Below are 284,681 nucleotides of genomic sequence, written 5' to 3'. Positions count from 1 at the left end.
CCCGAAAAGCTTGACACAGCTAAAGCAATAACCTCGTCCCATATCCCATGTTCACTTGTGATTGATCCTCCATGATCTTTTTCGTACGAAGATCCAACAAGTGGTGTGCTTCAAGCCTTCGTCTTGCAGCTGGTAGGTAGGAACCTGTTGATCAGTCATCAATCAACAGTACCTTCTACGGCTACCTTACAACAAAAGGAGAAATACACACACACACACACATCTACTTTAAATTTGCTTTAAATATCCCAAAAAACTCCTAAACGTTTCCTATCACCTGATATGCACGAACCAAATCAATAAAGCCATTTTGAGTTGCTCCCTAGGAATGTATGTGTGTATGCACGTGTGTGTACTCCATATGTTTTTATATAAAAAAAATTGTATCATACAATCCAAAAAAATTAGTTAATCATAATAATTATGTTTAAAAATAAAAAAAATTAAACTAAAATATCTTATGTTAATCAACATAAGTATGCATTAATTATTTCTCATTAATATAAACTATGAGGGGTGATTTGAGAAATATGTAATAAATACTTATTGAAATATGTAATTTTTCTTATGAAAAAAAATAAAAAATAATAGTTTCTTTTATAAATAAAAATGAAGTAATACAAGTTAACAATAATGTATTGAGGAGTGTAAAACTGTGTCCACGAGCTAAAATTAGCACACAACAAGGTAAATGCCACAAGAAATTAACGTACATATTGTTAATTATTAAATTCTTTATATTGAGTATGGCTGAGGGTAATTGATCACTTCACTAAAATAGTTTAAATCATTTAGTTAGATAAACATCCTAAATCTTAGATATTCTTAATCTATCTTTTAATTTTTAGATATATAATCTCTACATATGGGAAAATTAAACTTACAAAATTCCCATGCATGTACCCTTTAAAATAGGGTAAAGGAGTAAAAATATTCATAAAGTAGTTAGCCAAAAGCACCAATATCCTAAAGCAAGGAAAATGGTATAAAAATCCACAATGTTGCATGAATGGATGCAAAAGTGATGAAATTATTATCTTTTTTTTTAAAATCATTAACTTTTACTGTTAAATGCTAACTATACATGCTACTGTCAGTCTTTTCTAATTGAACTTATAAAGGGACAAAAATACTCATAAAGTTACCGGCTATGAGTAAAAATACCTATAACGTTATCAAAATTAGTGTACAAATGACAAATCCATCAAATCTTTTAAATGTTCATTATTTAGCTAGCACCTAAGCAGAAATTGATCATTTTTTGCTAACCTAGATAAAAAATGTTCCTAGATAAAATTCTTTGAAAGTTAATTGGTCATCATATGAATATCATGTGATAAAATATCATTTTGACCTAATATCAAATTAAATCACTCATTTCTTTACAGTGATGGTAAAAACTATTTAAAAATTTTCAACCTATCATGAATGAAAATTGCTTGAGGTTGTAATAATGTTCCTAAGATAGAGTTGTGTAGAAGGTATGCTAAGTCTTGACTTTTGATTGTGTATAACCTATCTCACTATATTGAATATCAGGTTTTGCAGACAAGAAAAATGAGTAAAGAGGGAGGAAGGAAGGGGGTGGGATACATGATGATGGAAAAAAAATCATGCAGCATAGATTTTGATGGATTGGCCACCATTGCACTTACTAAAGTAACATTATGAGTACTCATATAATGATCAATTAACCTCTATAAAAATTCACATAGGAATATTTTTTATCTACATTAGCAAAAAAAATCATCAACTTTTTCTTAAGGGTCCCCTAAACAGTCAACATTTAAGAAATTTGATGAATTATTAGTCACTTTTATACCAACTCTAATAATGTTATAGGTATTTTTGTTCCTGATCAATAATTTCGTGGATATTTTTGTCTCTTTATTAGTCCACGTAAGTAAAGCCAGACACATGGTATGTATAGTCAATATTTAATGGTTAAAGCTAACTGTAATGTCCACCTTGACATTACCAAAATTCACCATACAATCATAACAAACAATCATAATTAGGAGTAAGGATTTGCTCATAATCTCACATTATATATATAATGGTTAAAACTAATAATCTTTTAAAAATAATTGAGGAATATTTGGGATCTCATAAAAATCCCTTTAAATTGATAGTTTGAGCTCAAACTTAATGTTTTAAATAGGCATTGGAAGCATGAAAAAGTTTTGGGAAGCAAACCACTTCAAAACAGGGTCAAAAATGTTATTTTTGAGTATTTTAGTCCATGCGCTGCGGCTCATGGTCCGTGCGTTGCAGAATGTGGCACAGAAAGATAAGTTTTCTCACTGTACCGTGCACCACAGCTTGCTCGAAATGTGCCGCGGTGCACTTGTCCATGACAGCAATGTTGTCATGATAGCTTTTCTGGATGAATTTCAAACGGGTCCCATTTTCACATCCGATGTCCGATTAGAGTGATTCAAGTGCCCACGCGAAGCTTATTCAATAAGCTAACTAATGATATAATTTCGTTTCGATCCAACACCGTGTGAGAATTTTAAATATTCAGATGTAAAAGTCAGTTTTCCAAAGAAATTTTCAACCATCCAAGTACCTAAAACTTATAACTTATACCATTAACCCATCGTGAGGTTTAAACCAAGTCTAATAGACTAAAATACACTTGAGTAATCAATCAAACATATAAAAACATATCAAACATAAAATTTGGCCACTCAATGGTCATTTTGCCCAATATGGCCAAAATACCAAATTAACACTATAAGCACTATTTGGCCTCTATTGCCACATAATACACTACCAATACATTGTCACTATATAGATAAAATATTTCTTACACTTGTATTAGCATTTTAGCCCATCACCACAAAAATTACCACATATTCACCTCATATACAATATTGGATTAAAATACACAATAATATAGTATGAAACAAGTGCAACCAATTAAAATGATATGCATTCCTAGTTGGCAACATATAATATCATATAACAAATTTATGTACACCACTCAAACTAAAATTGGGCTTTACAAAGAGTGTAGCAGATATGCTAGCCCTTGCCCGATTCCCTCCCTGGCTCAATCTCACTGACAGCACCTGTAAAATGTTGACCACGAGGTGAGATAAAAATCTCAGTAACTAAGATAATTTACATTATTGATTAATAAGTCAAATTATAAACAAGCATTAAAATAAGTAACATGATCACATCATATAAGATCACCACAAATTTGCATGCATGATTCCTAACCATCCGGTTCTCCAATACTCCCGACCAAACTAGTAGGCTATTTTACAGAACTAAATTACATGTATAGTCCCCAAGCTCACCATCTATGGTATGACTACCCGGCCAAGGTGTCCTAAACCACTTCTGAACTACCGTTTTCTCCTATTACAAGTAATTGGGGTGTCATTACTCCAACACCGCATCCTACGAATGCTAAGGAGCATAGTCTCTAACTCCGTACCCTTTTGGGTACTAAGGAGAGTAAGTCTCTAACACCGCACCCATTTTCGGGCACTAAGGAGAGTAAGTGCTGCACCTGGTGTCCCGAGGTGCCAGCAATACTATATGGACTTAATTTTTACTATCTCTACTAGAGTGACCTCCCACCCTCTAATATGCCACATTTCATTACATATCTTTACTTGACCATGCATAAACAACTTTCCAAACCAATATAACAAAATCTTACCATTTACTTCAAAAATATAGAATTTCACAAACCAATACTCTACTCATTTTCTAAAATAGTTAACCTCTAAAGAATTTATACATATATACTCAACAAATCATAGAAAAGAAACTTGAGAATAACTTATACAAGGTAATAAACAATGCAAATTATCTAGTTATCTAACCCTTTTGTTACTAAAAGGGTTACTCGTGGTACTTAATTTCTTCTTGTGTCAAGGTAAGTCTTCCCATGCCACAATCTATAACAACAAGTACTATATATTAATTTTCAATTAATACAAGCACTATTAGCTACCAATAACCTCCCAATTCTCCCACTTCTCACTCATATTCTCAACAAAGAGGCTTGTTAAGATTACAATTTGCTCACACAATCTCTTTAAGCCTCTTTCTGACTCTATCACAATATAAAACTTAATATCTCAACTTATCACACTTCAACACCCTATGATCAAGTTAGGGCTTGATCCAAAATTCACCAAACAAGAAAGTAGCTTTCTATTACCACATATCCAAGGTCAATAAACCTAAATTAAACCTTTAGAGTAAATAAAAACCTTTAAAACATTAACTCATGGCTTAATCCAATCAGACCAAATTCTCACTCTTCCAAATCCCATGGAAAATGAGATGAAAAGGTAGAGGAGAAGGGTAGAAAACTTACCCAAGAGTTTGAAGGCTTAAATCATCTTTAAAATCCTCCTAAATTGATGCCCTAGTAGTGTCCAAAGTTGCCTCCTTCGTGCTCTAGGTTTTCCACCCTAAAAATTATCCATTTCTGATGATTCCCAAAATTTTAAGTTGCCTGTTATGCCGTACACTACAACGCATGCCACGCAAGCCGTGGCTCACGACGCAGCGAGCAACAAATTAATTTTTCTCCTCCCGATGCTTCCCGACTTAATCCGACTTTTATCCTATCTCAATTTAGAGCTAAATATGACCCAAAAATCTAATTAGCCATCTAAAAACATAATTAAATAAATTACTTATATTTTTAACTAATTTATCCCTTAATTAATCCACTTTTCCAGATTTAAAGTTTTAGGATGTTACATTAACGGCATAGGTTATCAAAATTCCAAATTTAGAATTTTCTATTTAACATTATCCTTTTCCCTTCCCCATAGATTTTGAAAAATAATGTTGTGTACATAATATAATATATAAATATATATATATGTATATATATATGAACAATGCTAATAGCGGTAGGAATTTTTTTAAGCCAGAGAGGAAGAAAAGCTAGCAATATAGTTAACAGCTTGCCAGTACAAGTCATAAATATAGAAGACACGTGGAGCTTGCCTAGCCTGTGAAACAATGGAGCTAGAGAGTATTGGACATCATATAGAAGCTCATCAAGAGTTAACGTAAATCACACATTGTCAGCCTAAGAAGAAGCCCAAGATGAAGAAGCATGAGACCAACAAGGCTGGGCTTGCTAAATAATTCTATTAAGGCTTTATTTCATTCTTTTATTCTTTATATTCATTAAAATATTCTAGTAGTGTGTGCTGTCACACTCCCATATACTATGTAATATTATTTTAGGGCAAATCCTAGATAGCAAAATACAATTGCATTTTTTATGAATCCAAACTTGGTATCAGAGCCAACAATGGAGTCCCACTCATCAGCCTCTTTAACCTCATCTATTGTTGTCACCATACCTACTCTACTTTTATCTTCATCACTTATTTCCTCCACCGTCTCACCCTCATTATTCATCTCAGCTTCTTCCACTAGATTTATTCTTTCTTTTAAACCTTCATCAAACCTTTTTGGACCAAACAGCAGCTTCACTCCCAATCTATTTTTTAGTATTAACACTTTTGATAGTGGCTCCAACTATACCGTGATGATTCAGACCTTTCACTTATCTCCTGTTATACCTGGCACCACTAACAAAACTGTTCCATTATTGAACAATCTTAATCAAATCAGTTTCATCAAGTTAGATAGGAACAACTTTCTTTTATAGCATTCTCTTGTCTTCTCTATTCTTCGAGCTTATAGACTTGACAGCTTTATTTTAGGGATAAAGCTGTGCCCTCAAGAGTACATGTTTGAGGGTGAAAATCTCACTATTAATCCTGACTATGAAGATTAGCTCGCCACAGACCAACTTTTATATGGTTAGATTCTAAGCATTATGTCTTCTGAAATGCAACTTCAAATGTTGCATTGCCGCACCTCTGCATAAATTTAAAAGTGTGTTCAAGAACAAGCTGGCATTCAGATGAAATCTAAGGTCATTCAACTTAAGGGTGATCTACAACGTGCTCACAAAGGTGCTCAGACGATGGAGGAGTACATTATTAAGATGAAAACCCTCTTTGATTAGCTTCTTTTGGTTGGTAGTCCTTTGACTGAAGAGGACCTTATACTACAAACTCTTGCTGGTCTTGACTCAGAATACACGCCCATTGTGGTTCAGTTGAATGACAAAAAACACCTCACTTGGAGCAAAATGTAAGTTAAACTTCTTACTTATGAGAGTCGTTTAGACTCAGTTTATCGAAACTCTGTTAGAGAGTTAGGTAATGCTTTTGCTAATCTTGCTTTTAAAATTGATGGCTCCTCTGGTTCTAGATTTTCATGGAGAGGAAAGAACTTCATCGGTCAATGAGGTCATTGTGGTAGAAGTGGCCGAGGATGTAATACTAGTAGAGGAAGCAAATGAGACAAGATAGAGTGTCAACTCTCTCATAAGTTTGGTCATGAAGTTAGGGACTGTTGGCATCATTATGATAAAAATTTCATCAGCGTTGCTCAAAAGGAAAAACTTTCAAACCTTAAAGCTTACCTTGCTAGTGCTCAAACTAGTTGTGACCCTGCTTGGTACCTTGATAGTGGAGCCACTCACCATATAACTAACTATGATCATGATAAAGGTACTTCTGCTCATGTTGATTCAGGTAAATTTGGTCATGGTATTGGGTCTAAACTTTCTATTAAGAAAATTGTTAATGGACTCATTGATATTAATCAAAAGTCTTCAATATCTTTGAAAGATGTCCTTGTGGTTCCTTCTAGCAAGAAGAATTTACTTAGCCTATCAGGTTTGCTTGATAATAATGATGTGATAATTTCTTTTTCTTTTACTGGTTGTACTGTGAAGGACTTAAGAACTCATCAGGTACTACTGGATAAGATGCGATGTGTAAGATTGTTTAAAATTAATCAGCAACCAAAGCTTCTTTTTATTACATTTCACTCATTCTACCTCTTGTGCTATGGCACCTCTTGAATTAATTCATTCTAACTTATAGGGTCCAACTCCATTTACTTCTTCTTATGGTTATAAATACTACATATGTTTTGTTGATGAATATAGTAGACACGCATGGTTGTATCCCTTACGCTTTAAGCATGAAGCCTTAAGTGCTTTTAAACACTTTAAAAATATAGTTGAAAGGCAGTTTGATTATAAAATTAAAGTGCTTCGATGTGATTCAAGTGGTGAGTTTCATAATTTTACCATTTTGCTAAATAAGAATGGTATAGTTCTCCAACTCTCTTATCCTCATACCTCACAACAAAATTGTAGAGTTGAAAGAAAACATAGACATGTGGTTGATATGGGTTTAAGCATGCTTGCACAGGCACAGATGCCTCTGAGATATTGGTGGGCAGCTTTCTCAAGTACTGCATATGTGATTAATCGATTACCAACACCAATTTTCAACAACAAATCTCCTTTCAAATTGTTGTTTCACAAACAGCTAGACATTGATACTTTAAAGATATTTGGTTGTAGTTGTTATCCTTGTTTAAGACCTTATAACAAGAACAAGCTACAATTTCATAGTGAAAAATGTGTGTTTATAGGTTACAATGGCTCACACAAGGGTTATAGGTGCATGAATGCCAAAGAGAGGATATATATTTCTCAACATGTTGTATTTAATGAACATTCCTTTCCCTTTTCAGGTTCTTTCCTTCACTCATCTTCACCCAGTAATTACAACTCAATTGTCTCAGCCACACATATTGATAGAATACAGCTTCCTCAGTATCCTGTCGAGAGTGAATCTGTTGAACATTCTCAAACTTGTTCTGTTATCAATACTGATGAAGGGACTACTATGCATAATACTGAAGTAAAAATTTATTCATCCTGATAGTCTTGTAGCTTAATTTCACTAACAAACTCACAGCCTTCTTTTCCTACAAATCACTCTTCAGAAACTTCTATAGTTGCTCCATCATCTCAGCTAAATACCCATCATATAATTACTCATGGCAAGGCAAGAGTTTTTAAAATAAAAGAACCATATATTGGTGTTGGTGAATTGTCATATCCACGTGTTGAGCTAGAACCAGCAATTATTCAACAAGCTCTTAAATCTCTAAATTGGTTTGCTGCAATGAAAAAGGAATATACTGCTCTACAACATAACCAAACTTGGTCCTTGGTTCCTCCACAGTCATATGATAATGTTGTAGACTGTAAATGGGTGTTCAAGCCCAAGTTTGATTCATCTGGTGCTCTACAACAATATAAAGTAAGGTTAATAGCCAAGGGCTTTCATCAAGAACCAAGGATAGATTTTTTAAAAAAATTTAGTCCTGTCATTAAACCTTGTACTGTGCGTGTTGTCTTGTCCCTTGCTGTGCATTTTAACTAGCCCATCAGACAACTTGACATCAATAATGCATTTTTAAATGGTGTTGTGAAGGAAAATGTATTTATGACTCAGCCTCCTGGATTTGTTGACTTGAAGCATCCTACTTATGTTTGAAAACTCTCCAAAGCCCTTTATAGTCTAAAACAAGCTCCTCAAGCTTGGTTTAAGCAACTCAAGGATACTCTTGTTTCATGGAGTTTTAAAAATAGTAGGTGTGACACCTTATTTTTCTATTGAAACAAGAGTCAAATTCTTCTTATCTTGATATATGTTGATGACATTCTTGTCACTGGCAGCAATCCTAATAGTTTGAACAAATTTGTTCATCATTTACATTACAAGTTTACTCTTAAAGACCTTGGTGATGTTCATTTTTTCTTGGGTATTAAAATATTTTAGGACAAGATAGGTCTATACTTGAATCAGGGGAAATATGCTATGAGTATTCTATAAAAATGCAATATGTATGACTCTCGGCCTTGACCCACTCCAATGTCTACTAGTAAAAATCTTTCCAAGTTTGATGGTCAATTCTTTTATGATGCCACTTTTTATTGGCAAGTACTAGGAGCTCTTTAATATTTATGTCACACAAGACTAGACATTAGCTTCAGTGTCAATAAATTGAGTCAATTCATGCAAACACCTACTGAATCTCATTGAAAAGCAGTTAAACAACTATTACACTACCTTCAAGGCACCCCATACCTTAGTTTGCACATTAAAAAATCTAATAACCTTTCTCTTGTTGCTTATTTTAATGTTGAATAGGCCTCTTGCCCTAATGACAGACATTCAATGGGTGCTTATACTATCTTTCTAGGTGATTCTCTTGTTTCTTGGTCATCTAAGAAACAACATGTTATTGCTCGCTTTAGTACAGAGTCAGAATATAGATCTGTAGCTAATACCACTGCTGAACTTAACTAGATTTGGTCTCTTATCACTGAAATTGGTCTCCAAATCACCAGACCTTCTGTCATTTAGTGTGACAATGTAAGTACTGCTCATCTTGCATCAAATCTTATGTTTCATGCTAGAACCAAGCACATTGAGATTGATGCTCATTTTATTTGAGATCATGTATTGCAGAAAAAGATTGCTATTTGTTATGTTCAAACAGAAGATCAAGTTGCAAACTACTTAACAAAACCATTATCAACATCCAAATTTCTTTCACTTCGAAGCAAACTTGGACCAACAATTTCCCCATCCTGTTTAAGGGGGAATATTAGACATCATATAGAAGCCTATCAAGAGTTAATGCAAGTCACACATTGTCAGCCTAAGAAGAAGCCCAAGATAAAGAAGCATGAGACTAGCGAGGCTGGGCTTGCTAAATAATTCTGTTAGGGCTTTATTTCATTCTTTCATTCTTTGCATTCATTAAAATATTCTAGTAGTATGTGCTATCATACTCTCATATACTATATAATACTATTCTAGGGCAAACCCTAGGTATAGCGAAATACAATTGCATTTCCCAAGAATCCAAACTGAGAGATGTTGAGGTTCCACACATGCCTAGAATGTTTGGTTGATTTTATAACCTGCTGTGGCATGCTTAATGGAAGTGGCTAGGGCAGAATCAGATTCATCATTCAAGTGATTTGGTATGACCAATATTCATAGACCGGAGTTGGTAGATGGTGTGGCACATGTGTTGGCGAACACGTAAAAGAATCTAATTCTATTATTTGAAGGCAGCGGTAACATTTAGTTGGCTAAGTTCAGGTTAGGCCTGGAAGATGGCATATAATATTGCATCATATATACAAGGCTCCTCTTTAACTAAGATTCTCAAACTCACATTATTCTTTACAGCGAATTGTGGAGGGCGTTACAGAGGAATCTTGCATGTCAACCTTAGGATCCATAAATTCCAACCATCGAAGCCACAGTGCTTCAATTCCTAAGTGTCTGTTAACCACTCTTCGATCTCTCACCCACCACTACTCAAGATGACAAGAAACATCATGGGGGGAAATAACAGGTAGAGGAAGTCATTGTCGTCATCCTCGTTCACGTTGATCTTCAACATTTTCAAGTCCAACAGGAGAGAAGATTACTCCCAGTATAGCGATGAAAGGGCATCGATGAAGCGGATAAAGGTGTGGCAGAGTGACGAGGACAGAGGTCATTGGGGGGCAGCTGAGCTGGGCATTGACAAGAAAGCTATAGATTTATTTGCACGTTACAAGAAGAAAGTCACTGAAGTTTGAAGTTCATCGCTCGCAAGCTCCGGTCGAGTAGCTTTCTACTCGTAGGATATCCTTCTATTAGACCATTACTTATTCAAGTTTGTTCTTCGTTCGTGCTCTCTGTTATGATTTAAGTGTTGATTATATCTGTAGTTGATCAATTAATGGCAATAAATCTATGCCTACAATGTTATTGTACCTAGAACTTGATGAAAAAGTGGCACTCGAAATAAAAATGTGGTGTATTGTGTGTATATATGTGTGGGTGTTTTGCTTTTTGTGTTCTCTTGCTGTTCTCTCTTTCTTATTTTCTAAACTAATAATAATAATAAGAATAATAATAATAGAGTAGAACATCCAGACTTCAATATTTATACAACTTTTTTCTGTAGAACAATATCCCATACTTTTGATTAAGAGTTGTATTTTCTCCTCAGCAAACAGAAACCAGTGCAAATCTAGATTATTAAACTGAATTTAAAAATTTAGATTTAATAATTTATAAAAATCTAAATTTAATTTCAACGGTTCATATTTAAAGTGAAAAGGTAGTGGAGAAAAGAAAAGGTAGAGGAAAAAACCCCACCCGTTTTGATTAAAACAGCATTAATTTATACTGTTAGTTATTGGAAGTAATTATATCTTATACCTAGTTTTGATTGCTTTCTCTTTATAAAGTACTCATGAAAAATAAATCTAATTTTAAAAGGGGTCTCATGTGCTAGCTGCTTAATAGTTGACAAAATCGTAAAAGCTGAACTTGTGAATGTGTTAATTTTTCTTGCAAAACGAGCAAGAAAATGGAGCCAAGTAATAACAGAAGTTAAAATAATAAATATATACCTGTGAAAATAAATCTAGCTAGTTAATTTGATTTCCCTCTTATAGTTGTTTTACTGAAGACTCATGCTAGTTTTGAATAAAAAGAAACTATCTATTGACATGGTAGTAATAAGACTAAGAAGATCAGACAGAATCTGGTCTCTGTTATTTTATGCAATGAAAATTAGTTATTTTATGTAATCACTAGTTGTTTATACAATTAAAATGATTTCAGTATCTTTAATTAAAAATGAATAATTATTCCACATAAATTGAAATATTTTAAATTAATTAAATATTCAAGTTTTATTAATTATAAAATGAGGCAAAAGGGCGGAGATACAATATAGAGTATAATACTTTGACCTCCCCTCTATTTTACCTTAATCACAAGTATATCTCTTTTATTTTTAAAATCTATATGAACCACTCCTATTATTAATAGCTATAAAACACAAACATTCCTCTGTGTTTTTTTATGATTTCATGTACATTCATCCAACTACTACTTGACCAATAAATTACATTCATTTACACAAACATCCCTCTTTAAGTATAAATAATGTATAAAAATAATTCAAATTACCCAAAAAAATTAATGTATTTTTGTTACTTTTAAAATTTATATTATATTTTTTTACATTTTGTAAACGTGTTTATTTAGTATTTTGAAAACATTGAATACATAAATCGGTTAAGAACTTAAAATAATATTTCAAAAAAACAATTAAAAATTCAATGAAATAAGAATTCTGGGGCCAAAAATAAATTAAGGATTTAATATAATAAATTACTTAATATATTTTATGTTTATTATTTTTATTTCATTAATTTTTTAAAATTTAAATTATTTATTTAAATTTCCACGTACTTGATTATTTTAAGTTTTTAAAATTCAAAGAGAGAGTAGAAAATTAGATTGTAAGGGAAAATTAACAATTTTAAAATTGTTAACATAATTACAAACAAAAAACTAAGTATTTTAAAATATACAATGGAATATTCATAACAATGTTAAAAATTATACTAAAGTGTAAATTTTCAAAACTAGGAAAAGGTCTCTATAATTTGAGCCTATGAAACACCGATATTTTAAACCGTCTCATGTATCTATATCAGCATCGTGTCCGATATTGATACTTGTCTATAGTTCTTCAAGTGATCTTCTTTTGAAGTCACAGATTATATTTTTCTTAAAAAAATAAGTTTAAAATATAATGAAAGATCAAAAAATTATATTTTTTTCAATTATAAAAATGTAAGGATATAATCTTTTGACATATAAACCCTAAATATGAAACTATTAACAGAGAATAGGTAGTAGTCAATTAGGAAGGTATGAAATAAAATTATAATTAATAATTATGTTTTGCCTGATATTACTATAATGTTAGGTTGAATATTTTTTAAATTAAAATTATGTTTTTAATGTTTTTATGATTTTTTTAATATATTTGCACTTATAAAAAATGTATCGTGTCCTGTATCCTTGAAAATGAAAGTAGTGACGTCTTGTCATGCAACATAGATGTTAGCAAAACTGGAAAATGAGTGTATTTTACTCTATAGTAATATATTGCAGGCACTGTGTGTATTCCTGTGAATGATTTCGTTTGCACGTACGTAATAACTTATTTTGAATAATGATTAATGAATACTGCAGGTATAAAAATATATTATTAATTAATTATTTTTTTTTAAATGCCGTGCAATTAACCATTTATCGTGGACTTCTGTGCAGAGCGTCAGAATAATTAATTAATAGATGCATTTTATGGTGTGCTGCAACTGGTAAGACGAATAGGCGATGGATTTAGACTGTTATTGGCATTGCACTTGGCATTGTTGATAATTGAATTCGCTAACTCATGATCCAGGGGGAGTGTTCAAGGCGATTTCTTTTTTGAGATCCATGAGCCCCCACTGGAGATGATTCGGCCCCTCGAGGCGATGGCTTGCTGCGCAAGAAACGAGCTCCCGATTTGGACCGTTGTGTTTTAACGGATTTCCACCATAGCGCGTCTCGCCATTCACATTCTCATGAGTGCCTAATTTCTCATGAAGACAAGAATTTTGTTAGTTTCCCTTTCGCGCCAAACGGGGAACAAAATAATGCTTACTTATCATGATTTTTTTTTTTTAAGGAAAGAAAGAAATGATACCGACCATGAACCGGCATTTGGTCCGGTCCGGATCAAGCCATTAAACCATGATGAAGCAAATCAGTCAAGAACCGGTGTGAATCGGGAAAACCGGCAGGCTGGTTGGTTTACTGGTTCAAGCTTTAGATCTGAAAAAAAAAATTAAAATCAGATGGGAGAGCAGAGAGAGGAAGAAAATCAGGAGGAGTAGAAAGAGATATTCGAATGAAATAAATTAAGAGAAACAATTATTTCAAGGAAAGTCATCATGCTAGTCGCAGTTCTTCAATCACCAAACCATCATATTTGCAATTAAATCATAAATCCGATTTGCAACCCAAAAAAAAATTCATAAATCCAATGGAAACCAAAATGTTGTACCTTAAGGGAGACTTATCATGATGAAAGAAGAGAATAGAACGAAGATGACCACATGAAGAAAATGCGGAAGGAGAAAGACGAAACGAGAAGGAATGTAAATGGATTGCCCTTCTTTATCTCTCCATGCGATCAGCATTAATTTGAATTGTGATTGATTTTAGTATCATCTTGTGACTAAAATTCATAAAAACTCTCTTTAACTTTAGCTATGCATAACATCCTTTAGCTTTAAATTTGATTAAAAATATGTACAAGGCATTGTTAAGATATACACAATAAAATATTCAAAACACGTAACAAGTAAAAATACTTAAAAGTTAAAATTATAATATATATAATTTTACACCATACATACGTATGTGTGTATTAAAGTGCTTGTTGTTTCAATATTTTCCTTCATTTTGGGGAACCAGGGACTTGGCGGCAGGTGACAAGGCATTGTTTTTTTTTTAATAAATAAAAGGCAAGGCATTTTGGCAATCCAACCGATAAAATTAATTGCAATTGGGGCCTTTGGGCATGCAGAAATGTTTCAAAACTGTTTGGGTTTGTATGTGATTAATTTATTTCTCAGGGCTCTAGTTGAGATTTTCCCTGAATTATTAGAAGGATTTTCTCAACTGTGACACCTATGAAATGGCGGACAGAAGAATATTATTAAAAAAATAATTTAAGAATTTCTGTGACTGGGAGTCATCAAAACAAGATCCAACCCAAGATTCGACTTCCCATCAGTCATTGCTCCATAATTGCCCTCAGGCACGCACGCTTGTGTTCTCTCTCATTGACAAGAAAAAATCGACTTAACACGTTACAAATAAATTAAAGTAACAGGTAGCTTTATCTTTTTCACTTTTCTCGAAATTGCATGTCTCAAAAATTTCAAAATATTTTTGACCAAAAAAAAAAGACATTTTTCAGAATATTACAAAATCACTTGACCAGGAGAAAGGAGCTTCGGGTGGGTAGGTTGTATTTCTGTTTTTCGTTTGTTTTTTCTTAGCTTGTATCTTTAGTTTTACTTGCTTTCTTGTTTTTTGTCTTTTCACAGGTGAATTAGTGTGTGTTTTTCTATTTTTTGATGATTAATAAAATTGTCTTATTTTTGCTAAAAAAAAAGAATATTACAAAATCACTTGACCAGGAGAAAAGAGCACTATCTCACCTAAGTAGTGGTGCTTTCCTATTATTCATTAATTGTAATTAAGTATCACTTAAATATTAATTTAGTAATTTAAACAGATCAATTGCTTTCTTAAGAAAATCCCCTTTCTAGAATTCTCGTAATTATAATTAAATATAACTCTTCCAAGATCTCTTATATCAGTAATACTTATTTTATCAGTTTGTATTCAGACTCAAAACTAGTTTTAATTTAAATGGCAGAATTACTGTTTTTTTCCTCTCTTTTTTTTTTACTTCTTTAAACTTGTAATTAAAAATGAGCCTAAAATGCAATAGATGGTCACAGCTCACTCACAAGATGGACGGTCATGTTCAAACTTTTGATATGATAATGCAACGGATTTCTTGAATTAAACAAAAATAAAAATTTAAAAGAAAATAAAAGAAATAAGGAATGGTGGGTATAGCTTTTAAATAAATAAATAGCTAATATTTATAACATTTTTTGTTAAGAGGAACATGAAAGAGGAATGGTAGCTAGGTTGTGAGTGACGTTGCCAGCTAAGAGGACTTATTTTGCCTCTTCACTCGTTCTGATTTCTGAGCCTCCTTTCATTAACACACTCATCTTCCTTACATACTTATATTATTATATGATTAAACTAAAAATTATATTTTCCTTATTTACTTCTATTATCAACAACTTCAATTTAGATATTAACAAATATGTCTTTTGTTGTTTTGATTAGGGTTAGAAACACGACAAGACTAAATACTTAACTTTATATACTTAATATATTTTCATTCAATTAAAACAAAAAAAGTAAATTTTGATATGTTAAAAATATTAAGAATGAAAATTTATTATAGAATAAATATTATGCAAAGAATTCACATATCTTGATTTAATTGCAAATATGTACTTTAAGTAGATAAAATTAAGTGTATAAATTTTTTCATAAGTTCTCATAAACTTCAAAATAATTACTATATTTTATTATACTTATTTACCATTTACCTCTTTCAATGATATAATTTGTTGTTTTAACTAGAAATATTTTATACTCTCTCAATTTAAAAATGTAAGAAATGTTTTAAACAATTTGATATCAAAATATGTAATGCCTTTTTATTTTTTTAATATATAATCATAAATATTTTTTTTAAAAGTGCCATTCTTAAATAAATCATCTTATATTCATTTTAAATTAAATTATTTTATTAAATAAAGATAAATATAAAAAAATAAAGTTAATTTGAAGATAAATAATTACTTTATTGACAGATAATATTTATTTAAAAATATTTTATATTTTTAATAAATGGAGTATTTAATTATTAATTAACGTCCGACCTTAAATTTGTTTGTAAATTGGGTAGATAACTTTCGTATTGTAATGAACCCCATGACCCTAACAAGAAAAAAGCAATGACGTGTTACAGCTAAAGTAAAAAGCAGCTTTATTTTTTTCATTTTTTTCGAAATTGCAGGTGTCAGAAATCTCAAATTATATTTTACAAAAAAAAAATTCAGAATATTACAACAAAATCACTTACGTATCATTTACTGCCTCCTTTAAAAAAATATAAAATATTTTTAATTAAATTTTATTTTTAATAAAATATATCCATGGAAGTATAGCTCACGCATAATTTGGGAGAAATGCATAATTTGAAGACTCTGATGCCAAGCAGCTTTTATACCTTGACAATAATGGAGAGCTAGTTACTACGCCCAAGATGAACATGCGGGTCTATTACACACGGACTCGGTTTCGGTGCTCATTTTAAGTCAGTATCAAAACACTGCTGTTTGGCAGTGTTTTTATCTTCTTTCCCTTTTTTCAAACCATAAATTTATTATAATAATAAATAATTATTATAAAATTATTATTTTAATATTTAATAAACTAATAAATATTAAGATGTTAAAATTGAATCTAAATAGTTTGAATGAAAATTTTGGTCTGAGCATTGAGAACTGTACTGAAAAAATAAAAAATGATCTGAATAATTTAAAATAAGAGTTAAATCTAGTAAAATGAGCTAATTTCTTACATTGTAATAAATTAATGTTTGAATTTTTATTAAGAGAAGTATTTATATTTAATATTTAACTATGCTTTGAATGATATTATCTCTTACAGATAAACAACTGTACAAAATTAATGAAATAAAAAATATTTTTATTTATAATTTTAATATTTTCAATACAATTCTGAACTGTTCATATCAAAATTTATATATGAACTATTCAAATCATATTTTAATGAGTTAATCTGTTCATATTTAATTTTAACATCTTAATATTTATTTGTTTATTAAATATTAAAATAATAATTTTATAATATTTATTTATTATTATAATAAATTTATAGTTTAAAAAAGAAAAATAAAACACTGCCAAACGGTGCTGAGCACGATGTAAGATGAGCACCGAAACTGATTCCATTACACACACCCATACCGGATTTTATAGCACGAGATCATTGATTACTGCTGGGTGATAATGACCCAAAGCAATTTCTCAAAAAATAAATCGAATAATGAGTGGGCTAGATCGAGAATTAACACACACTTTTGACAGCTTTTTTTAATCACGAAGGATCGATTAATTTTTTATTTTTATTTATACACGTTTCGTCCGTATTCGTACAGGCTTTGGAAGCGATTAATCAATACAATGAACGACATGGGGTGACCTGGGTGATTATGTACACGACAAGACAGTTCGTAGTGAATTGTATGGCGGGAAGACAAGAACAATGCGGGTGCCAGCTTGGGAATCGTATTTCCAAAAACTTGTCATTTCTTTGACCCGCAAAAACGTACGTCGTTCATGTTTACTTGCCCATCACTTGTACTTCTCCCCTCTCCCCAATAAGGGTTTCCCCTTAGATTTCACTTCCCTCTTATTCCTTTCTGCTCCTCCCCTTTCTTCTTTGTTATTATATTCTTTCCCCCTTTTTTTTTGTTGCCCTCGTCTAGAGCTTTCAATACAGGCTCGGCCCTTTTAGACCTGAAAAAATTGAGGGCCAAGCTCTATTTTAGTCTTTAAAAAGATAAATCGGGCTTAAAAAGCTGGCCCTTTTAAGCTCAAAAATAAAAGGATTGACCATTTTAAGCTCTAATATTTTTTTTTGAAAGAAAAACACCATAAAAAACTAAAAAGGTAAAAAAAAGAATAAGCAAGACACGCACTCAGCACTTATCCAGACTCTAAACACACATGATGCGCATGACTAAATGAGTAAGTAGAAACCCTAGTCTCATTCATTTCAATTTCATTCCTTCAATCAGCTCGACAGTCGACTGGGTCAGCTCCTTTTATCTTCGCCCTTACCTCAGCTCAATCTGGTCGTGCTTCATCTGCTTAGCTAATCAGTTCGATTCTGAGTTCTCTTTTATGCTCAGTCCGATCGTCCTTTGTCTACTTAACTGCTCAGTCTAATTTTGAGTTCTCTGTTGTGCTTAGTCTGATCGTCCTTCATCAGCTCGTTTTCTCTTCACCTCAATTTGATCGTCCTTACTTTAAGCTTCAACATCTGCTCTTCACCTCTTTAGCTCATTGGTTTGCTCTGCTCATCTGCTCAGAAAATAAAGCCTCCTCGTCCTTGGCATATTCCTCATCTGCTCAGAAAATATAGCCGCCTTGTCCTTAGTATATCCGTCTCTGCTTAGAAAACAGAGCTTTCTCGTCCTCAGTATATTCCTTATCTGAGTATTCTGTTTATGTATGGGAAATGTGAACTTTTTTGCCAAAATGATAGGGAAACCAAAAATGTGAACATCTAAATATTCCTAAGACATGGTATTATTATTTGTTGCCTTGCCCTGTTGAAATGACTTATACCCATAAAATATATTTTTTTGCATAGCCATTGAAATTAAGGAAGCTTTGTGAATTTTATCAACTTTTTTTTTACAGTGCAATATGTCTTCCTCATAAAAGAGTAAGGCGATTGATATTAGTTTTGGAAGTAATGTTGATGTTAGAGATAGTAGAAGTAGATCAACAACAACACAATCTAAGGATAAAGAATTATTGCCTCCTCCTAGTGCTGGAAGAAGAAAGGTATGTGCTACTCAAAACATGGAGGAGTCCCAAGTTGAAGCTAAAAAGGGTAGAACTTGTACTTTTGATGTGTGGACGTATTTTACTCGAGTTATTATTAATGATAAGGTGAAGGCATAATGTAATGGTTGTTAGGGATTATTTGCTTTGAGCGAGGCTAATGGAACTTCACATCTAAATCATCATGTTGAGTCATGCAAAGTTTTAAAAAAATTTCATGATGTTGGGGTTATGTTGATGGATAAAGATAGAAACCTTAGGTCTCAAAAAGTTGATGCAAAGCATATTTGAGAAGTAATTACCATGGCCATAATTGTACATGACCTGCCTTATTTATTGGTTGAATATACATGGATTAAGGAATTGATTATGACTTTAAATCCTGATGTTAAGCTTATTACTAAAAACACAACTATGGCAGATGTCATGAAATTTTATCTTAATCAAAAGCATAATTTGAAACAAAAGATTAAGAGAAGTATTGGTAGGATGTGCTTGACATCTGATTGTTAGACTTCTATGACTTCTCAAGGCTATTTATGTTCAACAACTCACTTTGTTGATGAAAAATGAAAACTAAATAGTAGATTTCTCTCATTTTGCAAGATGGATCTTCATATTCCAAAGTAGAGTTGTCTAAAAAGGTGCATAAGTGCTTGGTAGATTGGCAAATTGAAAAGAAAATATTCACAATTGCTCTAGACAATGCATCTGCTAATGATAATATGCAAGACATACTAAAACAGAGATTGTCTTTGATAAATGGCTTGGTTTGTAATGGAGAATTTTTTCATGTGAAATGTTGTGCCCATATCCTTAACTTAATTGTTCAAGAGGGCTTAAAAGTCACAAGCTTAGCTTTGTATAAGATTAGGGAAAGCATTAAATGTGTGAAAGGATCACAAGCAAGGTTGATTTTTTTTCAAAAAAATTGTTGAACAAGTTGGTAAGATAGACACCTCAATGGGCTTACAGTTAGATGTTCCCACTAGATGGAACTCCACTTATGCTATGCTTAAGAGTGGAGTTCAATATCATAGTGCTTTTCCACAATTGCCTTTACATGATTTAAATTACAAGCATGGCTTGACAAATGATGAGTGGCATAGAGTAGAGGCAATGTGCACATTTTTAAGGCCATTTGAGAAGATTACAAGATTGATTTCAAGTTCATCATATCCCACTTCAAATATGTATTTTGTGCAAATATCAAAAATTCAAATGTTGCTTGATGCAAATAAGGTGAACGTTGATCTTGTCATTTAAGAGATGGCCACAAGAATGAAAGAGAAGTTTCACAAGTATTGAATAGATTATACGGTCATCCTTGCACTTGGTGTGATATTTGATCCATGATGGAAATTTAAAATGATACAGTATTTTTACTCAAAGATTAACCCCATTACTTTCCATGAGAAGGTTGTTGACATCAAAAGCAAGTTAAATTTCATTTTTTATGAATATTCAAATATGGGGACATTATCCACCGTGTTGGAGGTGAATCATGTTCTAAAACTTTAATTGTTATGATAAATCATGCATCTCACACTGCAAGTGTTTCAACATCATCAACAACCACTTTCGATGATACAATTGATGTAACTTTTAAATACCTAGTTAATTAATATTTTTTAATTTATTAGTATTTAAGTGATATTTTTTTAATTATTTGGAAATTATAATGCAAGATTATCAAGATATTTATACGAGTATAGATTATTTTTCTTTGGATAAGTCTGAATTAGAGAATTATCTAGACGAACCAATACTTAAGCCTCATAATTGAAAAAATTTAGATGTATTTAATTGGTGTAGAAACAACCAACATTGATTTCCAATTCTTTCAAGAATAACTGCTGATATTCTTAGTGTCCCAATCACTACTGTGGCTAGTGAATCAGTTTTTAATATTGGTCCACGTGTTTTGACAAAGTATCAGAGTTCTCTTCTTTCAAATAATGTTGAGGCTATCATTTATACTCGTAATTGGTTGCATGGTTTTGAGTTGAAGGATAACTTACTATTATTTACTTACTTTGAATATTTTTGCATTCTATCGATACTTGAAAATTATGATTTTGGTTTATTATTTATTGCAGATAATGAGGATGAAGAAGGAAGATATAAAAAGCTTAACATATTTGCCATTTATGAGGATCTACAAGGAGAAGGATCAAATCATATTGATGTTGATGATTATGAAAATCATCAAGATTTAGCTGATGATGCTACCAATGTGTAATTGATATCAAAGTTGATTTTGGGATGTTTTTTTTATTAGACTTAAAAATTTTGTTGCGTGAATTGATTTTATTTTATTTTCCTAGATTTAACGTGATGTGTAATAATTTTGTTAGTATTTTAAATATATTTTTTAAAATTTTTAAATTAAAAAATTAAAAAAAATAATTAGGGCCAGGTTACTAAAAATAGAACCCTAAAATATAATCGAGCTTAAAAGGATCAACCTATTTAGGTCCTAGCCTTTCAATTGACACCTCTGCTCTCATCAATCTCTTTCCCCCCATAAATACATACGCGTGCGCACCTCGCACTTAAACCACACATGCTTGCAATATTCAACACGTACACATCTCAACCTCACTGCAACAATCACAACATTAATTCCCGCCTGCATTCATGCTTGCTCTACATCAGTATTAATCAGTTCATTTTGCAGATTGAATATTATTTAAATAGTGATTGATAGGAAAATCCTTGTGATCTGAGCATGCAATTGTTTTAATTCTCGGCCAGGATGGCATATTTCAGTTGGGTTAATTTGAACCATTTATTGTGGTGTTACCGCGTACAGCTTTATTTAAATTAGATTCTTTATTTTTACGCGTTCACCACTTTTATGCCTAAAAACACCGTACGATGCTTCAGAGAATGATCAGATCAGTGCTTGAGGTACAGCCTCAACAACGCACGCAAGAATCAAAATTCGACGACTCTGCAACAATCAACAACATTTTCTGCCTCCACATTATTATTATTAAACAAATTAAGTGGTTGTTAGGCCAAACCCATGCGAGATCACACGAGTGTTTTGTAGTGAAAAGTGCAACGGAATATTATGAGCAGAGAAGAGAAATACTGGACGGCCAGTTTGGGAAACTAAAGTAAATCAGGTACAGATTCAATGTAGCTGCTGGTTGAATATTCTGTAAAGCCAAGGGAGAAGAAACCACCGCTTGAGGCAAATTAAAGTTAATTCGCAAATATAAAACGCATATATATCATCTGCATAAATGTATGCATGTGCCATCACAACCCAATTACGAGTGACTTTGGCTTGTTTTTTAATCTTAAATGAAAGTACGCGGAACTTGCGGATCACAGCAAAATTAAATGTGCGTCGCTCATTCAGAGCCAATATAATTAATTAAGATTCCTTCACTGTTGGCTTCCTCTGCTATAAAACCATATGCTGTCTTGCCCTCTTGGATAGAAAACCAAACCAACAACGACAGGTAGCGTTATTTAATAATCTGTATTCTGTAAGCTAAGCAAAAAGGCACACAGATATGGGAGGCAAGAACCAGTCTTCGTCGAGTTTCTTGTCAATTTTCAACATTTTCAAGCTGAAGAAGAAGAGGGGAGGGCACGGTGATGGTCATGAAAATGGAATGAAGACACAGAAAATCTGGCCGAGCGACGAAGACGCGGGACGTTGGGGGGTGGCTGATCCTGGTATTGACAGAATAGCTGGGTTTTTCATTGCCGACAAAAAGAAGCGTGTCTTCGAATCAGCTTGATGTTGGTGTATGTGGCTAAATAAAAGTTCGCCCGCATTTTGTCTCGCTGTTCATCATGTACACTCATCATTCAAATCCTTTTTGTTCTTTGAATTACTATTAGTACGTATATTGATAAGGGATAACTAGTCCATTACTGTAACGTTTAGTACGTCTGTTTTATATGCACCGTCTAGGGGCAAATTATAAACATGCCTGTCATCTATTACAATCACAATATGAATATATAACATTGCATTCAACATTAAATAATTTTGTTGGTATAGCTATTGTGGATTAGTTATATGATGTACGGTTTGCGCGTGCTAGCACCAGTCATTCGAACTCGTCATCAGCTCAATCAAAAGCCACGACCAAAACTCTGCACCTAAAATCAATGATTTTATATAAATGACCTTCGTTGAACATACATATGTGTGTGTACATAAATTAAATGATGAAGATTACATTCCTATATAATTATACACAGTACTAGCGATCATTATGATGAGTCTCAGTGCTATCTAATCTCGATCGATCGCTATACATGTGATAGCATATAACCATCACTGATTGAACAAGAAAAATATCGTAACATTCAATTAATCATGTATTATTACGATATATAATTCCGCCACCCACCACAAATGAAAAGAAAAATAGAATAGGGCAAAAAGATGCCAATCAAATTTTTTCTTACGAGTTACAAGACTCTGCACCTGTTTTCATGTTTCTTTAAAAAATGTTCTTATAAAAAAACATAATTAGGTAAATAAAGCCAGGATTTCAGAAGGACAATTCTATCAATAACAGAAATACTGGTGCAAAATGCAAATTTTGAATGGACAGTATATCATAATAAGAAAGTTAAATCATCTTTTTTGTAAAAAAGGAAAACAAACGATGAGGAAGAATAAAAGGAGAAAAATGTACTTTTTATTGTGCTGTTTGAATTAATAGGGATTTAAACTTGAATTTAGATTTGAACCAAATCCCTCATCTAGATATATAAAAATTTATGAATTTGTATTTACTTCAAATTCAAATCCATTTCTTATAATTTTTTTTATTATTTCAAATCCCTTTTACATCTTGTTTTAGTCATTTGAAGTTATAATTACTATAAATATCTCTTTATCTTTGTATTTTCACTATTGATATTTTCATAACTCTTGTGTTTTTTATCATTTCTTGTTGATTTAAAAATAAAAACAAATTCATCATTTTTAATTTTCAATTTTCGTTTTGAATCCCAAATTGTCTCTTTTCTCCTCTTAAATGTTTTTTAAATTATCCAAACAAAATATTTTAAATATATTGATTTTAATTGTGAGATTTGAAATGCAATATTTTAAATATAAAATCTAAATTATAATCTATCAATTCAAACATTATATTAGTTAATTGTACAATGAGAAGATTGCTTTCAAAAGAATAAACAAAATACAACCAACACCTAGCAACAAATAAGAACAGAAAAGGTTATCAAAATTCTAAATTTGGAATTTTCTATTTAACATTATCCTTTTCTCTTCCCCACAGATTTGAAAAATAATGCTGTGTACATAATATGTGTGTGTGTGTGTGAATATTGCTAACAGCTGTAGGAATTTTTTTGGGCCGGAGAGAAGAAAAGCTACCTATATTGCTAACAGCTTGCCAGTACAAGTCATGGATATAGAAGACACGTGGAGCTTGCCTGGCCTGTGAAACGATGGAGCTAGAGAGATGTTGAGGTTCCACACATGCCTGGAAGGTTTGCTTGATTTCGTGAGTTTTAATTTCAAGTGATGGATTGATTCAATTTGCAGACATGTCAGGTGAATTAGATGAAGGAAGTGCAAGATTCCTCTGTAACGCCCCCACGATTCGCTGCAAAGAATAATGCGAGTTTGAGAATCTTAGTTAAAGAGGAGCCTTGTATATATAATGCAATATTATATGCCATCTTAGAGGCCTAACCTGAACTTAGCCAACTAAGTGTTACCGCTGCCTTCAAAAAATAGAATTAGATTCTTTTACGTGTCCGCCAACACATGCTCCACACCACGACATTCTATTTAATTTCGTTATTTATTTATTTATTTTTTCTAGCCTACTTCCTTTTACAAATTAGGCATGTATCTTTGCTTTTCCACTTAAACTGACATTAATTTGCAGCCAGCCGCAACGAGGGGTCTCTTGATCATTTACGCATGCTGCCCTGCACAAAGATTTTCACCTTTTATTATTATTCGCTAATTGTTAGGCAAATCCCGTTGATGTTTGAAATTATATTCAATACACAGGCCATACATGCAAATATTAAAAAATGTGTACCATTATTTAATTGATGTTTTTAAGGTTTAGGAATGTAATTGTCATGAAAAATACTAATGTGTGCACAGTGATTATAAATTGTAAGTGTCACGAAACTTTAAATCTTTTCTTCTTTCTACTAACACTATAAAAAAATTAACTTTTAGTGATCGAAAGTTGAAAAATCGCTGTTGAAAGTTTTCAGCGATAATAACAAATCACTACAACGATGCCGTCTTTTATGGCCGGTGTTCCATCTCTTATTTTTAAAAATCAATAACTGATTTTATGGGGTTAATTTTGTGGACTTGATTCTTAAAATAAATACATATATTTGGATATCAAATCCATAAATGATCACAGTGTCTGGGTAAATCTTCTTGGCTTCTTGCCCCAAGTCCGGGGTCAAGTCGAAAACAAAACAAAAGAGTGTTGATCGACAGGGGGTATATAGAGAGGGTAGCTTGAATATTGGCAAGAACATTATAAGAAGGTACATATAAAGAGGTAAAAGGTGAGCCACTCTTCGGGGAGGGGGGAGCATGCATGATTCTTTCACTGCTTTGTTAAATTTGGAAACCCAAACATGAGGACAAAAATATATTAGGTTAAAGTATACACTTAATCTTTTAACTTTACATAACATTTTATCTTATTCCCTTAATTTTAAAAAGTATTTTTTTAATCCTTTAATCTTGATATTGTTAATTTTATTCTAATAAATTTTTACATTGAACTTTCAAATATTGACAAAATATTCTCAAATGTTAAAATATTAAGTTTAATTTTTTTAAAATAACAATGATTAACACAAAATAATTATATGAAACTTACAATATTGGGATTAAAAGACTAAAAATATATTTTACAAAATTAAAAAAATTAAATTAAAACTTTATATAAAATTAGAGAACTAAAAATATACTTTTACTAATATGTTAATGCTAAACAAAGTCTCGAGCATTATATTTGCTTTGCATTGCAGGGTTCCCCTGTACTAGCATAATTTTCAGTGGCACTGGCGAAAAAAATCGTAACATTGACATGAACATCAAAGGTTCCATCCCCACTCTTTGCCTAGCGGGAGCTAAGTGAGGGGCAAAAAAAAAAAAAGAACAGCTATTATTACGATTAACTTAAGGCAGTGGTAAAAAATTTCAAGGGTGCGATCGCTAAAATTATAGTGTTGAAACAACTGAATGTGTTTGATCGCGCCATGTCGGTGAAAATACGTAAGACTAACTCATTTTCACCCAAAAAAAAAAAACAAAGAAAGAAAGAAAGCAAGCTAACTCGTGCAGGTCGATTCTCCAGAGTAGAGATGTAAACCAACCAGCTAAGGGATGCGGATTCAGAAATTAGGTAGGCGATTTAAAATGGAAAGAACAAAAACTGAAGTGACAATAATAAAATAATGTGAATCTTGAAAAAGTGAGTATTGCATTATGCATGTCTTATCAAGTACGAAACTATCGGAGCGCAAGAAATGTGCCCTGGCCTCATTTGGCTGACATGTCGGCTAGCTTCACTAGAACCATTTATATTGAGATTCTTCACTGTTTATCTGTTTAGCAGATGGAACACTTGATCTCTGCTATATATATATATATATATCGAGACACCGCCTCGTGACCATGTCAACAGAGAAGCAAGACAAGTGCCAGGTTCTGTATCAGGGCTAGCCAAATACACGACGATGGGAGGCAACGATAATAGACAGGGGAAGAAGTCTGCCACGAGTTTCTTCTGTTTCAGCCTTTTCAAGTCGAAGAAGCACAGGTACTGGGATGAAGGAGCCTATGAACATGGGATTAAGGCCCAAAAAGTGTGGCACAGCGATGAAGATCGAGGTCGCTGGGGAGTGGCTGAACCTGGTATTGACATCAAAGTCCGGGCCTTCCTCGCCGCCGAGACCAAGAAACGTATTTCCCAGCCACAATAATTATGTTTATACAATATAGCTTTGTAAGTTCAGATGATCATGGTATATAAATAATTTAGTTCTTCAGAAGATCATCATCTCACCTTTCCAAGGATATCTAAAGCCGAAAATAGAAAGCAGCGCACCCTTGTCTTACTGTAATTTAATGAGAGAATAATACGAATGAATAACTTCGAAAAGGTAGATGATTAGACAGTTTCTTGTGATATAACTGTCGTTTGAGGTTTGGACTGGCTTTGCAGAATTAATAATGAAAAAGCTGAGTTACAACTCATTAATCCGTAAAAACTTCTGCCGGAAACTAGAAAAGCAATCGATCACCATCCTGCAAATTTTGTACGGTTATAGAGCGGGTGTGTGAGCCTGTATTCACGTCTCTACATGCTCCAAAATTTTACGCTGGTACTCTATGGTTAAAAAAGTAACAATTAAATCTTTATTTGAGATTTAACTCTTCGTATGTTGATTTTTTTTAATGGAATATTGTTGTTTTATGTGGAGAATATTAGAATGTATTAAAAAAAATCTCATATTGAATTTAAGAATGAATTGAATGTATATAAGCTTAAGGAAATTTTTATCAAATTCACTTAAACTATTTTGATAAAAAAAAATTTGTGAAGTTTAATATCATGCATATAGAGTTATTCAATTTGAGAAACACAAAAAAAAAGGAAAAAAAATCAAAGAGAAGAAGGGAGAGAGGAAAAAAAAAAAGATTGTAGACCTAAAACCTCTCAGACTCAAAAGAAGTATAAACAGAGGCGAAGAGAATAAGGGAAAAAAAATGAATGAATCAAAGACAAAAGCAAGATAAAATATATTGAAAAGTTCAACATTGATTACCTAAAGAATGTATGAATTGAAGACATATAACCTTAAAATAAGTTCCATCAAATTAATTAACTTACTCTGATATGCAAAGACAAACATAATGTACATACATAATTTTACAAAGTTTAATAGAGGCCACTATTAGTACTTGATAATCAATGATATCAATTAACTTGAAGAGCACCGAGGCTTAAACAAGGCAAGTTTTGAAATATGTAATTTTTATATTCATAAGATTGAAAGCTAATTTTTATCTGAGAAGTGATAGATGTTTTTCTGTTCAATAACTATTTATTGAGTAGCTAATATCATTAGATCAAAATCTAGCATCATTTCACCTACTTACGTGTGGTAGTTTTCTCAATGATTTTTCCACTGCAAGATAACTGCACTTAAAAAGTCTCTTGTACTCAAATGAATAACGTTTGCATGATCTTTGTGTGTGTGTGTGTGTGTGTGTGTGTGTTGATATATGTACACTTTCAATATGATACACCATGCAAACTCTTGGATGGAAAAGTCGCACGTGTGCAACATTTACATTTTGATAGTCTCTTAATATTGTTTGAGCCGAATTTAGAATTCACAAGAACTTAAAGATTTTGCTTGAAAAGAAATTGAGAAAAGCGAGGGCAAAAATAAAAATTCTTAGTTAAGTAATCAAACTAAGGTCGGAATACTGAAATCCAATTAAAAAATAAAAACAACTCTAACAGTAGGTAGTAATACACGTGTCTTTAATTTGCTCCAAGTTCTCCTGGTTCAAGTTCAACAATCAGACATTATTGCCACAGTCATATACATTGCTAGTCCCGTAACTAAGAGACAATGAGAAGTCTCGTTATATTGTGTAAAAGTTATTGGAATTAGCATAGGCAGGTACAGTTCAAGATCCTGTGCTTGAATTTTGAGTTACAATTTTAGTTACACAATTAAGAAATCAAAATGGAACCTTGTGGGATAAAATTGGCAAAAATATAATTTTAGTCCTTTAACTTTACATAAAGTTTCATTGTGGTCCCTTAATTTCAAAATATATTTTTAATCTTTTAATCATAATATTGTTAATGTCATCACACAAAAAATTTTATATTGAATTTTTAAATATTGATAAAATATTTTCAAATGTTAACTTATTGAGTTTATTTTTTAAAAATAACAATGATCAACACAAAAAATAATCATTTAAAACTAAAAGTATTAAGATTAAAGGATTAAAAATACACCTTATAAAATTAAGGAACAAAAATAAAATTTTAAGTAAAATTAAAATATCAAAAGCATATCTTAGCCTAATTAATTTTAAAAATATACACATGAACTGAATAAATAGAGAACAGTTGAATAAGGAATCAAAGTGTTAAAATAATAAAAATAGAAAATGAGCGAGAAGTAGGTGGACTATACATGTAAAGGGCAGTAGCATAAAATGAAATTCCGCACTAAAGACCGAAACTTTAAGCGTGGGGTGTTTAAGCCCTCAGGTTGTCCCCTCGCACGTCCAGTTCAATCAATGATACGGATGGACTCATTCCCCAAACCTTGAAAACACTGCATGTTGCATGTAGCCACCATTGCATACAATATCTCTCGCAGTTGGGAAATCTTTACCCAAGCATTTCGACGACATTATTCTGGAAGACAGGAACTGATCAAAGCGTGAGGGTTAAGTAATTAGCGTATGAAAATATATGCAGTGTATATTCTTCTGTTGAGTCGATATGCAGCTTTTAAAAAGCTTAAATTTAATTAAATATGATTACAGCTGGGAAATATCATCTCACCGTCTTAAAATATCAGTGCTTAATGCAAAGAAGGAAGGAATAAGATATGGAGATCCGTGTCTAAGAGCACAATATTAAGTTGGGTGTGCCAAACTGGGTTCCTTCTTCATTACAAATTAATTAATAACACTAAATTAATTTTGGGACATTTATAAGATTCCCGAAAAGCTTGACACAGCTAAAGCAATACCCTTGTCCCATATCCCATGTTCACTTGTGTTTGATCCTCCATGATCTTGTTCGTACGAAGATCTAATAAGTGGTGTGCTTCAAGCCTTTGTCTTGCAGCTGGTGGGTAGGAACCTCTTGATCAATCGTCAATCAACAGGACCTTCTACGGCTACCTTACAACAAAAGGAGGAATATATATATATATATATATCAACTTTAAATTTGCTTTAAATATCCCAAAAAACTCCGAAACGTTTTCTATCTCCTGATGTGCACGAACCAAATCAAGAAAGCCATTTTGAGTTGCTCCCCAGGAATGTATGTGTGTATGCACGTGTGTGTGCTCCATGCGTTTCTATATAATATATATATATATATATATATCAAATAGTTTAAGAAAATTAATTAATGATAATAATTATATTTGAAAATAAAAAAATTAAACTAAAATGTCCTATGTTAATTAATATAAGTATGCATTAATTATTTCTCGTTAATGTAAATTATGAGGAGTGATTTAAGAAATATCTAATAAATACTTATTAAAATATCTGATTTTGCTTATATAAAAAAATAAAAAATAATAATTTATCTTATAAATAGAAATGGAATAATACAAGTTAATAATGACATGTTGAGGAGTGTAAAATTGTGTCATCTGCTAAAATTAGCACACAAGAGGGTAAGTGCCACAAAAAAGTAAGGTACATATTGTTAATTATTAAATTCTTTATATTGAGTATATGGCTGAGGGTAATTGATCACTTCACTAAAATAGTTTAAATCATTTAGTTAGATACACATCCTAAATCTTATATGTTTTTAATCTATCTTTTAATTTTTAGATATATAATCTCTACATATGGCAAAATTAAACTTACAAAATTCCCATGCTTGTACCCTTTAAAAGATGATAAAGGAGTAAAAATACTCATAAAATAATTAGTTAGAGGCACCTAATATCCTAAAGTGAAAAAAAGGGTATAAATATCCATAATGTTGCATGAGTGGGTGCAAAAGTGATTAAATTGTAAACTTTTTTCTAAAGCTGTTAACTTTTATCGTTAAATACTGGCTATACATGTCACTGTTAGTCTTTGCTAATACGAGCCTATAAAGGGATAAAAATACTCACGAAATTGTCGACCAAGAGTAAAAATACTCATATCGTTATCAAAGTTGGTGCAAAAGTGACAAACCCATCAAATTCCTTAAGTGTTGATTATTTAGCTGGAATCTAAGTAGAAGTTGACTATTTTTGTTGACATGGATAAAAAATATTCCTAGATGAAATTCTTTGAAAGTTAGTCGATCATCATATGTATATCATATGATAAAATATTATTTTGACCAAATATTAAATTAAATCGCTTATTTCTTTACAGTAATAGTGAAAACTATTTAAAAATTTTGAATCTATCATGAATAAAAATTATTTAAAACTGTGACAATGTTCTTAAAGTAGAGTGGTGTAGAAGGTATGCTAAGTCTTAATCTTTAATTGTGTATAACCTATCTCATTATGTTAAATTTCAAGTTTTGCAGACAAGAAAAATAAGTAAAGAGGGAGGGAGGAGGAGGGTGGAATATGAGATGATGGAAAGAAATCATGTAACATAGATTTTGATTGATTGGTCACTATTGCACCTACTAAAATAATATTATGGGTATTCATATGATAATCGATCAACCTCCATAAAAATTCATATAGAAATATTTTTTGTCTACATTAGCAAAAAAAATCATCAACTTTTTCTTAGATATCATCTAAACTATCAATATTTAAAATATTTGATGAATTTGTCACTTTTGTACTAACTCTAGTAATGTTATGGGTATTTTTGCTCTTGATCAGTGATTTCGTGGGTATTTTTATCTTTTTATTAGTCCATATTAGTAAAACCTAACATGTGGCATGCATAGTCAGTATTTAATGGTTAAAGTCAACGGCATTGGGATAAAATTAATGGTTTGATTACTTTTACATCCATTCACGTAACATTATGAGTATATATGTTATTTTTCTCACTTTATGATACTGAGTGCTCCGATTGATTATTTTTTAAGTATTTTTACCTTTTCATGCTTTAAAGTATCCAAGCAGGTACTTGCTGAGAGTTCTACAATTTGCAGTGTTACGGAATTAATGGCAGTGTGAACGTGCAAAAATGGAGGTGCTTTGGTGAAAAAGGTAAGAATTTAATTCAACAGTATTGGCAAATGAGAGAAAGGAGAAGGAAGGAGAAGAATGATTGCCCCGGTTAGCGAAAGAGAGCAAATCATAACATATCTGTGTGTAGATAGTACAATATTTACTCAGATCAAAGAGAAGGTGCGGTAAAATGTAGTCATAGAGGAAAAGGAAAAGGAAAAGGAGGAGGAAGAAAAAGTAAAGCCTATTGCAACAGAACCATCTACCAACTCCGAGGCTACTCGAAAACCAATGGAGTATAGCCAAAGAATCTTGTTCTTGTTCTTTGTCCTTGTCCTTGTCTATGTGGTCTTTTCCACCGGAGCTGTTCAACTTGTTCGGTCCATGAATATTGGTCATACCAAATCACTTGAAATGATGAATCTGATTCTGCCGTGGCCGCTTCCGCTAAGCATGCCCCAGCAGCTTCTGGTTATAAATATTCAGCCTCGGGATCTTCAAATTCCAACCATCGAAGCCAAGACGCTTCAATTCCCGAGTGTTTGTTAACCACTCTTCGATCTCTCACCCACCACCACTCAGGACGACAAGAAACATCATGGCGGGAAACAACAGGCAGAGGAAGTCGTCGTCGTCATCCTCGTTCACGTCGATCTTCAACATCTTCAGGTCCAGCAGGAGAGAAGATTACTCCGAGCATAGCGGTGAAGGGACGTCGATGGGGTGGACAAAGGTGTGGCGGAGTGACGAGGACAGAGGTCAGTGGGGGGCAGCTGAGCCGGGCATTGACAAGAAAGCTGCAGATTTCATTGCACGTTACAAGAAGAAAGTCACCGAGTCTGAAGTTCATTGCTTGCAAGCTCCGGTCGAGTAGCTTTCTACTAGTAGGATATCCTTCCGTTAGACCATTAATTATTCAAGTCTGTTCTTCGTTCGTGCTCTCTATTCTGATTTAAGTGTTGATTATATCTGTAGTTGATCAATTAATGGCAATAAATCTATGCCTACAATGTTATTGTACGTAGAACTTGATGAAAAAGTGGCACTTAGAAGTGGTGTATTGTGTGTGTGTGTGTATATGTGGGTGTTTTGCTTTTTGTGTTCTCTTCCTGTTTTCTCTTTCTTATTTTCTAAAATAATAATAATAATAACAATAATAATAATAAATCAGAACATCCAGACTTCAATATTTATACGACTTTTTTCTGAAGAACAATATCCCATATTTTTGATTAAGAGATGTATTTTCTCCTCTGCAAAAAGAAACCAGTGCAAATTTAGACTATTAAATTGAATTTAAAAATTTGGATTTAATAATTTATAAAAATATAAATTTAATTTAAACAGTTCATTTTTAAAGTGGAAAGGCAGTGGAGAAAGGAAAAGGCAAAGGAAAGAAATCCACCCGTTTTGATTAAAACAGCATTAATTTATACTGTTAGTTATTGGAAGTAATTATGTCTTATACTTAGTTTTGATTGCTTTCTCTTTATAAAGTACTCATGAAGAATGAATCTAATTTTAAAAGGGGTCTAGTGTGCTAGCTGCTTAATAGTTGACAAAATCAAAAAAGCTGAACTTGTGTATGTGTTAATTTTTCTTGCAAAACGAGCGAGAAAATGGAGCCAAATAATAACAGAAGTTAAACTGATAAATATATGCCCGTGAAAATAAATCTAGCTAGTTAATTTGATTTCCCTCTTATAGTTGTTTTACTGAAGACTCATGCTAGTTTTAAATAAAAAGAAGCTATCTATTGACATGGTAGCAACAAGACTAAGATGATCAGACAGAATTTGGTTTTTGTTATTTCATGCAACGAAAATTAGTTATTTTATGTAATCACTAGTTGTTTATACAATTAAAATGATTTCAATATCTTTAATTACAGACAAATAATTATTCCATACAAATTGAAATATTTTAAATTAATTCAATATTCAAGTTTTATTAATTATAAAATGAAGCAAAAGGAATTTAAACTTGAATTTAAATTTGAACCAAATCCTTCATCTAGATGTATAAAAATTTATGAATTTGTATTTACTTAAAATTCAAATCCATTTTTTATAATTTTTTTATTATTTCAAATCCTTTTTCCATCTTGTTTTAGTCATTTGAAATTATAATCACTTCAAATATCTCTTTATTTCTGTGTTTTCACTATTGATATTTTCATAACTCTTGTATTTTTTATCATTTCTTATTGATTTAAAAGTAAAAAAAAATTCATTATTTTCAATTTTCAATTTTCAATTTTTTTTTAAATCCTAACTTGTCTCTTTTCTCCTCTTAAATTTTTTTAAATTATCCCAACAAAATATTTTAAATATATTAATTTTAAATGTGAGATTTAAAATGTAATATTTTAAATATAAAATCAAAATTATAATCTACCAATTCAAACATTATCTTAGTTAATTGTACTATGAGAAGATTGCTTTCAAAAGAATAAACAAAATACAACCAACACCTAGCAACAAGTAAGAACAGAGAAAAGGTTTTCAAAATTCTAAATTTAGAATTTTCTATTTAACATTATCCTTTTCCTTTCCCCACAAATTTTGAAAAATAATGTAATACGTACACACACACACACACACATATATATGAATGTTGCTAACAGCTGTAGGAATTTTTTTGGGCCGGAAGGAAGAAAAGCTAGCTATACTGCTAACAGGTTGCCAGTACAAGTCATGGATATAGAAGACACGTGGAGCTTGCCTGGCCTGCGAAACGATGTAGCTATAGAGATGTTGAGGTTCCACAAATGATGGAAAGTTTGCTTGATTTCGTGAGTTTTAATTTCAAGTGATGGATCGATTCAATTTGCAGACACGTCAGGTGAATTAGATGAACCAAGTGCAAGATTCCTCTGTAACGCCATCCACGATTCGCTGCAAAGAGTAATGCGAGTTTGAGAATCTTAGTTAAAGAGGAGCCTTGTATATATAATGCAATATTATATGTAAACACACTTATATCATTGCGAAATAAAGCGAAGGATATTGGTAGATGGAGATGCAAGGTTCGGTGGGGTTGAAAAGGAGGATCCAACAGAGAGGCAGACAACAGACGAGAACCACTGGAGAAGCAGCTCCACTTGTCTCTATCTCGGATGAAAAAGTATGGAATCTACCTTCGTTTATTATTAATCTCAAATGCTCACCATTCAACATGCGTTGTCTCTTGCACTGTCTTTCAAAAAGATCGACACCAGACGTCTCTCATTATCATTAATTCACAATGCACTTTTCAACTCGCATGTCCGTTCATGTGTACATATCAGTCGCTTGTGATTGGATCTGCTTTAATTGTTAACTCTGCATGCTTTCTCTTTATTCTGAATCGAGACACGGAGGAAGGAATCTGGTGCAGAGACTGCTGGCTCTGTAGATGGAAGTGAAGATTTCCCAACTGCGAGAGATATTGTATGCATGAATGAATTCATTGCGATTAAAAACAACTCTAACAGTAGGTAGTCTTCGCTGTACAGTAGTAATATACGTGTCTTTAATTTGCTCCAAGTTCTCCTGGTTCAAGTTCAACAATCAGACATTATTGCCACAGTCATATACATTGCTAGTCCCGTAACTAAGAGACAATGAGAAGTCTCGTTATATTGTGTAAAAGTTATTGTAATTAGCATAGGCAGGTACAGTTCAAGATCCTGTGCTTGAATTTTGAGTTCCAATTTTAGTTACACAATTAAGAAATCAAAATGGAACCTTGTGGATAAAATTGGCAAAAATATAATTTTAATCCTTTAACTTTATATAAAATTTCATCGTAGTCTCTTAATTTCAAAATATATTTTTAATCTTTTAATTATAATATTGTTAATTTCATCACACACAAAATTTTACATTGAACTTTTAAATATTAATAAAATATTTTTAAATGTTAACTTATTAAGTTTAATTTTTTAAAATAATAATGATTAACGTTAAATTAAAGGACTAAAAATATACCTTATAAAATTAAGGAATCAAAATAAAATTTTAAGTAAAATTAAAAGATCAAAAGTATACCTTAGCCTAATTAATTTTAAAAATATACACATGAACGGAATAAATAAAGAGCAGATGAAAGAAGGAATCAAAGTGTTAAAATAATTAAAGTAGAAAATGAGCGAGAAGTAGGTAGACTATACATGTAATCAAAGTGCAAGAGACAACGCATGTTGAATGGTGAGCATTTGAGATTAATAATAAAGGAAGGTAGATTCCATACTTTTTCATCCGAGATACAGACAAGTGGAGCTGCTTCTCCAGTGGTTCTCGTCTGTTGTCTGCCTCTCTGATGGATCCTCCTTCTCAACCCGACCGAACCTTGCATCTCCATCTACCAATATCCTTCGCTTTATTTCTCATTTCTTGCCTCCCGCGCAATGAATTCATTCATTATATGTGTGTTTACATATTAACCGTCCATGATTTTGATAATGACCAGATAGGCTTGGGGCCGAGGGAATATTATAACGCTGTTGAGGCCATGATTAAAAACATTAAAGAAGCACCTCCTGAGATCTCTGTTAGATTTTCCTTTTGTGGGGCAATGAATCCGTTGGATTTCCGGGTCAAAAAAAAAAATCCGTTCGATTCTGTGTTAAACCCACTATGGGCAAAATGACAAGCTTTGCTCTTTTTGACTACTTTACTTTGTGAGATGTTCATGTTGATTGTGATCCCATGCCTTGATATTTTGATCCTGGCAAAAAGACCCCAAATTTTCATATATCACTCTCAGAAAAATGCATTTTGTAAACAATCACATAAACCATATAGTTAATTTTTGAATAATGATAAAGGTTGAATATAAATTCAATTATTGGAATATGCAGAACTCTCGGAACCATAATAAGCTCAGAAGGTACGGCCCATTTTGAGACGGTTTGCTGCGTTTGTCGTTGCCCGTTTGAATAGTGCGTATCCCTAATTTGTATTATTTAGATCAAATTTAGGTTCTTAATATATTTATTTTATTGAAATAAAACCAAAATTACTATATAAAAAATTCATATAAAATATTTCGGCCAAATTTATACGTAACTCCTTTATCAATTAAAAAAATTACACATTACTCATTTTTGCTCACATGTCCACTTGAGTGTTTTTTTATTTTCCCCTGAGCTGAAATGGGCACATCAGAGTATTGGGCCTTAATGCACGATGTTTCTTTAAAGCCCGATACTAGAAGCCCATAACGGGACCAATAATCTCTATTGAAGGCCCAATTTTGAATGGGAAGATGTATCAATTAACCAAAAAGTCCTGCCAAAAAAAAGTAACGAAAAAGATTTCCCAAAAAAAAGTGTACAGTACAACTCATATAACTTCCTCTCATCTGAAAAATAAATGATATAAAATTTATATATTTAATATATTTTTATCTAATTAAATTTATATATTTATATATATAAATTTTAATATGTTAATAATATTAATAATAAAAATTTATTATAAATTAAATAATTTAAAATTAAGTATATTTTAATTTAATTAGAAACTAGGCTTCCTCCTTAACAAGGCCTGATTATATATTTTGAAAGGATACCCACCGGAAAAGTCATGGATTCCATAGCTTGCGTTTATCGAAAGCTTCGAGGCCGGTAAGCTCTAGCTCTTGGCTGTCTGAATTTCAATTTCAATCTCCCCCTTTGAAACCCTAGCTCTCTGATATCCCCACTCTGATATGATCCCTCAATGGAAGTGAATGAAGCATTCATCTTGCCCTTACAAAGAATGCTTTCACTTTGGTGTTTGCCCCTGCAATCGCCTGGTGATCATGCCGTGATACGACTAGTAGCACGTTTGGATTCCCTTTAAGATATTATCCTTGTCCTAGCGTGATGATTTATGACGTATTGCTCATTTCAAGATCACCTATTTTTGGGGGAGCCATGGTAATCTTAAATTCCATTGAGCAATTCTTTTATTCTCCTAGAATATTACAAATGACTGATCGTTAAGTGGAAACTTCTTAAAGATCAAGTCTTTTATACTTTTTTCTCTGTTCCCTTTTTATTTTTAATGTCAAAAGTCAAAACAATGAGTTTGTGAAACTTATAACAATCATTGGCCTATTTTAGCTAATCATTCTAGAGTATCGTGTTACGGTTTCCGTAGATTCTAAATTCATGTATCGGGTCTCGAGATTATTACATATTGAAGACAACTTAGGTTTATATCTGGATAGGATATTCCTAGCTCTTCTAAGAAGAGCATGTTCTGTTTTTGTCTTGAACATCCGTTATTCACAACGATAAACGTGTTATTAGTGATATAAATTATGTAGCGGTGTCATGATCAACATGTGAAAGTGAAAATTAACTGTCACTAACTTATTTTTGGTTTATTTCATCTTAGCATTGACGTTGTCTTCGTAGATGCTTTTACTTCGAAAATTTGTAGCTGTTCAGTGAATAAATGCCCGGGATCACACGCGAGGGATATGAAAAATAATCACCTTATGCAGATGACTTCCCAAATCCCTCCGAGTTAGTTATTGGTATGATATCAGATGGTGCTTTTTATAATCATTTGATGTTTTATACAAACTGTTGAGATTAAACTTCCACAGTTTTTGAATCTGCAAAGTCAAGAGCTCATTGCCACTACGGCAGTAGCCCCGGCAGTCGGCGATCCTGTCTTCACATGGTGGTAGGCTGATAGCCCTTTTTTCCCTATGCCGTAGAAACTACTTCACCGAGTCTGCTTTCCTAACTATCCACTTATCTTCCTATGTTTTTTGAATTACTTGGATTTGTGTCAACATAACTTGGGATCTTAGGCAGAAAGTTAGGTCTACAATACACAACTACCTGCAAGCACTTTTTTTCCAACCATCTACCATATATATGACTGATATTTGGCTCAATTTCGATAGTTGTTTTATATTTGCTGCTATTCTATTTCACTTTTAAATCAAGGTCAATTACTCCTCCTGAAGCCACTGTTTCGGTGGCCTCTTTTATGAAAGGTAGTGAATCTTCTTTTCCCCTCTGTCTATCTCTCTTTTGTTGCTCTAGAAGGACTAAGGTTCTAATGTTCACCTATAAAATTTCACAATTCAAATGGGATTTAGGACATGAAATGCCCAAAAACAAGATTCTACATTTATCAGGCGGTGAATCTGTTTAACTAGTAAATAACATTAAGTCCTAACGTAAGGAAAATAGCTTCAAACAAACTCATCCATCTTGTTTCTGATGTTGTTTATGTTCTTCTGGATCAGGCAATCAATGTCATCAAGATCCACTATCGTCTTGTCATCCAGACTTTCCCCTTCAACACACTGGAACAAAGCTAGCTCCATCACCTTCTCACGATTCTCCTTACATTGCTTCTTGAGCTGGACGCTAACTTTGGCAATCGTTTGCCTAGTAAAACTCTCTTGGTTCAAATTCTTTCTTTCATCCAGCGCAAGTGTATCCTGAAACCTTGCGATTACCTGTTGAGCTCCTTTTGAATCTGGCCACACCTGTGGTTTAGGTTCATAGGAGCTGAAAACAACAGCACATGCTTCGATCCCACAAAGAGTGGTTAGCTCGCTCACCTTCTTGGCAAGACCCTTCTTCCTTTTCTTATATGTTGTTTTCCTTGCAGCGTCGTTGGAGAGATATGCAAGAGTAACCCTGTTTCTGGTCATGGCGCGTTGACAAGGAATATAGGTAAGAGTAATCTAGAATTGTTCACGCGTGCAATAACCTTAGGCAGGCTGTGCGTTTTATAGTTCTACTTCACCTGTTGACAATGAATGCGCAGCACGTAAAGCCCACAGGGGTGCTTGATACAATGTTAGGTTTAAATGAGTTTCCATTTCTGGACGATCTTTGAATCTGGGCTCTGATTTCCAATGTATAGAATTTATGATTTGCGTGAAGGAACTTGAGCTGGGTAAATTGGCAACGTGACCACTTATTTCCATTTGAATGGCGGAAATCATAAATTATAACCGCTTTTGGATCTCATTTTACTTTCAGATTAGTCACACATGTTCGTTGTATCTTTCACTCATTAATAGCATGATTAATGCATTGTTATTGCATTTAAATAAAGTCAATCCTTTGCTGTGCTTCCCAAATTTTTAGTCCTTGTATTTGTCTTTTGACTTTTGAGCGCTTGTTGGTCATGCTTCCACTTCCTTTCAGTTTTCGAATTGCATTTTTGTTAATGTAACTTTGTAAAGAAAGTATATCTGTAGATGCGTATAGTTTTATTCAATTTTAAATTACGTGTCTGTGTTTTATTTCTATTTTAATTAAACCTTTATAATTTGATCAATTAAATTTTTTAATCCTTAAAAGTTAAAGTCCTTAAATTTTTTTTCTTAAAAAAACAAAATTAAGAACTTTTATATTTTTATTAATTGATTATATGACTTTAGAATTAATTACATAATTTTTATTACTCAATTTATATAATTATGCTGTCTTCTAAATATTTTTTTATACATGAAGAATTTTCATTAAAAAATTAGTAAAATGTGAACAGTGTATTAAATCAGTGTTGGCTAAAAGTAATAAATTAAATTTTCTGTAAACTCGAATAGTATTTTTGTTTTTCAAAACTTAATAATTTATTATTAATTTTAACTTTTAAGGGTTAAAATATATAATAGATGAGGGCTGAATTAAAACAAACTAAATTGTAGGGATCTAACTCAAAATTGAGTGAGATTATTGGAACCTGCAAATATATTTTTTTCAATTATGTTTGGTTGTATCTAAACCACATTAAAAAAAGTATAGGGATCTATAGCAAAATATGAGTAAAGTATAAAGATTTAAAGTTTTGTTTTTCCTTATAATAATGATGTTTGAAATTGAAATGTTTGGATCAAAAAGTTGTTGTGATTGATGTTTACTTTGTTTTTCTAGTTTAATGATATATTATCTATTTATGAGAGATAATTTGAAAAAAAAATGTAATTAATGTTTATTGAAATTTATACTTTTACTTACAATAAAAAAATATAAGGTAATTCCTTTTATATTTGAAAACAGAGGGAGTATCATGTAATACATTAAATAATGCTCGGATAAAATTTACCATTAAGCATTTTGATTAACTAGTTAGGAGGTTGATTCAATTTAACCCAAAATTTTGGATTTGATTCTTGGGTATACAATAACAATTAAATTTTTAGGGATGGTTATTTTCTTTAAAGAAGTGCTAGCAAGTTGTCAATTGGGGTAGTCTAAATAAAAATTCAAGATGCTAGAGTGAAAGAGGGGGGGAGCTTAAATAAAGTTGATCTGTTGCTGTACTTACCTAATTTTTAGTCACTGAGAAACTTAAAAAGATCTTTTTTTTTTTTTTTGGAGGGGGGGGCGCCGCTGAAAACTGAAGAGGAAAACACACGGCTCAGTGCTTCGGGCTAGAACGGCAAACATGGTGTCCAAATATTGCAACCAAGAAGCTCTCTGGAGAATAATAAATGTAAATATTCTTTCACTCTGACATTTGATGTCAATTAATTTCATCATGGATTTTACATGGTCTTCAACCTGCCTAGCCAGGTTTAAAAAAGAAACCTGGACTAGCAAGAGTATCATTTTTTTTTTTCTATTTCCAACAATCATAATAAAAAGAAAGAATGAAGGAAAGGAAAGGGGGTGGGGGGAGGAAATAAGAGGTGTTTTTTCATTTAAAGAAACAAAAACGAGAGGTATGGATTATAGTCTTAACTCTCTTAAGTTTGGTACTATATTAAAAAAGAATGAGAATATTTTTTTTATGTTTCATAGAGAAAAAAATATAATGTAAAAGTAGAAAGTCGTGCAGATAATCACATTAACAAACAATATCAATTCATCTATTCATGAAATTGCACTGCTGAGCATAAATATCAAAGGAAAAGCGTGGAAGATAGAACAGAGTGCGGGGGTTTTGACACTAGTCACGTGTCTAATATCTCTCATATACGCAATTCAAAGATGAAACGCTTGCTTTGTGTGGTACGAAGGCTTTTTATAAATTATTTTGATTTTGATGCCAGATTAAAGCACATCAGGCCAGAACAGGTAATAGATTCTAAATCAGAGGAGCTTTTACACTAAACAAAGTTTTTTTATTTTTAATGTTAATCCATCTTAGTCTCCTTTCTCACCCCTTCGTGCACTCAGAACACAGCGTGTCATTGTTCGTTATGCCGATGCCTTGAAGGACAGGTGGATAAAAACGGTGCTCCCAAGTCACCCCAACCAAACTAAGTAAGGTTTTATGGTATTTTACGCATCAGTTAATCACGTCCCATCCTCATTAATTTATCATTTTTTATTTGATTACAAAGAGATATAGTCGGCAATCCAACCCCAGTATGCGCGCTGGTGTCGGTTTAGAGTTTAGACTATGGATTAGGTCCCGAAACATCGTTTTGAACGCGTTTGAGGTTCTTCTCGAACATGTAATAGAATTTTTATTTTTTCACATGCAATGTGGAAATCTCAGTCCAACGCGCAAGGTCAGGTCGTAGCACCCACCCACGCACTATGTTGGTGACGCGTCTCATCACAATTGATTGGGAACCTTTCCTTTTGACGTTAATTTGATCACCTTTGACCTTATCCGTGAAATAATATTCCACCTCTCACATCTTCGACTTTTGAGTTTTTACTTCCCCGGACGTGTTCGAATTTCACAGACGCCGCGAAACAGAAGCTCCATGGAATCGCTTCCATGTCCAAACACGGCCTTTATTATTTTTGCAGTTTGCCAGTTCCTGCCAGCGAAGCTCCAAAATCATAATTTTGGAGGATCGAAGATAGTATTGAACGCTTTATGTAATTAACGGTGTCGTTTTGTTAGCTCGTATTGGAGAATATCTGCAACATATCGATCCCCGTCATGACAGATATTATTAAAGACTAACAGTGACTTGTTGTAGAAAAGCCACCAAAAACAGTACAGGAATATATTTTGTCGCTCGGGAAGCCTGTAATATGATTGCTTAAGAAGATGCTAAAGAAACAATAATGGAATAATTATGGATGAGATGGAATTTTATCATTCTTCAATTCACATGAAACGAATAACAATCTCTAAGATATCAATCATCACATGATGTCGGACACCAAGCAAGTTGGCTGTCTATTCAAATATGAAATCTACCCACTAATAAGATTCACACTCCATCAGATTCACATCACATATCGAACAAGAGCATCAAGGGTGAACAGGAGATCCGGAGGAGAACTACACGGATAAACATGAAAATATGACCCCAATTAAAAAAAACAAAATTACTGTGACCGTTCATGGAACGGCTAATGGAAAAGACATAAACCCCCCGAACCGCTGTTCAAGCGCCCACCTGTCAACAAAGAGAACGACGACCCAAGTCAGTTGTCGGCTTGTCGCATCTCGTCGCCGGAAGAGTAGTACCGGACAAAAAATTAAAGCAGCAGAGCAGGTAATAAATAATAATTCCTCATTATTACCGCCTAACCACGAGCGTCAAGAATCCAATTGGGGCAATTGGGTTGGGACTTGGGACCCATTTGTGCCCACATACTTATGGCCCATTGAAAATGTTGACAACGTCACTTCAAAGTTATAAATTGTTTTGAAGAAACGGGGGGCTATCGGAATTATGCGACTGTACTATTGCCGAAGGATGCGGATTGAAGTAAGATGAGAATCATGGCAAGATGAGAAGAGAAGTTTGCATGAGGGGGGAGACTTACAAAGCGGGGTGGTGATCGGTGATAAGTGATCAGTGATCACTTGGTGATGGCGTAGACGGCATAGATGATTCCGGGGAGGTAGCCGAAAATGGTGAGAACCAAGCAGATCCAGAACTCCACCTGCAGATCCATATATAATTAGTGTGTTAGCAGAAGAAGCGAATTGAGAAAGATGAGTGGCTAGAGTTGTTAATACCTTGCAGCCAAACTTGAGGAAGACTCCGAGAGGAGGCAGGATGATGGCCAGGAGGATGTCGATGCAGGTTGCTGTGCCTTCGTCTGCCATTTTTTTTGTTTCTTTTCTTTCTTCACTTAACTGCTCTGCTCTGATGATTGATTTTTGGTTTCCGGGCCGCACCGTTATTTATAATGTCACCGTGCATCGTATCCAACCGCGTCTCCACGTGGCGTCTCTCCATTAGCACACGCGGTTCCTTAATCTCGTCCATTTCGCGTCTCCTTATTTATGTTTCGACTCAAAAAAAATTCAATACAAATATTAAACTTTGTTCGCATTCCAATGAGTAAATTTCAACATATTTTATTTCAACCAAATAGTAAATACTTGAACTTTATTTTCTCATGTCCAAAATATAAGAAGGTTTTTACCATAATTACTTGTTGATAATATTTTTATTCTCTTCACTTGTTATCCTAAATTTTAATTTAATTTACAATGAGTAAAAAAATATTATAAATTTACAAATGCGACAATCCAAAGTAATAAGGACAAATATTAAAATAGAATTCATTATTTTTACAAGTACTAATAAGTTATTTATATTCTGAATCAAGATTATTTGAGAGAATATATTTATATTTTGAATCTAGAAAGTATTAATTATATAAAAAATTTAGTAAGTTCTGAACTTCTACCCCATTAAATTTATATTTCCTCTGTCCAATATTACAATACATTTTTTGAAGTCTGATGTTAAAACATACCAGTCATTTTAAATATTTTAATGTGTAATTAATGTGATATTTTTACAAGTATCCTAAGCTAGTGTGTAATTAATGAGACTCTTTAACTAGAACAACAGACTCCCTTCATTTAATGTTATAATGCACTTTTAACTAAATTACACTTGTAATGAGTTAGTTAATTATATTTAAAATTATATATTTTTTATATTTATCTTTATTTAATAAGATGTTTCAAATAGAAGAAATTTATCAATTATGCTCATAATTAAGGCTATTTAAAGAAAAACCCATTAATTGGACACTGAAATATTTGAATTGTCTTACTACCTCTAATCCAAAATATAGACATTTCCTCTAAGCTAATTTTGGTTAAAAAAAATTTTATTTTACTTCTTATATTTATTAACTTAGATTTGCATAAATATATCTCTTACCCATCATGAAGTGCATTGATAATTGTAGTTAGGAATAAAAAGGATAAACAAAATATATTTGTATAGGAATGAGAATTTTGTTGGTGTTCAATTTTTCTTAAAAATTACTTATATTTTTTTATCCAATGAAGTATTTTTTTTAATATCACATCTCAAAAATGATACCTTTATATTTTTTTGAATTTAAAAGCATTAAATAATAATAAATACTCCTATAAAAAATAATTTAAAAGCGTTCTTTTTTTAGTAGTCGACGAAAAGAAAATTTATGGAAAAATTAATTTATGAGTTCGTATAGTTTTGTTCCATTTTAAACTCAGCCCCTATAGTTTAATTTATTTTAATCAAGTCCTTATAGTTTGGTTTATTTTGTACCCATTCATTTAAAAATATAAGATATTTTTAATTAAATTTTACCTTGATAAAGTAGTTACTTATTTTTAAATCAACACTATATTTTCATGTATACCCTTGTTTAATAAAGTATTTAACTCTAAAATAAATATAAAGTAATTTATTTATTAAGAGTACTTTTAAAAAAAAGCAATGCTTGCATTTTAAAATATTGAAAATATCTTATATTTTTTAACATTCAATTCTTTAAAAAACTTTACATTTTTGAAGTGGAGGGAGCATGTTAAATCTTGAAATTTAAAATTGATATTGAATTATTAAAATTCACAAAACAAAAATACTTTTCAAATTTACAGCAAATTTAATTCTATACTTTTAGCTAAGATCAAAAAAATAAAATTTAATTTAATACATTGTTTACATTTTTATCATTTTTATGAAAATTTAATATGTATAAAAAATATTTAGAAGATAACATAGTTATAAAAATTACCCCCTCCATTGAAAATCTAAAACATTTTTAATTGAATAACATATCTAATAAAATAGTTAATTATCTTCAAATTAATATCATTTTTTCATATTTACCTCTATTTAATAGAGTGTTTTATTTTAAAATAAATATAAAGTGACTTATTTATTAAAAGCACTTTTAATAAAAACACATTAATTATACTTTGAAATAATAAAAATGATATATATTTTTTAATGGAGGGAGTATGTGATTAATTTTAAAGTTATATATTCATTTAATAAAACTATAAAAATTCTTAATTTTTTTTGTTAAGGAAAAATTCAATAATTTTAACATTCAGAATTAAAAAATTTAATTAATTAAAATATAAGTATTGAATTAAAATAAAATAAATTTAAAGAATTTAATTTAAAATTAAGTGAAATTATAAAGAGATGTAAATATATTTTCCATAAAAAGTTATTACGTTACACATGATTAGAAGTAAGCAAAGAAGAATCCAACTTGTTTTCCCCCTTGATTAACCATTCTCCATAGGGGGAGGTGTCGTTGTAAACTCAATACTCATCCACCAAAGTTCACGTGCTCAACTTGGTCTAGTTTGGTTTTATACAAAAATCAAATCAAACCAAACCAAACCAATCAATTTGCTTATGATTGAGGCCCAATTGTTTTTTGAGAAAATTGATTTGGTTTGATTTTGTTTTTTGTGTGGTTTGAATTGGTTAAAATTTATATCAAATTTCAATGCATTTATTTAATTTTTTTTAACTTACACTTAGTACGAGTGTATCATTTTTTTTTAGAGTGAGTTTATATAATCAATTGATAGTTCATAGCATTTTTTTTCATTTTCCATTAAATATTTTCAATAGCATGAGAAAACTAACAGCAAAGTGATCATATATGCACGTTTTCATATTATTAATTATTAAAAATTGATGAAACTGTAGGCATTTTTTGAATTTTATAATTTTAATTCATGGTACTTGATCAAGGTTTGCTTATTATGAATTTATGATAACATTTGAGCATAATTTTTGGAAAAAAAAATATAAAACAAAATTTGTTACTCTAATTTGCAAAAAAATACCAATAACAATGACCTTTTATTGTCAAATACATGTAATAGTATTTTTTTTGATTACAGACAATAGTTAACTAATTATAAACAAGTGTCTTTAAAAAAGCATCATAAAAATTATGGGCGATATTTTGATTGTAACATATTTTTAACTATCAATTTATGGATAGTTAAATTTAGGAAAGAGAAAAAAAAACTAGACAAATATATAAAATAAATATAATAAAGATTGATTCGATTTGGTTCATGTTTCAAGAAATAAAAACTTAAACCGAATTGAATTAATCGACTTTGCTAAAAGAAAAATCAAGCCAAACCTAATTTACAATTGATTTTGATAGGTTCATGTCAATCTAATTTGATTTGGTTTAGTGTCATTGGTTTGGACTGATTTTAAACACCCTTACCACCAAGCATCACCCACAGTATCTCTAACTAATCAACACATACCCATCTAACCCACTCCCTCTTATTATATTCATTGGTCAGTTTTAACATGTTTGACTATAATTATTTTTAAAATTTAAAATATCATTACTTATTTTGAAAAAATTAATAATTTTTTAACCTCCACTTTCTAATGAAGAAAAAAAGATTCGTGTTTAATAATTTTTTACCATTTAATTTAGACATGAAATTAAAAATGAAAGAAAAAAGTAAAATGTTTTATAAATATAATCAAAATTAATATTTTTTAATACAAGGTCATGAAAAATTGTGTAAAATTAGGTTATGTCAGGGCATATAAGAGTGCGGCATTCTGGCAAAGAGTCATAAAAAATCAAGATGTCTTTTATTATCACTCGACGCTTGATGAGCAAGCTAATCCACATATTGGCATCTCTAAAGGCATGATTGAAGTTGAAGTTCATTGATTTTTGTTATGATTTTATTTAAGGGATGATCTGGATTGTGGTAATATTGAATAAGTAATAAAGCTTTAAGGGAGTCGGAATAAATATTGATACCTCCAACAAAGAAAAGACATTTAAAAATGATCAAGAGCTCAACGACAGTGTTAAAAAAATAATTAAGATATTTGATAAAAATCAAAATTAATATTTTTTATCATAGAAATAGAATCAAATGAGTAATTCCCCAAACCCATTTTTGTAGCTCAGGGGGGTAAAACTCGTTGCACGTTACACCTGGAAGGTTGACGCCACTGAGCCAAAAGATTCATGGCAAGAAAAATCATTCTGTCTCGCAATAAAGGAGAGTATCTGGATCTGGCACGTGGGACGCCATGCTTCCAGGCTCCAGCATCCCCATTCTCCTTTGCCTTCCCACGCGCTCGCAGCAGCTTTACCCACGTTCCCTCCTCTCCTTTATGCTTGCCTCGCACGCCCTGCCTGCTCACCGCTCCTTATTTTCCCCACCGCGTTGCTTTTTACTCGCTTTCCAGTTTTCAAAGATCAGATTCGTTTCCCAGCTTTTGTTTTGTATGGATATTTATATCCTTTTCGTGATCCATTTGCATATCCAATCTCTCTAGGCTGTCATTTAAGACCGACCGTTAAAAGGACTGGGATTTAAACAAGTTAGTTATATAAAGTTTGATTTTATTTTAAAGTTTTATTTTGATTGATCCGGCCTTAGCTGTCAAGACCTCAATCCTGTATATATTTTTTATTTTTTAAAATAATATATTTAAGATCTTAAAAAAGTTATTGTACATAATATTAAATCTTACATAATAAATTTAAAATAATTTACATAATAATAAATTTAAATTTAATTAAAAGTAGCAACATCACAAAATCAACATCGATAATAATTAAACTTTACTGGCATCATCAGTTAAATCTTAATAATTTTCATTATCATCAACATTAATATAATTTAATAATTCTCCATGTGGAACCCCATCAATTATTACACATAATATTTAGTTTTAAAGTGTTTATTTTTTATATTAAATTTAAAAAAAAACATATAAAAGGATTTAAAAGGACCGGCTTTGATCCTAAAAGACTGGCTCTTTTATTTTTGAACTTAACAGGGCCAGCCCTTTTAAGCTCTATTTATCATTTTACAAATTAAAGAACAGGCTTGGCTCTAAATTTTTTCATGCTTAAAAAGGTCGGCTCGACAAATTCAACCCTAATTGACGACTTTAATTCTCCCGAATCATTCATATAAGATGAAATTAACTAGCTTCGTATTTAATTAAAAACATAAGTCATAATTATAAAACAATTTCAATTTTTCAGTTTCTCTTCATTTGAATTTATAACCATAACAAAATATTATTTAAAAATTTAAACGATAATAAATGAGTAGAAGGTAAAGTTAAAAAACATCAATTATTCTAATTTTATCTTATATGTAAGACTAAACAAAACTTCTTAATTTCGCCTTACAAATAACGGCAAGGGGCATATATACATCAAATTCTAAAGATAATATAACAACTTTACTTCATATATTAACAATTTCATATTAGTGATTTTTTTTTAGCAAAAATTTCATATGAGTGATTGATAACTCCATTTTAAGTATTAAGCACTAATAACATGGCTGGCCATAATTTAAGTCTAGTTATACAATAACAATTACATTTTTTATAACTTTACCTTTGCTATTAACAATTCCAATTCAGGTTTTGATAATTACACTTTCTATTATCTTGCTAGTAGTCAAAAATGTAATTCTAAAAAAAAAATCAGAAAAGATTCTATTAATTTCAGAGCAATCACCAAATTGCATTGTATTCCTTTGTTATTTTCATATTTTAATGGGATTTATTACCTTCATCCTAAACTATAAAATAATTTTAAAAGCATTTTATTTTTCAAAAATATAATATAATTTGACAAAAATAATATTTCATCAATAATACTTTTTAAGCATTACTCTTTAGTTAAGTGATTATTAAAATCAGTACAATGTAATGATTAAGCGTGTACGTTTAAATGAATGATATTCTTAAAAGCTTATATTTTTATTTTAAAAAAATAAGTTTATAAAATGTCATTAATATGTGTAATGTTATTTTAAATTATTTTATAATTTAAGATAGAGAAAATATTCATTATCATTCCTAAAAAAATGTCCGCCTTGATTTTATTTAAATTCTAATATGAGTAACTTTAACAGTATCCTCGTTCCTATTCAGTTAAAAGAAAGTAACCCAGGCCAACCTTGCAAGATCGCGCGGGATAGCACGCTGCATAGTCCTTATTACACGGTGCATTTCATAAGACACGAATAATTCTTTCTGCAAGTCAGTTGACAAGGTGTTAATTAATTTTTTAAATATTATTCATATTAGACACGTTATCAATCTTGAGAAAAAATATAATGTATTATCTTCAAATCATAATATAAATCATAATTAATTAATTTATAATTTATAAATAATATTAATTGAAACCTTAGTTACATTTTTTTATTTATATTGTTATTAAATACCCTATACAAAAGCATTGATAATAATAATTAAAATCTCAATACATGATTTTTATAAAAAAAATAATAAATAAAGTAGAAGTATAGTTAACAAATTAAATATAAAAATTATTCAATATCTTATATTTTAGATTGATCAAAGTTTTCAAAAGATGCATTATATTATCATATGATGAGAGTATATTTTAAAAATATTTATTCCAATATGAGTGAAATCAAAGATTTTTTTTTTATTATGGATAAATTTAATAATTAAGCCATCCCTCATTGATTGTGGTGAATTTTTTTTATTTGAATGTAAACTGAAATCTATTTATAAAAAGCTAAAGGAACCAGCATAAATACAAGGTTAAGAACCAAAACCAACAAACAAACCTATGAAAAACCAAAAAGAAAACATCCCCAGCTTACCTAATGGGTGGTGTAGTGAAAAGATTAAAATCATTAGGAAGAGAGTGATTTAATTTTGCGAGATGATCAGCCTCCTTGTTGTTATCTCTATACAAAAAATTAAATTTGACATGCCATTGTATGCACAAGAGTCTTCTTGTGGAAATTGGCGTGAAATTAGGTGGGGTGATGAGTACTCTGTACTGATGCAGTATATCATTTTTAGTAGCAAATTTTTGTTTTAATTTTATATGTATAATAAATTAAGAATAATATTAAAAAAAATCAAATTATTGACAAGGATCACTAAATAAAGAGCGCGTGATTACTTGAACGTAGGTAGTATCAGAGTCGGCAGGCTGTCAAAAGATATACGGCCAGTATGTTGCCAGCTGGCGCTATGAATAAAACCATGGCGGGTGAGGAGCCCAGCTTTCTTGAATTGGACTTCGAAATCCCATTAAACCATCCAACCAAACCAACCTTTTATCCGTTGAGATTCCCCAAAAAAGAAGAAGAAGAAGAAGAAGCTTCAGCCTCCCTCTGTCTGTGTACTTTATTTTTTGTTCAAAAAGAAAAAAAGAAGGAAAAGCACTTTTACTGCAACTAAACTTTTATGCAAATATTTTTTTTCTAAAGAAAAGCTTTTCAAAAGCAACTCAGGTTAGTTTTAAAAAACTAAAATCTAAGAAACGTTGCAAATGACTTCTTAATTTTTAAAAAAAAAAAACTAATGTTCACCGCAGTTTGTAAATATTTGGTGTTGCCTCTTTATGGCTAGCCAGCAACCCCATCGTGTAATTTCTTCTTTGATGAAATTTTCCCTTTCTCTCTGAAAAATTTAAAAAAAAAATGGATTCAAGCATTTCTTAGCACATGGCAGTTAGGGATGATGACTTTGAATCCATACAGACCTCGTTTTCTGTACCCGTACGTAACTTAACCGCCCTTCCCCACTCTACGGTGCCTTCCCCAACTTGTACACGTGTTCACTACCTCTTCTGCGAATCTCTTTTCTTTCTTTTCTCGTCACTGCGTCTGTTTTTTTATGTAATGCTACTTCTCTTGTCTAATTTATAGGATATATATATATATATATAAAAGATTAATCTTAAATTACGTTTGGGTGGGTAAGTTTAAATTTAAAATTTTACATTTAAAATTTATATATTTTAAATTTTTTATTTGAATTATATAAAAAATTTTAAGCTATAATATTAAAATTTTTTGTTTGGATCTAAAATAAAATTTTAAAATTTAAATTTCATATTTGAATTTAAAAAAAAAATTGGACAACATTAGCAGTCCATTTCTAGTTAAAGTTGATGATCTGAATGGCTAACTTTCACTAGGATTAAACAATCAATGCCAATTGAGATGTTGCACTAGTGATGACTTCCATCGAGATTTGACAACCAACTTCCATATAGGTCAAACTAAAGGTGACAACTGAGACTAAATGCCTACTTCCGTCCGGACCGAACCAAAAGCGACGATTGGGGTTCGATAGTCAACTTCTATTAAGACCAGACCGACAGTGACAATCGAGACCGAACTAACAGCAACGACTGGCACAAAATATCAACTTCCATCAAGATCAAACTAAAAGCAATGATTGAGACCAGCCAACTTTAACCAGGAGGTGATGGGAATTGGATTGCCATTATCGACCAAGATTGTGCTTGTAACCAAGATTAAATAATTGGCTCCCATAGTAATTGGGTCAATAATTTTGACCAGGGCCAAACTGGTAACGTCGCCATGATTGGATCGCTGATGATCCAATCATGGTTAGCGTTGGTGGTCCAATCTCAGTCACAAGAGGTTGTCCAATCCTAATCAACGTAGGCTGCCCTTTCCCAATCGTCATTGTCTGTTTAGTCCCAGTGGAAGTTGATCTTTCGGTCTTGATCATTGTTGGTGATGCAATCTCGACAGAAGTTGATCGTCCAGTCTTGATTGTCGCTATTTGTCTAATTCTAACAAAAGTTGGCCATCGAGTCTTGGTTATCATCAAGGTTGGTCTTAGTGAAAGTCGGGGGCCTATCTAAGTCATTATTAATAGTCAAATCCTAATAGAAGTTGGATGTTTGATTTTGATGGAAGTCGATCATCTAATCTAAATTGTCACTTGTGCTCCGGTCCTTATCGGCATGGGCAATTCAATCCCAATGAAAGTTGGCCATCTGATCCCAGTTAGCGCCGATGATGCAATCCTTGTGGGCAGCATTGGTGTTTTCCTTATCAACATTGGTGGCTTGGTTCCATCAGCTTTAACGGTCCGATCCACTTATTGTTGGTAGGTCGATCAAGCTTTCATGAATTTGGGTCAAATTATAAAAAAAAATTGAGTTAAGATTTGAAACGACAAAACTTTAGAAAATATTTCAAATTACAAAGAAATTGATGTACAAATTTAAATTCATACATTTTTAATTACCCAAATAAAGAATTTGGTTTAAATCCACTTCCAAATCTAAATTTATGTGTCCAAATATAGTGTTATTGAATTTTAAGATAGATTTGATAAAATTTAAAATTTTTCTTGATTTCTATACAACATATTGAAAATGTTTTATAAATAAAATAAAAGAGAGTATAAGATTATTTCAATTGATTAATTAAATGCTGTTAGAAAAGACCACCCACCACAAGGCACAAGCATAAATCAAAGGATCACTGTGCGAAGTGCTAACATGCACATATAATCTTTTTTGCATGTCAATTTATCAATCCTTTTAGTTTTTACCGATCCGATGCAATTTTCTCCGTACATGGATGATAGTACATCGCAGATTTGAACACTAAAACGGTTCACAAGATCTTTTGGAGCTGCCGAGAACAAAAATTACTTTTGTAATATTATGTATTAATCATTTTTTAAAAGTATAATTTAATTTATTTTATAAGTGAATAGTTGATGAGATTATTTTATTTTAAATTAAAATTTTTAAACTAAATTTAAAAAGTAAGAAAGAAAAAGAAGATAAAATAATATTATATTATTTATTTTTTATTTTTTTAGTTGAGGGTTATATTTAAAATTTTATATATTTTTATTTTATATATTTTTATTATATTGATATTGATAAAATTAATAAAAATAATTTATAAATAGAATTAAAGAGAGTTTGAATCATGACTTGGATTATTCATTTTATAAGAAGTGGAGTGATGCGCAATATAATTCTTGCGCTGTAATTGCGTGCAATTCGTGAATTTATAAATTAGTTCGAACAGGATTGATCCATGCATGCATGCTCTGGTGGTGGCTTAAAGCTGAATGTAACGCTTGCCTTCAGGATCACGACGAGGCAGGGGACCACATGCAAACTGACAAACATCCAACTTGGCAGTGTGTAAATGCACGTGATCTTCCAATCAATCCTGATAATAAATATTCGGCCATTCAAAAATAAAAGAAAAATTTTATATTACACGTTAAAAATATAAAGTATTCTTAATAATTTTTTTTGAAAAATTTATAACAAATGAAAATATTATCATTTTATTTTTAAATAAAACTTTTTATTAAATAAAAATAAATATAAAAATATGATATTAATTTAAAAATAATTACTTGAATTATTGAAAAGTATAATTCGATAAAAGATATCTTCAATTTTTAAATAGAATGAGCACATTGAAAGAGAGGAGCGTCGGCGTTCCCGCTTGCCATACGGTAGACAACGCACGGACGTTAGCACATGACCCATCATTTGCTCTGACAGTCAAACTCCAACATTGGATCGGTGTTTCTACTCCCACAAGTTTCTGCATGTTCCTAGTTTTTAAATTTTAAATTAGGCCTTTATAATTTATAGCTTTGTTTTAATCAGATCTTATAGTTTGATTTATTAGATATATTAATCCCTCAAGGTTAAATTTATCAAGGAATAATTAAATTTATCAAAACAAAAACACTCTTAGAGTTTATAGATAATTAGATTTAATTATATAAATTTTAGTTATAAAAATTATGTAATTAATTATAGAATTACATAATCTTTTAATAAAAATATAGAAGTTGTTAATTCTATTTAAACAATTAAAGATTTTAACTTTCAGGAAGTAACATGCATAATGGATTAAATTATAAGGAGTGTCTAACTCAAAATAATGATAAAAAAAAACTACATGACTTACAAATTAATTTTCCACGTTACAAGACACATACAATCTATTTGGGTCATTCATGAGTTCATGAACTTACAATTTATTCATTAGGATTTGAATATTATTAGACTCAATTAGGAATAACTCTATCGAGAGCATTTGTTACATTCACACGTATTTGAACATAAAATTTTGCTCTTAAGTGGTCATATCCCCTTTTATGAGGACTGATGACTGCATGTTATTTATGTTTTTTAAGTTTTTTAATTACTCATAAACACACTTTCATTAAAGGCAATTATGTTTAAGGTATTGTCAGATATTAAATATTAATACCTTTCTTTCAGATGTTAGTCCGTCACGCTTTAATAAATATAAATTTGGTTATTTTTTTTTCCAAGTTAATCAGCCACATTTGTTCCAACAATTTTAAGATTGAAAGCCCAATATCCCAAAAAGGAAGGCTGTAACATCTCAATTTAAATTTTAAAATTAATTTAGGTTAATAGAAATTTAAAAAAAATATTTAGAGGTAAGCAAATTAGAAGGAAATGATTGTTAAATCTAATCAGGATATAATTCTAAATTAAAATTTAAAAAAATAATTAATTAATTAATTAAAAAATATTAAATTATTATTATTATTATTAAAAAAAGAAAATGTCTAAAGAAAGAAAGAAGGAGAAGGAGAAGAAGAAATCACTTTCGTGCTCTCCCACGGCAATCATGACACATATATATATAATAATAATAAAAAAGAAGAGAGAGGAAAGAGGAAACAAAAAAAAACATGTGAAATCTGCGGTATTTTTTTATAAAATCACCCTCCTTCCTTCATTTCTTCATTTCATCCCTGTACGCGAGCTGAGGTAGAGAGCGAGCGAGAGAGCGAGCGAGCGACATTGATGAAGAGGTTGACTGATTTAGAAGGTGAAGCTCCATAATAGGATACTTCATATGAGATTTTAAGTATTCTAAAACTAAGTAAGTGTTCTAAATATTTTTCTTAGTCATATTTTCTCTTTGGTTTCTGATTTTGTGGTGGTAGAAAATTTAGGATTTGGAAGAGGGATGAATTTATGTTGAATAAATATGATTTTGAGGTTGTTAGTAGTGTAATAAATATTCTAGAGTATTATTTTGTTGATAGAATTGGAATTTGAGTCATTTGAGTTTATCCCTAGATTTCTATGGGTAGATTTTTAGTTAAATCTGAAAATATAAATTGATTTGTTGATATTTAGATGATTATTTGAGATGAGAAATAAATTATTATGGCTATAGAATAATGATTCTAAGCTTGAAATCAAGTTTGTAATTTTTGGGTATTTTTATGTGCGAATTTTTGGAATAAAAAGAGAAATTTTGATATTAGAAAAATATTTGAATGAAATTATTGTGAAGGTGACTATTAAACCAAGTTGATACGTTTAAATACATGAAATTAAATTTTAAAATTCAAGAGATTAAGATTAATTTCTTTAAAAAAATAAATAAATAAATATAAAATAAAATAAAATAAATACTTAGGTGTTAGAGTATGAGTAAAAATTGTGTTAATAATATTATTGACACATTGGGATATGATCAATTGTAAATTAATTTTCTTTTGACACCATTCAAGCTTTGGAAAGCTTTGGAAGTGTTGTAACTTGAGGGGTAATCTTTGACCTCTCAAAGGTTGAGGTAATCGGGAGAAATTTATTTTATGCATTTGTATATGAATTAATTAATTATGTTGGTGAAACAAAAATATATATATATATATATATAAATTTAAAATAGTTGTTTGTAATGCATGTGGCTTTGTTGAGACCTTATGATTTGTGACCAAGTTAATTGTGACTTGGTATAAGTAATGAGATTGATGTTGATGATGATGTGCACAATCTTGACTATAAATTATGAATTATATATATGAGTTTTTTTTAAAATGCATTTTTTTATTAGTATGATCATATGGCGGGAATTCGTCTCAGTGAAGGAATTAACGATTACACAAAATCTATATGGTATTTGGCTATTAACCAATAATCCTAGGGGTTATAGCTGCTACTTACCTTGTAAGGTACTGTAGCATTATTCCTATTAAGGGACTTGACCCTACTGGCCTACCTAGAGTTTTGGGTAGAGCTAGTTTTGGGTATGACACCCCATAGTGTGTGATTTGGGGGAAACCGTGTTCATAAGTGAGTAAGGTAACCCTGGCCCGATAGCCTCTCATGATATGATTAAGGCTTTGGGTAGTCTCACCACATGGATGATCCCTTCCGGTTGTTTGCCCACGGATTTCATGTCAGAGGAAATAAGGGGGGATATAAGGAAGAGATTGATCATGCATATTATTATTATCATGCCATTTGAGTGATTGATGGCTATGTTGAGAATATGATTATAATTGTAGAAATGAGAACATGTAGTAATTATGCGAATAATGTATATGTGGCTATTTGTGCAAATTTTATACTTGACTTTATTCTTGAAATTATTCACATGAGTTAAATGTTAATGTGATTAACATGTTATTAATGTAATTGTTTGAATGGTCACCTTGATAAATTTATTAGTCACTTGCATTCATGATTAATTATCATGAATTTGTATAATTTAGATATACCTTGATTACTGAGTGGTTGTACTCACCCCTCTTTTTTAACATATTACAGGAGCTAGCTCATCTGAGAAGAACAGAGGAAGGGAGCATTAGGCCAAGTGATAATAATCACTTCTATAGGCCTCTCTCCTTTTATGTTGATATGTGTACTTAGTTTATGATATTGCCAATTAGGATAATATATTCTTGATCCATTTGCACTATGGGTTTTGTGTAGGATGGAAAGGTATTTTGGGCTCTTGAGATTGTGTTTTGATGCTTGTATTATATTAATAGGTCAATATATTTGTGCAAGTAAAAATAGTTATTATTATGCTTCCGCATATGTTTAATTGAATGATATGAGTTCTTAAAATATTTTAAAGACTTGGGATTCCTTTATATTAAATAGTTTGTGAAAAATAAATACATATTAAGAATTCATTTAGGTTAATCTCGTATTGTATAATCCATTTGGGTTAGTCCTTGATTAACCATGGTTAGTATGATGATTAAGTCTTAATTTAGGATGTCCGTTACAAAGGCCTTGTTGCTTAAGATTCGCTTAAAGTCTGTCTTTAATTATACAAGAGAATAAATAGACAATGGGTTACTCCAAATTAAAAGAAGTTTTTTTTTTTTAAATTAAAAGACAGGTCAAAGTGAACTCAAGGTACAACGATTTAATAGGTTACATATTGTCTTTCAACTCCAAGATAGGCCATACATCTAGCAACAAGGTCATTCAAAATACAAAAATAAAAAACCCCATTATGGGCTTCTTTAGCTAGAAAATTAGCCGCCCGTAAGATCTCCCTATTAGAATAAGATATCTCAACATTCCAATTTGAGATAATAAGTTTTTCTATCTTTACAATGTTAGGCCTTAAAAGATGATTAAGACCCCCACCCTATTTGGATAAAGTGAATAGCTTCCAATGAGTCAAAGTGGTATACAATTTTGTCCACCTAATATTACTTACAAAGCTTAAGACCCAAATGTAGAGTAGAGAGTTCCATTGCAGTAGTTGGAATAAAAGCCAATCTATTTTGAAAGCGTAAAACCTTATTGCCTTGAAAATCTCTTAAGACCCTGGCACATGTTGCATCTCCTTAATAGTCTATCGATCTATCCACGTCTAGTTGAAGATAACCCTCCGGACGTAGAGACCATCTAGCTTCTAATCTATCTATCCCTTTAAAGATCCTGTGCTTGGGTCTTCCATTTTCCATGGATTCAGCAAATTGCAATTTGGTACTATGTACAATATCAATTGCTTCAAGCTATCTTCCTTCTAATGTGCCTTTGCATATACTTTTCCATAAGAACCAACAAATGGTACGAAAGGTAGTTAACTAAGCTTGATTTGTGTTTGTCCCAAAACCATAGTTGTTCTGAACATTCCTCCTTAGCCATACTTGCAAATTTGAAGAGAAGAAAGATTGAACATGTAAAGGGTTAGTAGTATAAGACCAAACTTGTTGAGCAATCTTACAATCTCAAAGCATATTGATAATTGTTTCCTCACTATTGCACTCAAATGACCAATTTGCACTTATAAATATCCCTCTTGCTATCCTAAGAGAATTGGTGGGGAATCTCTCATGGAGAACTTGTCAGACAAGGTGTTTAATATTCGCAAGAGGTGGCCGCTTCCATAGCTTCCTCCAAATAGGCTTGATAGTATGATCTCTCCCTTGTTGAAGAAAAAAGTTAAGTAGACTTAATGTTAAAATTTCTATTAGAAGACACTCTCTGGAAAAAAGAAATTCTCCATTTGGGCGTTTGACCATCACAATCTTTTTGACAACCCATAAAAGTAGAAACTTGAGCCATTTATTGCAGTCCCAATCCCCATTGCTTTGAGTAAACTGATCTATATAAGCTCTGAGGTTAAGGAGGTGGTGGTTTTTGTCCACATAATGGATTAAAGACTTTTCAAGCGAGGTCCATAAATCCCACAAGGCTTTAGTGCTCCACCAATTATAAACTTTCTTGCCAACCATCGATATAAACTTCTCCCAAACAGTTACAATGCTCTTCCAAACGATAGAGGAGCTTTTTTTTTTTTTTTTTTCCCATGACAAACAGGTAAATACCATTATCACATTTGTACTGTGACCCAAAGAGCATTAGATTTAGTTGCTAATCCCCAACTTAATTTTATAATGAAAGCCAAATTCTATTGATATAAGTCCTTAAACCCTAGACCACCTTCCACTTTATTTTTTGAAAGTATCTTAGCTAATAACGTGCATCTTTCTACCTTCTCGATTCTAATAAAAATTCCTCCTAAATTTTTAAATATCATTCAGAATTTCCTTAGGTAAAAGAGTAGACTGCATGAGCAGTTAAAATGGCGTTGATGAGGATTGAATAATACTCCCATTTCCTTTCTATCCGGCCAGCCCACCACCAGAGTATGAAATTTCTATCCCCTCGAAAATTCAGGAGAAGACAAAGCTGTCCGATTTCTATTTCTATTCCCCTGTTTCACAATCTGTACCGCCAAGCCTCTTCGCCTCTGAACCCCACTCGGCTCAACAGCCTCCTTGACAATGCTGCACAGTATAAAAACCTCAAACACGCAACCCAGATTCACAGCCAAATCATCACCAGCAATTACGCGTCCCACCCATTTATCTTCAACAATCTCTTTCTCTTGTACGCCAAATGTGGTTTCATCGATCGTGGCCTTCTCTTGTTTTCAACCGCCGGTGATGATTCAAGGAACGTTGTCACTTGGACCACCCTTATTACTCAGCTATCACATTTTAAAATGCCATTCCTGGCCTTGAATTATTTTAATCGAATGAGATGCACTGGTATATATCCAAACCAATTCACCTTCTCTGCAGTTTTGCCTGCCTGTGCCGATACAGTGGTTGTTACTTACGGTGAACAGATGCATGGTTTGATTTGGAAACACGGGTTTGAAAGCGATACATTCGTAGCAAGTGCGTTGCTTGATATGTATGCTAAATGCTCGGATGTAAGCATGGCAGAGAAGGTGTTCGATGAAATGCCAAGCAGGAGTATGGTTTCTTGGAATTCTATGATTGTGGGGTTTCTCAAAAACAAGTTGTATGACCGTGCAATCGGGTTTTTTAGAGAGGGTCTCAGGGAGACTGAGGTTGATCCGGATCAAATAAGTTTTTCGAGCGTGTTGAGTGGTTGCGCTCACACGGCTAGATTCGATTTCGGGAAACAAGTGCACGGAAACATTATTAAGCGTGGTTTGATAACAGTGCTTTATGTGAAAAACTCGCTGGTAGACATGTACTCAAAATGTAGGTTGTTTGATGATGCAATGAAGCTGTTCTATAATATCGGAGATAGAGATGTTGTTACCTGGAATGTGATGATCATGGGATGTGTCCATAATGACAACTGTGAAGCAGCCTGCAGTTATTTCCAGGCCATGAGAAGGGAAGGCCTGTCACCCGATGAGGTTTCATACTCTTCCGCTCTTCATGCTTCTGCTAATCTTGCAACATTGACTGAGGGTACTTCGATCCACGCCCAAATCTTAAAAACCGGGTTCACGAAGAATGCATGTATTCTCAGTTCAATGATAACTATGTATGGCAAATGCGGGAACTTGTTTGATGCTTGTCGGGTCTTTGAAGAAACTGAGGATCATAATGTGGTTTCATGGACAGCTATGATAGCAGTTTACCAGCAACACGGCAGTGCAAATGAAGCGATTGAATTATTTGAGAAGATGCTAAAGCATGGAATTGTGCCAGAATATATTACTTTTGTTTCAGTGCTGTCAGCTTGCAGCCATACTGGACAAGTCGAAGTCGGATTCAAGTACTTCAATTCCATGGCTAACATCCATAATATTAAACCCGGACCTGAGCATTATGCTTGCATGGTTGACTTGATTGCCCGTAATGGTCGACTGAATGAAGCAAAGAAATTTATAGAATCAATGCCAATGAAGCCTGACTCATCAATTTGGGGAGCTTTGCTTGGAGCATGCGGAAAGTATGGCAATGTAGAAATGGGCAGCGAGGTCGCAGAGAGGCTTTTTGAGTTGGAACCAAATAACCCAGGAAATTATGTGCTGCTTTCTAATATCTATGCACGACGAGGGATGGTGGAAAAAGCTGACGAAGTTAGGCAATTAATGGGGATTAATAGAGTGAGGAAGGAAACTGGATGTAGTTGGATTGAGTTTAGGAACCAGACCTTTGTATTTACTGTCAATGATAAGTCACATTCAAGGACGGATGAGATTTATGAAATGCTGAAAAAGTTAAAAGAGTTGGCAAAGAAGAGAGGATATGTGGCTGCGATCCAGTTTGCGACCAACAGCGTGGAAGGTTCTGAAGAACAGAGTTTGTGGAGTCACAGTGAAAAGCTAGCTCTAGCATTTGGTCTTCTGGTCCTCCCGAGCGCGTCTTCAATAAGGATAAAGAAAAATCTGAGAACTTGTGGTGATTGTCATACAGTGATGAAGTTTGCCTCAGAGATTTTTGAGAGGGAGATCATTGTGAGAGATATCAATAGGTTCCACCGATTCACCAACGGTTTGTGCTCTTGTAAAGATTATTGGTGACTGAAACCAAATGCTTAATTTCGAAGGCTGCCCACTAACACCCTTTATTCACCACTGTTCTGAAAATGACTTGAGGTATACTGCAGGAAAAATGATATTTAAGGCCTTCTCAACAAAATTTATTACAGGAATAAAGGCTCATTAGTTTTGCATCAGATGTTGTTTTGTGAATACATATATATGTTGTTAAGGTTTAACTTTTAACAAGATATGCATATTTTTACAAAACAATTTCACAAGCTAAGATTTAACTTTTAGCACTAACATATTTCCTCCGTCTCTATATATAAAATGTTTTTGACTGAATTTCGCATACTAATAAAGGTTTGTTATTTAGTTAAACTTATATAAAAACACAATGATTTTTTAGTTTTACTCCTAATGATATTATAATTAATATCATGATGGTGGTAGAAAAAATATACAATTAATGATCCATTCTATTTTTTAAGATAAAAGTAAAATTATTTAATTACTCAAAAATATCATTGCCACTCCTTATATTTAGGGATAAAATAAACTTATAGAAAATACTTTATATATAAAAACAAAAGGAATATGCATGTTTTTATAAGAAAATATTATATGCAAAACTGACGAGCCTTGTTGTGATACATTCTTCTTAGAGGACCTTAAATAACATTATCCCTAAAGTGTGTATGGTGGGTATTGTGGTTCTGGTACACATTCATTTATGAGGGGGGAGACGTAAATTAGCTTCTCTATTGCGTTTCAGCAGCATCACATAAACCTTTCAGAATAAGTTTGGATGGTCTAATACACAATGCTAACATAGCAAAGGGGGGAAAAAAACTTTTCAGACACAGTAGCGTACCACTAGGAGACATGGCAGCGCCGTATGCTATGCTTCGATTGGAGGCTAGTTAAATGTATATTCTCAAAATGTCCCGTTTGATTCAACTATGGAAAAAGAACTGGAATGGAAAGAATTTGTGTAATGTCAGTTATACATGTAATGATTATCACTTAAAGTGTCGCTTTTCATTCATGATTTAATTGTTTTTTTTATTCTACCCCAAGATCTAAGAAAACTTTCATTTCTTTTCAATTGAGTCCATTCGTGTGATGTTTTTTTTGCCTTTGAAAGAAGAAGTGGAACAGGCTTAGAGGGACGGCCCACAAATAGGCGTTTTGTTTTGTAAGGGTTGGGCTAGGCTGATTCAAGATTTCTCCGCCTTGCTTAAAAATGATCAAGACTTGATGTATTGTTCCGGGGAGGGGGTGGTTGAATGATAAATTAATAATTTAATTTAATGTTCTTGATTTAAGGGTTTAGGTGGGGCAGCCCTAATGCCTAATTGACACCTCTTTTATAATTTAAATGATTTCCATTCCACGTGACATGCAACGTACATGCGTGAGTGCAACTTTGAAAAGTTTGTAGATTCTACTTTTATGATTTAATCCTTACAGACGTTTCAAAAACCATCGTCCACGAGTTCTATAGATTGGGAAAGCCTAAAATAAATCTAAATGATTAAAAGCAGCTCCGATCACTAAATACAGGATAAAAGTGTATTTTTATTTTTAAAATATTTTTCAAGAAGTATCTAATACTTTAAACTATTAGCTAGAAAAATTTTATCTTTAAAATAATTAAAATAAAATATTTTTTCTTTTTCATTAAATTTTTTAGTTGTTAATATTGAAGTCCTGGTTAATATTTTTAATAGTTGGGAATTTGATGATAAAGATAAAAATACTCTATTTTAATTACTTTAATAGAAAAATTACTTTAATAAATAGTTTAAGTTGTTTGGTATTCCTCATAAAATATTTTTTAAGGGCAAAAATGTAACTTTACTCATAAATGTTATACACTACTTTTTACTGTCCGGCTCAACTCGTAAATTACTGTAGACTCTTGCCTTGATATTATTAAATTTCTTATATTAAGGAGAGGTTTTAGGTTTATTTAATTTCTTCTTCTTCTCTCTCTCTCTGTTTTTCAATCCCCAATCAAATTGCTTTTGTTTTATCAAAATAATTTAAACTACTTGGTTAGATACTTTCTAAACTTATATATTTATAATCTATCTTTTAATTTTTAAATGTAAGATTTTTTTAATATTTTAATAGGTATTGAAGTCTGTGGTTATATACTTAGCTGCTCTATATATATTTGCAATGGCTTGTTCCCAAAGGAACCTCTCTGTTTTTTATTCTTTGATGCTTTTTTTGTTTAATCATATAGCTGGAATTGGTAAGCAATTGTCGCTACCATCAAATTTGGCAAGGTCTTAAAAAAACTTAGAGAACTCGTTAACCAAGATGAAGTTTACTGATCTTGTCTTCATTTATCTTTCCTCTTTGATCACCTTAAAGAACGGATTAATTTGAGATAGTTGATAAAAACTTGTTGATTCTTTTCATAAAATTGAATCGTTAATCTTTCCTCTTTCCTTTAAAGCCAATTCCACCGATGCCACGGAGTTGGCGCCACCAGCAAACAAGATCCAAAATGAGAGCAAGTCACTACAACCAATTGATATATTATAATATGCTGAAACTTGCAATTACCACACGCAGTCAATATATGGTGATCGAGTTTCTTATTACTTTATATCTATATATATATATATATATCTCTCTGGAAAAACGTAGTTTCAACAATGATTTAATTAGCCGCTTCTCATCATGAACAAATTGTAATATATGGGGAGCAGTTTCACCAGCAAATCTTGACTTAATAGCCCGATGTTTGGAGTGAGCGCGCGCGTGTATCCTAGCTGTATATCGTATGATCGTGCGATCAAGTTGTGCTGTACTACAGAAGCAAATCCATGATCACATTTCATGCACTCAACTTGATTCTTTTCATCGGAAGTATATAGTCCAAAAGCTCAAGAAAAAGCCAGCCAATCAACGCACACAGGTTATCGTGAATGACGTCTCACATATGTCTAGGGAACAGCACATAGAACGTAACAGCCTGTCAATACAGGTATGTGATATGAAATCTTTTTACCGGTCATATAGAAGAATGAATTTCATTTTTCGAAATACATAAACAATATCATGCTTAAGTCTGTACAGAAGCCATGGTTTTGTTATGTGTGTGTGTGTGTGTGTGTTGTTGTTGATGAATGTGCGCGGTTCATCATCTCTTTCATCTACGAGGTGTCGCCACTTGAATTAAGCACCACTAGTCTGACTGATTGAGAATGACACCACAACAATAGCTCAGATTCTGTGGCAGATATTTTTTTTAAGCTATAGATCAAATCAGAAAACATCCATGGACTTTGTAACGGTTGATACAGAGACACAACACCTATTCCCATCCCGGTGCTTTCCAGTTGTACTCTTTCCCAAACTGTTTCATATGCGAGTTAATTTTAATTTTGCTCTTCATTTCAGGTTTACTCATCATGGGCTGTGTGATATAATAGTGAAAGGCGATCGAGCGCTTCACACATATACTTAAAAAATTCACACGTTTTGACCATTTTCATCAACACAAATATAATGGGTGTGCTAGCCGCTATACGCACTGCTCGATCTCCTCTTCTGATCTCTATGATGCATGCATGCTTCCCCGTGATCTTAGCGACTTATATATTTAAAGTACTGGAATATTCTGTCTGATAATATCGGATAGCTAATTCTGGTATTCCAGAGTGAAGCATGATAGAATAAGTAATTATAAATGGGTTCAGATGGGTCATGGGTGAAATAAAAGTGGTGGTGGTTGTTTGCAGCGGCTAGCTAGAAGATGCTTGTTCATTCATGCGCATGCATTGATGTGAGATTAATTATAGTCATGTATTTATAGGCACAAAAAATAGATGCAGGTTTGATGGGTGTTGGGATCATGTGCGGACTGGGAAGAAGCAGACACGAAAGGTGAGCAGGTGAGAAAACATGACTCATATTTGGTCCAATTTATGAGGCTCCCCGACCAATACTTTGTATATAAATTATCAGGTCCACCACCTTTCATCATTCAGCACACACCACATTTATTAACATTATCTTCTATTCCTCTCAATTTTTATGTTGCATCTCCCGATCATCTGAATCTCTTGCAAGAGTGCAGTCTAGATTACGTAATTTGTACAACTACAGGTATCAATGTGGTTTCAATTATACATGCTGGCAAGGCAACGCAAGAAGCTCCAACTAAAAAAGTAGATTGAAATTAAAACAGGGATTAAAAATATTGGATTGACTCTTTGTCTTTGGATGCTTGAAAGTGGAGGCGCGCAGGTTAAGTGGTGGTGGCAGCGGGAGATGATTCCGTGGTGGGAGCAGGGAGACACGTGGCAGAGAGGCGGGAGAGCCGTGATGACGCATCGCAGACCAGGAAGGCACGGTGGGCTCATGCACGGCACGACGCGCAAGAATGAGCTATTGGGCGACGTCAAGTCAGGGGGAACACACAGAAACAGGGCGTCACGTGAATTCCACGCCCGCCCGATCAACAACTCACTTTGTTGGGTCAATTTTTGAATTTTCAAAATTTTTCTCAACGCAGGTAACAAAATCATCCTGCTGCCCCTGAAAATAGCGGTTCATGCACCACAGAAATTGAGGAGGGAATAAAAGATATGTACATAGTCATAGATGCCCCCCTTGCGGGTCCCGCGAGATATAGCCAAATCCCTTACCGGGTCAGGAAGGGTCCAAGTGGTCATCGCCCATGCTCCGTGTCTTCTCCTCTGGCCCCACCCCCCATTCCTGTTATTATTGTTAACAAACATGTATGGAATGGAGGCGAGAGTTCACAAGTTTAGGATTACTAACGATTGACGATGGCCTTGTCTGTTGCCTCGGCCAAAGGCTGATTAATTGATTTAATCATGAATGGGGGATTAGGATTATGCGTTGCTGTGTTTTTACAGGACAGGCAGACATCCATTTCCCTCGCTCATTATCTCATTCACTCAAATCTAATCTCTTTCTTAATTAATTCACTTTATCTGTTAATCCCCCACCCTTTTCCGTGCTTGTTTATCCATAGGTCCTGAACATTCTACACTAATGATTCGTGAGTGGTCCCCGCCTCTCTCTATTTGTTTCCAGAGCTGATGATTTTGGTTTCGAGATTCTTAATCAACAAATTAAAGGAATTCTTGGAAAAGGCAACAGTGACTTGCTCGAAACAAAGGGCCGCAGTGGCATTTCAGTGCCCTCCATTAAATCAAGGGGGACCACTCACCACATGTAAAAAGAAAATGATTATACCTGGCCTAACAATCTCTTAGATTCTCCTCATTCCCGTCTTTATTATAAGGGAAAATTGCCCATCACGACTCACGGCCAAACTAATTGCTAAAAAGGAGTTCAAGTGTTTTGGAAAATGAGGTCCTTCCGTGTCAATACTGTAGTGACATTAAAAGATCAGAGTGTCCCTAGAAAATCAGATTTTAAAATGAAAAAAGAACATTCGACCAGAGGAATTTTGCAGGCAGTGGAATGGACGGACGAAGAAGATGAAGAATTGACAGCATTGATAGCTTGTTAACTTCTTGGTGACTTGAGGAGTAATTAGGGCGATGGTGATGCCCAGGCGAAACCCGTGGCAGTATTGGAATTTCTATAGCTTTAGGTCAGAGGTGCGTCCTAAATAATTATCATGAAAACTTAATGTAGTAAGATCTAAAATTGATGAAATAGAGGCTTTGAAGCATTTTTAACCCATATGCACGGTATCTGCAATTGAATGTAATAAGTCTTTAGCTATATGCAATCAATTTTCACATGTGCAAATAAAGAGTGTTGAGTTTTTTATGATGACGATAGAATATATTTGAATAAATAGGTGTTCTTGAACTCTGTATGCTTAATTTATTTGAATATGCATGTTGGTTATTATGAAAAATTGATGACACCGAAGTTCTAAAACATTAATCTTAACCCATATGCAAGACATTTGTAGTTGAATGCACTAAGTCTTCAATTATATGTAATCAGTTTTCATGTGTGTAGATTTCTTCTACACGTGTCGGAAGTATTAAAGATGGTTGCGTGTAAAGGAAAGATTAGTTGCATATCCTTGATGTCATTTGCATATTTTAACTTTGATTTGAGATTTATTAAGTAATGTTTTAGTGAAATTTATTTATAAAAACCTAGGATCCTATTTGAATAAGGGCAATTAATTGTGTTCAGTAAGAGAGATATTACACTTGTGATTGGTGGCCATAGGAATGTCTCATTTTGAAAATCATTCCACTCCAACTCAAACAACTTTAGCATGTCATGAGTATCGATTGGCATTATAGTCATATTATATATCTTCTCTTGTAAACTAGCTTTGTAACACTCTTTAACATATGTGTATGCATTAACTCTAACATATTTGATAGCTGCACATGCATGTGGGCATGGTGTATCAGACATTTGTCATACCTTGCAAGTGCACTTTATGGTTGCAAGATTGACATTGATGTGAACTTCTCCAATTACAATCTTGAATATATGCTTTGAATGCTATATAATCACCATCCTCTTTGCACGCAATACATACTCCTTTAACTTAAATTCTGTATTAGGACTAACTCCATTACTCTGCAATTTAATAGCTTCATTGCCAACAAACATTTTTTTAGCAAGCTTCTCTCTACGCTCATTTAACAATGTAGCTACTTAATGTTTTCTCTTAATCACAAGCCATGCATTATAGAACTTAGTAAGATTTAAGGTTATATTGTCTCATCTCCAAAATGAAAACTGTGACAATGCCTAATGATCAGTATCATCTTGATCTTCAATCTACTTGCCTAGCTAAGAGCTAAAAGAATGCATGTTGGCCATTGTTCTATCAAACTTACCATGAAGTCTAGCATATGCAATTGCATTCAACAAGTTCAATGCATCCTCCTTTCTCATAATAATATTACATCTACAAGCTCAATTTTTTTTTTCATATTCTATATTGAAGTTTTCTTTCATGTACCTATAACAAAGTGCATGCCTTTCACCTCCTAAAGATAGCTTTTACAATATATATTATGGTATTATGCCTATCCAATACTATTATAACTTTCACATCACCTACAATATCTTTAATGTTCTATATGAACTAAACCTATTCCTTATTGGTCTCCCCACTCACAATAGCACATGCAATATGCAAAAGCTCATTATCTACATCATGTGCAGATGCAGATAACATAGTACTTTGATATGGACCATTAAGTTGACTTCCATCAATATATAGTATAAGTCAACAATCATTTAGAAATCCTTCTATACAACCTTCATATGATATGAACAACCTTTTAAATTTATGGTTAAATGATGTTGCCCATTTAGCGACGGTTATTGGGTCCACTTCAACTAGTCTTTAGCAAAACTAATGAATCACCATGTTAAATTGGATAGGAGATCCTTGCGTATTTTCCATTTTCCTTTCCATGCTTAATCATAAGACAATAAATACCATAACCCTTATACAAGTCTCGCCTTATCTCATTTGGTGCTTTATCCAGTAAATGCCTCAAACCATCTTTAATGATAGATGAAGCCAATGTAAAAGTGAATTTTTGATGAATTATGAGATTATCCTGGGTTGAGTAAATGTGCTCATTCTTAAAGGAATGCACATATAAGAACTTTAAACTATGGACACCTATCGTTTATGCACTTTACTATCATACCTCTTACATGATTCTTTGCATACTTGTACACAAACTTGTGTGCCAAATTATACTTGTAAAACGATTTTTTAAATACACCTACATTGTTAAATGTTTACCGCAGTCCTAAAAGCAAGTCCTTCCACTTAACTGCACCATGCTTAGGAAAAGAAGCAAGAGCACGTTGAATTAAACATGAAAGCTCTTGACTTTCCTTACTTGATGAAGATTTAATAATAGATAATCCAAAAGAGGTTTCTATACATTCTAACTCTTGTGAATTCAGCATAGGTTCAACTTTATTTACACAATTATTTACACCTTCAACTATATAAACATGCATAGATTTTTCATTAAGGCCTCGTTTAGTATGATGGAATAGTTTTTGATGGAATTGGAATTGGAATTGGAATCAGAATTGGAATCAGAATTGGAATAGAATTGAATTATAAAAGTATGTTTGGTATGTCAGAAAAATTAGATGGAATCCTTGCATTACTTTTGTTTGGTATGCAAGACATGAAAATGGAATTATACTTAAAAGACAAAAATACCCCTATATAAAAATTAAAATAAAACATAATAAAAACTTAATTGTGTACCAATTTTCTTATGTATTTTATATATTAATGAAATATTATATATAAAAAAATATATATAAATTATACCAAAAAAATATTATAAATATTATACCAAAAAAATATTATAAATATATAAATTATATACAAATATTATATATAATACTATCTTATATATATATTATAACGCTTTATATATAATGAGAAAAAATATCATTCACCCTTTTATACTCCCTTTTTCTTTTTTTTTGCTAGCATATGAGGGTTTTATTTTTTTTTGAGGGCAAATTTGTCTTTCTGGAATTTGTATGAGGGCAAAAGTGTCTTAAATATTACAATTCCATAGAATTGCTCCCAATTCCATAGATTTACATAAGGAATCAAAATTAGCTTTTTTCCATAGAATTAGGATTCCCAGGAATTGTAATTCATATCTACCAAACATCACTTTATTCAGATTCCTATCCCAATTCCATTTCCATCTTCATAATTCCAACCTACCAAACATGGCCTAAATTTAACTGATTGTTGAATTCCTTCATCATCTTTTAAGGCACCGTTTGGGTATTGTACTTTTCACATCCCAAAAGCACTTTCCCACTTTTGAGATGTGAAAAGTTGTTCGAGTGTAGTTTAATAAGATTAAATATATTTTTTAAAAGTATTTTTGGGATGAGCTAAATGTGTTTTCTTAAAAGCACCATTTTGTTACTCTTGAAAAGTGAATTTGAAAAGTAAAATCTTATTTAACTATATTACCTTAAGTTTAATTTCTTATTCTTTTATTTAAAAAATAGTTAATTCATTAAAAATATAATTATTATTTAAATAATAATAATTAGACATCAACTTTTTAGCATTATAAATTTAATAATTAATTATGTTAATTTTTAGCATTAATGTATAATAAAATTATAAATCTTTATCACATATTTTAAAATTATAAATAAAAAAGTATAAATAATTAGAGATTAAGTTTTTAGCATTATAGATCAAATTTTATATTATTTAAAATCTTTATCACATTTTTTAAATATTTCAAATATATTACTTTTGTATAATAAAATTATAAAATTATCATAAATCAATGTTTTTGTTATAATTGTACATTTAAAAGCACGTTTCACTATTATAATCTAAATAACTTTTAGTTTATCAAATTGACTTTTAAAAAAATGCACCCAAACACAAATTTTATTATAACAATTAATTTTTATCAAATGAACTTCTAATAAATAAACTTTTGATAAACTAAAAATAAAACATATACTAAGTCTATCATAGTGGTTTCATCCAATTCTTGTAGCATGCACTTCAATTACAATCTTTTTGGTTCACACTCAAAACATGCATTTCAGTCAATTTACATTAAAGTACTTACTATTCTTTCATTTGCTCCACCGTCCACATATCGCATCTTCCCTTCATTATTAACAATGTTTCCCCCTATATGAAAGAAAGAAAATACCTTTTTTCCCTTCCTTACTCATAAGATGTTGTATACACATGCAATTTTTAACATAGAAGGAAACAATTCCATTAGACAAAAACTATAACATAATTTTATCAAATTCTATGTTTCGTGGCACTAATTCCTACAATGTACGGCAACACACTTATGGGAGGAGCAAGTGGCAAAGTAAGTGTGTGTTTGGATTAAAAAATTTGCAACTGAGGTTAGGATTCAACTGAGGTTAGCAAACTGAAGTTAGGAGAAAAGTCAGTGAATGTAACGTGATTTATGTTTAGATACTTTTTTGTTAGAAGTCAATTAAATAAACTGAAATTTGTTTGGATAATTTGATTCAAAAGCCAGTTGAGATATGTAATGACAAAAATAAAATTACAATTACAATTAATAAGTAAAAAATCTTAATATTTAAAAAGTTATAATTAAATGATAAAATTAAAAAAATATTCAATTATGAAAAAGATAAAATAATAACTATAATGAGGTTAATAAAATATACCTGGATGTGGAAAATTTATTAAAGGAGTTGATACATTATTATCAAATACTCGCATCATAAATATTTACTCAATAAACTTGATAAAATTAATGAAATCAATTTTGTTTTTGCTTTATTAATAATTAATAAATACAAATATACAAGTATAATAACCATAATTATAATTTAATAGTAAATACTAAATAAATATATTAAAATAGATATTCTGTACTGAGTAATCAAGCATACCATCAGCCAGAAAACATAGCATGTGCAAAACCATAAAAAGATTATTATAAATGGATGAGAGTTTCACAAACTTAAACCAATGGATTCAAGGTAGATTTGACAAACATAAATTACATCACAAATTTTTTATTCAATTATAAAAAATTAAAATAAATTTATAAATTATAAAATATTCAATTCATATAATCTATAATTTATTTTTTAATTATATCATGAACATGATATATCTGTTTTGATGATCTAAGTAAATTTAACAAGGATGTCTTACTGTTACCTATTACTCATGGTCATCTATATTTTCATCTCATAAATTAAATCAATGCAATATATATATATATATATATTTCATGAATTAAAATGCATTTTTATTAAGTAAATAGATAGATATGAAAAACATATATAACAAATTTGTGAGTACAAAATCCATATGCTTAATGTTAACATATTTAACCATTATTCCTTTAACAAGTAATTAAATAATTTATCAGCCCATTTTTCGCTGCCATTTTTCCTGAAACTGATCGCTTCTTTCACAAAATTACTGATCTTTTAGAGTCTTCTTTTGCTTCCCATTTCATAGAGAGTCCCCTTCATGCTTTCTTTACTCATTTAATGAACCAGATGCAGATCCCTTTGCTTCTTCTATTCACCTCTGTCATTCCATGAACTAGAGATAAAGACGAAAGACATGATAGTGGGAGCAAGTGGCGCTGCCTTGGACAGAAGATTTGCTAGCAGTGGCGGCGAGCACAATCTCTGGTCAGATTCAGTAGAGCAAAGGAGAAGGATGTGAAGAGCTTTCACGACTCATGAAGCAGAGCAAAGGAGATGTGAGGATCGGCCACCATGATCGTGAAGACTAAAGAGAGAGAAAACTGTTGAAAGCATTAAATGCTGCCAATGTCCATCACCAACGCTCGGTTAGTGTAAAAGCTCCTTCAAGTAGCTTTGTTGACAACGCTCGTTCAAACCCCCACGCTCGTTCAATTTTATTTTAATCCAAACAAAATTTTATGGTTATTTTATCTCCCAACCTAAGTTTGGGCCACTCCAACCTAAGTTAAGAAGTAAACCAAACATAGCCTAAATACTTAGTTCAAACTCTTTCAACAATAATGTAAAACTCATACAACTAAATTCCATTGTCGCCAAAAATAAATCGAAAATCAAATAATACCTCACCATTATCATTGAATACTCAACGAACTGACTTAACGAAGTTGTGAACTTGTTGTCAGATGCAATCGAACCTTTGTTTGATAGAATCAAACTTTGGGTCAGAGAAGATCACACACCAGAGGAGAAGAGCTTTGCATGCTTTTTTTCTTTCAAATATAATAAGGGCAAAATGATCATTATGTAAGTCTGATTTAATGCCAGAAAAATGATTAACTTTCTCAAATTTACTCAAGTCCTTATTCACAAATCAAATCTTGGTCAAGTTTTTTTTTTTGACAAGTTTCCCTCATTATAAATTGTTTTAGATACTTTTATATAAATTAAAAAAATTACATGATTTGATATGTTTAAAAATATTTAAATATTTCAATTGTCTATCTATTTATTTCTATTTTTATAAAAGAGTTAATAGAATTTTCACTCAAATAATGAGACCGTTATTAAAATTATAAGAATAACAAAACATTTAATATCTTCACATCTTATCTTATATACAAAGTTGTATCATGACCAAACCTTAAAAAAAAAAAAAACCAAAAGAAAACGACGCTGCTATTAAAAATGTTTCTCCAGCAAAGAAGGGGATCCAGAAGAAGAATGCCATTTTTTTTTTTTTTTCACTTTCCTTCTTGGTCATCTACGAATTGAATTTAATAAGGTGAGGGGATTAGTCAAAAGGCCTTTTTAATCCCTGATATTATATCCGTCATCTTTAAGCCAGATTATGGTTGTTAATTACTGAGTTGAATTGAACTGAAATATATTTGCCCAACAGTGTCACTGTCCGAACAGATTACAGCGCTGGGGACATAGAACTCAGTCTCAGGCGGTGCTGCAGCCTTCAGCTAAAGACGGCTTCCCATAGAGTGCAAGATAAAACTGCTGATCAGGACCAGCGCAAGGCGCTCCAGTCTGCGTCCTCCTCCTCAAGTGCTTCCAAGGTATGCTCGATCCAATATTTGATTATGTTTACTGTATTTTTCTCGTGCAAGCCGGGGTCAATCCAACGTTTTCGGACGAAGCCGATCATGGTGCTTCCCGAATCACGATCATTCTCTGCTCTGCACCTCCACTGAGGCCAGTCGATTTCATTAAGAAATTCCACCGCATACTCCCTCTCTGGCTTTCCTTAAATCGATTTCTTCACCTCTTTCAAGTTCATTGACGTCATGGCCTCCGGTACAGAGAAAAAAAAACCCTGTATATGGTCTTCTCCGCAATCGCTAGCAACTCGAAAATAACATAGTGTATTCTTTGCTTCTTCTGCGTTGTTGAGGAAAAATTTGGTCGCTATACGAGGATCTCACATTATTATTTTCCCCAGTAATTTTGGTTTAACTTGGCGAGCATTACTTGGCACTTGAGAGTCCATCAAGAAAAAAATGCGATAGACAATTAATCGTTTGTATCAGAGAAAGAAAAGTGCCAATGTGTTCCGTACGGGCACCGCTCATCTGTTTTTATCCGTTCCTTTTGAAACTTGCAAGTTATAACCCAGATTCGTGAGTTTCATTGTTCTGTGCATTTTAATCACTGATGTTCCTAGGCTACAGACTTATCTTCCCCCCGAATTATGACCCTATTTATATCCCTGATCATCGCTCGTCATTTGGTCATCTACATACATACATATATATATTCTTCAGGTAATTGCAAAGCTAGCATGATGCAGATCTTCTCTCCATTCCTCTTAACTCATGTGCTTCTTTTTTATTCTTTATATCTACCTTGGAAACAACCCCGCAAAAGAGGGGGGGGGGGGACAAGTCTCACGTTATCTCTAGTGAGAACCCTTGAATGGATCGGACTCCAGGGACGGAGAACACGTACATAGCGGTTTGGGCGGAGTCATTTAAGTATGGGAGCACGAAACTGGCGACGCAAGGAATGGGGAGCTTAAGCACTTTATAGATCGAGAATTTGATGCCATAGATGATGAATAGTTCGGTTTCAACTTTCAAATTTCAAACCAAGATCTTATAATTCCATTAATTTTTAAAACCCTGTCGAAAGCCAAGCTGGTTAAAAGATTTTATGTTGCTGATGGTTCTAGTTGCTGATACTGTGTGATATTCTCACCACTAACCGATGCATTAGTTTCATTATAAACAACTATGGAATTGCTGAGAAACCCAGAAAGTCAAAACAGGGCACAAGCAAAAGTGAGGTGAATGTTCGGCAAGCAAGGATATGCGAGTAAAACTCTCTCCAATCTGAAGTCATGACATCGATGAAAGGAGGGGAAGAAGAAGTCAATTCTGATATGAGCTGCCATTGAAGACTAAAAAGGAGGAAAGGAGTAGAGAAAGAGAGAGAATTGGGGAGGGTGAGAGAGGTCAAGAAAAAAGGGAGAGCGAGCATGGGTTGGAATTTTGTGAAGGTACAAGCACGTTGTTTTGCCTCAGTGGAGGTGCAGGCCGAGGACCGACTCTGCAAATAAAAAAAATAAAATCCAACGCATATTCCCTCTATATTTTCATCTTGTGAAACTCATTTACCGTTCACGCGGTCTTGGTAGTAGCTTTAAGTTTTAACCCCTCTTGCCATTTTTTTTTGTTGGGATTTTTTTGTGTGGCATTGGAAGAGGAGTGAAAGTGTTGGCGTGTTCGAAAATCGAAATACATATAACGGATTTTTTTTTTTTCAAAAATATTCATAATGTTTGTCAAGAGGAGTTGAGTTTGACTTTGGGTTATTCCAAAACTACAGATTTAGGTCGATACTTAGGAATGTAATTACATTCAAAGCCTGTTGATAAAAACACATTTGCTGACATTGTGGATAAAGTTAAATCTAGATTATCCTCTTGGAAAGCAACATCCTTCGCTCTTGAGGCCAAACAACTCTAGTCTCTACTATTATTATTGCCATCCTAAGGTATATTATGCAAACTGCTTTATTACCTGCTCAAACATCCGAAACTCTTGATAGGGCCATTCGAAGCTTCATCCGAGGTTCCATCAAGGAGAAGAAAAAATGCATCTTGTATCTTGAAATACTATTGGGATGAGTAAGAAACAGTGAGGTTTGGGCATTAAGCATGCTAAGGTTCAGAACTAGGCACTCCTCATAAAGTTTGGTTGGAAACTAATGACACTAAAAGACAACCTATGGGTTAGAGTTATACAAGGAAAATATAAGTGTGGAAATGACCTTCTCCCCCAAATCAAGAAGTCAAAATCAAGTTCTAACAAATGGTCTGGAATTAAAGCTATGTGGGATAGGGTTCAGGTGGGGATTGAAATTGTTAATATTGGTCAATAGGTCCGATGGAAATGGGAAAAACATGGCGATTTCTCAACTAAATCTTCGTATTCTCATCTTTACAAAGGACAGGAAGAGGTGATAGAAAGCGGGCTCTTATCTGAAAGATGAATATACCCTAGAGATGTAAATCTTTCATGTGGCTTCTTCTCCACAACAAACTTCTGACGAATGACGCGAGAAGATATAGGAAGATGACTAATGATGATTGGTGCCCTTGGTGCCTTAGCTTTACGAGCTGCATGTTATGGGAGATTGTCCTTAAACATTCCAATATTAGTGCAAAATTATCTCCTCTACTTATAAAGGAGTTTTCTTCAGGGCATCATGGAAAGAATGGATTTGTTGGAACCTTCAGGTTGCTGGATGAAAGATGACACTTGACTGGGATAATATTTTCTCTGAGTTGCTAGCAAATATGGTAGCGTGGTAATGTTCAACTTTTTGAACAGGCGAACAGGAGCAATGATAGTATGCATGCTCAGGTGACTTATATTACCTCAACTATGATGCAATAGGGTTAGTATGGATAAAGTGAATGTTACGGGCCAGATTTTGGAACTGAGACGAGAAACATGGCATGCCCCCTTGATTGGGTTTTGCTTAATGTTGATGGAACATACTCATCATCTCTCTTAATATGTGGATGTGGGGGAGTTTTAAGAAATAATACAAGTACTTTTCTTTTTAGATTTATGCATGGTAATATGGGAAAGACACCCTTGAAATTGAATTGTGGGCCATCCTCCTCGAGTTGAAGGAAACTTGGGATTTGGGATATCGGAAAGTTATTGTAGAGAGCAAGGTTTTAAAAATCGAACTGGTCATTGAACCGGACGAGGCATTGGTTCATGGTTCATTGGTCGAACTGTGGTCGAATCGGAGTCGAACCGGTTGATATTAAATTAATATATTTTTAATTTATATATCATAATTAAATAAAAAATACATTTAAATATGCATTTTTTTCAAAAATATATTATAGATGCTTGATAATATAATTTTTTTTATTGATAAATACATAATTAATATTAATTATAACTGAAGCTTTTCATTTAAATATCAAGAAAGATGTAATTTAATTTTAATTTTAATTTATTTTTTTATTTTTTTTAATTTTTTCCGGTTCTTTCATGAGAACCGGTCCGGTTTTTGTTCGGTTTTACCGGTTTTTGACCGGTTTAACCGGTTGTTGACCGATTCTCTGCTGACCGGTTTTTAAGGGTCGACCGAACCGGACCAGGAGCCGGTTCCCGGTTCAACCGATTGAACCGGCCGGTTCGGTTCGGTTTTTAAAACCCTAGTAGAGAGTGATTCTATCAAAATTATTCATCTAATTCAAGATTATTGCAATCCTTTGCATCAACATTTTACCCTCATTGAGGAAATTCATCAGACTTGGTAAAGAGATTGGGAGATTTCTATAAGACATTAATAGAGAGGGCAATGTAATAGCGGATCAACTTGCTAAGCTCACTTGAATGTGCTGGCCTGGTTTTCTTATATTTACTTCTCCACCTCATGTTATTGAACATTTTCTTTTAGCTAATTGTAATAACCCACATCAAATGTTGTTTGGTGTGCCCCCTGTCCCAAAAAAAAAAAAAAAAAGAACAGGGACTCTTGCTCCTTGGCCTTGTTGTGAAGGCCAAACTACCCTCCCATGTAGGCAAGTAATAGATGCGTGTGATCCAATCGCTCTTGACGAGGGTGGGTCTTGTTGAGAAGCATTGCTAGGTGACCGTTGGGTGTCCGAGAGATTTGATGGTGTTGTGGGTGGGTCCCACGATAAAGAAAAGGAAACTTAACCGCGATTGCTTGATTAACTATGGTTAACCCTGCCCCGGTTTTTTGGGGGTCTCTCTGTCTATTCTGGACACAGCCACCTCCGTGCGTGCATTTTACTGATTGGCCGCACTGTTCTTCTGCAGCTCTGCCAGTCTTTCCCGTCATCTGCATGCACTTGACTCTCTCCCTACTCTGAAATTTTGGGTTCTCTTTCTTCGAACCGAAATAAAGTCTTTGAAGATGGCTGTGGATAACATCCAGCGTAATTGACGAACGATCACTTCCATCCTGTTGCATTTGGATGATCAAACTTCGTTAATTCGAGGAACTTTCGTTGTCCGAATTTTTGTTTTCTTTTGGATGACCTGTTGAGGGTTTTACGGGCTATTCAGAGTTGTTAGCTGTGATTGGAGTTAGTTGACTCCGCCATACTCTTTGGCGAGAATTACTCCTGTGATTTTACTGGGAGCTGTAGTCTGGGGTTTTGTTTTGCTGATTATAAAATTAACCACATCGAATCTTTTTCAAGTCTTATGACTTACTTGGGTCGGTTTGGGTACGATATAGCACCTAAAAAATTGTTTGACTCATGCTCTATAATTAATTCAATTTTGTATTATAGTTTGGTTCGTGATAAGGACTTCAGCACTCAAAGAAATATTTTTATTTTGCTTACTACGGCAGGCTAACGTCGAGTATTCATTTCTTTCATCCTGAGTCGGCTTCCGAAGGCTTCCGAGCTAATATAGGATGTCGAAAGTAACAGTAAGTCCCAGGTGCCTCAAAGTGGGGAAGCGCTTCTGAGTATTACCCTGTGCTTCCATCGGTCATCATGCCTCTTTACGAGTTATACAGAATGACTAAAGCGAACCTCGAAGAGAAAGACAGCACATGTGCAACTGATCGATCTTCCGCGTAAGTTTTGTAGCGCCCACTGCAGTAAGCTTTTCATTCAGTTCATTTCATGTGTTTGAATTTGAATCTGTCATTTCATTTCTTTTTCTTTTTTTTTTGTGAACAATCCTTCATTTCATTTCACAATTGCTTGTTCATGTTCATTCCGTGTCCTCGTTCGTGTGTTGAAATGCAGACCGGAGAATGACTTTTTTGAGTTGGTTTGGGAAAATGGTCAGATTTCGATGCTGGGTAAGTCAAGCAGAGCAAGAAAGAGCCCCGTACATAAGAGTCTTCCATCTCACAGCTTACCATCTCACAGTCCAAGGACTCGAGATAAAGATGTAGGATTTGATGTCGATACAAGGATGGGTAAGGTAGGGGATTTAGACTCTGGATTGAATGAAATTCCAATGCCTGTTCCTCCGGATGAAATGAATTTAAGTCAAGATGAAGACATGATACCTTGGTTAACTTACCCAATGGATGACTCTTTGCAACATGAATATAGTTTTGATTTCACGCGTGATGTATCTGGGGTCACCGTAAACGAGTTCCCGGGTGCCTCAAATAATTTTGCTCTAATGGATAAAAGGTGTATCGGCAACCAGGTATATAAGGACTCTCACAAAAGTCCTGAGCATGATGTTTCAAGTTCAGAACAGGCAAATCCTACCAAGGTATCTTCAACTGGAGAAGTCGAGACTAGCAGGCCGAAAGGAAACAACAGCCAGTTATATCCACCATCATCGCAGCAATGTCAAACATCATTTGCATCTATTAGATCAAAAATATCAGATATCACTGAAAATAATACAAGTAATGCAATACTGCAATCACCTTGCGGGGAAATCACTCAGATTCCCTCTTCATCTAGTGGTTTTTGTAGCCTAAGTATGCAGAAACAAGATCCATTATGTCCTAGGAATAGTTCTAACACGATGAATTTCTCCCATTTTGTAAGACCTGCTGCTATTGTGAGAGCTAATCTTCAAAGCATCAGTATGATGTCTGGTTTGTCTTCTGCAAGACCAGTTAGCTTGGGAACTAGGAAAAAAGATGTTGATGCAAGTAGCAGTAACCCTCCTGAATCAATACTCGTTGATTTAGATAATCAAAAAAAGCTGGTCATGGACCTATCAAAGGCTGAGTTGAAACCGGCCAATCCAAAATCTCTCGGACAGAAGGATGATTTTGCAGAGCAGCATGACCCTGCCTGCAAAGAGGAGGGTGCATTTAAGAACGATCAAATTTCCAATCAAGTTCCCACGGAAAGTGGCACTAAAGGGCAACCAGCTGCTGAAAAAAACATGAACCCTGAAGTAGCCTCTTCCTCCATTTGCTCAGGAAATAGCATGAAGAGAGATTCAGATAATGCAGATAAGAATTTGAAGCGAAAAAGTCTAGATACTGAGGACTCTGAGTGTCACAGTGAAGTTAGTGTGTTTGCCTAACACTATTCTGTACGGCAATTTCGTTCTCTTTCGTTTATATTTTTCATTTTTGAAGCAAGAAAATATTTTTACTTGCAGGAAGTTGAGGAAGAATCAGTGGGTATCAAAAAGGCAGCTCCTGCACGAGGTACAAGTTCTAAGAGAAGTCGTGCAGCTGAAGTGCATAATTTATCCGAAAGGGTGAGCAGGGCCAACCACTGGTTGCGTGGTGTTAAATATGTTTTGAAGTAAAAAAAGAAAGAGCATTAGCACACAATTTTTGTCCATGAGTTCATGTTCTTGTGTTTCTGTTATATATGACTATTCATGGTACTCTTGTTGACTTTTGTATCCAGAGGCGAAGAGACAGGATCAATGAGAAGATGCGCGCATTACAAGAACTTATCCCAAATTGCAATAAGGTGATTTCTCTCGGGATTTAAATTTCGATCAGGGGATTACAAAATTTGTTCTTGTAGGAGTATTATGAACTTACATTGTAGGTTAAAGCAATAGATGTCAAATCTTGGAGCCCAGCATTTTGGGCAAGGCTGCAACCTTTCAATTGCATGTGAAAATATTACCTTTGGCAGAGTTAATTCTAATGGATATGACGGAAGCTTCATACCTTGAACATTAAACTTGCTGACCAAAAAAGAAAAAGAACATAAAAAAACGTAAAATCTTAACGCATTTATGTCAGGATCATATTGCTTAGTTGATTCTTTTTTTGCTGATTTTGTTTCCTCTTAGGTGGATAAGGCCTCGATGCTGGATGAAGCAATTGAGTATCTTAAAACACTTCAACTCCAAGTTCAAGTGACCTCTCTCTCTCTCTCTACCGCTCTTTTACCCTTATCTTTTAATTAATTAATTTATTTAGATTTTGAATTATCAAGTAATAGCATGGGTTCGTTTCCTATCTTTATATGCAGATTATGTCAATGGGAGCTGGTTTATATGCGCCTCCAAATCCGTTGATGTTGCACCCTGGAATGCAGCACATGCAGGCACCACATATGGCTTCATTCTCACCTATAGGAATTGGCATGCAAATGGGGTTAGGAATGGGTTATGGGTTGAGCATGCCTGAGATGAATGGTAGATCCCCTAGATTCCCTATGGTTCAGGTGCCCCAAATGCAAGGACCTCATTTCCCTGTTTTACCTATGCCTGGACCCACTGCTGCCTTGCATGGGATGCCAAGATCAAGCCACCAAGCATTCGGGTTTCCTGGTCAGGGATTTTACATGCCGATGCTAAATGCTCCAGGACTTTCTGTGTCAGGAGGGCCCGTCATGAACCCTTCAACTCCGGGACAAAACGCTTTAGGAGCTGCAGGAGTTGGGGAAACTGTTGATTCGGCTTCAGCCTCTAGTTTAAAGGATGCAATGCCAAATGTGGATTCACAAGTCATGCTAAGCACGGGTGTCAGTAACTCCACAATTCAGATGTCTACTCGGGTACTGCTCAATTTCTTGAGATGTTATGGGTTCAACATGCACTAAACATGCTAGCAGATTGACTTTTTACAGTAAGACATGGTATCCATTTATATATACAGGCTATCCACATAACAGGCCCTAATCATGCTGAATGCTCATCTTCTTTACATTCTTTACCTTTTACTGTTGAAGGACATGCTTGAGATGTTACATAATTTTTAAATTAGGATGAATCCCACAAAATTAACTTATAGGGACAGTTTTAAATTTCACACTACTAAAGGGCACTCGTGATTTTAGAAGCGTAGAAAAAGATAGAACTGTAAGGAACATTGAGAAGTTGGATGCAAATTATTCCATGCTTTGTCTCGTAATAGTGGATAAATGTGCAGATTCTGACCCTTCCTCCTATTTATTTGTCTATTATTCATTTGTTTAGCGTCTACTCTAATCGTATCGTTTACAGCTTTTCGCCTTATTTTTTGCAATTTATATCCTCTTGCCGATGTTCTTCTATCAACCATAATGGCAGTGTGAAGCAACGAATGTTGGAGTTGATCAGTCAGCACCAGTGCAGACTTGCGGGCATACCTCCAATATTAATGACAGTGGAGCTACAAATCCTGGTAAAGAAGATAACCTTGTGATTGGTAAATCTTGTAAGTATCATTAAGCACAAACACTCATCGACATCTAGATCTAGTCCTTTCATGTTTTCAACTTTTGACATATCTTAAGTTAACTAATAGCCACACCTCATATCTCACCATTCTTGCCCACATACAACAACCCGCTACACGATTGATATTGTTCATGACGTTCCTATTCATGACTTATGAACATATGATGTTCTCTCTTAATTTTATTTATTTAGGTGGAATCAATTGCCATTGCCAATAATATGGGAATCATGTTTTTGTCATTAAAATTTGAGGTAAAAAAAGGGTAAAAGCAAATGTGAAGTTTAATATTGAGTTGCAATGATTATGGCTTATAAATATAAATCATGCAAGTTCCTCATGCTCGCTTATAAAATATAAATAGTGAGAGCGTCCGTCTAGACCATTTCTCTAAAATCAAATTTTAATTAACAGTTAAAAAAACATTTAAATGTATGCAGCCTTGAGAGGAAAAGTTGTTATTTGTATTATTTAATGCCTGTAAGGGGTATAATTCCGTGTATATATGACCCCTATTATTTTGCTTTTCTTATAGGTAATGACTGACGCTCAGATCGTTGGCTGTTGAACTTCTTTGGATGATTCTTATCGTTATAAGTCCAACAACATAGAATATGTTAGAATCGGTGAGGATGACCCATTAAGTCTATTTTCAGAAGCCTAATTACTGGACTTTAGGATAAAAAAATTACAAATTCTAGTATAATGGATGATGACACTCATTTGTACATTCATTTGGTGACCTTCCAATTGATCAGTGCAAAAATTCAAATTCCGCGTAGAAATACGGACTACAATGTATCACTCATATTTTTCCTTGTGATTCTTTGTATTAATAAAATAATAGTGTTATCATTGACCATGGCAATCTCTGGTTTCCCTTTCCTACCTTGCAGAAACAAGGGGGAAAAAGTGACTCATGTCTGTAAGGCGAATTCTTATTGAAGATGCGCTTGCTTTCATGAGTTTCTTGCCGCGTACTGATACCCCTGTTGGGTTCGACTTCTAGTAATCTCTTTCATGGGAGCAATTCTTGTGTACCTGGACATGTAATTGTTTGCACTTATCAGGTCTCCATGATACTTCAACTATATCTCTTGCGTGCACACTAGATTTTCCATAAAACCCGTCTGTGCGGACCAGATGATGGTTACGTCAAAATATAGGCGTAGTTCACCCAAAAATAAATAAATAAAGGTTTCCGAACGATTGAAACGAGTGTCAACTCGCGCTGGATGTGCTTTTGTCCTAAAAATATCTCATTAATTTGCTCATATAAACACACTCTATAGGGGTTCCTATCAAGATTATAAGATCAGGTAGATCCAGAACTCGGCTTTGACACGACCAATTTTCAAGTTTTGCCATAACATATGTTCTTTAACAATCTCTATCAGGTCATATATGATCCTGCACAACCAATTTTAAATTGATCCGATAATTTATTAAGAACAATCAAGAACACAACAATACATATCCCCAAAATGAATAACGCATAAACAAACAATCAAAAAGATTTCAGCAGTGCTTAAAGCATGGCCTATATGTAGATCTTCTATTTACACTACACTCAGCACACTCTTTTCATTCAATTCAATTACAACCAAAACCAATAAGAAAAAAACAACTATGCTATTCACCACAACCCTGAGAAAAGTACAACACCTCTGTAAATTCTGAAAGCTTGCTGAATCCATTCCATATGTACCGTTATTTGACTTTAATATCGCCTTTGGTGTCTGCAGTGAGATTCTTGGAGCTTGGGGATTTCCCAGTGAGAGCCTTCTTTGCTTTCACTAGTGATTGTTTGACCTTTGATATTATGTTATTTGATTGCTTTTGAGATTGTTTGGTCCCAGTTTCTCTCGGAAGGTCCTTGGCTGTTTTCGTGGCATCGCTTTCTTTGGTGGCAGCCTCTGTAATCGGAGTCTCCGTTTTCACAGGCTCATCGACTCGTTCTTTCTTTGCACCCGATTCCTCTTCTTCAAATTTAGATGCCAAAGTTTCTCTAATGGGCTCACTTACAACTGAAGACCCATCATCCACCTTATTCTCTATCTTGTCCGCTTCAGGCTGATTATCTTTTATGGTGGCCACCATTTTCACACCCTCTTCTTCTACTTCAGTTGTTGTTTCCTTCTCTTCATTCTTTTGTTCTACAGCCTCGTTTACTTGCACTTCTGCTTCTCTTGACAATTCTTCAACAGCATCAGATGCCTTTAATTCTTTCTTTTCTTCCACACTGGGAGCAGTAGGATTCTGTTTTTCTTCTGTCTGGTTGGTTTCAATTTCCCGATTAACAGGAATGTGTTGGGTATTTTCTGAAACTCCGACCACTTCTTTTGACACCCCTTCGACTTCATCCTTCTTGCCCTCTTCTTCAACAACTTTCTCTTCATCTACAGAAGATTCCACTCCATTGGCTGCAGAGCCTGCTTCAGCTTCCTCCTTGGGTGCAGCTTGAGTTGTGTTTCCGGTGACACTAATTCCCTCCCTCTCACATTTCTCTTCTTCAACAACTTTCTCTGCAATTGCAGAAGAAGATTCCACCCCATTTCCAGTGGGTACTTCACCTTCCTCCTTGGATGCAACTGGTGCCATGTTTGTGGCGACACTGATTCCCTCCCCTTTGTCACGTTTCTCTTCTTCAGCAACTTTCTCTACTGTCACAGGAGAAGATTCTACCACATTTGCAGATGCTGCTTCAGCTTCCTCCTTTGGTGTAACTTGTGCAGTGTTAATGGTGAGACTCGTTTCCTCCTCCTTGTCAATTTTCTGTTTCTTCATTGTACCATCTGAGGTCTCTTTAGTTGCCTCAGACTCACCCGCAAGTTCGTTCTCAGTCACCACCTCCTTAATCTTTTCCTCTACCTTCGAATCCTCTTCTCCTGGCCTTTCCTCCACTGCATCAGACACAAGCTCTTGTTTAGTCTCCACGTCCTCGTCTTTTTTCTCAAACTCTGAGAGTTCTCTTGGCTTTTTCTCCACTGCATCAGACACAAGCTCTTGTTTAGCCAACACGTCATCGTCTTTTTTCTCAAACTCTAAGAGTTCTCTTGGCTTTTCCTCCACAGCATCAGACACGAGCTCTTGTTTAGTCTCCACGTCCTCATCTTTTTTCTCAACTTCTGAGAGTTCTTTTGGCTCTTCCTCCACTTGGAGAGACCCGAGCTCTGGTGTGTCCACAGTCTCTTTCAATATCTCTGGCTCGTCAGGAGGTCCAACCTCAACCGTGTCCTCATCTTTCTCTCCGATTTCAGAGATAACTGTCTGGGATTTCTCCTCTTGTTCTTTATCTAAGGTTTGCTTTTCCGGTTCACTGGGGTGATCCTCAACTTCTGTAACCACAGGTTCTGGATTTTCTGGTTCTTTGGGCCCTGCTTCGTGGGCGCTACTGTCTTTCACTACCTCCCCATCAGATTTTTCTACTTCTGTTGCTTTTTCCACAGTTGCATCACTGGGTTTTTGGATGGCCTCAACTGAAGGTTCCGGAATTGAAACTGTCATTTGCTGCTCCGCCTCCTCTTTCTCCACTTCTTTCTCTGCTTCTGATTTTTCCTGCTCTGGCGTGACAGAACTTGTCTCTAAATTCTCAGTCTCTATCACTTCCTCTGATTTTGATACTTTTGGAGGATTAACCTCAACGGGGTCACTTGAATTATCTATGGTTTCAGCTACCACTGCCTTTCTTTGCTCCTCTTCCTCTGTTTCTAGCTTCTTTGGCGTCTCTTTCTCAGTAGCTTCTGCGGGCTGAGACACTTCAGGGTTGCCTGTAGCAAGATTTGCGTCAGGTTCCTTGACATTGATTGTCTCTGAATCAGGAACGAGCTTCTGTTCGTCTTGCTTCATATTATCTGACACCTCAGGAATGCCTTCTTCCTTCACTTGCTTCTCTTGCTTTGTTTCTTTATTCACAATAGGCTCTGACACAGAATCTGCGGCTGGTTCGATTATTGTTGGAGGCTGTGAATGTGGACGAAGTTCCTTGATTTTCTCCTTCAGATTGTCTGCAACAGATTCCTCTAATGCTCCTTCACCATCGGCCTTCTTCTCTTCTCTCTCAGCTTCTTCTTCTTCTGTCTTGGGCATAGGAGGAGCTGCATCTTCAGCCTTGTCAACTTCGTCTTCATTTGCATTTGACAAAGAAACAGTCTTCTCTCCAATGCCTTCTTCATTCTCCTTCTTCTCAACTTGCTGTGATAAGGATGGAAAACCAATTATCATTAAAACTCAACATTCACACTTCAACATTTATATTATTGACAGGGTAAAGGTTAAAATCTGCAGGATATGTAACAAGTATGATATTAGTAGACAAATCAGCAAACAGAAATCAGAATTTGTCTTCTTCCCCCTTTCCATAATTGGACAGCATCTCCAGAAGGTTTATGAAAATGAAATCACTGGAGTTCTTTAATCTGTACATTGCTCAGTGAGTTTTACAAATATTCTCGGTTCTAAAAAGAGGGGAAAACAAAAATGATCAGAGATATTTCATACTGAATGATATACTAACTAGTCTGATACATTCATGCTAGAAGAATCAGTTCAGTCATAAGTGACAACCTTCTAGAATTTTCTTTTTGGGCTTTTCCTTTAGCTATTGCTTTATTCGAACTTATCCCCACTTCTAGTCTGCATCTAATCCGTTTCTCGAGAACAAATCTTATTGTCCTCTTCCATAAGCATAAACATATGCTTGTTGCTGGCATCTTTCAGACTCAGCTTCAGCAGCGAAATGGATAATTTTTGCTGCTATCCCCATATCAAAAAGGGTCATCCAGAACTATTTACCGCATAAAACCTCACCTTTTCTCTCAAGAGCAAAACTATAAATCTTTAACTATTTGGGTCTTGGCCTTAAAAAGGAGAAATATCATCAACATCTGTTTATAGCTACCAACTAAGTACAGTAACCTAAAGAAATACTGATCAAAGTGGGTTAAGGTTATGCCAAAAGTTGATGAGCTAAAAAACTAGAAAAGGAAAAGGCCAAAAAATAAAATAAAGTCAAACCTCATCAGTAGCAGAAGTATGATCAGCAGCAACAGTCTGAGCATCCATGGTGGAGGAGTCCGAGAGCAAAGAGAGGCTCTGAGATGTAGAGAAGTTGAGATGGAGATAGAGAAGGAAAGTGAAAGGGAGGAATAACAAGGTTGGCAACAACCCAAGGAAAAAAAAAGGAGGAAAGGCAGCACAACTTTAGGAAGAAGAACTAGTGTTAAGAGAAAAAAGCAGAAACATGGTTGTCTGACAGACTGTACCACATGAGCTAGTATGGTCTCAATGATTTAGAGGGATCAATCTGCCAGCAAAGTTTTCCCCGTAAAATGAATTAATTATTTGAATTAAATTTGAAAAGATGACCATATGGTTGTGGCCAAGTGACAAGCTTTATTGGAGAAGTTGGGGACCAGATAAGCATCAATGGACTCCCCCATTAAACGGTCCAAATATTTGGCCCCTCATCATTCTTAATATCCAACTTACCAAGTAATTTATAGGATCCCATTACATCATTATGCTGTACATGTAATAGATTATACTGATTTTAATTATTCTTCTTGTTTTTACTAGTTGTCTTTTTTAAAAGAAAAAGAAAAAGAAAATATAGTTGTTATTCTTTACATTGCATCATTATCAGTTGTTGCCATCAATGAGTCCAAAAATGACCTTAATTAAATTGTAGGGGCGTTCCCAAGCGCCATGATTATTTTTAGAACCTGTCAGAAAGGTCAAAGGGATCAATCACCTCTGTGGACGAAGTAGCCAGGCATAACATGTTCAAGAAAATCATCGTAATTACTTGAACTGACCGCATTATCATTTAATCTTCCCATGTGGTCGTGTTCGTTCCACGTTAGCGTCTTCCAATTTGCTCAGATTTTCAAACTGCTATTAAGATGTGGCATTTCAATGACATTATATCCCGTCAAGTCATTTCAAACCATTGCTGAATTTTTTTTAAAAAAAATATATTAAACAGTGTAAGTATAATAATATATTTATTAACGCCGGTTAGTGTTTTTTGGGCCTTTCCAGTTTTTGTACCGCAGGTGTCAGGTCATCCATAGGCAAGGAAATTACATCCTGAGTCATCACTACATTAGGGCTCAACTGATTTTTTTTTTTTTTAATCTTGCGTAGTTAGTTTAATTTAAAAGAAAGAGATTATGAGTTTGTTTGGCTTCTGTTTTTATTTTTTATTTTTAAAAATTTTCAATAACTAAATATGATGCATTTTAAAAATAAAAAATAAATTGAAAATAAATTAAATTTTTTTTATTTTGTTGTTGTTAAAAATAAAAATAGAAACAGTTTTGAAATCAATTAAATAAAAAAATTATCCAAATGAGCGTTAAATTTTTTCTTTTTTTAAAAATAGAAAACAAACAAATCCTATGTCACCTTTCTTATTCTATTTATAAGACAAAAAAAATATTTATTTTAATTTTATTTATAGAACACCTCAACAATTATTGTGCTATCTTTATCCTTATCAAATGTTGTGAAAATCATCATATGATAGATTATTTTATTTTTAAAGTGTGCATATTTAATAAAGGTAGCGTTAAAAACTTGTTAAATTTTTATATGAAGCTAATAAAATTTAAAATTTGTTTGATTTAGAAGTAAAATGTTAAAAATAATCTGTGTATATAGGGCCAAAGTAATTGTGAGGGAAAAATAATTGTTCCAATTGATTTACTGTATTTCTAAATTGTTGCCGGCAGCTGAATGAATCAAAAGTGTGGTGGGAAAAAGGTGAATGAATCAACAGCGAATTAAAGACAATTCTTTAAAAAAAAAAAATGGTTACAAATCTCCATCAAAGAGTAAAGCTGTGTGTGGGAATAGGGACACACTATCTTCGTGGCGACGGTATTGGTTGATAAAGAATTAAAGACAATAGGGAAAATTTTAAATAAAGACAAGGGATGTAATATAATTATCAATCGGTCACAAAAAATTATGATTTTTTTTTCAATTTAAAAAATAAAAGTAAAAATAATTTTAACAATAAAAAAAATAAAGTACGCTTTATTGAATCACTAGTATTAACTTTTTTAATTTATTTATTAATTTATCAATATCATTTATAAATTACATCTATTTATCAAATGAATAGTAATATTAATTATTAATTTATTAATTTATTAATATCAGTTATAAATTATAAGACTTGTCAATAATTTATAATTAATATTAATAAATTAATAAATAAATTTATTAATGTAACAATTGATATTGTTGTTTATAATTAAATAGTTAATGTTAATTTTTATATAATTATTAATATGTCAACTCATATAATTTGTAATGCATATTAGTAACTTAACAAGTGAAATAAAAAAATTAATAATTAATAATTTTACAGTAAATAGTACTTTGATTTTTGTCCACAATTGAATTATTTTCATTTTTATCCTTTTGAATTAAATTTTTTTTTCCTTATTTGAACTTCTTCCAGTACAATAATTATGAGGAAAGACTAAGTCCCTTGATTGGGCTCGGCCCATAATCCATTCACGGATTTTAAGGCTCCGAATCATACAATGTATTAAGATGCCATAGCCCAAATCGTGGGCTTGAAACTCTGGGCTTCAAATGCCTTGATCGAATCCCGGGTGTTCTGGGGCATTTTCCTTAGGTACTCCATTATTTATGCAATTATTGTTTGAATTTGTACACCAATAGCTCAACGCAGCACACAAATTATTAAAAAAAAACAAACAAACAAACAGATAAGTGGGCCCCCAAAAGACAAATGGGTTGATCCAGGAGACAAAAAGAAATGCCCACAAAGTGGAGGACTTTCTACAATCAAAAATTGATTGCATTACATGCGGTGCAAATACGAATGAGAGAAACCAAGTTTTCACGCACATTGATATATTATAATCAATCTCTTTTTAATTTATGAAGTGATAATGTAACTATGAAAGATTTGATTTTTACATGTGCGGCCTGTGCTACTTGTCGATCTGAAAAGGATGTGAGAAATTTGATAAAGACCTCATTGTTGCAATCAAGGGCACAGAGAGGGCTATCGTTCTCTACTGCGGACGAAGCACAACCTGTGACTGAAAACCAAATTGATTGAGAAGACTCAACTCTTGGGACTTAGAATCTCAAACAGTTCTCTCCCAAATTTGAAAGTAATGATGTTTATGTGACGATAAAGTTGACCATCAAAACATGTAATTATTCATGCATGCCTCAAGAACATTTCAACCGGACAAATTAAATGCTATTGATAATTGATATGCCAAGATCTCTCCCTAATTACACTACACACTTTAAACTTGATTAAAAAGAACCAGTTTGGGCGATAAAAGGGGAAACAACAGTATATATGCATGATTTCGCCCTTCAAATAATAAACAAATATTGAGGGGTGGTGATTAGGCGGGTGTTAATGTTCTAGATACAGAAAGCGTCGTGTGTGAGTCATCATCACTTGTCGCCTTGACAAGACAAAAGACATATAATTAAAGTGTTTGTTAGCAAAAACTTAAGAAAATTGCATGTGCTTATGTTTCCAAGCAGCCTTAATGGGCCATTTGAGTTAAGATAACTCGCTCAAGGGTCTTCTCAACCTGACTACATCTCAAGCCACTTCTCTCATCTACTCACTTTCGCCAAGATATTTTCCGCTTCATCGCAATCCATGACCACATAAAATCTTATGCATTACGTTGGAATCAGAAGGACCAAAATTTGAAACTTTGAAACGTCAACCAGGTGTGGGCTGTGGGTTATGACTTGTGCAGTTCCATGGATGCAGTTAGACTGAAGCTCCTCTGATTTTGATGAACACATCAACTGCTCTTTCTTGTCAATTATTAGTTGTTCAACACAAAATTACGGCTTTGGGGATATATACTGTAGAAAAATTGACTTTGTTGTTATTGAAAGTTTTCAATGGCGATAAAAAATTGTAGCAATGTCATCATGAAAATTCTTGTCTCTAATTTTATCGACATGATAATATCGCTGAAATTTGTCACCCTTAAAAGTTGAGAATTGGTAGTGTCATTTGTCACCACAGAAATTATACATAAGTGATGACTATTTAGTTGCTGCTAAATATTGAGTATCAGCAGTGACATTTACCAATTAACGATGACTTTTTTGTCATTGCTGAAAAGTAATACTAGTTTATTTACTCACATGTCATCATGTCACCCTCCCGCTCTCATATGGTGCCATGTCACGTGCCACATGTCACAGTGGTGCCATGTCACCTGTCACGTGTCGTAGTGCCACAAATTCATATTTTCATTTCACAAATTGCCTCTTCCATGATTCAAGCTCATGACTTTCTTTTGTATTCCATATCTTGCTATTGAGTTGGAATGAACTTATAATCTATTATTACATAACTAAATATATAGTTTTAAACTAAACAAACACACACATATCTTACATATTAAATATTATAAAGTATTATAAGTATCATTAAACACTTCAATTTAATTCTTTTAATTTACTAAAATTATAAATTACATTATTTATTTTGTCTAAAGTAAATTATAAATATAATTAATACAAGATCATTTGAATTATTTATTTTTTTGCTTCTTGAGGTTATTGTATTATTTATTTTAATATTTATAGTTATAATTATAATATAAAAATATTTAAGAATAAATAATAAAAATATAAATGATTATGCATTAAATCATAATTATTGAGTTTTCTTGCTAGTTTTAATTAAAATTTTATTTTTACTTTTAATGAACAATAACTTTTAAGTAATGTAATTGTTTTGTTTTTACATTACATTTTACTTTTTTAATTAGTTTTCATGTTTAAATTATACTTTTATAAAAAAATTATCTTTTTTTTATATTTATGTAGTAAGATAGCACCAAAAAAAAATCGTATAGCATCACATACATATATATATATTTTATAATCTCTCATCTTTCTTATTTTCATCTTTCTCTTCCTTATCAATAGCGATCGAATTTAGAACATATAAACTAACATCAAGTTTTAAAGTTGCCGGTATTAAAAGTAAAATTTCAATTGAAAAATTAGATTGGATGAAATATTATTCTATGAATGAATAAATTTAACTATCACATATCTAATAATTATAAATAAGTGGTGTTTTGTTTAAAATATCAATTTAATCATAAAAAATTTGAATAGAGACTCCTTACCACATTATGTGCATTTTAAATTAAAATATCAAATAATAGATTTTTGAATGAATTTATTACTTCACACAGGGTATGCATTAGTTAGTTTAGTTAGATTTAGTGTTTATTGAATAATACTAATGAACTAAACTAACCTAAATAGTTAGACTAAATTAAATTAAACATTACTTGATAATAAAAACTAACTTAAAATAATATGATTTGGCTATGATATTTAATTTAGCTCATTAATATTAAATAATATCTTAACTTTATCTTAAAATAATTTTATTATTTTAAACTATCAATTTAACAACAAATATATTAAATGAAAGCTCATTATGTTATTTTATATATTCATCATAAAATACAACAAAATTAATATCTTAAAATGTTAAATATTGGATTAAACACCAAATAAATAATTATGATGATTATATTTAATTACTATTAATAATTATGAAAATCAAACTTTTTATAACTACTTTAAAAATTACCATTGAAAGTTTTTTTTTTTTTTTTGTAGTTGTTGGGAAAAAATAAAAGAAAGTATCGTGAGACGTGCCAGAAATGTGGGATTTCAATAGGATGGAAGAACCTGACTTCTAATCAAATGTAAAAAACCCAAACTCTCTTACCACAGTTCACCCGAATATAAGAAAGTGAAGTAAAAAAATTAATATAGACGCAAAAAAGCGGAGATATATTAATTAAAGAAAGAGATGGTAGGGCTATGTCAGCCGTACAATGAAAAATAAAGATTAAAATTATAAAATAAAAGGGAAAATAAGATAAAGTAGCATATGCAAAGTCTGAAAATTTTACTGATAGTTTGTTGACACTGATGATTGTTGAGAGAGGGCTTCTTTATTTATAGATGATCTTGACTTGGTACCTAAATTCCATGATCGCCACTTTCCTTAAATTTAAAAAGCATTTCCTACATCTTCGTCACTTATCATGGATAGAGTGTGGATAGTTTTGATTTAATGACTAAGGTTTCATAAATATTCTTTTTTTTAATTAAAGCCGATTAAGTTAAATTGAGCCTAGGCCTTTAAATTCATAATTTGGGTGCAAACAATACCCTCACATATAAATTGATCGGAGCCTTTATAGGTTAATTTTATATAGATATTTCCATTGACCCCACTCACGAGCATTGCGTAAGTAGTATGTCTTAGAGGATCGGCTCGTTCCCATTTTGTTGATGGTTGATTTGGTACTTTACTTAAAGGAAGCTCTCGTGGTTGAGGATTAGAGACCATGTGATCTAGCTTAGGATCAAGTTTCTCGAGGTTTAAGACCTCAAGAACTAGTTTTGAAATTGGCCCTTTAAGTTTTAGACTTTAAAGACTACTTCTGTAAAATCTAGCTGTTACGGGGCTTAATCTTATAACTTTTGCCTCTATGGAGAGTGCCCTTTAAGAGAGAGCTCCTATGAAAAGGCCCTTGCAAAGCTCGCATTTTTTAACTTTGGCCCCTGTGGCGTTGGCCTTTATGGTTGTGGCCCCTTTAACTTCAGCTTCTTTGGTTCTGGCCCCTACGACATTGGCCCTTATGCTAGTCCTTATAGTTTCAGCCCCTATGGCTCTGATCCTTATAGTTCCGACCCTTGTGGCTCTGGCTCTTGTAGCGCTGGCCCTTATAGCTCTGGCCACTTTAGTGCTGGTTCTAATGACTCTGGCCTTTGCGATTTCAGCTCCTGTGACGCTGGCTCTTATAACTCTAGCCACTTTGGCGTTGCCCCCAGCAACTTTGGCTCTTATGGCTGAACGGGCCTGCTATTGAATTGGACTTGTTATTTATCCTTTAAGGAATGTTATAATGATCCTCGTTATTGATCTTCTGGTCGAATGACACATTGGGAGACTACCCCCTGAGTCCATCTATTCTTTGAAGGTGAAAGCTAATTAAAACTTGCTCCTATGATAGTCTAGATAGCATAGAAGGGATGTTCCTTAATCCATCCTTCAGAGTTTGCAATAAAGCTCTTTGCTCTTTACCTCTCCTTAGCTTGTACTCCATGTTTTGTGTGTACAGCCATGTTCTCTGAGTCATAAGACTCAGGTCTATTCTTTCCAATAACATATCAATCCTTATATGTCCTAAGCATTCCGTTCACATAGGTCCCACTGGGTGTGCCAACAATTGTTAGGAAAAAATAAAAGGGGGTGTCGCAAGGCTAGAGTTGGTTAACGGGCGGGCTTAGCCCATATGGGCTCGGCCCTTATGGGCTTAGGCCCTAAAGCCTGGTTACCCTAATTTTATCCTAAAATTAAAGCCCGACCCTTATTCAAAGGGCTCAGGGCCGAGCCCATAAACTCTGATAGGAATAAAATAAAATAAAATTTAATATTAAAATTTATTTAAAATATTTTAAAATTCAACATACACCTAACTAAAGTCTCACATAATCTAAAAAATAAATAAATAATTTAAAAGTCTAAATAAGATGAAGGTAAACATCATCATCAATCCTAATCAAGATCTCCATCATCATCATTCACAAATAAAATATTAAAACCCTCAGATGTAGGTCCACTCATGGAAGATGGAGGCAGAGGCTTAATATTAATTATCTTTGCAACTTCATCATCATCATCACCTACAATACCAAATTTTAGGGCTTCATGGGCTTCATCATCATCATCACCTACAATACCAAAAAAAAAACGGGCTTCACGGGCCGCCCGGGCCCGAGCCCTTTTTTTAGGGCTTAAAAAGGCCGGGCTTCAAAGCCCGGTTATCCCAAAATATATCAAATTTTCAAGCTCAAACTTTTATTAAAACGGGCTTAAATAGGCAGCTCGTCAAGCCCGACCCTTATTCCTGACTCTACTCAAGGCGCACCAGAAACATGGGGTCTCAAGAGGATGGAAGAACCTGACTTCTAATCAAACATTATAAACCCAAGCTTCCTTACCATAGTTTATTCATATATGAGAATACAAAGTGAAAAAATTAATCTAAATGCAGAAAAATAGAGATACATTAATTAAAAAAAGAGGTGGTGTGCCAACTGTACAATAAAAAATAAAGACTAAAACTACATAATAAAAGGAAAAATAAAATAAAATAGCAGACATGAAGTTTAAAAATTTGACTGATAGTTTGTTGATGTTGATAATTGTTGAAAGCAAGGTTCTCTATTTATAGACGATCTTGATTTGGTGTCTAAATCCCACGATCACCACTTTTCTTAAATTTAAGAAGAACTTCCTTTATCTTGATCATGGATGGAGTGTGGATGGTCTTAACTTAGCAGCTAAGACTTCATAAATATATATTTTTTAATTAAAATTAATTAAATTAAGTTGAGCCTATATTTTTAAATTCACAATTTAATTGCAAATACTAGTCATTTCAAAAACCCTGCAGATTGATGAGGATAGTTACCACGATACTGACCTATGTTTTCCAAACTGATAACATAGGCTTTAAGAAGAATATATGCCTCCAGTTGTCAGAAGTTCCAGGGAAGTTTCAACGAATATATCATATGTGAAACTTGATTATAATTCAACTTGATTTGGTCAGTCAGGAAATAAATTTTAAAAGAAATAATCAGATCTTAAATTGCAGTACAAGCACCGTGTCTTTTATTTAAGGAGAGAGCTCCTAGCAAGGACAGGACTTGCTAATCAATCATTAATGGACAACTTTGAAGCGAAAAAGGGGAAAAGAAGGGGCTTTTAGTCCTTCTTTAATCTGGATTTGTGGGAATATGCATTGGACCTTAATTATAAGCTTAGTTTTGGTGATGTACCTACCAAGATTAATGTCAAATATTCTCATTTCACAATAATGCTATACACACACACAATAATCTTTCTATTATGCAGCTCTTTTTTCCCCTGCCAAAATAAAAATATAAAGAAAAACTAAAAACTGAGGGGTGAGGGGCTCCATCTGCTAAAATTTCCATACATGCATTCAGTGTTTCGCAAAGGAATCCCAGCTCATCAACCTGTGACCCAAATACACACATCAAATTGTACAAACTGATTTTGGATTAGATTTGTTCCATCCTTTTGTCTCCCTCTAATTATCCCAGTGGTTTAACATGTTCATTGTTCTTAATTAATTAATTGCGATTACCTTCCTTCACTTTACCCAAAATATTTAATATAATAATAATAGTAATAACAGTAACACCATCAACGTGCGTGTTTTCATGAACAAGACCACTCGAATAAACATTCAAATGCCACCTTGCAGCAGCTAGCGAATATTTCGCATGCCTCTTCATATTGTTCCAATCATTTGCTGTTAGAGATTGATTCCCAGAAACGCAGACATGAACATATATATATATATATATATATATGTATTCGAAGGAAAACACAGAGAGAAGAGGGAGCGGAGGAGAGAGGGCAAGAAAATGGAGGTATCTGCAATAACAAAGCTAAGCTGACCAAACCTCAATTTGGTCACTAATTAAATGGTCACGTTTGATTATTTTTTCAGTGAAAATATATATAAAGGACAACGAAGCCGACACAAATTATTGACACGTAAAGGGGAATGCAACAAGTAAACATTTTACAAGAGGATGTGTTGAAGTTTGACTCGGGGTGAACAGCTCATATATATGGGAAAAATTAGGATAAGCTTAGAGATGCATGATGAGGCATGGAGATTACAAGCATCTTCCGGAGCTGATGCTCTCTTATTATTATTTTTTTAAAAAATAACCCATTTGGATGTCTCCTTTAGGGCATGGAAGCATCTCAATGTCACAACAAAGAAAGACAGGCTATCACACAGGAATCAACATTATTGATATCACTAATTCATCCACTTTCTTATTTGAGAATAATGGGCCCAGTTATTTTTTTTTAATTTCAAGTTCAAAACATGATCGTCGAAGAATATGTGCTAACAGACAAATTACTAGTTTGGATGTTTGTGAGCGATCAGTGAATAAATTGACGAGAATATTGTGCAGTTGTGCCATCTAAGAAGGACAAAGGAAATGGGTAGTATTTTAGTGTATTTTGATTACTTTTATTCCAAGAAATATGATTGTATATTCATTTTCTTCCGAGAGATCAACTTTGGATAGCATAAATTTAATTTACATGACTTTATTACACACATGCTAGCACTCTTACTGTTGTCTTCAGTTTTGGTGCTTTGAAGTGATTTGCTGGTTGATTAATTATTCCAAATAATTAATTATTTTACTATTTAATGAATTTGTCTTTCTGCGCATGCAAGGTGGTGACTAGCTTGATAAACCTAACTGGGAAGAACATTTATTTGGGAAAGTAGCTATTACAGATAACTTAATTTTAAAAGCTGTAATAATAATTGAAGAACTCGATTATTGAAATATCATGGAAGAAGGGCTATGGTCTTTATTTGCAATAAAAAATAATTAATTATTAAAATAATTAATGGAATATGAATCATGAATTTAAATAAATTTAACCATGAATTTAAATAATATTATTTGTAAATAATGGAGAGTCAATTGTGAATATATAGATAATTTTATAAACTTATACAATGTCACTTTTGAATTTCAAAATAATCACTTATGAATTTTAGAATGATCACTGGTTAATTTTTGATTTGGGGACAATCAATTATAAATTTAAAGAATTACAGTTGTGTGTGTGTGTGTAATGATGAATTGTAAATGATTATTAATTAATTTTAATCTTAAATCAATAATTTGAAGACTTTCTTATGTTTTTTAATATTATTCACAACTGAATTTCTACAAATTCACTAGTAATTTTTTTAAAATTCACAAATAACAATGTATATATTCATGAAATTATTTATTAATTCATAATTAACTTTTTATATATATTTACAAGTGATCTTTCTCAATGAACCTTTTATTGGCTATTTAAATAATTATAAGTATTTTAATTGCAAATAAAGATCATGATCTTTTTCTAACATGTTAATATTTTGAGATTTTGAATTGTCATTAATATCTTTAGATGGTCTGTAATTGTCATTTTTCATTTTTATTTTTCTATGGTCTTTGAATTTATGACTTTCAGCCAAATTCAAAGGATGAAAGCTAGCTCAATCAAAATATTATAAAGCTATAAGAATTGAACATAACAAATTAACAATTTACATGAAATTCATTAGACTCTCATGATTAAAATTCCAATTAAAACATAGCAACGGTATGGCATTCGAGACTAATTATATAGTTTTTTACAACTTAACATCATGCAATTCGATTTTTAATATATTTCTTCACGTTTTATTTTTATTCAGAATAAATTGCAGAATTTTTGAAAATTTCACTCAAATATCCTTCATAAATAGCAAGAAAACTAAAACGTCATATATAGTTATTAATATGTATTTAGATTACACATTGAGCCAGAGAGCTGTATAGAGATAGCCATATAAAAATATTACTAGAAGCAGAAGGTATTCTAGTTAAAAAAATTATACTAGAATATATTATTAATTTCTAATTTGAAAGAGATTTATGATTTTTTTCAAAAAATAAACATGAATGCATACTTTTCACAAAAATCATAGAAGTTTATGATTAATTTCCTTGTAAAATAAGTTGAAACTAAATTAATTTTAACTGTGAAACCAAGATCCTAAATATAAAGAATCCAACCGTTATCATTACACACATGAGGATTGATTACAAGATGAACCTCTGAGGTTTTAAAGGACCTTAACAGCCACATTAAAAATGGGCGTCAACTAAGCAATGAATGTCAACTTGATGAGTAGCCTCTCCTACACATTATTATAATACTGATTATGTTTACATAGGCTTCAATCCGTGATCAGCGATAAAGCCATGGAATAAAGAGAGAAAATAAACAAAAATAACAACATCACACCCCATCCTAACTCAAAATATCAAGGGTGAAATTTATAATTCCTTTTATTTTATTATATACTATTTATTAAGTACAATTTTCCACACTCATTTAAGTTCACTTATACTTAAACATCTTAATGCCACTCTAAACCTTCAATACATGTTCAACAATTAAAAGCCTTGATTCCTAACATGCTTGAGCTGAAAAGTCTAAAGCCAAGTACGAATGAATTGAGCCCAAGCTAGCATTGATGAATGGAATAGAATACCGCATTTAAAGTTTTGTCAAATTAAGCATGCCTGCAAATTGTAATAATTGATTATCAACATTTGTCTGCTTTCGAGTTTCAAGAATTGCAGCCTCCAATAAACAAACTAGAGGCCAATTGCATTATTGGGATTGAGGAATCCTTATTTATATGAAGAGAAGTGGAGCGGATCAATTCCATAATTAACTACGCTTTTAATGCTTTCCACACAATCGCAGAACTTGTATGAATTCGGACAACTAAACTTAAAAGAAATCGACATTTAATTAAACACTTGGGTGGCTTTCAAATTGCAAAGTACACCAAAATTTTTCGGGGTTGGTAGAGTTTCCGGCATTTTCCAAGGAAAGAAAAATCGCCTCAACTTGCAAACATGTCAAAAGCATTTTTGGATTTTGCAGCCAAATCATGATTTTATAAGAAGGAGGAGAGGACTTACATATTTAATCTTATATGCTTAATTAATTATTTTCAATTAAACCAATAAGAGTGAATTTTACTTTTTTTTAAAAAAAATAAAATATTATTAACAAGAGTTGGTTGGAGGGTAAGTTATTGAGAAAATAAATTCTTAATTTGATTGAAGATGGGTATCTTAAATATATAAAATTAAGTATTTAATTTTCTCTTTTATAAATTGTCGTTGGGGGATATTTATATTTAATATCTAATTGTGCATTGAACAATATTATTTCTGAGAGAAAGATACATGTAGGTTGGAAAAAAATAAAAGCATCATGGAAAGCTAAAAATAAGAAGTATGGGGAAGGAAGAAAGAGAATGGTTCCGTTATGGCGAAATGAATGCAGAATGCTTAGTTTGTGAAGGCTGCCAATACGGGGCATTTCCTTTGAGCAAGAAATTTGCACTTGGAAACCTGAGTGAAACTGTGTTATCGTTTGTTAAAATCCTCCTCTTTTTGCAAAAGCCTACAACAATAGCAAACTATTGTCACACTTGCTTCAATTTCTGGACATGTCCACTCCCCTGCATGCATCTAGATAAATCCTTTAAAGGCAAGACATTATTTCTATTAATTAAACCTTTTCATTTAAAATTCACTACCCATATGTAACGTATACATGTATAATGTCCATTAAATCCACTTGATTCCAGTTAGTAAAAAATTACAGTTTATGGCATTATTTTTTTACTGACATGGATTTATACTAATGCAATTATCTTGATATGGTTAGCAAATCGTAATATAATATTTATACTATTATTTTCTTAAAATTAATGTTTTTAAATTAAATAGAAATATATTGATGTTATGTTATCACTGATAAAAAGTGTGATGAGTGATTTATTTTCAGAAGTCAAACTCAAAGCAGATGATGTTGAGTGTCCCGTGATATGGAAGGATTTGATCTGGACCGTTGAAGATAAGATGAGCCACCCAAAGGGTCACCACTCTAAGTCACAAGCCTTTGAAGGGAGAGGAGCCCAGTTCGGGAAGTCATTCGCAAATTTTTTTTTTTTTTTTGGGTAAAGTCATTCACAAGTTAGAAGAGCTCAATGCCTAACAACTACCCCTCCACCTCCACTACACCTTAAAAGCCTCTTCCTTCTATTCTATTTATTTCATGATTCCCTATGAAGCTCACATTTTGTTCTCTTCAGCTAGCTTTCCAAAACAATCCTCAAGACGTACTCTTCATGTCAAAGCTCCTCCTGCCTTCTTACTGACCAGAAGCATCCAAGGTGGATTGAACGAGTCAAGTGCACATGGGAAGACACTCTTGCTGTTACAAGCAGAAACTAAGGAAAGGCCTCTGGTCTCCCGAGGAAGACGAGAAGCTTCTCAATTACATCACCAAGCATGGCCATGGATGTTGGAGCTCCGTACCCAAACTTGCCGGTACTCACCCGTCTCGTTTCTTTCTGTTTCCTTGTAGTAGTGTGCGTCTCTGTAATCATTTTAAGCTTCTCCTCTTGCTTTCTCCGTGGTTGTGTGGCCCGTGACGCAGGTTTGCAGAGGTGTGGCAAGAGCTGCAGGCTGAGGTGGATAAATTACCTGAGGCCCGATTTGAAAAGAGGGGCATTCTCGCAGCAGGAAGAGAATTTGATAATTGAACTCCATGCAGTCCTAGGCAACAGGTGGTTATCCTTCGTCGAGGAACTACTATTCACAGGGCCTCCCTATCTTTTGTCGTTCGGATTACTGTTCTCGTTCCATGAATATGAAATACTTACATGTGTGTCTGCTGCTTCATCAGGTGGTCGCAGATTGCAGCTCAGTTACCCGGAAGAACTGACAATGAGATTAAAAATCTATGGAATTCCTGCCTCAAGAAGAAGCTTAGGCAGAGAGGCATTGACCCGAACACCCACAAGCCGCTCTCTGAGGTTGAGAACGACAACGACAAACCCACCGCAGCCGACAAGAGCCATCACAAAGCCTCAGGGGTATCCAATGATTTGAGAGTAGCAGAGCCTGCAAAGCCGAGGCCAAATGCAATGCCTTCGGAGCGATACCCGCTTGAAGTTTCCTCCGGCTCCAAGGTCGCCAATAGCTGCAGCAATTTGACCAGCAATCGACCCGCCCAGGATTTGTTCTTTGATGCCTCCATTACCAGTTGTGGACCTTCTGATATGATGAGTTACTTCTCTTTTCAGCAGTTGAACTATCCACCACATGTTGGGCTCCCTGCAAATCCCAACAGCTCTCTTTGCTTCATGTCAGGTTCTAGTTCCTCTCAGGTGATGTCAGAGCTCAATTCTAGTATGACTCCTGCTATGCTTAATTCTGTGCCAAGCTCAATTTTCCCAACAACACATGTAAGTACCACTGGCACCGCGAGTCTCCAGTCTGATAATCCTTCCATATCCTCTGGCGATATTGATGGGGTTCAGAACTGGGAAGCTAGTATCCTCAATAACAGCAGCAGCAAAAGCAATGGGCGCAGTGGGAGTATCCAATTGCAAAGCAGCAATAACTTCCTCGAGAACAACAGTTTAGCATGGGGATTGGCAGACCCTGTGAAGGCTGATAGAGATGCCCAAGTACACTCACAAGCAGAACAAGAAGACATTAAATGGTCTGAGTATCTGAACTCTCCATTTTTTCTGGCAAACACGGCACAGAATCAAAACTGTCAATCTATTTACAGTGAGGTTAAACCAGAGACAGGCTTCATGACAGATGAATCAAGCACTAGTTGGCACCACACCCAGCATCCATCCGTTTTTCAAGCTTCAGACATCTACACCAAGGATTTGCAAAGATTCTCAGTGGCTTTTGGACAAACCCTCTAGTCTGTAATTAACAAGTGCAAACTTTGAATTCGACCAAAGAAAGAGACGCCGACATTTCCAATATGAACTGAGTCGGAAAAACTCTCGTGTGTTCTGACCACAGGTGTGCGCTACAAAAATTTCTTTTGTTTATGTAAATGTGTCTGATACAAAAACCTCCGAGCATTCTGTTACAGTATAATATTTGTGATTGATCTAAGCTTCTCTTTATTTTGTTCATTAAAAACAGAAAAAATACAGCAGAATAAGGCTTGTTCCAGATCCTTTTTTTTTTGTCCTTTACATTTTTCAGTTACCATGGATCTGTAATTTGTAAACTTCATCTGTATACAATAGACAGCATTTTCTTTTTTATTTATTTAACATTTGTCACTTTTAATGAAGATTTGAAGCCTAAATGGTAACAGATGCCATTAAGTTCGCGGAGGATGCATCTCATTAGTTTTTAAAGTCCTAAAATTTTCTCTCTTATTTAACATACTCTAGCTTTTCCCTTCATCCTTCCAGAGAATTCCCATCTTGTTTTCTCTTCAAACCTCAAGGGACCATGTCTTAAATGGGTGTCCATCACTGTCTCCCACAGAATGAGATGGTTTTCGCTTTTTCGACATCCAGAGCTAACTTCCCCTACCTCTCAATGGCTGAAGGTAATGACTTAAAAATGGAGACGTTGGTTTCCCCTTTTCAAAAGGATATCCGATGATGTCCACCACCATATCAAAACCAGTTCCCCGGCAGAAATTTAATTTCCAAATAAACAAATCTAGAACAGATAGGCAAAAATCATTCAGAAAATTTTGGGCAAACCAGCGGCTAGTTGTGAAATAGGGGAATAAGTTTTAATCCCATAACGAATACAAAAAGCACTTCTACAGTTAAAATCATCTCAAGGACGCAGAAGAGTGAAAAATTGATGGAAAGAAGATAAAGTAACCCGTTGTCAGAGAAGAGGATATTTTACTGCAGTTCATAGAGAGGTGACGCGATTTGTGCCCTTTATATAACAACAGCATTCTGTATGAGACGTCATTAGCGTGGGCCTAAGCCTCTTGTAACCTTTGTGCCAGAGAATGGGGTCCTCCAGTGGACATCTCCTGATGCTGAAATAGCAACATCAAAGGAGGGGTTAGGGTGTTTTCACAGATATGACAGAAATGGCCCAGTGAAAATAGGGGGAAGAAAATGAAAGAATGCCTCACCTTGGTGAGAGTTGAGAAGAAGCATCACCCCCACCGCAGAGACAAGTTTTTTATTCACCCTGTCTCTGAGAGGCCTATGTGAGGTCCCAAAGATCATTAATTACTGCTTTCAAGGTAGTTAAATAGTTTTATCTACAGGGAAACCGAGAAAGAGAGCTGTCTATGTTGTAACAAGAAAAGTAAATATTTCGCCCTTTTAGGTCCAGCAAAGTGAAAACTAAAGTCAAAGTAAAAGTGATCATATCACACTTTTTCATTTGCGTCACCAAAGAAGTTCGGGTCAAACTGTTTCACTGCATCTGCTACGACAGTGATGGCCTTTCCGTTTTTCACATAACATTTCTCCACTCAGCTAACGAGTTCAAACTTCAACAAGCACGTTATCTTCACAATAAGAAGAAAATGAAGCTTTTATTTGAAAAGGCAAAGAAGGAAATGAAGCATTGCATATGTCATGTTAATCAAAGATGTCCCTATAATGAAGAAAATCGAATACTTTAAGCATCAGGATTGTTAATGCATACAAAGGACAAGTTGAAAATTCTGAAGCCATACGTGGTAAGTCATTCTTTTTCATTTCTTCACACAATCTACTCGTACCATGGTTCATTGTCCATGTGCACGCACATTCAAAAAAGTCTACTCTGTCATTACATAATTTCCAAGCTTGTACATTGTATAATTGGTAGGCGATAGCGATTGTATGTATAAAATCCCCGTGCATGTGAAACAAATTATTGGGGTCCCACAATCATGAGGATGCAGGAACAGAACAAAAATCCCGAGAGGGATAACGGTGGTGGAGGCTATGCAATCCCAAGTTTGATTCCCATAGAATACTAATATAGTGATTGAGCCTCCAAGAGAGTTGTTTGTTCTTAATTATCTGCGTTCATATAATTGTAGGATTATAAAGACATGGAAATGATAAGCAGATTTGTTTAATATGATGACGATATTATCATTGAGCTGATAATGACGGTGCTGATGAATGTCTATAAAATAGTCTCATCAGAAGATTTGTTCTGCGTGACAGATAATTTATGCATAGTTTTTAAATAAAGAAAAGGCGAATAAAAATAAGGCAGAAATTGAAAGTACAATGAATTGGGAATAGGTTGGGAAGTAAGAAAGATGGCGTTAGGGCATTTGTAATTGTAATTACCGTTTGAAAGCAAGAGAAGGAGCCAGAGAAAGATCGCCACAGGTTTTGATATTTCCTTAGCCTGCATTAGCCAAATGCATTTCACAGGTTGATCAATAATTGATGAATATGACCATGAATTGAAAGAGTGATACGTCATGATGATGCTAGTCAGACTATTGCTAGCGACGGCTCCAGTAGAACTCATCGCATCTCCGGAAATTAGGGCTGATTAAAATTTTTGAGTTTAGTATTGAAAATAAATTTGTCTATTCGATGTGTTAATTCTACGCAGTCCACAAATAATCATCCCAACTGTTGTTGCATCGTAGAGTTGACTTACAAGGATGAGCTGACCTTGCCGGGGGTCCATGGTGATGGACTCCGCCGCACCGCCCCCGCGCGAGGAGATTTGTCCAATTCTTTTTTTTTTTTTTTAAACATAGCTTGGGGTCCTACTTTAATCACATTTTGCAATAAAACCTTGTACTTTTTTCAATATTCAGTTTTCCTATATTTTTATTTTTTAATATTTTAGAGAGACTTATAACATTAAAAAATAAAAGTACATAAATTTGAAATATTAAAAAAAATATATACACCTATAATAAAATGCAAGTAAGATAGAAGAATTTAAAATTATATTTTACTTTTTAACATTCAACAGCTATATTCTTAACATGCAGTAAACATAATTACCTCGGTCTTCAATATTAATTCTATAAATTACTATCTCTAATTCACATAATCAACATCTAGTTTTAAATATTGATAAAAAAAATATAATTTTAAGTACACATAGTAAAACACTATTAAATAGCATATTTTATAATAAATATTAAAAATAAAAATACATTTATATATTAAGATATATAAAATCTAATAGTACTTGGTTTTAATGGAAAACTAGCGTTATCCCTGTCATTACACAGGAGAGGAATTTGTCGGCTAGAGAAACTAAAAAAGAATTAAAAAAGTTTAAAATCATTTGAATAAATGAATATCATCATCCTATAGAATTATTGAAAACTTGTTGAACCATAAAAATTACAACATTTGTGTAAAAGAAAGACATTCATAATTATATTTATTAATAATTATATTAAAAAATACAACATTAGTGTATATTCTTATCTACTATTATATTCCTTCTAGTCTTATTTCTAGAGTAGAGAGATAAAAAAAATTTATTCCTATTTATAAATTTAAATCATTAAATTTTTATTACAAATTTTCTCTTTTACCCTCCTTTGAATATTAAAAAAAATATATTATAAAGTATGTATATTTAATAAAGATAAAGTTAAAAATTTATTAAATTTTAAAACAGAGTTAATAAATTTTAAAGTTTTTCATATTAAATTTTAAGACATATTAAAAGTAACTTATAAATAAGACTAGTGGAGGATTTATTAATAACTACTACTACTAATAATAATAATAATAATAATAATAATGGGTAAGAACACCCCATTATATATTAAATAATACTACAACGTCATCGACATTCAAGATACATGAAATAAATAAATATGCCTGGATACATGGTCTAACTCGTAGTGGTAACTCACGAGTAAAAGTCACTTTTTTCGCAATGGGATAACCTTGATATAGCTGCTAAAAACAAGTGATAAAGACATGGGGTCACATCCAAGCCCCCGGGTTCATATAAGTAAACAGAAAATGTAACTCCCCACTTGGAAAATAATATTTAAGAAATGCAGGGCATTTGCTGCTTCAGCATTGACTGAAGTAAGTAATAAAATAGCTTTCACCAATTATGCTGTAAGTTGACTGACAGAATTTGCACTGATCATCGACCCTTTTATTTATTTATCTATTAATACATTGTGCCGTAGACTTTGAACGAATGGCATGCTCCGAGTTCAATGGCTGAATTGAAGTGGTGGAAACTGATAAGATGAGTGAAATTGAGGGCAGACTCATTCGAAAACCAGATGGTGGCATGTCTGATCGCAAGGGTAAGCACAATCAATGGCCTTCACACCTGCTCGTTCAAAATACCAATCTCCGACGGCCTCAGCAATTGCCTGCATATTAATTTGTATCAATTATCAATACACAGATCTTAAACTGAAGAGACTAAATCAAATTTTCTGTTACTATAGGTTATCTCATTACTGCACATTAATTCAGTATCTTGAACAGCAGAGAGATACTGAAGATGATACCAAAACATGTCACTATCGTCCTTAATACAACATTTTCTGCAAGTTTTCTCAGTGTGAATCTTTTATGGCTAGCTTCATAAAGTTAAGTGATCACAGGTTCCAATTTACTATCAGCCAGCAACCCAGCATGAAGTATGTGGTTACAATTGTCTACAGTTTAAAATTTTTTAAATTACTGTAGTAATGAATCGTCGTTGATTAGGTTCACCTTTTTCCCAATGACAGGAGAATTATGGGCAAACCATGTATCCTGCCTCTCGGTTTGGCAGTGAGAAAAACAAGAATTTATAAACAATCCGTTATGACTTGATCTTGAGAAGTCTTCAATGGCATCCAACATGTGATTTCTGAATCCTGTATCACACAAAGAACAGAGTCTCTTCATGCACTGACTTGCTCAATGAGGATTTCTACGTGATTCAAATGAAAATTTCCCAATAATAAATCACCTTGCAGAAAGTTGATCTGATTTCTAGTACATTTATCATGGTTTAATCTGCAATGATGCCAATAGCCATGGGGATCTGCTGATGGAGGAGCGATGCTGGATTGTATCTGATGTGACCAGGAAAACATAAACATTAAGTCTAATATGTCAATAATAAATATAATGCAACTCAATTGGCAGAGATTATAACAGTATCGTTTAACAAGATAACCAGGTGTTTTACCAAATGATAAAATCAGACAACCTACCTGCCACGTATCATAGGCAGCATTGAGAATGAATAGTGGGGTTCTAACACTGGCAATCAAGTTCTGAGGGAAGAAACACTGAGATTCCAAAATAAAAGTATCGGCCATAGTTAGAATACGAGCGAGCAAATTATTTTCCACATAATATTTCTGAATTTTCAGGATAGAAGAAACGGGGCATTACTGAAGTGGGATCAAGGCTGCTGGTACAAATGCGTGGCAGATTCTTACGCATCCCCTGCAAAGTTTATGCACAACATATTAATCCACATGCCTTAAACTCAAATGATCAATTCATCAAACCATACAGCACATTTGGCACATGGAAGATCCTGCTTCTCATCAGAAGATTTTCAAAGTTTAACTCGATTACTTGCAATCTGAGCTATAGCTAAGTTTAAGCGTGAAAGGTCCTAGACGACAATAGGAAAGTAACCAACGGTAAAAAAAAAAAATCATTATGTACCTGCAATCCTACAACACCACCATATAGATTTCTGAGAGTACGACGACCTGAGACGTCAGCCCTATGATTCGAGATAGATCAACAGTTAACAACTAATTTACTAAACAAAATCCTGCTGCAATGTCAGAAAAGGTATTGGCAACATGAAATACTGTGGTTAGTTGCTCACACATCAAGAAATAACCCAGCATCACTCAAACATTTCACTCTAGTAGTACTCGGAAATAGACCATGAAATTTATCACAGTGTATAATAGCAGCCAGACCACCAGCTGAGCATCCAGAAAGAATGGCCTACAGCACAAATAGTTGTACATGTGACGAGAAAAATGATTATTCAAGTATTATTTTGGATACAAGTGACTGTACAACCTGCTTGGCGTGACGCATTCCATTTAACAGCAAATCTTCCATTGCGGCCAACCAAATGCGTTGTCCTCTAAATTTCAGCGTAGCATTCTATCTCAAACAGACAATTTACACAAACAAGTCATTTAGAATAACCTTGTCTGATCATGAATGTCAGAAGCTTTAATATTTTTGGGGCAAGAAGCTTTGATTGGAATTGAAAAGGTAAGGATACTAATCACCAACATTCTCTTCCTCATGCCTCTTTCACAGAGTTTCCCTATTTCATAAATGTGAGTATCTACAATTAACGGTACCAGAGAATTAAGGAATATGAAAACAAAATAGAAGTTTGTAGAACTTGTAGTTATATTCATGAGAACTTCTCATTCTTCACGATTACTGATTCAAGCATGTGTAAGTAATCAAAAGGTTATATTCCACATATTATAACAAATTTGAACTGCAGGCCCTTTTTCTTTAGTTTTCTTCTTTTGGGTTATTTTACCTTCTTGGCAGCCGCATCATAATTAAATTCAATAATGATGATTATGATGATAGTAGTCATAAAAGTAGTGAACAGAAAGACTCAATCCAATTACCTTGTTTTCACTATCCCCGGTGAAAGAACCACCATCACAATAACGAAGCCTCACCCTGTTCCAGTTGAAAAAATCTAAAATCACAGGAAACAAGGATGTGAGCAAGGCAATTGGAGTCTTAGAAGAGCAAAGAAAAGGCAGAATTTGATTATCCAGGGAGGTGACAGGACGGAAACCTGGATTTTGTTCAGCATTATTGCTTAATATTCCCGTAAAAAGGAGTTCCTGTTCCATGAAATTCGACGATCCACGTCTCGTTGTCTTCCGGAAAACACATGATCTAACACTACTACACCAACCACCTCCCCGTCACATGATTTTTCACTTGAAGATCAACAGAAATTATTACACCATAGCTGTAATGCAGCTTGGTCAATAAAATTAATACTTTAGAAATGTGGATAGCTTTTGAAGAGCCGCGGACTTTACCTCTGAATAGTTTCAGTATACAGCATAGGAAAAAAAAATTAGAGACAAAATTTAGAATGAAAAAGCAAAACCTCCAAGTGAATGAGCCAGCTGTTTGTTCCGGATCCATATCCTCGATGCAAATGATAACCAGGTAATGTTCCATCCAAACAGACTGCCATCGAAAGAAAGGAAGTACATTCAGCCCAATTGGAGACAATTTTATTGTAGTCAATGTGAAACTCCGAAACTCTAAGACAATATTATTGTTATTATCATAATTTATAACAATAAATATTGCTCTTCATAACATATCTTATTCTCTAATTCTTCAAGACGACCATATGTTTGGTTAATCAATCAAGGAACTGGTTTGCACCCGGCCATACATAATGCTGCCAAACACAAACAATCCACAGAAGGAATGCGAGAAAGAGAGTGAGGAAGAAGGATATGGTAGGAAATAGAAGATGTTGAAAGTGAAAAATATTAGCAGATACGTCCAATAAGCTAAATAAATCGCACCACCACCCCCAGCAACCGAAAAACGAGATTAGTATACAGAATAACAGATTTTTTTGGTGGCTATAGAATAACAGATTAGCTCCGAACACCAAACAATGCTTACATACAAAGAACAAAGAAAATGTGCTTAAAATTATCAGAAGTAGAAACTCAGAGAATTTAATTTAAATATAAATGAAGGCCGTAGAACCCAAAGGAAAGATAGAGGTGAATGGATAAAAAGAAACTGAAATGAATAGCGAGGCTGCGAGTCACCGGATAATACCTGCTCCTTTAGCAGCAGCACCATGAATGAGGGTAAGTCCTACGAGCAGGGGATTGGGGCCAACCAAGGATGCTTCATGAGCCTCCAACAAAGACAGCTCTGTTTCGTTGAGGTGATAGTCGGCGAACCCATTAACCCATTCGCTAAAAGCAAGTCCTATGAAAATGCCAACCCACACGAGGTTCGCCATGTCACGTGCCCGCCAAAACGACACGGAGCTGCGTACTCAGAAGGAGGTACTGTACTTACAAGCGTGGTTAATGAACCGAACAATGCAATGCCAAAGAAGATCCGGTAATTTCAATTATGTTATCCGCTTAATCTGGTTCAGACTAGAAGATGAGATATGAGAGTAATACATTATACAGGGAAAGGAGGCTTGCCGGGCATTTTAAGGCTTCGTTACGGCTGGGCCGTTTAAATCCAAACAATCTTCCAAACGTTCCTGAAAAATGTAGGTTATGCTTGGTTAGGATTTCCGCCCCCCGCCTCCCCACCCAAAAAAAGAGAGTATGTTTTGCAGTTTTAGTTGAGAACAAGTCCCTTATTTAGTTCATAAAAAAAAAAAACAAAAAACAAAAAAACGAAAAGGAGGAAAACACATCCTTTAATTTAAAAATTAAAGGAAATCTTTCACCCCAAAAAAATAAATAAATAAATAAAGGAAATCTCCCTTCGCCGAGTCCCCTCTTCTTCAAACCGCGTTTTTTTTTTTTTTTGGGGAAAGAGGAATGAAAGAAATTGTGTTTGACTAAACTATCCTTGTATTATTTTAAAATTTTCAAATTGTTCATACATAACAATATATATATAGTATATATATTTTTTCGGATTTTACCTCCTCTTATAATAAAAGAAATTTATTTTTTGATAAAATCTAGTGAATAGTTCATTTATGTATAAAATTTTAGTATCCTTTTATTGGAATCAAAGGAAAAAAAACATCTTTATTAAAAAAAAAAAGTTTCTGGAACCAACAACATTATCAAGATAAGAAATTAATAAATTCTAATAATTATTTTAATAAAGATAAAAATAATAAATAATAAAGATGAAATTTTGAACTTATTATTAGATTTTATTGACATTATTAAAATAATAGATTAATAAGTTATAATATAACTATTTTGAATAATAAATCAAAATTAAAAATAGAAAATAATTTTAATAAAAATAAAATTATCAACTTATTATTAACTTTTCTTTTCTCCCCCTTATACCAAACAAAGACTCGTTAGAATGTATTGGCTTCTCAATCTCAGATGATTATTAAATCTTCCTTCCTTCCTTATCACCCTTTCATTCGTTCCCTTTCCTCCTTTCGATTAAAATCTTCTACCCTCCCTCTAAACACGTCGTTAGACTGGGAATGAACGGCAAGCGGTTCACGCGTGCAAGTGCGTCGGCCCCCTGATCAGTGGTCACGCACGCACGCGCTGACTAGCTCATTTGAATTGATGTATTTAACTGAAGATCATTAAAAAATGGCCAAGTAGAAAAATTTTCATAAATTCAGTTTTTAATGAATTTTTATAACAATCCTTTTGGACACAATTAAAATAGAAAAATTAATGTTATTATAGACTAGAAAGATTATTGAGATTCGGAGTAAAAGAAAATACAGAAATCAGTGAGAAAATAAAATAAAATTATAAGTATTAATAAGTATTTTTTTTTATTATGAACTATAAAAACGAAAGAGATTAAAAAAATTGGGTTAAAACGGTACTATATAACTGCGGTACAATTTCGACTCAAAATACAATTAATCACAATAATTAATAATTGGCAAAGGTGAGGTGAGGTTAAGAACAAGAATAAGAAATTAATGATGTTGATAAGATAATAATTGATGGTCAAACATAGAGTACCAATAAATTAGACAAGAAAAAAAACTAATTACTCAGAACTCGCAAATAAGGGTGGAGACAAGAGGTCAGCAAGGGCCACAGTCTCTAATTTTTTAATTTTTTTTAGTAAAATTCAGGAATTATACATTTTAGGCCCCTTTTAAGTTGGCACATTATAGAAACATTAAAATATTAAATAAAATTCTCATTTTAATTCTATAATAATTTTTTACCCATGTATAATCTATGTGTTTCAGTAGCTTTGAGATATAATTGTTATATAATTTACTTATTTTCAACAAGATAATACTACGGTTACTCTTAAAACATTGATGTTATTTGATTTTGCTTTTATTTTATATTTAATAAAAAAATTATAAGAATTATTACTAATAGACTTTGTTAAGCACTGCAATAAAAATTTCAAGATATATTGAATAATATTTGCTTAGTATCTTTTACAAAACTACTTATCTAAAAGCTAAGATGTTATGATTAAGATATATTTTTATAAAAAAATTACTTTTTTTGTAGTAACCAAGCTATTGAAATTTATTATATGAATCATTTTTACTGTAATGTGCTTAAATCTCATTGACATAAAAAATTTATGACAATTGAATATCATTATCATGTTAACATTTTTATTTTCTATGATTATAAATTGAAATAATTAAATAGAAAAATCAGTATATAAATAATAGAGTTTTTTTAGATTAAATAAAACTTTAGATTTCAACAGATAAAAATTGCTAAAAATTTTATCATAAATATGATGCTTCCTCTATTAAAAAATATAAAGTATTTTTAGCATTTCAAGATATAATTATTAAGTTTTTTCAAAATTGCTCCTAGTGAAAAAATTACTTTATATTCATTTTGAAATGAGACACCTTATCAAATAAAGATAAATATAGAAAGATTATGTTAATTTAAAAACAAGTAATTATTTTATTAATAGTAAGATTCAGTTAAAAATATCTTATTTTTTTAATGAAGAGAGTAATTAATTATTCTTACACTATAAAAAATTGATGTGCAAAACTTAAAAAATAAAGATATATATTTATTTTGATTATATAGGTGTAGAATTAAATAAAAATATATACATTAAAATATTTATTTTATTTTAATAATGTATATGGATGTAATTTTTCTTTGACTGTCATGTATGTTTTGTTATTCGACTCTTACAATAAAGCTTTCTGACTCAAGCGCAGAGGATGCAGTATTATTAAATTACGAACATTTGCAGCGGATGAGAATGAATGGTGGCATCTAATGAATTCCATCAAGCATGAGCCGATGCCTTTAAACGTCCTTCACTGGCCTTCACTTTCTCTATCTCAACTATTCATATTATTTTCTTAAATAAATTTTTTAAAATTATAAAATTAATAAATAGTTGAAATGAGAGAAGTGAAGAAAAATGAAAGGAAAGAAATGAAGATGTTGCTTCTCCTTTTATTTGAGTCTCCCCCTAAAAAATGGCGGGCACATGTCTTCTCGCCTATCTCAATCAGAAAGCAAAACTTGGCATGTGCACACCACTCAGAATCTCAAACCACCAGAAAGCACAATTGTCTCTCCAGAATTTACTCATGACATTGCGTTAACGTGAACTGAACATTTAAAAAAAAAAAAAACGCGTTTTTCCCACTGATGAGTGATGATGCCTGAAAAGAACGTGCTAGATTACCCCTTTACTTGATGATGCACTACGCAATATGCAATGTAAAAAAATAATATTCCAAACGTTTAATTTATTCAATGTCTGTAGGACTGCCAACAACTAGGCAAGCTGGGAAAGAAAAGTGAGCGTGTATACTACCATGATTCATTTTTATTTAAAAAAAAAAGAAATACTTAATTAATCAAGAAAATTTATAATTGTTATAAATATAAACATTGCGAATGGATGTTCATTTTCATATGTTAATTATATAAATGTCCATCTTCCCATGTCACTTTACATTACTAAATGTAAAGTAACATGTTGTTTATTCATAACACGTTATCATCATGAGTTTCTATTAAATAAGTATAAGATATTATTTTAGAAATTGCTTATTGACCGTTGTTCATCACATGGAGATAATTTGATCAAAATATGGTGTGATGGAGTTTTTTAATTTGTTTAGAGGATTTATGACCTTTCAATTTCAAATAATACATGTGTTTATTGATTTACGTATGAAAGGGAATATAAAAACAAGTCATCCTTGTTTATATTGTCCCAAAAATGGCGTGGTGGAGTTTTTCAATTTGTCTAGAGAATTAATGACCTTTCAATTTTAAAAGAATATGTATGTTTATAGATCCACGCATGAAAGAGAATACAAAAAAAAGGGGTCATTCTCATTTATGTTATCTCTATTTTCCTCTTTTCCCTCATTCTTCTCATTTGTATTTTTTTTTATCTGTTATTCATAACAAGTTATTAATACAAGCTCCTATCAAATAAGTATAAGGTATTATTTTAAAAAAAATTTGTTGATAGTTGTTCATCACATGGAGATAGTTTGATTCAAAAACTGTGTGGTGGAGTTTTTTAATTTGTCTAAAGGATCAATGACCTTTCAATTACAAAGAATATATGAGTCTATTGACTCATGTACGATAGAGAATACCAAAAAAAAAAAAAAAAAGTCATCCTTGTTTATATTGTCCCAAAAATAGGGTGATGGAGTTTTTCAATTTGTCTAGAGCAATAATGACCTTTTAATTTCAAAAAAAAAAATATATATATATATATATATTTATTGATTCATGTATGAAAGAGAATTCTTAAAAGGAAAAAAAAAAAAAAAAAAGCCATCCTCATCGACACTGTCTCTATTCTCCTCTTCCTCCTCCTTTTTCTCATTTATATTATTTTTATATTTTATTTATGACAATAACCAGTCAAAAGTTATAAATATGTTAAATATGTAAGTTTATTTAAAAATACATTTTTTGCCCAGCAAAAAAATACCCTTATTTATTTAACAATTTTTTTTAAAGATATTGACTAATGGCTGATTAATCAACCGGTGGCTCGCTCTCTGGCAAGGGTATGAATCTTGCACATTGTAAAGTGCACGGACGGTCACCATTTCTTCATCCATGAAAGGAACAATGCCAATCGTTAAAAAAATAAAATAAAATAAAATAAAATAATAATAATAAAAAAAATTGCCTGCCATTAAAAGGGCCATGCAACTGGCACCGTTTCTTTCATTGTTGTATGAGTAGTAATAATCCCTTACTTTATAATTAGGGGTAAGACTTTTCTGCCATGTTTGCATTTTTTACATTCCCCTTTAAAAAAAAAAACATGCCTGAACATAACATTTAGTACACACAAGAGTAATTATAAATTGTTAATGTTAGAATAACTTATAATAAACGGACCGCATGGGTGATGATTCGTGAAATAAAATGTATACAGGATCGAATAATAACAAATTGATACATTGTAAACAAACTAACATGCTATTATTAGAAGTGCTTAAAATTTTGAAGGGATATATGATATTAAATTGAGAGAGCATTTAACGAGGCCTCTACAAAAATTCAACAAATACCGTGTTGTGCAACGACGGGGACTGAAATCTAGCTATAATCAATACCAATTGAAGGTTACATGTCTTTTGTTTAACACGAGGGAGTATTAGAGAACGACAATGCCCCCCGTGGACACACCTCGGAGAGACCGAAACGGTGAGGGAAACCGTGCGATCTGTCGCTTTGGGTTGTGTTGGCCACACTTCTCTAAATGGTGAATTCACTTGATCGCGCAGTCCCTCGTCGTAATTAATGACTAACGACACAAGGACAATTGTGACTTTACAAAAGAGTTCATTTTTTCGTGTCCAATTGTGACCTAGGCATTTCCATTGACGTTGTCGACGCGACGCTGTGCCATCGAGTTGTGAAATGATGGTGGTGGGGGTCGGGGATCACATGGAATAGGCTCGCTGCTTAATTTGCGAAACTAGCATTTTCATGGCGGGGAATCAAAATCATTCATCCGAGGGCTCCATGTTCCATAAGCACATGCTAAAGCAATTAATGTGCCACGTTTTAGGATGGTTGACAATTGCATCCACGCACCCTAGTCTGTTCAATCAACTATCCATCTCTTGTAAACCATTCAAAATCAATTTCAATGATATATCTTATAATTAATTTTACATTACATGACATCTGTTTCTCCTCTCACTCTCCCGATACTTTCATTTTATCAAAATATTAAAATTAAATTGGTTATTGAATTAAATAAGGCAAGAGTTAATGATAAAAGTTATAGTCGGATCGTGATCAAATTAATTATAAATAAAATATTTTATAAAACTAGTCAATACATTTATTTAACAATTTATTAGTTCAATAAGATAGGTTAACCTATATTTTCATGCTATAATTTTTACGTATCATTCTAATTTCCAACATTTACACTGTAAGTTCCAACCCGAGCCGGCGTTCTTTCCTATTGGGCCGAAGCTGTCATCTTTCAACTTGTTAGTTTCGTGCCAACAGGCATGCTTGTTGGGCTCCCATACCTGGCCCTCTCTTTCCAGCTCCATCGTGGGACAACATGGACCTCGTTGACTTCAACTAAACAACATACGAGAGAAGGCAGCAAGCAGAACAGATGGAGAAGGGAGGGAAAAAAAGAACAAGAAAGTTAAATTTTGAAAGAAATCTCTCATGAAATTTTAGAAAAAAATAAATTATAAATATCAATCTAAATAATTACAAGTTCAGTAATTTGAATTGTAAATAAAATATTTAAATTATAAATGTAACCTTTGGCATATAAATGTGATTATCATTTGTAACTATTTGAATTAATACTTACAATATATATTTCATAAAAAAAAAAAATTAGAACCTAACTATCATTAATTTTTTTTTAAGACTCTACTATCGTTCTTAAAAAAATGGCGTTCAATTCAAAACGGGAAAAAACTAGTTTGGTAAATGGTAAGTAAATTTGCATCTGGTTCACTGAAATTTTGGTAAGGTGATGGGAAGAAAAAGAGTAAATCATACAATGTCCGTGACATAGAAAATGAAAAAGATGCGCTAAAAAAATTATTGCGATAATAATAATTATTTTTTGGCCAACGGTAATTACTATTAAAAAATAAAAAATAAAAATTGAAACGGCTGTACTTTATTAAAAATAAGATATGTTCATAAAAATAGATGTGCTGAAATAATTATTTTTAATTATGACTGTTAAATTAAATTATCATAAAACATAATAAAACATTTAATTTTAGGTGTTACTGATAAAATTAAAACTGATTTAAGTTTAACCCTCTCATTTTATTCGGATTATTAATCAAGCTTAGGTAGCACGCGCTCCCACTAAGGTTATTTCGGTATTTTTGAGTCCAAACCCAAGCTTTCCTCTGGCTGGCGATGGGGAGATGACTTGTCTCCCGAGTCCTGAGTCGACAGGAAGAGGGTTTCTGGCAGGAGAGATCCCCAAACCAACGAAACGTGCGTGAGGAAGAAATGTGTTAGGTTTCCTTTCCTTAACAGTAGACTGGGCCAACCAAGCAAACGGCACCTTTAACTTTGTTTTTTAAAAAAAAAATAAAAATAAATGACAGATATTACGTGCACGTTTAACATTTGATATTGGAAGTATAATCACACAAAAAAAAAATTGTTACAGCTGAATTCGGAAAAAGAGTAATCAATAAATTTCCGTTGGTTGCATAAGTAATTATTATTGCTACTTTATCAGTACTGTATAAAATATAAAAAAACAGGGTGTTTCACCACAATCCGAACAGCGTGACTCGATTTCGTATAAAATACTCAGAGCCTACTTTATTTAATTTTTCTTGGTACAGTACTTTATTTGATTTAAAATTCAAAATATAATGACTAGTGTCACTGGTCAAAATTTTACGTGGGGCCCAACTCAATCTTGAAGACTACATCAATTGATCGTTGCTGGGCTTGTCACCGAGACTCTCGCTTCAATTGCATATCTTATCCACAGAGAATTATCAGTTGGATTACGCGTGGTCTATTTAGTTTGGTTGTTTAGAAGCTGATCGCAGACTGTATATTTTTTCCCAAGTTTGAAAATCTTAGAACACCCAGTTCCAACAAATTTAGTCAATTATTTGTCAATGAAATATAAAAAAGGTACATGTGATTATTTGAGAGTTGCTTTTTCTGTTTTGGCGCCTAGTTAATGAAGCGTTACTAAACTTTATGTCCTCGTCACTAGACACCATTTCTCTCCATCACCATCTGCCAACTTTTATATGCAAACTCTGACGTTCTTTCATTAATTTTTAATCCTTTTAAACATCCAATTACAAGTTCAAGTCAATCAACTTAGGGAATCCAGCCCTACATAAAAAAAAAAAAGCAGTTAAAACAGAAAACCTTTTAAATATGCACACACACACACACAGAGCTAGTCCTAGAACTAACAACACAATCATATATAAGCACACACAGTTCGATAATAGAGATTTCATATTCAGTCCCCTAGCATTTAATTGCTCCCTGCTTTAATCATTTAGCAGTACCGCCTTCTGTTTCATCAGACGAAGATGGTCCCTCACCAATCTTGGCTGCTTGCATTAGTCTCAGATTCTCAGTCTCCCTTTCTTGCGTGCTCTCCACTTTGTTCAGAGCCTTCGAACTGGGCTCCTCAGTTTTGTACTTGTACCACGAGGCCCAGTAAAGATAGTTGAAAAAATTAAGGCAACTCAGGATGGCCAAGAACCAATAAAACAGGTTCAGATTGTTTTGGTTTAAATCGAAGCCGTGCAACCACCCTTGTTTGCTCGGAGTGATCTTTTTGGTCACTGCATTTATGACATTCACAAATACCGTGCTCAAGAAGTATCCCAGGGACGTTGATAGCCATGTGAAAGAGGTTGAGAGCGATTTCATGCTTGAAGGCGATTCTCTGTAATAAAATTCCAAGAGTCCTACCAGAGTGAACATGTCTGCAACTCCAAATAAAGCATACTGGAAGGAAAGCCAAAATAGACTTATGGGCCTAAGTGGGTCTTTTCTTCCCTGACCTCTTCTTTTCACTTCAATAACCCCAGCCACTGCCATTGAAATGGCCGAAAGTGCTAGACCCACCCCGACACGTTGAAGCTGTGTAATGCCTGAAGGGTGGCGAGTGATCTTTCGAGCGAAGGGGACGAAGCAGAATTCGTATATAGGAACGAGGATGGATATGAAAAGCAAGGGGATGACAGGGATGGAAGGTGCAGGGACTGTAAAAGAACCGAGTTTGAGGTTCATGACATTCCCTTGCTGCACTGAGAATGTTTGAAGCTGCGCTAAACACGTGTTCATTATAATGGTGCTGCCGAATATTGGTAGCATCCTCGTGAGGATTTTTACTTCTTCAACCTGTGTCACCGTGCATACCTTCCAAGGCTGTGATTTTGAATCTTCTTGAAGAATGGCCGCTTTATCTAGAAACCTGATTGAGAAAACCAGAGCTTTTTCACATACATGTACGAAGAACGATATCTCATCTAATCATCAATCATTTGTTTTTTCAATTATTGTGTATGGGAAGGATCGATTCCGATTTATTAAACTAATTAAAAAGGCGTGGCAAAAGCAGAAATGATTGAGATCTGAACTGATTACGCAAAAGCTTCTCATTTTCTCCCAGTATGAGGTTTTACCCCACAACAAAACTGCTAGTTACCTACTGAGCACGGTAACATCCCAAAAAAATAGAAAAGAAAGAATAGGCTACAAACGGTACTGTTGTATGAAGACTTTTTTTTTGAGTTTTCCCCTTGTTTTGTCAGGATACTTTATGTTTTTCACACGGCAAAGATATGCTTTCCCATTATCATTCTCCATATTTCTGCAGCTCCTACCCGCGAAGAGGTAACAGTAGGCCCAGGGTCATTGGCCTCACCTACTATGTCGTACATGGAAAATGAGGAATCCTAACATGCCAATTGGCTGGACCCTGTGTTTTATATGGTTGTTTGCACACTACTGTATGCAGAAAATAATTTAGTCCTGACTGGTTAATGCAAGCTGTTAAGTAGAAAAATTAGAGCACTGAGAAAATCAATCATGAATCACCTCATCTGATTCGTGTGCGCGATCTTCTCTACACTATCACCTTTATCACTAATCTCATAGAGTTGTTGATGAGGATCTGGCAATGGTAGCTTTCGGTTCTTAAACGCCACAACAAAAACCTGCAATAAACAAGAAAGCAATTCTCTCTTAACTCAAGCTGGTATTCAAGTGCTTGTATCAAAGAAAAGGGACATGAAGATTAAAAACAAACCTGAACAATCCTGAGAATGGGACTATCTCCAGGAGTTTTGATGCGGTAGAATGGCTTGCCAAGGGCAAGAGTGACAAAGCCAACAAAAGAAGCAACAGTGATTATGAAAAATCCCCAATGCCAGGCTCTCTGAGTGCTAACCCACACGACACCAGTAACTCCTACAATTGCTCCCACTGTTGAACTTAGCAGAAGCCAATTGAAAAAGCTTGCGAGAGCTTTAGCTTCAACTGGATCCTTCTCATCAAATTGGTCAGCCCCGAAAGCTGTCATACATCCTCTAACTCCTCCTGTACCCAGTGCCAACAAACACAGTGATGTGTAAAACATCGCCGCTATACCACCTTGTACACAGCTCGACTTCCCACACGCGTCAGGGTGTAAATTACTTGAAGCAGCTTGAATGGTGACCAGAACCAAAGCCTGCAAATTAATACGGGTTGCTTGAACTGGAATTGAACCTTAAAAAGAAAAAAAAGTTTTACCACAGAAGAAGGTTTTTCTGTGTTACCAGAACTTCGAGGAAGCCGAAGATCAAGCAGGTGGTGAGCCTGTTCAAGTAAGTGTCCGCGATGAAGCCACCAACAAGGGAGAGCAAGTAACTCGAGCCCATGAAGTTTGTGAGAGTGTTGGCAGAGCTGGAGAGATCGAAGTGCATCACCCCATAAAAGTATAGGACTAAGCTCACCATATTTGCGACTGAACCCATATTGTCCAGCGATGACAAGACTAGGGAATAAAAAGGGATCGAAGAAAGAAAACATTCAGCCTGCTAAATTGCACAGAGAAAATCAGAGTTTATTGTTCCTCCAGAGTTTATTTAGCTTACCGAAAATGAACATGGAAGCTCTGAATCCACCTTTTCGTTCCTTCCATTGGGATTGGATTCCCTCTTTGCCTGCCTGTGAAATGAGCAGAATGAGATGTAAAACTTATCGACAACATAGAGAGACAAGAGAGTGAGAGAGGTGGATTGAATGACCAAGGCCAGGGCTTACCATCCTCGAGAAATGGAGAGTATCAGACAATAATGTGCAGTTCTGAGGAGATGGTGCAGAATGGCTTGGTGAACATATAACCCAAAAAGGAAGCTTTCCAGGACAGCTATCTGGAATTCAGAAGAATCATAAAAGAAGCAGCTTTAAAAGCATAAAATTGCACACGATTGCTTCTCACACCCTCGCACTGTTCACCGCTTTTTCTCACTTAATTGCGTTCCCTCCACCCCATCGATTTCTTCTCTCTGCTTCTCTGCTAATCTGATTGACAGTTTAAAGCTAAAACAAATTACATTATGGGCGCTAATCAACCTCTCAATGAGTCCAACACACGCGCCCCCACACCGCTTGATTTATTTACTTGTCTTCGTTGAATAATCCATCTCCGGCGTCTTATCGGTGTCCTTAACCACGAGCTTTCGGTAAAGCTCGTGGGCCTAAATGAAAGAAAATGATTGCTTATATTATATACATCGGGTAGACTTTTTTCTACTTCACAGCAGGTGATTAAGCTGCATTAGCCTCATATCACATGGTTTGCCTCCTCAAATTGTTGTTTATTGTTTTTCATTAGCACTCCACGAAGACCTTTAATAATGGGTAATCTACAGAGAAGCTGGGAAATGGGAAACCCTGGAATTGTTAATAAACGATTGAGGCCCGGAAAAACATTGTTAGTTGAAGATGTAAGTAACTTAAAGTCAAAGTTTCTGTTTTATTAATGAGCGACGGTGTCTTAAAAGACGACGAAGGTTCAAATTTAACCCTGGTTTGACAGCTTTGTCTGTTACGCGATAAATACAGCATCCTCCGATGTCATATAAAAAAATGGGACATGAGAGGAAAAAAGAAAACAAAACTGCAGGTCAAATATTCAAATTTGCAACGGGTCACATGATCATACAGCTCAGACGGTGTCCTTGGTGTCTTGGATATCATAGCGTCACACTGTGGATCGCCCTCTTCCTGAAAGTGAGAGAGTGGGGATTCTGAGTAATGCGCTTGCTTTGGACTAGTGATCTCATTCCACTGCGAAAATCATTCTCTCGCTCGAAACGTCCTTTTCAAAATAGCAGTCTAACTTGTAGTATCTCAATCATCTTAAATCACTTTATTTTTTCTTTCTTGGTTGGGTTTCACTGTCAATTGAAAACACCCTTGATTGTTCCATCCTGTTCGATCGGTGGGTGAGGCAAAGATTTTCTTTGGTATCGTCCCAAGAAGCTTTGTTCAGTAGCATGGGCATCAGTTTTCGCACTGACAGGTGATACCAACAATCTTTGACTTAACAATACCAGTCCTTTTCAAAACTGAATACAGTTTTAATATTTTTTAAGTCAATTAAAAATTTGCCTAACTAGTACTGGTGCTAGTTAAAAATATTTATTTTTGAACAAAACTTAAAATAAAGAAAAAGATGTGACTTTTCGAGTTTAGAGTTGATTATGAGGTATCAAACTGAGTACGCATAATGAATGCTTTTCAATCTGGGGCTGCGTTGGTTATGGCGCTTTTCTATCTCCATGAAACAACACGATATGGTCCATATTATTTTTATTTTTAGTTTTCAATAAGTGATCTTTTTCCTAAAGTGTGAATTATCAGGGTGGTTTGGGTGAGTGAGTTCGATCAACATCTTTCCGCATCATCTATGTTCATTGCCTTTTTTCGATGACACGGCTTCTCATCTCTTGCGAGTTCCACCGAAATCTCGTCAATCCCGTTGATATTTCTTCTAGATATCCAACGCATGCTCTGTACCTGTCGTTTTCGACCTTCACAATTCGATGCCTCTCGTTTCTGATTGTCCCCTCCATTTACTTTTTCTTTTCCTCCAGAACTTTGCCAATTCTTTAGAGAATTTGATTTTCAGTTTGTCAAAAATTAATTTAATAAAAATTTATTTGATAAAAATTAATTTGATGAAAGTTAGTTATTATAACGAAATTTATGTTTGGATGTATTTTTTTAAAAGTTAATTTAACAAATTAAAAGTTATTTAAATTAATAAAAATTTATGCTTTTCAAATGCACTTTTTAATATGTAATGACCAAAAAGGATATTAATTTATAATAATTTATAATTTTTATTATACAAATGTAATATATTAAAAATGTTTTAAAAAAATGTGAAACAAATTTAAAATAACAAAAAATTTAAAATGCTAAATAATAAGAATAAAAAATAAAATTTAATTTAGGAAAAAAATTATGTAATAAATAGTTTAACATTCATTAACATTGAATAGTTACATGATCAATGGTTCGATCTATAATATGCAATCTGATCTCTAATAAAATCCTGAATCCTATTCATTTCTCTATCAGAAACAATGCTTGAAATTGTACTTGGAATTGTTGATGAAAATGCAGGCTGATCAGTATCATCGTTAGTATTAACTATATTTTCATCCTCAAAATGCCTAAAATCAGAATCAGTTACATATTTTCTTCTAATAAAATTATGTATAGCTATTGTTGCACCAATAATACGAACTTGCTGCACAAATGGATAGTTAGGCATGTGTCGTCAGATTACAAATCTATTTTTCCAAACCCCGAAAGTCCTTTCAATCGTGGTCCTTAAGCTTGAATGATAATACTTAAAAATCTCATTATTGTTTACAAATCCAGATGAATGCTTGAAATCTGGGAGATGATATCTATGAGATCTATAAGGACCTAATTATCCACATGGCATTGGATAGCCAACATCTAACAAATAATATTTACTTATCAATAAAAAAATAGAAATTATAAGATCCCAAAAAATATTAAAATAATTATTTAAATTAGATAAATATGAAATATACCTTAGGGTGGATGTGGAAATTTCATGTCCGGCCTTGTGAGAGCATAGTCAAACAAACGAGCATCATGAGCAGTCCCTTCCTATCTAGCCATGACATAAGTGAAGCATATATCCCAATCACATGCGGCCATTATATTTTGTGTTGAAATACCTTTCTTTCCAATATATTTCCCTTGCTCTTCAACACTGACCACACACGGGATATGTGTTTCATTAATAGCTCCTATGGCATCTTTAAAGAATGGCCAATATCACGGATCACTTAAAATTTTTGGATGAATATCTTGAAAAGTGCGATATTTTGGTTGGATATATTCCTTTACTAGCTTCTCACAAGCATGCAATACATTTATAAAATGTCTGTGAACAGTCTCTGCTAAATGTTGAAATCATTCTTGTGCCATCCTATTCCCTACTTCATGTCCAACAATATTTAGGAGCATACCAACTATTTCATGAATCCCTGTTCTTCTGGTTAGACGTAGGCCATGTTGTACTAGTTTGTCACAAAGTTAAAGAAAAATATCTTTTTCCATACGAGACATGTCATAACAACGTTGAGGATGCCCTTATAAAATTTCTTGCACCCATGCATGACCTGATTGCGAACTGGTTTTACAAGGCTCTTTTAATAAAGTTGTTGAGTAATTAGATACTATTGTAGTAATAGCCTCAACCTCATCGTCTTCTGCATGTACAAATAATTGTAATAAGCGAGACTGAGAACTTTTATCCATAAAAAATGCATAACATAATTTTAAAACCATTACATTATTATTTATGACCTAACAAAAAAAACGTATAAAATAAGAGTCAAATAACACAATTAGTTTCAAAACAAATTAACAACATAAACGACACTAGCTAAATTTTAAAACATTAGAAGGCAAGCTAAGATGATCTAATTTCATTTTTTGCCCAAGCACCTCAAATAAACCACTAATGCTCTTCTGTTGTCCCTAAGCCCAATATACATGTCCCTTGTGGTCTTATCTAGCAAGGCCACAGCACACTGTCCAAGAAGCACATCATTACAAGCAATCTCCTCAATTCCATAAAGTTCCTTTGCAACATCCAACACATTTTGGTCAATTGATTTTGTTCCACCCTTTATGGAATTAAGAATTGACTTCAATGTTGAAACCCTATCTTCTTGTGTGGACACCAATTGACTCACTGAATCAACCATCACCATTGCAAGACGTTTTCCTATTTTGTTTTGACCACTTTCACCTCTCTTTCGCTTGCTCCCTGACTTAGTACCATCACTGTATGCATTATTCAAGTTAACCTGCCCAATTTTTGGGAGAGCTCCTCCACTAATGCTTCTTACATCATTACTGTCTCTTGATCCTTCAGTCAAATTCAATTGAGGCCTATACACATCTTATGGATCATCAGTTGCAGGTGTTCACATGTAAGTGCCCCGTGCTGCAATTGGCTGGAACAATTGTGTCAATTCTTGTGCATATGGAAGTGGTCTGTGTCTGAATTTCCTATACTCAGAATTCTCCTGCACATTTACAAGAACTGAGTCTAATATATCTATAAAATAAAATAATAAATGTATAGCATGCCATATATAATTGTATACCTTAATCTTTTGACTCTGCCATTCCTCTGGTGCTGAAACAGTATTCTTTTCACTATCTCATCCCAAACCGGTCTCTTTGTTCAATAGCTTGTCCCATATATTCCAATCTTTCCTCAAATTGTCTCATTTATTCTTCAAATGTTTCTTATCATAGCTTCTAGAACTCAAAGCATTGAACTGTTGCATTAATGCCTCATAACCTTCCTTTGATAAGGTAGAGCCTTTAAGCTCATTTTTCTTAACTTGCTGGAGCGCTAATTTAATAAACAATTCAGTCTCTTCGGTAGTCCATAGTGCCTTCTCTTTACTCATTTTTACTATCAAAATATCACATTCTCAATACAAATGAAATTTGAGGAGTAAAAATCCATAATTGAGTTAGAGTTAAAATATTAAAAATTTTACCATCCTTTTTAAAAATTTTACTATCCTTTTTTTGGAAACAAAAAAAGAAAAAGATTATTCGATTATGGTTAATTAACCACTTGTTATCTTAGCCACATATATTCATTGAAAGAGGCTGTTATTCAAAAGCAGCCATAAGATAATTTTTACACTCACTTAAAAATTCAATAGTATGTATTAAAATAAGCAAGTTTGACCAAAAATTTGTAGCCTTTCTCATCCTTTATCAGTTTTTGAAAAATAAATTAGCTTAAATTCTTATCAAAATGAAATTGATAAAAAACAAAGCAACATAGAACAATTAATAGATCAGTCACCAGAATATATTTACAAAACACTTTGTCATATTCCCAGAACATCAGTAGATCAACAGAACAATTACAAAATGCAGTCATAAATAATGTTCTTGCTTATTTTTTCTTGTTATGTGAAGCTATCAAAAGAAGGCAATTAAAAAAAATTACACTAGTCTGAAAAAGAAAAGAAACAGACCGGAATGCTTCACGGTGGTCTAAAAAACGAAAGAAATAGATCAGAACAGGGGCTTCACGGTGGTCTGAAAAAGAAAAGAAATAGATTAGAAGTAGAGCTTCGCGGTGGTCCGAACAAGAAAAGCAACAAATCATATCGAAGAGTAGAACAAAGGAGCATCGTTTTTAGATCTGAGAAAAAAAGCTTGGAGGCTATCATACCTTGCAGATCGAAGAGCAGATTGGATAAGAGGATCAGAGTTCCACGAGCTGGTCAGAATGTTCACCTTTACACTCCACAAGTTACAAAAGCAGCTGGTCGAAGTTCTCCCAGCTTCGAAATGCCATCCAAGTCCTAAAATCAGCTTGATCAGTGAAAGAGATAGGGAGAAATCAACGGTGAAATGCAGCCACCGTCGATGAAGGAAGGAGAAGCTTAGGGAAGGAAGAGATCTGGATCTGTGATGGCAGAGGAGAGGCCAAGGAGAGAAGGAGAAGAGATGGCCGAACGGTGGACTAGCGGCAGATGAGCGGCGGATGAGCGGCAGACACAGAGCAACAGCAAAGGACGAATGAGACTGATGTATCAGTTGCACGAATAAGGACCGACGAGGGAAAAGAGTGTGGGTGATATGTATCAGCTGTAAAAGTGAAGGACATCATGGTCAATAAAAAAATTATGTGCTAGCCATAGATGTCCACTCCAACTGATCACGTTTTGAAAGCAACCCAAAGTAGCTTTGCAAATTTCTCCATCTCAAACGTATTTGAAAGTCAGTTTGGAAAGTACGTTTTACTTGAAAAAAGGAAGCCAAACAACATTTTACATTTGGAAAGTTAAAATTTACTTTTGGGATGTAAACGTGATCAAATCCAAACGCACACTTAATCTCTTCATCCACGTTCCATTTTTATCATCAGATTTCGAGAGACTGTGTTAAGAAACAATACACCCTGCCAAAAAAAAAGAAAGGATGTGTTTTGAGTTTTTTTAACAAAAAAAAAAAACCTGAGACGTTTGAGCTAATCAAGTGGTTTTTTATTGGAAAATATCGTGATTTTTATTTACATAATTTGATAAATAGATTTTTTCCCCCTTGCAATCGAGTTGCCCATAACTGGATCTTTTTAAATAAAATCACGTGGCTAGCGGATAAAATTGTCAATAAGGATCAGAGCTGGTAGATTATCCTTTTAATCCTCGTGTTTTTTTACGGCCAGACTTGAAAAACTAGATAATTTTGATATAAAAAGGCCTTTAAGCAATATTTTTAGAATTAGATTGAATATTGAATTAGAAAAGCTAATCATAGTTTATATGATCAAACTAGAATTGGATTAATGATAGAACCGATAACATAATAATTAAATAAAAATAATATTATATATATATAATAAATATAAGAAAAAGATCTTTAGTATGTTAGTAAATTAACATAACATGACTGTAAATTGATAATATTGTAAATTATAATTTTATAACTTGTTAAGTATAAGTAAATTTTGATTAAATTAAATATGAGTAAACTTAAAAATATTTATATTTGCATATATAATTATCAACATTTCTATAAAAAATGGTCTTAAATCATATTTTATACAAATGAATTGTTCAAAAATAAAGTTAGCTTTTAATAATATTTAATTTTTGAATTTTTCTAGTTTTTTAAATTTCTCAAGTTTTTTTAATATTATCTTTAAAATTTTTTGATTTTTTTAAAACCACTTCGATTTCCTGACTCAATCATGAAAATAATTTTTTATTTAAAGTGAGCTATTAATGGCTTTAGTCGATAATCCGACCATTCAATTTAGTTCAATTTTTAAATCATTGCTTTTAAGTTGTGCTATTATAAGCCCTACAAAATCGAGCTTATACTCAACTCAACTTTTAAGTCTTTATAACTCTTTTTTAAACTTTATTTGTATGTTTTATTCAGGGAGAATGACACTAAGAGCCTTAAAAAGCAAGAATTTTATATATAAGGCCTAATAGATTCTAAAATTATTCTGAAGGCCTAAAGGCCTCATTTGTAATTATATTTTCTGGTGGAATGACTAATTTGTCCCTTTCATAACCAGCTGTTGAACGAAAATTTCATCTTCTTCCTCTGTTCTTCCTCCTTCTTCCTTCTCTTCCTTCCTCTTTCAACATTGATACAATAACCAAATTTATTTTCTTCTCCATCATGCTTCTCTATTCCTTCTCTTCTTCTTCCTCCTTCTTCCTTCTTTATCTCATTTGAAGCTTTTTTGTTCAACATGTATGAGTGGGTGATCTACTTTTATCCGGATGGATATGGAGAAGATGATTGGGCATTCATCCGATTATATTCCTCCCACGGCAACCAGCTTCTTGAAACGATCCGCCATATCAGTTTTATCTAATCATGATATTTGCGTTCACGTTCATTTAATGAAAATGAGTTATTATTTATAAATTTTTTGTTATTTTCAATACATATTTTTTTGCAACTGATATAAATGTTCTGGTGTAGATGTTGTTTATGAAATTTATGTTATTATTTATGGAGTTTACATTATGAAAACTTTGCAATTAACTTGTGTGGATATTTATATATATCATATCGACAAACCTTGTATTATAAATATATGAATATTGTATTGTTAGCAAATGGATACTTTCATGTTATATATGGACCTTTTGTTCTTCATAAACTTGAAAAACTTTTTCAAATATTCAGTTTAATTACATAAATCATGTGAAATAGATGGAAATTGTGTTGTTAATAAAGGGACCTTGTCATATTATATACAGACTTTTTATTGTTCATAAATTTAAGAAACTTTTTGTTAAGCCTAGCCAACTGATAAATTGGACACACATGGACTTTTAATTTAGAATATACGAATATTGTATTGTGCATGGTGGATATTGTGTTGTGCATTATTTGCTTACTTATGCATTTTGTCAAGCCTAGTCTACTGATAAAGTAGAATCTTATGGACTTTTAATTGAGAATAAATGAACCTTATATTGTGCATAATGGACATTGTGTTATACATTATTTGCCTATTTGTACATTTTATTAAGCTTAGCCTACTGATAAAGCAAAATCATATGGATTTTTAGTTGATAATATATAAATCTTAAGTTGTGCATAAGTATTGTGTTGTGCATTTTTTGCTTACTTCTACATTTTGTCAAGCTTAGCCTACTAATAAAGTAGAATCTCATGGACTTTTAGTTGAGAATAAATGAACCTTATATTGTGCATAGTGAATATTATATTATGCATTGTTTGCCTATTTGTGCATTTTGTTAGCCCTAGCCTACTGATAAAGTATAATCGTATGGATTTTTAGTTGAAAATATATTAACCCTATGTTGTGTATAGTAGATATCGTATTGTTTATTATTTGCTTACTTGTGTATTTTATCAAGTCTAACCCACTGATGAAGTAGAATTTTATGAATTTTTAGTTGATAATAAATGAACCTTACACTGTGTATAATGAATATTGTATTATGTATTATTTGCCTAATTTCAATATTTTGTTAAGCCTAGCATAATGATAAATTAGAATTACATGGACTTTCAAGTGAGAATATAGCACGAACCTTTTTTCTTGCAACTTTAGCTAGCCATCCTCCCGGGAGGCCACAAATAAGGAGGATACAGTCTTTCAAGATGAGAAGATTTATCATTGTCCAAGATATGGGAAGGCCGGACATAGTTGCAAGGCATGCAAGAATCCTAACCCAGCATGAGAAGTGATTACATTATACTTCTTTGGTATACACAAGTAACTATAATTATGTATGCAAAAGCACTTCTAAATAATATTTTTTGGCTAAGTGAGAATTACAAATATTTTTTGTTTGTATATGGAGAAGCAACTATTAGATATTTTAAATATAGTGGCAAATTTTTTATATATATCAGACTTAAAATATTGTGTCAAATTTCATGTGGGTACTTGCTTTAGTACCCAGGCTTATATCAACATGAAATTATTCATATATGATGTAATTGTCCTTCTTAATATTGAAAATGCATAGACTTTATGTTGAGCATGCGTGGACATTTTCTCGTGCATAGTGGATATTGTGTCATGAATAGTCTGCCTAACGTCATTTTGTTATAGCCTAGGCTAGCAAAATACTGAAAATGTATGAATTTTTTGTTAAGCACACGTGGACATTGTATTATGCATAGTGAATGTTGTGTCGTGCATGGTCTGTCTAGTCATTTTTGTTAAAGCCAATGCTAGTGAAATACTTAAAATACATGAACTTTCTATTGAGATGCGTGGACATTGTCTTGTGCATAGTGGATGTTATATCATGTATGGTCTATTTTGTTATTTTAAGAGTTTATGCAAGTTCTAAATTTAAATCAAACAAAAGGCAAAATCATACTTTTGGTTTCAAGAAAATTGACAATAAGGGCCTCAAAGCTTGCAGAGCAATATCAGATTGATTTAGACCCAGATTATAATAAAACCCATTTTTAAAGCCTTTAATACCATTCCCCTTTTTATTTAAAGTTTTGAATTAATATATAAAAATAACACAATATCTTAAATATTTATTCTAGGTAATGAATACAAAGTGAATGGGGTTTTTGAAATAACATTGTGAATGGACATCCCTTGGAGGGTTTAATGTTTTATTTTTAAGTGAAGATTGATGATAACAATTACTTAAGAAAATTTGCATTTTAGACATTTAATTAAGATACTTTGTAATTTTATGCAATAAATTAAATATTTAGATATTTATATTATTCAACTCATGCTTAAAAATATGTTACATTTTAATTACTTACTTTGAAGTAAAATTGTTTCAAATAAATAATTTAAGGTACTATGTGCTCATTAAATAATAGTTCAAGAATAAAAATACAACTTAACTCGAATTCACTTAGTATGATATACAACATGTTCGATTAAATTTAAATCTTAGTTAACACTTTTAACGTTAAAGAAAAATATATTACCTTTTGATTAATCTAAAAGTAAAATTGTCATGAAAAATAATTCAATACACTAGGCGTTCTTTAAAGAATAATTTAAGAATAAAAATTCACTTTCAACTTGGTAAATAAAATCACAATCCTGGCGGACGCGGACATAAATTTATATTCTTCTAAAGTGAAGCCATCCCGACTACAAGTACATGATGTCACATAGATAAATGAATTGGGCCTCGGTCATAACGAAGGAAGATTCAATATGTCCAAAGATCCCAGTGGGTCCATCTTTAATGGAAACTCGTGATAATCACCTTGGCGTACTCTGCTTCTGGCCCATATTGAGTAGGGGTCCAATTTCAGTGTGAACTCTAAAGAGAGTCCCTCGGGATGGGTTATATCTAGTGTCAAGTCCAGATAATGACCCAACATGCTCGTGGCCCATTTTCACTACTAGCCCAATTGAAGAGCCTAAGTTCAAAACTGAGAAGCCCTTGGGACAGGTAGATTTTGTACACAAATACTTGTATGCACGTATTTCTACATCTATGCGTCACTCTTCTGAAAGCGGGAAGCATTTGGCTCCCTCCTTGAAGCCTAAAGCCATCAAGCTGCTTCTCTTCTTCTAAACTCGCTCCCGAGTTCTCTATTTCTCTGCCATATCAAGAAAATGGGTATAAAGGTATGAGCTTTTTCTTCATCTTCACATCCTCAACTTGTGACATTTCCATTTTGTTTTGGAATTAATTCGGTTTATTTTGTTGAGCTTTTTTTTTTTTTTTTTTTTTTAGGGTTTAACAAAGCTTTTAGCGGATAATGCTCCTAAATCCATGAAGGAGCATAAATTTGAAAGCTATTTTGGCCGCAAAATTGCCATTGACGCCAGTATGAGCATCTACCAATTTCTAGTCTGTATCCTTCACCTTGCCTCCTCATGATTAGATTAGCCTTGAAGACGTTTGAAGGACAATGATACTGTAAGACTTTCATGATGGGTGTATTTGATTTGGCGCAGATTGTCGTGGGAAGAAGTGGAACTGAGATGCTTACCAATGAAGCTGGTGAAGTTACAAGGTCACCTTTTGAAATTATTCTCTTGACTAAAATCAGCCAATTTCTGACGAGGATTAGTATAGTTTAGTTGTTTTATCTTTGAACAATCTGTTCACGATGACATTATTGTTATTAATATAATTATTTTTGGTCTCGGCTGGTTTTACAGTCATTTGCAAGGCATGTTTTCACGGACTATCAGACTTCTAGAAGCCGGAATAAAGCCAGTGTAAATTGTCTCATCTTCCTTTCATTGGAAGATGAGGGTTCCTTTCATTGGAACCCTCATCTTGTTCGCTAACTTGTGTGCTCTTGCTGAACTTATAATGCTTATTTCCAGATATGTTTTTGATGGGAAGCCCCCAGAACTGAAGAAACAAGAGCTGGCCAAACGGTACAATTTGTTAACTTTCTGTACTTTATAAGAATTCACTACATTTTTTGAGGTTTAACTTCTAACTTTTCATTTCTTCTTAATCAAAATTAAAACTTTTCTTTGCTAATAATACGCTATTCTTACTAAATTATTAATAGTTTCTCGAAGAGGGCTGATGCTGGTGAGGATTTGTCTGAAGCCAAGGAGGTACGTGCTTAATTTGTTTTTGACTCTTCTCGCCTCTTGTTTTCCGTTGCAGAACATGTATCGCATATTGACTTGGCCGCTTTCTTTTCTTGTCCAGACTGGCACTAAGGAAGACATTGAGAAATTTAGTAAACGGACTGTGAAGGTGACTCTTCATTAATCCAATTCCACTTTTAGGAAATTTTTAATCACCACAAGATATGGCACTATTTCCTTAGACATGTTCCAATGACCATGCTCTATTATGTGATAAATTTTCCACATCATGGATAGAAGCATCTCATTTGTTGCATGCTGTTGAGCCCTTAGCTTCCATTCTCTTGCAGGTGACAAAGCAACATAATGAAGACTGCAAAAGGCTTTTAAGACTTATGGGAGTGCCTGTGGTTGAGGTGGCATTATGCTACTCAAGTATTTGTTTGATAATGTGCATATATGTGTCATTAATTGTGCCATGTTGCTAAGGCTTTGGTTTCCACAGGCTCCCTCGGAAGCAGAGGCACAATGTGCTGCACTTTGCAAGTCAGGAAAGGCAAGTGCTTATAATCTTGCCACTGCATTTTCATTAGTAGGTCATTTTCAAAAGGAAAAGAATTGTTATTCATTGTTTAAGAGTAGGTCTTTTTCAAAAACAAAAGCACTGCAAGAAGTTTTATGTAAGTGTTTGTGTGTGTATTTGACTTGTATGTATGCCAGCATATATATTGTGTGTACTTGACTTTCTTGCTTTCATATTTTTGTTATCTGATCCTAATTTTGCGTTGCATTAAATATCAAATACTTTATTTATCTTTTGAATGTTACTGGATTAATTAGAAATATTGCGTAGCTCTCACCTTCTGTGGAATTTATATTGAATATTTATGTATTACAGGTTTATGCAGTAGCTTCTGAAGACATGGATTCGTTGACATTTGGAGCTCCTAAATTTCTTAGACATTTGATGGATCCTAGCTCCAAGAAAATCCCAGTCATGGAATTTGAAGTTGCAAAGGTCTTGACAGCTTAGATACATGGGATTTTTACCGTTTGATCTGCTCATGTTGATATTTCTCTTGGTTCAGATTTTGGAGGAGCTAAATCTTAGCATGGACCAATTCATTGATTTGTGCATTCTTTCTGGGTGCGACTACTGTGATAGTATTCGAGGTAATTTTTCTCCCTTTTGTCTGTATGATACTAGGATCTGGGATTTGATTTATGATTGCCATATATTCTCAATATGTCTATCAATGCAGTATAAATCATCTATGCTGCAGGGATTGGGGGACTGACTGCCCTGAAACTCATACGCCAACATGGCTCTATAGAGAATATATTGGAGAATATAAACAAAGAGAGGTTCTTCTGATACTACATTGCAGAATTTACCATATACAATTTCTTTTTTTGTGATGTGCTGAAAATTATTACAACTCATCATGTTATAAAATCATGTAAAAATAGGGTTTCAGTTTGTTAAACATATGATAATACACCCTTGTGGGTTAGACATCTCAACCTAGATATTTTAGCCATTCTAAGTTTGCTGATGATCTAACTTGGATGACCTCATGTACAACTTATCTGCTTGCCTTTTAAATGTTTAGGCATTTGGCTCCTTTATCTAAAAATGTTTTCTGCTTTTTTGGTAGTTTATATGAGATCAATGATTTCTATTAGTGCTGGAGAACCTTTTTGTAGCTTACAAGCTCCTAGATGTTCTCTTCTCAAAATACTAGATTCTTGATATTATGCTATTGATCTTTCTTTCGTAGTAATACATGCAGAACATTCATTCAGGTACCAAATACCAGATGATTGGCCATATAAGGAGGCTCGGCAACTTTTTAAAGAACCATTAGTCTTAACTGAAGAGGAGCAACTTGATCTTAAGTGGACTGCTCCAGATGAAGATGTAATAACTAATCTTATTGAGAAGTTAATTATGCTTTCAAACATACTGGGGATGCTCATACGCATACCCAAACTTGCATATTTTTATGCATGTTGATATCAATAGTTGTTGATCCCTGTGTGTGTATATGTTTTGGTACTACGCAATGATTACTAGACTCCATCATTTTGCCTTTCTCACAGGGATTAATTGCATTTTTGGTAAATGAGAATGGCTTCAATGCTGACAGGGTTGCCAAGGTTTGTAGCCTTAAATGTTACTGCTGTGGCCCTTTTGATTATTATTTCAATTTACTTTGGAATCCTCTCTTTTATGGCTTATTTCCAATTTAGGCAATAGAAAAGATTAAAGCAGCCAAGAACAAGTCATCGCAAGGCCGGTAAATGGTCTCAATCTCATTGAGAACAAGTGATAAGCATTTTTCTTTTCTTGGGTCAATAATGCCTAACTCCCTTTCTTTCCTGCTTTCTGTATACAACAGGTTGGAATCCTTCTTCAAGCCTGCCGTGAATCAATCTGCACCCATTAAAAGGAAGGTATGTTTCCAATAAATCTATTATTTCACCTTTATAGAATTTATTGAAAAATCCATGGAAAATAATTTGTCAATATGTTTAAATGGGAAATTAGATAAAATGGTTTTTGGCTATATGATGAGCTTTCAATGGTAGAGTAGATATACCAGAAACTTCCATAGTTACTGGAAATCCTAAAGCTGATTTGCTAGCTATAGTTCTGGCTTAAACTTAATGACTGAGAAGTAAATGCCTGCTTAGAATTTTCAAACCAACATGCATTTGAGATGTTATCTCTACAAGTTTCTTCTTGTCAAGGTCCATCATCACTAGTAACTTGATCGGGCCAAAATATATTCTAGGTTCCAAGGTCATTGTCCAGATATGTGGGGTTTCTTATGGTCTTGAAGCTTAATAACATTGGTGAGCTATCAAAGCCTACCTATGCTTAGCATAAATTCTATGTTGCGGTAACCAACATGATCTAATTGTAATTATGTGGGCAGACCATAATTTTAATTGGAAGTAGATTTAATTTGGTAGCCATAGTGGCCTCAGACTAAAGGGATCCACTTCTACATTCCTCAGTCAGTATCATGGCAATTCACTATAGGTGTTCCCAGCCATGCTACCATGCTGGGAGGGTACTTCGTTGAGCAGTATTAGTGCTGTATATGAGTTTACAGCAATAAACTGAATGGGCTCTTCCACTTCATGGCTTGAGATTGTCTGTCAATTCCTTTTTGTTAAAAAAAAAAAAAATCAAGGGATAGGCACTAACGGTTTGAAATTACAAGCGGGATTGAACCTGTGATTGAATCAATGCCTTCATGGCTTGAATTTGCATACCACTAGGCTACAACGCCATCAGCAATCAAAGCTTTTACAAATTGCATCATTGCATCTTCATTGCCCATGGAAGCATATCCCTAGCAATCGAATCTTGATATTACATAATATTGATAAAAAGTTGCTAATGATGAAAGTCTAACTAAAGAGGAGCAAACTATTCTTTTTAAAAACGAAGCTGAATACATGATAAATAATCTATATCTTGCCAAGTGCATGATCTTTTCTTCTTTGACAGGAAATACCAGAGAATAGTGCAAAGGAGACTAACAAAAAGGCCAAGGGTGGTGGTGGGAGGAAGAAGAAATAGCTGACTTGGTGACATGGAAGAGTGAAAAAAAGAACCCGTTTACCTTGTGATCAGGTTAGAGTTTCTCAGCCTGGATCTTCCATGTCTGATTTCTTCTGTTTGTGTCCTATTATTTTGATTTTACCTTTCCTTTTATTGATCATATATGGGAGGCCGGTAAATTTGGCACAATAAAGTTGTTTTTATCCCCGTTACCATGTGATGTGAGAAATTTTAAACTAATATCCGCAGGACAAATGGGAACAATAGTGAATTTTGCCAAGACTTGTATAACGTCAGAAATTTAAAATAAACTCGGTGGTTTTAGGCCTGGGAAGGAGCAAGTGGGCCAGAAGAAATTCCGAGGAGCTGGCCATTCTAAAGTGGGACACCTTTTTCTTCCATTTTATACTACTTTCAGCTAGAGGATCGGACTGGCTGCACCAGCGTGAAATCTATGCTTAGATTTTGTGATTAGACATTGCATTGCATCTATAATGTATATCTCTGCATATATTGGTTGCTGGAATAGCAGTTCTAAGAATGACAAGTTAATTTTCAATAACTACTAGTTAGGTTGAATTATGATGTGAAATTGTTAAAATATCCGATGTGCTTACCAGTTCCTAATGCCTTATAATATATATATATATATATATGTATGTATGTATGTATGTATGTATGTATGTATATTGCAGTTTGCACTGGGGTGATCAACTTGCGATTGTCGAGTGCAATCATCCAAATTGTAAAATACATGTACTGCGATCATGTGGTTTATATTTGTGGATTTTGACCGATCCATTCGGAGACTTCTAATTGTCATTGAATGGGAATTTGATATGCGTTAACTTTGATAAATCTAATTCCGTCCTGTATCTACCATCGTTCAATGCGCACGAGAAAGGGGCAAGGGGTGCCCAATTCTTTCGTCTCCTTTTTCTCTCTACTCATCCAAACTGTTGAATTTGTGGGGTCTCCATCTCTGTCATCCAAAGTTCCAAACCATTCAATTTGTGGGGCCCTTATCTTCCTCTGCTTAGCGTCAGGTGGGTGGGAATTAATATAGATATTATCTATTGCTTAAGCGACTTGGTCTCAAGCAATTTTGGTCTTAAACGACTTTTTCAATTGATTAAAATAAATACCTGCCTTATTTGTTTTTTTTAAATACTGTGAAAGCAATTACATGTTTTAAAATTATTTAAATTAAAATTTTTGTTCTTGTGTTTGAAATTAAAATTAAGGTAATTGCATTAAACCTACTTTTGAAAGTTCAAAATTAATCTCTAACTTTTTTTTTTTAATCTATAGGCTCCCTTACTGTTATTTTTTAATTATCTAATTGATAGAGGTAGTCATATTATATTAGCTTGCGTCAAATGCCAGATAAATTGTTACATATCTATTTTTAATATAATATGACAACTTTAATCAGTAAGATAGTTAATAATAGTAGAGGAGTTTGTGGTATCAAAAAAAAAAAAGTTAGAGATTAGTTTTAAACTTCTTTTTAAAGTAAATGGGGTTTGTGCAATTGCTTCCAAATTTAAGGGTGTTTTATATGTTTTAGTCTAATTTTAATTTAAAATACAAGAATAAAATTTTTAATTTAAATAATTTTAAAGCATGTAATAGCATTTACAACATTTTTGTAACAAATAACGTGGGAATTTATTTTAATCATTCAAAAAGTCCAAAATTGTCTGAGATGAAGCTGTTCAAGCAATAGATAATATATTAATTCCCACCCACCTGAAGCTTAGGAGAGGCGGGTAAGGGCCCCACAAGTTCAATGGTTTGGAAGACAGCAATGGAGACCCCACAAATTGAACGGTTTGGATGACAGAAATGGAGAACCCACAAATTCAACGGTTTGGATGAGAGAAATGAAGAGTAAAAGGAGAAGAGAGAATTGGAGAGCGTTCGCTTCTTTCTATTTTCTCTCTATATCTTATCTTAATCATTAGATATAATTTTGGATGGGTGAAATTAAATATTTTATAAAATTAATTTTTTTATTTTTTAATTATTATTAAAACATTAAATTATAAAATTAATTTTTTTATTTTTTAATTATTATTAAAACATTAAATTTAGGGAAAATAAATAAATTTAAGATATAATTAATTTTATCTAAATTACAATTCAAGATTATAATTAAAAAATAAAAAAATTAATTTTATAAAATATTAAATCTTGACCATTCAAACAAAAAAGCTGATGGTTTATATGAGAAATGAAGAGAAAGTGGAGGGAGTAAAAAATGGAGAGAAGCCAACCTATTGGAGACGCCCCTTGTCAGGAGGCAGTGAGCATCAGGCTGAAATCTCACTCAGTTACTCAAGTGTTTTATTATTATTATTATTATAGAAGAGGATTCTAGTTAATGAAGACTTGGAGAGTTAGTAAAATAACATGTAGATAGGGATATTCAAAAAAATAAGTGATTTTTTAATAAAATAAGTTGAAATAAATGGTCTTATGTTGCATTGACCAAGGATGAACCATGCTTCCTTCATCCTTTTCCTTATCGACGTGTACATAGAAACGCCACTGGCAACTTAACAGGAGAATAAGTAAGACAGGTGACAAACAATACCAATGGACGCGCAAGTTACGTCCTTGTAGTATTGAAAACACAGAGAGAATGAGGAATGTGATGGTGGGCCATGCAATGACTTTTCTTCGGGGCATGCTCCATGCTCCGCCAAATGAAGTTATAAATAAATACGGTGCACCCTCTTTCCTTCCCATCTTGTTATCATCTTCCTTGGGTCAACTCAAACGCTCATACTTTCTTCTTTGCATTTCACTCTACCACTCTGCATCTAACATATTCCAATCATATATACCCAACTATGAAGTTCTCCCTCTCGCTGCTTCTGCTCCCTCTTGCTCTGGTTTTTGCTGCTGTCATCGCATCTGATCCCGATCCTCTCCAAGACCTCTGTGTCGCTGATCTTACCTCCGGTATCCCTCCTCTCTCTTTCTCTAGTTTTGCTTTAACTAGAAGACCATGAGCCAAACTTCTTTTAATCCTTTTTTTTTTCTTTTTTTGTTTTTTTTTTAAATAGTCCATAAGGGTAAACGATTTGATCCATTTGGTTTGATTTTCTTTTAGAATACGTTGATCCCATGTTGTCGGATAGTGTTCTGTTAGCACTAAAAATGATTCAAGTTTTGCTTGCTGCTGTTGTCAAGTTTAACCACTCTCATACCGAAAGTGACTGTGAAAATACAGCTGTTAAAGTAAACGGGTTCGTGTGCAAGGATGCTTCAAAGGTGAATGCATCAGACTTCTTCTCCAACATGCTAGCCAAACCAGGAGCCACCAACAACACCTTCGGCGCATTGGTCACCGCAGCCAACGTCCAGAAAATCCCTGGACTCAACACCCTCGGCGTCTCACTCTCACGCGTCGACTTCGCGCCTGGTGGCCTCAACCCGCCCCACACTCACCCACGCGCCACCGAGATGATTTTTGTGCTCAAAGGCAAGCTTCTGGTCGGCTTCATAACCACGTCCAATCAGTTCATATCCAAGAAGATTCACAAGGGCGAGATCTTTGTGTTCCCGAAAGGTTTGGTTCATTTCCAAAAGAACGACGGGCATGAAGCTGCCTCTGTAATTGCAGCATACAATAGTCAGTTTGCTGGGACGCAGTCTATCCCCACCACCTTGTTCGCCGCCACACCGGCAGTGCCAGACAATGTTTTGACGAAGGCATTCCAGGTAGGTACCAAGGAGGTTGAGAAAATAAAGTCTAGACTCGCACCCAAGAAGCAGTAGGTTTTGGGGTTGTTCCGCTCTCTTCAGTTTCTGTCCACGCATGTCACCCGCCGCCACTATTTTACTACTATTCGCTGTAATTTGGAATTCAGGAAGAATAAAGTGATAGAAATGTGAAACATACTTGTAAGCTCGTTTTTTCAAATGTACTCTCAATGATTCTGCTGATCTTTCCATATCATCCCTTCCATGCCATGCATATTAATTTGTTTGCGTTTTCTACAACAGCAACAGTGAAAGTAACCATGTCCCTTCCCCACTTTTCTCCTCCTTGGGGGCCATGTTGTGAATTAGAAGGACAGGATAGACAAATAACTGGATTTTCGAGTAACAGACTACCGTTAGCTTCTTTTTCTTGTATTTTTTTTTTGTTTGTGCTTTTTTTGGGGGGGGGGGGGTCAATCGCTTCGGTGAAAACATTCTTTTCCGTATATGCAATGTGCTTATTGAACATGTCTTGCACACAGGATGTTTGGTCACTTTTTTATGGGTGTAATAATGTTAACTTTTTTATTCAATCAATTCGTTCAAGATTTAAATGGTCCCACACCAGACCTGCCGCTCCAAATAATATCGCCGTCCAAAATAGTGCACCAATTTGCCTTTTTTTTTTGAAGGGCCGAGTAAGCAGCAAAATGTAGCAATTTTTTTCTTTTTTGGCAAAGTAACGAGGAGCAATTTGCTTTGTCTTATGCCTGTGACGGGGCTTTTTTCTGTTATTGATCATAGTACATTTCTTTGGAAGTGATTAAAGGAGGATTAAAGGACATTTTTATTATTCTTCAAGACTATTTAATATTTTAAATTTTTATGTGATGTTATTTTATCCTATAATTTTTAAAAATAATACTTTGGGCACTCTACGGTTATAAAAAAATTAACTTTTTTTATTAATTGAACTAAAATGATAAAAAAAAATTAAAAATTACAAAAAATGATCTAAAAATTATACATAAATACCCTATAAAAAATTTGTATCAATTAAGTGTCCTAAATTACATATATAATAGGGTACATATGTTATTTCTTGCCCACATAAAATGTCAAAATATGATTTTGACAAACCATTGACTTAATCGATATTAATTTTTTATAGGGTACTAATTTATAATTTTATGAGTCATGTTTTGTTATTTTTAGGTCATGTTTTACAATTTTTAAGTCAATTAATAGTTAAAGTTATTTTTTTTAACAATAGAGTATCTTGTGTATCATTTTCAAAAGTTAAAAGGCAAAATTATACCACATGAAAATTTAAGAAAAAATATAATTTTAAATTTTTGTATTTTGCTTGAATTTTTCTATAGATTCTTACACTTTTTTTTTTCCAATATTCTAAATCTCTATATTTTATTTTTTGATGTTCTAAATCTCTTCATGAGCGGTGTTATAAAGACCTAAAAAATTGAAAATAAAAGTGGAGGAATTTAGAATATCAAAAAATACAGGGACTTATAAGAAAACTCAAACAAAATATAGAGATTCACAGTTATGTTTTTTCAAAATTTAAAATGTTATATGCTCTTGAGTAAATAGTTGAAAGGTAAAAATTTTCTTCTAAATCATTAGAGAAAACCACACGCAATTCTAGGTAGTCGATAAATTAGGATGTTGCCCTCTCCAATAAGATAATTTTTAAAATGGCCAACCCTTGCATGCCATCTCCTAAGCTGTTTATTGTATAAACATTTTAACGAGCCATGGTACCTATTAATTATGAATAATATCACTCATTTTCATATTCCGTGTGACATATAAGACCCATATCATTCACCTCATCCACATTAACCACATCATTCAGCTTCTATTTTTTTAATCAATTAATATGTAGCCTGTGCGATTCACTGGATGTGAAAAAATAAAAATAATTTAAATAAATAATAATTAAAAAATTAAAAAATAAAATGTTATTAAGTGAAGATAATTTTTTTTACTAATGTATAAATAATTTTTAATATATATACACTATACAAACATGCTACAGTGTTGTAGGTTCTTTGTTGTTACTTTAGTCCTACTAATTGTTTTTAGCATGACCTTTGTGTGTGAGAGAGAGAGAGAGAGAGAGAGAGAGAGAGAGAGAGAGAGAGAGAGAGAGAGAGAGAGAGAGAGAGAGAGAGAGAGAGAGAGGAAACTCTTAATATTTAAAACTCATAAATTGATTAAAGCTTATCAATAATATACATAATTTTTGTCAGAGAAAGTGTTGTAACTTTATTGATGCTTGAAATGAAAATGTGCTGCCTCATGTTCTAACGAAATAGCCTGCAATTTACAAAAAAAAAAATGGGTAAATTACATTTTCCATGACCATTTCATAATATGGAAATGATTGGCACAAAGTAAGAAAGAACATCATTGCAAATATATTATAAAATAAAATATTATTTACACATGCTAGTGACGAACTGTAGGAAAAAAAAAGGTTTGAATCTTAAACTTTAATTCTAAATTCCTAGAAACAAAGAAATATTAGTAGAAACACAAAAAGATGGAAACATAAAAACACATTACCAATCCACTGACTTGATCTAAATTGTCTTTTAGCATTGGTGAAAATATCAATAGCGGCAAATGCATGCTCATTTTACTCAAATGGAATAGCTTATCCATGCTTGTCACTTGATAATAAGCTAGAAAAAAATTTGCAACTTCAAATTCAACATGCAAAAACTCTGGTACTACACATTTTAAAGCATATGAGAAATTTAACTTTAAAAAAAGGAGGATATCATGAAGCAAGGTAATATCTTCACAGAATTAAAAGATAAGAGATTAGAAAGTAGGAATGGCGTTGTTTGTTCATAATCAAAGTCATGTGTTATTAATTCATGAGAACCTAGAACTAATGGGCCACTAATATACATGACTTGGTATATTGCAATTAAGAAATGAAGCATCAAAAGAGTCATTTAGTCTAGATATGATGAACCAAATATTCAATAGTTAAAAGAAAGATATGGCATAGTGGATGCTCAAGGTTATGGTGGAGGAATATGATTCCTTTGGAGACAAGACTGTGATATTCATTTGATTGATGAGCATCAACAATTCATTCACTGCTCCATTTAATGTCTTGGTAAGTCATAATGGTGGTTTACTATTGTTTATGCTAACCCGAATGTGAGCGTTCGTAGAAGTCTTTAGAGGGAGTTAGCTCGGATTTGAGTGAGTCTGGACGGACCATGGTGTATTGCAGGAGACTTTAACGCCATCCTCACTCAATGTGAATGACGCTCGTCATCAAGCAAGTCTTCGCATGTTGACGTGGATTTTCGAAGGTGGTTTGATTCTTTTGATCTTATAGACTTAGGGTTTATAGGACTTGAGTTCACTTGGCAGTGGGGTGTTTGCAGTAGTTGCATTGATCGTGCTATTGCTAATGGTACCTGGGTGGATGCCTTCCCTAATGCTACGATCACTCACTTGGCGTTGTTGAAGTCTGATCATAGACCCATGCTGCTACAACTAGATCCTGGTGGTAGGAGCTTTGTTGACAGGCTATTTAGATTTATTGCTTCTTGGGTCTTACATGATAAATTTGAGAACTTCGTTCAGGATACCTGGACTGTTAAGAACGGGTGGAGTGAGGAGGTCTCTAATTTTACTCATAAATGTAGTGCTTGGAATAGACAAGTTTATGGTCACTTAAGCTCCCATAAGAAATCTTTGTAAGGCGCTTGGATGGGATTAACAAAGCTATGACATGAGATAATGACAATACTGATCTCATAGAAACCTAACAACGCTTATAGAAGGAGCTTGAAGAAGTGATAATGCATGAGGGGCTTTTATGGGCCAAAAAATCTAAGCTTGAGTAGTCTCTTTTTGGGGATAAGAACACAAAAATTTTCCATGCAGCAGCAAATGGGAGAAGAAAGGCTAATAGTATCTATGCATTGAGAAATGATGGTGGTGAGTGGATCTATGACAATCAAACCTTGAAAAGGATGACTACAACTTTCTTCCATACTTTATTCCCTGAAGATCATATAGTGCGTAACACCCTCCAATGCAGTGTGACCTTTCCTATGATTGAGGTCTCAGACTTAGCTCCCATGGGGAAGACAGTGAGTGATGCAGAAATCAAAGAGGCTATTTTTAGTATGGGTGCGGTTAAATTTCTTGGTCCTGATGGACTTAGTCCCATTTTTTTACCAATCAATGGAAGACAATAGGGCCCTCAGTGGTCAGATTTATTAAAGATATGTTTGCAAATCCTGAAAGAATCCAAGAAATTAACAACACTTTTATCATGCTAATTCCAAAGAAAGAACATCCAAAGTCTATTCATGATTTGCGGCCAATTAGTCTGTGTAACGTCATTTTCAAAGCCATTAAAAAGGTGATTACCAATAGATTAAAATATGTCCTTCCAAAAGTTATATCTCCCTACTAGTGCAGCTTTATTCCAGGCCGACACAGCTCAGACAACATAATTGTTGGTCAATAAGTCATTCACTCGATGCGTAAAATGAAAGGAAAAAGGGGATATATGGCAGTCAAGATCAACCTGGAGAAGGCATACGACAGGTTGAATTGGAGTTTTATTATCAATTGTCTTCAAGAATTAAATTTGCCTAATGATCTTGTAGAAGTCATCAAACATTCTGTGTCTTCTTCCACCATGCAGATTCTGTAGAATGGAAGCCGGGCTGAGTCTTTCAATCTTGGTAGAGGAGTTCATCAGGGTGACCCACTGTCCCCATATCTTTTTGTTATTAGCATGGAGAAATTATCGCACCTTATACAAATGCAGTGTCAAAATGAAAGATGGCAGCCTATTCGAATGGGTAAGAAAGGTCCTCCAATTTCTCACCTTTGTTTTGTTAATGATATTTTACTTTTTGTGAAAGCTTCTATGAACCGGGCGCTAGTTTTAAAGGAATGCCTAGATACCTTCTTTGACAGCTCTGATATGAAGGTCAACAGTTCTCAGATGAGGATATTCCATTCTAAAAATATACACAGTAATCGTAGAGAAGAGATAAGTAATCTCTTAGGCTTCACTTGCACGTTCGACCTTGGAAAATATCTAGGGGTTTAATTGCACCACCAACGAGTTGGGAAAAATACGTTCAGTGATACTATAGAGTAGACTGACTCAGTGAAAGGTTAACAAGCTATCGCTAATGGGAAGACAAATGCTTATTAATTTTATCTCCTTAGCGATTCGGGCGTACATTATGCAAACAGCCCATTTACCTGTTAGCATTTATGAAGACTTGGATAAACAAAACTATACCTTTTTATGGGGCCAAACAGATGATCAAAGGAAAACGCACTTGGTTGCATGGAAGAGTGTGTGTAAGCCAAAGAAACATGGTGGGTTAGTGCTCTAACATGCACGTACACATAACCATGCTCTGTTCATGAAAATCGGGTGGCACATGGTGACACGTAAAGATGACTTTTAGGTTCAGGTTGTTCGTGAGAAATACAATTATGGCCAAGACATTTTGCCTCATATCAATATGGAAAAAGCAGGATCTAATGTTTGGTATGGGATCAAAGCCACTTGGAAGGATGTCAGTTCCGAAATTGAGGTGGTGAATGGAGGAAATCATGTGAGATGGAAGTATGACAGACACGAAATGTTCACTATGAAGTCAGCTTATGACTCCCTCCTGTAGCTGGATTCCGACCCCAATCGCATTTGGGAATGACTTTGGAAGCTGCATGTCCCTCAAAGGTGCAAGTCCTTTGTCTGGTTGGCAATTCAAGATCGTCTCTTAACAAATGAAGTTAGAACTAGGTGAGGTATGGCAATAGACGACAGGTGCTCATGGTGCAACTTAGATCGTGAAGGGATTCTACATGCTTTATAGGATTGTCCACTCATGGCTGAGTTGTGGTCCTCTATTATTGATAATAGTAAGCTTCATGAATTCTTCACCCTTGACAAAACATAGTGGTTTGAACGTAACCTCAAATGGAGTGGAAGTTTAAAGTTTAATGATTGGGCTGCTATATTCACTACTTTATACTGGTTAATATGGAAGAGACGTAATAAGTGAACCTTTGAACACGAGTCAGTTTAATGAGAGCTAATTAGCTGAAGCAAATGCCATTCATGGCTCCATCATCTTTACTAGGAAAAAGATCACGAGTGCTAACGGGAACGGCGTGATATTACGAGAGTTCGAACAATGGCTGTCACCTCCCGCTCTTGGCTGGGTGTCGGTTAGTGTTGATAGTGCTTTTTCGCACATCACAAAAAGTGCAGGTTGTGGAGGACTGATAAAAGACAGCTTTGGGAAATTCATTGTAGGTTTCATGCATTGCTTGTCCTAGGGCGATAGTCTCACTGCTGAACTTTAGGGTATACTCCTTGGTACTTGTCTAGTGTGGGATGCTGGCTATCATAAAGTGATCATTGAATTAGATTCCTCTGAGGCTGTTCAACTAATTTATAGGGAGGATAATACTACTAATCTTGATGCTAATATTTTACGAGATATAAATGAGCTTTAGAAATGAAGCTGGGAGCTTAAGTTCATATATCTACCACGTACTGCAAATGCAGCAGCTAATCATTTGGCTTAACAAGTGCTGGACATGGAACTTGGTTACACAACTATTAGTTCTCCTGTTATTAGCTTTTTGCATGTTTTAAATAACGATACCCATCACGGTACTCATGCCCCATAGTTGGGGTCTCTTATTATTAAAAAAAAAAAGATTGATAAGAACATTAAACAGATATTACTATAGATTCCATAGATAGAGAATGTTTATACTGATCATAAGGTACGGTGAAGTAGCTTCTTTAAAAAAGGATACATTGAACAATTGTTTCCTTATCTTGGCCAACAAAAAAAAATATTGTTCTTTACCTACAAGCTTTATATATATATATATACACACACATATGGATATGGACTCTCAAGGTGCATAGACATTTCAATTGATATTAAAAAAAAATATTACATTCTCATATTCAATGTTGCTAGATACAATTGCTCAATAAAAATTGAAAACCATACAATTATTTAAGGAGACACATCCATTTAACTCAAGCAGCACTACATTTCATCAAGCTAGAGATTTCATGATTAAATAAAAAAAATAACCAAATTACAATATATCCTAAATACATCAATGAGTTGGCATTGAATCTTGAACCTAAAGGAAAGGAAATGACAAACATTGAAATGTGGTTATGAAAAAAGGTAATTCTAAATGATTTGATGAACTTGAAGGAATGAATACAACAGATAATATTTAAAAATGAATTTAAAAAGGGACAAGAAAGTAGAACACATATTTTTAATATAAAAAAAAAACCCATTTCTTTATTTTTACTTATGGAAAAATGTGCAAATTTCTTTATTTGTTTGTCTATCTCAATGACCAAAACACAAAGCTAATAATCACTTGAATAACATGTAAATCAACAAAATAAGCACATGATCAAAGTTTGTAAGAATAATTTGATTCAAGTCCATATATATAAACTCATAATTGAATGAAAACAAAACTAAAATTATAGAATAAGATAGACTCACGCTCATATGATGCAGAGCTTGAGCATTTTCTCTATCATCTTCATCTCTAGCTTCATTGCATTAACAATAACTATAATTAGAAAATTTTCATATATATATATATATATATATCAAAAGGAAATGGTGGAAATTTACAATAAAGTTTGAAAAATTATGACTTTGGCATCTTTAGTTTAATATTTGTAGTAAGATGAGATCTCAAAATAAACTTTTCTTGCACAGAAAAATCAAAGTCACTAAAAGTAGAAAACAAATCTTGTTTGATGAAATGAGAGAAAATTTTGAGAATTCAAATAAAAATTTTTACCTTTGAATATGTAGTTAATGGCTGGTCTCTATCCATGGTCTTAACATGGAAGGCCTCTAACCTTCAAACCAAAAGAATTATAAAATGAAAATGATAGTTTTAAATTTATAATTTGCAAAATGTGTTAAAAATTAGCTCAACCAACTTATGTTGAAAAAAAAACTGAATATCATTTAACACCTCATTTTGCAACCACTCTATATGTAACTATACTATCCATGTTAGACAAATTAGTGTTAATTACAAAAATTAAAATTCAACTTTAAATTTAAAGCTAATATGACTTGACAAATTGTTATAATGTAGAGATTTTTAAGCATAAAATAATTTTATATTTATTTTAAATTATGAGTAATTAAAATCAAAATTAAAATTATACTAATGAGAAATTGAGATAATATAAAAATATTTAGGAGAGGTAATTTCATTTATATTTAAAAGTTAAAAAATAAATAAATCAAAATTACTTTAGAGACAGATTTCATGCTGCTTGCGATTTTACTTTTATATGTATAGACTAGATTACGTTAATGCATCTGATTCTGATAAACATTTAATTTAATAATAATAATAATAAGAACAAGTACGGGCAATAATGGTTATACATGATGCTATACAGCTGGTAACAATTGTTAGACTGCCAATCCACATCAATCTGTTATGTCATCCAACACATGAAGATATTCGGCATGGGAATAATTTTACAAAACAACATTCAATAAATTAACAATGTAGTGTAGTGCCAATAAACTTCACAACAAAATTTGTCATTTTAGGGTAAGCTTTCACAATTTAGGAGATTAGCCATGAATTAAACCCAAACTCCGAGCCCCAAAAGATTCACATTGACATGATTCCACAACCTTAGGACTCCCATTTAACAAAGGATTACTTCAAATTTGTCTGCTGCCTCCCATCAGGGATTGCAAATAGCACGATAGGCTTTGAAGGACGCAAGAAGGGCACATCACACCTGAAATATCCCTTCCTCTCCAGCTGCAATATTTCTCCACGCTTTAAATTTCTCATGTTTGAGTCTCCATACGCTGCAGTCTCCTTCTTTGTACAGGGGTTAAGAACATCGAGGAAATCCTCCCCTTCTTCAAGCTGCAATAAAGCCAGGTATGTCGTTTTTCACAATTACTAATAAATCAAATTCAAAGAATCAAACTAACTCCGATAATTTGAAGGTGCACAAGACAGAATCTGGCACCGTTCCCAAATACAATCAAATCGATATTTCTTTTCATGGTACAGATTTTATGCCGCATCTGGAGGTTTATCAACAGATCATTTTAACCCTTAATTCGGCTTCAATTAAAACGAATATAGCATGGTATAGATAAAAGACAGCTAACTACAAAATCTACCTGGATATAGTTATGTTTTTTTTAGTGAACATATAATTATGCTTGTAACTAATAGAGATCTCTCACTCTAGTAACCGTATGAATCAGTTTCAAACAATGTATAATAGCTTCGTGCAACCCATATAATGAACCTCACTCGGATGCATTTGGTTAGAGGTTTTGGAAGAGGAGGGGAGGGACCTCTTACCGTTTCCTTCCAATTTGAGATTTTTCTTTTTATGGGAAAGGAGAGAGAAATATTTCCACACTAAATTACCCTTTCCTTTTTTCCTGAAAATTCCACACTAAATTCAATATATAATTTTTTCATGCATGAAATTTGGATATTTTTTATAAGATAGACTGATAAATTGTAATATTGATGCATTGTTTTTCAAAAAAATATTATTAATGTAAGTTGAAGATATTAACATCCTTGAAATAAGAAATTAATAATTATAATATAACTTTTTTTTTCTAATAATATAAAAAAGAAAAAATAAAAACCAACTTAAATTTGATAGGGATAAAATTGTCAACTTATTATTAGCTCTCATCCCTTCCCCTTCCCTCCTCTTTCTTCCATTAAAATCTCTCTCCTCCCTTGAACCAAACACATCCTTAGTGAGATAAGGCTTTTGGAATAAGCAACAATATTACAGTGGACAAGTGCGTACCTTTTTCTTCGTAATTAAGTAATCAAAGTCAACCAATGTGAGGTTAACTAGTTCATCTATCTCAGGTAGCCAAGTAAGTTTTAATTTTGTCGTCTTCACAGATCCTTCAAGATGCAAGACACCACTCAACCGTGTGACATTACCCTCTTGGTCCTTCTCTATTTCCTTCACTATAGCATTTCCCCAATCCATTAACGTCACTTCTTCACCCGCAGATATGGACACTGCGTCAGCATGGTCTATCCATATCCGATTAGTATATGTCGTTGCTTTTTCTCCAGCATCTTCGTACTTCTTGTGCCTAGGTATAATGCGAACAAATGGCATCTCCGGACCATCAGTTAGGGTCAACAACACACGTTTCTCTGCAATGACAGCAGTGTGTCTGGGACAGACCGGGTCAATTATTTTCTTATTAATAGTCCAGAGCTTGTCCCATTCCATGAGATTGAGATTTTTAGATCCGCCCTATAAAGTATCAGGGAAGAACAACCATCAATATAAAATGAGTACTTCACAATAATACACTAACGAGAGAATGAAATTTTAAAGAGAATGACGCCTTCACTTTTCAAAACTAATAATGGAAGCAAAGCTTATGTACCTGCTCAACGATAAACTGTATCAATGCTTCAATTTTCAAGCCTCTACGCACAATCCCTTGCACAGTTGGAAACCGTGCATCATCCCATCCATCAACCTGTCCATTTTGGACAAACCACAGAAGTTTGCGCTTACTGAGAAGAGTATACACCATATTCAATCGGCTGAACTCATAAATGTTAACCTTTCTCATCCCCATGTCTTCTTGAATCCGGTAATACTGAGCATTGCGGTCATGGTATTCACTAGATCGAAGGGCATGTGTAATACCTTCTCTAGCATCAACGTATGGACATGCAAAATCATAAGTTGGGTACACTTTATACTTGGATCCAATCCTATGATGAGGCATTGGATTGCATCGATAATAAACAGGATCTCGCAGTGATTTGTTTAAATCCTGCATATCCAACTTTCCACGAACACAGCACTGCAGGCCTCTCTCAGTTCCAGCAATCATTTCCCTCCACAATTTCAGATTCTCCTCTACACTATTGTTCCTACATTTTGATTCTATACCATCCATCCTCTCCTTCTGCATTTGTTCACGGGGAGTGTCATCAACATATGCTTTACCCTCGCGAATTAATTTTTCAGCCATTTCCATTAGCTCAGCAAAGTAATCTGATGTATATGTTATAGTTTCATATTTGATACCCAATGTATCAATATCTTTCAGAAGGTTGTCCACAAATTCATTGCTTTCTTTAGCAGGATTAGTGTCATCAAATCGCACAATAATTTGGCCTTGATATCTCTCAGCAAAATATTTGTTCAACAGAGCTGCTTTTGAATGTCCAATATGAAGATAGCCACTAGGTTCTGGTGCAAACCTCAAGCGAACTTTTCCAATTTCAGCATCTGGAAGATCTACTTCCACCGAAGGCCTGCTTCCTGCTTTTGCCTTCTCAAAGACATCCCCATTCACATTCTTCATGTTATCCATGGTAACTTGGTGGTCTTTCGACTTAGTTGCCGGCTTTCCCAATCCCCTTTTGCCAACATAAGTTGCTGTGATTTCGTTCAATGCTTCACCATGTTCAGTCAATATTGAATTGAACCATCGTACAAGGTTCACATACTTTTTTGATTTCCTCAAGCTTTCCCATCTCTGTCCAGCTCCTGGGAAAGCAAAGCACAAATAAAGTATAGAACTCTAATGCAGAATCAAATGTTTCATACACATGCACAGGATTTTAAAAAATCATTGACAGCCATATTGTTGGTTCTTCTTACATTGGAAATAAAGCTAAACATAACAAATAAACGGATCATTGATGGACTTATTAATATATACAGCATAAGATAATACATAAGCCTAGTTCTTTGATAAAAATATCACCTGAAAATTACAAACTTATTCATCCATAGGTATCCCACCTGGTGGAATAAGGCTTGTTGTTATTGTATTCATCCATAGGTAGGTTGATTAAAAGCAATGAATGTCAAACTAGAGTTGAACAGAAATAATAAGAAATGTTTACCAGCAAGACTCGACCAGATTGCTATATCTGCCACTGATAAAGAATGACCAACCAAAAAAGTACGCCTCTCCAAGTACTCATCAACATATTTGCATGCATTCTCAAAAGCAGAACCTGATGAAAAGACAGGAGCATACTCCAGCCATTCATCAATCTGAAAAGGTATTGGCAAGAATAAACATTTAGAACCAAAATAGCAACAAATAAAAGAATTGGGAAGAAAATCAAAAGTCCTTTCATGAGCAGCCAAACCACAGTCATGTTTTAATGGTACACTCAAATTATATAAGTGTTAACTACAAGTATTTAGTTTCACTCCAAATTTTTATACATCTTTCAAGAGTAAACGAACAACATTTGTCGTAAGGGTCACATCTGAAAATAACCTGGCCAGATTCTAATGCATTTTTCCCGTAGAAATTGGGAATGCTAGCAACTCTCCCAATATATCGTAGAAGAACACATGCTCCATGCAATTTTAGCCTGCATAGCATAAAATATGTTACATGAAACAGGAGAAAAGCGAAATCAGATAGGTGTAGACTGCAGAGCATCTAAGAAGTCCATAAACAATCGTAATCTTATGTGTTCTATATTCTTTACGAAGCACTGTGATCCTCAAAATTGAACACATGAAACTTGGTTAACTAAGACAGTTCTTTACGGGTATTAAAATATACAAGACTTGTAACGAGCAAACCACCCTGATATAATGAAGAATATAGATAATAAATATTAAAAAAAAAATGCACATTCTTATAGTTTTTCTTGATTTTGAATTAAATCCATGTAATTTATTTTGTTTTAATCAAGTCCTTATAATTTGATTTACTAGACTTATTAATCTCTAAAGGTTAAATCTTTGGATTTTTCCTTTTAAAAAAATAAATTAAGAACTTTTATATTTTTATTAAAAAGTTATATAATTTTAGAAATAATCACATAATTTTATAACTCAAAATTTATATAATTAGATCATATTTTCTAAATAATTTTTATACATGTAAAATTTTTATAAAACATTAATAAAATATTGTATTAAATCAAATTTTCTATAAACGTCAAAAGTATTGTTGTTTTAGGAATTTTAATCATTTATTAATAATTTTAACCTTCAGAAATTAATGTATTTAATGGACTAAACTATAAGAACTTGATTAAAATAAAGTAAACTAAAAGCACTGTGGATCAATTTTCCCTAAATATTATACACTTGTGAAGAATATACTGTAACAAAAGGAAGGGGGGGGGAAGAAAAGCGAGCATCACATCACCACCGAGGAAAAAACTGAGCATTCACATTTCACACTCAGACATACATCATTACCGACGAGCTTCAATACAACTAGATTATAACAAATCTCAATAGCTCTTCATCTGTTTTGAGGTACCTAATCTTGTGCATTTACCCTGATATAAAAGAGAAGGGAAAGTACAACCTAGTGATAAGAATTAGTTACATAACAACAAGAACGAAGAGAATTCCATCTTACCCAGTGGAAAAGAGAAACGTCGGAGCAGAGTCAGAGGGTAGTGACGTATCGATCGGAAGAGAAATTTCAGCAAGCTTAGCAGCAACGATCACCGATAACGGCGGACTAGCAGCAGCGAATGAGAACCTTTCAATATCCATGCTAACATGCAACGGATACAAGCAGCAAAGATAGCTCCCCCGATAGAGTTCTCAGAATGCCGGTGGGCTGGGCTAGCCTGTTTCCGCAATTAACCTGTTTTGTTTTTAAAAAAGAAATCAATAAATATTATTCTTGATACGGATTACAGCTTCAGATGATCAGTGATTAATAATACAGCTTTAGATTAATAAGAATTAAGAAAAACCAATCGAAAAATCCAGCAACTATTACCAAAATCCACCATACAAAATGCCAAAAAGTATCATCGAAACCAGGGAGTAACAGTGATGAATATTAAAAAAAATCATGGCTCCATCTAATTGCAAAGATCAGACCAAACCGAAAAATAAATCGAGGGAGGAGACGGAGATGAACCAGAATACGATCGCAAGACACAAAGGACGATGGCGGAAAGCCAACGTCGGAGAACGAATGGAGGAGCACGAAGCCACGAGCCACGAAAGATGGAGCAAAGGGAGCAAGAAGGACGAAGAGGAGAGAAGGCAGAACCGCAGAGCGAGTCGCCGAGTCGGCAGAGAGGCGGTGAGGATAAGAGAGGGAGGCGTGGACTATGGAGAGTCGAGGGAATGAGGAACTGAGAAAGAAGCAAGGACCCAAGGGTTTCAAGTTTTTGCAAAAGGCACAGTATAATGAACCACAGCACAGTATTAATTAATTAAAAAAAAAAAACATACAATTTTACAGCGCAGAAATGAGCTACCCCAATAACTAACCCATAACTCGTCCTGCAAGTTTGTTTCTACATACGGGCTAGCCTGACTTTATAGCCCATCTATTGGCTGGCCCATAATCTATACCTGTCAAATCTTGCGGATTCATGGAGTCAGCAGGCCACTTGCCCGGCCCAAGGAAAGGTGGTGGATAAGAGGTAACATTAACAGGTTTTTTTAACCTATGTTTGGGTTAATAAATTTAAATTTAAATTTAAAATTTAAAATTTTCATATACATTTATGTAAATTCAAAACCATAAATTTTTATATACTCAATTAAAAAATTTGACTCAATTTCAAATTTAAATGTAGATTTATATACATTCAATGGTAAATTGTAGAAATATATAAAAAAGTAAGTCGAAGAGACACACTAATACTAATGATGGACAGCAGCCCCCGCTCCACGTAAAAATAAATATTTATAAATTAACAAAAAAAATTTTAACCGACGTTTTTGTCACGCCCTGCAGTTGTGTGCTGGCAAACAAGCTCTTAAACATAAAGGGCTCTTCCTCGTTTCCTCCTACTTACTATTTTATTTCGGTTTGAAGGACTACTAATCCGGATCGTGAATACGATTGTTTTTCTGGATATTCCACGTCATGTTGTCACCCGAACTTCCTTTAAAAAATTTAAATATCTAAATTGAAGTTATTTCTGCACGATTTGATATGTTGTCTATTGAATAAAGCCTGGCGGAGAGGACACTCCACCATGTTCCAACGCTGGGCCTTCTGCAACAAACGATCTATTTAAACAGCTATTTGACTGGAAATAACATCAAAATCAAATACACCAACGGCAAGCTGCCAAACTGCCAAGGGAGGTGAGTAAAATTAATACATATCTACAGCGTACAGGTACAGTATGTTACAGAAATGCGGCCAGTGGCAAAACGTTAAACAAATGAAACCAAAGTTACATTTAAGAAGGAACGCCATTCCTTCCCCCAATCGCTTCGTGATCTACAAAACAGATTGTATCATCTTATTTTCAAAATTTAAGCCCTCTATTTCTGGGCTGCAGCGAGTTCGACTGTTATAATGAAGGATGATTTGCCTGCTTCCCTCAGATAACGGACATCTCCATTCATGAGCTTTACCAGCTTTCGACTGATAAGCAGGCTAATACCCTCCTCGGATTCTTGCCCATCACTTCCAAACATCTGGTTTAGCAATGCTTCCGGAATCCCACTCCCAGCATGTGTTACGCTGAATTTTCACCAACGCAGAAAAATAATAATTGGTTAGGCTAAATATAGTTCTAATGCAGGATTCTTCTACTTATATGTGTATTTAAATTAAATAACAACACAGTTTAATAGATGAGTGTGAATTAATCTACCTGAGCTCCAAATTGGCAAGGTGGACTGATTGTCCCAATTGATCTTTCGTTAAAGAGGCTGCAACCACCACCTTACCTCCAGAGGGTGTAAAAGTGACGGACATCAATAAGAAGTCGGCTAAGACCTGTTGAAGTCTTAGACTGTCACCATATAAGGTTTCTGTCATGATCTGCTCGGCCACCTCGTTCACTATCCTGACACCCTTTGCATTGCTCTTTGTCATTACTTGACTGAGAGAGGCAACCAACACTTCATGCAGAGTAAATTCAACCATCTCCAGATCTAAGTACCTATTGAGCATGCAGGAAACAAAGGAATATTACAATTGTTATTATACTTGACAACAAAAACAAAAAACAAAACAAAACAAAACAACAGGAACTGCATTTTTGGGCTCATCTACTCTCTTTCACTGACATGCTCCAACAGACCTGGCACTACAATGTGCATGCGTGTCTCTTCTGGCATAGTTCATACTTCTAGGAATTAACTAACCAAGAATGATGGAGGACTACATAATACTATCCATAGCAACTCGAAGACATAAGTATATGCGAGTGAAAAAATAGTGCGAAACACAAAAGATTAGTAAATTGTGATTACCTCCAACAAAAATTGAAAATAAGTAAATGCCAAGTCAACTCGGGCATTTGATCCAAGCTAACCATTTAGAAAGCATGGTCAAGAATCAAAACAAAGTCTTTTTTCTTCATGATATAATCATGTCCCCCACAGCATGATTCTTATTGGACTCTAGATAATTTGCTCCACACAGCATGCATTAAAGAAGGCAAAAAAGAATAATATAAGGTAAATAAACAAACGAAATGTTACCCATCAATGATGCGGTCAAGATCAGAGTCATCAAGAACTTTGCTGAGCTGGCGCTGGCACAGGGAACTAGTGTGCAGAAGTTGTTTCTGTTCAGCTCCCAACTCAGTATCCTCCAACATTTTACGGGAGAACACGATCCCACATAAAGGGTTCCGTATCTGCCTTTTCATGTAAGTTAAAACTTTCAGTCTCTTCAAGGCAGTTTGTTCAGATAGCCGCTGAATATGTAATGCTTGTTGCAACTCTGGGCTAGCTAGCTGCAAGAAGCAGAAAACCCCTGTAACTGTACCCTCTACGTCCAACTTCTTACTCACAGAAAGCAGGCACTCTACATACTTTCCATTCCGAGAGAAAAAGCCAAAAGCAACCTTCTCAGTTTCCAAACCAGTCATGGCTTTATTAAGTACAATTCCAAAATTAACAAAAGCTTCTTGATTCTTTAGACGACAACAAGCTGCATGAGTTCCAAAAACTTCCCCTAAGAGCATTTTGTCCATCACCTCCTCTCGCTTCCATCCAGTTAACTTGATCATTGCAGGATTCCACTCACAACACCAGCCAAATTCATCTGTACCAAATATGGGGGGGATCAATGGGTTTGGATTCTGGACAATCGCCTTGTAATCACCTTCAATACGAGTGAATTTGTCCATAACTGTCTTCTGAGCAGTTATATCTTGGGCCACGAAACAAACCCCCACTACATTGTCTCGAAGATCTCTGCTTGCACAAGCATTAACAACCAACCTGATAGGACCAGCATCAATCTTAGATGCGTGTGTTTTGATCTCAAATTGGACGTTCTGCTCTTCTTCACCTGTTTAGATCATAACAGGATAAATCAGTCATATAGATGGTAAGATGTATACAAAATAAGTACATATGATCCTGTTGTTTCATATGGGTGCATGATTTCTTCTCGAGTGTTTTAGATCAAGCAACTACTGAGGTGTTTGACTCAATTTGGGAAGCAAGATAGTAACTTCTCATATGTCTTCAACAATGCAATTCGCAATGATGGCAATAGGGATGATTGTATGCTCGTAGATGAATACTCATGGACATATTTTTAAGTACTTTCTAATTAAGGCTAAGGCTGAAAAATAAAAATTAAGAAAGAAATCAGCTTGAAAAAGGAAATAACCAGGCGGAAAGGACAAACCTTGCAGTGCCATGTCCAGCATCTTCTTCACCCTATCAGTTGAAGAATCCTCAACTAGTGTGAGTAGATGCTTCCCGATTGCTTCACCAACTGGAAGACTCGTCAGCTCAGCAATTTTTGTATTCCATCCATTGACCAGCCCATCAACATCAACTGCCAAAATTGGCACTGTTGCTGTTTCAATTAACCTCACCATCTCACTTGTCACTGCCTCCAATTCCTGCATCCCTTCAATCTTCAAATCGCTCAATCTTGTGTTAATTGCACTGGTGGTTATATCCATATTCTCTGTATCTTTAAATGCATTCCTCAGGATTAACTGCAAGGAATGGATAGCATCCATTTCGTAGTCCTTCCATGGTAAGCTCCTTGACTTCACAACCTCAAGGAAAGCTTTAAATGATGATCTTGGATGCATCCTCCTATTGTCATCCTGCTCACCAGGTTCATGCTTCGCACCACCCCATCGAATTTCTGCAGCAGTATGCGACCGAAACCAGAAAACCATATCTCTTGAAGATATTCTCACGGCTGCCATTCCGCATACTATATCGCCAAAAGCAAGAGCACTTGGGAACCCTGCCTCAGACAAGCTATCCGTACTTAGACCTGTAGAATCCATATGGTTCTCAGAGAGCCATATAGATATCTCTTGGATCTGGGATTCACTTGGCGTTACTCCTATCCTCCATACCTTGTTTTTATACAAGAGAGCAGCCCCATCACATTTCACAAGATCCATTATATTTGGGCTCTGTGATATTATACCAAGGGGTGCATCTCGCATCAGCATATCACAAAGAAGTGTTTGGGTGCGCAGGATGTTTTTCTCAACAATCTGGAATTCTAACTCTAATTCTTTATTCACGTGGATGGCAAATACTTGAGCCAGAAATTCACAAGCATACCGAAGAGGAAATGGAACAAACCTTGGTGTAGTGTTATGGCAAACTACTAAACCCCAAAGTCTCTTTCTCTTCTGTGGCTGGATAGAATCAGAGCTGTCCAAATCTTCATCACTGTCATTGACCACAACTGCCATAACCAGGGAAGCAATTGAATTCATGTTCTCCATATATTGCAAATGGCAACTATGAGGAGCCCTCAAGGTTGAACCACACAAAGTTAACTCCAATGGAAGTTTTGCATCTTGAAGCACCTTCACATGCCTCGCACGACAATCTACAATCATACGTATCTTGTTCTTCATAAATAAAAAACGTGCAGCCTGTGGAATATCAGTGGCTGGGTAATGCAAACCCAGATATGGCTCTAAACCTGGCTTTGTGATCTCAGAGATTACTTCCCCATGATCATCCTCATGAAATTTATAAGCCATCACCCTGTCATAACCTGTGAGTTCAAAAACTTCTTGGACCATTGTATCGCATAGCCTTTCCATGCTCCCACTGGGCAGAGATTGCAATCTAGTGATTGCTTTGGCAGCAAGCTTGTAAGATTGAAGGGCACCAGCTGCAGTCATGGGAACTTCAAAAGGTTTGACGGGCTCAAAATCAATTATCAAGCTGCCAGTCACACGATGGATAATTGCATAGAAGGGCTTGCCAGAGGTCTTGCAATGGACTAAGATGGGGTTGAGAAGTGAAACTTCCCCAAATCCTAATGCTTTCTGCAATGCTGAAGCACTTGGGGCAGTGAATATGGTTCTTATGTCTGTGCCAATGCCAAGGGCAGGGTTGTCACCCACACTAGGTACAGCATGACTAACCATGGTCAACATTTCAGGAGCATTCTCACTGTATGCAATCACCTTGCATGTTTTCTCATCTAAGGCTAGCAAGCACCCAAAAGGCTGGATCAGCTTGCCTTTCTGTATGTGATGCAGGTAAGCTGTCGTCACTCGGTCAGATCTTGGTTTCTGCTCTTCATTTACAGTGCCAGAGATACGCACCGAGTTCGAGTAGTCAAAAGAGCTACCAGACTCCTCAAAATTTGCATGGAGTTTTGCATCTACAGTGGTCTGAGCAATAATTCGAGCAGTATGTCTTGACCTTCCTGAGTTACTGGATGACTGGCTAGGCCTTGAAGAGGACATTTTCACCTAAGTTACTCACCTGGCAAGATAAATAAAATGGCTAAGCTAGTCCAGATCGTGATATTTAACATTTTCCAAGAAACAAGGTTCAGACGCCAAGATTTGTCATCCAGCTCTAATAATTCTAAAAGAGAGAACAATGATCGTGCAATACTTTCTTAAGATGACAAGATTTTGAAGGACTTCAACAAGTACTGATATTTAAAAGTCATTCAAGGTGAACCAAGATAGTTCCTCTTCAGTTCACTAAAGTATACTGTTTGCAGGGCGCAAATTCTGAATAAGGATGACACAAGTCCCTTTTTAGCGCTGAAGAATTCATGAGCACGTAACTGAAGATGCTTAAGCACAGTACAAAATTTAGTTATTCTTTCCTTAATTGCCACGGAGAAACATGGATAGGTGAGCCCAAAGAACAACGATGGCAGCTGATACCATAGAAACATTAACAGGAGTTCAACACAACAGTCCCAAAATCACATACATGCTGGAGTGACAGTCAAAAAACCAAATTTACAGAACAGTATGCTGAAAGAACAAGAAACCAAGGCTGATTATCTACTCAGAACAAGAAGAATGAGCCTAACTCAAACAAACAAGATGAATTCGAAGAGAGGACAATTCGCCAGCACAGAAAAGATATGCAGGACATGACTGACCTGGAGAAGCAACAGCGAGCAGAAACCAGGTTCAAATTCACCCAACCAATGACGAGAAAACCTCAAGTCGAAAGCAGGGATTAAAAGTCCCAGGAGAGCCCACCGTAGCCAGCATCCATCTCATTGAAGGAAAACAAGCTGAGCCTCGTTCCAGGCGCTCATCTATTTGTGTGGGAAGGGAAGAGAACCCCAGTTGGGGGGGAGGGACCGCCATAAATATATAATAACAATAATAATTGTACTGAGTGGGAATAATTATCAAAGCGGGCTTTGATTATTATATTAGAAGACTGGTAATAGTGTTCCCTTGTAAAATTATTTTATCTTTTTTGCAGTTAATTTAATCGTATTCTACGTCTCAGATGATGTAATCATTCATATGTATAGACATATTTAATATTTCATGGGTTGGGGAAATGATCCATGTTGGGAAGTGGGGTGGCCTAAGCCTTAGTTTTGCAAGGATGAGAATAATGACAGTTGATCAGTTTCCCATACGTAGGATGGGTCACCCGGCGCTTAACAGACTTTTATTCAGGATCAGATCGACGAGATTTGAAATCTCTCCACTTCTTTTTCTTTCATTTTTTTTTTCATTTTTCTCATCTTCATCATTCATTAATTTTATCATTTTAAAAAATTATTTAATAAAATAATTTAAATGATAGAGATTAAAAAAATGAAAAAAAATAGAAGGAAAAAAGGGGATATCCCTCTCCCCAGATCAATGTTGGCACTCTATCTTGATAAGGGGAAAAAATCCAAGCCCATATCGTCTTTAAGATTAAAATAAAGAAGCCTAGTTGCAAGTGGCTATTAATTTAACAGTCATGATTCTTGTTTTAATTACTCGGAGAAGAAAAAGAGGGAAATAAAGGAAAGAAGCTCTATTGGGTGATTGGGTTTGGATAGGGCTCCATGCCTTGGGTTGGGGAAGGAAGGCATGGGGACAAGAGAGAGTCATGGGGGTCACGTGCAGCCCCCCAAGCAGTGTCTTGCGGCTTGGAAACACCAAACAACTTGCCAATGTATTCACTCACTCATTCATGCCTCTAGAAACTCCCCTGTGTGGTAGGGCCCTTCGCCCATATCCACCAAAAGTGAACGCAGATTTACTCTTGCTAGTGCCGGTATCACCTAATTTTTTCACCTTACCTTTTTGGAGTTCTTCATTAGGCCTTCTTTTTTTTTTAAACTAATCGCATCATGTGCTTTTGTGGTGTTGCTGTCAACTTCGAATAGGTTGGCCGGCTGTTAAAGTTTTCAGGGGTTGAGGTTCCGCAACTTTCTGGTCTACCTTTTCATGATACTGTCACTGTGTTTGCTGGAGGCGTATTGGATCCCAAGACTTTAAACCTGACGATGTCCATATATTGGATATGGATTGTATACGTGCTTGTATTGTAGTCAGATAGTATGGGATACAAAATTCGGTTCATTTTCATTCCTATAAATGGCAATGAAAACAAACCAATTTTAACAAGTCACCAAGAACTGTGTTGCAAATGAAAATCGTCTTCAAAACTTGCATATTTGTGAGCAAATTGCTAAAAAACAAAAAAAGATGTAGCTGCAAAACTATGAATCGTTGTGGTGAGAATATTGAATATGCCAGAAAACGAAGATAAGCAGATAAAAACACTTTCAGTGATTAATGTCCAAAGTTATCGTTTTACAATTTTCTCTAAATAAGTACATATCGGCAAAAGAAGCCATCTTATTCATTCATCATCTTACTTTCTGGCGGTCTCTCCTTTATATCCCTTTCCTCTCTCTTCCGCCCAGAAAATGCACGTCAGTGTGTAAAACAAAAGCCACAATGCACCACAGAGGTGTCCATCAAATCAAGTAGATCAGGGGAAGACGAGGCAAGCTGGCCTTAACACATTGAAAGCAGCAGCCCACTTTGAAAAAAGATGAGCTACCAACCCGGCTCGGGCATTAACTTTTATATAACCCAAAAAAATTAGAACTTGTGTCTCTTGTCATCAGGCCAGCATCTCATGCTTCAGACGAACCCGTCAAATCTATTAAAATCACAAACTACGCAATTATGTAGCAATAAAAGTTTCGATGCTGTTTAATTGGATGATCATGTGAACGTTGATGAAACATTAGAATTCTCTGACAGGCCACGCTATCAGAAAAAACTGTCAGTCACTTTTCATGATCAAGCGAACAGCATGGCTACCCATAACGAACAAGGGTCCAAATCCATTTAACCAACCACAAAATCAAAAGGATGGGAAGCACCTTGTTTAGCACAAAATGCTAAGCAAAAATTCAGCTACAAAGCTTTAACGGATAGGAAAATCACATCTAGGTCTCGTGCGGAGAGTAATGCTAAAACGGGGACCTGAAGGTATTGTTGACTCGACGTAGAAGCGTCTGTCAACTGGGGAGAATCAGCTGCATGTGTAGAAGTTCTGAGAGATACGGAGGAAATTGGAATGAACTAAGACTTGGATGGACAAGCTAAAATTTGTCAGATGAATTTGGACAAAATAAAATTGTAAGATGAGGTGCAAAAATTATGCATTTTTATGATAGCAGAAAGTCAGTTGAAATGTCTGAAACAACAGGAAACTGGAAATATTATTTCACATATTTTTCATCAACACTAGGAGATTCCTTATAAATTCTTCACATGCCATACACTTAACACTGTTGTACTTCCGTTACCAATGAATTCTGCAAATCACTACGGTTTCAACAATGACCTTCAAATTATATACTTTGATGATGGACCCGCGGCTTTATGGCCCAAGATGTGAAAAGGTTGTGGCCAGAGGATGAAGACAAGAGATAGTAATGGGGCGCTGGTCCAGACGTGAGGGCTTTTTTTTTTTTTTTTCCTTTTTTTGGTTTTGGGGTGGGGGGCTGTTTTGGGGAGGTGAAGTGCTGCGGAGGGCTGGAAGGGTTTATTAAGGGGTTTGAGTGCTGAGAGGAAGTAAGGAAGAAATTGGCTAGTGTGTGAGTAGAGAGCCCAAGCTTCTCGAAAGCTTGGGAGTGTCCTTGCTTTTCCTTGTAGTTTCTTTTAAATTGCTGTTTCTATATGTTTTATATTAGGTTTGAGTTGCTGCATCTGTTTCCTTGAGTAAATTCTATAGCAGAGAAGTCTTGAAGTATAATTCTGTTTATGCTTTAGTAGCAGGAGGATATTTCAGTTTTGTTTCAGATTTGGGTTCCATCATACTCGCTGCCCTCTCCATAGACTCAAAATCTGGGTGGTAAAGAAGAAAGAGACTATAAAAAGCTGCTATTTTGAATCAACACAGTGAATTGACAATGGCTATTGGTATTACCATTAAAACCTTTCACAGGATGAATGAAAAAAAATGCATATACATAAAAAAAATAAAAAATCCTAAAATAAAAATGAGAGCCAAATAACAAGGTTTCAAAAGTTTCAGTATTACTACATTCACCGCTTCTCTGCTTGAAGAAAAGTAGAGGTCCCAGAATTGCCATGAGTCTATTTTTCATCAACTTCTTTTATCCCAACAGTTGATCAAACAACCTTCAGCCATCTATCAAACCGGTTTGTTTCTCTCTGCATATTAACCTGCAAGGGATTGAGCATCCAGGTAACATGAGGTCCTTTCCAGACCATACCTATTTTGCAGAGCTGCCAAAAGGATCACGACTCGAGATGCATAATCACCAAAAGGTAACTAAAACATGTTCCAAATCTTGATCAAGTAATTATTGGATTGAAAGTGCTTCGTCTACAACTTGTCTGACCATAGTACTGAGTGAACACAAACTATGGTAGCAATGGAATCAGCCTTTTAAAATGCGAGGTATCTCAACTCTACGATGCACTTATTCAAGTTATCGAATATCCATCACTGCCCCAAAGCCAAACTTCATCCATTTGCGTACCCACTCCAAGGGAAGGAACAATAAACTAAGATTTCAGAAAAATCCCATCCAAACAACAAAGAAATCAACAGCGCATTGAGAGAAGAACTGAACGCGAAGAATCTTGAACTCATTAACTGTATCATGTGAAGACTAGCAAAATTAATCAACATGGGGATTGCATTCTCTGGAATAGAAATCATTCTTCTCTATTAAAGTTTTCAACATTACGTAAGTGAAACTTGGAGCATTAGGGTCGCTTGACGGAGACCCAGTAGGTGATTCCACAACTTGAGGGCGCGAAAAACAGAAGTAGCATCCCGCACCAGAACCACCACGAATCGTCTTGCTTGAAGCTCTGCTTACAATAGAAGCTCCAGACCCAGAAGATATGCGAAGAGCTCTTTTGTGCCTTCTATTGTGGAGTTGTTTCTTGGCTTTCGAGAATTGATGCAGGACCACCTGCTTCGCCTTTCCAATATCTTTTCCAAATCCATATTTTGTGTGCCCCTTCTTTCCATCTTCATCCGTGGCCGGTTTCCCAGCATCGTCGTCGTCGTCGTCGTCGTCGTCGTCGTCGTCGTCGTCGTTAATGCCATCACCTCCTCGGCAACCATGCCGATCTCCATCACCAGCATTCGGGATCGCCTCGCCAAAAGCAGACATTAAAATTTATTGATATCGGAAAGGCGCGGGGTTCAATTTCGTGGAAAGTGGGACCGAAGAGACTGCGAAAGAAAACGGAGTTGAGGATTCCAAAATCAATAGCCTCTTTGCCGACGAACAGTGGAGTGAGAGAGGGACAAGATGGAAATCCTCGCGAAACTCGCAACAGAAGTCGGCATCGGCAATTTCAATTGCAGGAAGTAAGTTGTAACTGCTCCTACGACGTAACATATATACATTTAAAATTAAAATTCGTCTTTACGTGGCAGTTTGCTTCCAGAAGCAATAATAATTCGATCCCACGTGTTAGATTTTCAGGGCACCAAAGATCCCATTGGGGGCAGCTTCATTTTCTTTTGACAATTGGAACTATGGGCACCATGGCGTCCCCTTGGCCCATATAATTTGTATTATGACTTAAATAATATTTTTTAACTTTTTTATAAATCATTTTTATTAAATTTATCAATATTAATAAAAAAATTTATAAAATTTTACATATATCCTTATATAACAAATTTAAAAATCAATGTCTTCTTATTTAAAAAAAAATAATTTTAAAAATAATTTTTAAATATTATATAAAAAATTATATGATGATTTATAAATGAAATCAAAAGTAATACTTAAGGAGGAACACTTAAGGATAGCATTAATAGCTGAAAAGTATGAATAGATCCTGAATTCTCATTGAAGGACTTGGAAATCATACACGAGAAATGATAAAAATATCTTTACTTATTTTGTTTAAAAAAAATCTCTTATTTAAAAAAAAATGTCCAACTTCTACCACCGCAGGCTAATTTATACTAGCGTTGGAAAAATAAATATTTTTATTATATTTTTAAATTTAGAAATTAAAATGAAACTTAATATGAAGGAAGTGATTATACTAAAACTGAGTGTAAAACTAGAGAAATAAAAATAAACCTTTACCGAAATTCATAAGATAATGAATTCCGTGTTCCATTTTGCGCCTAAATTTAGGTGATTATATATCATTTTATAAAAATATAAAAAAATTTATGGTAGAATCAAATAATTAAGAAGAAGCTCTAACTTAAATTAAAGTTTTTTTATAAAAAAAAAAAAGAGGAAACTTAAACAAACTGACTACTAGTATTAGCAGCAACATCCAAAGCTCTACGATCTAACTCAATAAGATGTGCAACATGGGTCGATGGTGTCCACACCACTTCAAGCTCTGCCACTTGACCTCGAGCTTCATTTGCTATTGCGTCCGCCACTCGATTAGCATCGCGGTCACACAACACCACTTCTACACCCATGCCTATGCCCGACCAAGTAACGCTTGAACTTCATGCATGAAATCCGCATCCCAGTTGATGACTGATTCCGTAACATAGACAGCCTCTACCACGTCCCTACAATCACACTCGACGATCACCATCCGCATGTCCCATTCCTATGCCAACTTGAGCTTCTGTCATGAACGCTGATCCAGCTCTGAGCCTGGCCGAAAAACCACGTAAAAACTCACCATGATGGTCGCGCACAAGGCCCTCACAAGCACAGCTGCCTGATGACATGCATCTACGTCCATCACCATTGATTTTCACCGCCCCATAGATAAGTAACACCCAAAGTAAATTAAATTCTTTGTCAGTTAACTCATAATTTACAAGATACCTCAAACTTGAATCAATTTGACGTCATATTTGTTAACCCTTTTCAAATTTTCAAGCTTAAATGATAATAATAATAATAATAAAAAGAAGACCCTCGTAGTGTTTCATAATTCCAAAAGCAAACCATGATCCCAACTGAAAATCACCCGTCCAAAAGGAATAATGACGACCGAAGAAACTACAGAATGATTAATAAATGATTGGCAAATTGAATTTCCACCTCACAGGATTAGAAAATGAAGAATGATGGTTAAGCCTTAAAAAATTGAATTAATGATAATTAAATCTTATCAAAATTTTCATGAACATTCAATCATTTATAAACAAAAATTTCTGTAACAATGATAGAGTTACATTTAATACTTAAATACTTATTTTTGATTAAAACTCTTGAATTATCTGACTCTATTTAAAAAAAAAATTCAGGAAACCTAACTGTCATTAATTAAAAGTTCTGGCACTTCACTGTTATTGTCTCTCAAGAAAACCCTATCAATAACCAGATACAAGATCCTTCCACCTATAACAAATGCTCATCAAAATTGAAATAAAAAATTTGGATAGTTAAAAGGTCTGATTAGGATCCTTTGTTTGCGCCCATGGAAGTAGGAAAGGGTCAAAAGTATATTGCGTATAATCGTCAAAAATGGGGTTGAGAGGATAATCAACACTCAATTCGAACAGCACCACTCTGCGACTTAATGAACTTGGGCTTCCTCACCACTTGTTCCAAACACTGTATGACGTCTCCAACCTGGAAATCGCGCCAGTCACTTATTACAAGCCCACACTCACTTCCCTTCTTCACAGTCTCTACGTCCTGCGTTTCTCTTCTCAGGGACGCACAGTTACCTTCAAACATCACTTCCCCGCTCCTCAGAAGCCTCATGATTCCTGATTTTGTCACACAACCGTCGGTGACCCGACAGCCGGCTATCTTCACATCAGGCCCCTTGGACTTGCTCCTCCCTTTAAGCTCAAATATGCTCAGCACCTCTGCCTCCCCGGCTACCTGGGTTTCAAACGTCCCTGGGGCCTTCTCTATTATCAAATTCCCCATCTCCTCCAAGAGGTGGTAAATCACACGGTGCAGCACTATCTACACCAATTCCACTACACAAATCAGAACTTCCTGGTTCCGGAACATGACACGCCAACCATGATATAATTAAATGTAAGCACAAGCTTTTTACCTTTATATTGGCACGGCCTGCTGCCTGAGTGACAGGACTAGGTGGACTCTTCACATTGAACCCAACTATGCATGCACCGCAAGCCTGTGCTAGGTCCACATCAGATTGAGAAATAGGCCCTACACCAACATGGACAACGTTCACGAAAACCTAATAATGAATGCGAAAAATGTTAAGCAACATAGGGTGAATATTAGAAAAGCACCACTGCAAATTAAATGTGTGCAAGATTTCTGACACGCTGAATGTCATGAAAGTCACCAAACAGACAACACACCGCAGCAACACAGAATATTAAGGGATTCCCAACTTCACAAGACATGAGGGTTATGATCAACCAGCAATGATGACAAGCTTGAGGTTTCTAGACAAGCATATAAATTTCAATGTGTCATTCTCATCAAGTCATGATATTACTGGTATTTGCATGATCGCATCTATTACAATCTTCTCAAATGATTGATGGTTTCTAGTAATCAGGTCACCAATCCACCAGAAGTTGAAGCAGTTAGGGTGCAAGGCTGGCTTTCACCGGACAAGCTCACCTTACTTAAGCAGACTAGAATATTATACACTAGACATTATTACGAGATTTCCTTTCTACTCCCTATTCTCTCTCCCCCTCCAGCACCTCTCCCCACAAAGATCGCTCCCTTCCCTTTGTCTTACATCAGATGTCCATGAAACAGCAACCAGTTTCTAATTCACATGAGACCCCACAAGTCAAAGCATTACGCACGTGATAAAAGGCTTCCAATTCAATGGCAATCATGAAAGTTACAAACTGGGGGTATTCATTTGCAGCAAAATAAATTATTTCTATCACTACTTTCGCAAGTGGGGTTTAATGTGTGCGAGGAAGAGTATGCACTTATGAATGTGCGCACAGAAAAGATCACAATATTGCTATGAAGATCTTTTAACATACCTGAGAACTATTTAAAGTTCTCAATGCATCTGTAACAGCTTGGACAGTTCCCTGAACATCAGCTTTCACTACTATTGGCAATTCAACCCTCTGAGGACCATCCTCAGATGACTCCATAGAATCTGTCTTTTCCTGGACCATTTTCTTAAGCCTATCCTCCTCATATTTCCTTTTCCTGCCAGCACTAAGCAATCGTGCTCGCTCTTCTGAATGAACAACAATAACATCATCACCAGCCATGGGAGTCCCCCGAAGCCCTTCAATCTCAACAGGCATAGCAGGTGTTGCTCTGTCAGTCAACTTACCTGTCACTTCTCTAATAGCCCTTATTTTGCCCCATTCTGAGCCTATAACCACATGCTGACCACAAACTAGAGTCCCTGCCTTCACAATAGCAGTAGCTAATGGACCTCGTCCTTTATCAAGTCTAGCTTCCACCACATAAGCTTGAGCAGGGCCATCAATTCGAGCCTTCAGATCCATCATTTCAGCCTGAAGGAGCAAAGCTTCCTCTAAGTTATCCAGTCCAGTTTTCATAATTGCAGAAACTTCAACCACCTGAACATCCCCACCCATCTCTTCCAGCAACAAGCCCTCTGATGCAAGCTGAAGCTTTACTCTTTCAGGATTTGCTCCTGGTTTATCACATTTATTTATTGCAACTACTACTGGTACATTAGCTGCTTTCGCGTGGGATATAGCTTCAAGTGTCTGAGGCATCACACCATCATCTGCAGCAACCACAAGCACTACCACATCTGTGACTGCAGCACCTCTTGCCCGCATTGCACTAAATGCAGCATGACCAGGTGTGTCCAGAAATGTGATTGATGCTCCAGATGGCATGGCCACCACAAAGGCACCTAGATGCTGAGTTATGCCCCCAGCCTCCTTGGCTGCTACTGATGTTTGACGCAAAGCATCAAGAAGGGAGGTTTTACCATGGTCAACGTGACCCATCACTGTTACAACTGCAGGCCGTGGTAAAATCTCTGTACCTTCAGTAGAATGTAGCCTCTTAACATTGACACCAACTTCCTGCAGGAGCAATAAACTGTAAAGAAGAAAAAGACAGCAGCAAAACAAGCAATACATCACATAAAGGATGAGCATTAGGAGCAATAACCAACAATGAAAACAAGGGGTAAGAGGAGAGATGGTTTCTAACATTCAAAACTTATACATTATTGATGAATAAGAAGGGGAAATACCATCGCAACAAGCTCTGCAATATCAACACTGAGAGGCTCAAACTCTGATTCAACTTTTTCCCCAATATTTACCAGAATATCTTGCAGAGAAGATACTGACTTTCCAGTACGCTTTGCCAGCTCAACAATAGTCATGCCTTCAAATATTTCAATTGTTTTATCAGGAACGGATTTGGTAGATTTGACCACATTCTGAGGAACATAAGGAGCTTCAACAGGGGGTTGCTGTTTACTGTCCCTTCTCACACGCTTCTCCTTCTTTGGAGACTTCAAACCAAATAACTCATCATTTCTTCTTGCCCAGAGTTCTGGATTAGCACGGAACCACCTACTGATATAAAAGAATCCCATTGTTTGTATATAATATTTTACTTTTCATCTAAGATTCTAAGCAACTAATTCCGGGCAAGTCAAGTAGTAATACAAATATAGAACCTTCCAATTTTTCAAATAGTTAAGCTTGAACTAATGCTTATTCCTTCCTCCAAGTAGTCTAAGTACAATCAAAACTAGGATCAAGATGGGTAACAAAACATTTTACCACCTATGGTTTTGTCCAAGCACTGACAAAGTGACGCCACAAATGAAGATTTCCTTGACTTAGAGACTTCCCCAAATTTTATATGAATATCATCACAAAATAGTACCAGTGTATCACATACTCATCAGCCCAACCCTTCACCAACACTGAAAGGATAGTTTTAATAAGAGCTAGACCCTTTAGTCATGCACTTCAGAAGCCATTTTCATTTCTAGAGAAGAAATAAGAGCAAATAGAAGCAACCCCAGGAAGACACTAACCATGAGTACATAAAGGGTTAAAAGCAATTAGGGGCCCTTGTAATTCAATGTATAGATCCCATTAATCTGGCATGCATCATATAAGGAAGTCGCTCCCTTCAATCCAACACATCCATGGACAGAGACCCCACTGTGGGAATAATACAACAGGATACTAATGAAACTTGATGATAAACAAGGATGAAGGTAAAAAATGATATCTCACCTATATCGTATTCCATGTTCTTTTGTTCCATTGCAAAAACCAGCTGCTCCTGCAGATGAGCGGTTGATAAAATCTGCTCATAACATTGAAATAATTTGAGTTACAGCATGTAAGTGAGGAAAAGAAGATGTGCATAAAAGATATCAATTACCAGTTAAGCATCCTGCTGATGCATAAGCAGATTTTGCTGCAAAGGTAGATGAAGAGCATGACCTTGCAACATGCCTAGATGGCACTAAAGCCAGAGCTCTGGCAAAGTTCATATATAGTCTCTGCATTTGAGTGATAATTAGGACACTATCAATGATTGGAAAATTTAGTCATGATATATCACAGTATATCCTCTATCTTTTCGTGTCAACCAACCTCCCGCTAAAAATCAACCTCACTCAAAAAAAAAAAAAAAAATGGAAGAAAAATGCTAACGCGTCAGCTTGGAACCAAAATTATGAGGATAATGGCATCTCACCTTTCTTCCAAGCTCTCTCCACGCCATTCATATGTATACAGACCCTGTAAAATTTGGGGAACTATAAATTATAAACAACATAATAGACGAAGAAAATGATGCAACTTGTCGACAGCTGACAAATGGTGATTTTTTTTTTTTTAACATCCGTAAGCACTCAACAATTACTGTGGAGTGCATAACAATAGTTTATAGTAAGAACGGAAGATAAGTCTCGGCCGTCGCCATAGAAAAGCAGCACACAAAGAAGTCGTGATGACGGCCAAAAAAATGCCCAGTTAAATAAACAGCATAAAAGAGGGAAGGATGAACATTCAACACCCGTAGTGAAGCGGCAATCATCCCCATTACAATGTGGGACTTGTGATCCCAAAGCTATTATTTCCTATTCATAAAGGGGGGGGATACCACCTGAAGCAAGAACTTGGGTGGGGGTGGAGCACTCTGCAAACAAATAGAAGAAAGAACAAAATCGACGAAGTAAAGGTAAACCAACCCAAGCCAAATAGTTTCGCCGGAAAATGAAAAACGTGAATTCACTCTTCTGGAAGCAAAGAAGCCAGAGAAAACTTGGCAACGTCTTCAAATCTTTGTTGATTTAGAAAACCTGAAAGAAAGGCAGAGAGCGGCAACAGAATGAGGGAGGAGGAATGCAGTAGGCCTGCGTCCTTGGACGCCACCGTGCTGGGATAAGACTGCCTGAGACTCCGGCTTAGGGCAATGTCGGGGGAGGTGGAAGTCTAGAAACTTTCGATGTTTCCCGAAATTATTTATATATTGTTTTAGAAAATGAAAAATCATTTTAAAAGAACTTATATAAAAATTAAAAAAAAAAACCAGAGATTATTTTACACGTTGTTTCTTCAAAAAGATATAATTCATTATGTTGTGGTATCTACATTTTTATTTATATTCTTTTTCATTTGTCTATGATATCTTATTATTTTCATGGTCTAATAACTTATCTAAATAAATAGAAATTTTTTTTCTATTAAATTTATTACACAGTGAATATTTTTTAACGAATAAAGTTACTTGAATTACTTAAAGATGTCATAAACTTTAAAAATCATTAATTAATAAATGAAAAAATAATAATTAATGATGCTTGAAAAAAATTTATATGAATCGATAATCATTTATTTTTAAAACTTAAATAAATATTTATTAATTTAAATTAATTTTTTATTAATAAATATTTATTTAAATTTTAATAATAAATTATTTTAAATTGATAACAATTTATTTAAATTATTTTTTATTTAAATTTTGATAATAATTAATTTTTAATTGATATAAACTTCTTACAATTCTTTATTTTATTATTATTTTTTCATAATAAATTAATCTTTAATTGTGACAAGATGCAGAATAATTTGAATTTTCAATCGTCCAGAAAAAATAATAATAATTTAGACTTTACATGAGGGGTGATTTATTTAAAATTGACAAATAAATAATTTTTTATAATTTTAAAATTTTATATATAGAGATTTATTCTATACAAATTTTAAAAAAAACAAACATTAGTTTATATTTTAAAATTACAAAAAAAGTAATTGTTAATTGGTTATTTTTATATTTTATGATATTTTATTAAATTTGATTTTATAAAAATAATAAATTATTTAACAAATTTAAAATTTCATAATATTTTTTTGTGTCTATCTTTTTAAAACATTATTTCCCATCTGTCTTATCACGTTATTTTAGTAACTACTTTAAAATAATTAAAATTATACTTTTTGTTTAGATTGTGATATGTTTTAAGTTTAAACAAACATCATCAAAATTTATAAAATATATTTTTTAAAAAAATATAAAACAAATGGATAACAATGTGTTTAAGAGTTTAAAATTGGATAAAAATAAACAATCATTAATAAAATGAAATGAAATGGATTGGGACGAAGTGTAATAAAATAAAATTTTTTAATTTTTTAGTAATTTTATGATGGGAAGGAGCAATTTTATATGACTATTATTTAAAAGTGATTGTAAAATGAATTAAAAAATTTCTCTTCTAATATTACCTGCATGAGTAAACAAAACAATATGAAAAAGAAATAGCAAATAAAAAAAATAGAGTACTTAGAAAACTAAAAAAAATACTTTATCCGTTAAAAAATATAAGATATTTTTTGAGGAGTCAAATATTTAAAAATATAAAATATTTTTAATTTTTTGAGATGTAATTATTATTTTTTTTTCAAAAATACTCCTGCTGATGAATAATTTTATATTTATTGTAAGTTATTTAATAGAAATAAATATAAAAAATTAAGATTAGTTTGAAAGTAAGTAATTATTTTATTGAGGAGTGATATTTAATTAAAATTTTTTTTTATTTTTTAATAAAGTGAATATATATTATATATATATATAAAGAGGGACAACACAGCTGATTGGGAGCTGGAGCCTTTTTTTTTTTTTTTTTTTGGCTGAAGTCGAGAATGGAAGGGTAATTGCCACATATATAGCAATCTGGTGATAAAAGGGCGTCTTGAGGCAATTGTAAAAGCTGAAAAGCAAATTCAAACAAAAGAAAAATAAATATTAAAAAGAAAAAACAATAGCTGCCCGACATTCAACCAGAGGAAAAAATGCAGAAAACTAAGCAAAGAACAACGAAAATAATTAAGTGAGATGTTTTTTTACAGGGTTAGAGTCTAGAGATAATTTTATAAATAAAATAATTATTTTATATCACTTTATTCTTGACCCTCTAATTTGAAGAGCATGAAACATTAGGTGTTGGATAGTAAGTGATAGTTTTAGAGGTCTATTTATTCTTTACCATTTCACTCCTCTTAAAGAAAAAACTTTCAAACAATGGCCTAGGTATTTTAGCTATCCTACTCTATTTTATTCTCTCTTAAAAAAATCTCTCAAACATAACCAAACTCTCTACACATTAAATTATTTTTATAAAAAATTTTATTATTAAAAAGGTTATATTTTCTTTTTATATAACAGGTATGAGTTTTTTTATTTTTACCACATTCTAAATGAACAATCTTAGTGGATGTTTTACAGTGATCTTGATTCAAAATAAGGGGGCAAATTATCCCTTTAGCCCAAAATAGCCAAGTTCAACGAGTCTGAACAGAATACAATAAGTAATTCTCTGCATGCTTGCTTTCAAAACATCAGTTATTTCTTCTTGCTAATCTTATGGTTTCATTTTTTAGCTCAGGATCAGAGTATGCTGTTAAATTTAAAAAGCACAAGATATTTATAAATCATCCACCAATGAAATTTTTACACTAACAATTAAATTTAAACACACAACATTATATATTATGGTTTAAATGCTTTTCGGTTGAACTAACTTTTGCCATTGGTCATGATTTCGTTTCAACTATACTCGCTTTTACACGAGTGTGCCTGGGTCAGAGCCTCCAAGCCCAAAAGAAGACATGCGACAATTTTGCATTTTCATGACAAGGTGTTCGATACTTAATAGGCTTTCGGCTATTCATTATGCTCAAACGAAGCATCACTTTTTACCTAAAAAAACAATCTCACCGAATCTTGAAACCTTGTAAAAAAATTAAGGTTTCAAACATATCGTCCCATCAATACATTACTATCACTATAAGGTCTCCTCATGGGGGTCTGGATTAATTTAAGGCTGATAATGAACTCCAAATACCGGATGGTTTATATTAGAAAATAATTAAGCAAAATTAACTATAACAAAAAAAAAATTCAATCATTGGTAGATAGGAAAATCCTCTGCGAAGCCAGTCATAGAAAGAAGATATGGCTAAATTATAGTGGTGGATAGTATTCCATGTGTGCTGTGAATGGACAAATTATACCTACAATTAATGGCCGTTCCTATCAAATTAATAAAGAAATAAGCATGCATTTATTTGCAGTTAAAGATCTCAACCACGTACGTTCCACCGTTAAGCAAATGATTGGCTTGGCTTGTCATTTTATCACGCACGTCAATCATTGCACATGCATCCAATATTCCCTTCATCACCAACTAGTTTGGACTGTCAAATTCAACTGACTATGTAAACAAAAACAAATTGTGATCTCTGGAGTGGGAACGTGCTTGATTTCAGCCGAACGTGAAAAGTAGAAGTATGAAGTAATCATTTTTACGCGTGTGAAGGAACATTAGAACCAGATTCTTTTATATAGCCATATCTTTGACTCCTTCTCCGCAACACCTTACCGAGATTTAGTTTCCTTTCTTCTCTTTCACTTGGACCTCAATGCCGGAAATGGGTTTTCATTGTTTTGCTGAGAGACGCGTGAGGCGTGGCTATGACAGGCTAAACAGTCCTGATCAGAAGATGCCAAGGTCCACAACCACGAGGCGCTGGAGCAAGTCTTTGAAGGGAAGATTAAGAGGCGTTCGGCTGTTCAAGTCTAAGAAGGTTTCTGTGAAGGCCATTTCTGCAGTTTTGATGTCAAGCAGAATTGTGAGAATGTACACAGACATTGTGAACCGATTGAACCTGGAAAGCGTACATCCCGCCATCGTATTCCCAACCCAATGGGGTCTTCCTGTTTTATCTCATCCCTCTGTAACTTGCAGAAAGAGTGCCATCCCTGTAAGCAGAAAAGTGACCTGCTATTACTAGCATTATATTCTTTTGCTCTTTTCTTTTCCACATGTAAACTTCTTGTTAGGATGTCAAGTGTTTCGTGGACTGTATTCTTTCTCCCCTCGCTTATTGTAGCCATTCCCTAAAGCTTCTCTGCCACATTGAGCTGTGCTATCACTTGCTGTCGTGGTTCTAGCTTTAAGAAGAGATGTAATAGCCTACATTGCTGCCTTAAATTTCAAACTTCAAATGAGTGAAAAGATTATTGCTTCATTTTAATTGAATCTTGACTCGTGATTTGAATGAATAAACAAGGATCTTCAATATACAGTAAAAATCAAGGAAAAGTTGAGATTATCGTTGATAACTTGATTGCTATGATTTCATCATTTTCTGAATGCAAATCATTAAATAGTGACGTGGAGTATAACTTTGATTCTTGTTCTGTTAGCAGCGCGGTGAATTCATTATTTCTGAGTGAGAAAAAGGAGCTGGGATGAGATCATATGTTGTTAAATGCTTGTGGAGATTTACATTGCAGGTAAGAAACAACAAACTGCGAGTAAACTAGTTTAGGATTGCAGAACAAGTTACATCACAAACTGAAACTGGCTCAAAGACTATGCACGACCTTAACGGGGGCTACCTTAGAGAGAATTCGGTATTGAAGAAAACCACTGAAGGTGCCTTTAGAGGCAAACCCAGTAATGATCAGGACATAAGTATGCTTGAGATCGACATGAGGTACAACTAAACAGCCTCCTCTTTTATCTCTTGCTTGAGCATTCTGTTTCCTGAGAATCTTATCCATCCACTTATATCTCGGTGGTTTTAGGTTCTTTTCACAAAATTCTGGCTCCTCCTTTATAGTAGAAAGCTTGGTCCTCAGTATCCCCCCATATCTCTGGTTGAATCAGATGGCAGACCTTTCCTTCTCGTGTAAGGCACAGAACCTAAAATTTTCCCACATGCCTTCCTCATTTGTTCTCTTCTTGTGGAAGCTACTCTATTATCATATGCACATTAAAACAACTAGGCCTTATTGACCTTCTTCCTGTTGTGACATGTGCAAGGCACGATCTCTTTAAATGCTGAAAATGGAGGAAGAGGGCGTAGGATCCAGGAAATTGCTTTGGTTCGGAGCTTTGGAGTAGTTGGACAGCTATCAGCTTTTTTAGAAAGGGACCGCAAAAAAGCAGTTCGTGGGCAATCCTTTACAGCGACGCTTCAATTACGAGTTAAGTTATAGTAAGTGCCAACAAAGCCAGCATTCATTACAAGTCTTGCATGGGATTAAAGCCCTGTTTCTTGTACGCTTTCTCGTAGTGTGCGTAACAAATCATGATTAGTTTCCCTTTTTTTATGTCCATGACTTCATGTTCGATGTTCCGATCACAAATTAGCAAAATACAAATTCATGAATTGTACTGGATAGTAAATTCGCAGGGTGCCTGGTTGTCGTTTTCCTTCGAACCTGTCTATCAGCGACGCAGGACAAAAGAGGTCTACTTGCTTCGACATCCCATCAGATTGGGTTACTTGTGTAGTTGTGTTCCATTTAACTCGTTGCTGCAGATTCAAATGTTGATTCACCATTCAGATAAACGATGGGGAATATGGTTGCAAAATTAAATTAAATTGAACCACCTCCCTGGAAGTGGAAACAAGCCGTCTTCTCAGTTCGCCCCTTCTCTCGTATAGTTTGGGACTCCGGGTGTGGAAAGACTTCATAAATCGCGTGCTTCTTCATTTTGAATGACACTGGCGCTATAATTCCAAGGCAAAAGAAATTGTAACATTTCCCGGCATCCTGTGGCTCTTTGAAAATTTCCTACACCCAACCTTTTTTTTTTTTTTTTTTCAAATGTTGATTTATCGTGGTATAAGGTTTTGTGACTAGCATAGATACTCATCCCAAAAAATTAACATATTATGTGAAAGAGTCCTTTAACTTATAAATCTCACACCATTTGTGAAGTTTTTCAATGTAAAACTTGTGACGGGTTCATATACGCAACTCGGTGTTTGTGCTTTTTGTGAGATCAATCCTTGGGTGATCTCCAGTTAAGCCTGGACGTAAGTTACCTTTTGCAACTTGGTATTAACCAACTTAAGCACTAGGTTGGGTTTCAGCTTTGTTCACTGGTGAACTGAATCATCTTTGAAAAATATCGGCATCTGATGTCTTTCATTATATAATTATTACGATTTTTTAAAGATGTCATTAATTAGATGTGCAACTAATGCCTAACGAAGAGAATATAAAGAAAATGGATCAGGCTCATTTGTTTCTTTTTATAATATATTTTGTTCGAAATTTTAATGGTTTATAAAATACCATATGTCCGGGTAAAAAATAAAATAAAATAAAATACCATATGTATGTATTCCTGTTCAATTATTTCTCCTTAATCCCTAATAATTGATTTTATCCTTGATTTTTTTTTCTTGTCGACCTCTTAATTTTCGGAAGCAAGTTAAAAAAAAAAAATCTAGACGTGACTAATTTTATTAGCCTCCCAAATTTTGACAACAAGGTATTATATTTATGAACGAATGAATTAAGTTGCAGAGAGGGAGCCTTTTTCGTTTGATGATGAGGGGAGCGTCATTTTTCCGGACAAAAACCTGAATTATGTTGTCCCCTTTTTCATATATAAGTAAATTTCAGTCAACTAACTATTTAAGAAAATGAGTTAATTTTAATATCTAACGGTTAGTTTCAAACTAAGACCTCCTTGTAATTAACTAACTACGTGAAATTTTACGTAAAAAAACAAGGAGGAATCAAGATGAAATAAATTGCGTTTTTCCGTGGCATATACGTTGCCGTTGTTGATTGCTGCAATGATAGATGACTTTATGGATATATGTTAGCCAGGGTCAGATCGAGTAATGTCCAAGAGTTCGCAGATATAGCTGCTAAAGCTTATTCCTTTCACATGCCAGTACCCAACCTCTCCACGATAACTCACCAGCTTCTTCCAGAAACTTTGCTTGCTTCCTATCATCAATTACGGATAAACTCATGAGCTGTACATACAAAACATGAGTATCTTTCACAACGCCATCCATCAATTCATTTTTAATACGTACATAGCAGCTTATTTAAACTGCTTTAATACAGGAGAGATCAAATTAAAGCTAAAGATTATTTCTGCGGCAGGGGCCGCGTATTGTGAGGATCTTGTCTTTTGCACGCATTCCATTTCTTAACCACGTTTCGATGTCAACGTTTCAAAGATTGACTTCAAGTTCAAGCCAGTATTTCCTGTTAAGCAAGTTAACAATAATTAAAGAAGTGTGTGCATTTTTTTTTATGGCGTGGACCTGCCTGTGTGATGGAAGATGCGTTTTTTAAAGGCGTTTCGTGTTAGATTGCGTAGATTGCCAAGGGAAAAAACAATTGACCAGTGATTCATAGCTGACCAAGATTAATTTAATCTATTAAATAAACTTCACATCTTACTACGGGATGCTACTTTGAGTTGCAGAAAGAAGCACGCATTCTTAAATAATTAAATGAATTTAAGCTCTGCCTAGTGGGTAAAAAAGTAGTCGGAGATGAGTGCTGAGTCAGTGATAGCAATTACTCATTCCATTTTAAATTATAAAATATTTTTAAAAAATATTTAATATTTTAAAATATAAGAGACTTTAATAAAAATAACGTTTCTTTAATAATAATTTTTTAATATTATTATTTTTATATATTTTCTCTCTTCAATATTTTTTATCAATGAAATATTAAATGAAGAATATTTTTAAAAGTTTATATTTTTATTTTGAAAAAATAATAAAGTGTATTTAATAAACTTTATTGATATGTAATATTTTGTTTAAAAAATTTTTATAATTTGGGATGGAGGAGTAGATTGCTAGGGATTAGTAATTAAGTAATCAAGTTAGATTTTTTTAAAAACAACAGAAAAAAAAAAGAGAGAAAGCAATCCCTATAAATTTATCATATTTTATTTTTAAATTTTTAAATTTGTTTAATATTTTTAATTTTTATAATTTTAAAAAGATTGAGTGATATTTATTTTTTAAATTATGAAAAAATATAATTTTTTAAAATTTAAAATAAATAGATTATGGGTTTAAAAATTTTAAAACAAAAGATTATGGTTTACCTAATCACACACATGAGTAGAAACAAAGCACTGCTACTATTCACAATAGTACACATTAGTAGGCCAAGGAAGGAAAAGTGTTAAAGCTTATAAGTGCCGGCGTTTTCCTATCGTATTCATTCAATGCATAGGGAAAAGATAGTCTTTGTTCTTGTTTTCAAAACGTTGAAATGGAGTGAGATTTTTATTTTATTTTTACCTTTTCGGGCTTCGTTCCCACCCATGAGAATCCCAACCTTTGACTCGTAAAATCGTTTTAAGTTCCATGACTATTAACACGCCGCCCCCAAGAAGACCTCTCTTTTTGCAGTTTGAATACATGAAAATCACCACTTGGTACTATGTCCACAGAAAATGGCTCTATTCACTAGTAGTACACAACAACTTGGGATTTTTAACGATGAATCTTCCTGTTCTCTACAGTTCTCCCCTCCGGAACATCGTTTCTCAGTGATTCAGATGAAGCTAATCAACCCGAGAAAAGGGGTCAAGATTGATATGGGATCCAAGTACTGCATTGATCCTGACCTCATCCCGACGCCGGAGAAAAGGCCAGATCAGAGAGAAAAGAATACGCGAACAAGGAAATAATTAAAAGAACCAAACAAATAATAATAATAATAATAATAATAATAATAATAACATAACTAGTCCGTTTACGACCGATGAACAACAGTTTATCAAGATTGGGATCTGATCAATAGCGAATCAATGTACACGCGAAAGAAAAAGTACTAGTAATTATGAGAGAGGAAGTGTTAAACTCTAATGAGTACAGGTCTAGCTACCAGAAGCAGGAAGAGTCGTTTCTGCGGTTCTGGGCATGAAGGAGGCGGAAGAACCTTCTCCTCCGGTAATAGAAACTGCACTTGAGCCTTAAACACACCAACCGTCTGAGTCTAAGAGCAGATCGAAGCTTGAGCCACACGACTTTCTTGGCACGCACGAACGACCTCTTGATTCTCTCTGGAATACTCTGCTTTCGAGAGAACTGATAGCTTCTCAGGAAGAGCTGCCTCTTTTCCGCTAGTGTATAATAATAGTTGTGGTGCAGCTCAGGGTAATAATATCCAAAAGACTCGCTTCTGAATATCGGGTTCGCACCCATCGCTTCTTGATTCTTACTGTTACTGTTCTTTAGCAGAATCATGGTGGCACCACCCAGAGACGGAAACGGTGCCTGGGAAGAAAAATGTATACAGCAGAAAGAAATAGAGAATTACGAGGTCCTTGTTAGAGTACAGGAGGAGGAGGCGGAGGCATTAAATAGAGGAGGAAGCGAGGGTTGCTTGGGAAGATAAACTTGGGGAAGAGAACGGATCGGGGGATGAACTATCAAGTGTAAAATTTCCAAGCACCTGAATTTGCGTTGCTTTGCTTTGTTTGCACTTTGCGCCGTGCGCCGCCGCAGAAACTGAAGGCGACGACATTCCCTTCTTCCCCTTCTTCTCTTATAAATTGTTGTACTTGGGCGTTATTTTAGGACTCTCGCGCGTGGATGGTCAGATAAGTACTTTTACGTATTTGGTTTTTTGGTCAGAAATTCATGCTCGGATTTGTCGACAGAATTCAGACTAGTATGATTTTTTAGCTGTTGGCGTAGGAAAATGCGCGCTGTAATTTTAATATTTCATATTAATTTATTCTATGAAACTATTTTATGTTTTTATCAATCAATGGCTTGAAATTTCAGGAGAAAGATATGTTTAAAAATTTACTCCTTTTATTAAAAAATATAAAAAAATTAAATATTTAAAAATATAAAATATTTTTAATTTTTTAAGTTATAATTATTATTTTTTTTAAAGTGTCCTATTGAAAATTAACTTTATATTTATTATAGTGTGTTTAATAAAAATAAATATAAAAAAATAATATTAATTTAAAAATAATTAATTACTTTTTAAAGTGAGATTTAATTAAAAATATTTATATTTTTTAATAGATGGAGTTAAATTTAGGAGAGTGTTAAAGATTTTACTGCTAGATTTAAAAAAGTACATAGAATTAGGTTTCTTTATATTAAATTTAATAATAATTAAATATTTTTCGTAGAGGCTATGCTTTCAAGATAATTGTAATTTTTTTCATATTTTCAATTAAAAATGTTTAAATTTTAGGTCTTATATGTGACTTTTTTCTAAGATTTTAATTTGTAATATTTGAGGATTAAAAATAATCAGTAAGCGAGGATGAAAGCTTCACAATATATATATATATATATGTATGTATGTATGTATGAATGTATATGTGGATTCATTTTTATATTTCATTTCATAATTTATTTTAGGACAAATCAAATTCATTTTATTTCTTGAAAAACGCATCATAAATGACGTCAGTTTTCTTTCTGGTTAACCGAGGCGGAACACGAGATTGTTTGAAATTATTTTTATTTTTTTATTTTAAAAATTAATATTTTATAAAACACGTTTTAAAAATAAAAATAAAAAAAATATATTTTTTATTCTCTCTTATTTTTTAAAAAAATAATTACAAAACATCTAAAATTTATTTTTATTTTTTTATTCTTTAAAATAATATTTTATTTTTTTATCAAAATACTTTTTAAAAATATATTACTGAATAAATTTTTTTATTCTCTTATTTTAAAAAGTAAAAAATTATTTTTAAAATAAATTTTTAAACAGACCCACACTTGTTTCCACTGGGACTGCTGAAGGGTTATTATTATTATTTTTTTTTACATTTTTTGATAAAAGGGACTGCTCAAGGATTATTTGATAAGGGTGAATATTAAATCAGGGCCGTCCTCATCTCGCAGGTCCTGAGGCCCCGACACTGTGGGGGGCAAAAGGTATGTCAAACATGGCCTGCAACGTGCACCAATAAATGGTTAGTTACACGGGCACTCAATGACAGCGTCATTTAACAAAATCCAATAAATGGCAACAGTATACAACATGCTTGATGACGACCATGAGAATGACTCATGAGATAAACACAAAAATTAATCAATTATATATTAAGGGTTTTTGTGTACTGCAAGTATCGAACAAGTTAAGCTTCATAAGCAATTGTGGATGAGGAGGAAGTTGTGTGGAACTTGTTCAAAGAGTTAGATAAGCAGCTTGAACCCAGCTTTTTCAGGATTCTTCAGTTTCTTACCCATCAAGATATGTGATTTCTCGGACTGGTGCATCCAACTCTTAAGTGCAAAGTATAAAATTCATGCTTGGGTCTGAATTTTTTGGTCTTTCTTCCGAATTCAGAAAGCACCCTTTCGTTTGGCTAATTAATCTAGTACGCTGCATGCCTCACCAGATGTAGACTAAGACGGAGAAATCAGAAAACAAATCCTCTCAATGTGGAAATAGATTATAACGTGTACTATGAAGACAATAAAATAATAGGATGTACCAAATCTTGGTGGAAATGGCTGTGGTCACTTAAGTGTAAGGTCATGATTTCTTGTACGTGTGAATACAAAAAATATCTTTTTAAAAAGGCTATTTTAATTAGATTTAGCAATACTTAAATCTGATCTAGTCATATAATTGTGTGTATGTGCAAGAATAATAGGACGTCAGTCACTTCATAGATCAAATTATAATGTGCAACAGAAATAGCCATTGACTGCTTCGCATTTGTTAGCTGCATCGTGAAATACGGCTCCAGAGTCCAAATTAACCCCTTTTTCTTTTTAAACTTTATCTGCAAGGAAGCGCCAAAACCTCCTCCGCAGGTAGAGACCGACGGTAATTCTAACGTCATTTATTCAATCATGTATTTAAAATTACTCTTCACTCAAACAAATGCTGCAACAAAAGAAATACAAACTAAATGTGAGTATTCGTTATTTAATATATAAATGTGACATTACACAAATGATATTGCCTAAGCTGCCCTGCATGACAAATTTCACATGCTTCCTTCCTTTCTTTTTTTTTAATAAAAGAAGGGGGTGGACGCTTGTACATCGAATTGGATCGGACTTCACATATGTAAGAAATAAAAGTGCCTTTTAAAAAAAAAAATTCACATGAGAAATATCCTTCGTCAAGTGTGTGCGTGCGTGTGAGTAAAAACTAAAAACAGTCTGATAGTTAAAAAAAAATAACTATTATTCATGTTTGATATTTTACAATTATCTTGAATCATTTTGATATGTTTCTATTGAGGTACGGAAAACTGAATCAATCATTAAACCGACTAAGGTTAGGGGTCAAGAGTTTAAGGGTCCAACTTAGAGCGGTCATAATAATATAATACAATTAAAATAAAAACACGTTATTCAAGACTTAATATCTCATACAATAAAATAAGATTAAAAAATATAAGGTAATGTTTAGAATGATAGATTTGAATTTTAATTTTATATTTAAAATCTTGCATTTTAAATATCACATTTAAAATTTATGTATTTAAAATCTTTTATTTAAATAGTTTAAAAAAATTAAATGAAAAAGAGAGAAAAACTAAGATTCAAAATGAAAAATTAAAAATTTAAAATGATAAATTTATTTTTATTTTTTAATCAATAAAAGATACGAGAATCATATGAATATCAACAATAAAAATGTAAAGAAAACAAGACATTTGAAATGAAATTATACAGGAATTATAATTTAAAATAGATTTGAATTTGAGTCAAATTTAAATTCATAAATTTTTGCATTTCCGAATGAAGGATTTAATTTAAATTCAAATTCAAATTCTTATTAATCCAAACACACCATAAAAAAAATTTACAGATTTAAAAAATAACAAAAAAATACATGTTCAATTATTAAGAAGTTGAAACGTGAAACGCGTGTGGGGAAGTAGAGTGATGTATCTTACTCAGTTACTCCTCGTCTTTTGATTGACCGTGGTTTTTAAAATAATAAAAGAATGCCTTATTGACTTGTAACTCTTCTCTCATTTCTTCCGCCAGTGTGGTTATTCTTTCATCATCTTTCATTTCAAATCCGGCTCCATCCATAGGACTTGCTCTAGCATTGGACCGTGGAAGGCAAGCTCCAGCATTGAGAAGCACGATGACACCAGCAAATGGACTGAAGTGAGAAAAGAGAACCAGATTCTGAGGCGACAAGAGCAACCACGAACGAGGATGACAACCCACAGACGAGGGAGCAGCACACTGCTTAAGATGATGACAAAGACTGACCCATGGCAAGCTATGAACAGGAAGATGAAGAAAGGAGTAGCCACGCATAGGATAAGGCATCCTGAGCCAAAACAGTGCCATTTCAGGGAGTTGAGGAAAAATAATCGGCCCGCTCAACCTATATGACGCATAGGGTTGAGCGGATCAATCCATGTTTTTCCCTGATCACCCAGGCTGACTGCTCCACTGGAGAAAAAAACAATGAACCAGACCAAACACGCGTCCAGTTCACCAGTTAAACCGGCCAATCCGGTCTGATTTCACATACCATGGTTTCCACTTACCAAGCACGCATGAGACAGTGCAAATAACCGAACCGTATCTTTTTCCCACGCAACCAGCCAAACGAAGCCAGACTCAAAAGTACTGCCTCAATTGGCCAATTCACGGAAGAGCCTGTCATTCAACATACTATATCTATATATGCCAACGTCCTTTCGTCCCGGCATGTCTAATTTGAAATTCAACAGGAATCAGGAACCCTCAATGTGGATGCAAAAAGATTCAATCAATCAACAAACAATCAAATAATCCTTATTGACTTGCTCTGTTCCTGATATCATGTTTAAAGCAAGATAAAGTTGAGTATCTACAATTTGCACACAGGACAAATTAACTAGTTACATTGTAAAGCTCAAAATCAGGGACATTTACTTGAGCGAGGCCGACTGAGGGCTATCAACTCAATGTACACCAATATAAATGTTGACGTGTGATTTGCTCACATGTATTACCAGAATGCAAAATTAAAATAAAATACAACTCGGCTCATATTTCTTTTCTCCCTATACAAAAGCAATGATTAGAAAACCACCCAATCTTCTCTTCTATATCTACTTACAACATTTTTCCCGACCAAGCGAGCTCTGAATCTACCCCCCGAGTCACTTAGTGCCAGCTTTATCGGCTGCAGGAACCTTTGCAGGGTAACTGGATTCATCCAAATCAATTAGTGTCATGTCATACGGCGTAGGTGTAGAATTTGAAATATCCACAAGCAAGGAAGATTTCATTGTATCAGATACTCGTCCAGAATACGAGGAAGCGCTAGTATTGGAAGAAGAAAGATTTGAGAGCTGTACATCCTCGATCTTGTTTCCGAACATATGCTTATTTCTTCTCACAGTGTCCATCTCTGGGCCAATTGGAACAAAAGTCCGTGACCTATACTTTCTTGTTCCCTCTTCACCTTCACCATGGTTATATAGAACATAATCATGATAAGTCGGTGCAAACTGCCAAAAGTCCAAGTAGTATCAGCGCATCAAGGCAAACAAATTAAGGGACAAATACTTCCAACTGAAATGCTGCTAAGCTAGGCGTTTAGCCTGATGCACAATCATAGTTAGCTATGTCAAAACCCAAGCACAGATATAAAAAAAGGACTCACCTGGTGTACTGTGTCATGGTAAAAGTCATTTATCATTAGCGCATGTGCAATGCTAGCTGTCAGCCCACGGGATTCACCTATATTAGCACCTGCATATTCTTTGTATGGGAATGCATAAAAATGCCCCACAGCAGCGACAAGCATTTCAACACAAATGATAAAATTTTGGAGTTGAGCAGCTTCATCTGCATTCTCAATGAATCCCGACTTGGCAGCAAGAAAAAACAAAACACCCTAATATGTGAACAAAAAAGGTTCAGCCTGCTTCAAACCTCAAGTAAAAACAGTAGAATTTCCAAGCAACGCTGCATTGACAGAGTCCCATCTTGAAGTTCTAATATAGAATGAACAGGATAGCAACATATGCACAGTCCCCACAAGTTATACAGATGAAGCTATAAATAAATTTTTAACAGCGACCTAGAATAAGCCTTATGCGTTTTATTTTATAGTTTCATTATCACTATAAATTCCTTCATTCAGTCTTGGTCTTCTTGGATGTGCCATAAATAGTGGAACTTAAAATGTTTTGACACACAACATCAAATGAGTCATCCTTTTTTTGCTCAGGATCAGCAGAGAGATAGAGTTAAGGATTTTCTTAAAACAAAGGCACCAGGAAAAAAACGGGTCTATAAAAAATTACCTGCCAGTAAGTCAGAAATACAACAGATTTTATGATGATAAACTTTGGGACTGGATTGAATGGCTTAAGCAGATCCTTGCAGGCCACATAAAACAAAACAAGAGCGTAGAGAGCCATTGTGTATGAGATTGTATATATAATTGTGAGGTACAGGTACGATTGCTTTGGGCTGAAATTTCCATCTTTGTATTTCCCCTTTGCATAAAGTACAAGTGTGATGGCAGCTAAGAGTGGCTTCAAAAACACAAACTGCAAACATCCTTGCTTGCATTTCCTTATAAAACGGCTGCAATGACAATTCCAGAAATGACAGATGATCAATAAATATGATGTCATAACCATGCCCGCCTTGTCACAATATTGATATCTGTGTTGGATAATCTCATTAACTCTCTGGAATGTATAGGTTTACATTTTCTAAAAAGCTTATATATATATATATAGATAGATGTGTGCCACATCAACCTAACAAATTACATAAAACAAGATCTTCTCCAGGTAGAATTTGCGAGAGCAATGTTCAAGAAATTAACAAAAAATAATTTTAAACGTACAAGCTTTCAAAAGAAAAATCAGGTCTGTGGAAACCCACCCATCCAGCGGTAGAGGAGGTAAGCAACAAGTCATCAGATACCATGATGGCTTCAGAATCCGGCCACTCAAACTTAGGACCACTGCTCCAGGACCACCAACCCATTCCAGACACAAAGTCAAGAAATTATAAATTACCCAAGCTTCGTAGCTGAAAACAGAAGAACGTAATGAGTGAGCAGAAACTGCACCTAGAATTTGAAGGCATTTTACAACTACAATTTCAGAACAAAAACTATTAGAAATGAAAATTAAAGTTTGCACGGATCTTAGATTAGAGACAAGCTGATGGAGATTTTGGACGAGGAGAGATGACGCTGAATAGGGATAAAATGCAGTGTTTTTTCACTTTTTCCAAATATATGCGTGCATTTCAGGTGCATCAGTACTCAATTTGACTACCCCAATCACCTAATAATTAGAAGAATATTAGTTTTCTCAGAAAAGGATTGTTTGGAGGAAATTATGCAACAAAGAAAAAACCTACACAACCCCCCAACAGGTCCAGATTACCTCAGAAAAACCAATGGACTAACAAGACCGTGACTAAACTCTAGTCCAAGATTTTGGGACACTACCTTGAGTGTAATATCAACAACAACAACAAGCCTTATCCCACTAGATAGGATCGGCTGCATAGATTATATGACGCCATTATGCTCTATCATTTATTAAGTTTTTAGAAATATTATTAATTAAAAAGTCTCGCTCAACAACCTCCAAAAGTGTTCTCTTCGATCTTCCTCTACCTTTTTTGATAGGGCTCAAAGTCATATATTCCACTCTCCTTACAGGTGCCTCCCATGATCTTATTTTCTATCATTTTCTATCGTTTTCTATCATTTGAGACAAGTATTTCTGAGAATCAATTTGGAAGACAAGTATTTTTGAGAATCAATTTGGTTTTATGCCAGGTAGATCAACTACAGAGGCGATTTATCTACTAAGGGGATTAATGGAAAAGTATCGTTGTAAAGATAAAGATCTACACATGGTTTTTATTGATTTGAAAAAAGCTTATGACCGTAAACCAAGAGAAGTGCTTTGAAAAGCGTTGGAAAAAAAGGGAGTACGGATTGCTTATATTAAAGTCATACAAGATATGTATGAGGGGGTAAAAACTAGTATAAGAACACCTAGTGGTCAAACAAAGAATTTTCCTATAAAGATTGGACTACATCAGGGATCATCTCTGAGTCCTTATTTGTTCAACTTGATTTTAAATGTTTTGACGGAACATATTCAAGAGGAAATCCCGAAATGTATGCTCTTCATGGATGATATAGTTCTTATAGCAGAGACAAGAGAAGAGGTTAATTGTAAACTTGAGTTATGGAGGAGGACATTGGAGTCGAAAGGTTTTCGTCTGAGTAGAAGTAAGACAGAATATTTATATTGTAAATTTAGTAAAGGAATATTCGACAATAATTTGGAAGTGAAATTGGGAGATCAAATTATACCTCAAGTGGAAAAGTTTAGATATTTGGGAGCCATTATTCAACATGATGGCGAAATCAGTGGAGATATTTCACATAGAATTCAAGCTGGGTGGTTTAATTGGAGAAAAGCTAAAGGAGTTATTTGTGACCGTAAGGTGTCTAATAAACTTAAAGGAAAGTTTTATCGCACTGCTATCAGACCAGCAATGTTATATAATAGTGAATGCTGGGCTCTAACGGGACAGCAAGAACATAAAGTTGGAGTAGCAGAGATGAGAATGTTACGATGGATGTGCGGACATACACGTAAAGATAAAATTCGAAATGAGCACGTACGCGAAAAGGTGAGGGTGGCACCTATCGAGAAAAAAATGGTAGAAAATCGGTTGAGATGATTTGGGCATGTACAAAGAAGACCAAGGGAGGCACCAGTGAGAAGAGTGGAACATATAACTTTGAGTCCGATTAAGAGAGGTAGAAGAAGGCCTAAGAGAACACTCTTGGAAGTTGTTGAACGCGATCTCTTAATTAATAATATTCCTAAAAGCTTGATAAATGATAGAGCACAATGACGTCTTGCGATCCATGTAGCCGACCCCATCTAGTGAGATAAAGGCTTGTTGTTGTTGTTGTTGTTGTTGTCTCTTCAACAGGTGCCACACCCACTTTTTTCCGGATTCACTTATTTTGAATTTTGTCTTTTAGTGTATATCCACACATCCATCTTAACAATATTATCTCTGCTACTCCAACTTTATGCTTTTACTGTCTCGTCAAAGCCCATCATTCACTACCATGTAAAATTACTGGTCTCATAACAATTTGATAAAACTTTCCTTTAAACTTATCAGGTACCTTACGAGCACAAATAACTCCTTTAACCTTCCTGCAATTAAACCACCCCGCTTGTATCCTATGAGTAATATCTCCATCAATGTCTCCATTTTGTTGAATAATCGTTTCTAAATATCTAAACTTTTCCGCTTGAGGTATGGTCTGATCACTCAATTTCATTTTCAAATTACTATTCACTAACCCTTTATCAAAATTACAATGTAAATATTATGTTTTACTCCTACTCAGGTAAAAATCATTTGACTCCAATATCTTCCTCCATAATTCAAGTTTACAATTTATCTCTTCTCAAGTTTACAATTTATCCAAACCTGGAGTGTAATATCAAACCAATAAATTCAATGTAGCGACTAAAAATGGATGTCTGGATAATATGACGCCAACAACAGCTTCTGAGTCATAGTTGCTCCATGATTTATGTAGACTAATAGTATAAAAGTTGTGTAACCATTCAATTTAACTGTCACCATATATACAAGTCACTCCCAGGTCAAACAAACAAGAACAGAGAAGTAAACGTTCCATCCGCATAACTATAATCATACAACGAAGTATTCAGATATAATTATAGAATACAGATGCAAAGTATAAAGAAATATAGATGAACTTACACTTCCCGAACAGAATTAAAATAGATTGAACTGTCAGGTAGAACAAGGCACAAGAACGACATTAATGCATAAACCTGTCATGGAAAAACAAAATTAGACACGTCAAAATTGAATGAAAAAGACATGTCGCAAAATTCCAGGCAATGTAGCCCCACGGTAATTTTTTTACTGGGCAGTGAGATATGAAAGAAGGAAGTGGATGAGAAGGAGCAATAAACCAAATAAAAGTACCATTGGGAAGCACAAGCACAAGCACAATGCATGCAATAGAAAAGTAATTGTGTTGATTTTAGCATAAAAAGAAAAGATATTGTGCTGAGAAAAGAAATCTGAAAACTACCATCTTCACGCATGACCAAATTTAATGCTCAAGTGAATATAGCTTTCGGTCAGAGAGCTTCAAAAGTGTCCACTTCTGTGTCCTATATAATGGATGACGAACAGGATAAACCCTTGTTCAGGGCTCTAGAAATTCCAGTGAAGGAAACTTGCCCTCCACAGAATTAAGATTATGAATAATGATAATGTTAATGATCAGAGGCAGAGAAATTATTGCCATGGAACCACTCACCGGGACCATAAAAATTATACGAACAATGAAGCGCTGATAAGTAGGTTCCGTGTAATTGAGGAGGTGCTTGTAAATGTGCAAAACGGCCAGAGCAATAGCTCCGCTAGTGCATAAAAAAGCGACGATGCTATAGTAAATTGGAACCAGTTCCCCCATCTTCTAAGAGCAATTAGCAAGTTGTTAACACCACATTTACAGATTCAAACGCAAATTCAGAGCAGGATGACGAGAAACGCCTCGGGAGAAAGTGAAACCCTAAAACCCGATTGGAGATCGATACCCCAAAACCAGAACAAGGAAAGAGAAGGGAAACCACTCAGATCTGTGGATCGTAAGGAAACGTTCGGTGCAGCGAAGCGAATAATGCCAGAAATAGGGAGGAAAACGCTTTACTGGCACCAATAATGGCGGCTGTTGGCCTTGCTGTGTAGGAAATGTGGACTTCTGCCTGATAGGTTATTCCTTCTAGTAAACGAACTAGCCTCATCGGGGCTGGAAAATTCGTAAATTGCATTGCATTGTCATCCCACGTCTCACTTTCAAAGGTGTTTTAAAATTGGGGTAATTTGGTGATTCCATTTTTTTTTGTTTTTTAAAATAAAAAAATTAAAAGTTTATTTAGATAAATATTTTGAAATTAATTTTTTAAATATTTTTTATTTATAAATTTTTAAAAATAAAAAATGGTAACATTTTAAAATTATTTTTATTTTATTTTCACTTTCAAAGTACATTAAATTTGATTATTAAAAATTACAATCATCTTGATTAATGATTATTATAAATCATGACTATTAAACACTAATTATTATTATCAGTTAATTTTTAAATTTAAAATTGTTTTCAAATTAACACAATGAAATAGACTTTTTTTATTGTGTAAATAATTTTAAAAATTATATTGCAAAACAGTTTTTAAAAATAAAAAATAAAACAAAAACCGAACATATCTTTTATTTTTGTTTTTGTTTTTTATTTTCAGTATTTACTTACACATTAAAAAAATTACTTTTAAACCTCCAATTTCAATCTTAACTTGTGCGCGTACATACGTACGCACTGTGCAAAATTTTCATAAATAACCCATTCAGCCTCAAGAATGATACTTGTTAGAATTTTCGCATGATATAGGTCCATGCGCGTGTGTATGCCTAAAACACCACGAGAGGGGATTCATTCTTTTCTACAAAGTAAAATAAACATTGATGTCAAAAATAAAGTTAAGCGAGATCTCTATCATGCTTATTTATGCGAAAGAAATGATAGTTTTGTTTCTTATAAATAAGCTCAGAGCAGTATTTACTTGGCATATTTAGCATCATAATGAGTCTGGTCGCATTTGGGGTTGGCAATGCAGTTAGTAAAAGTTAAGCAAGATCTCTTCACCTTTTTTTGTTAAAAATCTCTTTAGCTTTATAATCAATCATATCTAAAGTTGTATTTGGACGAGGGAATTTAAGTTAAAAATTTAAATTTAAATCTCACATTTAAAATTTATAAATTTTAAATTATTTATTTGGATAGTATAAAAAATTTTAAATTATAATATTAAAATACTTTATTTAGATGTAAAGTAAGATTTTAAATTTTAAATTATATATTTCAATTTAAAAGAAACTTGGACGATGTCGGCAGTTTGTTCCTAGTCAAAGTCAACAATTCGAATAGCTAATTTTCATTGGGACCAAACTGTCAATGTCGACTGGGACTATAACACAGGCGACAAATAAGACTGAATGACCGACTTTCACTAGGACTGAATCGACGACAATTGGGACCAAACAATTGACTTCAACTAAAATACAAATTAATTCTTGGCACAAGAAACAAACAATAGAAAAGACAAAAATACACAAAAAGAACAAACATAAACAAGAATACAAGAAAACAAGTAACAAGAAGAAATACAAACACAAAAAATAATATTTACAACACTCAAGAAAAATTTACTATCATTGGTTTAAGGCTGACCAAAAGATCTTCAATGTCAAATCCTCAACAATAGCACAAAAAACTTGTTGCATTCTGCAAGTACACTGATCATAGCAAGTGTCAAGTAATATAATGAGAATAAATTATCATCCCTGTGAACGTTTGTTTAAAAACAAATATCAAACAAAAGGCTAAGTGAATTTAATCAAGTTGAGCCAAAACATAATTAAATGAAGATAATTTTGCAAGCTACATTAATACTAGAAAATAAAGAAAAGCAATTAATTCACAAACTTTAAATACAGAATAGAATTTAGGATTATTTATCCTCCTTATGTCTCATAGCACCAAAATTACCTCATTTTATAAATACTTGGACAAGTTCTTTTAAGTTATGAAGAAGTGTTTAGTTAAATCAACTATCCAATGTTTTGTTACAATTAATAAAATTCAATTTTAAACACTAATCTTAACGTGGCTATGTAAAGCTAATAAGTATATCTCTATCATATTAGCAAAACTATCCATTCAATATGCGAATATCGAGTTTTTGCATTATTTTATTCAAGTTTTACATTCAACCTAATCATCTCAAGTATCAATTAAGTGAATCTAACGTTTAAATGATGGTCAATTACTTAAAAGCATTAAAAAAAGAGTAAAATAAACATATATATATATATATATATATCATTAATCACAAAAAGAAATGAGAAACTTGGATTTAATCCACATAAGAGTTTCAAATAATTTTAGAATAAAAAATTTAATTACTCATAAGCTTCCACAAATCACAAATACACAAAATATTTGGATTCATTTCACATTACAAGAGAGGAATATAAAAACAAAAGAAAATGAGCTACAAGTGTTTTCAAAACTTCAATTTCTTGATCCCAACTTTTTTAATGCTCAAACCATTGTACAACCAAGCTCTAATATGTCTTAAAGTGAGAAGAATGCGTTTTTGATTGAGCTCCTAGCATATATGCATTTTACCCAAGCATTTATAAATAAATAAAATAAAGCAATTTGCTAACGGCGGCAAAAGTTGCGAACAAAAATCATGATTTCGGGATGATTTTGATAATTGTGCACTGTTTTTGCTATTAACGAAGTTTAGCCTTTACATACTTGATTTTTTTTCATCCAAAAGTATCAGCAAAGTTCATAAATGCATCTAATCAAATTTCAAATCAAAATAATACAAATTTAATTTAAAAATATCAAATTAAAGCCAAATATACAAACCTAGAACAAGATATATATTTTCTTAACTTGAGCAATTAAAATATATATAATTGAGATAAAATATATTAGAATTTAAAAAAAATGTAATAAAATTATATGAAATTTTAGAAGCTAATACACAGCATTAAATTAAGCCAATAAAGTTTCACAACACCCGCATCGTGCTGCTTCTAAATTGTATGATTATACTTTATAAATCTCCATCGTCAACCTGCTCTATATGGAGCTATATAGAGTGGTTGTCAGGGATTGTTTAACAAAATTTTGCCTTTGCATGTCGTGTAATGTTAAACAGATGCAATGTATATCAATGCAAATGATATAATAATCATAATTCATGAATGATTTCATCCTTAAGATCCCTCTCTTCAGGCCACGTGATGGTGCAATATGTCAGCTATAAGTGGGTAAATGCAACATGTTTGGAATATTTTAATATTAGATATTCTTCATTAATTACAGCTTGTTGACCAGGCAAAGGATATATGGGATCATATATATAACAGTGTAGTCTGTAGTCTGTCTATTGAAGCCAATTAATTACCGTGCGTACCCCCATACAAGCGCACCCAGGAATTGCATTCGGTGCGTGTGCTCATCGCAGCTAGGAAAAATCTTGATTCTTTATTTCAACCTTTTTTTTATTTATGTCGTTTATTTAAATTATTTTTTAATTTTTTATAATATTATATTTATTAATTTAAAAATATAAAAAAATTTAAAATTTTAATATATCTGTTTATTATTAATCTGGTCAATATAAATTTAATCTAACAATCCAATTTAATATTAAAAAAATTTATAATTTTATAACTTTACTATACAAATAAACTCTGCTATAATTTAGATGACCTAATTTAATATTAAAAAATTTATAAATTAACCATTTAAGTGTACTATAAATTGTCCATATTTAATATTAATTTTTTTATATTTTTTATTTTAATAAATATAATATTAAAAAATTTAAAAAATTAATTTAAATGGACGACAGGGATTACATAAAGTTAAAATGGAGGCCTAGGATTGCACCTAACCCTGATGAGCACGACCCATCACCTCATCATTGTGATGAATACCGAATGCGAACTCAGCACACCCATGTGGGGTTGGTGTTCAACACGTAGTGTCACAGAGTCAAGATAAAGAAGATGAATCATTTATGCATATACATTTGCTACAAAATGATAAAAATATAATGTTTAATTTATAGTCATTAATTGTGAAGCCCAAACACATATGTACGTACAATCCATTCCAATTCTATAGCTAATAATAAGGGCAAAGCCTGACGGATTGCTCATTTAAATTGAGCTTAAAAACTCAAGCCTTTGTGGCGTTGGCCCACCTGCTTCACAACTCTATCCAACTGAACATGACATGCATGCATACATATTACCCTAGAAGGCAAAGATTATTATGTATGCTAACTTTGAATCTTAAAAAACAAACGTAAATGCACAAAATGGTTCAAGGGAAAATTTAGGGAAAATATACCTGCAATTCCTTATAGTTTCACTTAATTTTAAATTAGGTCCCTACATTTTTTTAATCAAGCCCTTATAATTTCATCTATTACACACGGTGATCCCTAAAAGTTAAATTTAATAACAAATTATTAAGTTTTATAAACAAAAATATTCTTGAAGTTTGCAGAAAATTTAATTTATATTTTTAGCCTAAATAAAAAAAGAAAATTTGATTTAATCCACTATTTATATTTTTATTATAATTTTTTATGAAAATTTTACATATATAAAAATTATTTAGAAGATGACCTAATTATGTAAATTTTGAGTCATAAAAATTATATAATTAATTTTAATCTCATATAATCATTTAATAAAAATATAAAATTTCTTAATTTCCTTTTTTGAAATGAAAAATGTAAGGGTTTTAACTTTTAGGGATTAAAAAACTTAATTGGTTAAACTATAAGGGCTCAAGTAAAACAAAATACATTGTAGGGACTTTATTTAAAATTGAGTGAAGTTGTAAGGATTTGTAAATATATTTTTTCAAAAATTTAAAGTGTATTCCGCATCTGAGGTCGAGAGCAAGTTTGCATTATTAAGAAGATGTGGAAAAATAATTAAAAGAACAGTGTTTTGTTGTGCCATTACTTAATGCTCTTAATTAAATTCAATATATATATCGATCGATGATGGACAGGACATAGATGAATTATATTATATCTGAAACCAATGTGCTACTCACTATAAAGGAAATCAACAAAAATTATGTTTATCTTACGATTGACAGACGGCATTGCATTGGAGGCATGATATTCCATTTCCGATTTATATATACATACAGCTGCACAAAATGAACGTAACTGCACAAAATGGTTCAACAAGGAATTTTTTTTTTTAATGTATTTCGTATTCATCAGGTTGAGAGTAAGTTTGCTTTGTTAAGAATAAATTTTTGTAGATAAACTTAGTGCACCACATTTTCTTTAATTCATCCAATAAAATTACACTAATTCAATTAAATAAAATCTTATATGTCATCATTTTTAATAAATTTATTTTCAAAATAAAATGCCTATTTAATTTATTACCTTTTTTTTACTATCATTGATGTTAAAATTAATTTATATTTAATGTTGTCTAAATATTATATTTTTATTAGGTAGACTATAGATTACAATGGGTTTATCTAAGAATTTTTTTATTAAGAAAATATGAAAAAATAATTATTCCCTTGAATACACAAAATAGTACTCCTTTCGTTTAAAATGTACGGCATTTTTAACTAAATTTTATCTTAATAAAGTAATTAATTGTCTTTAAATTAACTCTATTTTTTCATATTATCCCTATTTAATAGGGTGCTTTGTCTTAAAATAAATATAAAATAATTTATTCAATAGAAAAAATTTTTAAAAATGCAATAATTATATATTAAAAGATTAAAAATGCTTTATATTTTTTAACATCCAACCCGATAAAAAATTCCTCATACTTTGAAATGGAGGGAATATATATCTTTATTTAATGCCCTTGAATACACAAAATAGTATATACCAATGGATGGACAGGATATAGATGAATTATATCTGGAATACAGGACTCAGTAGTCAGTACCAAATCCCTTTGATAATTAGTATGTGTTATTTTGTCTATTGGGATAGAGGGATTATTATTTATATTCTATGAATATTAGGGTGCAATATCATGTGCTTTATAGCTTGAGTATTTTTAGTAATCATTTTGTTGTGACTGGCTTTCACACATAAAGATGCATATTTATTTTCTTTTATCATGCATGGTTTATTTCCTTGTGTATGTTTTTTTTAATTATGACCATGGTATTAGAAATCACTCATATATGTATAATGATATTTATATTAAATGCTTTCCGTGTAATGCACGGGGGAGTTAGTGCTAATCTATTATAAAGGAAACCAGTCCAAAAAAAAAATTTACCTTATGATTGACACACGACATTGCATTTGTTCATTGGAGGTGTAAGATTCCACTTCCTATTTATATAATAATGCAGCTGTAAATTGCAAGCAAGGGTAGAACCAGTATGAGATTTGAAGGGGCCTAAAGTTGAGTTGCATAATCCTAAATAAATGACTCTATAAATGTACATGCACCTCATCCGTCTTTTTTATAAAGGAATTTTAACTTCTTTTGTCAAAATTAAGAAAATTTTTGAAAATGTTAGCTCTTCCTAAATACTTAATAAGTTTTTTAACTATGCTCTTATTTGATATACAGACTTTATTAACATGTTTTCTCTTACCAACATTTATCTTTTGTTTTGATTGAAAAAAATAGCTATGAAGGAAAGAAAACTAGGAGAAAAAACTCCTAAAAGTAGTAAAAAAATATATAATTTGGTTGACGCTACTATTTATATACTCTTATATATAAACCAACAAAATTAGGAAAGAAAATTCTTAAATTTGTTGACGCTAGTATTTATATACCCTTCTCTTCATCTCTCTCAACATGCTTGAGTCCAAATTTAGTTAAAACAACTTAAAGAGTTTCTAAATGCAGCCATGATTGAGAAACATGCTATAAATATGGAACTTATACCTCTTTAGGAAAGGGGGGGAAAAAAGGTTCTTCCTTCACACATAACCTAGTTCCACCCCAGGCAATTAGCTAATGTTTTATAATTGTTGATATCCTGCAATGTGGATGTTTAGTTAAAAACTCATATTGTATTACTTGATTTATTATTATTTTTATCCATTCCTTGTTGGGTGCATGGGTTGTGAAAAGGTCAAATATGGCAGAAGCAAGCTGAGTGATCTGTTTGACACGATGCAAGTATGTTTTCTGCAAACTCCAAATGAAGATTGAAGTACGTGGTTTTCCCTAAAGTCTCTTGCATTTACGTGACTCTTTAATTTGTTTTGTTTTTTGGGAAGATGTGGCAGAAAGCTTTCGCTGGCCCTAACTCTATATGTGTTGGGAGAGAGGCGACACCGAGAAGCGAGGACTCGAGCGAGCATGTCCTTTGCTTGTCATGCTTCTATGTAAATGTGCATGTTTCACAACCATCTCAACTAGTATATATATTAATTATCTTTTTTAAAAAATGTTAGACTTGATTTTTATTCTCATTTTTTTATTTTTAAAAATTATTTTATAATATAATTTTTTTAAAAAATGTATTTTAAAACAAAATAAAATAAAAAATCATTTGGTTATATCAATAAAAAAGTTTTAAAATTAAAAAAATGGATTGCAAATAATGGTTATAAACAGTTAATAGTGGTGATTAATAATAAAAATTTATTAAGGTAACTATAATTTTTAATAATCAAATATAGTTTAATTTTAAAATAAAAATAAAATAAAAACAATAAATTTTTTATTTTTAAAAACAAAAAATGAAAATAATTTTAAAATAATAAATTCTCTCTATTAAAAAAAGATAGAACATTTTTAACTAAATTTCATTCCTAATAAATTAGTTAATTATTTTCAAAATAATATCATATTTTCATATTTACTCTTATTTAATTGATTATTTTACTCAAACATAAATATAAAATAATTTGTTTATTAATGACATTTTTGAAAAAATATATCAATTACACTTCAAAATAAAAAAATATCTTATATTTTTTAATATTCAACCTCTCAAAAAATTATTTATATTTTTGAATGGAGAGAGTGTAATATATTTATTTTCAAAATATTAATATATACATGTTTAATTTATACTCCCTCTGTTTAAAATGTAAGATATTTTTAATTAAATATCATCCCAATAAAATAGTCACCTACTTTTTCAACTAACCCTATCTTTTAATATTTACCCCTATTAAACACCCTATAATAAATATAAAGTCATTATCAATAGGGGCACTTTTAAAAAAAGATAATGATTACATCTTGAAAGATTAAAAATGTTTTATATTTTTGAACATCAAACTCCTCAAAAAATACCTTATATTTTTGAACGGAGGGAGTAATTGCTTTTCCACATCATCTTCACATAACTAAATTATTAATCAAAATTCATTTGTTTTTTATTTCTTTGTTAGCAAGTTTTTTAACAACTAATTTTTTATTTTTATTTTTAAACTTACGAATAAATGTTCTTTTAAATAGAATTAATAAAAAACAATAATTTCAAATTTATTTATTAATTGTAAGCAAAATTGTTTTAAGATTTTGATTTGATTTGATTTGAGATGACATCTTATTCATTCGTTTTGTATTCCCACAAAAAATTATTATACATTTTGGAATCGGAAGGGAAAGCAACCAGAAATTACCATGCACTTGATAACGTAGATTACTTCAAGTTGTTGATGGTATGATAATTAAAATGATGATTGCTATAAATATAATGGAATGATACGGTGAATTCCCGTACTGTCTTTGGATTTTTTATAATTTATATATCAAATTTTTCTTGAATTTATTTTTTAAAATGGTAGGAAAATATTTTTAACTTTGACAAATTAAATGTTTTGCAATTTTATTACTCTTTTATACATCAGATAACTTTTTATTTGTTATATTTTATGAAGAGGATATTATAAAAAAGAAAATAAAGAACGGAGTCATTTTTCACCGCTTAATGACGGATCCTTTCGATCAAAATGAAAAAGGTATTTATTTCTTTGTCTTTCTATATTATTAATAATTATTAATTGAATTTTTTAATATAAATAACAAAGATATATTACAATCATTAGTTACATTAAACATAGTTATGCATTACAAATAAAAAACATAATTACGAATACTTTGGGTTTCTATAAATTCTATACTCCTTTCGTTAAAAAATATAAAATATTTTTTTAAAAATTGAATGTTTAAAAATATAAAATATTTTTAATCTTTAAAATATAATTATTATTTTTTTAAAAAAATATTTATATTAATAATGACTATATATTTATTATAAAGTAATTTAATAGGAATAAATATAAAAAGATAGAGTTAGTTTAAAAATAAATAACTACTTTATTGAAAGATAAAATTTAATTAAAAATATTTTATTTTTTTTTTACGAAAGAAGTATAATATATTAATATATTGATAATATAACGTTCTATCGTAATATTGATATTGCTTGCCCTGCCGGAATTAAATAGTTACTTTGAATATTAAAAGCCAAAACTTAGATCACATATAAGACATCACGACAATACAAAGAAAGCAAACCCTAAAGCTCGGAAAGATTGTTACAACTTGCAAAATGAATAACTTATCTTTACAGAAGGAAGCAGAACAGAAACCTTGAAAATATTTTCCGTGTTTTAATGAATATATTCTCAAACCGTTGACGTAACCAAGTTTAAAGTAATACCAATCATGCGAGGAAGTCAGCAACGGATACTGCAGGTGGAACATTTGCCTCCTGAGCCTCAGCTGATTTCGGTGGGCCCTCCGTTGGTGTTGGTGCCGGACTGCTCGTAGACGTTGATTGAACAGTTTCAGCGCCGGCAGTTTGAACTGCATCATTTGCTGATGCAGCAGAGGCAGGAGCTTCTTTCTTATCTACATCGGTTTCCCCTGATTCCGGCTGAGATGCAGCAGCCACTGAATCCGGTTGGGAGTCTAGGGCAAGTTGTGATGGAGCTGAATCAGTAACTGGTGCAGATGTGGATTCAGATTCCTGGGGAGGCGGTGCACTCGGTGGCCCTGCTGTGGCCGTCGGAGGAGCTTCCAATGCCAATGGCTTGCCAGGTGGCTGCAGTGAATTCTGAGCGGCAGAAGTTGGTTTCTTTTGAACGGAGATCGGTGCAGAAAGAGACATCATCCCTGGAGGTAGGATTTCAATTGGCGGTTTCTTCCCTGCTTCTGCCAAACTTGTAAGTTTGGGGTCCTCTAAAGAGGCAAGGAATGCAGCTGCAGCATCTGTCTTCTGCGATGAAGCAGGCTCGATCTCTCTCTGTAGCATTTGGTTCCAGGCCTGAACTAAGTTCCTCAACGTCGGGCGTCCATGTGCCTGAAAATAATGCAATTGGGTCATATAAAAAGCACTAAAATGATAGGATAAGTTTGGTGTGCTCGAAACGGCTCATACATGAGCATGAAGCACGGCCTCTGCCAGCATCCCAGTATCCTGCCATGCCTTTTCCATCAGAGCGTTGTCTCCCAAAACTGCAGCAGCAAAAGCAGCTTCCCGTCCCAAGCCAAGAGTGATCAAGTTATTTACCAAGCCCTGCAATGCATGGCAGTTGAGTCTTTTTAACAACAGAGATGGACCTGTGTACATGCAGCTATGATTGCTATTTTCATCATGCGCCAAACAAAATGCGGGTCGGGAAAGAATAGAGGCAGACTGCCTACACTTAGCCGTGTTAACTCTCCATGATTTGCAAGGCGTAAGGCTAACCCCCTCAATTCGTGACCTTGTAAAGCACCTTTGACTGAGCCTGCTGCAGCTAGCCTTTTGAGTGCTTCACGTGCAATTTCACTTTGTGCAGTAGCATCCGCAGCATCGATAAGATCCAAGAACTCTTTTGCGAACTTCACTATGCCCTGAACAGCTTCAACTACATCTTCTTTTTTATCTGTCAAATTAAGTATGTCTGTCAAGCCAAGCCCAGTGTTATCCTGTCCTATGCCCCTGCTATTACTCATGGTAAGAAGGCACTGAAGAGCCCTCTTCAAATCATTACTCTTCATTGCTAGATCAAACTCCAACCTGCAGAACATATGTAAGAGCAATATATTTAACCATGCGTTAAAATGAGGATTTCAATACTTATTCAACTAAAAGCCCAAAAAAAAAAAGATATTTTTACCCAACAATTACACTTGACAAAAGAGAAGAAGGTGATCCAGAAAAATAAGGCCTGAAAATTCTGAGCATGCATCATACCTTTTAGATATTCCTGGCAAATGAAGTGCTTCAGTTGCATAACCCATTCCCAGCAAGAATTGAGCTAAATCGTCATGGTGTTCTCTTCCAAGCCTACTTGCCCTGTTTGAACGTATGATATTTTTTTAACCAAACATATTGTTTTTTATTGCTAACTTGTAACAGATCTTTACATCAGAGTACTTTCTAACTAGTTTGGATGCATGATATTAGATATACAAATATACCGCTGAATCCGTTTTATTTATTCTTCTTCTTCTTCTTCTTCTTTTTTTTTGGGGGGGGGGGTGTTGAGAGATGAGGGGAAAAAATATCAATACCATTTTATGGCGCTAACAGCATCACCATAGGCAGCAAGACATCTGCAACGAATGCCTGGATGACTCAGGGATAAAGCATGTGCACACATGTACCTACCACAATTCAGGCATCAGAATATGTGAAACTCAACAGAATTAGCTGGCATATATGGACGGGCTTTGATAGATTATGCAAATTGTTGGAACTATGTCATCACAATTACCTGTCAATGACCCAAAGAACTCCATCTCTGACGCCCACCACAACCAGAGGCCCAACAGGACGTTTCTGCTCCACTGGGAATCGAGTAACAGCAACAGACACTCCCCCACCACCAACAGCTATTTCACTGGCCTTCCTTTCTTCTGCCATCCCAGAGTCATCACTATCAACTCTAGATTGTTTTGGCAACGATATGAAAGGTGGCACAGAAGGAGCATGCTGAAATGAAGCCAATCGCACCACCTGATGTAGCAAAAAGATATAAACTATTTCAGATGACAACGTAACTAATCATCGTGCTCAGATACAAAGGCCAAAAAAGGGCACCCGACAAATCTAACTTTTTAAAACGCTTAAAATCAGAAATTTTTGTCAAAGGAATGGGGGAACTCTTAAACAGATTAGCAAAGAAATTCAACATGCAGTTTGTCTTGTACATTAACAAGCTATGAAGAAAAAGTATGGATGATTCATGCAATTGAAGACGTTTTATTTTAAAGTATGAAAAAGAAGACCCTACATCGATAAGACAACCAACTAAAAGCCTTTTAAGTAGGACAAATTCAAGGGTTATCAAAATCATAATTTGCACAAATGTCTTCCATTCCATCTATGTGAACCGGACCCACATACTCATTACAACACCTTGTAATCAAAGAAATAGCTAATACAAGGAGAACCATGTACGTTGCACCTAAACTCCAGTTACCCAGATTATTCCATGCAGCCTTAGCAGAAAATGCCAATCTTAAAGTAGACATGCCACCACCAAAATATTTATTCAGCCATTGACAAACAAAGTTTCTCAGGTAATCATGTAAAAGAAAACCCTAGCAAGAAGCCTGGATTAATTCCAGCAATAGTCCATCAAGCATTTTTTTTTTCTTTTGGAAAATATTATAGCCCCGAGCATGGATCTATTTATACCCTAAGATCACATTTCATACAATGGAAAGGTTGAAAATGGGCCTTCCATGGAACCGACTTGCATGTTTGGTATGGATGGAAAAAATAAAAATATTTAAACATAAAAAGCTGAAAAAACAAATAAATGACACAAATACCATTTATCAAAAAAGAGATAATTAGACCTATACTATAAATGGTAGGGTTATTTTTGTCCTTGAAATTAACGTTTTCTAAAGAAGTGGCATTTCCTTAGTTATCTTGATGGAAGACTCCTTCCTCTGTTTGATGGAAGTGAGTTTTCCAAAAGAAGGCTATTATGGCCTACCAAACACACTTTCTCTCTCCTCCTTTTCTTAAAATTCTTTTCATTTCTGCCAAACACACCCTAAATGCATGCTCCATAGATCATAAACTCTAACGGCTATTCTAACCTGTAACATTGGCGGCCTCAATGATATTCTTTCTTCAGTAGTAGCTTGCGGACCATCCACGTTAATTAGTGCTAACTCTCCGTGCTCAGCTACTGCTCTTGCTTGTGCTTCTTTCCTTTTCTGCTCTTCCTTCATCTTCTTAGTTTCTATGTCAATTTGTGCAACCCCAGCATCCACAAAAACAATTCTGAGAAAAAAGGGTTACAATAATAAGGATATTACAAAACTATCAACTCCTGTCATTTTGGCTCCTGAAACAGAGGCAATACATGAAGATGCACATATCCATGCATAATATTGCTAAAACATTGAAAAAAGCGTTGAAGCAAAGGGTTTCCAACCCCATTTCTTGGCCAAGCCAAGAAAAAATGTCTCTTAGCAAGTGATGCAATTGCTCCTAAGTAATACCTGATAAAATGACAAAGATAGACAGAAAAACATATAAAAGACTAATAAAAAATTTGGCCTTATAGCAGATTGACAGAGAATTAAAGATGCAGAGTGTAGTTGTGGATTCCATTTCTAAACAAATGAAAAAAAAGAAGAAGAAGAAGAAATGAGTCAATAACTCAATATATGAAAAACTTCATGAAGTATATGATTATGATATAAATTAAAGGACTGATCACACAGCTTACTCTACAGTAGTTGGTGTGGCTACGAATAGTTGCCTTCGGTGCCAAACAGCACTAGTAGCGTATGGAATTGCAACATCTCCCAGGTATCTATATTGTGGACGCAAGCATGATATGACAATGTAATGTTGGTATGCAAACGCACAGTACTCAACAGTTTGATCCCAGGCAGTCCATTCTGGCTGAGGAAGCAGATCACCCACAGGCTGGAAAGTCTCCCAACTAAATCAGAAACAAAACAAATGCACCCTTGAATCTAAAGGAGCTGGAAAATGTCTCATCAGAAAGACCAAATGTAGAGTAAAGAAATACAAAGTCATGATATGCAGCATTCTCAACTCAATGTAAACCTGATGTGAAATAGGATTTTATAGGTCAAATATGATTCCGACAAACATAAACTGATACATGTAAAATCATTAATTATCAGCATATGAAGTCGATGTAAGGGCATCAAAATCCATGTCAACCAAGAGAGAGATTCTCAATCCAAAAGGCTATATCATATTTATATGGGCATTTGTATGAGACTGGTTTGTTGATATATAATATTCATGTTGGTAGAAGAAGAGGGCTGAACCCCAAAATTATATCACTCTATTAGAAAACTTAAAGACAAATTTCCTGCACACTCATGTTGACACTCATACAGCAAAATCCAATTTCCTCCTCATTAAAATGATATTCATTTTAGTTCCAAAGGCATGCTTACCAATGGCTAAATATTGACAGGTAGTATTATCCAGTTCATGCATGAAATGAGTAAATTTTAAGTTTTATAAATTATAGGCAATATGAGCATCAAATATTGGCAGTATTTTTTTTATTTTTGGGATAAAATTAGAATAGAATTTATTAACTCAAAGAAGAGAAGTACAAATTAACCAGGGGGTAAGGGAGCTAGGAAAACTTTTGCCAGATAAGAGTCCAAACAATTGCTATGATCTAGCTTTTACCTGTATAACTGGAAATTTTGGGGAGCTGCCTCAGCTGGAGATCTGTTTGAGGTAAGTCCATCATCAAAAGTAGTAAAAGAAGAAAGACCACCGCTTCCATAACCTGATAAGGGCATGGACTGAATTGTTGAAATAGCCGTAGCAGCAACTGGACTGACTCTCCTAGATGTTCGATAGGCAACACCAAGCAAAGCCCCTCCATGCAAACCAATGACCTAAAAGAGATGCATGAATTAGAAAGGTGACCTGACATTCAAGCTATTAGTTCCTGTATTGACGGAGTACCCAATGCCCATTAAAGGATAACATGTACAGCAAGCTATAACATCTGCATTGGAAGAGCACATGCCCTTCTTACTGTTAATAACACACATGGAATTATTAATAAACATAAAATCTTAGATCTGGTCTTTACATTTCAACATTTCTGAAGCTATTATAGAAAACCTTTTGCTTCAAACAATGAATACAAAATCCTTCCACATATGAATCATTTGACAAGTAAACTCACATGACATTATACCCACGATTGTGCAGAAATTACAATAACGTCCCTGCCCAGGTTGGTCTATTCTGAAGTGCTAATTAATTTGTTTGCAATGTATGTATCCAAGGGAGTAAATCACATTAATCCATGCAAATTGCCTAAGACCCAATCCTATGACACAACAAGTCAAGCTGGGCATTGGGCTAGGCCAAAATCAATCCTAGATTTGCCTGTGTGCATCCCATGTGTGTGCAACAAATCAAGCTGGGTATTAGGCTAGGCAACAATCAGTCCTAAATTTGCCTGTGTGCATCCCCTGTGTGTGTGCATGTGTTGCCATGTATAGGGCATGGCAAGGCAGCAAGGAAGGTGAAATAAACCATTTCTTCATTATCATGATTTAACTTCGAATATTTCCAAAAGATTTTTCCATTAGAACATAGAAAGCATAGCCACCATGAATGTCATAAATACTATAAAAGCATAAACCAAGAAAATATCATACCGGTTCACTACGTGCACCGACAGATCTCATTAATATGTTAGATGTTCCATCATCTAGCAAGATACGCACTTGAACAGATGCCATGGAAGAAGCAGAAGCTGCGGCGGCGGCAGCTTGTGCTGCAGCTGCAGCAGCCTCTTTTGCTCTCCTAGAGGAACCTCCCTTAGGAATAATAGGAATTCTAGGAGGTAATGATGACTCCAATATGGCAAATCTGTCACGACATGTATCCCAAGCAAGAAGCCTTGCACTGCCCGAATCAACAATTGACCAGTCACTAACCTTGTACACAGAGAAGTAAGGAATATCTGGCCAAACAATTGCTAAATACCTGCAAGGATTCAATTAGAAAGGAAGTGCAGGTAGGTTACTAGAAGTCATGAAGCTATTATGGCAGTTAAACATAAATTTTTAACTCCATCAATTGAACGCTCTTAAGTTAAAAAAAAAAATTATTAGAAATTATTAAAAAAAAAAATTAATTGCTCCTGAGAGAGAGAGTTGTCACTCAAAAAGTAAAACAAAAATTAACATCCATGCTGAAGCAAATGTCAGGCAACTTACTTTCCAGAACTGCTCGTAGAAAGAACAGAATATGAATCATGTGGAACAGGCGTATTAATTTGTTTCCTGCCCAGCTTAATAGGTAATGGTTCCCCAAAATCACCCCTAGATCTTCCTGTTTCTGACAAGGAGCTATTATTTCCAAGAGATGGATTTGCCGAATTGTTTAGCTGAAAATTTAGTAGTTTGAGCTCCCTTTCAACCACATATACTGCAGCATGCTCTCGGCTGTCTAATGATGTTGGTAGGGGGGCCACAGCTGGAAGAGATCTAGGATCAAACTCACATACTATAACACCAATATTGGTTCCAGTAGCAACAAGATGTGGCTGCAAAGTATGTGCAACCATACAATAAACCTGCATATGAAAAGACACATTTCATATGCTGCTGAACATACATAACAAATTTCAGCTAATTCTCCATATGCTGCTGGGAAACTTAACCTTCATGTACATGGGAAGCCCTCAAAGAAAGCATAGACAGGATGCAATACCAAAGAACCTATGAATAAGTTTGGTATCTGCCCAAGAATGTTCCCTGATATATCCTAACTAGAAATATCGCGATGTACAGAAAATAATTTGTTACCTTGATCCTGACAATAATGCCATATTCAATGACCAATATTTTCGATGGCAGGATTGGGGAAAATGTCTCAACAAACTTTGTCGCTCTTAATTTTGAATTACCCTCACCTCTCTTCAAATTACCACAAGTATTCAGATGCAATGAACAATATTCTCATGACTCACGATAGCAAAGCTTTCTCAAAAAGTTACATGTACACAGAGAGACGTGATAGAAAAGATAGCTGTTAACAAGAAATTATAAACTACAGCCACATACCCTGAGCTTCTTATTAGATGCAAGAGCTTGAGGAGGAATAACTGAGGTTAATTCACACAACGGTCTTGTGAGAGCAGAATAAGTAGGATGTTCAATTGCCCTGACAATAGTCCAAAAAATAATTTCTTCAAATACAAAATTGAAATTATTGAGCTACAGCCAATTCATCCCCACGAAGTAGTCTTACCAGTAACAACCTGACTAACTGGTGGAGTTATTTTGTGATGACACAATTAAGTACCAATTAGGAAACTTGAATCCATCCATGAAAGAATGGCACATACCATATATGAGAGTCTTTTACACAAGTAAGAATATCAAGATTGGGAGCTCGAGGATGGCACCAAGATGCCACACTATGGCAAGCCAATTTTGGAACTGGTTTTATACGTCGCAGTTCCTGAGAATTGGAAAAACACCAGAATGGCCACAGATGAACAACACTATGCCAGATCATTCTAGCTAGTAGTTTCCACAAATATTTTCACAGAATTAAAAATTTTCAAATGTTAAGACCAATACCACACCTTAAAGGAGACCGTGTCCCATATAGCTAATGTCTTGTCAGCACCAATTGTAATAAGCTGAGGAGCACCTCCAATCACCCTAGATATCTCAACTCCCACAACCCCACCATCATGGGCCTAGATGCATCAAGTCGTTTTGCAAGGGAATAAATGGGTAGATATCAAATCAGAAAAAAAGGTGCAGAAAAGTTTAATCGGGTGGAAAAGAACTGATAAACAAGGTGGAAACAAACAAAGTAAAAACTCTGGAATTTGTTTTTAATTTCACTTTGGCAGTTTGGCTGCAATAGAGTTTGTAATAGGGCTTTTGGCTTTTTCTATTTTGATTTTTGAAATTAAGTTAAAGTATCGTGTAATGCATCTGATACCAAATATTAAATTCAACCAAATATATATATGCAATCACATAGCCAGAGAGGAAATAACATTGACTTTCAGGATGATTTCTTGTCATTCTTTTATGTATTTATCTTCTTTCTCTTCATATAATAGTCTTGTTATGGAACAATTGTAATACAGAGAGGGATTGTAACTAATTCCCTAGCGGCCTAAACTGTAGCCTTGAGAATAAATAGCTGAGATTCCTCTACGCTGTAGAGAGTAAGTCCCTTAACTTGTAAAGGCTGGTAAAGTTATGAGAGGATACTGTTGAGACTTAATTCTTGTACCAATTCTTTTTTAGAAAAATATCAACCAAGGCAGCAATTATAACAATATTCAGGTTGGATAGCCATGCTAAGCAATAATTCAACATGGACCTGGCCAGAGGTAAAGAATGATACCTTTAAGCTTAGTTTTGGAACAAGTTCTCGTGAATCTTGTACATGGTCTGCACTCCATAGTACAAGCAATCCATCACTGGCACCCGAAACCAAAAGACCCTAATGGTGAACAGAAGGAAAAGGAAATGAAAGTTTAACAACAAATCAAACAGAAACCCCCACAAACTTCAAAGCATAAAAACAATGCATAGACATACACAGGCAACCAAAACATGCAAATATAATTAACAGGTTTTACCAACAACAATGATTTGCCTGTAAATCCTGCTGTTAAACATAGTGCAGCCGCAAAAAATACAAGTCCTTCATATGATCTTTGGACTATTACTAGTGTATTAGACATATTGATAAGGTAGAAGATAGAGAAGAGAGAAAGAAGAGAGGTAGGTAGAAGAGAAAGAGAGAGAACAGAGGAAGAATTCTGAATAATTCTCATGATCATTTAGGAAAAACAATAACACGCTACATCTCTATATATAGTAATGGTAATAACAGCATCTAACCAACAACTATATCCCTTACTTTAACTAACTCTTTTATTTTATAATATTTACATATCACATAAATAATTGAAATAAATTATAACGGGCTTATATAAGAGTTGTTCACAGGTAGGTAGTAGTAGCATTCGGTAATGCATAAGCATCTTGCAGAAGCACCTACCTCTAGCCTTTAAGTTTAAAATAAATAAAAAGGTCGCCAATGAATACCGGTCCTAGATTTGCTTCCATTTTCTAGTAACATCAGAAAGTTTAGATCATTAAGGAACCGGGATCCTTAACTAGTAAATCTTTCTTGTCCTTCTTCCCTTTTTTCAGTTTCTGATTGGTAAGCCTTTCCAAAATTTGGCTTTGACATCTTCCAAATGTTAGCCTTGGCCCCCTATAGTTATGCCTTTGGTTTGAATTGCAGCACATAATATAGTAGAATTAAAGGCTAAATTTGCAGGTCCCATAATTTGTACGTGAAAGCTGATAAGTGAAGGAACATCAACCATTTTATTAGAACATTTTACTTGTTTCCTTACACAAAAGGCCTTTTGGGCTTATGAGGTAACAAGGGTCAAACTCCTAATCACTCAATTATACGAGCTCAACAGCCATGTCAAGGGCCAATTTGATAGAGCCAGCAGCAATAAACAATAACAACGCAGGGAAAAAAAAAATGAAAGCAGCAGTAGAAGAAAGGGGAAATGCTATGGTTTTGATATTAAGTAACAAAAGTAACCGCATCAGTGTTACAATCTTTCTTCACTGATTCTGGCCAAAACCCCTATTCACCAGTACAACCACAACAGCAAAGAAAATCAACAAAATACAGAGAACACAGCACAACACATACATATAAATCTAGCATTCAAGAGGCCATAACTCTCCTCACCATACTCAGTCTACAAAATACATCCCATAAGCCCTCAATACAAAGCAGAAAGGCTTCTAAACCCCAAAAAAGTAAATCTCACCACTCCCAACACTGGCTATACCGCTCAGCATCCCCCAAAACATCTCTAGGCCAGCATTTACTTTCCCTCACAACTAGGATCCATAAGACAAGCATCTAAACCAGCAGTATATTTCTCTTCTACCCTCTAGGTCTTCCTTGATTTCCTCCTATATGTCTTAGTAAATTCACCAGTCATATCACAATTCAACTCAAAAGTTTAAACTGCTAAGTGAAGACCCACCTGTAGTTTTATTAAAGTCTTTAACATCAAGCTTTGACAAATTAACCATTGACATGTCCATTCATAAAACCTGATTTTGTCAAAGCATAGACAACAAGTGCAATAAATTTCTAACAATAGTGTCACTAAAATACACTTAAATTAGCATGAGTCATCCGAAGGGAAATCAAAATGTACCTCACCAGAAGCAGCCATGAAGGACATCAAGCAAGAGATTGATCCTTTGTGACCTCCAGTGTATCTTCGCACAAGCTGCAAGGAACAGAAGCATAACATGCAGCCAATGAATTCAACTTCAAGGAACTCTAAACATCCAGCAAAAAGGGGGTGGTTCAAAAGTAAACCTTCCAGGTCATCATTGAGAGAACTCTAATGACACCATCAGATCCACCAAAAGCAACAAGAGGGCCATCACCCCCACCAGATCGATAAAGGAACTCCATGCTGCAACAGCAAATAATAGTGGATAGTATAAAATTGAGCTGATATAGTATACATAATGGTTGAGAAATAAAATTGAAAACGACAAATAACCTTATTTGTGGTTAGTAATTATCATATAATTAAAATATAAAATTACATGACATACAGTACATAGGAATAATCACAAGTGATGCTGGAATTCGTCAGGAAGAACATTTAAGCTGAAAATAGAGATGACTTTCACACTCCACAAAAGTTTGGATTTGCCCAGAAGAACTAGAATAGGAGCAATGTAAGAGACAGTCAAATAAGTGCCAGAAGCAAATCTAGATTAATGATTCAGCAATTTACATAAGCCAATGCCAACCTATTATTACTAGATATATATATATATATATATTTCAATGAGTGCCTGTATAAGAAACTAGGGGAAAATCTGAATAGGCCTCACCACAAAAGTCCAAGTCACTAACATTTAGTTAGCACTTAACAAACAGTCTTAATAGACCGTATTAAAAATTTGAAATCAGAGACAAAAAAGGGTTGAGTATAATCACATGTAATATTGATTTACCATAGGAGGGATTTGTTATCAAGCTCCTGCTTTGGTACATCACGGCCGCGCATTGTCACCAAATCCAAAAATATAGCTTTGTTTGAACAGCATATAACAAGAAAATGCCTTCCCTTTGTTGATGGGACAGGGGAGCTAAAAGCTGATGTAAGATGATGCACAGCTGATGGAGCCTCTGCAGCTGCAAAGCGATTGTGCCAAAGTTGCCAGAAGCGTACATCGTCGTCATAAAAATTCACCTGCATAACACTTTAAAGGCAAGAGTAGAATCATGGTAAATAAACAAATAAAACATAAAAGCCAGAATGAGGATGATATAAATATAAAGGTATATTACCTCCCTCCACGAATGGCTTCTGTGGGCTTCCCTTTGGAGTCTACAAAACAAAATACATCATGTTGCTTGAACAGTACAGAATTACTTATGGCCATCACTAATTTTAAGAAACCATTTGTAATAACAGTTTTCTTGCATCAAGTAATATTAACTCATTTCAATGTCCAAGACCTATTGCCAATTAGTAGTAAATTCAATATTGCAAGATAGATAAATGTTGCCAAGCTAAGCGGTGAGTAGTGACATTCAAGAAATTCAAACAATTCTAGCTCTCAGAGCATAAAACTACAATAAATGTTGCATGGAAAAATGAGCCAAAAAGCATAAGTGCCAGGAAATTATTAATTACTATGGCATCCATGCTCCCAATGCAAATAAATCTGATTGAGAATAAAAGAATTTGGCAACGAAAAACGTTAGTACATTCCTCGGAAATGAAGGTCCTTGTAGTGGCATCTGATATAAGAGTTGAAAATAATTCAACGCGTTAAGGATGTTCGTACGGAGATGGTGGATTTTTGGATGATACTGTGCTGTCGATATTCATTGTTAAAACCAGTAGAACAGTACAGTCAACCAATTATCAGATGCGACGTCTTACCATGTGCATCAAACGCAGAAGTTTTAACTTACAACAAAAATGTGAAGGGCGTCAATACATTCAGCGGTACTGTTTAATCATAGCGAAATGTTGTACCTGTTTCTCCCTCAGCAAGCTTCTCCAACTTGGCACCGACCAAACGCCGCTCATCAACTCCGCCAGCTTTTAGCTCATATATCACCTAGAAGGAGGAGGATTTGGTGAAATACAAACAAGCCACGCAAAGGAGAGTCACACAGATAAGAGGCAAGATTGAACATATGCAATACAACACTGTACCTGGCGGTGTTCCCAGTTCCAAACAGAGACCCGATCTGATGCATCTGCTGTGACCATCCATGGATGCGTCGGATGCAATTGGATCTTAACGATTTTATCAGTGGTCGGCCGGAATGCTTTCAATCGAAGCATCTTTTTTCTCTATTGTTAGCTTAATATAGTTAAAACTAAGAAGAAGAGATGAAGAATAAAATTAATTGCGGAGTCGTTTCGATCGGACTCGACCCGGCAACTTTGGTTCAAAATATCCGGATATTCAAATTTCCATGAAAATTTGAAAATGTGCGTTCACTAAGGATGAACGCACATCAACTCCGTGAAGTTAACAAATTCTTCCCACGATGCCAATCATTTTCCCTTTCCTCTCTTCACTCCATTTTCCGTGCACAGATGGGAAGACCCGGTTCAAACTTGCTCTGTGTGGAAGGAATTCAAGCGATGGAATAATTAGACCAGTTCTGTACTTTTGAAACGTAAGACCCGAATTCGGAATAGTCTCCGCGGGCGTCTGTTCCTAACTCCAGATCGCCTTGCAGTTTGCAGTTTGTATTGCTCTGAATCGCCCCTCCGGTGTCTCTTCTTTCCCTTTTTCTCTGCCGCGTCATAAATTCTTACGGGAAAATTTTTGCTGGCAAAAACAAAAACGGATTAATTATTAATTTATTGATATTAATATTCTCAAAATGGATATCAATATGGTTATTACTAGCCCCCCAAAAAAAAAAAAAAATATATATATATATATATAATATCAATGTCAATATACATGGTAAAGCACGTCTACGGCACATGGAACAGTACTTTTCTCTGTTTTTAAATTTTTAAAATTTAGTTAATGAATTATTTTGTTTAAAGAATGCAATTGTGAGACCCCCATGATAAAAAAGTGGACGTGAGGCCTGCCATTGAAAATTGTGAGTGTGGACTATGGAACCTACATTCATAAATTTTAAAAATTTAGATAAAATATAAAAAATAATAAAATCCTTATATTTTAACAGATCATATAGAATTAATAAAAATTGATGATAAATAAAATATTTTTAATAAAAATAATAGGTGTTAAATATACAATGAAATTTATATAGGTATAATAATATGGTTTAGATGGAAATAATTTACTATAAATTTATTATTAACACATGATAATAAATTATAAAATAATTTGTATGAGAATATATAAAATAAGTTTTGGTTCATGTTCTTCAAAAGCATAAGGTGAAAAATCTATTATTCTATTATTGATATTTAAAAGTAGATTATGGTTAGAAAATGTATAAAAAAATATTGATGTAATTATGTCCTTCAAGTTTGAACAAAAAAAATTATGAGCCTCAAGTTAATTATATAATGTTAATAAATTTATCTTACACCGCACACCTACTCTTTTATCGATAATCATTATATTACTTGTAATACTTATATAATACTCTCACACATATGATTTTTTGTTTACCAGCACTCTCGTACATATGGTTGATAAATGGTATTATAAAATGGATTATAGTATTTGCTTGATTACCATTATAATTATGATTCATAAATAATACTTCATCTATTTTAAATTATAAGATACTTTTAAATAAAATCTCATATATTAATAAAACTTATTAAATACACTTTATAATCTTACTTTTTTAAGATAAAAATATAAATTTTGAAAGATGTCTTTCATTTAATACTTTATTGATTAAAGAATATTGAAGAGAAAGAATATATTGTAAAGGTATCATTAATGAAATTTTATTTTTATCAAAGTATATTATATTTTGGGATGATAAATCTTTTCTAAAAATGTCTTATAATTTGGGACAAATGGAGTATTATAACATAAATTATAAAAAATTTAATACAGTACAATTTAATCAACATAATTTTCATTCGGTTCAAGCACAGTATCTAAATTTTAATTGAGTGTGCAGTTAAACAATATTAATTATTCACTTATAGCACTACCAGGAAGGCAACATGCCACGACGGAAATTGAACCATAAACCTCTTCTCGAGTGGAGATGTAGCCTTCTTGTGATAACTTAATCATCGTCATTAACAAATTTTTGTTAACATCCTTATCAAGAAAAATATTTACTAACATCACTGTATTCTTTAAAAGTGACTTATCAATAAAAAAAAAAAGCATACCTAATTAAATGAAATATAAGAATGAAATGCACGAAATTGCTAAAAACTAATTATCCGTCTAGTCCGTCTGATTTGATTTCATGTATCACGATTGTTATAATCCTAGCGTGCTTCTTGGCTGGGCTTGGGAGTGTGAAAGGAATAACATTGATCATGTAATCACAATTCATTTGAAATACTGTATCCTAGTTACATAACTAAACAATCAGAAAAAGGCACCATTACCTTAAAAATCACGACCTGCCATTTCCATCGCCAGTTTGCCACCATCCTTTCGTGGCGACATTAATAGTCTCTGACTTCTTCGACAACATCGCCAACCATCGCCATTCACGCACAAGTGAATTTGATGAAGTGGCAAAACTAGACGACGCACTATTGCCCTCTGGAAGGAAGTGGTAGATTCAGACATTGTCACGTTGCTCGGGTCTAGGCATCATTCGTCTTCACACCTCTTTTCAACAATGTTTGCTAAATCTAATCTCATTCCCCCATTCTGGCAATGCATTTTTCATTGTAGTTGTTCCTCTATTTTCTGACCCTGCATTTTAATTTTCTTTTATTGGTTGTTTTAATCTGGAAAGGAAGAAGCTGAAGGGGATGAAAGAAAGGGAAGGTGTTTTTTGACTGGCATAGTTATCCTTTAATTTTTACTTGTATTTAATTAAGTTTAAAAATAAATTGGATTCCATTATTTCCTATACTATTCTATACGTTCTTATTTATATCTTTGTGTGTTTTAAAAGAGGGAAGAATGACAAAGAGATCTTAAAAGAATTAATTAATTTAAGTTAGGTCAAGAGTGTTAAATTTCAGGAATTTGCAACTTAATCTCTTAATTTTATAACTCTGTTGTAATGAATCTGTAACTTATACTCCAAATTTCAATAAGGAAAATAAATTTTTTTTACTCTTTAACTATGTTAAAATTTAGAATATAAGTTATAAATTCATCACAATGCAATTATAAAATTGAAAGATAGACTTACAAATTTTTGGAGTTTAACACTTGAAATTTAACTTGAATTAATTGATTTTTTTTAAGGGCCTCTTTTTTATTCTTCCTTTAAAAAAGTCACTGCCACATTGCTTTTTTTAAAAATAGACTAAAATATACTTTAATCTTTTAACTTTATACAACATTTTATTTTAATTCTTTAACTTTATAAAATGTTTTTTCGGTCATTTAACTCTTAGTTTCATTCTAATAAATTTTTATATTAAATTTTTAAATATTGATAAAATATTCTTGAATGTTAACATATTAAGTTTATTTTTTTTCAAAATAACAATGATTGATATAAAATATAATCATTTAAAATTAATGATGTTAGGGTTAAAAGATAAAAAAATACTTTATAAAATTAAGGATCAAACTAAAATTTTATATAAAATTAAATAAATTAAAAATATAGTTTAACCGTTCAAAATATCCTAACATTATTAATCATACCCTTATTCATTGGATAATGTAACGGTGCAACATTGTTATTTATGCAAATGTTCTCTTAAGTTGGTAACCGATAAAGTTAGAATATTTTATTTTTCTATTTAATGCTGCAATTGTGATCACTTTTTGTCTCATGCACCTTGATTCCCGACCAGACGAACAAACTCAGTTTTAGTTGCATTCCATTACATGTTACATCGCCAATAAATCAACCAAACTGACCGTGAAGGATTTTTAAAATTAAATATTAAGTGTGTGTTTGGTTTTTCATTAACCGAGAGTTAATTTATAAAAAATTCATCTAACAAAAATTAACTTAATAAAAATTAGTTGTAATAAAAAAATTTATATTCAGATGTATTTATTTTAGAATATCAGTTTGATAAATTTAAAATTATTTGAATTATATATAATGAAATGTAATTTTAAACGTATGGAGATTAAAAAAATATTAATTTATGATAATTTATATTTCTTGTCATACCAATGTAATATATTAGAATTGTTTAAAAATGTAATAAAAATTTAAAATAGTGCTTTAAAATTTGTTAGGTTAAATAATGAAAATTACTTTACATACAACTAATATATTTTATACGCACAAACACAAAAAATTAACAAATACTTTATTTCTGTATATTATTGTTTCAATTGTTAAAATATACTATTAGCATATGACATTTCAGAAAAAATCGCCAGCTGAACGCGGAGAAGAGGTTGAAAAACATAATAGGAATTTGTCATCCTACGTGGCATGTGTTTTTAGAATTGAATTATGATGTTAAATATTATAATGTTGAATTAAATTATTTTTTTAAAAAAATTATATTATAATATTAATTTTTTTATTTTTCTTTTTAAATTGAACTTCCGAACCTAGTCTTGATCTTTTCAATAAAGGTTAGGCCTCAAAATTTAATCAAAATTTAGGAAATTGAGCTTCAAAGCATAGGCCTTTAAGCACCTAACTCGCTCATTTTCCCATTTCTACCTTAAAATATCCTTAAAATATTTTTATTCAGTTGTATCCTATAAATTTTTCCCATACGAATTTTAACATTAGGTAGCACTCTCATAAAGTATTTTTTAAGTATTAAAAACCTTCATGTAACATTTGAAAAATTAACTCCCTAACAATTAACCTAATTAAGGGTAATTAAATAGAATTTATATGGTATGTGGTTAAGGGGGACTAATGAGTGTTTTAGTTGTAATTTCAACCATAAATTCAAGTCTAAAGTGAAATTTAATCATCTGAACATCAAAAGAAGAGGAAAACAAAGAAGCGAACTATTTGTGCCACATATCACGATGTGTGCATTGTGTGCTACGGCATATGGGGCTAAAAGAATGAAAAGGAGCCTCTCCATGCCATATATCGTGTTGTGTGTGACGTACACTATGGCACACAGCGCTGTTTCTACATAAATAAGATGCGAGCTAAGACAAAAAATAGAAAAGAAAGAAGGTAGAAACAAGAAAAAGGCTTGAAGCTCTAATAGGTTTTTAAGCCATCAAATCTCAAGAGTGAGTCTCATAACCTCTCCTTCTCCCTTCCTAACCCACTTGTTTAAGTTTATGCTTAGGGTTTGTTAAATAGGAGATGATTTTTTATCTATATAGAAAATGAGCCCGAATCTATTGACTTAAATAGAGTCAATAAAAGTTATTTAAGTTGTTAAAACTATTAATAAAAAGTTTTATGCATTAATGATGGTATATGGACATTTATATCTAAATTTTAGTCATTACATGTGAGTTAGGAAGTTGTTAAGTGATGTTAATGACCTCAAAAGAGTTAATAAGGTTATTAATGATTAAAGCAACTAAGTATGAGCATTTATGAATGGAAGTGGAGTTATAGTGGTTAAAGTGTTAAAATAAGAAGAGGAAAAACCTATTTATGATGGTATTAATGATTATGGGCTTGATTTATTGTATAATAATCAACCCATGCACCATACTTAGTTTGAAAAGCAAGTTCAGAAGCAAATTTATTGAGGAGCAAACCTTTGATCTTTCAAGAGTTTGAGGTAATCAGTGGAATTTTATTTTGTGCAATTGTTTGTTAATTGAATTATATTTCAAAAATGGATTCATTTACACAAACGATTGAAATTGTGTTTATAAATGTATGCCAAAAATCGTGTAAAGTTTTCATTAACCTTAATTTGGCTATAAATGTGGAGTTGAAACTTGAAATGTTTGCATATTACAAATATGTGTAGAAAAGAGAAATTGACAAATTGAGTTGATGTTATATGGTTGTGTTAGTTTGAATGTGATGGTTGAGTAAAGTGGAGAACGTGTAATTGTGGATTGAGACTTCGAGTGAAAGTCATATGTGATGAGTGATAATGACTATAGTGCTCATGTGTTTTAAATGATCACATGATTAAAAACAACAAGCTTGTTGTAGAGTGTTACAAGCATGTACATGTATGTGTGAGCATAAGACATTACATAATTATTGGGCAGCAGTTCGACCAAGAAAAGGAGTAGATAATCCATGTAATATTATATGGTCATCTTTTGGTACACGAAATATAGCCTAGTCCTATTGTTTGTCGAGAAAATGTCTCATAATTTGTCAAGAGACTTAAATCTAGCTATCTCCACCTGTTTGTCAAGAAGACTAGCTTAGGGTTTACGACACCTCAAGGATTTGAGAATGGAAAAATTCATGGTCCGAGAGCAAGTATAGTGATATTTGACTAGGTCACTCCTCATAATTGGTGAGTTTGGGTAGTCTATTCACATAAAACGAAGTTCTAATTGATTGTATAGCTCACAAATTCAGTCAGAAAAAATGAGAAGATTATAAGGAAGAATCAATCATGCATTATTTTTATCCAATGTGTCACGTGGTTGATAGATTTGTGACAACTCGTGATAATTGTAGACATGCCATTGTCACATAATTGTTATGATTGTGGCAATGTGCATAATTATATAGAATAAATATACATTGTTTATTAAGTGATTGTATTGACCTTTTTATTTTAATATTTTACAAACTCTAGCTCAGGTGTGAAAAGGAAAAAGGCTCAAAAGGCTTAGGAATTTAGCATTTCTACTATAAATCATTATAATCTTATTTATTTTGTGTAATAAATAGGATATTACCAATTAAAGAGTGCTTTCTTTTGTTACACTTACATTATGTTGTTATGCACGAATAGATGGTCATAGATTTAGGCCTTGGAATGTTGTCATTAAACTGGCTCATGATTAATAGGGCCAAAATAGTAATGTAAGTGTAAAAATGATAAAATGTTTATGATTATGAAAGTTATCTAATTAAATACTATACTAAACCTCCCCCTCCATCTTCCTTGTGTAAAATGATTCGGAAGAAAAACTCATACCATAAGTTAGACTTTAAAAAGAGCATTTTATAGACACTCAAATCATCTCATTCGGACGTCAGACAGAGAAATGGAACACATTAAAAATTGCTCTTGGATGCTATCATTTAATAACAGGTTGTTGTCTAATATCGTGTAACATATTGCTACACATGATGCCTACACCACAGCGTGCAACACAAAGAAGGATAGCAGCGGTGCATATGCATATACCGCGGTGTGTCCCTTTGTCTTTCACTCCTTGATGTTTTTCAATTGATTTGAGTCCTCTTAACTTTCAAAAATGTAGAATGGTAAAATAGTAAGGGTGAAGTTACACTTCATCCAATATAGAATGGCCACAAAAAAAATACACGATCCTGTAGAAGCCAGGCCAAAAACATAATAAAAAAACACAAAAACCAAGTTAACTAGGTAGGAAATCAAAAAGATCACAACCATGCATTTTCCAAAGTTAAAATATTGTTTACCAATCATCTCAAATTCTCTTTTTTCATGGGAGTATATGTTTTTTTTCATGTTTGTATTCTTTTGTTTATCTTTATAGTAATAATTCTTTTTTTTTACCCTATATAACTTTCTATATTTGGTTTATTTGTCTTGCATTGAAGATTGTCTTTTGGTGGCACTCTTTTCTACCTTTAGGTTGTTTCTTGAAGGAAAAGGTACCAGCAGAGTCTAAAGTGCCACTAGTGCTTGAGGATTGTTGAGAGTAGGGTTTTTATTTGTGCCAATTGTAAATAGAAGCAGTATTACTAGAAGTCACTGACACGATGGCAATGACAGCCAAGTTATTCATTTTAAGAGTTCTAGTATGTGCTTCTTTGATATTTTAGGAATATTCATTAATTAGTTTACAAAGGAAAATGTAATTTTCTTTCATGAAAGAAAATTACTTTCTTTTAATGTTGTAATAATATAGCTTTATAAGCATAAGTTAACACTTTAAAATTTTAGTATGAATTGTTGCTTTTTTTAATGATATTTATTTTGAAAAAAAAGTAGGTGCCCAAATAAAACGAGCTTTCTTCTCCCTTTTGCCCTAGCAATTGTAATTGTTGGCTATGTTTAAAGGAGGCTGTGTCTACAAAGGCATATACCTTTTCCCCTCCTCTTTTTGTATTCCATTCTACTTTCTATTACCAATACAACGTTGTCTTGGCACTAAGACTCTAGGAAAAAGTGGCTTTAAGGAAATTCATTCGATGATTCAATTCTAGCCTCCGTATACTCCTCTAGTTTACTTGTATACCAACCTAGATTAAGGGAGAGTTCAATTCCACCTTAGCCATAGCTTTCATAAACTTAACTACTTAGCAAACAAGTATTATTCATTGACTAATAATCACACAATCCTTTTGTTATTTATGACATGCAACATGCTTACTTTTAATGCAAAAATGAATGATTTGCCTATAGACTACAAGTGTTGAATTAGACATTGATATTAATGTGCTAGAGTTGCTTTACTTGCTCAAGAACATTTTGCTCTACTCTAGTATATCCAACAAGAGCATAGATTGGAAATGGAAACAGAATCTAGCTTGTCCAATAGCCAAATTTTATTTAGTTATGGTTATGTAATTATACAACAAGTGATACTTCTTTACTCTTTTCCATGTTCACGTTTTCTGGTGTCCTTTAAAATCTATTAGCATATGAAATGGGACTATGTGAGATGGGTTTGCTATTACGACAGGCATAAAATCCATTACCTTCATGTTTTTCAATTTCTTTTATTTTATAAAATTTGGCCTCTTTATGTTTTAAGTTAGTTCATCTGTCATGGATGAACGTGAATACAAAAGTCGGGATTTTTGTTATTGGAATTTATGACTTAGGATGATTTTTCTAAATAGAGAAACCACTTTTTTATGCTAAGCTATAGTCATGTTCTTATCATATATTTATTGATTGACTTATCCTCTCACCTATTATCCTTTTTTTCCCTTCAAAATATCATTATTTTCTTTTCACTGATACATGAATTTAATAGTTCCTCATTTAGATCCTTCTATAATTCTATTCACATTCAAGAATATTGATGTTTAGGTTGTGAATGGCTTGTCTGTAGTGAATTTTTATTTTAAAATTTGATCTTTTTGTTTGTTTTAGGTAAAATTTTGTGGGCATTGTGATTTAAGATTTGTTCGTTTCAAGTAATTGTGTTTAATCCTTGATTAAGGGTATGAAATCTTATAAACTACAATTTCAAGGGATGTAATTCATTTGTTCAACATGCTTTTCATTTAAGTATGTCCTTAAAGATTATTTTATCTTAGTAAATACCCCTAACATATTGTATTATTTGCATACATTTTAAGATAGTATTCTTGCATTCTTAGAGGATTAATTCTTGCGTAATTAAGCATTTACAAATCTTGAGAATCATTTAGGGTTCATTTTTAGCATAGGGGTGTTTTGGCCATTTTGACAATTTTTAGGACATTAGCTTAGTTTGTGTCCTTTGTCTTCCTAATATCAATGAAATAAATTTGAGATTCAAAATCATTCTAGGTTGCAAAGAGACATTGAAAGAGATAAGTTATTGGATATCTCAAGACAAAGACATTAATATTATGTTGTCATATTTTATAACCTAAGAACCTGAAAATGGCATTGTATCTTGCAATTGGCTTTAAGTTTTAATTTGAAATTTTGCACACATACTTTGATCACTCTTGTGTGTATAATTACAGATGCAAGCAAGGATTTAGATTTGGATGCAGTGTGATTTTAATGAGTGAGTCTTGTGATTCATGTCTAGCCTTCCTAATCAGTATGTGAGGATATAAAATAAGTAAAATAGAGTGGGTTCCAGGTTATCAAAGCCAATGATAAATTTGAAATTAGTTAACCAACTCGATTAATGAGTTAAATCATTAATGTGACTACTAATCAAGTTATATTAATTTGAATACATTTGTAGCTCTTCATGGAGGCTTCCACCCTTGATCAAAACTCCTTAATACTTCTAAAATGATGATGACAAGGTGATTAAAGGGTTGCTTGGTCAAAATCCTCTATGCTTAAAGTTACAAGAAGCTTCCTGAAGCAACTCTCGCACATGTGTCATTATAGGGTCTTCTAGCTTTATAGTTTGTCTTGTAATCTAATTTTTTAGCCATTTTAATATTCATCCAAATTCTTATCTGCATTTGTAATTATACACACAAGAGTGATCAAAACCGAAACCAAAACTAATTTCAAGATACAATGCCATTTTCAAGGTCATAAGTTATAAAACATGACAACCTAATATTAATGTTTTTGTTTTGGAACATTCAATGACTTATTTCTTTTGATGTCTCTTTGCAACCTAAAATGAATTTGAATATCAAACTTACTTTATTGATATTAGAAAGATAAAAGACACAAACGAAGCTGATGTCCCAAAAATGCTCAAAATGACTAAATACTCCTAGGCTAAGAATGAATCCTAAATGATTCTCAAGTCCTAGAAATACTTAATTATGCAAAAATTAATTATCAAAGAATGCAATAATGCAAGAATATTATCTTAAAATATATGTAAATAATGCAATATGTCAATCCTCACCTTCAACCACCTTCAAGTGTGCATTTTGCCCCAAACATGAATAGGATGCGTTGATGATTTATTTATTAAAGATTATTTAGGTTAATCATGTTCATTTGATCACATTGATGGCTCATTCCTCATGTGTTGCTTGTGTTTCAATTTTCAAGGGAGTTTTCTAGTTACGCTAAGCTTAAAGATTGAACGGCTTTTTTGTTTTTACTTTAAGAAGGTGCAAGCGGGCAGCTTTAGTTGCATTTATTTCATTTTAATATTAATTTTTTTCCTATACAATTCAAAGTTAAACTTAGGTAATGCAAAATTGTTAGATAAATTCATGGGTGCATGGGATGATTAGACATATTCACTATCCATATTAATAATTGCTAATTCAACTCGTATTTCCTTAGATTTTTTCAACATTTGTGATAATTAAATATACAAAATTATTAAATATTTGGTTTATCTCATGTTTATTGTGAGAAACCAATTCCATAGCTTATAAACCCACGAGATAATCACACATGTCCCTTTTTTAAGTTTGAATTTAGAGGCTCATTAACTATTGTTTTACACTAACACAAAGATGTAATTCCACAATTTTTAGTCGCATGTAATTTTTATTTTTTTTTTCAATTATGGGTATAAACATATATTTAAATTAATTGATACAATTTCATTAAATACCATGCGGTAATCGATTGAAAGACATTTATACCATTTTTTGTCATTATTTTATCACTTTACATTACATGAAATATTTCTTTCACATTATAACATTAATCGTGATCAAAAAATCTATTACTCCTTAAAAGAATGTGTTCATTTTTTTAAATAACATTCATTTATTTTTTTAATTTTAAAATTGAATATATATGTAAACAGGTCTTCACTTCATCTAACAATACTACATTATCACTTAAATTAAAATTTTGTAAATATTATTATTTATATTACTGTTTTTTATAATTTTCTTATATCAAACTGGTACATATGATCCAAGCTAAATCATCAATCCAAGCCTTGGTAAGTGTGTAAAATTGTGGGTGACGCAGCGACCCATACTGCTTGTCTCCATGAACATTTTCTTTTGTTTTTCTTTGACGTAAAACATTCTCTCTTTGAAATTTACAGAGAAAATCAGGCAAAGTCACAAATCACCTCATGAAAAATAACAATAAAAAATATTTTTATTTTATTTATAAATTATTTTTAAAATATTTTAGTGGCATTAAAAATATTTTAAAATATATTAATGCTAATTAAAAATTTAATAATTTTTTTAACTTTATCTCTATTAAATATACTTGTCTCTATTAAATATACATATTTTGATTATATATATATATATATTAATATTTAACTAAAAAAAGTAAAAAATTATATTAAAAAATTAACGAGGTAGCTAATAAGTAAAATTAATTTTTTTTTCCGTCTCCCTGTAAACAGGATCGTGTAATTCGAACCTTGAAATTTGAGTCAGCGAAGTGGATGAATTTCTTTTTGTCAGTCTCACACGCCGCGCCTTCCATATCAGTATATCACTATTAGTTTATTATATTTACAGGATATTTTTTTTTCTCTCCTGTCCCTCTCACGCGTTCACGCAACCAAAGCAAAAATGTTATGATCATCCTCCCTTGTTCCTATAAGAATCTGCTCCAGTATTCTCTCTCTGGTCACTTCACTTCACTGCTTCTTAACGTAAAGGAGGGACTGGGAAATGGCTTCCACTCTTTTCACTCTGATTACTTTGTTTCTAGCTTTCTCCGCCCTTTCTCTCCACGTATATTCCTCGCTCCCTCGTTTCTAAGAGATAACATATGGAAATTTTTTAACTGTTTGCTGTTGTAGAAAATATTTTTGGGGCTTTGACTATCCTTTTGTTTATTTCTATTAATTGTTCGTTGAAGACATTCAATTCTTTGTTGCTGCTTTTTTTTTTTTATGTTCGTTTGCGTGGGGTGGTATTCAGTGTTTTCAATTCTTGTTATTCTGATGATTTATTCCTTTGGGTTTTTGGATGGCAATCCATGCTCTTCAAATTCCGTCAATTGTCGCCGTGATATGATGGAACTAGCATAACTACTCTATATCGTGGTTGAACAGTTTTATCGTGATTATTGAAAAAATGACATACAGAGAGATGCTAGATTGACCCTCTGGAATCTTATCTTTATCTGCTTTGTCGTGGTCGTGGGGTTATGCGTGTTTAACTGAACTTATGGTGCAATTATGCTTCATTTTCAGTAGATAAAAGAGCAGATACTATGAACGTCCTTCATAGCGATTTATTTCACATTGAAACTTGCTCTCTTCTTAACTCTTATAGTAGGATTTATTCCCTGAATTTAATTGACGTTTATTTCGGCAACAGATCATCGAGGCAGAAGCTGAAGAACCTCGTAGTCTCAAGCTTAACTCTCATATCCTTAAGGTGATTTAAATGTTTGCACTTCCAGAACCCTTTCGTCTCTTGTTTGTACTTTTTTTTTTAAATAATGAATACTGGGGTTTTTTGGCTTGAGAGTGACAGTGTTAATAAAATAATTGAAAGAAAGAGCCTACAGGATGGTAGTCTTGAATATTTTTATCACCAATAGTGCTAACTAGAAATTTTAATATGAATATTATGTGTATATATATATATATATATTTTAGTTCAGGCCATGTGTTGAATTGTTAAACATCACCTTGCAGGAGTCCATTGTTGAACAGATTAACGGAAATCCAAAAGCAGGGTGGAAGGCTGCCATGAGTTCTCGTTTCTCTAATTACACAGTTAGCTATCAATCTGCACAACTTTGTTTATATTTTTTGACCATCTAATGCACTTATAATCATATGCTTAGATTATGTGCTGTGATTTGAGATTCTAAGATCTTGGTTTTGTTGCACAGGTTGGACAATTTAAGCATCTTCTAGGGGTCAAGCAAACACCTAGAAAGGAATTAAGAAGTACTCCTGTCAAAACTCATCCAAAATCATTTAAATTGCCAAATAAGTTTGATGCAAGAACAGCTTGGAAGCAGTGTAGCACAATTGGAAGAATTCTAGGTTACCTACTTGCTTCTCCTTAGTTTTTCTAACTAATTAATTCGTATGCAAGAAGTTGCTGACACTTCTTATTTGATGAACACGTGGAATGGTTAAACAATCCACTAATTAAAGATCAGGTAAATATATAATTTTCTCATGGTAACCACTTTTTCATATATCAAAGGTAAAAATATTCTGAGCAGATTAGATGCTGATCATTCAGGGTCACTGTGGTTCTTGCTGGGCATTTGGTGCTGTTGAATCATTATCAGACCGTTTCTGCATCCATTTCGGCATGGTAACTTATCCCTATCACAGAAATAACACTGACCTTTAACTTGCTTTTTGTCTCTGTGTGTGCGTGTGCGTGTGAGTGTGATTGTGTACGATTCTCCCTAAATCTGTAATATCATCTTTGTCCATGGTTCATAGATTAGGAGCTTGAAAGGAAAATTTGTAACCTATATGTTCATTTGGCAGAATGTATCGCTCTCAGTTAATGACCTTCTCTCGTGTTGTGGATTTTTGTGTGGATCTGGCTGTGATGGAGGTTATCCCCTCAATGCATGGCAATACCTTGTCCGCCAGGGTGTTGTCACTGAAGAGGTAACAAGTTTTCATTTAACCTTGGTAGTTCCTCTCTGAGTGACTAAATAAATATATATATATATATAAATAGATAATATGTAAATAAATTTGAATCATATTATTATTGCTAAATTACTCAATACTATTTTAATCTTTCTCATAGTATGTGCTACCCTTCAAAACTCACATCCTGAGTAAATGGAATGCAATTCTCTAGTTTATGTTAAAATGCTATGAATGGAAATACAAGGATCCTTCTCATTTGGATCTTTTCTCTTATTGATGTTAATGTTTTGTAGAAGACTTTTCTTTCCAACTTGGCCATACATTCCTGTTTTTGCACGCTCTTACAATCTTGAAATGTTTAAATTTGGCAGTGTGACCCATACTTTGATCAGATTGGCTGTTCTCACCCTGGTTGTGAGCCTGCATATCCAACACCTATGTGTGTGAGAAAGTGCGTCAATGGCAACCAGCTTTGGAGCCAGTCAAAGCACTATAGTGCTAATGCATATAGAGTAAACTCTGATCCCTATGATATCATGGCGGAAGTCTATAAGAATGGCCCGGTTGAGGTCTCTTTCACAGTTTATGAGGTAAGTGAAAGCTCAGTGAGGCTTTTATATTTGTTGTGCTGCGACTTATATGAACCAAACGTGGTCAGGATCATTTACTTTTGAATATACTAGCTCATTTTTTCAATGACTGTTGGTCATTTTATATTTTTATGATTATTATGAGATTAATATAAATGCATTTTAAGATATTACGCCTGCTTATATACAGCACGCATGGTGAGGATGTTTTTTCACTATAAGAAAGAAATTTCGCTTAGAGAGCAGCTATTTAGTTTCAATAGAATCAAAATGAGAAAGAGTTGAGGTTTGGAGGCAGCGCACAAAAAAAAAAAAAAAATAGTCGCCACATCAATCCATGTATATGAAATATCATTAAGAGATGCAAATGAAGAATTTGTCTGGAACAGCTGAAGAAGAAAACCAGAAAAAATACATTTTGGATTTAGCGGAAGCATTCTTCAGGCTCAGGCTAATGATTTAAAAAATGTCAGTTTAATATACTGTTGAATTGAAGGAGGGAGTTTGTTACATTTGTTATGGTGAAGGGCCTTGTCTTAGTACATTCATATGGGGGAGGCTGGGATAATGATAGCAAGAATCGTAATGTGCAGGCATTTTTATTGGTGAAAAGCTCAATTAGGGATAGTTGAAGTAGTGGAAGGGATAATTCAATTGGTGTCTTTGCGTGCTTTAATTCAATTCCGTTTTTCTTCCTCTGTAAGCTCAAGTTGCTATTGCTCACTTTCCACTTCGGTCACATCTTCGTGTTATTCACACTGTCTGGTCAGTGGCATTTATTCTTGAGTGTTTTCTGAAAAAATTGTTCTTTCCCTTCTGTTCTCTTCTTCACACGTTTCTGGTCCCTATTATGCTCCATTTTGTGCTTTTGATTGACTCCTTCCCTCTGGGCTGGTTCTTGCCTTGTCCCCCCCCCCCCTTTTGTCTCTCGGATTTTCTTCCCAGTGCCTCTTTTGATTGTCACCTGGGCTGGCTCTTTGAACCTGCAAATACACGGATGGTGCGGGCCTTTCTGTCATAGTGCAGATTGATGTTTACCCAAAAAAAAAAAATAAAAAAAAAAATCAAGAAGTGTGCATATAGAGGCTTGCTGCTGCTGCTGTAGATTTTCTTGCTACTAAACTAAGAGTTTATGTTCTCAAGTGCAGAAGAGTTGTTGTATGTCCGATAGCGGGCAGCAATAAAAAAAATGCATGTAGTTGTACAATATGTATCGAAACGATCAGGTATTTGGCGAAGTTCATGCCCTTTAAGTTTGGGACATAATCCAACACTTTTAGACTGGAAACAGAAACGACTTCGCATTACAAAATACAAACTGGTCTTGCTATGTGCTAGGAGGAGGTTCACAACCAACAATTAAGCAACTACAGCTGAATAGTCGTCGGATTACTTTTAGACAAAGCACGGAAGTTGATATGTAAAATAATAAAAACCCTGTGTTATGTAGGTAGCTAAGGGCAGTTAAGTCATTTGCTGTTTTGTTTGACTATTCTGCCTAAAGCCTATAAATACTAGGTTCCTCTCAATCGTAATTAGGCTGATATCATAATAAAAGTGCATCATTCAGAAACCACCTGATTCTCTCTCGATTTTTCTCTCTGCTCCTTCGTTTCTGAATTCTCTTCCTCTTCTTCGCAAATTCTATCTTATCTCTCTCTTCTATTCTACTTCTTCTACCTTTTTCATATCAGAAGTTGGTGTCAGTTTGTGATTTAATCATATAAGATAAAGGCTTCCCATCATATATGATATTATAGGCTGAGTAATCTGTGCATAATGCCTGTTTAAGCACTTGGGGAGAGCCTCTTATTACCGTTTGCTGTTGACCTTTCAATTAGAAACAAAAATGTTTTACCTTTTTGTTTTTACATTTTTAATCCATAAATTAACGACTTTCTTCCCATGTTCGACTGCGTTTTATTTCAGGATTTTGCTCACTACAAATCAGGAGTATACAAGCACGTCACAGGCTACTTGATGGGAGGTCATGCTGTGAAGCTAATTGGGTGGGGAACCACTGATGATGGAGATGACTATTGGGTATATATTACCTGGCCATTATTGTTGACCTTTAACTTCCGCTTCCTTATATAACGTCTGTATAACTTTTATATTCATTTTGCAATTTCAAATCTTTCAGCTTCTCGCAAATCAGTGGAATAAAAGTTGGGGTGATGTAAGTGAAATATTCTTGTTTTGGCCACCCTTCGATTTGAATTTCATGTAGCCAAACATAATCCTTCATTATCTAATTTATTTTGAATCGTCAGGATGGCTACTTCAAGATCAGAAGAGGCACAAACGAGTGTGGCATTGAAGAAGATGTTGTCGCCGGTTTGCCTTCCACTAAAAATATTGTGATGGAGGTGGCTGATGTGGACGACGGTGCGGTTGTTTCGTCCTGAGTGTAGATATTTACTACAGTTCTACTTATATTAATTATTAAATAAATGTTGTATGCCTATTAAGCATTCTGTCTCTGGCTGCATCACTAGCAGAATTTGATCAGGCTGTCTGGAAATTATGCATTGAAATACTGCAAGATTGAGCGAACTGTAATTAGCATGGTAGTACATTCACCGCACCACTCTTGTTCCGTTGTCGATTTCGCTCGTGATCTTGATGATGATAGAATTGAATGCGACGCTTGGTATTTTTCAACGTCTGTCCTGTATGAATATTTAATTGCGTGGCGCGGAGCGTCAAGAAGGAGTGAAAGTCAAAGGACGGCTGGATTTTTGCTTGTGATATTTCTAGAACGACGGAAAAAAAGATCAAGTGGCATTGTATTTATATTTATAGAGACTGCACGAGATGTGTCCAAGTGTATAATAATTATTAAGGAATTATCAAATGGCTCAAAAAAGGGATCAAGTCTTAACAGGTTTGGCCAAAAAAAAAAAGAGAAAACAAGGAAAGGGGTGAAAGGAAAGGGCTTCCGAGTTCCCGTTATGGTTGAACTGTGTTATTTGATACAGGTTTAAAACTAAACACCATAAACAATCAATTTTTTCAATATGTAAATTAAAAAAAATCAGAAAATGGCTGTGAACTAAATTGTCAAGCATGCTCAATCTTTGTTGTCAATAAAAAAAAAAAAGTAAATATACATAGCTTTAAAAAAAAAAAAGAAACAAAAGTTACTTGACATCATGTCTTTCACGTGTTGTTTTATAAATTCCTTTCCTATTTTCTTTCTTTCTTTTGTTCTGGCCAAGGAACAATACATGCTATTTAAAGAACACCAATTGTTTGAGAAAAAAATACAAAACATGAAAAGCAAAGAAAGAAAAAGTACTGAAATAAGTTCCAGACAAAACAACACATCAAACCAGAAGAAAATCCTAATTGCATCATGTTACCCTGTTTCAGGAGAGAAACCAAAGGGGATGGGAGCTTGGAAGCATAGTTCGAAAAGCATATCCCTATAATTGTAGCTTGAAAAATTCATACTGTAACTTGATAGAAACTTCTTAAGATGCACTTAAAGCCATAAATTTTTAGTGATTGCCCGAGGTACAAAAAAATATCCACAAAGGTTGAGAAAATGTAAGGAGCTCTACTTAAAACAACATCAATCAAAGGGTAGGAAACAAATATCATCAGAAAAATAACCACAATAAACCATAATAATAATAAACTAGAGACGCCAATCAAAGCACTCGGTCGAACCCATCTCTTATTCTTAACAATCATTTGAGTAATCTTTCTAAAGTAAATGGAGAGGCAATCAGTCCAAGCAAACTCCCAAAAGATAGATTTAATGGCAGATACAACCAAACACCCAACAACCAGTAATAAGTTTTCTAAAGCACCCCTCATTTCCACCAATCCCAAAACAAAGCTAGGGGTGATACCAATGCAGTAGCACCTAAATATGCCAAATAGTTATACCAAAACAGGGCATTCAACAAAAGAGTAAAAATAGATATAGAAAGATTGTACTAAACCTAGTCGAGTGAATTTTGAAAAAAGTTGTTTAGATTTGACCATTCCTAAATCTCTGCCATCCATATTGAAACATAGCTACCATTGAAAATTTTGGAATGTTTGAATGCACCAAGCACATCATCATTGATTTAGCCCTCAATTTCCTGACATTTGATGCAGATCCATGCCTTTCCATCCTCAGCTCTATCATCAATGTAACAAGATCAGGAGGCACCCATCTCAAATCATTTGCCCTACCGATGAAATTTAAAACCAAGAACTAGAAGTAAATTACCTTAATCAAAACCCAAAAAATTGGCCCTATCAAAGGATCATTCTACTTTGCTCCAATCATCTGCTTCCCTACCATTAGATCATAGCTTTTTCCTTGAAGAGTCGTTGCAGATTTGAGGCCAAAGTCAATATATATCTCAGTGAAAACACTCACAATCTGCAATGCCCTTGCCGCCAGAGAAGCAACCCTAAGCCATACTCCAACTCCTTCGTGCATTGACCCACCCTCTCATCCTTATTAACACAAACACCCAACACATGCATGCCCACTGACACAGGCCTCCAAGGTAGACGCCAAAGAAGAAAGCCTTGAGGCTCACGGCCTCCATGGCCAGGGAAGACTCTCCCTAATGGAGAGACTCTCATGAAGGAGAGGGAAACCCTAACGGTTTTAAGAGGTGCAATTGCTTTTCATCATGACCAATTTCTTTCCTATTTTCTTGAGTTCGTCAATCTAATAGTGTTGATTGATGTAAATTACTACATCAATTTTTTCGAGAGAATTTCAAATAAGATTTTGAAATTTTAATTTAAAGTGAAAATAATTTAAATTATAAAAATATTAAATTATACCTCACTTATTATGTAGAATAATTAATTATTAATTTTTTTATTTTATTTATTAATATCACTAATAAATTATATCCGTTTATCAGATAAGTAATAATATTGATTATTAACTTGCTAACTTCATTAGTTATAAATTATGAAATTTATTAGTAATTTATAATTGATATTAATAAATTAATAAGTAAAGCTAGCAATTTAATAACTAATATTGTTGCTGATAAATGAACAGTTAATGTTAAGTCTTATATAATTATTGACTTATTACTTCATGTAATTTACAATTTATTTTAGTAAATTAATAAGTGAAGTAAGAAAATTAATAACTAATAATTTTATATAATAAGTAAAGAATATTTTGATTTTTTAATTAAAATTATTTTTATTTTTATTTTGAAACTAAATTAAATTTTAAAATTTTTAAAGACTCACTCATAATTATACCACATTCTTGCGCCTTATTAAAAATTCCCTTATTTTTTCCCCTTTTATAGGCCTGACTCGGGCCAACCATGTGAAGGGCTTTTTTATTTTTTAAGGTAAGTAACCATTTTTTTCCTTTTAATTTTTACTGTTTTCTCACAACGCCACGTTGACCTTGAGCTGGGCCCCAGAAAGTGACCAATCAACCCACTCCCTTTCCAGATTCACCAATCCGAGCGTCATAACCTGCACGTTTGTTTTTCCTCTTCGCTTTTTGTTCTGTTTGTATCCACTTTCTTCAGTCCAGAGTCTGCTTTCTTCTCCTCTAAGAGGAAATCCTGTATTGCTGTTCCTGTAAAAATTATTGCTATCTACTTTGTGTGGTCACCATTATCTATGGGACAGAACCGTATAAAGAGGATAATCCTCCTAATCTATGTGATAGGTGGCGACTGTTGATGGGCGGTTGGGCATCTTTACCCCGTAGGTACCCTGGCAAGAAGAATATTCACGGCATGCTCCCTCCGAATTTAGGGCTATCTAATTAATGAAAATTGTCTTAACTCAATTTTATAATCAGATTAAAGATTCGCATGCCCGTTCCCTGCTTTTCGAGGAAGAAGTATATGTAGAGGAAGGAAGAAAATTGTTTTTCCTGTTTCTGTCGTCTGCGAAATAAGCGTCAGGAATCCGAGCTTTTACAGAAACTCCTTTGAGGCAAGGGAAGGGAATTATCCTGATATTATTCTAAAATTGCGGGAACCTGACGGCTGATAACCCTCTTACGTCAGAATGAAGTGACAAGAAGTCATCTTTGCCTATTTCTTGGATTTTCTATCTGCATCCTTACGTTTCTTCCGCAAACATTACAATCATAACCCGTATTTCTCTTCGTTCTTCTTTTTTCTGCAAGTGATTAATTCTCCTCGCGTTCTGCATTTTGGCTGTTCCGAGTTTGTGAATATCATGGGTCACAAACGAAGGTGACTTGCTGAGAATAGAGAGAACTCGAATTTCTGTGAACATAGGACCTCCTATTTGGGTTATGTTGTTTGTGTTTACGTGAGTGATACTGACAGAGTCGCGAGTAGTAGGAGTTCTGAGAAGGTAAAAGATGTCGCTAGCGAAAGAGCCAGAACAAGTGATGAAGTTGAGGGGAGGATCGGTGCTGGGAAAGAAGACCATTCTGAAGAGTGACCATTTCCCTGGTTGCCAGAACAAGCGCTTATCTCCTCAGATTGAAGGCGCCCCCAATTATCGCCAGGTCTTATTATGGTTCTTTTTCTTACTTTTTTCTTTTTTCCTTGCTGCTTGTCATAGCTTTGTGGACTGGTCTCAGCCGGAGTCATCACTCAATGATGTCTAATGTATGTACTTTTGTTATCAAATTTTTTAAATACTTGGGTCTGTAATTCAACTGTTTATGCTTTGAAAATTAGTTAGCCACACTATCTCCCCTGCTTTTGGCTTTTTCGAAACTTCTCTTCGATCTTTTGAAGTCATTTGGTTTCCTATTTTGAACGGCATTGTAACTGGAGTTTATACCATGCATTGGCTTCCGAAATTCCTGCTGAAGAAGCACCATATCCTTGCATTAGATACTAGAACTGCTCAACCCATAAATTACTGTTTCACACTATAAATTACTTTTTCATGCTTAATGTTTTCTTTTCTTTTGTTGGTTACTGTTCTCAGGCTGATTCATTACATGTTCACGGTGTTGCAATCCCAACATTTGACGGGATCAGAAATGTTTTGAAGCATATTAGTGCTCAAAAAGAAGGGACGAGAGTGCAAGTTCTTTGGATTAACCTTCGTGAAGAACCGGTATATTTGTTTTCTTGTGGCCATATCAGTTCTTTAGCTTCCAAATGTACATTAGGACTCATCTCTGGTTGGTCCTGCGAATATCTATCTTTTTTCCAGCAATGAAGCTATGAAGACCTTTTGTTCTCTTCCCTGTCATTCTGTGAATTTCAGCTAAATCTTGTGCGTCAAAAATATACAGGCTAGATTCCTTGATTTCTGTATCAACCTATGGAATAATTGAAACGTAGTGAAACTTTCTTGGTGATAACCAGTAAACATGACGCATTGGAATTAACTTTTTGGCTCACACTTGGCACCCTAAAATCTTATTTTAATTCCTGATGACTATGGTTCTAGTGACATTTTCCAAACTGTCTTTTATAAATTTCCTTTTCGTTCTTGTTGAAATCAGGTTGTGTACATTAATGGGCGACCCTTTGTTTTGCGTGATGTGGAAAGACCATTTTCCAACCTTGAGTATACGGTATGCTTATTATGTAAATATTGAAATTAACTTTTTTGAGTTGAACTGAGAACTCTAAATTTATAGCTAATGCATTTTATCTCTTCATCTTTGTTCCGTCCTGTACTCAATCAGGGAATAAATAGGGAAAGGGTTGAACAAATGGAAGCTCGTCTGAAAGAAGATATCCTAATGGAAGCAGGAAGGTACTTCTATTGTACCATTTATTCTATCAAATGCGGTTAATAGTTCTCTTTGTTATTTTATAATCCTTTCTTGCATGATAACCAATCTTGTCTGCACATTGACAAAACAGATATGGAAATAAGATCCTTGTGACTGATGAACTGCCAGATGGCCAGATGGTTGACCAGTGGGAACCAGTATCATGTAATTCAGTGAAAACACCACTAGAGGTAAAGGAAAAAATTGTTTAGAATGGGAGCAACGCTAACTTCATCAATTTTCTGCAAAACATGCATCGAAGTTGTTTATTTGCTGTAGGTGTATGAGGAATTGCAAGCAGAGGGATACCATGTCGATTATGAACGTGTTCCTATAACTGATGAAAAGTCACCAAAAGAACTGGATTTTGACTTTTTGGTGAGCTTTTACTATTTCTTTCAGTAAAGACCTTTGCACAAGTTGTGAGTAAGGCAATTATGAGTGATCCTGCTTTGACTTTATCTGTCATTGTGTATGAAGTGTAACGCCTTCTGGAAATATATCCTTTTGGTACAATCAAAGTATTGGGTAGTCATATTTTCTTCTTTGTTGTCTTGTCTAAGAGCTAAAAGCTGCTGATGAAAATTGCTTCAATGCCTAGAATCTATAATTTTATATAGCTATTATTAGCATAGAAAATTCACTTGGAGTTTCCTGAATGCTATGTTATTGCTTAGCCGTTCTTCATTGTGATTTAGGTTCATAAAATTTCTCAAGCTGATGTAAATACAGAAATTATTTTTAATTGTCAAATGGGGCGTGGACGAACTACAACAGGAATGGTCATTGCAACTTTAATTTACCTCAACCGAATTGGAGCTTCAGGTGATCATTTTTCTTCCCCCCCCCTTTTTTTCCAAAATGACAGGGAAATTTGAATATTAGAAAGTAACTTCTTTTTTATTCTACCATTAATACTAAGCTGATTATTTTGCTGCTGAATTGCTAACAAGAAAAAGATTTCATTTATTAATCTTAAGATGCTTTATCTTGCTATTATTTAGTTAACACAAAATGTCTGTAGATTCAGTTTGTGTGGCGATATTTACTTTCAAGTCATGTTAAATTATTCCAGAGATTTTGTATTTTTCTCTTGGGGCGGGGCGGGTGGGGGGCTCTTGCAGTGTAATTCAGCCAGCTAATGGAGAGTTTATGTGTGTGTGTGTGTGTGTGTGGGAACACAATTTTCTGGGTCTCTAAAGGTTCCATTTTCGTTCACATCATTGGTAGGTTATAGGACTAAAATCTAGCCAATGACCATCAAGTTGTTTGAGCGTATAATAGTATGGATATGGATGGAAGAATGAGTCTAAGAAATAACATGAGAGCATTGACCTATTGTGTGATGGAGAGAAGCTCAACGTCATCATGTTGAAGATGATGGCCTAAATTATTTGCTTGCATTTATATGTCATAAATGGTTTCTATTTATACTTAATCCAAGTACTATTATTGTCTGCTTTCTGTTCTTATAATAATAATAATAATACGCCTCTCTCACAAGACATGCATGCCCTTGGAGGACACTATTTATTTATTTATTTTTATAAATTTGGGATTACATATACTGAATAGCCATTGCTATAAGTGTTTGCAGGAACATACCTTGGAACTAAAGTTTGACTAACTTTAATTTAGACTTAGTCCTTTTTTTGTTTAGTTTTGAGATCCTGGGGGTAACCATTTGATATTACCATGATACATGATAGGTATTCCAAGAAGCAATTCTGTCGGTAAGATTTCTCAGTGTGCTGCTAATGTGGGTGACCATTTACCTAACTCGGAGGAGGCAGTTCGCAGGGGAGAATATGCAGTCATAAGAAGTCTGATTCGTGTATTAGAGGTATTAATATCAACTTTGTTTTCTTTTATAAGACGCAGCAAAGGTTTTAACTGGGTTAATGAGAGGACACGCTTTCTAGGGTGGTGTTGAGGGGAAAAGACAAGTGGACAAAGTTATCGATAAGTGTGCCTCAATGCAGGTATCAAATATTCAATGACTCTAGTCCTGTGTTACTAAGCTGTTTGTGCATACTTTGATGCTACGATTCCCTTCTCTTTGATTTTGTAGGGTTTGATTTCATATTTCAGCATAAAATGCCTCACTTTATATTTGACCTAATTGTACTTTCAGAATTTACGCGAAGCAATTGCCACCTATCGCAACAGCATTCTGCGACAACCAGATGAAAAGAAAAGGGAGTCATCCCTTTCTTTCTTTGTGGAGTACTTGGAGAGATACTACTTCTTAATCTGTTTTGCAGTATACATTCACTCAGAAAGGGCTGCACTTAATTCTAATTTTGCCAGTCACAGCAGTTTTGCTGATTGGATGAGAGCCAGGCCAGAACTGTACAGTATTATTCGGAGGTAACAAGATTAGTGATTGTGTAAAGTTGATGTTTTGTCATTTCTTTTTCTTCATTAAGAATGGGACCGGACCTCAAATTTTGGTTCTGGTGATGAAGGGATCCTTGGTATTAATATTGCTTTTCAGTCCAAACTTAATCACCAATAAGGTCTTTATGATTAAGTTTTTCTACATGCTATGTAATTCTATGATTCTCATGAGCTTCATTGAAGGTCCCTATCATGAATTGTGATTCTACTTCAATGAGTCGAGAAGGTTCTTTATTGTCTCCGGTGTCATGTTGGCTCCTGTGAAAAAATTGATTTGGACATTACTTGAGTCCATTAAACCCTTTTGCCCTGAAAAAGCATGGTTTTGTCGTGTTATTGCTTTACATCAGTTATGAATCAAGAGGCACCAGGGGTTTGAGTCCCTACAAGATATCAAGTACTCTAACATTTTAGTTGTTTTGGGCTAACGCACTAAGCTGCTAGATATAGATTGAGTGTACTTTGCATTTTAAGCTTATTTGATATTCACCTGGGACATGTCATCATTCTCTTCTAAAAATTTCCTACTTTGTGAATTGGACATGTATATATCGATTGGATTTCTGCCCATTATATGATTTGATAGCTTCCTTGATTTTATGAATGTTGGTATGCAGTATATGTAACATTTATTTCTGACCACTTTCAAGCATTGCAGGTTGCTCAGGAGAGATCCAATGGGTGCGCTTGGATATTCCAGTTTGAAGCCATCTCTAAAGAAGATGGCTGAATCTACTGATGGCCGCCCATCTGAGATGGGTGTGGTTGCTGCTCTGAGAAATGGCGAAGTTCTTGGCAGTCAAACTGTTCTAAAAAGTGATCACTGTCCTGGTTGTCAAAACCCAAATTTAACAGAGAGTGGAGGGGGCACCGAATTTCAGAGGAGTTCCTGGGTTTCCAGTTTTTGGTGTGGCAAACCCAACCATTGATGGTATTCGATCTGTCATTTGTAGGATTGGTAGCTCTAAAGGCGGGCGTCCTGTACTTTGGCATAATATGAGAGAAGAACCTGTCATATACATTAATGGAAAACCGTTTGTTCTCCGGGAACTTGAAAGACCGTACAAAAACATGTTGGAGTACACGGTAAAGACAACTTTTTACATATAATTTAATTAAACGTCTGAGTTGAAGAAGCATTACTTCTATGCAGGCTAGACTTTGATGTTATAAAAATTGGTTTTTCATTCAATTTGAAATCAATGACCCCTAATGCAATTTTGTTATAGTAGAGCCAGCGTGTCTCTTCATGCTAGGACCCTCCTAGCATGTCATTTTAATTTTTGTCTAACAATTCTAGTTGTAACTGTCAGGTACCAGCCACCGTAAAGAACATAATCATGTTATTGGGAAATGTTGTTTCTATATGATTGATGCTTGTTAATGAGTATTGTTGGAATCATGTGCAATCCTTGCCCGAAATGCCACAGCCATGTAGTTAGGGTGTTTAAAATGCTGTCTTTACATTTTTCTCCCTTGAATATCATGATTATCTTGTTATGTTAGCATCCCCTTGCCCTCTATATTTAGTAGCAAAGGCAGGTCAGGTTTAATCTGAGCAATTATGTTGGTAATTCAGCAAATGTTGAAAGTTCTAATACATGGTTTCCATGACTCTTGAAATTTGAAGAGGTAAACAAAACCTTCATAGCGCAGCTTCAGTTGTGGAAATACTTAATTCAAATACTATTTTATCCCATAAAGTTAGGCCATGATTGAGTGGGGAGTGAGACTATCCTCTTTACTTTTTCTTTTTTTATGCGAGGTAGTGGGTACCTTAGAAAAGTGTGCATGGCTATACAAATGCTGAAGAAGACATAGCATAGAGCATATCTAACATGTTCAAATTAAGATGCCATTAAATGCCCCTGTGAATTCTCTCATCGTAGTCTTGAAATGTTCCCCCACGTATCACACCCAATTGTCAATGAATTGGAAATGTGATTTCTTCTTTTAGGGAATTGATCGTGAAAGAGTGGAGAAAATGGAAGCTCGGTTGAAAGAAGATATCCTACGGGAAGCTGAACACTATGGCAGTGCTGTATTGGTTATTCATGAGACAGATGATGGGCATATATTTGATGCTTGGGAGCATGTCACATCTCATTCAATTCAAACCCCACTTGAAGTTTTTAAAAGCCTGCAGCGTGATGGTTTTCCTATAAAGTATGCACGTGTCCCCATCACTGATGGTAAAGCTCCTAAAAGTTCTGACTTTGACACAATGGCTGTTAATATAGCATCTTCTCCAAAGGACACTGCTTTTGTTTTCAATTGTCAGGTTACCTTTTAACCTTATATTCTATGATGTAATCTTTATGGAGATGTTCATTCTGTGTAACTGTCCATTTACATTGAATTTGACCATTTTCTCCTTGGCCCCTCCCATCCCCCCTTTAATTACTACTTATATTTTATTTATATACAGATGGGTAGAGGTAGGACAACCACCGGCACTGTCATAGCTTGCCTTGTTAAACTTAGAATTGATTATGGGAGGCCCATCAAAACACTGGTTGACAATTTGCACGTAGCCCATGAAGAAGTAAATGGTAGTTTCTCAAGTGGAGATGAAACAGGGGTTGATATTAATGCATTAATCTCTGATGCTTCTCTAATTAAAATGGATGAGAACCAAAGTCGTGTGTTTGGCATTAATGACATCCTCTTGTTATGGAAGATAACGACATTATTTGATAATGGGGTGGAATGCCGGGAGGCCTTAGATGCTATTATTGATAGATGCTCTGCACTTCAAAACATCCGCCAAGCTGTTCTGCAATATAGAAGAGTATTCAATCAACAGCAGGTTGAGCCTAGAGTAAGGAGGGTGGCCTTGAATCGTGGTGCTGAGTACCTGGAACGTTACTTCCGCCTTATTGCTTTTGCAGCATATCTTGGAAGCGAAGCTTTTGATGGTTTTTGTGGACAAGGAGAATCCAAGATGACATTTAAGACCTGGTTGCATAGGAGGCCAGAGGTGCAGGCTATGAAATGGAGCATCAGACTGAGACCAGGACGATTTTTCTGTGTCCCGGTAGCTTTTTTCTGCTAGTTTATTTATAACTTTCCTCCTGACCTGGTTAAATTGCTTCCTTGATGCCAATTTAATATGTAGGAAGGGTTGAGAGCACCACAAGAGTCTCAGCATGGAGATGCAGTAATGGAGGCAATAGTCAAAGACCGGAATGGTTCTGTTTTGGGGAAAGGCTCCATACTAAAAATGTATTTCTTTCCTGGTCAGAGAACTTCCAGCCACATACAAATACATGGTGCACCAAATGTTTACAAGGTATGTTTACATATATATGTACCGCTAAAGAAACTGACTATCATCAAATTTGTGATGCCAGAGAATAAGGCTACACGTCCAGTGGGGACCTACAGGATCATCCAAGTGTAGGTAGAATTAGCATCTCTAATATGTTTTATGGCATGAATTTATTTGGTGAAAAATGTATTCCATGCATCTAGCACTGCAATTTGATTTAGTTGTTTCTAATTGGACAATTTCATGTAGCTTCATTTTCTCATCTGCGCCATAGATGTTGCTTCAGTATTGAGTATTTGTTTCTGACTATAGAGCACTGGCATAAAATGTTCGTCAGATGTAGAGTTTCCCTGAAAGCATGTAAGTCTTGTTATTGTTTTGATCGGTTGCTTTAATACATAGGCACATGGGTTAATTATCTCATTTTTCAGCCTGGTACTAAGCTTTATATTGATGCAATCAGAAGAATTTTATTCATAAAGTGCATGGCTAAAAGATTTGTCAGGGAAGCCACGGGAGAAAATTTAATTAGGTTATGCATACTCATATATACTGAGTCATTGTCTTATGGTTCAAGTCTTTGACAGTTAAGGGCTTCAGAACAATTAGTCCAATTCTTTTTTAATGTTGCGCTCACATTTTTATTTCTTATTATTTAATAATTGCAGAGCTCTTTTGTGTTATTATCAATAAATATATGTTTTATGGTTTAAATTATGGAAGTGTTATTATGTATGCCTGAAACATCATTCCTGCAGGTTGATGAATACCCGGTGTATAGCATGGCAACTCCAACCGTCTCTGGTGCCAAGGAGATCCTATCATATTTAGGTGCCAAGCCTAAATCAGGAGATCTGGAAGCTGCAGTTTCTCAAAAAGTTGTATTGATTGATTTGAGGGAAGAAGCGGTTGTTTATATTGATGGTACTCCCTTTGTCTGGCGGGAGTTGAACAAACCTGTTGATACACTCAAGCACGTGGGAATCACTGGTCCTGTGGTGTGTCATCTTGTGCAATAGTGTCTTTTGAAACACAACTCGAAATTCATGTTCTGTACAACTCATGATAACTGTAATGCAGGTGGAGCACATGGAGGCGCGGCTAAAAGAAGATATAATTGCAGAGGTTAAAAAGTCTGGTTGGCGCATGCTACTACATCGTGAGGAGTATAACCCTTCAACTAATCAGTGTGGTGTGGTTGGATATTGGGAGAACATTTCAGCAGATGATGTCAAGACACCTGCAGAACTTTATTCATCTTTGAAAAATGTTGGATATGATATTGTCTACCGGAGGATTCCATTAACAAGAGAGAGAGATGCCTTGGCTTCTGACATAGATGCAATTCAGTATTGTCAAGATGAGTAAGTGTCCATACATAGCAGGATATCAATGTATATTCTTAGCATTGAAGAATTGTTTATTGCATCGGTGTGCTGGTTCATGATGTGCAGCAGTCCAATGCTAAGTTGAGAACCATTTACCAACTCATGGCTGATAAAGTAACATATATGGGGGCTTCTTTTGTCTCCAAAGTGCAATTAATTTCTTTGAATGGTTTTACTTATCATTAATGCTGGGTTCTTTCTGATGAGTTAAGGGAGGTGCATAGGTCTAAATAATTGTTTGCCATGTGTTTTCTGTGTTTCTGCAATGTCTAGAAACAGTCTTGTTGATATGTTAATCTTTTTATCTCCTAAACCAAAGAATATTTTTTAAAGCTCCCTTGCTTTGTTATAGCTCTGCAGGTAGTTACCTATTCTTGTCGCACACAGGTTTTGGTGGAGTTGCATATGCAATGGCAATCATGTGTATTAAACTAGCAATGACAAACTTGGAATCTAAAATCTCACAACTGTGGTATGGTCCCCACATACATCCAATGGTTCTAGAGAATTCGCCTTCCCGAGCTTCTAATGAAGAGGCACTTAGGATGGGCGACTACCGTGACATACTAAGCCTAACTAGAGTACTCGTACATGGTCCCCAAAGCAAAGCAGATGTTGACATTATTATTGAAAGGTATATCAGCCGAAGTTTGAGCATAGAGGATATCATTGAGTAGATCTAAAAGTATATGGATTTGTTGCCATTTTACCTTTCCGTGGAAAATGATCTGGCAACATAAATCAAGTCCTAAATTGTCGACTCTTTGTTGAATATAGGTGTGCAGGGGCAGGACATTTGCGGGATGATATTATGTATTATAGGAAAGAATTTGAAAAGTTTACCGATGGTGATGACGAGGAACGTGCTCATCTTATGGACATGGGCGTCGAGGCTCTGAGGTATGCTTAACGACTGAGATGCTTTCTTGTTACTCAAATTGAACCCTTCCTTGGACTTGTGTAATTGGTGGCAGCCCCTGTTTTGAGCTCGTGTATCTATAAGTCATTTTTTGAATCCTTCATTCTTATTAATTTATTTGGTTTCACACATTATTTTGGAGAAAGTTATAATGGATCATACTCATGGATGTCAGTGGAACGTTTCTCTTTTCCCTGTTTTTGTGATGTAACCATTTTCTTTTCCCCTCATCTGCAGGCGGTACTTCTTCCTGATCACATTCAGATCCTACCTTCACTGCACTTCTCCTGCTAAGATGGAATTTGCGGCGTGGATGGGTGCAAGACCTGAGCTTGGTCATCTATGTAGCAATCTCGGAATTGATAAATAATGCTCCAAGGTTTAGCTATATATATAATGTACAGTTGTAACAGCTGCTCCGTCTACATCATTAATCCATTTTGGGCTCGTGAAGGCCGTAAACGTAGTAGGCGCTTGCTAGTTTGTCAACTCTTTTGGTTAGAACTGAGAACAACAGTATCCTGTCACCGAACCTATTTTAGTCTTATAGGATATAGAATCTGGCTCTGACACTACTAAAATCAACCATTTCTATTCTGATCGCTTAAGCGAGAATATATGCATCTGAATGAATAAGGGCATGGTTGACAAGGAAAGCGTTCATCTGATACCCAGAAGTGAGTTGCATTATAAAGGGGTTTTATATTTCTCATTTCTATATTGTATTCCGATTTCTGTAAGATTTTCGTTTACGATCTCAAGGTGTAGTTCTTTTTTGTAATTATAATTATAATGGGGTTTCTAGGAGAAGAATTAGCTTTGGTTACTACTCGCAATGAGATACAGTCTTAAGTTTATAAAACAGACTGGTTTAAGTTGTCAGGAGAAGAAATGCAAAACGCCAGAAACATTTTTGTTGGTTGTCTTTAATTTGAGTTGGGTGCGATTACCCCTAAACCAATATGGAGGAATGCAATTAATAGGGCTAGGATCAGAAGGGAAATTTGCAGAAACGACCCTTTCTCAATCTTTCTTAGTGTTAGCTGGGTTTCATCTGTACCTTCTGATACAAGTGAAACATTAAATTAATATTCAAGTGATCAATTCCCGAGCCCGTTCGACTAAAAGATCGTTATGATTTCTAACATCATTCTTTGCTAGCCAAACATTACGGATGTATAAGAATTTCTTCAGCAAGGCTTCTAGAGATGCTGGATTCCAGGTTGAATCTCTGCCTGTCAAAACCCGACCATAAGGGGGGGGATATTCTTCCCTAATACGATGCGCTGATGCATTTGAACGCCAGATTAACACACAATTAACCATACATATACTAGTATTTCGATAATCCTTTCGCAAAGTTCAAGTTAATCCTTGTGTTCTCTCGTTCTTGACAGAAAGAAACTGGCAATCTGATGGAAACCTGGAAATCACGATGTTACCGACAACCCGATGGCTTCTTGTTCAAAGTTTGAAACTTTTTGGCGTAAGAACTTGCTAATTAATTCGAGAAGTATCATTGCTTAATGGACAGAACCTCCAAAAAGCGTCAAACTAGCATACATATCGACAAGTCCCATTCAGGATGCGGCTTAAACTGTAAGCTATTCAGAATCTTAGTATACTGGCTGATTTGGTACAAGAGAATAGCAGATTTTTAATCCAAAAAGTAAAATACAATGACAGTTGGAGGGTATTTATGTTGGTTTTCTGCTATTAAGCCATTCCTTGCCCCGCCTTGAGGTAAGCCCTCACTACTTCCTTTATTCTTTTAAAAAAATCATGTAAGAGCATGAACGGCTCAACTTATGCTGCTGCTATATCTTGCCTTTTTTCTTTTTTCTTGTCGACAACTTGTTTGTTTGTTTTTTCTTTTTCATCTAACTACATTGTCTAATATTTTATTAATGATTATATATTTGAATCTTGGAAACCATTTTAATAGTTGTCTAATATTTTATTAATGATTATATATTTGAATCTTGGAAACCATTTTAATAGTTGATCTGTTCACTGAGCGGCTTAAGAGAAGAAGCAAAGATCAACTCAATTTGTCTTATCGAGGGCCAATTTTCAATTCAAGAAGACACGGGTGGAAGGAATGGCAAGTGAATTGCATGGATTTTCGTTGCTTCTGAGTTCAAAGGTGACACCATCCCACAATGACAGAATTCTGTCTTCCTCATTCTCTAATAGCAGAGTGAATTTGGTGCATTCAAACCATGCAGCATCTGATTTAGGAAATACAAAGACCGTCAATGTAACCCAGAAAAAGACCACCAAAAGATTGTTGGCTGCTCGGACTCTTGCAGATGTTGCTAATGATTTGATGGTAAATTAACCTTATTTATCCTTGTTATCTTCATCATTCTTGAACTTTAGATTTAGTTTTCTTGAACTTGTTATTTACAAGAATCATAGATTTAGCAAAGTATCAGCAGAAATTCAGTGAATAATTGTTTTGGCCCGTATGGGAGGATTTCAATCGTGACTATAAATTGAGTTAGATTGTTATAGTGTTATCATTGCTAAAAAGTGTGACAACATCAAATTGCATTTCAGGCCTTGCAGTCACCATTACATGGACAATTAGAAGTGGACCCAAAGACTGTTGCTTCCATCATATTAGGTGGTGGAGCTGGAACTCGTCTTTTCCCTCTTACTGAAAGAAGAGCTAAGCCTGCTGTAAGCTGTTCGATTTAAAGACACCTCTCTTCCACTACTGCAGGCTGATTTTGGGTTCACTAACCTGTGGGCCTTTTTATGTTCTTCATGATGAATTCAGGTACCAATTGGAGGATGCTATAGGCTGGTAGATATACCGATGAGTAATTGCATTAACAGTGGCATTAATAAAATTTACATCCTTACTCAATTTAATTCCCAGTCCCTCAACCGTCACATTTCCCAAACTTATAATTTAGGGAGTGGCATCCACTTTGGCGGTGGTTTTGTTGAGGTATGTCCCCCCCACTTTTCTTTTGTCTCTTTGATTAGATTCTTTGACCCCTCTTTGAGTCATGTCTGTCATGTCACTTGTTGATATGGAGTACTTAGATTGAAAGCGTGTTTCAATAGGTATTAGCAGCAACTCAAACCCCTGGAGAATCGGGAAATAAGTGGTTTCAGGGGACAGCAGATGCTGTAAGACAATTTCTCTGGTTGTTTGAGGTATGCTATAAATTTTCTCAGTTCTGATTCCTTCTCATAAAATTGCAGTTGTTTTAATATATATATTTATATATATAATTTACAACTTAAAATACGAGGCCGTTGACCTGACCGGGGAAGGAGAATAAGGAAATAGGGTTGTCTGCATGAGGGAGAGGCGAAAATCATATAATAGGTCCTGGCAGGGGGTTCTTATACAGCACCTGCTAGGCCCAAAGTTCCAAGCCTAATAGTTGATGGACATGGGGCTAGAGGCTCCCATAGTGTCACGAAACTGTAGCTTTGGCAAATAGTTCTTTCATCAACAAGCAGAATACATGGTTCTCATCTTCGCAACACTAAACGAGTTTCTGGATCTTGAGTAGGAAGCTGAGCATAGAAACATAGAGAACATTCTGATATTGTGTGGGGATCATCTCTATCGAATGGATTACATGAACTTTCTGCAGGTTGGCATTACCAGCATGGTTAACTTTTTACTGATTAAATAACTTATGTGATATGACCAAAGCTTGACAGTTGATCTCTTGTCATCTGCAGAAGCATATTAGTTCAAATGCTGACATATCTATATCGTGTCTCCCAGTGGATGATAGGTATTCTGAGTGAAATTCCTTCTCGAACATATTTGCGTGATTTTTTTTCTAATATTCACGTTTTCTTTTCTTATCTCCAGTCGTGCTGCTGATTTTGGTTTAGTGAAGGTTGATGGATCAGGACGGATCAGTCAATTCCTGGAAAAACCTAAGGGAGAACAGTTGAGGTCTATGGTTGTTACTCTTCCAATTTCTTCTGTCTCTCAAAAGATTGATTAAAGATATCCATAATTTCAGTTGTCAACCTGCACCTGTCTCTGACTTAAAGAACTTGTTTACGTAGCATGTAGATACAACTGTCCTCGGCTTATCAACTCAAGAAGCAAGGAAATTCTCATATATTGCATCTATGGGTGTATATTTGTTTAAAACCGATGTTCTACTAAACCTCCTCAGGTAATGTGGCTCCTTTTGTGATGTGCAAACTTTTTCCTTTTAAAGATTCTTACTACTGATCTTCAGTAGAAATATTATTTGGTGACTTCAAACCTTTTCTTTACGGGACCACGGAAATGGAGTGAATGTGATGTTAAAAGCATGAAAGCTCTGTTACAACCCATTTAGCATGCAGAATGTTGTAAAATTGTTAATTTAAATAGCATTTTGATACATGAAAGTTGTTCTTCGGGAAACATGTACAATTTTAGAAGTGAAAGTTAATGGCTAATTTGTTGACTAAATTTCTCTATACTTTATGTCGAAGATTTAAAAAAATAAAAAAGATGCGATGTTAAAGACTAAAATCAAAACAAGGTGATTATTTTTATTTTTGTTCTTGTTTAATATGTACATTAAGTAATTTCTGAGCAATGCTGGTACAGAGTTAATTCCAAATTTAACTTTCATTAATTTCTTCACATATTTACACTAATATCTGGCTCTTGTATAGAGCCACAACCCCTCCCAACTACCTTAGCTACCCTTAACAACCCTTATAACCGACATTCCTTAATACTAATATTTACTCCCCCGGGTCCTTTTTATGAGGACATATTAACAACTTTACATAGATTAAGAAAGTTAAAATTAGTTATTTTTTGTAAAATTTCAAAATTACTCGTAATAAAAATTATTAGTTAGAGGAGTTTGTATAAATGGTTAGGAAGTTTTATAGTTAGTTAGGGATACTAGGTTGAAAAATATTAATGCTTTAGACATTGAGAAACATGCAAGAGGTCTTTATAATAAAGACCAGAGAGAGTATTATTTATCTATCTGGGAACTGCTTTCGTCATTGATCAACAGAAAATTGCTGATTGTTTTAAGTAGTACCTACAAGGATTTTGAGCTTTCTTTCTAGGAGCGTGTTATTTTTTCTTCGTACAGAAGTATGGCGTGATTTTCTTATGTGTTTTACGCCAAATTTTAGGCGCTGCTATCCAAATGCAAATGATTTTGGGTCTGAGGTCATTCCAATGGCTGCAAAGGATTTTAATGTGCAGGTAGCATCAAGGATGTCCTTGTTTTTTGATATGCATAATGTCATTGTGGGATTTTGGTGTTCTAGTGAATGTTATCATCATATTCCATTTTATTGTAAACTACTAAGGTTTTCATTGCAGGCGTATCTTTTCAGTGGATATTGGGAAGATATTGGGACTATAAAGTCTTTTTTTGATGCAAACATGGCCCTAATGGATCAGGTAGGTTGCTTAACGCCATAGCAATAATCAGTCACCGCTCACCAGCTCTTGTCAAATATTTATACAAGTTGCAATTCGTTTTGCTGGTGTGTTGAAGCCCCCTAAGTTTCAGTTGTATGACCAGTCAAAGCCAATCTTTTCACGTCCTCGATTCTTACCACCAACTAAATTGAACAAGTGCCAGGTATAACTGCAAAATTTGGTTCAAATAGCTGATATTTGATTATTCTTGTGGGGCCTGATGGGGATTAACAATTACTTTCAATGTAGGTAATGAATTCTTTGATTTCAGACGGTTGCTTTTTGAGAGAATGCAGTATTGAGCATTCAATTGTGGGAATCCGCTCCAGAATAGATTCTGGAGTGCAGTTGAAGGTAATTACCTGATAACCACCTCATTTCTGGAGTGCTTAGATTGATGAAATATCAGTTGCATTCACATTCATTGTACAGGACACCATGATGATGGGTGCTGACTTTTACCAAACTGAGGCTGAAGTGGCAGCTCTTTTGGCGGAGGAAAATGTTCCAATAGGCATTGGAAAGGACACGAAAATTGTGTAAGATTCCTGAAAGTAAGGCGGAACGATTTGAATGTGGCTATTTTTAAGCATTGGGCACAGGAAAATTTGCAATGAATAAAATTAATTATAGAAGAAAACTTATATACTGAACTTTATAAACTTAATGTGCTTGTATTCAATTAAATTAAGACATGTGAATTTTTTATAGATTATTTATTCTATAATAAATTTTTGTTATTGATTAAACTAATATATTAAGACCCACATGCCATGATTTAATTGGATATACATGTCATGATTTGATTGGATATAAGTATATTAAGTATGTAAGACGAAGAACATAAGTCTTGCCCTTAATTATATTGATCATTGATTGGCTGTATCGACCCTAATCCACAAATTCCACCACATTCACACAGAAAACAGAAGCTGGCAAAAGCAGCAAACTCGCGGCTCCCATTTATGCTTAAAAACCCAGTCTGCCCACTTCATCTTTTTTTTGGTTATATCTTTTGTATGGTCTAATTTGTTTTTGACAAATTTATGCTCTGCAGAAATTGTATAATCGATAAGAATGCGAGAATTGGGAAAAATGCGGTCATTGCCAATAAAGATGTGAGTATGATTCGGTTGTTATCGCTATCGCGCTGTGAAAATATTTCTTCATAGGGCTATTTCTTTGCTTACTGAAGGGAGCTATTTTTGACTTCACTTCAAATTATATTATATGCATAGTACCTTTCTATTTGTCCATGAATAATAATTTTGTCGGAACGCAGAATGTGCAGGAGGCAGACAGACCTTCTGAGGGTATCTACATTCGATCAGGAATCACAGTGGTGCTCAAAAACTCGGTGATAGGCGACGGTGCAGTCATTTAAATGGTGATGGAAAGTCTTTGACTGGTTATGGCATAACCGACCAACAAAGACACGCAATTGAAGGCATACTAGCCCTCAAACTTTTGCTCCGAATAATTAAGATCCATGAACAAGCGCAAACATCAAGTTTTGAGTCTTCATTCGTCAAGGTTTGAAGTGACGCGAATGATCGTTTTGACTGATGGCACCTCGGCGGGGCTGTTGAATTCATTCATAGCGTTAATTTTATTCATTTTAATTTGCGATTTTTGTATCATTGAATATTATATTTGAATAAGTATGAACACAAAGGCAGTCACGGGCAAGGATAAATTTGTGTTGGTTCCCCGTAAAAAACTCTTCAAGACGCACTTCCAGTAAATGATTCCTGTCAATAATCTCATTATAGATTAGATTGTCTTGTATTTTTTGGGATGGGGTTTTAAAATGTTATTTTGGATGAATTAAAAAACCTCTCTAGCCATGTAAAGTAGATTTGTAGATTCGCGCGATCACTATCAATTTGTGGATTACTCCTACTTCACTTTCACTGTCCAAATCTCATGTAGTCACTGTTGGCCTTGATCAGCTAGAGCCAGGGGATTCCAGTTCATCTTGATAGCTCCAAGGAGAAAAGGAACGGGGGATATACAACACTTGTCAAGCTGGAGATGAAAAGGCAAACGCGGAATCGCATTATTAATTTACACCAAAAGTGTTCAAGTGTGTGTGTGGGGAGAGATATTAAATATTATCACACGTTAGCCCGATTTACTAGAAGAATGAAAGAGTAGGTAGGGCCTAGGGCTGGGATTATTCAGTGTATACTATCTTATATTCCCCTCCCTCCCACCAAGACTTTTGAGCACACTAATTCTAATTGCTACCCTTTCCCTCATTCTCTTCCCGTTTTTTATGTAAGAAAAAGTAATTATATCACATAGTTTTAAAAAAAATCAATCAATTATAATAATTGTTTTTAAACATAAAAAACTATACTAAAATATCTTGTATATAATCATAGCAAGATTACATTGATTATTTCTTTTAAATGAAAATTATAAATTTATAAAGAGTAATTTAAGAATATTGTAATAAATGTTTATTAAAATGTGATTTTACTTATAAATAAAAATAAAATGACAAGTGCTAGTTTCTTTTATATATAAAAATGGAGAGAGTAAAGTTTAAGAGAGTTAGTTAATCCCAATAATTATGTTTGAAGTTGAAATATTTGAATTAAAATACCCTTGTAATTAATGTTTACTTTGTTCTATAGGTTAATGATATTTTTCTACTCTAAATTATAAAATACTTTTAAATAAAATCTCACATATCAATAAACCTTATTAAATACACCTAAAAACCTTATTTTTTAAAATAAAAATATAAAATTTAAAAAATACCATTTACTTATATTGAAAAGAGTGATGGACAGAAATTAAATAAGGATAGAAAAATTATCATATTGGAATAAGTCTATTTAATAAAATATTAATTTTTTAAAAATATTTTATATTTTGGAATATCAGATTTCTTTCAAAACTGTCTTATAATTTAGGACGAAGGTAATACTATTCATTTATGAGAAATAATGTGGAAAAAATGTAATTAATGCTCATTGCAATCTGTAATTTTATTTATAATAAAAAATAATAAAATATAGAATGATTTCCCAAATATTTGATAATGAAGGGAGTAATATGTTAGTGTCAAATAATTATTCCCTTTAATGTATTACTTTGTACCTATTTCTGCCAAATTTATAAACCACCCGTACTGGTTATAACTTCTTTAAATTTGAGGTAGGGTTATTAATATTAAATTGTATTCAGTTGGATTTTGGTTTTTGTTTTTGTTTTTCCATGTATTTATAGAATAGGAATGATGAGATTGGAAACTCGAAAAGTTGACAGGACACTTGATACAAAATCGCCCACGTAACGCATACGTATATATATTTTGGCCAAAAAAAAAAAAACATGCATACATGCATATATCAATCAAGGGAAAGAAAAAGGTCACTTTCTATTCCTCACATTTGTCTTCAAACGATTAAAAGCAACAAGCTCGTCTCATGACTCATCAACCTTGGCTGGCCCCTGGCTGGCAGACTTTCTATGCAATGGAACAAAGCAAATCTTTAATTACAAATATTTATGATTATGGTTTGTGATTTTCTTATCTCCTCTTTCTGTTTTTATTCTATCTGGTGTGCTTGGCTCCTTATCGCTGATTGAGAGCTGACATGCGCTGAGATTGTTGGCGGATGATATTGACGGTTGAGGAGCTATCCTGAAACATAACTTCGTATCCGTCATGAAAGCCATCCATTCCTTGGGCCATGGCCTGCCAGAAAAGCCCACCTCCACACGATCCTCCGCTCCTCGCGCTGCCGTATGCGGCGTCGTACAGCTTCTGAAAGTACTTGTCTCTCTTCTCCACGCTGTATCCCTCCGACTTGGTCGACTTCCCAAACTCACTCAACAGAATGGGCTTCCCCAGAATATGATTACAGTCTTCAATATGGGCATCTACCCATTTGTCGACAAAAGCAGCTTGGGCTGATTCGTTTGACCCCGGTACCCTGAAGCGATCACTAAACTCATCAACCAAAGAGAAAAAGAAATCTGCCAAGCTTCTCCACAAGTGAAATAATAATTGCAATTGCCATTCACCAAAAAGTAAAAGGGAAAAAAAAAACTAAATTACCATTGGTCTGGGTAGAGATGAACGGTGGCGAAATCGATGTGAGGGACTCGATTGTTGGAAATGAAATCGGTTCCCACTAATTGGTATCCAGGATTGAGCAGCTTCTTATTTGGCATTGATTCCCCATAAAACCCTTCAAGCCCTATTTCCAGCAAATGATTGCTATCAATAGACTTTACGTACGCAGCCATCTCACTCACCCAATCCTGTGAAGTTCAAAAACCCGATGTTCCATAAATAAAATGTCTTTATCTTTGAACAGGGAAAGTTATCCTACCCTCTGGGTCTCAGCAAATTGATAATTGTCTTTCATCTGCTGTGGGCGCTGTATGATATTTTTCCTTTTCAAGAATTAAACTGGAGATATCACATGATCACACAATCATAAATCTCCTTCCCCCTAGTTGGCTGGCTAGAAGCTGGCACATACTACGCAGGATGTGTTTGAACGTGTAGCTATATATTTGTAGTTCGTGTGAGAGTGAGAGAGAAAAGGACCTGAATTATTTTTCCAGAGTGATCGTTATCAGAACGAGGTTCATTCATTAGTTCCCACGCGAAAACAGCTGGATCATCTTTATATGCTACCCCAGTTATGGTGTTCCTTCGAGTCAACACAGCCTGCAGCATTTCAACCACATACATAAAATTAAAGCCAACTTCAATTTTTTTCACTAGATTTTGATGATGAAGCAGTAATGAAATACCACTGCATGACAGTAACATTTGATCGGCAAACGTGCGGTGCATTAGTTTGAGAAACAGTCCTTGCATACATACATACATACATACATACATATATATATATATATATAAGGGGAAAAGAAATTGACCGTTGGTATATCAAACTTAATCTATAGCTACAGACTAAAAAGCCAGAAATTAAAACGCATGCCAAAACGGTTGCTTGCGTGCTGCATCGATGCTTCCCGCAAACGCACATATTTCTAACCTTAATATGATTCTTGTAATATTGCTTTACGACAAGGTGGGTAAAGAAGCCATCTTCGTTGCTCACAGCACTGATCTGGCCACGTTCACTTGCCCATTTCACATACTGATTTTTCCCACCAAAATCTTTCCAATTGTTCACCAGGCTCAGTATGAGTCGCACCCCGTATTTTCCAGCTTCAGATATCACAAAATCCAATCCCTGCGTATTCACCATATATAATAATCGATATGTGTAAAAGTCTTGGGTTAATCATCAATCATAACAAAAGGAATTGACATACTCTGAAGACGTTCTCGTCGTAGGAACCAGGGGAAACCTGAAGAGCCTTGTAACCTCCATCGCTGAAAGCCCAGGTTCTTGCGACGTTCAAGCCATGGAGTGAAGCTTGCTGTAAAGTGGTGGTGACCTTGGATCTTGTGGATGGGTCAGATGCCATGTACATAAGCCAGTAAGCATTGAACCCGTTCAGGTAGACTCGCTTGCCGTTCATTATAAAATGGGTTCCACTTCGTTGAACGAATTTGCCGCCCGAGTCACCACCCTCGTAACAATTCCCATTTGCGGCAACCAATAAGGCCATCGTTAAAGCCGGCAAAACCAAGTTTCTCACACATATATGCCACTCCATAGCTAAGTACTCTGAAAACGCCGGCAAATCAAAACCTAATTAAATATACTCAAACGAGATATTTAAGTACTACATATACTAATTGATTTGCTTTTTTCACGAACGAAGAGTGAGTCACGACTATATATTAGGCACGTATAATATGAATGTAAGATATGATGACACTACAATAATTGACTTGACTCGTTGTATAGGTACTATAAATTCAACTGCTTTTAGCGAGAATTAAAGGCTAGCAGCGCGCTGCTTAACAAAAATTACCAAACTGAAGAAATTACGAAAAGTGAATCAGGATGGTAAATAGCTGGCAGTAGATATGTTTGTTTCTGAGCAGGTTCTGGTCTTGTGGAAAATGGAGGGGTTTATATTTATAGATGGGGGAATGAAGAGCAATCGATAAGACTAGGGTTGGTGAGTGTCCATTTCACAGGTCTTAGCTCATGCCATGCATGCAGATTACTGTAACGGTTGGTCCCTCCGTGGCACGAAGGCGTGTGATTGGATATGGTTCGGGATAAACTAGTGACGGATCCAGGACAATGAGTTAGAGGAGGTATAATTTATATTTAAAATAAATATTCATATTTTTATAAAAATATTTTTAAAATATTTATAAAATTATAGTAAGGATATGACAAAAACAATAAAATACCAGAAACCATGCAAAAAATATAAAATTATAAAAAATAAAAGAACTGTCTTTCGATGGGATGATTTTTTTAGCCTTCTAAGTCAACAAATTTTACATGGGAAGATGGGATAAGTGAATTTTTGTAAAGGACCAATCAATTTTTTAAAAATGATGAGGACAAATAAAATTTTTTAAGGGGGCTTATATTATTTTTTTGAGTCTTGTGTAACATTTTCCTGGCTTATTATGGTGGCAATGCTCCTGGGGATGACCCAGAAGAAAAAAAATCCTTCAAATCGCTTGGACCCATTATATAAAGGTTGCGTCTCTTGGTTGGGAATGGAATCGGATAGACATGCCATGTTCATGCCAATGCACAACGATTATCTCTGACCAACATTTCTCATTATTTCATTGGATTGATCTAGTTTGATTTATATATCATGTTCATCTCCATTCATATTTTTAGGAATATGACTGCGTCGAATTAGGAATAAAAAAATTACATCATTCTCTAAGCTGCATACGAAGCAGCCTGACTTACAACAGTACAAATGTAAGCTAATTAAATGTCCATTTTCAGTGGTCATCACCTAAGGGTTTGGTCTTGGTGCCATCGTTGGTTAAAAAAAAAAGGTGTCCAGATTTGTGGCCTCTCTTTTTTTGTAAAAAATTATAAAATTTTAATAAATTTACTTTATCATCAATTTAGATAATATAAATTTGATTTGGATGATCTAATTTAATATTGATTTTTAAAAAAATTTATAAATTGATTATCAAAATATAATCTGGACAGACTGGATTTTAAGTACATCTCAACAGTTAATTTAAAAAAATTAATATTAAATTAAACCATCTAAATTGAATCTGTATTATTTAGATTGATGATAAAATAAATTTATTATTTTTTTATTTTAATAAAAATAAAATAAAATAAAACAAAAAACTAAAAATTATGGACCACCTAGATTAAAAATATGGACAATCTAAATTGCTCATTAGATGATGAGCACCATAGTGCTCGTCACCATAATGAGCATGAAACTAATCACCATCACCTAATTAGCAAATTGAGATAGTCTAGATTTGCAAGTTTTATTTTATCTTTATTAAAATAAAAAATATAAATTTTAATAAATCTATCATATCATCAATTTGAATAATGCAAGTTTAATCAAGATGGTCAAATTTAATATTTAATATCTTTATATAGTCTAGATTTAAAATTTTTAAATTGAAATTTTTTCCTAATTTTTTTAAAGTGCCAATTTGAAGATTATTTTTATTTTTATTTTTAATATTATTTTTACTAAAATGAAAATTATAAAAATTTAGTATTAAATCATACTGTCTAGAATATATATAGAAAGTCAATTTATAAAAATTATAAAAAAATAACATTAAATAATCTCATTCAAATTAAATTTACATTGTGGAAATTGATGATAAGATAAATGTATTAAAAATTTATAATTTTTATAAAAAAAATAAAAATAAAATCTCTAAATCTGACCGCTCAGATGCTGGTTAAGCGAGGAGCACCACCCTTGATAGGCACCGGGACCGAATAATTAAAATTTAAAAGGGTGGTATTTCAGTGAACATTCGAACTTGAACCTTCCTTATTGGGCATCGTGCAGTTTCTTAAATTAACACTCGTGACCCAATTATCAACTAACTTATAGTGATTTTGTAAGATGTTTTTATCGGAGTTGGCTTCCCTTCATTTTTTTTTTCTTTTCATTTTCTCTCCACTTTTCATATCAACTATTGAATCTATTTTTCAATGATTTAAATTTGATGTTTTATAAAATTATTATTATATTTATTTTTTTAAAATTTTATATTTTAATAATTATTTTATGAAATATCAAATCTAAACTATTGAAAAATATATTCAATGATTGATATAGAAAGTGAAAAGGAAATGGAGAGGGAAGAAAATGGAGAGAAGTCAAATCCTTGCCAATAAAAGTGTATTGTATTATTATTCATTTTAATTATGAAGAAACATCTGCAATAATGGACCGCAAGGTTTCGTTTATGTTACGGGAATCTTGCTTTTGCTTATATAATTTATTCTCTTGTAACCAACAAACAGGAAATTACGTCGTTTTGGAAGCTACATATTGCGGGTTGGTTAGGAATAAACAGAAATATGTTGCCTTAATATGAAGCTCACGGGTTCCAAAAATGATTAGGATGGCATAAACTAGTAATACATGATTGCATCTGCAAATTGAATACGATATACAGTGCGTAATCCATATATACGTGTATAAATTATAACTGCTGCAGTCAATGGTTTTTACTGAAATAATTAATAAGGGTCTAAACTACATACATGTAATGAAATTCAGTTTTCGGAACAAATTCAGTTCAGTTACTTTTGAGTAAATTACACAGCACGACTTCAAGTTAACGAAGAGTTTTTTTTTTTAATACCAATTTTTGGTTTCTGTTAAACATTTTTCACAGATTAACATTTTTTCCATCATTAAGCAGGTTTTTTTCCCCCTATTTTTCTCACATCGTTCTCTCAGAATTTTTCTCCATTTAAATTTCTGTAAGAAATTGTGTAATTAATTTTTTAAAAGAGATTTTTTTGAGAGAAATTATGAAAGAAATTCTCTCTGTTTTTTTTTTTGAAAAAATTATTGTTTATTTTTGTAGTGATGAGAATTTTCTAATTTTTAATCAGGAATTGTTCGCTGTATCTATAATATTCAACACATCGTTGCCTGCTAGCACTTATACCTATGTAGCAATGCGAATCCCCGCCATCGGATTTGTCTTTTATTCCTGCCGTCGCGTTGAAGACTCCGACCATGAGTGACAGCAAGTGTCGCTAATATCAGAAATAAAGATCGGACATGTAACGTAAAACTTAAAAGTCCTATTTAAATAAAAATTTAAATTTTAAAAATAATTTTTTTAAAATAGTCGAGTTTAAAGACTTGATCCTGATAAGCCTTATAAAAAAAGGCTTGAATTCGAGTAACTCTTCAAACTCTATTATTATTATTATTATTATTTTGATAAAACACGTGTTTAAAATCAATGATCTGCTCACCTGATCCTACACACATTATATTATTATTAATTATAATTTATTTTAAAATTAATTTAATATAATTCAATAAATATCAGTGTATAATATAAAATTCCTAATATTTTTTATTTTTCTATAATTATTATGTTTGTGTATTTATAAAAAATGAATTATTTTTAAACCAAAATTTAAATTTTATTACTAGACTCCTAGACATGTGTTGTTTAATTTTTAAAAAATTATGAGAATTTTATTTTTTAATTTCAAAATATTTTAATTAATTTATAATGTTTAATTTTATTTTTATTATTTTTTATTTTTTTTTGAAAAAGGGCTTGCGGGCCCGACCCTGAGTCTTTCACATAAAGGTCGGGCTTGAGAAATAGAGTTTAAAATAGAGAACCAGGCTTTAGAGTTAAGACTTATAAAGGCTGAACTCATAAGAGCCAGGTCCTTAAAGGCCGAGTCCGTCTGTATTCCTAACTCTAACTGTTAGTAGAATTTAAATAAAAGCAGGTTTTACAGCTAAACTAAAGGTATCATTACAGTTCACTTCTTCTTCCTGTGAGTATCCTTGAACAAGAAGTCTAACCTTCAGTTTAGCTATCTGTCCATCAGCATTTTTCTTTTCCTTAAATAGCCATTTGCATCCTACAGGCCGACACCCTTCAGGTAGGGGAACAAGAGTCAAAGTATTAAAACGTTTTAATGCATCAAACTCATCGTGAACAGTAGTTTTCCGCTTTGAATCAGCAAGTGCTCCTGATATGGTCTGAATGGATAAATCTTATTGTGATAATCATGATCTGATTTACAACCTCAGCATTTAGATCAGTCCCTTAACACTAGACTTAACCTCTTGTATTAACAGTAAACTAGTCCTGTTTGAAGTAATTCTACCAACTATAACAGAAACTGGGCTTGTACATTTGGGCCAGATACGTGAGGTATTGGGCTTCATAAGCTCTAACAACACCGTCTCTCTCTCTCCAACTGTACATTACCTGAAGCACTCCACACATTATACTTCTTGGCACGATTTAGGCATCATTTTATTCCGTTGACATTAATTGATTAATTAATTAATACACACCTCTTTTCCACGAGCTGTTTAAAAAATAAAATCACTCACCCAAACCTGTCATCTCATTAGCACGTTGTTTTCCCTCGAGCTGAAAGAGTTGTGAATTGCGCGTTTGCTTTCTTACGTCCGTATCTATTTGATTATAAAAAAAAAAAAAATGGATCTAATTGTTGGAGGCCCATATTGTCTCCCATCCTACGATAATTTCTGAGCCCAATTTCAGTTGACGGCCCATTCTGTTGCTCAGGACTCAGGAGGTAGAAAACGCGCGCGTCCTTTATATTTAAACAAATTGCTATTGGCGGAAAAATCACAGCCACCGCTGGCCTTCTCAGATAGCAACATACGGCTAAAGAGGCAAAGCATTTCTTCCAAAGCGCCAAAAAGTTTATATCAGATCAACCGGAACAAGTAATCGGTAAAACGTAAAACTAGTTTTGTTCGTTTCTTCATGGATTTCACAATTATAATGCAAATCTATCAGCATTTATTATTTTATGATCCTTTTCTTTTCCGCGATATTATTTTCTCATCAATTATGCATGGAATTATACAGTTTGCCTTCGTTTCTTTGATTTCATCAATATGCTGTTTTAGGATTGCGTTCTCATTGAAATCATGTTAGCTCTAAGACTTTCTCCTTCGTAGTCATCGCCAGGATGCTTTGCGATTTAACGTGGATTCTGCTAGTCGTGGAAGCTATGTACTCAATTCTTTTTCATTACCGCTCTGTTCCGAAATCTCATGGATTCTGTGTTTAGATGATTAAAAAAAAAAAAAAGGCCATCTGGAATTGACAAAAACAAAAATAAGGGAAGGATAACCTCTTTCGCTTCCTTCGATGAATTTATGGCAATTAAATACATACAGTAAAGATACTTCGCTTGGAATGAAAACCTGTTGATGTTGCCAGAGTTCCGCCGTGGTTAATTTCACTTGACCTTTGCATACGGATGTATGACAATTCTTTTATGTTTTCATTTCTATTTTGAAAGAATTTTGAGTTGATTTCTGATTAGTATATTTAAAAGGAGATCCACGTTATAGTTCCGCTTTTTGTGTAACCAATCTGCAGCATTAACTAACATCAACAGAAATGGAAAGCCCTGGGAGTGAAGCTGCAAGAAAACGCATGAGACCAGATGTATTTTATTCCGTCTCTTTCTTCCTTATCGTGCTTTTTTTTTTTCTCTTGTTTCTTGTACCATATTTCGTGTTGTTGATTGTTTTACAATAATTAGATGGAAGAGGAGGAAGATGAAGCAGGAGCACATATTGAAGAAAAAGATGAATCTGAGATGCATGTTGCCGGATCCGAAGAGATGGAGCTTAATATCTCCAATATTCTGGAGAAGATTGAAAATTTCACGCAGAGGGTAGCTATAGTGATTATACACTGAGTGTAGATTCATATTTTCCTCTGCATACTAATCATTGACACAATTTACCTTTGGGACATTGCTTATGTTACAAGACTAGATATAAATGACTTTCTATGCGTGTTGTTTGACCAGCTAAATGACTCTGTGGGTTCTTGTAGGTGTCAGAGCTACTGGAATCTGGGAAAACAATGTTTAAAGAACTCAGCAATGAATTTGAAGAGAGGCTGATCATGTGAGCTATGAAGTTGTAGTTAATCTTCCCCGCCAACCCCTCCCACAAAAAGGGGAAAAAAAAATCCTTTAACTGCCTCATCTGCAGGATTCACAAGGAGCAAATAGAGAAATGGCAGGAAGAGATCAAAGAATTGCGGACACTTGATGCATCAAACGAGGAAACCAATATTGTTCTGCATAATGCTCGATATTTACTTCACCATAGTCACATTGATTAGTGAAGGTAATTTTCCTTATTTAAATCCATGGACGTCAATTATGCTTGGTAAATTGTCTCGCTTTTTATACATTTCAGTTGGTTGAATTCAGCTTCCCTTGATCAAATTATTGCAGATTATTTCAGCATTCCCAAAACCTATCATTATTGGAAGTTTGTTATTGAGATGTTATACGTCGTTTTTCTAATTAATAAGCATGGATCTTTTTGCTCTGTTGTCTAATTAAAATCTAAGGAACGAATCTCATCATTGTCAGTGGATTGACTAAATAGTTCTAAGGTTTAGAATGTTTCGTTCATGAGTTGAACATGTAAGTAGTTCCCTTTTGCTAGTAAAAGAAATCTATGGGCGGCCGAATGACTAAAATTTCTAACACTTTGACCTGAAAACCTAATCAGTTATAGTGTTGCTTTGATTGGGTGTCAGACAAGGAGAAAACGTTTTATGGTTACCACTGGAATAAACAACTAGATATATACATTAGGTAGCCACTCAGATGCTTCTCACTCTTATAAATCTTCATGGATTTCTGTTCATTAATTAAATTATTTTGCTGCGAATGCCCAGAATACTCCTTTTTCCATCTTAAGACTAAAATGCCAAAAATAGATGCTTGCTTTGTTCTGTTGTTCATAGTCAGTCACGCCTAGGCTTTCTAGTTGAAGTCCTAGAACGTGACTTTTTCAGTTGATATTATACCATTCTCTCCTACAGTTGCATATGGTGCACACCAAATCATTATCAGCGGCAAGCAAGAACCAGATCATGCTACTTTAATGATGTCATTTTCTTGAATCATTTTCGTTTATTAGATGTTTTGCCCGAATAACTCATTTCCGAACTGTGAATCATCAGTGTGATTAAGGACATTGTATCATATTGTTGCCGTGGTTTTCATATTAGACTTAAGCTTATCCTTTGCTAATAATTCTCAGTACAAGTATGTTCAAGAATCAAGAGACTATTGAATTTGATGGTCCATGTTCAACTGTTCAAGTACCCAAGCATGCCTTAACAATGCTTGGCTGCGTTATCATTAACTTTGGAGTGATGGCCAAAAGGGTGGTGTAACAAATTCAAACCATTTTGGAATTATGTATGTTATGTGTATAACATTTCAAATACGCGCCATGCTTGGATTGCCCTATCATGACTTTGATAAGAAATCTATATAGAAGTGAACAACAAAAGCAAAAAGTTAAAATTGCAATATGTTATGGGTTGGCTTTGTTGCTGCTCTCGTGCAAAAATTCGATTTTGCATTCAGCCTTGCTGAGTTGGGTTAAAAATTGCAGAAGTTCTAAAGTAGATGCCAATAACGGAAAGTTATGATCAGTTTAAATGGTGACGTTAGTTGCTAAAATATGTGACCGTGGAAATTGCACTGGCAGTGGTTAACTATTCAAGGCAGAAAACATGTGCTACAACGGAAACGGGGTTACTTCAGAGCAAGCACGGGGGTGTTAGCGAGGCTTTGTAGTGCAAGCGTTATCAGATATTTTGTCAACGCGAAGACTTTACATTGGATTTATGAGGAGGAAAGATCCAAGAAACTTTAAGAAAAAAGTTGAGGTATTTGAATAAAAAAAAATTATTGCAAACTCAAATTATAATATACCTCATGCAACTCAATTTTTTTCACTCCCTCTCCCTCCTTATCAATTCCTATTTTTCACACCCTCTACTTTTTCATCACCGACTACTATTTCTCATTCCACACCACTCATCTTAATTTTTTTCTTCTTTCCTCTCTCATTTTTTTACTCACTACCACTTAATGTTCTAAGGTCCCGTTTGTTATATAATGGAATGATTTTTGATGGAATAAGAATGAGAATGGAAATGAAATTAAAAAGTATGTTTGGTGTGCTGGCAGAATGATGATATAATTTTTATTTTATATCTGTAATTATATTATTAAAATACTAAAATATTCTTGTCAAGACTCTACTGTCCTCATGCATGAAATCATCCAGATTCCAGAAACCAAAAGCAATTTTTTTAAGCCAATCACAGCCTAACGAATCAAATACAACATATCCAAAGATTAAAAAAAACAAAAATTCCTCTCCAACACCACCTTATCACAATCTCAATGAACCCAAAAACTCGATGACGGTGAGGGAGGTTCACAAAGATCGATGACGAAAATGAGCAATGGAGGACATGAGAGATGGGAGCAGAGAGCGCATCCGGCGCTGGTGAGAAAACGGTGATAAAAAGACAGGGGGCGAACGGCGGAGGGTGAGAGAGATAGATTAGGGATTTGGACAGAATTGGAATTTGACAAATCACAAGGAGAATTTGGTCATCCAAGAACTCATTCCCATGAAATGGATCCCATTCCCGTTGTTTAGTGATACCTCAAACGAGGTAATGGATCATTCCAAATCTAACCTTAAGTAAAAAATACAAATTAAATAAATAATATATTATTTTTTCTATCTTGTTCTCTCTTATTTTTTAAGAGTAGTTTAAAAATTTTAATTTAAAACAAAACAATCCCATCAATTAGTAATTTATAAAGTAGACAAAATTATGCTTCTAATAGGTGACTAATATGGAGGAGTACGGTATAAGATAATGAGCCTTTCTTACTCTCATTCTCATTTCATTATCTCTTATTCCATAGTACTAAACATGACCTAAATGACTAGCCAAGTACCTATTTACAAAAAGAAGTATTTGGACTCTAAGTACAAATTTATAGCTAATAATTGACTTTGAATAATAACCATTAATCTTGGCTGGGAGACTACTCTTAAGAGCTTTAGACAATGTAACTGAAATGGATATACAATAAGAGTCCAGGATACATGGAGGAACACGGCAGATTAGTAGTAGAGAAGCAAGACGCCAGCTGAGTAGTCTTTTATTGCGATTTTTTGGATGGTGCAACCTGTCGCCAGGGAGCTGTTGGAATTAGAGGTTTAGGTCAGTATTAAAACTAAAATTTTCATCTTGTAAAATACTACAACTTTAGTTGTGAATAATGAAAATTACTCTTTCCATTCCAACCCATAAAACAATTTTTGAGGAATTTATTGTTTCAAAATATAAAACAATTTTAAAAAAATAACATTTTATTAATTATATTTTTTTAATATTACCCTTTAAATAAAGACATGATTAAAATAATATTAAAACAAAATAATTAAGTGTATAAGAGTATTTTTAAAAATTTATAATTTTATTATGAGAAAGTAAACTTATAAAGTGTCATTATTGTGTTTTGTTGATGCGAGTAATCTTGTCTCATCTTGTAATTTGAAAAGAATGGAGTACAATAAAAAAAAAAAAACCAGAGGAGTCGTGCGGCTGAACTGTAAAACTAAACCCCCACTTTTATTAAAAGCAATTGAGGGAGAGGGTAAAAATAATAATGATAATAATAATAATGTTCACTTCTTTTTTTTGGGGTGATATTTACCAACACTTCCAATTTAAGTTGGATTGAGATTATATTTCGGCATCATACATACACCAGTTTTAGATCGCTGTTGCGGACGTGGAGAACAAATCCCTTAGAATCACCAACAACCTTGGTTTTGGCTTTACTTGAGGATTATTTGGTTAGTTACCGAGTCGCGGTCCACTTAGTGACTGGGACATCTCGTATGCATCAAATGCAATCCTGGGATCTTTCATTAGTTCGACTAGCTTAGTGTGCCCTTGTTTAATTTATGTCGTCGGTTAGGCAGCTACATATCTTACATATGGCACAAAGTTAAATCAATCATAAAAAGGGAAATGACAGAGGACAGTATCTATCGAGAAGAAAAATTCGGTTAATTTATGACACATTGAATGCCCAATAAGTATCAGGAGTGAAATTTCTGGAAGGGGATTCACGGACTGTTTAAATGTTCTAATTACCTATACATGTGTGTGCAAACGATTATGAGCTTATTCCCCCATTGATTTTTGCAGAGGACTTAATTTGATCTAATTTTTTATTTCAGGTTCAGTTAATTCTGATTGTGATCCTATATATATATATATATAATCAGTTATGCTTGAACTCCATAATTGGGTTTGATTTATATATGCCATTCTAATCTAACATGCTTGCCTTTTTCTTCATTCTTATAGACTTTAGATCATTCCTATGTATACCTGAAAATAACTTTAAGAAATACTCCCTCAGATTCTATTTATAAGTCATTTCTACTAATCTTATCAATACCAATACAATAAAGGTACAAAGAATAAATTTTTGTAAAATTACAGACATAATTATAAAAAAGTAAATAAACTATATAATATATTTTTTTTATTTTTCTCTCTCACATTTTTTAAAAGGTAGTTTAAGCATTTTATTTAAGATAAATCATCACTATCAATTTAATGATTTATAAAATAAATCATTTCATTTTTTTAAAATGTGACATATAAAGTGGACCGGAGAGAATATGCAAAAAGAGCCGCTCTACAATGTAGCTAGGTACGTGTGTGAAAGAGTACTTGGGCAGAGGCGGCATGGCATCAGCCATGTGCCATAAGGATGGTAGTTCCACAAGACATGGCACAATACAAGGCATATCTACTAGCAAGCCATCATTAATTTCAGCTAATTCAGACATTTTTAACTTTTAAGGCTGACTACTTCATCCTCTTCTCTCCTTGTTGCTCATATGGCCCTTTCTTCATTATTAAGTCGCGGCTATTGCATATCCTAAGGTACTTGCATGTTACTTCTGAGTTCTGACCCTCCAAGTCGCGTCTATGCGTTGCATCTATAAAATGCAGTTTCTTGTGCTGTTCTATTGCGTGTACTAATTGACTTTCCGTATTCATACGGACTACCATTTGGAATATGGGTTGGAGTATTATATTCTTCTCTCAACTAACATATTCTCTCTCCAATAAAAAAATGTAAAGCACTATTTAAATGTTTAGATATTTAAAAATATAAAAAAATTTAGTATTTCAACATATAATTAATGTACTTTAAAAAAAATATTCATAATAAATAAATTACTTTATATTTATTTTAAAATGAAACATCTTATTAAATAGGAGTAAATATAAAAAATGATATTAATTTAAAAATAACTAACTATTTCATTATATGTGTGGTCTGATTAAAAATACCTTATATTTTTTATTTTTTAAATAAAAAGAGTATATTTTATCACTATTTTTTTATTCTGTAGTTCACTGCATGTTGCTATATGCTGCGCCAATTGTTTTATGATTGTACCCATTACGTACCACGGAATCACGGATTCTATTACCGACAAATGCATAACTTGACTTTTGGAAGCGAGTGAGTTGCTACATATGAAACCCTTGTAACTGACTTTACGGTGTATTTACTATGTTCATGTATAATCTGGTTAATGTTTCCTAGTTTTGTTCTGTAGGATATGGATTTTTTTGGGTAATGTTAAAACAACAACCACTAAGTGGGTCAAAAATGTTAAGAATATCCCGAGCAAGCAAAGCATGAGATTCTTTGAACCATTCAAATTGGGGGAAAGTAGCATCTATGTGTAATCAGCTAGTTACAAGATGCCTTAAATTGATATCAATCATTCAATCTAGCATCGCTGTGTAATTTGAATGAGTTGAGGGTCATTGACAACTGGTTATTTCTATAATGCATGACTCTCCCATTCTTTTTTTATTTTAATATGGCAGAGGAACTTCTGGGTCAACGCATATGCCATTTCCCCTTCCCTTTTCTTTTCTTCTTCCTCTGTAACCTCCCTAACTGTAGCTATAAATAGCCCTTAGGACTATGCTATCCTCAGCCACAACTCGATCAGCTTCTTCTTGGTCAAACCTAGATATTGAGAGAGAGAGAGGATGGAAAAGCTAGTGTTGTTGAGTGTTGTAATATCGTTGGTGGGGATATCCACCACGCAAGTAAGAACAGCGTGCGGAGCCGGCTGGCTGGGAGCACATGCAACATTCTACGGTGGAAGCGATGCGTCGGGCACAATGGGTAATTGCACGTGAATTCATGAATTCATTCTCTCTTCATTACTAGTTGCTGTTGCATTACTAATAGTGTATGGAATTATGGATCGCAGGAGGTGCATGTGGTTATGGGAATCTATACACGGATGGTTATGGGACCAAAACGGCAGCATTGAGCACCGTTCTGTTCAACGACGGGAAGGCATGCGGTGGATGCTATCAGATAGTGTGCGACGCAACACAAGCGCCACAGTGGTGCCTCAGAGGGACTCACATCACAATCACAGCCACAAATTTCTGCCCTCCGAACTATGCTCTTCCCAACGACAATGGTGGTTGGTGCAATCCTCCCAGACCTCATTTCGACATGTCCCAGCCTGCTTTTGAGACCATAGCCAAGTACAGAGCCGGGATTGTTCCCATTTTCTACAGACGGTACGTCCCTTTCGCTTCTCTCTCTCTCTCTCTCTCTCTCTCTCTCTATATATATATATATATATATATATTTTGATTACTCCTTGAGTCTGTTTTTTCTTCTTTGCAATTACTTGGTCCAAGGGAATTATCAGTAACAAGCCAAAACCTTTCAACTCTTATCTATTTTATTGTACAATTATTTATTGCATTTGAAGAGAGAATAGATCTATGATACAAAATATATATCTTTGGTATAACATTGATAGTAACAAGAATATTACATTTCAATAAAAAGGATGAAGAATTGATAAAAATATCCTTATAAATAATAACAAGAAGAGGCCACAGTCACGGGGAGTTTGCCTTGAAAAATGTCAGAGTTAGTTTATACGGCAAGGATAGGGTGGAATGTGCATCACAGCAGTCCAGCACGGGTTCAGTAATGCTTTAAAAAAAAAAAAATCAATTCACTAATTTAGGACGATGAGTGCCATTTTTTAATTACCGAACAAGGTGTAAATCATGTACTTCATTTCCCTTTCTATTTGTCCATGAGAGTTAGACGAAGCACAAAATTGAAAGAGTAAGAATTGACATGTATTTTTAAAGCGTGTTTACGAATGAGGGTTGATGTTTTCTAGGATTTTATATGAGAGCTTTAAAACGTGCAAGGTGATGGATACTGAATAGAGGTGAAAACTATTGTGCAGGGTTGGGTGCAAGAGAAGCGGAGGCATCAGGTTTACCATAAATGGGAGAGACTATTTCGAGCTTGTGCTAATAAGCAACATGGGAGGTGCTGGAGAAATCTCACGAGTTTGGATCAAAGGGTCCAGGATGACTAACTGGGAAACCATGTCCAGGAATTGGGGTGCTAACTGGCAGAGCCTAAGCTATCTCAACGGTCAGAGCTTGTCTTTCAGAGTCCAACTCAGCAACGGCAGGTATCGTACGGCTTATAACGTGGCACCCTCCAACTGGAGATTTGGCCAGTCCTTCGTCAGCAACGTCCAGTTCTGAAGGGGAGAATTTAAATTATTACTATTGGATCTTGTTCTTCCCCTTCACCTCCGCACGTCTCCCTTGTTTCTCGTCAGTTCTTGCTTTGTCCGTAAAAACAATGTACGCTTCCAATTCCCAGTGGTTGTGGCACAGCAACACTAGCACTTTGCAGCGATGCCCACCACCTTGGATATATATCAATATATTTGCCATGCAAGTCTAACGAGTGTGATGGATTTACGGCTTGTAAATGTCTGCATACGCATGTTGTATTAACTTCTCATATTCAGAGACACCGGTAAAGGGTTTAAAATTATAAGGAAGCAGAACATTCTGTTTTTCTTTTTTTGGGGGGTTGGGGGGGGGTGTGGAAGAGAAAGATAGTGGCGCGAGATTGAAGCCAGGAATATGGTCCTTTCATGAGGGAAATTCAACTTTTCCAAACTCGAATGCAATTCACTGAGATTGCCCAATACTTGTCAAAATAAAAGGATAAAGATATAAACTAACAACGTGACCACTGACCAACTTTTTTTTGGGACCAAAATGAAATAACCATTTAGCACCGTCACCACCTACCATTTTTCGCCAAAATCGTCTATGTAGCATATATATCTTACATACAGAATGTGATCAACGACCAGCCGTCAGACATATTATTGCCTCACAGCATACGCCACCTGGAAACAGCCACATCATGCAGTCCGTGGATGAAAAAAGAATGGAGAGCTAGGGAGTTGATACGTTGGCAGCAATACAATATTAAATAGTGTTGAATAACCAGGAAGTCAGGAAGTGACGCAAAGCACAGATGTCATGTTATTCAACACCGGTTGGAGTGAACTGCTAACTTTATTGGGACCTTGTTCCAGGCAATATGCCACACTATTTCACATGGATGTCATCTCCGCATTACCCGGTGGCGTTCTCGCTTCCGGAATCGCTCTAGCATGAATTCATCAGTTGCAGCTTGCCTCTGCCCTGCTGTGTCAGCACTTGCATTGTTTTGCTTGGATCCAGCACCATCATCCTGTGAGCTTCTATCTTTGTACAGCTCCGGATGTTCTGCAAGTTATTCATTTGTTGTCAGTAGCTAAAATAATTTAAGAAGTGAGAGAGTAAAAGCAAAACAAATATATTTGCAGTAAAATCATGGTTCACAGTGCAACCTAATAACAAACAAACACATTTCGTACAAAATTACTTGATGAAAGAGTGTAACCTCTTCTAAGTTTCTCAGCATAATCCCTGCCCCGCTGGAAATAATCAGCACTGTAACTCGAAGGAATGCTGAACTCTGATTTTGCCCGACCCATGAGCCTCTTTTCCTGTATAAGCTTTTTGGCGGCCTCTGTTTCTTCAATGTTTCTTAACTTGTATCTGCAAACATAAAATGAAACAATGAGACCTGCCGCTGGCAGCACATGAGAGACAAGCAATAATAGGGATATAAAAACAAAACCCCCAAAAAGATGATGAGAAAACTAATTTCAGACAAAAGCATACCCTACATCTTTAATATCCGAACGTTACTCCTCAACAACAAAATTATATTAAACCTACATATCCAATTATCACCCACATGGATCACTCTTCAAGCTAGTGTTTGAATTGAAAGGAAATTGTCCAGCAATTGCCACAGTATACACTTCCTTAACAAATAATCCAAATTACACAATATTCCATTGGGTCTGGATAAATCATACTCGATTGGAAGCTGCACCTCAGCAATACCAGTAGTCCACTGAGTAGAACTTTCTTCTGAGTTTCGCCTTTTCACCTGACAGAACATGTTATCATAAAAGAAAATTAAAGAACCTCCTGGAAGGAAATGCATATCAATTATGAAAAGTATAAGATGGAACCAGAATATCATATAATGACTAGGAGACAAGTCATTCATGTAAAGTTTAACCTAGAACAGTCAGTAGTAAGAACAATAAAATGGAATGACGGTGACATGTTATTAGAAAAGCCAACCACTCACTTTCAGATGCTCAGGGATTTTATATAGTTCATCTTCAGCACGTTTCAATTCACTCTCAACTTGATCTGGTTTGTCAATTTTCCTGCCCCTCTTCTTTGCCAATTCTTGTTCGACATAATTGACCCTATTCAAGAAGTAACATGATGAGTTCACCAATTATCAATAACAATTGACAAGTTCGGGGCATACAAAAGAATATTTATAACTACAAACAAAAAGAGAAAAGGGAAAAAGACAAAAAAGAAATCCCTAAATCATTGGAAGGAATTAGAAACTCATAGGGGAAAACTACTTAACCAACCAAAAAAAGAAACCCATAATATACCAAACAAAACAAACAAAATAACAGACTGAACATGAGGCTAGATGAGACCATAAGAAGGAGGGAACAAGATATAAAAGCCGTGCAAACCTAAAAAACTAGGCAGAACTTCATCACTAAGGGAACAAGATCATCAAAATTCAAACTGATGTAGGGTCTATCCACTGTAAGCGTGGACAGTATATGGATGAGATGAGGGGAGAAATATTTATATAAACGTTCATACATATTGGGGTCTTCAACCATGACAGCAGTCTCTTGAGCAAAAGTGTCCTGAAGAACAAGCTCGTCCTTATCGCCACCGTCTCCGTCGTTCTTGTCGGCGGCTTTCACAGCTAAACCGGCGCCGGTTCCACTCTGCATTGGTAAACTAGGGTTCGCAGGAATCCCAGATTTCCTTTCCCTCTGCTTCTGGAGCAGTTTGATCTCTTCCAATGCCATTCTATATAGTCATTGTCATTTATCTCAGGATAATTGAATCAATATATGGAATCTTAATAGAAATTTGAAATTAAAAATCCTGATACCAAATTTATAGTTCTTCATAACTTATAGAAAGAAGAATCGAATAGAACAAACTGCAGAACCTTCTTTCTCGTTCATCATCGGATTCTTCTCTTTTAGGTTGCTCTCCTTCTTTATCCTCCGTCTCTTCGATTGAAGCACTTCTCTTTCTATAGTTCTTCTTTCGCTGTTGCTTGTATTTCGCCTCTTCCATCCTTCGGGCTCCGGGTCTAAGCAGCTAACTCAATCAATCAGCATGCGTGGCGGCCCTCGACACAGTTTGAAAGATGTCGTCTCCCACACGCTTTTTTTTTTTTTTTGGGTAGAAAGAAAACTTGAGGACGAACCGAATTCACTTCACGCGAGTCGATTACACATTCACGCTTTTGGGACAGTTCTTTTTTCTTTTGGCCTAAAAATAAACATTTACGCATATAAAAAAAAGTATAATTTTAAAGAAAATAAACATTTACACAATTGCAAATTACAATTCAACAGATCTGATTCGCAATAGAAAAAATAATAATTATTATCTTTCCACGCATCATAAACCAAAAAAAAAAAGTCTCGTTCTCGTTACTTACGAAAGATATTCAAATCACTTTTCCTTGATGGATATTAACTTTTTCTCCGCCAGCCAGTCATAACCTGAGTTAAACACGAGCAAGATTTTAAAATATTATTATTGTCATGTTAAATGATCCAAAGATTCGGTATATTAATCATCAATATAGGAGTAATAATGGAAAAAATCCCATCATATACTATTACTCATTGACTTATAATCAAAGAGACAGTCATTTATTTTCGGATTTGATGTGTAGGATGTCCCCATCTTATCATACCGACTGACTTGATTATAATTAGCGGCACGATCTAACGAGACCAGAACGGATTTTGATCTCCCGGAAGTTTGGTTCCTATTCCTTTCTCGCATACTGTTGTCCGGTGTTCACCTTCACGTGAAAAAAGAAAAGAGGGCAAGAGAGAAATAATCCAAGAGCTGGAGGGCTAGAGTGTGCAAACAAAAGACGAAAGATTTGCACTTTTCAAGCGCTATATGATTATTACAAGGCACGTACACTCCACGCAGTTTAATTGGTAAAAGTGTCCTTATAAACTATTACAATTATTGGATACTGAACAAATATCATGTCGTTTGGCAAGACGCAACATCACAACCAAAACCCTTCAAGAATTAATAGCGTAAAGAGAAAAGGGAAAATTTTACAAGACCATGCCCCGTTGTAATTAATCAAGTCTTCTTGGGAGCAAGCTTGGATTTGATTTTGTCGACCTCTTTAGTACCAATCTGGAAGGTTTGAGCGAGGACATTATCAGGCACACCCGGTGTGGCGGTGAAGAGAGCCGCAGCGACGGACAAGGTACCAGGTAGCTGGCTATTGAAAGCAGAAATTACTGAAGCAGGCTTATCTCCGTTGTTCTTCTGGAAGTGAAGCAGACCCTTGGGGAAGACGAAGACCTCGCCTTGCTTGATGTTCTTGGAAATGAACTTGTTGGACGTGGTCACAAATCCCACCCCCAATTCTCCCTCCAAGACGAACACCATCTCCGTGGCTCGAGGGTGTGTGTGAGGTGGGTTAAGCCCCCCAGGCCTGTAGTCTATTCTGGAGAAAGACACGCCCAAAGTGTTAAGCCCTGGGATTTTCTCCACATTCGCTCCAGTCACCAACGAACCCACCGTGTTGTTTATCACACCGGGCTTCGCTATCCCGGCGAAGAAGAAATCATCTGCCGTCACGTTTGCCTCGTTCTTGCACGCGAATCCATTCACCTTCACTCCTGATCATGCACACATTACACATTCATACGCACAGTGAAATTAAAGTACCATAATATAAGTCAAGGCCGGCGAGGCAGGGAGATTAATTAGTGCGTACCGGAAGAGGGAAGAGCGACGCAAAGGTCTTGAAGCGTGTCGGGATCAGAAGCCAAGGTGAAGGAGAGGGAATTGATGAAGATGAAGATGAAGAGGAGAGCAAAGATACATGCTGGCGACATGGTTGAGTTGAAACGATGATGGGAATGATGAATGGTAAAGAGAAGAGAGGAAAGTAGTGTTGATGGTGGGGAAAAGTTGGGGGTTTTGTTCTATATAGGCACAGAGGGAGAGAGGGGGGGGGGTTTGTTTGGAAAGGGGAGGGAGATGTGGAGAGTAATGTGACGCTAAAGCAGAAGCAAAGTCCTCGAGGCTTTAATTTAAAGCAATGCAGGGAAGGAATCGCTGGCATTCTTTTTAAGCATCATTATTTGCTGGTTAAGGTGAATAATACTTCATGGGACTCCTACGTGTTGCTTTGTTAGTTGGAAGGGGCACGCGGTCGTTGATTCGATGAGAATCCAGTGCAGGTGTGGGAGTTTGGTAAGTGATGTAAGGTGATAAGCTGACAAGTTTTATCCAATCATAGGGTGTTTCATAAATTTTATTTGTCAATTAATGGAATTATTGGAATTGCACAGGGATATGATTTTTGCTATAATCTAGATCTTTAGAGAATTAATATTTTCACAATATTGTGTTGAGGCCATCAACTTGATTACTAAAATTAATATGAGCCAACGTTCCTTCAAAGATTTATCAAGCATGCAACGAGCTGCTCCAACAACATTAATCTGGCGTCTTTAAATTTTAAGTATAGAAGGGTCTACTTTTGTACCTACAATCTTGCCAAATAAGCATATGATATTGAAGGTATTTTTATCCGTTTGATCAGCCTCAAATTTGTTATAAAGATGTGGGGGATGTTGAAAAGAATCCATGTATGTCTACGCACGTAAATTAAAGTGTTTGGCTCCTTTAATGGAATATTATATCATGTCTTATTAAAAATAAATAAATTTTCTATCATTTCTTTCTGGTTGGCACGTAGCGTCGGTGAAGGACAAAAAACAGAGAAGAAAAAGAGCGGTTAAAAAGAAAAGACAGGCTAATGAAAACCAAATGCCAGCGACAGACTTTCGAGAAAGAACTGGAACTTAAGAAGGCGATGCGACACCTCTACCGCCGCTTCAGTTTCACTGTGGCTTTCGAACTTCACCATTTTCCCCGCGACGGGATGAGTTCCTTCTTCATTATTTTATATATTTCGATTTTTATTTTTTTAAGCATCTTTCAAAGTTAAGCCCTCGCCCGACGCATGGAATACACATCTTTTATTACAGAAAAATAATGACAAGAAATTATTTCAATTCCCGAATGACCAGCGCGGATAAAATTAATTTCATTGAGCTAAAAGCAATACTAAATTCTGCACCCAAACTTCAATTCCTGAATGACTTGAATCACTACAGCGAACTATGCTCTGTACGTAATAATCGATGGCTAATGATGATTTCTGAAATCATGTTACTCCTTCCTCAAAATTGTTATAATTATCAAGGGAACGTGCAAATATGAAGGCACCTAGCCAAAATTTAAATATAAAGCATATAAAGGGGGAAAAAGAAAAGAATCATCCAGATGATCTCCAAATCCTTCCCTCCAGAGAAACCACCATAACAGAAACGTCGTCATGATATTTACGTCGATCTCCGTGAGGAATGTCAAGCAATTCATAAAAATCCATTCCTACAAGGGCAACAGAAAATTAAATCAAAAATCCCATCCATAATAATCATATGAAAAAATGAAAATAAAAGAAAAAAGTCTGTCCAGTGCTAAAATTTTAAGCTAAAATATATGTTTAATCCTTTAGTTTTAAATAAATTTTCATTTTAATTCTTTAATTTTATAAAGTGTTTTTCAGTCCTTTAATCCTAACACCTTTAGTTTCATCACAAAAACAATTTCAGTTGAATTTTTAAATATTGACAAAACATTTTCAAATATTGACATACCTAATTTAATTTTTTTAAAAATAATAAAAATTAACACAAAAAATAATAATTTAAAACTAATAGTTAAAGCATTGAAAATATATTTCATAAAATTAAAAAATCAAATTGAAACTTCATATAAAGAATGAAGTTAGAGATCCAAAAATATACTTTGGCCTAAGATTTTATTTTCATGATTTCTAACAGATGGTGACAGTGATCATCTCTTCTCAGAAGCATTTGAAGGATTTCCACACCTCAAAGAAAACAACTCTCTGACAGACTGGGTAAATATCTACACACCAAAACTTTCACATGCCGATACCACTATCATCTGACGCTATCTACAAGGCGGTTTTCTTCTCAAGGAGATATGATCATCAATACTAGAGGGCCAACAGATTAAATATAAATTAACTCTGTTGAAAGAGATGCTTGTATTTGAAGAAAAACATAAAAAAGGCAGCCAGGAAGGGGACGTGCACAACCAAAGATCTCTTTGAAAAAAAAAAAACCGCAGGAGTCACACCAGCTTGGATCATTTGCAGTTGCTACGCAGCTGCTTATAGCGCATTCATCATGGCATAGTGACACAAAATGATTCTGATAGCATACTTAACTCCTTTACTGCTACCACCAATGCTTCCACAACACTAGATAGACTGCTCAGCTGAACAGATCACTCAGATCTATTTATGTATCTATCTTTGTGTGTGTGTGTGTGTGTGTGTGTGTGTGTCAGAAACTGAAAGTCTAATGTCAAACTTAAATGTAAATAGGAGGTTTTTAGTTTAATTTGCAGGTGATTTACAGACAACGGTCTGCAGAGAAGCTAGACTCACCACAACACAGCCTTAATCCTACTAATTTGCCCATTTCTTCTCCAGTCTAAAATAACATATATTCCACTTCAAAATTATCCACAACCATACTGGTACTAGAGGAGCACAAAAGGGAGAGGTAACTGACCATTCTTTTTAGCAGCACGGAAGAGAAGCTCTGCAATCAGGTATTGTGCAGGATCACCTTCAGGCACATTTTCCATGAACCAGGTAATGTGGGCAACTACCTCTTCATTGCTGAAGTATTGGTAAAGTCCGTCAGACGAGAGTACCAAGAACCGATCACTAGAAGAAAGTCGGTGATGCAGAATAGAAGGAGTGCAACTTAGGTAAGGAGCAGTGCCCACATAATCAACTCGGAACCTCTCCAGTAGAACTTCATTAAAAGATGCCTAAACCATACTAATGAAATCAGCAAGGGGATGAAACCAATCAGAATAGCCCATAAAACAACATACTTAGCTTCCATGGTTCTGGTTTCTAATTTTTATTTATCAATGGCTGGTTATGTTTGTCAAAAAGAAAAAAAAAGAAAAAGAAAAGAAAAAAGAAACTTTGAAAAAAGCAAGAAGGTTATATATCCCTTACATCTATTTTTGGGGACCACAATCATTGGTCCCTATAATTTTATTGAGTTTTGCTTTTAGTCTCTATATGATTCCTATAATTTAACATTATTAAGGACCTAAAAAACAAATGTCACCCAATCTTACTGAAACTATAAAAATTGAAAACACTGAACAAAACCTATATTGACTAAAAGCAAAACTCGATGAAACTATAAAGACCAACGATTGTGTTTTTCTCTTATTTTTCATAAATTCAGAAGTGGAAATCCGCATAATTTTTTCATAAGTGAAGGGGGTTGAATATGTGAATGAGTTAAGAGAGTGGCTGGACTGCCAACAAAAGAAAGCCGTCACCTACCAAGATTCATTCTTGCGAAAGAACCACGCTATCAAGAGGACATGGAGGAAAACCAAAGGAAGCTATAATTGCCAATTTATCCTTTCGAGCTTTCAAAAATCCTGTTTAAATTTTTCTTTGTATGAAATAGTTGGGACACATATGCAGAGAGAGACTTTTAGAAACGTATAAGAAGTTTTCTCCTCATACGGCTTGAGAAAATTCGAAATTATGTCTACATATAGAATTATGATGTCAAATAGATTCATAAAATCATCAAATCATTTAGACTCTGATTTAAATTAAATACTTTTTTTCTTATTCTTTCCTAAAAAAAATATCACTCGTATTCGCAACCTCATAACTCAAGTTAAATAACTCTCAAATAATTCAAAGGAAAGCAAAACTTTTAATTAAGTATTTTATTTCATTCATTGAGCGGTCTCTACATAATGAAAAAAGATGTATTTTAAGTCTGAAATTCTATTATAGACGCTCAGATTAGTCAACACTTACCATTATCCTTACTCTTTTCATATCTAAAAATGAAATAGTACCAATAATGGAAGCAAACTAAGTCCCTACCTAAAAACTACAGACAAAAGGACAGCAGCAAACTAAATTTCAGATTAGCTCAAAGTCAGTAGATCAACTGACCCTCTTCAGGAATCCAGCACCAAATGCTCTGGTGACTTTTAATTGTCCTTTCACTCTATCATTAAAAATGGATTGATTATCATCAGGGTGTTCTGCCCTTATTCTGAAAATTTCCTGCAGAGGTCAGGTAGAATTAGAAAATATTTTATAAATATCTCACATGTTACAATGTAACAAAAACATAATCAAATTTTCTTTTTAACATAAAAGCCACAGGTTCAAAATACATTTAATAAAATTTTATCTGAATTTTGTATAAGGCTCCATTGCATGTAAGAGAAATTCTTGTTTAAAATGGTCAACAAATCTTGTGCAATACCAAATACTGAAACTAGACCTAAAAATTATGGAACCATATACAATTTCAAAATTTGTTGAAAACCTGTTGAGAATCCCAGCGTTTGAGAACAACTACCACTTTGGCCAAAAAAAAAAAAAAAACAGAGAGAGAACAACTACCACAGCACGTAAATGGAATCAACGTAGAAATGTACCAAAGCAACAGTGAAATGACATAATATTGTTGACTTTACTCATTATTGGCACCTATGCACCTTATAGTGCAAGATAACATGAGGAAAAAAAAATATCAGAACGAACATAAGAATTGTCATATCTAATGTGTTGAATCTATATATTATCATACATCAACAGAGAGAATATACTACCAGGCATGAAGGTATGAAGGCATGTCAACAGTACACATTATTAATATTTCATGTCACTTAGTTTATGAAAACACAAAACTAGAATATTCAACCATAACTCATGCTATCCCTTTTAAAAATGGATATAAATAGAAATCACAAATTATTTACATATTAATCAATCCTTGGAAAAAGAAAAAAAAAGAAGGCAAAACACACCTCTTCAACACTTGTGCTGTGGTCAGTGGAAAGCTGAACAGCTCTCATTTTTAATCTGCAAATCGCTATCTCCCTATTTTTGTTCATCTTGTGAACATGACTGTTTTGATTGTGAATTGGGGACTCCTCTGAGATTCTATCCAGCTCCATCCGTACTAATGACTCCCTAGATCGATTTCTATGCCTCACATCATCCTTAACAAAACTTGAATTAGGATGACGATCATTCGGCCTTTCTTGAGCCAAAATTACACGACTATCTCCGAGGTTCATCACATAAACATCTTGATCTTTCATCAGCATCACTAAAACACATGATCCCATTAAAGCAAGCTCTGGATTTTTTTCTAGATTATTCTCCACCATTTCTATGTATGCCTCTTCAGTTCTGTCAAGAGCTCGAGCCATTGCTCTTAAAACTGCATCATGATCAACTACTCCAGATTTGCATTTTCTAATGGGTCCCGAGACTTCTAATATTTTCTCATCAACACCAGTTTCCTCCCTATGCCAATCATAACTCCAAGGAAAAAGCTTCTTACGCAGAGATTTCTGCTTCCTGTACATTTTTTTAATTTTGGTACCAAGAAATGACTTTCTGGTATTCTGTCTTTGTTCCACAACAGTAAATGCAGTTACAGGCTCTTGATTAACTGATTCAGACTCAATCCCTCCATTTTCTCCTGATGTGGTGGGAGCTTCATCCAGATGTCTAGAACTACCTTCTTTGGCATTAGCCGAACGAGACCTCATCCACCCTGCCTGCGTTGATTCCATAGGAACATAAGAAACCTTGCCTTGTTCTGAGACTGACAAGGAATCACGTTCATTCCAAGATTCCATCTGAAGTAGCTCATAAAGCCGCAAACTTTTTCTACTTTGACCGCTTAACTGTCCAAGAGGAACAGAAGGAAGAACAGCATCTGAGTTACTGGGACTTCCAGAATTAGGTAATTGCTTTTCAATATTTACCTCAAATGCAACATTTTCCTCAACTATCTCAGTGCAAGATGTTTGCCCTTCGTCATTTTCTGGACCAGAAGAAGCTTCCAAACAACACAAAGTATCTTGATTTGAACTAGTATGATTAACTGACAGTTCCTCCCGGCTGTACTCGGCAGCAACTGCAGCATTTCCAGTTTTAGGGACTTCAGGTTGAAGCGCATCTACAGAATTAACTTCATAATCCCAAAGCAACCCCTCCAGTTCTTTGTCTACAAATTTATAAAGATGGTTCATCAAAAAATCAGGAGCATCTGGTCCACTAAAACCATCATATATCCCTATAAACAACCACCCTTGTTCTTCAGAAAGTACTACATGGACCCTATCTTCACCGGCCTTGCCATGAGCCCACTGTAAATTGTGTGAATGCTTATACTCCCCTTCAGATGGCCCAACTTCAACACAGTTTCTTGAGACTTCTTGTCGAAACTTTGCATCTTTGGAATGCCAAGCCAATTGGGTCACCGGGTGAAAGAACAGCCGCTGCATCCAGCTGCTGCTGCTAGAATGCTTGGAGAAGGTCCGAGAAAAAGTGTTTTTCATCGGTCCACTCACACTTCTCATGAGCTGTTGGAGACGTGGCCTATGACCGCCTCGTGCAAGCGGTGCAGAAAAGTTGGATTTGTCAGTAGAATCAAGAGGACCTGACATGACCCCCTTCTCTATTGGTCCAGACATGAAACCACCACCACCCCTATCCAATGGACCTGAAGCAAAACCTCTCTCAAGAGGTCCAGACATGAAACCATTTGAAGTTCCAGAACCGCGGGGAACAGGTTGCAAAGGTATTGCAGCAAATGAAGAGGTTCCTTCAAATGATGCAGCTGGCTCTAGGATATCACTAGCAAATAATGCACTCTGGTTACCCGTTCTTGCGGTTGAGACATTGGCACTGACTGAAGCCCCTGAAATCGTTTTGAATGTGGTTTCTGGGAAGCACTTGGCTGGCTTGTGTATGCCAGAGGGATCTTCTATACCGTCATGCCTAAACGATCCACTGAATGTTTCAGAATCAAGGGTACTCGAATCAACAGTAAACCTCTCAGAGTTTGATGGCGTAATGGCAGGAGATTCAAAAATAGATGGCCTCACATAACAGAAAGAATGGCCTAATCCTTCGTCCAATGGCTCTAGGAACTCCAAATCAACTCCATTTTTGCCGTTAAATGGCACTAAACAGCCAACAACACGTGAAGTGCCGTTACCCATTATTGCATATGCCCCTGATTCTGATATGCTGAAAAATGGTTTCTGTAACTGAGCACCATCAACAAATATAGATATAAACAAGGAAGCCAGCCCTGCCAAAACCTCATCAATACCTCAACCAACCCATGATTGCTCAAGTGACCATGCATCATCGTCATATTCCCCGGCTGGAAGCGGTGCAACCCATATAGTGTTTCCAGATAAACTAAATAAAAGAAGCCACCACGCTCTGCGCAGTGGTTGTGATTTGTGAATCACAGTGAAATAATGCCCCGAATTAATATTTTTCCCGCTATAAATGCACAAAGCAAAAACTACAATTTGTAAAAACGTTATGATCTGACCTCGTGGGTACTGATTAACACACAGATAAAGCGGTGGATCGAGCGCTCCCACAAACAGATCTAAAAGAGCCAAAGACAGTGAATGGAGCACATCAAAGACAAAGACAGAAACCCATTTTAGGATTTACGTTTTCTTCTTCGCGGAATCTGACCTATAAACATAGGCAGCCAAACCCCAAACGATTCGGCCCATAACGAAGAATCACTCAGGCATGGCCAGCGGTTTCGAAATCCACAAAGCACTGAGTGATGAGCGGGGATAAGAGAGGAGACCAAGAAAAAATTTCTATGACAAATTGGGAAGAGGGGCGAAATGGACTAGTGATGAGTGTGTGTTTGACTAATGAAGAGAACAAATAAATAAGACAAGAGAAGAAAAACGAAAAATGTGGGGTTTTGGTTGCCAATATAAAAAACTAGAGATTTGGTCAGACGATGAAGAATCAAAGTTTAGTTCATCAAGGAGAGTCTCTTTCTCGGGGTTTTCAAATGGCCTGGGAGGGTAAAAACTTTATAATTAAAAAAAAATCATGTTGAAAAGTAGAGACTGAGACTGTTGTGTGTGTGTGAGAGAGAGAGAGAGAGAGAGAGAGAGAGAGAGAGATCGCTCCTTTTTCCTTCTTTATTTACAACTTTACATGATTTTTCCAGCGAATGATTGGAGCTGTGTTGGTTCTGTTGAAGTCAATAAATTAGAACTACCCCATCTTCATTCCCATCGACGAAATTGAATCGGGAGGCTGTGTGGATCGCCCCCACATGAAAATATTTTTAACCAATTTTTAATCAATTTTAAACAGTAAAAAAAATCAAAAAATTTTATAAATCAACTTTTTAGTTTTTTCACATAATACTTCCCGATTTGTTGCCCTCGAATCAATAAAGGAATCAAAGGCTGTACAAATGTGAAAATATGATCATAATATCATTTTCTTCTGCGTCTAATTTTCCCAAGCGGCGATGATAGTAAGCTCGAACAAAATATATATATATATATACACACACACACACACACACATATATCCGAGGTAATACTCTTTTCACTCTGACCATGTCTTCAGCAATGTTGAATCATGGATATAGTGGAAGTATAAATTTCATAATAAATTATATTTTGTATAAGTAATAATTAATAAATA

At 34.1% G+C, this 284,681-nt stretch overlaps 27 protein-coding genes, 2 long non-coding RNA genes and 1 pseudogene across 56 annotated transcripts; 13 read left to right on the top strand and 17 right to left on the bottom strand.

The window, feature by feature from the left end:
• The first annotated feature begins 32,432 nt into the window (after positions 1-32,432).
• On the top strand, positions 32,433-33,078 carry LOC129304366 (uncharacterized). Its single transcript, XM_054943995.1, has one exon. It carries the CDS (start codon positions 32,580-32,582, stop codon positions 32,853-32,855), a length of 276 nt encoding a protein of 91 aa, XP_054799970.1. The 5' UTR covers positions 32,433-32,579; the 3' UTR covers positions 32,856-33,078.
• Positions 33,079-39,043: 5,965 nt separating this feature from the next.
• Positions 39,044-40,260, bottom strand: LOC129313497 (agamous-like MADS-box protein AGL80). Its single transcript, XM_054956683.1, has one exon. The coding sequence runs from the start codon at positions 39,629-39,631 to the stop codon at positions 39,164-39,166; it is 468 nt and encodes a 155-aa protein (XP_054812658.1). The 5' UTR covers positions 39,632-40,260; the 3' UTR covers positions 39,044-39,163.
• Positions 40,261-42,975: 2,715 nt separating this feature from the next.
• On the bottom strand, positions 42,976-44,022 carry LOC129313501 (hydrophobic protein RCI2B). Its single transcript, XM_054956690.1, has 3 exons — positions 43,867-44,022; positions 43,671-43,790; positions 42,976-43,297 (listed from the first exon to the last, which is right to left on the bottom strand). The coding sequence occupies exons 1-2, from the start codon at positions 43,954-43,956 to the stop codon at positions 43,707-43,709; spliced, it is 174 nt and encodes a 57-aa protein (XP_054812665.1). The 5' UTR covers positions 43,957-44,022; the 3' UTR covers positions 42,976-43,297; positions 43,671-43,706.
• A 15,772-nt stretch (positions 44,023-59,794) lies between these two features.
• LOC129289492 (pentatricopeptide repeat-containing protein At5g04780, mitochondrial-like) lies at positions 59,795-62,177 on the top strand. The gene has a single exon (XM_054926264.1). It carries the CDS (start codon positions 59,878-59,880, stop codon positions 62,020-62,022), a length of 2,145 nt encoding a protein of 714 aa, XP_054782239.1. The 5' UTR covers positions 59,795-59,877; the 3' UTR covers positions 62,023-62,177.
• A 2,791-nt stretch (positions 62,178-64,968) lies between these two features.
• LOC129303979 (uncharacterized) lies at positions 64,969-66,955 on the top strand. The gene is made up of 2 exons (XR_008591568.1): positions 64,969-65,897; positions 66,240-66,955. It is a non-coding gene; the product is annotated as an uncharacterized LOC129303979 (long non-coding RNA).
• A 7,376-nt stretch (positions 66,956-74,331) lies between these two features.
• LOC129288775 (transcription factor PIF3-like) lies at positions 74,332-83,953 on the top strand. Of its 3 annotated transcripts, none has more exons than XM_054925531.1 (9): positions 74,332-74,522; positions 79,318-79,548; positions 79,724-80,963; positions 81,060-81,161; positions 81,317-81,382; positions 81,714-81,779; positions 81,896-82,423; positions 82,938-83,031; positions 83,621-83,953. In XM_054925531.1, the coding sequence occupies exons 2-9, from the start codon at positions 79,466-79,468 to the stop codon at positions 83,629-83,631; spliced, it is 2,190 nt and encodes a 729-aa protein (XP_054781506.1). In that variant the 5' UTR covers positions 74,332-74,522; positions 79,318-79,465; the 3' UTR covers positions 83,632-83,953. The 3 variants fall into 3 exon arrangements, with proteins under 3 accessions (XP_054781506.1, XP_054781490.1, XP_054781498.1); XM_054925515.1 differs by having other exon boundaries at positions 74,334-74,522; positions 82,938-83,064; XM_054925523.1 differs by lacking the exon at positions 74,332-74,522 and adding an exon at positions 78,723-79,189 and having other exon boundaries at positions 82,938-83,064.
• A 554-nt stretch (positions 83,954-84,507) lies between these two features.
• Positions 84,508-88,421, bottom strand: LOC129288768 (uncharacterized). The gene is made up of 2 exons (XM_054925503.1): positions 88,102-88,421; positions 84,508-87,279 (listed from the first exon to the last, which is right to left on the bottom strand). The coding sequence occupies exons 1-2, from the start codon at positions 88,147-88,149 to the stop codon at positions 84,796-84,798; spliced, it is 2,532 nt and encodes an 843-aa protein (XP_054781478.1). The 5' UTR covers positions 88,150-88,421; the 3' UTR covers positions 84,508-84,795.
• A 13,505-nt stretch (positions 88,422-101,926) lies between these two features.
• Positions 101,927-103,944, top strand: LOC129315756 (transcription factor MYB61). The gene is made up of 3 exons (XM_054959770.1): positions 101,927-102,189; positions 102,299-102,428; positions 102,548-103,944. The coding sequence occupies exons 1-3, from the start codon at positions 102,057-102,059 to the stop codon at positions 103,584-103,586; spliced, it is 1,302 nt and encodes a 433-aa protein (XP_054815745.1). The 5' UTR covers positions 101,927-102,056; the 3' UTR covers positions 103,587-103,944.
• A 3,429-nt stretch (positions 103,945-107,373) lies between these two features.
• On the bottom strand, positions 107,374-111,932 carry LOC129315760 (pectin acetylesterase 10-like). 3 transcript variants are annotated; one of them, XM_054959783.1, is made up of 12 exons: positions 111,432-111,932; positions 110,735-110,816; positions 110,410-110,540; positions 110,234-110,307; positions 109,656-109,742; positions 109,453-109,577; positions 109,284-109,344; positions 109,002-109,055; positions 108,818-108,895; positions 108,571-108,676; positions 108,330-108,475; positions 107,374-107,980 (listed from the first exon to the last, which is right to left on the bottom strand). In XM_054959783.1, exons 1-12 carry the CDS (start codon positions 111,619-111,621, stop codon positions 107,873-107,875), a joined length of 1,242 nt encoding a protein of 413 aa, XP_054815758.1. In that variant the 5' UTR covers positions 111,622-111,932; the 3' UTR covers positions 107,374-107,872. The 3 variants fall into 3 exon arrangements, with proteins under 3 accessions (XP_054815758.1, XP_054815766.1, XP_054815777.1); XM_054959791.1 differs by having other exon boundaries at positions 110,410-110,522; positions 110,734-110,816; positions 111,432-111,607; XM_054959802.1 differs by having other exon boundaries at positions 110,410-110,519; positions 110,734-110,816; positions 111,432-111,607.
• A 7,457-nt stretch (positions 111,933-119,389) lies between these two features.
• LOC129306314 (protein NRT1/ PTR FAMILY 4.5-like) lies at positions 119,390-123,020 on the bottom strand. The gene is made up of 6 exons (XM_054946842.1): positions 122,579-123,020; positions 122,410-122,482; positions 122,092-122,309; positions 121,581-122,003; positions 121,370-121,488; positions 119,390-120,743 (listed from the first exon to the last, which is right to left on the bottom strand). Exons 1-6 carry the CDS (start codon positions 122,579-122,581, stop codon positions 119,813-119,815), a joined length of 1,767 nt encoding a protein of 588 aa, XP_054802817.1. The 5' UTR covers positions 122,582-123,020; the 3' UTR covers positions 119,390-119,812.
• Positions 123,021-133,325: 10,305 nt separating this feature from the next.
• LOC129316706 (flap endonuclease 1) lies at positions 133,326-138,607 on the top strand. Of its 2 annotated transcripts, none has more exons than XM_054961108.1 (18): positions 133,326-133,478; positions 133,588-133,704; positions 133,812-133,870; positions 134,019-134,078; positions 134,190-134,243; positions 134,384-134,432; positions 134,530-134,577; positions 134,759-134,824; positions 134,914-134,964; positions 135,307-135,426; positions 135,497-135,581; positions 135,692-135,773; positions 136,215-136,329; positions 136,512-136,568; positions 136,662-136,708; positions 136,811-136,865; positions 137,932-138,057; positions 138,311-138,607. In XM_054961108.1, exons 1-17 carry the CDS (start codon positions 133,467-133,469, stop codon positions 138,001-138,003), a joined length of 1,149 nt encoding a protein of 382 aa, XP_054817083.1. In that variant the 5' UTR covers positions 133,326-133,466; the 3' UTR covers positions 138,004-138,057; positions 138,311-138,607. The 2 variants fall into 2 exon arrangements, with proteins under 2 accessions (XP_054817083.1, XP_054817079.1); XM_054961104.1 differs by having other exon boundaries at positions 138,235-138,607.
• Positions 138,608-140,758: 2,151 nt separating this feature from the next.
• Positions 140,759-141,955, top strand: LOC129292165 (rhicadhesin receptor-like). The gene is made up of 2 exons (XM_054929712.1): positions 140,759-140,955; positions 141,227-141,955. The coding sequence occupies exons 1-2, from the start codon at positions 140,844-140,846 to the stop codon at positions 141,772-141,774; spliced, it is 660 nt and encodes a 219-aa protein (XP_054785687.1). The 5' UTR covers positions 140,759-140,843; the 3' UTR covers positions 141,775-141,955.
• An 8,218-nt stretch (positions 141,956-150,173) lies between these two features.
• Positions 150,174-155,981, bottom strand: LOC129319373 (glutamate--tRNA ligase, cytoplasmic). The gene is made up of 7 exons (XM_054964423.1): positions 155,712-155,981; positions 155,196-155,429; positions 154,089-154,185; positions 153,703-153,856; positions 152,220-153,340; positions 151,616-152,083; positions 150,174-150,696 (listed from the first exon to the last, which is right to left on the bottom strand). Exons 2-7 carry the CDS (start codon positions 155,333-155,335, stop codon positions 150,478-150,480), a joined length of 2,199 nt encoding a protein of 732 aa, XP_054820398.1. The 5' UTR covers positions 155,336-155,429; positions 155,712-155,981; the 3' UTR covers positions 150,174-150,477.
• Positions 155,982-156,899: 918 nt separating this feature from the next.
• LOC129315350 (phytochrome A-2) lies at positions 156,900-162,320 on the bottom strand. Its single transcript, XM_054958989.1, has 5 exons — positions 162,129-162,320; positions 159,414-161,488; positions 158,252-159,068; positions 157,417-157,707; positions 156,900-157,283 (listed from the first exon to the last, which is right to left on the bottom strand). Exons 2-5 carry the CDS (start codon positions 161,467-161,469, stop codon positions 157,082-157,084), a joined length of 3,366 nt encoding a protein of 1,121 aa, XP_054814964.1. The 5' UTR covers positions 161,470-161,488; positions 162,129-162,320; the 3' UTR covers positions 156,900-157,081.
• Positions 162,321-165,410: 3,090 nt separating this feature from the next.
• LOC129285432 (uncharacterized) lies at positions 165,411-166,844 on the bottom strand. The gene has a single exon (XM_054921147.1). It carries the CDS (start codon positions 166,656-166,658, stop codon positions 166,155-166,157), a length of 504 nt encoding a protein of 167 aa, XP_054777122.1. The 5' UTR covers positions 166,659-166,844; the 3' UTR covers positions 165,411-166,154.
• A 1,884-nt stretch (positions 166,845-168,728) lies between these two features.
• LOC129316238 (uncharacterized) lies at positions 168,729-173,861 on the bottom strand. 11 transcript variants are annotated; one of them, XM_054960567.1, is made up of 8 exons: positions 173,526-173,861; positions 173,115-173,158; positions 172,797-172,917; positions 172,646-172,718; positions 171,640-171,970; positions 170,429-171,466; positions 169,501-169,650; positions 168,729-169,406 (listed from the first exon to the last, which is right to left on the bottom strand). In XM_054960567.1, exons 2-8 carry the CDS (start codon positions 173,139-173,141, stop codon positions 168,972-168,974), a joined length of 2,175 nt encoding a protein of 724 aa, XP_054816542.1. In that variant the 5' UTR covers positions 173,142-173,158; positions 173,526-173,861; the 3' UTR covers positions 168,729-168,971. The 11 variants fall into 11 exon arrangements, with proteins under 11 accessions (XP_054816542.1, XP_054816548.1, XP_054816535.1 ...); XM_054960573.1 differs by having other exon boundaries at positions 173,611-173,861; XM_054960560.1 differs by having other exon boundaries at positions 173,115-173,861.
• Positions 173,862-177,549: 3,688 nt separating this feature from the next.
• LOC129293434 (uncharacterized) lies at positions 177,550-179,642 on the top strand. Of its 3 annotated transcripts, none has more exons than XM_054931408.1 (5): positions 177,550-177,688; positions 178,137-178,426; positions 178,518-178,621; positions 178,756-178,919; positions 179,129-179,642. In XM_054931408.1, the coding sequence occupies exons 2-5, from the start codon at positions 178,305-178,307 to the stop codon at positions 179,312-179,314; spliced, it is 576 nt and encodes a 191-aa protein (XP_054787383.1). In that variant the 5' UTR covers positions 177,550-177,688; positions 178,137-178,304; the 3' UTR covers positions 179,315-179,642. The 3 variants fall into 3 exon arrangements, with proteins under 3 accessions (XP_054787383.1, XP_054787401.1, XP_054787392.1); XM_054931426.1 differs by having other exon boundaries at positions 178,756-178,930; XM_054931417.1 differs by having other exon boundaries at positions 177,600-177,688; positions 178,134-178,426.
• Positions 179,643-182,424: 2,782 nt separating this feature from the next.
• On the bottom strand, positions 182,425-183,332 carry LOC129291921 (uncharacterized). Its single transcript, XM_054929448.1, has 2 exons — positions 183,174-183,332; positions 182,425-182,995 (listed from the first exon to the last, which is right to left on the bottom strand). Exons 1-2 carry the CDS (start codon positions 183,243-183,245, stop codon positions 182,600-182,602), a joined length of 468 nt encoding a protein of 155 aa, XP_054785423.1. The 5' UTR covers positions 183,246-183,332; the 3' UTR covers positions 182,425-182,599.
• A 4,117-nt stretch (positions 183,333-187,449) lies between these two features.
• Positions 187,450-193,548, bottom strand: LOC129320445 (uncharacterized). Its single transcript, XM_054965908.1, has 6 exons — positions 193,050-193,548; positions 192,479-192,552; positions 189,575-189,724; positions 188,983-189,268; positions 188,337-188,570; positions 187,450-188,181 (listed from the first exon to the last, which is right to left on the bottom strand). Exons 1-6 carry the CDS (start codon positions 193,203-193,205, stop codon positions 187,831-187,833), a joined length of 1,251 nt encoding a protein of 416 aa, XP_054821883.1. The 5' UTR covers positions 193,206-193,548; the 3' UTR covers positions 187,450-187,830.
• A 9,276-nt stretch (positions 193,549-202,824) lies between these two features.
• LOC129312972 (uncharacterized) lies at positions 202,825-216,209 on the bottom strand. Its single transcript, XM_054955781.1, has 21 exons — positions 215,614-216,209; positions 215,431-215,515; positions 214,734-214,773; positions 214,397-214,645; positions 213,744-213,843; positions 213,577-213,651; positions 211,716-211,814; positions 210,934-211,050; positions 210,691-210,806; positions 210,407-210,506; positions 209,558-209,916; positions 208,994-209,324; positions 208,002-208,216; positions 207,049-207,267; positions 206,411-206,597; positions 205,072-205,313; positions 204,869-204,961; positions 204,549-204,650; positions 204,014-204,371; positions 203,748-203,885; positions 202,825-203,669 (listed from the first exon to the last, which is right to left on the bottom strand). Exons 1-21 carry the CDS (start codon positions 215,743-215,745, stop codon positions 203,031-203,033), a joined length of 3,996 nt encoding a protein of 1,331 aa, XP_054811756.1. The 5' UTR covers positions 215,746-216,209; the 3' UTR covers positions 202,825-203,030.
• Positions 216,210-227,700: 11,491 nt separating this feature from the next.
• On the top strand, positions 227,701-232,998 carry LOC129315313 (cathepsin B-like protease 2; annotated as a pseudogene).
• Positions 232,999-233,967: 969 nt separating this feature from the next.
• On the bottom strand, positions 233,968-235,038 carry LOC129315318 (uncharacterized). Its single transcript, XR_008594450.1, has 2 exons — positions 234,563-235,038; positions 233,968-234,471 (listed from the first exon to the last, which is right to left on the bottom strand). It is a non-coding gene; the product is annotated as an uncharacterized LOC129315318 (long non-coding RNA).
• An 820-nt stretch (positions 235,039-235,858) lies between these two features.
• Positions 235,859-246,694, top strand: LOC129287121 (uncharacterized). The gene is given in 20 exon segments (XM_054923282.1): positions 235,859-236,815; positions 237,247-237,378; positions 237,773-237,844; positions 237,959-238,029; positions 238,140-238,239; positions 238,328-238,426; positions 238,747-238,873; positions 239,758-239,891; positions 239,971-240,030; positions 240,183-240,418; positions 241,107-241,298; positions 241,300-241,534; positions 242,406-242,729; positions 242,877-243,485; positions 243,567-243,740; positions 244,478-244,717; positions 244,800-245,083; positions 245,460-245,741; positions 245,885-246,007; positions 246,264-246,694. Coding segments are annotated over 20 exon segments (3,777 nt in total). The 5' UTR covers positions 235,859-236,665; the 3' UTR covers positions 246,397-246,694.
• A 187-nt stretch (positions 246,695-246,881) lies between these two features.
• Positions 246,882-253,690, top strand: LOC129287133 (glucose-1-phosphate adenylyltransferase large subunit 2, chloroplastic-like). Of its 6 annotated transcripts, none has more exons than XR_008587608.1 (17): positions 246,882-247,625; positions 247,713-247,769; positions 248,028-248,358; positions 248,589-248,711; positions 248,812-248,985; positions 249,105-249,197; positions 249,563-249,646; positions 249,738-249,793; positions 249,874-249,967; positions 250,077-250,189; positions 251,163-251,235; positions 251,356-251,436; positions 251,534-251,620; positions 251,707-251,811; positions 251,890-252,011; positions 252,515-252,575; positions 252,740-252,804. XR_008587608.1 is itself a non-coding variant. In XM_054923314.1 (17 exons), exons 3-17 carry the CDS (start codon positions 248,128-248,130, stop codon positions 252,839-252,841), a joined length of 1,569 nt encoding a protein of 522 aa, XP_054779289.1. In that variant the 5' UTR covers positions 246,882-247,625; positions 247,713-247,769; positions 248,028-248,127; the 3' UTR covers positions 252,842-253,690. The 6 variants fall into 6 exon arrangements, 5 of the variants coding, with proteins under 5 accessions (XP_054779289.1, XP_054779280.1, XP_054779267.1 ...); XM_054923314.1 differs by having other exon boundaries at positions 251,549-251,620; positions 251,890-251,996; positions 252,740-253,690; XM_054923305.1 differs by having other exon boundaries at positions 251,543-251,620; positions 251,890-251,996; positions 252,740-253,690.
• A 1,098-nt stretch (positions 253,691-254,788) lies between these two features.
• LOC129285724 (mannan endo-1,4-beta-mannosidase 4-like) lies at positions 254,789-257,481 on the bottom strand. Of its 2 annotated transcripts, XM_054921577.1 has the most exons (6): positions 257,377-257,481; positions 256,768-257,126; positions 256,485-256,685; positions 256,031-256,153; positions 255,533-255,738; positions 254,789-255,407 (listed from the first exon to the last, which is right to left on the bottom strand). In XM_054921577.1, exons 2-6 carry the CDS (start codon positions 257,113-257,115, stop codon positions 255,047-255,049), a joined length of 1,239 nt encoding a protein of 412 aa, XP_054777552.1. In that variant the 5' UTR covers positions 257,116-257,126; positions 257,377-257,481; the 3' UTR covers positions 254,789-255,046. The 2 variants fall into 2 exon arrangements, with proteins under 2 accessions (XP_054777552.1, XP_054777560.1); XM_054921585.1 differs by lacking the exon at positions 257,377-257,481 and having other exon boundaries at positions 256,768-257,361.
• A 4,707-nt stretch (positions 257,482-262,188) lies between these two features.
• Positions 262,189-264,715, top strand: LOC129315908 (uncharacterized). Of its 3 annotated transcripts, XM_054960080.1 has the most exons (7): positions 262,215-262,303; positions 262,483-262,840; positions 262,961-263,029; positions 263,127-263,261; positions 263,426-263,499; positions 263,587-263,724; positions 264,434-264,715. In XM_054960080.1, the coding sequence occupies exons 3-6, from the start codon at positions 262,982-262,984 to the stop codon at positions 263,717-263,719; spliced, it is 390 nt and encodes a 129-aa protein (XP_054816055.1). In that variant the 5' UTR covers positions 262,215-262,303; positions 262,483-262,840; positions 262,961-262,981; the 3' UTR covers positions 263,720-263,724; positions 264,434-264,715. The 3 variants fall into 3 exon arrangements, with proteins under 3 accessions (XP_054816038.1, XP_054816046.1, XP_054816055.1); XM_054960063.1 differs by lacking the exon at positions 262,483-262,840 and having other exon boundaries at positions 262,189-262,303; XM_054960071.1 differs by lacking the exon at positions 262,483-262,840 and having other exon boundaries at positions 262,189-262,310.
• Positions 264,716-269,467: 4,752 nt separating this feature from the next.
• Positions 269,468-271,314, top strand: LOC129315891 (putative expansin-A17). The gene is made up of 3 exons (XM_054960043.1): positions 269,468-269,669; positions 269,758-270,079; positions 270,772-271,314. The coding sequence occupies exons 1-3, from the start codon at positions 269,531-269,533 to the stop codon at positions 271,079-271,081; spliced, it is 771 nt and encodes a 256-aa protein (XP_054816018.1). The 5' UTR covers positions 269,468-269,530; the 3' UTR covers positions 271,082-271,314.
• Positions 271,315-271,457: 143 nt separating this feature from the next.
• LOC129315884 (protein COP1 SUPPRESSOR 2) lies at positions 271,458-274,237 on the bottom strand. 2 transcript variants are annotated; one of them, XM_054960019.1, is made up of 6 exons: positions 273,960-274,237; positions 273,599-273,814; positions 273,051-273,174; positions 272,770-272,843; positions 272,286-272,443; positions 271,458-272,128 (listed from the first exon to the last, which is right to left on the bottom strand). In XM_054960019.1, exons 1-6 carry the CDS (start codon positions 274,088-274,090, stop codon positions 271,965-271,967), a joined length of 867 nt encoding a protein of 288 aa, XP_054815994.1. In that variant the 5' UTR covers positions 274,091-274,237; the 3' UTR covers positions 271,458-271,964. The 2 variants fall into 2 exon arrangements, with proteins under 2 accessions (XP_054815994.1, XP_054816004.1); XM_054960029.1 differs by having other exon boundaries at positions 273,900-274,039.
• A 658-nt stretch (positions 274,238-274,895) lies between these two features.
• On the bottom strand, positions 274,896-276,007 carry LOC129315897 (germin-like protein subfamily 2 member 4). Its single transcript, XM_054960053.1, has 2 exons — positions 275,778-276,007; positions 274,896-275,679 (listed from the first exon to the last, which is right to left on the bottom strand). Exons 1-2 carry the CDS (start codon positions 275,896-275,898, stop codon positions 275,132-275,134), a joined length of 669 nt encoding a protein of 222 aa, XP_054816028.1. The 5' UTR covers positions 275,899-276,007; the 3' UTR covers positions 274,896-275,131.
• A 1,124-nt stretch (positions 276,008-277,131) lies between these two features.
• On the bottom strand, positions 277,132-284,029 carry LOC129315875 (protein phosphatase 2C 32). 2 transcript variants are annotated; one of them, XM_054960006.1, is made up of 5 exons: positions 283,543-284,024; positions 280,985-283,427; positions 280,119-280,232; positions 278,683-278,947; positions 277,132-277,465 (listed from the first exon to the last, which is right to left on the bottom strand). In XM_054960006.1, the coding sequence occupies exons 2-5, from the start codon at positions 283,196-283,198 to the stop codon at positions 277,350-277,352; spliced, it is 2,709 nt and encodes a 902-aa protein (XP_054815981.1). In that variant the 5' UTR covers positions 283,199-283,427; positions 283,543-284,024; the 3' UTR covers positions 277,132-277,349. The 2 variants fall into 2 exon arrangements, 1 of the variants encoding a protein (XP_054815981.1); XR_008594628.1 differs by lacking the exon at positions 277,132-277,465 and having other exon boundaries at positions 278,812-278,947; positions 280,047-280,232; positions 280,985-284,029.
• Between the last annotated feature and the right edge of the window lie 652 nt (positions 284,030-284,681).

This window comes from Prosopis cineraria, unplaced genomic scaffold, assembly GCF_029017545.1.
Source record: "Prosopis cineraria cultivar Desert tree isolate PC_DT_omini unplaced genomic scaffold, ASM2901754v1 PC1, whole genome shotgun sequence".
NCBI classification, from domain to species: Eukaryota; Viridiplantae; Streptophyta; class Magnoliopsida; order Fabales; family Fabaceae; genus Prosopis; species Prosopis cineraria.
This window is presented reverse-complemented; position numbering and strand designations above follow the sequence as displayed.

Excerpts from the sequence above, each read along its gene's own strand:
- LOC129315756 (XM_054959770.1), top strand. The coding sequence starts at position 102,057 with ATGGGAAGACACTCTTGCTGTTACAAGCAGAAACTAAGGAAAGGCCTC. Across the intron at positions 102,190-102,298 it reads CTCCGTACCCAAACTTGCCG|GTTTGCAGAGGTGTGGCAAG; the intron begins GTACTCACCCGT and ends CCCGTGACGCAG. Across the intron at positions 102,429-102,547 it reads CATGCAGTCCTAGGCAACAG|GTGGTCGCAGATTGCAGCTC; the intron begins GTGGTTATCCTT and ends CTGCTTCATCAG.
- LOC129315875 (XM_054960006.1), bottom strand. The coding sequence starts at position 283,198 with ATGGGTAACGGCACTTCACGTGTTGTTGGCTGTTTAGTGCCATTTAAC. Across the intron at positions 280,233-280,984 it reads ACAGCACAAGTGTTGAAGAG|GAAATTTTCAGAATAAGGGC; the intron begins GTGTGTTTTGCC and ends TGACCTCTGCAG. Across the intron at positions 277,466-278,682 it reads CCGTGCTGCTAAAAAGAATG|GAATGGATTTTTATGAATTG; the intron begins GTCAGTTACCTC and ends TTGCCCTTGTAG.
- LOC129293434 (XM_054931408.1), top strand. The coding sequence starts at position 178,305 with ATGCACGACCTTAACGGGGGCTACCTTAGAGAGAATTCGGTATTGAAG. Across the intron at positions 178,427-178,517 it reads ATGCTTGAGATCGACATGAG|GTTCTTTTCACAAAATTCTG; the intron begins GTACAACTAAAC and ends CGGTGGTTTTAG. Across the intron at positions 178,622-178,755 it reads GGCAGACCTTTCCTTCTCGT|GCACGATCTCTTTAAATGCT; the intron begins GTAAGGCACAGA and ends GACATGTGCAAG.
- LOC129320445 (XM_054965908.1), bottom strand. The coding sequence starts at position 193,205 with ATGGGGGAACTGGTTCCAATTTACTATAGCATCGTCGCTTTTTTATGC. Across the intron at positions 189,725-192,478 it reads TTTAATTCTGTTCGGGAAGT|CTACGAAGCTTGGGTAATTT; the intron begins GTAAGTTCATCT and ends TTCTGTTTTCAG. Across the intron at positions 189,269-189,574 it reads CCTCCTCTACCGCTGGATGG|CCGTTTTATAAGGAAATGCA; the intron begins GTGGGTTTCCAC and ends TTGTCATTGCAG.
- LOC129306314 (XM_054946842.1), bottom strand. Across the intron at positions 122,310-122,409 it reads AGCTTCCATGTTCATTTTCG|TCTTGTCATCGCTGGACAAT; the intron begins GTAAGCTAAATA and ends TTTATTCCCTAG. Across the intron at positions 122,004-122,091 it reads TCGGCTTCCTCGAAGTTCTG|GCTTTGGTTCTGGTCACCAT; the intron begins GTAACACAGAAA and ends ATTAATTTGCAG.
- LOC129315884 (XM_054960019.1), bottom strand. The coding sequence starts at position 274,090 with ATGGAAGAGGCGAAATACAAGCAACAGCGAAAGAAGAACTATAGAAAG. Across the intron at positions 273,175-273,598 it reads ATGGTTGAAGACCCCAATAT|GGTCAATTATGTCGAACAAG; the intron begins GTATGAACGTTT and ends CTTCTTGAATAG. Across the intron at positions 272,844-273,050 it reads AAATCCCTGAGCATCTGAAA|GTGAAAAGGCGAAACTCAGA; the intron begins GTGAGTGGTTGG and ends ATGTTCTGTCAG.
- LOC129315760 (XM_054959783.1), bottom strand. The coding sequence starts at position 111,621 with ATGGCGAACCTCGTGTGGGTTGGCATTTTCATAGGACTTGCTTTTAGC. Across the intron at positions 110,541-110,734 it reads AGCTGGCTCATTCACTTGGA|GGGAGGTGGTTGGTGTAGTA; the intron begins GGTTTTGCTTTT and ends AATCATGTGACG. Across the intron at positions 108,677-108,817 it reads CTGCCTATGATACGTGGCAG|ATACAATCCAGCATCGCTCC; the intron begins GTAGGTTGTCTG and ends TGGTCACATCAG.
- LOC129313497 (XM_054956683.1), bottom strand. The coding sequence starts at position 39,631 with ATGACCAGAAACAGGGTTACTCTTGCATATCTCTCCAACGACGCTGCA.
- LOC129285724 (XM_054921577.1), bottom strand. The coding sequence starts at position 257,115 with ATGGAGTGGCATATATGTGTGAGAAACTTGGTTTTGCCGGCTTTAACG. Across the intron at positions 256,154-256,484 it reads ATTACAAGAATCATATTAAG|GCTGTGTTGACTCGAAGGAA; the intron begins GTTAGAAATATG and ends GAAATGCTGCAG. Across the intron at positions 255,739-256,030 it reads ACTCTGGAAAAATAATTCAG|GATTGGGTGAGTGAGATGGC; the intron begins GTCCTTTTCTCT and ends TGAACTTCACAG.
- LOC129285432 (XM_054921147.1), bottom strand. The coding sequence starts at position 166,658 with ATGTCTGCTTTTGGCGAGGCGATCCCGAATGCTGGTGATGGAGATCGG.
- LOC129304366 (XM_054943995.1), top strand. The coding sequence starts at position 32,580 with ATGGCGGGAAACAACAGGCAGAGGAAGTCGTCGTCGTCATCCTCGTTC.
- LOC129291921 (XM_054929448.1), bottom strand. The coding sequence starts at position 183,245 with ATGTCGTCGCCTTCAGTTTCTGCGGCGGCGCACGGCGCAAAGTGCAAA. Across the intron at positions 182,996-183,173 it reads GCAAAGCAACGCAAATTCAG|GCACCGTTTCCGTCTCTGGG; the intron begins GTGCTTGGAAAT and ends TTTTCTTCCCAG.
- LOC129315350 (XM_054958989.1), bottom strand. The coding sequence starts at position 161,469 with ATGTCCTCTTCAAGGCCTAGCCAGTCATCCAGTAACTCAGGAAGGTCA. Across the intron at positions 159,069-159,413 it reads GCTGGACATGGCACTGCAAG|GTGAAGAAGAGCAGAACGTC; the intron begins GTTTGTCCTTTC and ends TGATCTAAACAG. Across the intron at positions 157,284-157,416 it reads CTTGCCAATTTGGAGCTCAG|CGTAACACATGCTGGGAGTG; the intron begins GTAGATTAATTC and ends GTGAAAATTCAG.
- LOC129312972 (XM_054955781.1), bottom strand. The coding sequence starts at position 215,745 with ATGCTTCGATTGAAAGCATTCCGGCCGACCACTGATAAAATCGTTAAG. Across the intron at positions 209,917-210,406 it reads CATCTAATAAGAAGCTCAGG|GTTTATTGTATGGTTGCACA; the intron begins GTATGTGGCTGT and ends TTTCATATGCAG. Across the intron at positions 207,268-208,001 it reads CAAAATTTCCAGTTATACAG|TTGGGAGACTTTCCAGCCTG; the intron begins GTAAAAGCTAGA and ends TTTCTGATTTAG.
- LOC129287133 (XM_054923297.1), top strand. The coding sequence starts at position 248,128 with ATGGCAAGTGAATTGCATGGATTTTCGTTGCTTCTGAGTTCAAAGGTG. Across the intron at positions 248,359-248,588 it reads ATGTTGCTAATGATTTGATG|GCCTTGCAGTCACCATTACA; the intron begins GTAAATTAACCT and ends ATTGCATTTCAG. Across the intron at positions 250,190-251,162 it reads GTTCTACTAAACCTCCTCAG|GCGCTGCTATCCAAATGCAA; the intron begins GTAATGTGGCTC and ends GCCAAATTTTAG.
- LOC129288775 (XM_054925515.1), top strand. The coding sequence starts at position 79,466 with ATGCCTCTTTACGAGTTATACAGAATGACTAAAGCGAACCTCGAAGAG. Across the intron at positions 79,549-79,723 it reads GCAACTGATCGATCTTCCGC|ACCGGAGAATGACTTTTTTG; the intron begins GTAAGTTTTGTA and ends GTTGAAATGCAG. Across the intron at positions 81,780-81,895 it reads CACTTCAACTCCAAGTTCAA|ATTATGTCAATGGGAGCTGG; the intron begins GTGACCTCTCTC and ends CTTTATATGCAG.
- LOC129289492 (XM_054926264.1), top strand. The coding sequence starts at position 59,878 with ATGAAATTTCTATCCCCTCGAAAATTCAGGAGAAGACAAAGCTGTCCG.
- LOC129319373 (XM_054964423.1), bottom strand. The coding sequence starts at position 155,335 with ATGGATATTGAAAGGTTCTCATTCGCTGCTGCTAGTCCGCCGTTATCG. Across the intron at positions 154,186-155,195 it reads ACGTTTCTCTTTTCCACTGG|GCTAAAATTGCATGGAGCAT; the intron begins GTAAGATGGAAT and ends TATGCTATGCAG. Across the intron at positions 153,341-153,702 it reads AATCTGGTCGAGTCTTGCTG|GAGCTGGACAGAGATGGGAA; the intron begins GTAAACATTTCT and ends TTGCTTTCCCAG.
- LOC129315897 (XM_054960053.1), bottom strand. The coding sequence starts at position 275,898 with ATGTCGCCAGCATGTATCTTTGCTCTCCTCTTCATCTTCATCTTCATC. Across the intron at positions 275,680-275,777 it reads CGTCGCTCTTCCCTCTTCCG|GAGTGAAGGTGAATGGATTC; the intron begins GTACGCACTAAT and ends GTGCATGATCAG.
- LOC129315908 (XM_054960063.1), top strand. The coding sequence starts at position 262,982 with ATGGAAAGCCCTGGGAGTGAAGCTGCAAGAAAACGCATGAGACCAGAT. Across the intron at positions 263,262-263,425 it reads TTGAAAATTTCACGCAGAGG|GTGTCAGAGCTACTGGAATC; the intron begins GTAGCTATAGTG and ends GGGTTCTTGTAG. Across the intron at positions 263,500-263,586 it reads TTTGAAGAGAGGCTGATCAT|GATTCACAAGGAGCAAATAG; the intron begins GTGAGCTATGAA and ends CCTCATCTGCAG.
- LOC129288768 (XM_054925503.1), bottom strand. The coding sequence starts at position 88,149 with ATGGATGCTCAGACTGTTGCTGCTGATCATACTTCTGCTACTGATGAG. Across the intron at positions 87,280-88,101 it reads ATACTTCTGCTACTGATGAG|CAAGTTGAGAAGAAGGAGAA; the intron begins GTTTGACTTTAT and ends TCCTTATCACAG.
- LOC129292165 (XM_054929712.1), top strand. The coding sequence starts at position 140,844 with ATGAAGTTCTCCCTCTCGCTGCTTCTGCTCCCTCTTGCTCTGGTTTTT. Across the intron at positions 140,956-141,226 it reads TGTCGCTGATCTTACCTCCG|CTGTTAAAGTAAACGGGTTC; the intron begins GTATCCCTCCTC and ends GTGAAAATACAG.
- LOC129315891 (XM_054960043.1), top strand. The coding sequence starts at position 269,531 with ATGGAAAAGCTAGTGTTGTTGAGTGTTGTAATATCGTTGGTGGGGATA. Across the intron at positions 269,670-269,757 it reads CGATGCGTCGGGCACAATGG|GAGGTGCATGTGGTTATGGG; the intron begins GTAATTGCACGT and ends TATGGATCGCAG. Across the intron at positions 270,080-270,771 it reads GTTCCCATTTTCTACAGACG|GGTTGGGTGCAAGAGAAGCG; the intron begins GTACGTCCCTTT and ends ACTATTGTGCAG.
- LOC129316238 (XM_054960560.1), bottom strand. The coding sequence starts at position 173,141 with ATGGCGTGGAGAGAGCTTGGAAGAAAG. Across the intron at positions 172,719-172,796 it reads ATCAGCAGGATGCTTAACTG|ATTTTATCAACCGCTCATCT; the intron begins GTAATTGATATC and ends TGTTATGAGCAG. Across the intron at positions 169,651-170,428 it reads GAACTTTAAATAGTTCTCAG|GTTTTCGTGAACGTTGTCCA; the intron begins GTATGTTAAAAG and ends ATTCATTATTAG.
- LOC129316706 (XM_054961108.1), top strand. Across the intron at positions 133,871-134,018 it reads GAAGCTGGTGAAGTTACAAG|TCATTTGCAAGGCATGTTTT; the intron begins GTCACCTTTTGA and ends CTGGTTTTACAG. Across the intron at positions 136,866-137,931 it reads CTGCACCCATTAAAAGGAAG|GAAATACCAGAGAATAGTGC; the intron begins GTATGTTTCCAA and ends CTTCTTTGACAG.
- LOC129313501 (XM_054956690.1), bottom strand. The coding sequence starts at position 43,956 with ATGGCAGACGAAGGCACAGCAACCTGCATCGACATCCTCCTGGCCATC. Across the intron at positions 43,791-43,866 it reads TCCTCAAGTTTGGCTGCAAG|GTGGAGTTCTGGATCTGCTT; the intron begins GTATTAACAACT and ends ATGGATCTGCAG.